Source organism: Prionailurus bengalensis, chromosome D1, assembly GCF_016509475.1.
Source record: "Prionailurus bengalensis isolate Pbe53 chromosome D1, Fcat_Pben_1.1_paternal_pri, whole genome shotgun sequence".
NCBI lineage: Eukaryota > Metazoa > Chordata > Mammalia > Carnivora > Felidae > Prionailurus > Prionailurus bengalensis.
In genome coordinates, this window is record NC_057346.1 from 70093368 (window position 1) to 70381725 (window position 288358).

A 288358-nucleotide genomic window follows, 5' to 3' on the forward strand; every position below is an offset into this window, starting at 1 on the left:
AACAGGAGGGAACCCTTCCCATTTGATTTCCGGTCCTAAAAAAAAAGACAAGATAATTCACACAGGATGCTAATGAGTTTTCCTACTCAACAGTTAGCATGGCCTAGCCCTGTTTGGAAAACAGCCTGTCGTACAGCGGGCTTTAGAAATGTGAGCACCTCCGGCTTTTAATCGGAATTATGAAATGACACCAGAATATCGTTCTGTTGTGATTAGTTTTCCTGATGAAGGTGTAGTTTCTCTTACAGGGGAAACCCAGATGGTCTCTCTTAATGAGACGTGACAATTAGAAATGAACAACCAGATTTGGCCTCTGGCTTTTTCTTGCTCGGCCGTGGGTGTAGGTAACCTCTCATTGTCCTCTTCCTGCTGTTTTTGGCCTGTCCTTCTAAGCAGTGATATAAACTGGCTAAAAGTTCTTTCACCCCCAACGGGTGTGGCTCCTTTTGGAGCGAGAACAGTTTGGCGTCCACTTCCTGTAGCAGAGATGGTAAGAAAGTGGCTCCATATCCCTTTGTTTCTACACCAGCTTCAGAGAGGACTCGCCCCTTCGTAGGACTTGGTATTTGAGAGCTTTTCAGCACTCCCAATATGATGTATTTCAGCACCTCTGGGGCAAAACCACAGTGGAAGTTCAAAGTCACACCTTAGGGGCAGGATTATGGGGAGCTTTCGCTTTCTACTTTGCATCAATTTGTACAATTTGAATTTTCCACACTGAGTCTGGAAAACAGAAAGGAGAAAACCATCAAAGCCTTACCATGTTTACTCACAAGTGGTCTCAGTTCTTTTTTGTCTTAGCAGTTGTGTGACTTTGGGCAAGTTAATTAACCTCTCTGTCCTTACCTGTGAATTGAAGATAATTGCATACCCCTCATAGTGCTGTTGAGCATTACAACATATAACATATGTACGCATTCATACTGAGTGCACATAGCAATAGCCAACAAGCTCTACTATTACTATTGCTGATGATGATGTTGCTCGTTACCGAGGCCCAAGACCCCCTCTCTCCGGAACGGCGATTGAATGGTGCAGAATGTAATTCTCACAGTTTGGATGGAAGGAAGAGAATCAGGCCTAGTTAGAAAGATGTTCTATCAGGAAGATGCTGCAGGATGAAAGTAAATCCACAGGCTTCCCCACTTCTCCAATCCTTTCTCCAGAGAGCAGCTGGAAAGGTCACCGTCCGCTTCATACTTCCTTTCAGGGTACAGTGGTCTAGACCCCTCCCCACAAGAATCTTCCTAAAGGCTTCCACAGCACTTTGAGTGAATCCCTTGCTTGCCCTTCTGGCCCCACGTGGTCTGTCCCTGCCCACTCCTGGATGCTCCACTCTCCACCAGTTCACTGAGCTCTGGTCCCAACAAGCCTTGTATGAACAGCCACCTCACCCCACCCTCCCCCACCACTGCTCCCCACGGGTCTTGACTTAAATGTCGCCTTCCCAAGAGGCCTTTCCTGGCCTCCCTCTTCCTCATTCTCCGCATAATGCCCTATTTATTTATTTCACTGTACTTACCACAAGCTACCATTCGTTTATTTTCTTGCTTGCTTGTCGGCTTTCTCTCTCTTCTAGCATGTAGGCTACAGGAAGGCAAAGACAATGCCTGGGCTGGCACATAGTAAGTGCTCAGTAATTACTTGTGGGAAGAGGAAGAGGAGAGAAAGAGAAGGAAGGAAAGGAGGGAGGAAAGGAGGAAGAGAGAAACTACAAAGGAAGGGAGAGGCCCAGTACTTAACTGGGTCAGTTTAAAGCCAAATAAGTAGTAGAATGTGGTAGAAAGAGTAATAGTTTGGGAGGAAGCACAAAGTTAAGAGAATAGATTGATGAGTTCAGTTCAAGCGCATTGCACTGGAGGTGAAGACAGGCCACCCAGGTGAAACACCCAGCAGATAGACAGATGTAGTAGTGAAGCTCGGGGCCAGCCCAGGGCTGGAGCTGGTAGTTGGAGAGTCATGAACGTGCCGTTGAAGCTCTCCAGAAGGAAGAAATCTCTAAACATTTGCGGGAACCAAAATCTTTGGGTTCTGGGGGGAAGATGATTGCAAAGCTGAAGCTGAACGGATTCACGTAGGGCAACGTCAGAAGCGGAGCCCGCAGCTGAATGTGACCCAGCAAGGGAGGCATCCTCCAGCCCAGACGGACAGGCTCAGCGAGCTGACGTCTCCATTCAGGGTGAGTGAAGGTGGACGAAAAGGCACACACAGACAGGAGAAGATGAGAGAAGGTACGATGTTGAGGCCAGTCGAGGCCGGGAGGGTTGTGAAGGCGATGAAGAATGGAGCAAAATGCCTACGAACGCATCACTAAGAGCTTAAAGCCTCTGCTTAACTCAGCGTCCTGAACAAACGAGTGGAGTGGAGGTGACGGTGATGATGCCGGGCAAAGTGGTCCATGGAGTTTGTCTTTCCCACCAGGGCTTCCTGCTTCCGTTTTTCCGCTCCTTGGCTGCCGGTGGTGGTCTATAGTGGGAACATGGAGAGGAGGAAAGAGTAAGGGCACTGGGTTTGTGCCACCCACCGCCAGCTCTGTGCCTCCGGGCACATTTCCTCTCTGAACGTCAGTTTTTAGTCTTTCAGGCGAGGATGAGAACAGCTTCTTCCTGGGGTTGCTGGGAGTTATTAGAAAGCCTTTGAAAAGTCCCCAGCACGTAGACAAGTGCTGAGCAAATGTTAATTCTCTTTCCTTCCCAGGACCTCCCAACATTCTGCGCCCTCCCATTCTGACCAGACCTTTATCTATTTGTTTGTTTGTTTTATTTGTTTACTTACTTATTGATTTATTTGTATGTATGTTTATATATTTATTTTGAGAGGAGAGGGAGGGGCAGAGAGAGAGGGAGAGAGAGAATACCAAGCAGGCTCCGTGCTGTTAGCGCAGAGCCTGACGTGGAGGTCGATTTCAGGAAGCGTGAGATCATGACCTGAGCCGAAATCAAGAGTCGGGCGCTTAACTGACCGAGCCACCCAGGTGCCCCTTACCAGACGTCTACAATTCAGCGGCATTACATGAGCTCTTCTAAGGGTGTTAGCACTTGAAGCTTTCCATATACTTGTGGAATTCATTTTGTAATTATTCATTCATTCTTTCTTTCCACGAACGTTTTGTGGAACACCTACTATGTGTCCCGTGCTGGCCTAAGTACAGGGCATACAAGAGTGACCAAAAGAGACGGATCATGCTTCCCAGCTCAGTAGGGAACCTAGCTCTACTGTTCTCAAGTATACCGAGGACAGTAAGTGCACAGTCGTGGTTCCCAAACCCCAGCATGTATCAGAATCACCTGGAGGGCTTGTTAAACCAGATTGCTGGGCTCACTCACAGAATTTCTGATCCAGTAGATCTGGAGCGGGGCCTAGGAATTTGCATTCTTTTAAAATTTGTATTTAAATTCCGATCCATTAACATACAGTGTAATGTTAGTTTCAGGAATACAATATGGTGGTACAATACCCGGTGCTCATCACAATAAGCGCCCTCCTTGATCCCCATCACCCATTTCACCCATCTGCCCACCATCCTCCCCTCTGGTGACCATCAGTTTGTTGTGTCTAGTTAAGACTCTGGTTCTTGGTTTGCTTCTCTCTCCTTTTTTTTGTCCCTTTGCTCATTTGTTTTGTTTCTTAGGAATTTGTATTTCAGACACGTTCCCAGGTGCTGCTGCTGGCCCAGGACCCACACTCTGAGAACCACTGGAATAGAGTAGTAAGGAGGAATGGGGATAGGGCATGAAAAGAGTATTATGTCAGAAGAATCTGACACCTCTTATTATTTTAAGAGGTGGAATCTTCCTTAATACTTAAATGTTTACTGAGTGCCAGGCCGACTGATGGGATAATGCATATGTGCCTTGGGTATTAACATGTATGTGGTGCCAGAAAAAAAATGATCACAACTGATAGTGTGTGTAGATATGGAGAACTGAGAGCAAGTACTTTCATGTCTAAAAAAGATTGATTCAGATCTTTGTTCCCCTGTTAGCCATAATCTTGGATGCATTGATTATTCTGGGTCTCCATTTCATCTCTGGTAAAATAAAGACGATAATCTTAGCACATATGTGAGGAATCAATGAAATAATATGTACCAAATGTTTAGCATGGTGCTTGGTGCATAGACAATATTAAATGAAATAAAATTCAATAGTTGATCAAATAAAGCAAAGCAACAGCTGAAAAATAAAAATTGATTGGAATGGGTAAAAGCAACACTGTCAACTAAAGCGATTTACAATGTTTAGTTAATATTTATGTCTAATTACTAAGCAGCAAAATACCCTGTTTCCTATCACTTAAGAGATGTCAAATCAACTTTGGTAATTATTTTTCCAGCTTTAAATTTTGTTCATTTGTGTTGTTCTCAAATTAAGGAGACTGAAGACTAAGGAAAAGCCATTTGACTTTAGGATGTCGTTCAGAAAAATGGGTATACAGGGAGATGAGGAAGGATTTTGAAGTGAGTGACAGGAGGCCACAAATATAGACAACCTCTTTTGAGATGTGTGTCAACAATAATGAGGGAGAGAGAGAGAGAGAGAGAGAGAATAGCAATTTTTGTTGAGCAATGTATCTACAGAAAATAAATGTTTCCGTTGACATCAGTGATGGGGATGCACACACACTTAACACAAAGTACCAGGCATTTAAAAAAAATTTCTTTTACGTTTATTTATTTTTGAGAGACAGAGAGACAGAGCACAAGTTGGGGGAGGGGCAGAGAGAGAAGGAGACACAGAATCCGAAGCAGGCTCCAGGCTCTGAGCCATTAGCACAGAGCCCTATGCAAGGCTGGAACTCACAAGCCGTGAGATCAGGACCTGAGCCGAAGTTGGACACTTAACCCACTGAGCCACCCAGGTGCCCCAAGTTCCAGACATTTTTAAATCTGAAGCTCAACATTTTTTTTTCTCTATGTTCTATGAAGTAACTGTTCACATACACATACAGCTCATTTTAATGTTTTATTGCAAGAGTGGTTCCTCTACCAATGGATTCCCAAGCATACTCTTTTAAGCAGCACTTAAAATGTTTCTCTTTTAAGGTTTGTAGCTGGTTTTGTGTTCTGTTTTTTGTTTTTATATGGTTTTGTTGTTGTTGTTTGTTTGTTTGTTTGTTTGTTTTTTTAAGTAGGCTCTACCCCCAGTGTGGAGCCCAACACAGGGCCTGAACTCACAACCCTGAAATCAAGACCTGAGCTGTCATGATGAGTCTGATTCTTAACTGACTGAGCCATCCAGGCACCCTTACAGCTATTTTAAAGGATAGATATTTTTAAGGGGGAGCACCTTGTAGGAGGAAGACCACTGTTCAATAAATCAGATTCTAATGACCCAGGAAGGATAGAGTGAGCAGGACTCTCTAGTTGGCTGAACTGGTCTCAAAAACAGTAAATGCACAGGAAATGGACGACAGCAAATTTCAAAGCACAGCAAAAGTCTCATTAATGCTGAACATGGAAGTCACACTTCAGCTTAAAATTTGCTGAAACAGAAATAAAAAAACATATACGAGGCCTTTTGGGTCTTCGTGTGTACAAAAAATATCAGTGATGTGTTATTCTGTGGGGTTCTATGATAATCAGGTTTGACTGCTTGTTTTTCAAGGAGTTTTTATCTTTAGAATCATTCCAAGGCAGCCCGGCTGGTGCAGTCTCCCTAGCGTGTTCAAGTGCGCACCAAGGACTTGCCTGCAAACAAAAACTTGGAGAGGGAAGCTTTTAAAAAAAAAAAAAAAAGCTTTCTGCATTGCAGTTAATGGCCTCTTACTGCTTGCTTTGCAGAGGATAAGCACAGTTTAGAAGCATGGTTAGTAACTGATCAGAAAAAAAAATTAAAGCATTATGTATGTTTTCAGTTTTTACAGTCTTTGTTTTATTTTAGAGACAATGTATGTTGCTAGTTCAACCACCCTGGTAGCCCCTTTGCAGAATAAGAAACAAAACGGAATCTTTTTGTACCTTTCAAAAGACCGTGGCACCTAACATTGTAGAGTTGGACCCTATTTTCTAATCTTGATTGATTCTTAACTTCCAGATGTGAATGGCAAATAGTCATTTTTAAGACGATCCTTTGGAAGTTTGAAAACATTTCTTATGGAAAAAAAAGTTCTTTGCAATGGCTGGATTTTCACACTAGCACACACAAATCTAGTTAGGGCACAATATACTTTCTGAAAGGACCATAGGAATAAAAGCACTGAGGCAGCATTATTTCAGGGATGGAAAGAACACAGACGTTAGAACCAAAGAGACCTAAAGCCTGGGTTGAAATCTAGGTTAGCTGCTTACCAGTTTTGCAATGCTGGGAAAGTAACTTTACCTCTCCAAGCCTCAGTGGCCTCATCCACCAAATGGGAGTAATGCTCAGATGCCAAGAGAGCTGCTGTGAGGACAGCATGTAGATTGAGGTCAGAGACTGGAGCCGAATGCCCAGTTTTGAATTGGGGTTCTGCTATTTGCTTGCTAATATCCTTGAACAGGTTACTTAAACTTGCTATGCCTCAATTTCCTCATCTATAAAATGAGGATAAAATGGAAGCTTACCTCTAGAGTTGTTATGTCCATCGGGTTGGCTTAAGTCAATATAGAGAGACTATTTAGAAAGCCCTGAGAAAGTGGCAGTTACTATTAGGTATGCCTTCTGTGTATTCTTTTTAAAAACTTTTTTAAATGTTTATTTTTGAGAGAGATAGAGTGCGAGCGGGGGAGGGGCAGAGAGAGAGGGAGACATAGCTGTCAGCACAGAGCCCCGATGTGGGGCTTGAACTCACCAACTGTGAGATTATGACCTGAGCTGAAGTTGGACGCTTAACTGACTGAGCCACCCAGGTGCCCTGCCTTGTCTATTTTTAAACAATAAAATAACAAACTATCCTACACTTAAAAAAATGTTTAGGTATATAGTAGAATTACTTTCCTAAGAAATTGATTAGGTTCATAGTAATTTACCATCATATGTGGAGAAGAAATTTCATTCCCCGGAATGCGCAAATGAAGAAACGGAGAAAGAGAGGATTGTGTCTGGCCAAAACCACAATTTCAGACACACCATTCACTTTGTTTTAGAAGAATGTCAAGTGTTACCTATTCTTCACCAGAAGGGAAACAAGCAACAAGTCTCTGCAACCAGGCATATTAAGCATTGTTCTGAGAAAATGGAAGGGAGATCTCAGACATGCTTGGGCAAGAGTATCATACCATTGCCTTTTAATTACAATTACCATACTAAAAATAGTTGCGTTGTACTTCATTCATTCATCATTGTCAAAAAGAATTCCATTTGTGGAATAAGAGACTATCGAATGTCTTACAAATGAACACAGCTGGATGCTGAAAACCTGGGTTGAAGTATTAAATAGACGGAGAGACTTAATGTAGTCTTTCCCCCTGGTTACAATGAAATTGTTGTTTATCAGATCTATCTTTAAGCCCTAGGATTAGGCAGGGGTGGGGAGGAAATATGATTTTACCAGGAAGGCTGCCAACTCTTTTAGTTTCACCTACGTGGAAAGGTTAACTCCTAAATATTGTAATGAACCAGGAGTCACAGCCAACCCTCCAAGATGCCAATATGGCACCCATGATAGGGGGAGACAGTGGAGGAATAAATGAGATAGGAATTACATGGGTACAGCTAGTCACCTGCATTTTCTGAAACCTGCTGTCCCTAGGAAACATGAAGTCTCTGACCATGGCCTCTGGGAAAAATATAACTTCCTCTTTTGGGCCCAAACTGGGACTCTTGATTAAGACATTGACTTTGTGTGGGCTGTGGGGTTGTGGGCTTATAGTGTGGTGGTCTCTTAGCTCTCTGACAGATCCCTAGACAGCAGAGTATATTCCCCAGAGGCAGGGCTTCACGCTGGAGAATATCTGCAAATAAAAATAATGCTAAGCATTACTAGTACGCTGTCAGTTATTTTCAATTTCATGTTGGAACTGGACATACAAAACGTGACTCTTGGTATTTCCCAGTTAGTTTATTGAGACAAAAAAGTGCGATCCAAGACCTAAGAGCAGATCACGCTGGAATTTTCCAGGGATCCCAGCTCAACCGGGGCAAGTTATCTCAAAGGCTGTACAATTTGGATAACTGGCGACTCTAAGGAGAGAAAACCAGAATAACATGAAGTGGTGCCAGAGAACACATGAAGTGTTCTGGAACACTCGGCTCTCCTGATTTCCTTTAAAAATCATTTTTATTATTATAAACAACTTTGCAGAAAGTCTATCCCATAAACTCTTCAATAAAATTATCGACATATCTCTAGAAGTCTTGCAAATTTGTCCCTATGTCTGTATCTTACGTAACAAAGTTTTACTCTGTATGTGATGGGGGTCTTACTTTTCGTGCAGCATTATTTAGCACATTATTTTTTTTGACTTTTTCTGTGTCTTTATGTTCTAACTTTATAGTTGACATTTTATTTATTTTTTTTAAATTTTTTTTTTCAGCGTTTATTTATTTTGGGGACAGAGAGAGACAGAGCATGAATGGGGGAGGGGCACAGAGAGAGGGAGACACAGAATCGGAAACAGGCTCCAGGCTCTGAGCTATCAGCCCAGAGCCCGACGCGGGGCTCGAACTCATGGACCGCGAGATCGTGACCTGGCTGAAGTCAGATGCTTAACCGACTGCTCCACCCAGGCGCCCCTATAGTTGACATTTTAAAGGAGGGCACAATATCTTATCCAGTTGATAAAACAACTCAGTTTCTCGAAGGTGAATCAACTTCCTACCCCTTCTTGCTGGACTCTTTGACAAAAAAATAAAACGACACAATACAAACTGAGAGAGAGCATACCCCTTATAACTTGCAGGAGAGTTTGTTGTTGTTTCTTTTTATACTCCATGAAATACTTTATTTGAATGTATTGTCAATTAACTATTAGGTGACAAAACAAAGATTTTGGTAGCAGCAACTGTAAAAATGGCTAATACGTGGCAAGAACACTGCAACTAATTAAAGGAAAAATTGGGGGGAAAAAGTGTTTATTCTGTTGTCCCTATATTATCATGTGAGGGGCTTTCCTGAAGTCTGACATGGCCACTCAAAATGGTGCGACAGTGATACGTTGTGGAATCTCATCTACTCATTTATTCATTCAATCATTCCGCCAACATTGATACATTGACCATACATACGATGGGGACTCTTCTAGGTGTGGGAGATAGAGCAGCAAAAATACCCCTTTCCTATAGACCTCATTGCAGAGAACACACAATAAATAAATACGTAACAAAATGTCAGCTAATGGTAAGTGTTATTAAAAAAGAAGATGGGGGGCGTGCCTGGGTGGCTCAGTCGGTTAAGCATCCGACTTCGGCTCAGGTCATGATCTGGTGGTTTGTGAGTTCGAGCCCCGCATCGGGCTCTGTGCTGACAGCTCAGAGCCTGGAGCCTGTTTCAGATTCTGTGTCTCCCTCTCTCTGACCCTCCCCCCATTCATGCTCTGTCTCTCTCTTTCTCAAAAAGAAATAAACGTAAAAAAATAAAAATAAAAAATAAAGAAGATAGGGGCACCTGGGTGGCTCAGTCGTTAAGCCTCTGGATTTGGCTCAGGTCATGATCTCGTGGTTTGTCAGTTCCAGCCCCGCGTCCCACTCTGTGCTGACAGCTCGGAGCCTGGAGCCTGCTTCAGATTCTGTCTCTCTATCTCTCTCTCTCACTCTGCCTGTCCCCCACTCACACTCTGTGTCTCTCTCCTTCAAAAATAAATAAACATTAAAAAAAAGAAGAAGATAAAGAAGGGTAAAAGGGGAGAGAAGGACAGGAATGGGGTAAAATGGAGAGGCTGCTATTTTTCTTAAAAATTTTTAACGTTTACTTACTTATTTTATTTTTGAGAGAGACAGAGCACAAGAAGGGAGGGGCAGAGAGAGAGGGAGACACAGAATCCGAAGTAGGCTTCAGGCTCTGAGCTGTCAGCACAGAACCCAACGTGGGGCTCGAACCCACGGACCACGAGATCATGACCTGAGCCGAAGTCGGATGCTTAACCGACTGAGCCACCCAGGGCCCCAGGGTGTCTGCTATTTTTCATGTATTTTTGTACTGAAGTATCATTGACATACCTTGTTACGTTAGTTTCAGGTGTACAAGGTAGTGATTCCACGAGTTTATACCTTATGCTGTGCTCACCACAAGCATGGCTACCCATGTGTCACCATACAGCGCTATGACAATATCGTTGACTATGTTCCCTATGCTGTACCTTTCCTCCCTGTGACTTCTTCCTTCCATAACTGGAAGGAGGCTGCTATTTTAGAAAGGGTGGTCTGGGGAGTTTTCTTTGATGTGGGCTGGTGATTGGAGGGGGTGATTCCTATATTTGTCTACGAAAGAAGATGTGTGTATGCCTGGAAAATGTACACCTCACTTTTACATCTCTTCACTGTTGTTTATTCACTCATCCAAACAGTATTTGTTTGTGTGAATGTGCTGCCACTTTGATAGCTACAGGAGAGCTGAGTGAACCATAAAGATGGTATCTGCCTCCCAGAGTCTATAGAAAGACAAGAAATTACAAGTGCGATAGTGCTTTGAGAGAGGAAATACAGGGTACTTCTTTGGCTGGGAGGTCCGGGAAGGCTTCCCTGAGGAAGTGACCTTTAAGCAGAGAAGCAGGTATGAGCCAGTGTAATGTGGACAAAGGCATTGAGAGTGAGGGAGATTTACAAGCACAGGGGTCACTGTACAACTTTGTTTTGCTGATGACTTTCAACTTTGCCACCTATCCAATGTTCCAACGGCTAAGAAGAAACAGCAGTTGATTATACTTCCTTGCTTCTCTCTGGAAGATGCACAAACGCACAAAGAAATTATTTAGCAGTAGAAGAATAAAAGACATGACATGGCACAAGAGACAAAAATAATAATATAATCAAAACTCAATGACTCCATTTGTGCTCAAGATTTGGATATCTTTATTTACAGTAAGTTTTATTGCAAATCAATCCTTTAGATAGCTGGAGTGCCCTTTGAAACACAGAATTGGGGTAATAAATTTTCCAAAGACCACTTATCAAGCCATAGTCATTTCCAGTTTTGTTTTTAATTGGATGGCATATAAATTTTCTTGTGTCTCTAACGTAAGATTTATGATACAGAGAGAGAAAGAAGCAGTTGCGGGAGGAGACAACACGAAAACTGTCAAGGAAAAATATGTAAGTTTTATTCCTCGTCTACGCTGATTGATTTCTTGAAACCCGGTATGATAATGATGTAGGGTAGGAAAGCTGTGGGCCCATTTCATAAGCGTATACCATACTCAAAACTGTTTATAATGAAGGACAATTAGGAATAAGAGTTTTGCATAATGGTGTATAATTCCTCCACACAATGGTATATGCCATCGCCATTAGGACATCATGTTATAGGAGAAAGCTGAATGGCCTGGAGGAATGTTCATGTTGGATCAGTTTTTTTTTAATTTTTTAAATCTTTATTTTTGAAAGAGAGAGAGACAGAGTGTGAGTAGAGGAGGAACAGAGAGAGAGGGAGACACAGAACCCAAAGCAGGCTCCAGGCTCTGAGCCGTCGGCACAGAGCCCGATCCGGGGTTCGAACTCACAGACTGCGAGATCATGACCTGAGCCAAAGTCGGATGCTCAACCGACTGAGCTACCCAGGCGCCCCATGACGGATCAATTTTAAAAAGCAGGATGATAAAAAACAAAGTCAGTGTGATAAAATGTCACAATATAATACAATTACAAAGAAAACTTAGCCAAGAAAACACATCAATATTTTAATAGGAGTTATGTTCGCTTAATGAGATTATAGATTATGTTTAGTTTCTTCTTCATGTGTCTTTCTTCATGTGTTTTCCAAATTTTTTAAGTCACAAACATGTACTAGTTTTTATAAACTGTAAAAAAAAACATGGATATTTGGGTCTTTTTATTTTTTATTGCAAAGAGAAAGCAGGGATTTGAGCAGCAACCTTCTTATAATGGACTCACATTCTTGTACAAGATGGGAGTCTTCCTCAGGGAGGAAGTCTCCCTCAGGTAGGTTTTGAATCAGTAGTTTTTACACAAGTGAAGTAAAGAGAATTGCTGAAGAGAATCAAACAGGCTTTGTTGCTTGGGATAGTGCTTGGGGATTATTGGCTTTTATTAAAACAAACAAACAAACAAACAAACAAACAAAAAACAAAATAAAAAACCCAGAAACACCCGAGAGAGAGCCAAGGAAATCAGACAACTTTACAAGGAGTAACGCTTCATAGAGGAATTCTTGTTATGAATGACAAGTTTAAATAATGTCCCTAGAAGCATTGCCTACATCTCATACCCAACTTTTGACCTTTTAACTGGAATGTGTATGGTGCATTCTTAATAATATGTTGTGGGCCTGTTTGCTGGTTGTTCTTTTGTTCATGGTGTGTGTGTGTGTGTGTGTGTGTGTGTGTGTGTGTGTGTGTTTATGTAATCCACCTTTGTTTTTATGGTCCCTGGATTTTGTGTTATGTTTAGAAAGATCTTTAAAGTTTGTAAAAATTTTATTCATAGTTTCTTCCCCCGTTTTTTTTTTTAATTTTTATTTATTTTGTGAGAGAGAGCATGTGCACACACGCAAGCAGGGGAGGGGCAGAGAGAGAGGGAGAAAGAGAATCCCAAGTCGGCTCCACACTGTCAGCACAGAGGCTGGGCCTCAAACCCACAAACCATGAGATCATCATTTGAGCTGAAACCAAGAGCTGGATGCATACCCGTCTGAGCCACCCAGGTGCCCTACTTCCCATGTTTTTATAGATTTCACTCTTTACATTTAAATCCTAAATAGTGATGGGTTACATTTTAGGGAGAGAGCAAACTTTAGGTGTTTCCATATGGCTAGCTAGTTGCTTTAATACCATTTGTGGAAAACTCCACATGTTTTTCCTCAGTAATTTAAAAGTCACCTTTATATTATACTCAATTTTTGTGTCTTTTTGGTCTGTTTCTAGATGCTATGCCTTTTCATTAATCTCTTGATCTGTTTCTAAACCAATACTAGACTATTTTAATTACCACAGTCTTATAGCATGCTTTGATAATGTTAGGTCACATCCCCCAATCAGTCCCCTGTTTGCTTTTTCTTTTTTTTTTTTTTTAATTTTTTTTTCAACGTTTATTTATTTTTGGGACAGAGAGAGACAGAGCATGAATGGGGGAGGGGCACAGAGAGAGGGAGACACAGAATCGGAAACAGGCTCCAGGCTCTGAGCCATCAGCCCAGAGCCTGACGCGGGGCTCGAACTCACGGACCGCGAGATCGTGACGCGGTCAGATGCTTAACCGACTGCGCCACCCAGGCGCCCCCTGTTTGCTTTTTCAAAAGCATATTGTAATTTTTTTTTTTAGTTCACGAATTTCTTAAATGACTTAACACTTCACTTTGCTTTACTAGCCTGAATGGAGATACACACACATACACACACATATATATATGCACACATATATAATATATAATAATATGTATGTAACATACATGTGTATATATTATCCAGAGATTGAATTTTAGTGCTGTTCAGCCTAGTAAAACAGGGCAAAAAGTATGCCAGTTTTTTGAAGACAGTGTCTATTTGTTCTTCTGGGTTCTGTTGAGAAGTGATGTGGTCACTGGTGTTTTAGCTCCCTCTAGCAAACACCCCCCAGCCAAATGGAAAAGCCCCTTCGACATTTGAACGCCAAGGTCTCTGGAATATTGGCCATGTCTGCAAGCAAGATGTAGCCTAAAGCCTAATTACACGGTCTAGGGCACACACTCTCCCGCTCTGGGCTGGTATGACCATCCCATTTAAAAAAGAGCCAAGGAAGATCTTTTCAAAAACAGCTGAAAGAGGTATAAATCCTGGTAAGCCCACGAATGCCCGATGTTTAGAGGTTCCATTTTTGTGTGTCCAGACAGTCAACGTTGGTTAAAAAAATAAAACCGTACCCACACCTATAAACATAGACCACTTTCAGTTGGGTTGGCTGCTGAGAGATGGTCGCAACTCTTTTTCTAATTTCCCCTTAAATAACCAACGTCTTCACAAAATTGTCTGTCCTCTTGGGCACCATGTCACCTTCACGCATTTCTGTCTGTGATTTCCCTAATTTCCTGTGGCAGATGTGGCTGTAGAAGCAGTGTTAGTGAAACAGTCTCTTTGGTGTTCCAACCAAAACCTTTGCCTCACGTGTACGTTTCTGTGACCTTCTCAACCTGCCTGCTGAGGCTTTCTTCTGAAGCCTCCCAAACGCAGCTATTCACTGCTCACTTCTTTTGCTGTTCCTACTCTGTATTTTCTCCTGTTCTCATTCTTCTTTCGCTTCAGTAGCACCTTTGGGGGATCTTGCTCAGTCCATACCCCCAGCTTTGAGAACGATCTGTCTGAGCCTCTCCTGTTCTCTTTCTCTCCCCGTGGCTGAAAGCGTTCATGAAGGGCCATGTACAAATGGGGCGGAGGGTGATGAGCTACAGAGAAAGAATCATAAGGCACATAAGCAGAGGGAAGGCAAGTCCAGGGGACATGTGACCTCAGAGAGAGGAGGAGATGGGAAGTGCTCTGTGCCAATGGTGCCGCAGCTCTGGTCCTTTGTGGGGGGTGGGGGTGGGGGCGTGGCTAGCTGTACTTCTTCCTATGAGATATTCTTGTCTGCTCCCAATAAACCTCCCCCTTTGGGCTTAAGTTAGGTGAAGAGGCTTCTATTTCTTGCATCCCCTAAATGTGAGGTGACATCCTTAGCCCTAAGACATAGTCCTGGGTAATTTCCTTTTCTCTACATGAAACCTCGAACAACTCATTACCCTTAAGTTGATGACTCCTGAATCTGTGTCTCTAAAGTGTGAAGTTTCTTTGTTTTCCAAAGGAATTGTCCAAAGGAAGAGGGGATTTCCTGAAGTAGTTAAGAGTGTGAGTTCTGGGTTCAGATTGCCTAATTAGCATGAGATCTTAAGACCTCTCTCTGTGTTTCTATTTTCCCACCTGTAAAATGGGAATACTAAAAGTATCTACCTTGTAGGGGGTTGTGAGAATTGAATGAGTTGATGCATATAAAGCTCTTAGAAATAGTGCTTGACACGTTGTAAACCTGCAATAAATATTATTGTAATTACTATTATTTATAGGAACACACTGCTACTTGACTTTCTGCTTTCCAGCTTCCCAGCTTCCTTCCAAAGAGAATACAACTGCCCGGTCCTGTCATTGGCGCCTCCATTCAGTCCAGCAGTCCTGAAATTTGACTTCAGGTCTGTTTGACTTTGGGGCCTGGACTTATTCCATTAGACTAGCAGTTCCCAAATTGGACTACATGTCAGATACCAAAGAGTTTGAATCGGAATCCTTCCAAATTAGGACTTGAGAATCTATATTTAAAAAAACAAACAAACCAACAAACAAAAAACCCAAACGAACAGACTAAACACAACTCCTCAGTTAATTCCAATGGACCTGACCACGGATCAGAGTTTGGGGAACTACTGTGGATTATACTCTTTTATCCTCACTGACTTTCTCTGTAAGGTGGGTGCAGTAATACCTATTGCATAGAATTGCTAACCTAGTATGTATTGTAGCTTTACTGTGTGCCAGGAACTGTGCTAAGGGCCTTCTCTCTACTGTCTCATTTAACTTCCACAGCAATCTTGTGAAGTAGATATTAGATTATCCCCATATTACAGATGAGGAAACTGGGGTAAAAGGAGGTTACACTGCTTGATAAAATCATTCACCTTGCAAGTGTGGAGAGTGAGCGTATCAATCGGCAAGGTTAGAAAGAATAGCATATTAGATCATGTATTTAAAGCATCTGATACACAGTAGGTGCTCAGTAAAGTTCTCTTTCCCTTTCCTTGTATCTCTGTGATTCTGTTCATGCCCAGTGAATTTTAGATGAGGACAACACTTTGACCTTAACAGTGCCCAGAGAATTAAAAACCAGTATTCTAGGAGGGACAAAACAAAAGGGAAGTAGGTACCAGTGAAAGACGGAGGTTGGTTGGGATGGCCAACAGACAGAAACACAATGTATAATTACCTATGGAAGAACAGGCTCATGTGAGGAGAAACAGTAGCTTGGCCACTGAGCGTAGGAAAAGTCAAGGTGACAAACTTTTAAAGAGGAGAACCAAGGTATGAGGGTAGAAGCACTTCATCTTAGAGAGGCAGAGTCCTAAAAGGACGACCTGTCCTGGGACCGCTCCTACCCCTGGCCATCCAATTCTTATTTAGAAATTTCTGTGACAGGAAATTCAACTTATCAAGGAAGAAGAGGTTCTAGTTGTTAGAAAACTCTTCATATTGGTTCATTTGAGAGGTTCTACCCACAGGTCCTCCTTCCACCCCTTAGGGCTCTGAAGAATGAGTCTAATACTCTTCTCTTTGACAGCCCTTCAAATACATGAAGATAGTTACCTTGTACCCCTGGGGGCAAAACCTTCTGCTTCCTTTCATCTTTCCTCATATGACATAATTCCCAGCCTCTTTATATCCTGGTCCCTCTCCTTGTGCATGTAGATACTTTTCTTGCCAAGCCCTAATTGGAGACGTTGTGTAATGAGCAACACTGGGCAGCACTGTAACACCCAACTTGCTTTACACGTCAGACTTTTATCAATGCTGCCTAAGACAGCATTCATTTATTTTGGCAGCCATATTTCACTAAGGACTCAGATTTGAGTTGTCTGTCACCTAAGCCCATTTAGGCTTGCTTGTATATGCATCCGTCAAGATACCTTTGCCTTTCAGCAGTTAGTTTCCCAGGGTGAGACCCCCACATTTATCCCTGTAAGAGCTAGCCCACTGCTCCAACACTGCATTCAGCTTATGTATGTAATGGCATCTCTTCCCCTCCTGGTTTGGCATCATTCAGAAATGTGATGCAAATCCTCTGGGTTTTCATTCAAAGCACTGATGGAAGTTTTGAAGTCTGGGCCCTGGAGAGAGCCTTCTGCCATTCTGATGGTAACTGGTATGGTGTGAAGGTTCTGAAGTCAAATAAACCTGGTTTGAATTGGGAATCTGCCATCTACTGCATGACATTGGACTAGCCGGTTAAACTTGGAGTTTCAAGTTCTCCTCATCTGTAAAATGGGGTTGTGAGGATTAAGGGAGAAGATGCAGGGAATGCATTTATCACATGATTGATGCTGCACAAATATTGATCCACTCTATTCTTTTTTCAGGTTGACACAAATTCATTTATCAGCATCTTTAGGTTATGGTTGCTTAAGCCAGTTGTTCACCCAGTTAATTACACTAGAATCCAGGCCTATATTTCTTTGTCTTGTCCACAATATCTTGGGAAGTGCATTACTAAAACGCCACTTACATAAAGTGGTTTCCTTATGAAATCAGGGCAGGGACAAAGTAAACAGCAGTAAGATTCCACCTGCATATAAATTTAGAAAAAAATAGTAAGCTACCAATGAAGTTAGTTGACCTTCAGAACAGTTGATATTCAGGCCATAAGGGCATATTGGACAACCACTCTGTGCCTGGCAATGAGCTGGAGACAGCAAGGATTTTACGATGATTAAAATACAATGTTTGCGTTCAAGGAAAGAGGCTACAATTCTAGAGTCATAGGGGGTAGTCTGGGTCATAGAACTGGCTGAAGTGACTTAATCCCATTTGTTCGTGTATCCAGTTAACAACATTTGTCAATCACTTGCTAGATGTCAGGCCCCTGCCCACATCCCTCTACCTCACTCCCATTAGGTGCTCAAAGGAGGCGGGTGAGTATAAGAACAAAAAAAAAAAAAACACCACCCTTGCATTCGGGGAGTTTAACAAGCAGAACGGTTGAGAGATTTTGTGCTTAAAGGCCCTCTGCTGAGTGCTTGAGATGCAAAAGTAAGACAGATTCGCTGTCATCTCAGTACCTAAGTTGTGTTTTATTATGAAATATTGATTTGTTTCCTTCTGTCCCACTCCCTCGACAGCTTTTCTTGGTGGAGACGGCTGCCGCCGGGACGGTGTCTGCCACACAGTAGGTGGTCAAAACCCGACAGCGGGAAGGAAATGCAATGGAACCGCCGCGGGCTTGAGTTTTCTCTTTTGAACAACGAGAATGACAGCTCCAACGGGACACTTGGAGGTCAGGACGAACGAAAGGAACCTAAGAAGCTTGGATGGGAAAGCCTCCTAGAAATAGTAAGTATTCGTTCTCCCGTTTGGACTTTGGCAAGCCAGGGTGTTTTAGGAAGGGTCTGGCACTCTGCGTTCCTAAAATTGGTTTCCTAGATGGAGTCGCAGGGAGGCGAGTGAGGAAACGCTGCATTTCGTCCGGGTGTCCGAGGGAAGAAGAGAAGGAGGAGGGGTGAAACCGCTGAGCCAGAAGCAAGCCAGGGTCCTACAGAAGAGGGACAGCCCAGGCGACCGCAAGCAGTGCGGCGTCTGCACCCGCAGTGGCCACCGCGAGCAGGAGACCTAAAGGGAAGGGAAAGGGCAGGGGCGAGGAAATCCAGGGAAAGCGCGCGGATTGGTCCGCTCCTCGGGGCGTGTGTTTCTGTGCGCCAAGCGATTGGTGGCGGGAAAGTAGCAGGTAAACCAGCCCCCACCGCCCCGCCATTGGTCAGAGGCCTCTCTAGCCGCCACACAACTGGCCAGCGGGCCGCCGAGCGGCGCGCGGATTGGTCGGGCGCGACCGCCGAGCCCGGCTCCCTTCGGGCCCTCGGATTGGCTGGCGGAAAGAGGCAGGTATCCGGGCTCCGCGGCTCCTCCATTGGTGGGCGGGGAAGGGGGGTTGGGCACAGCGATTGGTGGGCGGGGGGCCGGGCCTGGGCCGGCGGGGAGCGGATTGGTCGGAAAGTAGGTTAGTGGTGCGACATTTAGGGAAGGCAGAAAGTAGGTCAGGGACGGAGGTGCCTGTTTACCCGCGCCGGACTCACCGCCGCCGCCGCCGCGGGATCCGAGTGGGGGCGCGGACGCGGGCGCTCCCGCGAGCCACGGTGAGTGTCGGGCCGGCCGCGGCCGGCGGCGCGGCCCCGAGCACCCCGTCGGGGGCCGTTAGCACCCTGGCAGGCGCGGCGCCCCCGCCGCCGCCCCGGGCGCAGCCCGGCCGCCGGGGAACCCTGCCCGACGTGCCCGCTGCCGGCCTTAAAGGGCCCGTGCCCGCTCCCTGCCCCCACCCCAGCCGCGGGGAGGCTGCGCCCCTTAAAGGCGCCGCGCCCGGCCGCCCCCATCCTCTCTCGCGGGGGCTGGCACTGCAGGGTTGGGCGGGCAGAGGTGCCGCAGGCGCCCTTAAAGGGACCGGGAAAGTGTCCGCGGGAGTACCTACCTCCTCTCAGGGGGCATCGCTACCTGAGGGGTGGGGAGAGGAGGGAGGAAGCAGCCAGCTGCCTCTTAAAGGGACAGCTCCGCCCTTTGGGAGCAATGATCCGGCTCTGGGCGAGTCCTAGAATGTATCCCTGGGAGGTGGGGGGGAGGGGTGGGAGCCCTCGAGAGGACCATTCTTGACGGCTGCACCCCAAGGGCGTTGGGCAAGCAGTGCCTCTTCTGCCCTTCCTCCCCATCTCCTCCACTTCCCTTTCGGGAGCCAGCGGGGCTGGGAGGGGGTGGGGAGGGCGTCTCCGTCGGGCTTGGGGAGTCCGAGTCTGCTCGCCCCTTCGGCCCAGTCGCGGGGCCTGGCGCTGCACCCGGGAATCCGGGCCCCGAGATGGGGCAGACCCCAGCTTGCGAACTTTCGTCCGGCCTGCGCCGTCTGGGTCCTCCGCGGCCCTGGGAGGATCCCCCGTGGTCTCTGAGCAGGTGCCCGACGGCACCGGGACGTCCCCCGGCGTCCAGGTGTGGGCCCGCCACCCGCCCTGGAAGCCCGGGAGCCCCGCGGAGAGCGCTGCGAGGCTGGCTTTTGCACCGAGTTTGACAGATGTCAGGGAAGAAAGGTTCCCATTCGCGATTGCCGAGCGTTGACAGCCACGAGAGCTCTCGTTGGCTCTGAGGTAGAAGTGGAAGAGTGGAAATTAATGCCGACCTTGTCGGGCTTCAGTCGGTGACCCCGAGGGGTCACAAAAGCCTGCTCCGGACGGCAGGCGGGTGTCGGAGGGCAGGCGCAGGGGAAGGAAGGGTTGTCCTGAACATCGGCGTCGGTTGTCCCTGGCAGTGCTGGCCGATGAGGGAGCAGGCTGACACCCCTCACCCCACATTCCCTGGAGCCCCCTTTCCCTCCTCCGCTTCGGCCCCTTGGCCCCTTCCCGGTCCAATAGCGTTGTTTGGGCACTTTGGCGCTTGCTAGTCTCTTCTCCCTGCTTACGAAGCTACTCCTCAGCATGCAATTATTAGTCAAGTTTTCTCACCCAGCTTCCAGAAATAAGATTCGGTATTTGTGCAGAAGCATTTCCTGGCTGTACCTGTATTTCCAGGGTCTCCGTTAAAAAAAAAAAAAAAATCCACAAAAGCTGCCCATTAGATGCATCTCATTTCACACAAGGCTTGCTTGTCCTTCTGACATCTGCTGCTGTTCTCCCCTTCATCTATTTTTATATGACAACTATTATTTTAATTCTTCTGGTCCCATTGATATCAGGATCTGTCAATTTGGGTTGGTGGAGTTTTTTAATTAATGTACTGGTTGAATCATGAGCTTAAAATAATCATTGCTGCTCTTGAGCAGTTTTGAATAATCTCATGCTCTTCGAGCTTGCAAGTAAAAAAAAAATCACTGCTGTCAAATTAAATTTCCATATCAATGAAACTCCAAAATATTTTTTAAAACACAAAATTGAATCTTTCGGTCCATGATCTGTTACTGAGTTCACTTGAAAACAGTTCGTTGAATGCTGTTTAGAAAAGGCTTTGAAATCGCCTGTGTCATCTGAACCCGGATCTGTGGAGGTATTTTGGTTTTGATGGTCGTTGTAGCCAGTGAATAATAATAATAATAATAATTGTTATTATTATTATTATTTAAAACTGTAGTTACATTTGTGCCTTATTTTAACCCCAGTTTGAAAAGAGGGCGAGAGAAAGGAACAGGTGGGGTAAAAAGCACTAGCTGAGAGTTAGAACATGCTGGTCCTTGCCCAGACTTGGGTTTTCATGGCTGTGCCGCTTCAGGCAAGTCATTGAACCTCTCTGGGTTCTGTTTGTCTCAGATGGAAAGTCAGGCTGTTGAAGTACGTGATCTCAAAGGTTCCTTCTGCGCTACAGTTCTCTGCATCTAAAGTTTTAATACATTTGAGTTCAGGTTGGTATTTACCTGCTCAAGCCTCCAGAACATCTGAGCTGAAGTCCTATTTTCATAGGAAACTTCAACAGAACAACAGATGGGGTTTGAACGAATCCATTTAGAATGATTTATAAAATGATGATTACTCAGGAGTTTGTCTGCCTCTCGCAGAAGAGGTTCTGCATGCCACAGAGAAGAAAAGGAAGTGGTCGTGTTTTCAGATTTAGCCCTCAATGCCGACAATCTCTGTGCAATTTATATACTAAACAATGAACAAGCACTGTAGAAAGACTTGGCTGTGTTAACAAAACTGCCTGAGAATCTGTGAAAACTAAATATTTAATATGTCTCTTTGGTGGAAGAGTTGCCTTCCTTCCATGAGATTTCTTCTGTTTGTGATTGCAACATCAGCTCTGAGGGTGGTGGGAGAAAGTCAGTATTAAGGAAACAGTTTCTGCCCCTTACGATGTTATAGTTATGGAGTGATTTTAGTTAGCATCGTGGTAGATACTTGCAGGGAGGTAAAAAAAAAAGTCCTTTCTAGACCTTGAGGGTGGTGAGGAGTCCAGAAACACCCACATGCTGCCCTTCTCGAGTCTTTTCTCTCCTCGTTGCTACTTTGTCCCAACACCCAGACTTAACCCCAAACACCCACCCTGGCTATTCCCTTCTTTCTCTCTGGAAATAAGACCTGCTCTGACTCGAGCCCCCTCAGCATCTCTTCCTTCCTGTTCGAAGCATCCTGTCTCTTTCCTCCGTGGCTTCTCTTCTCTTTCCAGATCAGAAAAAGTAAGTGGATCTCTCCTCTTTCTTTTTCTCAGCCCTTCATTTTGGGTGGGAGCCTTGACTCTGGCGGCAGGACCTGGGACTGGGGTTTGGATCAGAAGAGTGCTTGACTCCTCTGACCACAGGCTCCTCCTCTGCGGTGTAGTGACAGTGCCAGCTTCACGGAGTCCGTATGAGGATCAAGGGAGATGATGCGTGTAAAATGCTGGGCACACAGGAAGCCCTCCCTCAGTGCCTGCTGCCACTCCCTCCCACCGCTGCCAGGGTCCTGCCCGCTGAATAGCTTTTCATGCTGTTTGTCCTCAGCCTCCTCATCAACCCCAGAAAAGCCTTCCTCTCAGTTTAGGAGAGGAAGGATGGAAGGAGAAGAAACAGCCCTTCTGCAGGCCTGCTGTGCAGCAGGCGGCTTTCACTGGTCTGTACATGGTACCCTTGAACCTGTGTGTCTTTCTCTCCCCTCCCTGCCCAGCAACCTCTCACAGGGGCTGTGCGCATTCACCTCATTCTCTCTTCGTCTGCTCTGCCCCTAGTGCCCACCCTCTGGCTCCTTTCAGCCTTCTCTATAGTTCTTCTCAAAGATCTCCAAAGTCTTTAAGTCTTGAATTCCAGGGACCCGTTCTTAGTGCAGAATGGTCGTTCTGGGCCCCTTTGCAGCTGTAACCCTGTCTTTCCTCCCTTCTTGAAATCCCCTCCTTCTTCTGCCTTGCCACGATGCTTTCTTGGTTCTCTTCCTGCATACCCTAAAGGTACGTTTTTGTCTTGGCCCTGCGCTTCACACTGTTCCACTCACCCAGGGTCCCACTTTCAGTCCTGATCTGTCTCTTCTGCTTCGGCGGCTAGCAAGTTCACTGTACACATTAACAGTAGCCTGGAGCTGGCATCTGTGACCTTGGAGTTAGAGGTTGCAAACTGCTTGCAAGCACTGTCTCCTTTCATCCTCCTGACCCACTGTTGCCTATACCCCTTCACAGCCAAGCTGTCCTGAGGGGCAGTTTGTTTGAGCGGTTAAAGGTACAGACTTTGGAGTAAGTGTCATATCCTAACTGTTCCTTACCAGCTTTATGATCTGGTCAAGTTGCTGTGCTCACTGTGTCTTGATGTCCTCAGTGATAAGACCAGGATCTCCAGAGTCCTTACCTCAAGGAGTTGTGGTGTACATTGAATGAGTTAAAACTATGAAAAATACGTGAAGCTATTCATGGTGCATAGTAAGCATTCAGTGAATGTTAGCTCTTGGTGCTTCTGGTCCCTCTCGCCTTTCCATATCCAGCCTGCCTGTCTGTGTGCACAGGACTGTCTGGTCAAACTGAAGGGCTGTCCTTTCCCTGGACCGGCCCTTGGCTCATCCCGTGCTCCAGCTGATGTCCAAATCTTACTGTTCTCTAAGACGCGGCTCAATTGCTTGGTCCTCTAGGAGCTATTCATTTTGTTTTTCTTCCTCCCCACACCTGGTAGCAGTACCCTCCAGCTCTTGATCTAGCTCAGATTCTTAGGTACTGCCGCATCTGTGTTGTGTTGGGCCGTCTCTGGGAATATGTGTCTTGCTTGCTCAGGCTAAGCAGTTTGGGGGAGTTCATCTTGGTTTCCCAAAATCACAGGCACAGGGAGCCTTCAGGATGTGTTTGCCCGATCTCAATTAATGATCTTGAGGAGGAGGAAAGGGGATGGGATGCACCAGGGGCACCAGTGGTCATGGCCAAGAGTAGGCGGGTTTACAGGGAAGGGGGGTTTGAGGTGGGGACTTTCGTGGTAGGGAAGATAAGATTGGATACGCTTTAGTCATCTTTGCTTTAGGGGAACGTTGAGTGCTGGCATATGATGAGAAATGATTTTTACATTAGCACATGCTGTCCTTTTAAATAGTATAAACTCATGTTCATCCAGTCTGGTTAAAGAAGGGGGAATGGAGGTCTTGATTTCGTATTCTGGTTAATACTCTACCCATTGGATTTTGCACGTATACTGAGTAAAACATTTACATCTATTTATGCCTTCAACTACCGTTTGAAATGTGTGGCCTGGGCAAATTAGTTAGCTTCTTTGAGTCTGACTTACCTCATTTGCAGAACAGAAATAGTAATAATGATGGTAATAGCGGCTAGCATTTATTGAACACTGTGTGCCAGCAAAGATGTTAGTCACCTTATGTTTATGAACTTGTTTAATCTTCCTTACAACCCCATGAGGTAGGTCCAGTGATTATCTTTATTTTACAAGTGCAGTGGTTTTGGAAACTGCCCAGGGTCACTCGGCTGGTATGGGGCGGGACAGGACTCGTGCCCAGAGGACTCCGGAGTCGGCCCTCTAGCCCCTGGAGTCGGGGCCTGCGGGGGGGAGCCCCCACATTGAATCCTGTGTACGCAGTGCCCCGCACCGTGCCAGCAGGCCAGGAGGCCAGGAGGCCCGTAGTGGTTGGCAACCCGTGTTACGGCCGACAGATGTGCTTGTGCACCTGCTCTCCAGCAGGACTGAAGTCCTCTGCGGGGGACGCCACGCACGGTTGGGTCTCACCCTGGCAGCAGTTACAAGGGCTTGTGAGCATTCTCTTCACATCCTGTTGTGCATTTCTGTCACTTGCTTCCTCGTGCCTTTCTGCGGCACTGCTCTGACATGGGCCCCGTGTGGCTCAGCCAGCCCCTCCGGGACGGTTCCAGGTATGAGATGGACCTCTGAACAGAGCCCAGTACCCCTGCCTCCCCCGGTAGCCATCTGCAGAGGAAATGCAAAGGAGCCCTTTTCAAGAGTCTCTCACCTTCTTCCTCCTCTCCCCAGCTTCTTAACCCAAAGACAGGCACCCACAGCCTTGGTGTATATATATATTTTTAATGTCAGTTGTTTCCCGAATACATTTAGATAGTAAGGGAAACATTGTCTTATGTCAAGAACCTGTTACATAAAAATGTGTTATATAATGTTCAAATATATATACTGCACAGTGGAATTAGATACCACTTTTTTCCCCAAAGAATAAAAAGATAATAAACACAGGCTGTACTGAATGTCATTAATCTTGGAGCTGGAAGGCCTGGAAAGACATGCTCTGCCCTCAGAGCTATTGTTTTGAACCTCCGTTATCCTCCTCGAGTGCTCCAAGTGTAGGATGTATGGGAAGTTGACCTGAATCTGCCATGGAATGCTACCGTGAAATACTCTGGCAATTGTCTTTTCCAGGGGGACAGAATTCCTTGACATCTTGCTCACTTGTGTTTTTCTTACATCTAAGCAGAGGGAAGAAGCTCTTTTTGCCCCTGACGCTCGGACCACCGAGGCCATCTTCTAACCGGTTTCCTGTTCTAGCCTCTACTTCCTTCAATTCTTCCCACACAGTGCGGTCATCTTTGCCTTCCAAAACAGCCATGTTTGCAGTGGCACGTGGTTGATACCCGCGTGTCCAGGGCTCCTGGCTCCCCAAGGTCCGGCCCTGGTCCCCCTCGCTAGCCCAGCTCCTCCACCCCAAGCCCCATTCCCAGACTGGGCCGGGTGCCCGAGGTTCAGTTCTGCTTGTCTCTGCCCTGCCTGGGCTACTCCATGCCATACTCTTCCCTGCTGTCTGTCTTGCTCACGTCTCCCCCTTGACCTCGGTGGCCTGACCTCTTAGCCTGCCTTGAATCTCACTTCTTTGTGAAGCCTCCTCTGGTGACATTTGCCCCCTTTACACACATACACACACACACACGCGCGCGCGCGCGCCCGCTCTCTCTTTTTTACTTTTGATTGCCAACCATTCATTCAGAAGCAGTGGTACTTCATAATTAGCAGATTATCACATTGTATCTAATCAGGATGGCCAGTTCTCTCATTTTTTAATTGTTCCATGAATAAATATCTTGTCCTCACTTCCCATTCTCCAACTGTACTCATTTACTCCTTCAGTGTCGTGTGTTGGAGGCCTACCGTGTGCACAGCAGTGTTACAGGCACCGGGGATACAGCAGTGAACAAAACAGAGTCCCAGCAAGAGACAGATAAACAATTGAAGACGTTAGCTCCTGGTCGTGATAGATGCGAGGAAAGCAATCACATAGAGTAAAACAGTAGTGATGATGGGAAGGAGGTTGCTTTAGCCAGGTCCTCTGGGGTGGCCTTTCTGAAGAGGTGACATTTGAGCTTGGTTGCAGGAAGCTCTGGGGAAAGGTGTCCCGGGAAGCGGAAACAAGGCCCTGAGGTTGGAAGTAGCTTGTTTTTGAGGAAAGTAAAGGCCATTGTAACTCCGGATTAGGAGTTACACTTGTGTACAGATGTTTTATTCTCCTTGTAACCTTCACCCAGTGCCAGAAAGTCCCTGTAAATACTTGCATACAGAATTGGAGCATTTGTAAATTGTATAAATAGCAGGTGACTCTCCTCTGCACAGTAGGCTTTTAATAAAACTTTATATGGCACACAAGCAAGTCCACAGCTTGAAGGGTTTTCTCATCAATGTACACCTAGCACATATCACCAACTATGGAAGTTTTAATTGTGTTTAGTGCAGAACTTCAGACCTCAGAATTCTGTTTTACATGCACAGCTATCTTAAAACCAGCTCTGTTCCACAAGTTCATTTGTAAGGCAGTTGAAACATGGGATACGTTTTCTGTAGAGAAAAAGATGAACTAAATGGTGGTTTCGTTCCTCGGCGAGCCCACAAAAGTCATTTCATGCTGACTGTAGCTGAAACCATACTGTTTAGTGCTCAAGTATCATCAGCATTAATTGAGCCTTCTGCAGCCAGACCCCCGCATCTAGATGGCGTTATAGGTCAGTTACTATGAGCCTTAATGGGACTCATTTACCTCGGTCACACCTCCTATTTTTCCTGTCTGCCAAAAAGTTTTATAAAAGGAATTCTTGCCTTTGTGCCTTTAAGATTTAGCCCCTTGTGTTATAAAGGAATCAGTGGCGGGCAGAGTAGGGAATGCCCTGCACTGGGGGGCTGGGAGAGCCCGGGGCCCAGTCTTAGCCCAGTCCCTGACTTGCTGAGTAACTTTGAGCGAACCGCCCTTGCTGAACTTTGATGTCTCAGGTCCTTCTTGGATATAAAACCCTGTTTTCTCACCACAATGGGAAAACATACATGTATTTCATCGTTCAAACCTACCTCAAATGACTACCTCTAGTTTCTTCTTGAAGTAGATGTACTCAAATGACATGAGGAGCTCAAGGAGTTCTGTGTATGGTGCTCCGCAGTTAGACGTTCCGTCTGAACCTTGATTTTGATCTGCTGTCTTTCTTAATGAGTGGAAGGAAATTTTGTCCTAGAACTTTTGGTCCAGATAAGATTTCTGTGTTCTTGGCCAACTTATCTTCCATATAATTATGTAAACTGGTTTTTCTTTTTAACTCTTAGGGATAAAAATGGTGACTATGGTTTGTTTCTTATGAATTATACTTATAAGTGCCCTTAGGGAATGGAACGAATTTGCAGGAGAGAGCAGAGCTGAAAGAGTGTGGGATCAAAAACAATTTTAAATGTTAAATGCAAAGCTATTTTCAGTATCCTGCTGGAGGAAAAAAAAATTTTTTTTTAAGGCTTTAGACGATGGAAGAGGTTTCTGCTCCAAAGGAGAAAAGAGCCTCAGGGTTTTGCAGTAGAGAAAGCTACCTGATCCTTTAACTGACGACCACCCCTCCCTTCCTCCTTTCCCCTCTCTGAGTTTCTTTTTGGCATCATGAACCACATTTGCCATTTGAGAAGTTTGCTGTGTAAACGACTAGCTTTGCTAGTTGCAGAGCTCAATTGGGACATAGGGTGTTAGGGAGTTAGCATTCAGATGGCTTAGGGTACAGAGTGCTTTGTCGCAGAGTTCCCCACAGGATTCAAGTGAGGGAAGCCTCATCAGGACAGAAACAGCACTTCTAGCAAGGCCTCTGTTTGATCAGCTGTGAATGATGCTTGATTGTTTTTTCTCTTTTCCTTACTTGATGGCACAGCAAGGAGTTGGGGCAAGAAGTTGTTGCTAGATTTCACTTTGGAGTTGGAAGGTGGCATTATACCTTGTGTTCCTCCTCAGATGCTAGAATATGAGTAGGAATTTTTGTCTGCTTTGTTCTCTGCTGTAACCCCCGCAGCTAAGACAGTGTCTGCACAGAGTAGTCGCTCAATAAATACTTACTGAATGAATTCAGCCTGAGAAAACCTCAACTTTCTTTTCCTCTCTAACTGTGTAGGCTCACGAGCTTGGTCTTGCAAGGTACTTTGGAGTGTAGATAACCATTTCCTTTTGACATCTGTGTTTTTCTTGTTCTTCAGGTTGGCCAGATATCAGTATCTTTTATTGATGATCAGGACTTAACTGGCCATGGTTGTCCCTGCCTGGCTGATGTTCATCTTTGTGTTATCTTTAATTGGCCTCAAAGTACAACAAATCAATAGCCGAACCATATCAACTAAAAGAAAATGTACCGTGTATTGGGCATAGTACTACACGTTTATTTATTCAGTCAACATATGTCTGAAGGGCCATTATACCCGGCACCCAGGCTACACCTAGAGGAAGAGCAGAAAGAGTTGTTGTAGGGATACCTGGCTGGCTCAGTTGGTAGAGCAGGCGACTCTTGATCTCGGGGTTGTAGGTTGGAGCCCCATGTTGGGTATAGAGATTACTTAAAAAATAAAATCTTAAAAAAAAACAAAAACAAAAGAAAAGAGAAGACAGTTGTTGTACCCAAGGAGCCTTCAGTTTAATCTGTTGGTCAAAAATAATCCAAGGCCATGTATAATGCCAATAAAGTAGTCTAGACTACCAATAAGTACTACAGAAATTCAGAGACCAGAGGGATTTTTGTGAGTTGTTATGGTAGGGAGGAGGCCTCTTAGAAATGAGTAGGTTTAATCCAGACCTTTAAGGATGGGTAGGATTTAGATTCACAGACCAGGGAGTAGATGGAGTGAGGGGACATAGCACCATTAAAAGCGCAGAGGTAGGAATGACCAGCCTGCACAGAGACTTGCCTAGAATGGAGAGTTCTCAAATAGTGGTGGGAATTTAAGTTTGGAAAATCAGTCAGTGCCTAAACATGATGCATGCCATTTCAGATGATACCATTTGGTAATATATACAGAGTTCTTATGATGTCCTTAGCACCTCACATGTATTATCGGATTTAATGCCTACAAAACCCCACGTAGTGGAACTATCGTTAGCATCACTGTAGAGAGATGAACTTGAAGCACAGAGTGATCCAGAGACCTCCCTAAGGTAGAGGGTCCAAGCTTAAAAACCAAGTCATGGAAGCTCTTGACCTTTGGACTCTGCTGTCTCCCAGTGTCCTCCACCTGCAGGATTTGGATTTAGTTGGGGTGTTAGAGTCATGAGCTGAAAGTGAACAAGGCTCTATTTAGCCACTCCTTCATATTGTAGATGAAGAAACTGCAGGTTAAGTGACAAGTTAAAGTTTACCTGGTGAGGTAGAGACTGCTAAGTAGTGGAAGGAGAATCACTGAAGTTGTTTCCACTGTGATTATGATTACCATTTCAGTGATGTGAAATAATTATCCCTAGAGCATTAGTCCAGTGTGAGCATTTCTGTTGGACTGAAGCAAACAAAGAAGGACTAGCTGCAGCAGAGACCTGATAGGAGGCTACTAGCTGAATCCAAACAGGAGTTGGAGGGAGCCAGAGCTGGGAATTGTCAATTATGTTAATCGGCATGGCTGTTTTCTGTCACCCTTTAGATCTTTAGAGTGCAGGCAACATCTGCCTGTGAGTGCCTTTCAAGTATGTGAATCTGCACTGTACTGTGACCAAAATGCCTTGGTTAATGAATTCTCCAGAAGCAAAGCACCATTATGGAAGTTGAATGTTTAAAAAACAAATGCCCACATTTTGTGGAAAGAGCACCAGATTAGGAACAAGATAACTTGCATTCTAGGCTGCTTCTGCTACTTAAGCACCAGATAGCCTAAGTCAAATTACCTAAATGTCTCAAACTGTGGCTGATTCCTTATCAGTGGCACAGGTGTAACAATTCTCATCCAGCCCCTTACAGTGTGGTTCTGATGCTGGAGTGAGATAAGGAAAGAATAAGGAGTTTGAAAGCTGCAAAGTTGCTCCCTGGTTGAAGGGGGGCAGCCATCGTAGTTTTAATAGTGAAGGAGTACTGGCCTTGCAGGGATAGTCTGGAGGAGCTGAAGGAATTTTCCGCCCCCAGGGCTTGTTTGGGGATGAGGCGCTGTCCACCAGATGGGTGCTGACGGGCCTCACTTTGCTGGGTATGACCATATTTTAAAGGTGGCGATGTATTTCACCCTAGAAATGGGGAGCCACAGCCTGGGCATGACTGGAAGGTTAGGCACAGATATTCACATTAATCTCTTCTCCTCTGGACACACCTCTCAGGATAATGATGAGCAGGTGTGAGCCAGAAAACAAAGTGTCAGGATCTAGCCAACTGGCCAGTTGGGTATGCTTGGATGTTTCACCTATCCTGGGGCATGAGGCAGAAATCCAGAAGAACCTTGATTAGCTTAGGAGCTAATGGGTGAGCCAGCATGCTGTCCAGGTAAAACCTGATTACAAAGCCTGTAGCAAAGTCTTGACTGGAGATGTGCCACATCTTAATTTTTCTTAGTTTTGCATGGATGATGATGATGATGATGATGATGATGATGATGATGATGATTCATAGCAATATCTAACCTTTGAGTATTTGCCATATGCCAAGAACTGTGCAAAGTGCTTATATGCCTTTTCCCACTTAATACAGTAGCCCTGTGGGGTGGACACTGGCAATCTCACTTTCTAATTAGGGAGACCGAGACCCAGAGATGCTTCAGATAACACACAGTGGGTGGGAAAGCCATGATTCAGACCCAGGACAGTCTCCGGAGCCTGAAATCTCAACTGTTACCTTCTTTCTTCCTTTTCCTGGCACCCCACATGCTTCCTGCCCCTGGTGTTGAGGTTTCTGACAGCACGGTGGATCTCCGGAAGGCATTTTTGGTTGATAAATGACATGTCACCCAGTGGCCTCAGCTCACTGTGGCTCGCTCTTCTTCGTAGCCCGTGGCTGACATCGAGCAGCTCTCACTGGCTGCTTAAAGCTCATGAGCAAAATGATGCCAACACTGAATGTAGCAGATTGACTAACTCTTGCTGGCTAATGCATGTGGGAATTTTAAGGAAAGAAAAATAAGACAGTGAAAGGGATTGCTCTGGGTCAGTTTTTCAAAAAGTGTAGCTTATACTCTGCTCAGTGTTCATTACCATGCTTGTCAAAATCTCCCCACAAAAGCCTTTGCAAATGTCAAGATCCTGATGATACTATTTACTTCCGTGTGTGTGATTTACAAAGTAACTTTTGCATGCATTGTCTTGTTTAGTCTTCACCACAGCCCCATGAGGAGAGGTGCTTAGAAAGACTTGTTTTGCTGGCTGTGAAATACTTGGGGAGTTTAAGCGACTGCCTGGGGTCCCAAAGCTAAGTCAGTAGCACCGCCAGGACTTACACACTGCTTTTCTGACTTTAACTCTTACTCTGTTCCCCAGTTTCTCTTCCCTTTGTCTGTTGAAAATGTTGTTAAGTGATCTGATTTACTGTATTGAGAAGTCAGCAGGGATTATTAAGGTGAAGTATTTTGTGCTACACACTGTTAGAGAATCAGAATAAATAAAAAGTCATGTATGGTTGTTGTGTTGGGCAATTGGTTTGCACCTACTTTGTATGGCATAGGACACACATATAGCTTTGCGGTATATTGTTGGACCAACAGCCCTCTTAGCTTTAAAAGTCCAAAGGCTTTGGGGCACCTGGGTGGCTCAGTCTGTTAAGCGTCCAACTTCAGCTCAGATCGTGATCTCACGGTTCATGAGTTCGAGCCCCATGTCTGGCTCTGGGCTCAGAGCCTGGAGCCTGCTTCGGATTCTGTGTCTCCCTCTCTCTCTGCCCTTCCCCCACTCGTGCTCTGTCTCCTTCTCTCTCTCGCTGTCAAAAATAAACATTAAAACAAATTTTTTTAAAAAAGTCCAAAGGCTTTAATAGATGATAAAACATGGAATTTATGTAATGTCCTTTAAAAGTTGACCATCAAGTTCTTGGTTAGGAACACAAGCTCCTGTTATCACATTGTTTCCATGGAGAAATTAGCCTTGGCTCACATCATTTCAGCTCTTGGTGCCTTTTCCAGGAATGGAGTGAACTGGTTTAGAAGAGAGAGCTGGTCATGCTTGTCACCTAGAGCTCTCTCCCCTCCTATAAGTGCAGGGGGCTGATTTACTTCTCTGGGCCCTCTCAATTTTTCCTGTGATCTGAACATAAATCATCTGTGAGATCCTGCTAATTTCATTTTTTAGAAGCTTTCCATGAAACAAACCTGAATGGAACGTTTTCTTATATAGGTTTGAACCTCCCCTTTAAAGTATTTAATTGGTGGGGCACCTGGGTGGCTCAGTTGGTTGAGCATCTGACTTGGTTCAGTTCATGATCTCATGGTTCTCTGAGATCTATGAACCATGATCTCATGGTTCATAGGTTCAAGCCCTGCGTCAGGCTCTGTGCTGACAGCTCGGAGCCTGGAGCCTGCTTCGGATTCTGTGTCTCCACCTCTCTCTGTCCCTCCCCCACAGGGCTCTCAAAAATAAATAAACATTTAAGAAAATTATTTTAAATAAAAGTATTTATTTGGTGGCAAGGGGCTTTACTAGGAGAATGTAGAACTGGTCTCGCTCAAGCCTTTTCAGTTGGGACACCAAGCAAGTTCCTGTATTAAAGAGATCCACGGACCATAGCTGAAACTAGTCCTTAGCAGCCAGTGGTCCAAGCCTTCTATCTTCAACATGTGGCTTCCACTTGGTGGTTGAAGGCAGAAGCTTCCATTTTTACCATCTCCTGGGGGAAAAGCTAAGGGGGGAACACCTGCAGTCATTTTAAGGGCAAGACCTGGTAGTAGCACATTCTTTTATTCTAGGGGCCAGAATTAGTTAGTTAGTTGTATTAACTAGAGGTATGGCTACATCTAACTACGAAGGAGGCTGAGAAGCATCTTTAGGTGGGAGGTCATGAGTCCAGCAAACACTGTATTTAAAAGTGGAGAGGATATAGAACATTAGGGGAAATTTGCAGCATGCTGCATTGTGGTACCAGCGGGAAGGATTAAATAGAGTTTGAAGCTGGTGCCAGGAGAGCTGGGAAGATGCCTGAGTCCAGGGGCAGGATCTAGGCAGGCACACAGAAATCTTGGCGTATGTAGCCATCTAGCAGTCAGGGCAACTCATTGCTCAGAGACGAGGCTGCCAGGTAGAACCAAGGTGCCAGAGGTGCCGAGGTGCTGGAGGGAATATGAATAATCTAGAAGACTTCAGTTGTCAGAGGAAATTCATCAATGTAAGTGGTACAGTAGAAAGAGCACTGAGCTAGGAGTCAGAAGACCTGGGTTTGAGTCCATCCGCTTCTGCTTCATAACCTGGGGCAGAAGGCTTTGATGAACACTTGCCTTATCATCTACAATGTGGGAATAATGGTGATGGCCTTTCCTGTCTCCCAGGCCTAGGGTGAGTAATGGAAGGGGAAGTGCCCTGCAAACTGAGCTCCATGGAAACTGGCATAGCGTCTGTGTTACTCACCTGTATGTCCCCAGCATCTGGTGCAGTGGTGGGGAAAACTTGCATTGTGTGGAGATCTTGGTCCTGGACAGTGTTCTCTGCTAGGCAGAGTTGTTCTTTTGTTCGTCATTGGCCAAGGTCTTCATTGGCCAAGGTACAGCCACGTACCCCACCAGGGTGTGGGCAGACATCAGGGCAGCTCCCAACCAGGTAGCATAGGACATATGTCTTTGGCAGAGCCATTTGTTTACTCCACTGACGAGGTGACAGAATACAACAAAAGGGGAGCTAGGACTTCCATTAGGATGTCATGGTCCCCGAATATGAAGTGATCATTTTTAACTGGTCTGGTCTTCCTGCAGATTGGAAAAACCTTCCCAAAGCTGTTAGAACATGACCTCTTGCTTCAAAATAGTAAGATGTAGTTATAAAATTCCTCTGTTGATTTGGAAAAAAAAAAATATGTGGCTTGTTCAAAACAATAAATGTTTACTGAAAGTATGATATAGGTAAGAGAATACAAAAACAAGCTTATGGTTTCTATCCCATGGACTGTTTCTATCCTGGCCAGAGTGATTTTTTTTTTCTTTTGCTGGAGAAATGGGGTCTCAGTGGATAATCAAAAAAAAAAAATTTTAACCTTGATTCATTTTTTTATTTAATGTGTTTATTCACTAAAGATGATCTTCTTTCCTGGAACACAGTGGAGTATTTTTAACCGGACTTTACTGAAAAAAAAAAAAAAAAAAGCAGGAATTGAACTTACATTCACAGTATGCTCTTGACTCTGTTAAAGGCTCAGGCATAGAAGGAGGGAAAAGCACCTAAGTGTTAACAGTGGTTCTCATCTCGTAGAATTTGAGGTGATTTCTATTCTCATCTCCTTCCCTGTGGTTTTCTATTTTTCAACAGTGAGCGTGTGTTGCTGTTATAATCATAATCGGCTAGTTAAAAATGAGTCTTATAAATTAATACCCTCCAGCCAAATGAAGAATTTTGATTTTTGGCAACCTGGCCTGGCCTATAGGCTCTCATGTTAACTCAGGCCTATCGAAGTGATTTTCTGACAAGGTAAGGAATTTGTTAGAAAGAGGATGTTTTCCTTTGTGGAAATCAACACAGAAAGCAATCGTTCTGTGACATGTCGGGAAAGATGTCGGGGGGAACTCTGCTCCTGGAATTTGACTAGCCTGTTTTATGGTCACTTAAGGAAATGAACCTTGCAGGTTTCCCATTCACCGTGTGACTGTTCTCCTTTATCTTATACTCCTGTGTTCCTCGGGGACCCCTGGTTCCATCATCCTGGGATCAGGTGACCCTGCCCTTTGTTCTCTCAGACTCTTCCATTACCAGTGTCCTCTGTGCATGTTTCCCTCCCTCTGTTTGTGACTGTAGATTTGGTGGTGGCTTCTTCCCACCGCCATGTTTACCGACTGAGGAGAACTAATTGTTGCTCTTTTCTGTCATAGTTGTCCCTTGCCCTTGTCATTGCTCAGGTGAGCGACCTGAGCCGTGCTCTGGGGACAGAATGAAGAGGAGGGGTCAGGACTGTAGGGAAAGGGTGGGGGTACTGAGCTGACTGCAGGACCTTGGGGAAGTCCCTGGGCCATCCACCTAGCACTTGGCCCGTACCCGGCAGGACGCGCTCTGACACAGCTCCTACAGATGACTGCTTGGTGTTTGAAGCCATGCACTGATCTGTTGAATTCCTGCAATGTGGCAGTCACTGTTCCAGATGCCGTCAGGGGGCACAGTGATGAGCAAGGCAGACCTGCTGTCTGCTGTCATGGAGCTTTCATTCTCGTGGGAGAGAGAAACGGTTCACAGGGAAATAAACGAAGCTCATTACAGACTGTAAGAGCGGCCCCAGAGATGGTTACATGCGCCCTTTTGTAGTGGAGCAGGAGGGCCGGGGTTAGGATGATTCAAAGGCCTGGCTCCTTCTGTTTCGCCCCCTGTGCTTTCTAGTGGGGAGGGAGGAGATTTGGGGCGGGGTGGGGAGGGGTGCGGATATCTCAGTAAAGCTGAGCTGCTTCTCCCATTCAGTCCGCCTGGGCCAGGCCTGGGCGTACAGGTGGAGAGAGCAAAAGCCAAGGCATACCCCGGGGGCACATCCTTCTTTTCTGAAGAGCAAAGAGCCAGTTTGCACAAAGAAGTCCCAGTCAGTGCCCGCTGCAGCTTTTTCCATGGCCAAGCTTGGGTTTTCTCTCTTATTTACAACTTGTAACGAGGCCCAGCCTCTCCGTGTCCTTCTAGCAGGATATTGGACTGATCCTTTCAGGGACAGGGTCTTCTATTTTGTTGTTGCCGTTTTAGTTATTGTAACCCCCTCCCTGACACCCTGTTCTCCAGGTCTGGTCTTGCATGTGTTCAGGGTAGTTTACTGTGCCATTGCCCGTCCTGAAACTCTTGATCGCTGACACTTACAGGATCTTTGAGCATCACTGTCGGCTTGGCTTTTGGCTGCCCAGAAAAGCTGGAAGTTGGGGAGATGTGAGCTTCCTTGTCGAGTCTTCTTTTCTATTACACTTCTCTGTCAGATCGTGGGCTCAGCCATTGGTCCTGTTCTTTGTGCCCCATCTTTCTGAAAAACCAGGACAGACAGGACCCTGCCTCCCATGAAGACTCCGCACCCTTCCTTCTACAGCCCTTAATGTCTGTGTTTTCTGACCCTTCTTTTCCCATCTTCCTGTTCAGAGAACAAGGCCTTTGAACTTGCCTCACACTGGCTTGATGCAGTATGGGAAACCAAGTTACCTGCCTCCTGAAGGAGTCTGGGACTCACTTGGCTTCCAGAGCCCCCCGTCACTTCTCTGCCACCCAGAGGATAAGTCATGCCCACGGTGATCATTTAACTCTCCTATCAGGGCCTACAGGAAGGCCCTTTGTTACTCAGTTAATTTTCTTGGGGGGGGGGGGGGTCTTGTTTACTAGTCTCATCCGTTCTGTGTTGTTACCAATTCTTTAAAAATATGTCTGCATATATGCACGTGTAAGGATGTGTGTGTATCTTTTTCTATGGAGAACAAAGGGCTTTGGAATGAGTGTGGCCCTGAGAGGGCCTGGATTTACACCCCTGGAGTGGTCGTCATCCTTTGGGAAATCTACCCCTTGGTCCCAAATATCGACCGACTGGAATTTGTCAAGTTTTGTCCCAACCTTAGTTTCATAGTTTTTCCCCCAGTTTCTGAGACAACTTTGGGGTTCCCTGTGTTCAGGGAGGACTTCAGTCATTGGGTCCACCCCTTAAATACACCGACTCGGTGAGGAAAGCCTTTCATGGCCGGCCTCAGGGCCAGGGCTGCTGGGTGGAGTGTGCCTCTTACAGTCATCATGGCCCGGGCCGTGTGTGGGCCTCCTTTACTTGGCCGTAGCGTGGTGGAGAGTGTCCAGTCTGCTTTGGAATAAGCAGTTTTATTTAAAACAAGTTGGCTCCAAAAGTTGTGTCTTAAGTGGTCTGAATGGCTCCCCTCCCTCCTCCTGGGTTTCAGCTGGTTAATATGGTGGCCTGGCCAGGCAGACGTCCTTGGTCTGCCTGGACTTCTGGCTGACCGGCACCCCTGCACTCCTCAGCATGAGTTTGCCTCCCTCTGCTAAGGAGGGAAGGAAGAAGTCATCCTTTCCACTGGTTTGAAACAGGACGTGCCTGAGTGAGGCGGCAGGGATGAGGGAGTCATCTATTCATTCAATGTCATCTGAGGGTCCCCCGTGTGCCTGGTATGATGGGAAGCCACTGGAGCATTGAGGGCACGAAGACAATAAGTGATTCATATTTTCTAAAGGTTCTTCTGGCTGCCCATGGACTGAAGTGGGAGGGATAAGCATGGAGCAGGGAGCTGGGTTAGGAGGTGCTTGTTCTGGTCCAGGGAGCCAGACGGGCTTGGATGCCACTGGTAGGCATCTGTGTGAGCAGACAGGGAACAGACAGGCCTTCGCTGGCTGCCATGGTCATTTTCCCTCGGGCTCTGGATCCCCTGGACCATGAGCCTCCCCTTCCCTAAGTGTGGCAGGCCCTGCCAAACTCCTGCTCCACGGCTGGTGCTGTTCACTCCACCTAGAACGTTCTCTTCCCCCGCTTCCCGATCCCGGTGGTTCTGCTATTGCCTAACCCAGTGACCTTGGGCAAGTTACCAGATCTCTCCTGAGCCTCAATGTCTTCATCTATGAAAGAGTGAGCGCAGAACTCCTTCATGGGATTGGGAGGGGAACACTATATGTACTTGAGTGTGATCGTTGCCGTAGCCTCTGCAGTGGTCTTTTATTTCCAGCCTTACCCTGCTCTGTATGCGCTCTGCCCAGTGACCCAGTAAGCCGGGGTCCAATCAAGTCGTGCCTCTGGCTCAGAACCCTCTCGACAGTAGCTTCCTGTCTCACTCAAAGGAAAAACCAAATCCTCAGCATGGCCCCCAGGGCTGCCTGGTGCTTGTCTGACCCCATCTCCCAGCCCAGGGCCTGGTGGGTAACCAAGCAGGCTGGGTCGTGCGTAGCTCATTGGTGCATGTGGGTGGTGTCCCCCCCCGACCCCGAGTTACGCAGTGCACGACTCATGTGGCCGAATGCACTGATCCCACCTGCCCACCTCTTGCCCCACTTCAGCCACATCAGAGTCCTTGCTGTTCCGCAAACACGCCAAGCTGGCTTCGGGGTCGGGCTCTTTCCTCTGACTGCTCCCTCTGCCTTGAATGCTCTTCCCCCAGATATTTGTATGGTGTGGTTACTCCCCTTCTTCAGGTCTTTTCTCACATGCCACCCTGTGTAAAGTCGTACCATTCAGCCCACTGCCCCCCAGATGTTTCCCTGTTTCCCTTTTGTTTTCTTTTTCCTCTTAGCTCTTAGTGTCATCTAACAGTCTGCAGTTTACTTTCTTACTTGGCTTATCGTCTCTCTTCTCAATAGAAGGTAAGCTGCGAGGGCAGAGACCAGTGTTTATTTTGTTCACTGCTGTGTCCCCAGTGTGTGAGATGGTGGCGGGAAGATAGCAGCGGCTCACTAATAAAGGAGTAAATGAGTTTACGATAAAGCAAGTGGAGTGTTTTGTCCCGTGCTTAGCATAAGTGAGTGCGCAGTAAGCGCTTGCTGCCATCGTCTTCGTCATTGGTGTCGATTATCCCTCTGGGACCAGCTCCGCGTGGCCTTCTCTGAGCCCTTCCCCAGCCCCTTCTTGGGTTGAACTGCATCGTGGCCACCTCTGCTCCCTGCTGCCCTTCCTTCTGTGTCCTCTCCCTCCGTGGCATTGATCACACCGCACCAGTGGAACACGTCTCACTCTTTTCCCTGTATGAGCCCAAAGTTTTGTGGGGCAAATACGGACTTGTTCAGATTTGTACCCTAAGGACCCTGCGCCCGTGGGGTAGCACATAGTAGGAGCTCAGGAAGTGTCCACTGGCAGCCATGACAGGTGGAAAGAGCTCTCCAATTCCTCACCAGTGGTCCTGGCTCCAGCATTGCTGTCTAATGTTTGCAGCCCCACTCCCAAGGGGTGTCATGAGAGAGTCTGACAACCACTGAAGTGACAAAATCTCTCACAGTATGTTTAGAACAAATTTGGGGGAGCAGAGTGCCTCCTGTGCATAGTCCTTTGAATGACAGTATCTGGGTGGCTTGCTCATTCCACAAGTGAGAGTCGGGCCCTTTGGCTGCGCAGGACCCAAGGAGACAGTGTGATTCAACTTACGCTCATTCAGTGGAGACCATGTGAGTAACACCAGTGTGTTTGGAGGAGGCTGGGGAGAAGCAGAGAAAGCTGGGGCTGGTTCTTGGGGGACTTGGGGTTGGCGGGGAGAGCATGGCTTCTGGGGATGGTATAAGGAAGAGGAGGGCAGCCCCTGCCTGGTCCGGGGAGCAGGGGTGGGTGCCTTGGGAGGCATGATTTGGTAGGTGGTGTGGGCCATATGAGGGGAGACCTTAAATGCCACGGCAATGAGTTTGGCCCCTTGTATTTGGCGGGAAGGGTCCGGTTTAGGGATTCTGATGGATAGGTATAAGAATCAAAAGGGTCAGGGGAGGTGGAGAGGAGCTCTGGAGTCATTGTCACCTGTCCAGAGATAGACTGTCTTGTGAGACCTGCAGGTGGCATACCAGTGCCAGAGGCATTAGGGACGGACATTGGCACCCACAGGACAGCAGAGCTTCAGCTGAACCAACGGAGTGCAGGGGACTGAGGAGTTAGAAGTGGGGGCTTAGGGGCACCTGGGTGGCCCAGCCAGTGAAGCATCCTGAGCATGGCTCAGGTCATGATCTCATGGTTCATGGGCTTGAGCCCCACGTCAGGCTCTGTGCTGACAGCTCAGAGCCTGGAACCTGCTTCAGATTCTGTCTCCCTCTTTCTCTCAAAAATAAATAAACATTAAAAAAAAAAGTGGGAGTTTAGCACAGACTGGGTGTAGGAGTGGACTTTTTCTCCTTGAGGGGTACTGTTGGTGTCCCAGGGTCACAGAGATCTTCCTGCCCTGGTCTGGTTGGGCTCACCAATTCATAAGCCACTGTTTCTGTGGAATGAGCTGGTTTTCTACACTCTATACTGGGCCAGTCAGCTCGAATCATCAGTCAGTTTTGTACCAGGGTGCTCTTCAGAAAAGCTTTAAACCCAGGGACTGGCAAACTCAGATTTAAGAGTCAGCATGGCCCATAACTCCCTGTGAGGCCTTGGTCAAGATGCTCATTCTCTTGGGGTGGTTCACTTTCTTTATCTGCCAGGTTAGCAGAACGCTAACTCCCTGGGTTCTAGGCCAGAGCCTCTTAAATCCCTCCTGCCCTGGGTCAGGATTAGCCCTGCAGGCTTGGGTGGGACTGAACCTTCAGGTGGGAGGCCTCATGGCCACACTGTGGAGAAGACTAGCCTTGACACTGAGTGGCGTTTGAAAATTGTTCACTCACCCAGGGATTGATTCATTCTGCAAAACTAGTGAGGGTTCTCTTCCCATCCCCCTTGCCTGCTTTGGGATGGAATTGCTGAAATGACCTTGGCTTCGGGAAGCTGTCCCGTTTTCCGATTCTGCTCTCCTAAACATGGCCCCTGCCCTGTGCCTAGGGCTAGGCCTCATTCTCACACAGCTACCATCATTCCCTCTGGCCTTGTTGCGTGAGATCTCCTCTTAGCTTTCTCCTCCTTTCCTTTGCATCTGATTTCTTTTTTTTTTTTTTTAACGTTTATTTATTTTTGAGACAGAGAGAGACAGAGCATGAACAGGGGAGGGGCAGAGAGAGAGGGAGACACAGAATCCGAAGCAGGCTCCAGGCTCTGAGCCATCAGCCCAGAGCCCGACGCGGGCTCGAACTCATGGACCGCAAGATCGTGACCTGAGCTGGTCGGACGCTTAACCGACTGAACCACCCAGGCGCCCCCTTTGCATCTGATTTCAAACACCGGGCCTGATCTGCCCAACCAGGGCAACCCTGATGGTTTCAGCACATATGCTCACATATCTGCCTTCCCTTTACTCCTAAGATTATATCCTCAGCCCATTCCATGTGGCTCCCTAGTTTTGATCGTGCTCATTTAAGATGGCCGCATAATATTCTATCGAGGGAGTGCCTTCAATAAGCCGTGAGTTTGTTATGGGGCATTTCACTTGCTTTTAATTTTTGTTCTTTCAGCTAATGCTACATTGGCCATCTTTGTGTATTGCAGAATGATTTTATTACGTTGGCATTTATCTAGCTAATGGCAATGGCCCAAGATCACACAGAGAATCAGAATTTCTTTTTTCAAGAAAAATGTCGTGAAGATATATTTAAAATTTACTTTAAATGCTAGGAATGTTTTTGTTGTATTTTCCACGAATGAAGAAGCAGGGTAACAGTAATGTGAAATGAGATCTAAGAGAAAGGCTGTGTATTTACAAGTAATACATGACTTGTTGTTTGTTCCTAAGTGTAGAGGTGAGCCAGTACACTCTCTTAAGGAGTAATTTATCTGCTCAAATTGAGGACTTCTGTATCCCTATATTTTTGATGCTTTGATTAAAACAGTAAAATAAACAGTGATCCCTTGCTCATGATGTTTTTAAGAAATCCCCTACACCTGTTGGGATGAGCACTGGGTGTTGTAGGGAAGCTAATTTGGCAATAAATGATATGAAAAAAGAAAAAAAGAAAAAAAGAAAAAAGAAATGCCCTAAAGCAAGAAAAAGTAAATGGGATTTTTGAGGGGGGAAAAAACCTCCAATGTCTCCTTAAACCAGAACGAGCCTGTCCGGAAGTGCTCCCAGCAGTGGAAGCTACGATCGTCCAAGACCATCCTGCTGTGGAGCCAAGTGGAAGCAGGTTGCAAACTTGCTGAAACAGTTTGGTTTTTTGTTGGTCATAAGGAAATAACCAGAATGAAACCAACAAACCAGTGTCAATGACTTGGTTCTGAGTGTTCTTTTTAGCCTGGAATCCATGTGGCTTTGGGGTGACGGGGAAGGCTTCCTCTGCCCAGATGATCTGTCGTTGCTGTTTCAGTCTCTGGTTGATGATTACGTGGACCATTTCAACCGGCAAATGTCAGCTGAGTTGCCGGGAATAAAAACTGGGGAAGAAAACACCCAGTGCCCCCTTGTTTCTGAGGAGCCCACGAACTGGGAGTGGGAAGGAGAAAACAAGTCTAAAATTGGTGGTCCTTCACTGGAGGCTAAGAAGAGAGTCCTGGGGCAGTCAGCTCTACTCTGTTAGAGAAGAGAGAGGGATTCCATCTCCTCGGGAGGCTAGGGCGGGGACGGGGGTGTCAAGAAAGGTGTTGGGGGGGGGGAGTTGCTGTTGTCAGCACTAGAAAGGACTGGCTGAGATGGGACTGGACAGTCCCAGCAAAACAAAAAGGCTGACAGAGGAAATGGAGGTGGAAGGACATGGGGATATGTTTGGGGTTTGGCTGAAGCAGTGTTGCTTTAGGGCATGTATCAGATGCCAGGCTTGGGTCTAAGCACTTCCTATATATTACCTCATCTAATCCCTACAGCGACCCAAGGGGGGCGCTACCATTGCCTCCATTTTATAGATGAAGAAACAGACATAAAGTAACTCATCAACTGCCCAAGATCGTCCTGCTGTAGAGCCAAGATCAGACCCGGTTGGTTTGGCTCCAGAATCTCGGTTCCTAACCACAAAGCTGCCACGCCTCTGATATAGGGGGAGAACAGACACTAGAACCAGAGGCTTGGAGTGCCAGTGATTAGGGGTACCGAGGTGGGAGAGGGGTCTGGGTGGAGATGAAAGGGATTATAGGGTGGGGGTGGGGGAGTTTGCTGAGAGCCGAGGGGCCACAGGAAGAAAGAGCTTCTTGGGGCGGTGGGGGTGGGGTGGGGTGATGCTTTGTCTACAAGGCCCAGCACTGCAGAGTTCCACGAGGTGAGATCTAAGAGCAGGTCTGATCCAAGGTCTCCACGGGCGGGCCTCTGGAGACTGCACCGTGCTGTTCATTCTGGAGGGTTCTCTATTTTGAAGATGGCGAAGCAGGCACAGGCTTTGGGTATCATTAGCCGTGTCCTCGTGTGGGTAGAAAGAGATGAACATGACAGAGAGGGGCAGGTGAGAGCTGGCGTTGCTAATTTGGTAAACCCGGTGGCTCTTCTGCAGCCTAATGATGTCTGAAAGCTGTTTTCTATGCCGAGGCCCAAGCGTGACTCCCTTATCCGAATGCTGTAGCAATTGCTATTTTTCCTGGGAAATTGGGCCCATGTGGGCCCTGTGTGTGGTTTATTTGAGTTCCATTTTTATAACCTTATTACCTTGTCCCCATGATGCAAGGGGCCTCTCTTTTCTGGAGCTTTGCTGTGAAAATTGTTTCTTAAAAGGTACAAAGTGATCTCTCATCATTTAGATGGCGTTCTTTCCATAGTAGCACTTTTCTGCAGGCTGTGTGCCCGCTTTTCATCACCCCTGACACCAGTTGTCATGTTTTTCTGATCGTTGGCAATTTACTGGGATCTTTTAGGCAGTTCTTAAATCTCACTACCTAGGTGTTTGTCACAATTTCTTCCAGAAGAGTTTGTGCATTTAAATATCCATTCAACTTCTGCTGCAAAGTATGGCTCTGCCGATGACCTTGCTAGGGCCTAACACCCAGTCTTGTCCTCTGGCCTTGAGTTGATAACAATAGCAATTAGCATTTATGGAACCTGAGCTGTTATTAGGCACAGTACTGAGGGATTTATGTAGGGATTTATGTTCACGATCTTTTTTTTTTTTATTTTTTTTTATAAATTTTTTTTTTCAACGTTTATTTATTTTTGGGACAGAGAGAGACAGAGCATGAACGGGGGAGGGGCAGAGAGAGAGGGAGACACAGAATCGGAAACAGGCTCCTTCCGAGCCATCAGCCCAGAGCCTGACGCGGGGCTCGAACTCACGGACCGTGAGATCGTGACCTGGCTGAAGTCGGACACTTAACCGACTGCGCCACCCAGGCGCCCCTCACGATCTTAATTATTCCCGGTCTCGATAAAGAAAGTACTGTTACTTCCGCCATTTTACAGATGAAGAAAATGAGTATTAAAGAGGTAGAGTATCTTGCCCCAGGTTGCACAGCTAATAAATGGCAGAGCTGGGCCTCAACCCAGGCCCTCCTGACCTTGGAGCCCATGTACTTCATTCATTCACTCATTCAGTCAGTCATTCAACAATAAGTGATTGTTCATAACATGGCCAGCACTGTTCTAGACCCAGGGGATACAGCAAAGGAAAAAACAAAAAGCAAAAATTTCCTGCCTCTAGTTCACATTCAGATTTGGGGGGATAGAAAACAAAATAATAAAATACACATTATCCAATATGGTAATAAGATTATGGTGAAAAATAAAGCAAGGAGGTTGGCTAAGAAGTGTTAGGAGAATTTTAGAGTAGTCAGAGAAGGTCTCGTGGAGAAGGAGACCAAGCTGTTAGGTTAAGTAGCAAACAAACCCCTGAATCTCAGTGTTATCGACCCAAGAAAACATTATTTCTTGTACAGAAAAATTCCAGTTTGGCTGCTCCTTCTTTGTGGTTACCGAGGGACCCACATTCCTTATATCTTATGGCTCTGCCCTCTTTAAGGCCCTCAGATTGCTTTCCATTCAGCTGGAGGATGAATAAAAAGAGAGATGGTCTTGTGGGGAAGTTTTTGTATTTTTATTAAATTTTTTTTAATGTTTATTTTGAGAGAGAGAGAGAGAGAGAGAGAGAGAGAAAGAGAGAGAGAATCCCAAGCAGGCTCTGCACTATAAGTGTAGAGCCCAATGTGGGGCTCCACCTCACGAACCGCAAGGTCATGACCTGAGCCAAAATCAAGAGTCCGATGCTTAATTGACTAAGGCACCCATATGCCCCTTGTGGAGAACTTTTTATGGGCCAGTCTGGAAGGACTGGAAGGACACATCTGTCCCACCCATTGGTGAGAACTCAGTCACATGTTTACTTCTAACTACAAGGGAGGCTGTTGGGAAATAGAGTCTAGCCATGTGCCCCCAAGAAAAAAGAAATGGGCTTTTGTGAACTCGTACCATAGTGTATACTGTAGCGAATGAAGTGAAGAAGTGAGTTGTGTGTTGAACTGGGGAAAGAGCATTCGGGTATAGGAACAGCAGGGTAAAGATGGCCAGGGTGGCTGGAGTGCAGTGAGGAGAAGACAAGGAGGGACAGAAAGCAAGAAGAGGAAAGTCCACATGGCAACGAGGAAGTGTGAGGAGACCAGGTTGAGAATGAGGGTTCTAGCTTGGGCAACCAGCTAAGGCTGGGAAGACCAGGAGGAGTCTATGGTGCGACAGAACGGGTGCCTTCCAGGCATTTTAGAGCACATCTGGAAGGCTGGACTAACTGTGCTGTCCTTCAGGGAAGCCTCCATAGCGCTAAAGGTCTGGCTGCTGTGTAAAAATCCAAGGAGCACACATTCCAGGCAGAGAGAAAAAACAGATATGGGAAAAACACAGATATGGGAAATTTATATGATGTGCCTGTTGGGACTCCTGCTAGTGGAGGCATAAACGGGGAGTTACTGGTTCCGTAGTCGGGCAGGATGCTACAGGAGTTCACAAAAGGAAGGGGTTCCAGAATGGGAGTTGATGCTGCCGTCTGGCTCCCTGTCTGCTATTCTTTGTATGTTGGCATCAGTCTTTCCTACTGCAGATGGACCGTGCTCCTCGTGGGGGCACCACTGCTGACAGACCCAGTCCAGCAATTGCAGTGAAGGGACAACTCCTTTCTCTGCATCTATATGTCAGTTCTAGAGCAAGTCTCTGCCTGGCTTAGGTTGGATGTTGTGCCTGTCATTGCAGCCAGGGAGTGGAGTAGTCTAATCGCGCTGGACCATTTGCCCACCCTTGTTGGGGCCTTCATGGTCTTTTTTAAGAAGGCAGAAGAAAAGCATCTATGGAAAATAAAAAAAGAGTCTTTAGCATGGTTTACTGTACTATGTTGTGAAGAATTTATGGTACAACAAGGTAGGAACTCTTTGAGGAGTTTTAAACAGAGGACTTGATCATATTTAGGTTTTATTAAAAGTCATTACAGACACTGTGTCTGGGTTTGTGGTTGGAAATAAATAAGTGAGTAGAGGTTAGGAGGTTGCCACTGTAGCTCTAAGGAGAGCCGAAGAGACCTGAGCCAATTAAAGCCCTTAGTTGTGTCATTTGGACTTCACCTCCAGCCGTCCCACCGGTAAAGAGGAGTGGGAGAAAGTCTAGAGACAATGAGGCAACCAGGGCTTGGTGACCAGCTGGAGGAGGCAAGAAAAAGAGGGGCTTAAGGAGGATCCACCCCCCCACCACCAAGGGGGGGTAATAACTATTCTCCAGAAGGCTAGATTTATCTTTGGAAACCAGTTATTAAGTGGTAGCAGACTTGACATATCTTATGTGCTTCTTGAGAAATGTGAGTGCTGTTGGTTTTTTATGGTGCCTCAACTGGAAAAGGAAGCTGACTGATTGTATTTGTCTCCCTTTAAAGTTTCCTTTCTTTTTGCAATCAGATAATAGGAGCCACAGCCAGGACTGCCATTTGACAGATGGATGGGAGCTGGGCCCTGGCCCGAAGACCTTTCCTCCCCCCATGCCTGCCCCTGGGCCTGCAGGTCTACTTTATAAACATTCATCTCCTTGGCATTGGCCTTGCTAGGAAGGCTTTTCAGGATTTTAAGCAAAGAAATGACCTGTTCTGACTTATGTTGTGACCAGTTCCCTCCTGTACTGGGAATAGACTGTGGATGGAGGGAGGAGTGTTACCAAGAGCCAAAGCGCAGGGGAGGGGTGGGGGGCAGGCACACCTGTGCAGGGGCTGTTGTAATCAGCTATGTTGGTAATGGTGGAGGGGGTGAGAAATGGTCATGTTCTGAATATATTTTGAAGTACAAACCAATTTTGGTGAGGATTGGATATGGAGCAAGACAGAGGAGACAAGAATGACTCTATGAACGTTTTGGCCTGGGCAACTTGAGAACGTTGTCTTTAGCCTGATATGGGGAACACTTGGAGGAGCAGGTCTGGGGGAAGGCCAGGGGTCGGCACTGGACATGTTAAGTTTGGGACATTGAACATGACTTACACAGAGCTCGTATTTGACATCTTACTTGAAGCGGGCAGTTGGATATATCCTACCAGCCAGGAGTTAAAGGAGAGGTCCGGGCTTGGAGAAAAATCTGGGCATCCTCAGCATACAAATGGTATCTGAATCCCTGACATTAGGCAAAATCACCGAGGGGTGACTGAAGGCATACAGAGAAGAGATGAGAATGAGGCCTGAGCCCCGGGACACTCTGACATTGAGTGGCAAGGAGAGAAGGAAAAACCAGCAAAAGGAAAGAACAGCCAGTGAGAAACAGCGGGCAGAAAACAAGAGTGCTGTCCTAGAAGCCAAGTGAAAGGAGTCGTCAAGCAAAAGGGAATGGTTTACTGATATCAAGAGCTTTTAGACAAAGACTAAGGCTTGCCCGTTGGGTCTGGCAACATGGAGGACAGGCCAAGTGCATGTTCTGGACAAGAGCTTAACCTCTCAAAAGAAGTCACAGTTTGCCCACTGAAGAAGAATACAGTTGTGCAAAACAGGATTGCTGTAGATTGAAAGAAATCCAAGAACGATGAAGACAGTGCCATGGGCGTCCAGTGCTATGGGACAGCCCTTCTGGCTTTTGTGAGGAGGGTTGAGGTCAGATTCATTCATGTCTTTATCCAGCATTTATTCATTTCACAAAAATATACTGGGTTTCAGAGACTGGGAGTAAGGGTTGGGGGAAAGGGAGAACGTGGAGTCATCATTTAATGGGTATAGAGTTTCAGTTTTGTGGAAAAGAGTTCTGGAGACGGATGGTGGTAATGGTTACACAGTAACACAAACGTGTTAATACCACTGAGCCATATACCTGAAAATGGTTAAGATTATAAATTTTCTGTTATGTATGTTTTAACACACACACACACACACACACACACACACACACACACAAATGAGAGAGAGAGAGGAAAAAAAAAAAACAACTTATTGGCCCCATCATGAACTTGGTCTGGGACATAGTGTTTGAAATGGATGGCATTTCAATAGGAGATAATTTGGAGGGAAGGGAAGAAGGACCTCCAGCTGGAGGGAATACAGAGAAGGCCCGCTATCAGGCCTGTTTGTCTGGATTGTGGGGTCAGTGGGGGAGGCCACTTGAGCTGAGGCTGTGGACTCAGGCTGGGCCAGTTCGTGCAGGCCTGGCAGCCTGCTTACGGAGTTGGGCTTGCCTTCTTAGATTCTGGAAGCCTCTGAAGGCTCTCAGCCCAGGGGAGTGTCATTCCAAAGGTGTGCATTCAGACCATTAATCTCATGAATCCTTCCTGTTAAGCCATTGCTTATTAAAAGCAGTGGGATTGAGGCATGCCTTTCTATAGGGAAAATTGTGATCAAGCAGAATTTTCAATACCCAGGCATGTGGTAATGAATTAAGTGGGTTGTTTTTCCTCACATTTTTACAAATATTTATTGAAGACTACCTAAATGCCCGCAGCGTTCTAGGCAGTGGGGTGAGAGTAGGGGTAAATTTAACAGGCCTCTTCTCTTGAAAAGCCTAGACTCTAGGGACCCCCATTCCTAAATAAGAAATTATGCTCCCACGTGTCACGTGTTGCCATAAATGTCTCGCCATGGGAGAGTTCCATGGGAACTGAGAGGGGGATGTGCCCGGCTTGCTGGGGACACTGGGGAGGCTTCTTAGGGAAAGACTGTCCAGTGGATTTGAAAAATGAGCACAATTTTCTGGGCAAAGTAACAGAAATGGGCATCCTGAGAGGATGGTAAATCAAAACTTATTGGGGGCTGTAAATTGAAAGACGGTATATAAATAGCCTCTCTTAAGCTGAACTCTTATTTCGTTGGCTTTAGGTGGTGCTGGCTAGAGTGCACGCATTTGGACCCAAGCTTAACTTTTCAAATGTGGAATCCTAGGCCTTCACTGGTAAGTTTGTTTGATGCCTTCTTACCAAATTATGCTGTTGAGGATCGGTATTTGGAATAAAGGGCAAGAAAGTTATCATTGGCACAGCTCTGTGGAGGTTACCAAGCCTAGACTCTAGAGAAGCCTGTAGTACATGCAGAAGGGATCCACAGGAGAAGTGAAATTTCACTGTAGGTTTATGAAGTAGATGCTCTGGAGGGGCATCCAGGAGGTGTAAGGCTCATGGCACCCAGGCTCCTGGCAGGGCGGGCTTTGGCTGGGTTTTGAAGGAAAAATCCGGAGAAGAGTGAGATAAGGTTTTCGGGTTTGAGAAAGTGGGCGTAAGACACAAAGACAGTGGGCTCAGCAACAGACCCACAGGAGCAAGAGCTTCAGAGGAGTCATGGGCCAGACCTTTGGCAAGAGATGATTGTTCTAGACCAGGGTCAGCAAACTTCTTCTGTAAAAGGTCAGACGGTAAATATTTTTGACTTCATAGGCCATGCGGTCTCTATCACAGCTACTCTGCTCTGCTGTTGTAGCATGAAAGCAGCTATGAATGAATGGGCACCGCTGGGTGCCAGTAAAGCTTTATTTACAAAAACAGGTGGTAGGTAGGATTTGGCCTGTGGGCTGTTGTTTGCAGACTCCTTCTCTGGACCCTGAATATCAGGCTAAGGCACTTGGACTTTGTCCTGGAGGCAGTGGGAAGCCATTGAGGTTATTTGGGGAAAAGAAGTGAAATGGCAGAAGCGACACGCTAGGACCGGACCGTTCTTCTCATAGCTGGACAGGAGGCATGGGGCTTGTTCAAAGGAACAGCAGCAATCTGCGCATGATGGCATGTGGTTAACGGTGGTGAAAACAGGGGCAAAGGACCAATAGAAGAGCTATTGCAAAGGGAGATCATAGGATTTACAGTATTCTTAGACTTTAAGAACAGGAGCCAAAGAAAATGGAAGTTTAAACTTGGTGGTTCACAGTGGCATCACTGGCACATGTAGACATTGGAGACTGAGAGGGGTAGTTGGTGCATCTGGTTTTAGATACACTGAATTCAGGATGACAGTGGTTCATCCACAGGAAATGTCCCGTAGACAATTGGAAGTGCAGGGCTGAAGCTGGGACTGAGAGGGTTTGGTCTGGAGGTGTGGAAGGGAGGCCGTAGGATTAAATGAGTTCTCCCCATGATGAGCGGAGAGCTGAGCCTTGGGGAATGTGCCTAATTCCAGATGGAAGAAAAAGGTAGAAGAGAACCAAAGGCCAAGGAGGAGAGAGTCCCAGGAAGGGAAGAGAAGGGGGCAGCAGGGACCATGGAGAAGGAAGTTGAAGGAAGGCTGCTGACTTGGTGACACGTTGGTTACAGGTGGCCTTGAGGAACAGGATGCCACAGGAGGAGAATGGGGGATGAGGGCTCCAGGCTGCACAGGGTTGGACATAAATGAGGGATAAAGAATCGAAGACACTAGGAAAATAGACCACCCATAGAGAGTGTGGGCCTTAAAAGAAGGGAGTACACATTTGCATGTCGCAGTTACCTTTTCTTTAGGTCTGAGGCAGGCACAGCATGCTGCGACCGGTGCCCTTTTCCTTCTCTGGAGCCAAGCGGTGCTTGGGGGTTTGTGTGCACCCTGGGCTGGTGACTGTGTTCTTATGCGCCCTTGGAGGCGTGGTGCTCACGGCTGTGCCGCAGCTTGCACACGGAACCCAGCCCACGTCTGGGTTCCAGAAGACAAGATGCGATCTGTCGGCGAAAGAGTTGCATTTGCCACAATGGAGGGGAAGAGAGGGTAGACCAGGAGACTGAAATGAGACCTCTTACTGGAGGGTCGGCCCATGTATGGGAGTTTGAGATACTTCCTCAGGTCATCCGGCCAGGTTATCAATTTGTGCTCTGAGCATTTTGAGTGTACGTTCTTTGGTTTGGATTCTAAGTCACATTTGGCTTGGTTTGTGTGAATGTAGCAGTTTGAGATCTGGGAACAAAGGCAGCAGGTGTAAGTGGTTCAGAGCCACCATTTATGGAGCCCTCGGTAGGTCCCCAGCACGGTGCTGGTGCTCTACAGGTGTCGTTTTAGGTCCTCTCTGCGACGGCCTCCAACACGGGGAGTTCGTTTTCTCACGTCAGTAGTGAGGAAATCAGATCATAAAGAGGCTGAGTAACCTGCCCAAGGTTACAGGAGATTTGAACCCAGATCTGACCCCCGGGTGACTCTGCTTCCTGTTTTCTCTCACCTGAGTCTGGAATTACTCCTCCCACTTACGTAGAAGGACTAGGGACGGGCTGAGCTATGCGGGTTAAATATTCAGAGCCTAGTGTGGGTGTTTCCACTTCCTAGGAGTCTGGTGAAAGGGTGGAGGAAGTGTGGGATCTCTGCAAGAAATCAAGACCAAACCTGAATCGTTTAACTGTTTCCCCAGGTAAAAATTTCCTGGGTTGGAGGAACTTGGAGAAGGTTGACAGTCGTGGGCTTGGAAAGGAAATATCACTGGAAGGCATGACAGATTTCGGCCCTAGCTCTGCGGCAATTATAATCGACTTTTTGTTTAAATATTTGGTATTTGTCTCTGCTCACCTTCCACTTTAAGCTGTGAGGGCCGGGTGTTTCCCCCCACACCCCCAGCATCTATCATGGCTTGGGCATGTCCTATGTGCTCAGTGAATATTTGCTGTTTGTAATGAGCCAAGAGGCTTGGGACAAGGTGCTTAACCTCTGTGTGCCAGGCACTGACTCTTGGCACCGTGGCTGTAGAGGTGACACGGCCTCTTGTCCTCATGAGGCTACTCCTGAGAAGATGTTTCTAGTAGGGGAGACAGACAGAATAAAGGTATGAGACGTGGTGTGTAAGGTCAGGCAGGCGTGATCATGCCCTGAAGTAAAATAAAGGGAGAGGGTGGCCAACAGTTTAGTTAGGGTCATCGGAAGGCCCCACCAAGAAATGAAGCAAGACAGTGAGGCTGTTGGGGGAAAAGTCATAATTCTGTTTGAGACTTCTACAGACGTCAGCTGAACTGTCAACACTCCTTAATTCTTTTGCTGGGCCGTGGCTGCTAACACCTAACTGCTTCCATCAGTGAGGACTCCCTTTTCCGGCCCCTCGTCTGTGGCCTCTGAACTGTCTCTTCCCCTCCTCGGTAGGTGCTCCCTCGCCTCGCCTCGCCTCACCTTGCCTGCCTCTCCAGGTTCTCCTCCAGCCCCAAAGCCCTTGCCTCCACAGCCTGCTTTGCTAGTGCTCTTTCTTCTGTCCTTAGCTTGGTAGGGTTTTGCTTGGTCCCTTTCTCATCACCGCGAGGATTCTCCCCGGCGGAGCCTGTGCAGTGCTCCTTTCTACCCTGCAGTCATCCAGCACTACATATCCAGCACAGAACCTCCTCCTAGGCTGCGCTGCTGGCTGCTGTCCACTGCCCGCGGGCACCTCGGGCCCATCCCTGCCCCGCGGCCAGGTGCGTCTGTCTCCCTGTGTCACCTGCCGTGCCTGGGACTGCAGCCCCAAGTTGCGTCTCCTTCACGAGTCGTCCTTTGTCCTTTCCCTCCGCTGTCCTGTTCTGTGGGTGACCATCCTAGTAAAGAGGGTGCCTTCTCACTTGTCCACTCCCTTCTCTTCCCTCCCTACTCCTTCCCTTAGGACTCATCATTTGGATTTCTTTCAAAAGCCTCTTAATTGCTCTTCCTGTGTCCATTTTTGTCCTCCCTCATTCCACCCCCACACTCCTTATCAGCATGATGTTTATAACTCACACATCTGATCATGGCTTTCTTCTGCTTAAAGCTCTCCAAGGGCTCCTTATTGCTTGCAGGATAAAACCTAAGCTCCTTGGTAGGCCTGCAGGCTTTCATGATCTGGCCTGTGGGCACATTCCTCATGTATTTCTAACCTCGGCCCAGCCTCCCACCAGCCATCACCTCTGGGCCCTCTGGGGAATGACCTGCGCCCTGCTCCCCATTTCAGTAGCTCAGTTCAGGTTTCCAGTCTTCCGGACACCTTCCTTCCCCCGTTGCTCCTCGCTGTGACCTGGGGACGACCTTCCTCCTGTCTCCCACAACACCCTGCATTTCTCTCTTCCAAAGTGCTTATCAGCACGCTGTTGATTTACTACTTGTTATGCTCAGTAAACTGAGCTCCTTAAGGGTGGGGACCACACATGCGTGTGTGCGTGTACACACACACACACACACACACACACACACACACTCTTGGTTCTCAGCACCAGCATAGTACATCCGGCTCAGGAAGTGTGTGTTGAAGCAAGGATAGTAAAGTCTGTTTGCGCAGACTTAGAACGTGATCAAATGTACTTGAAATTGGAGGTTCATCGGCCGTGGGGTTGGGCAGAGCCACCCGCCTGTCCCCTCAGCTTTGAGTGCAGGAGGCATTGCTCTGGGTGTGGGTGTGTGGCCGCCTGCTGTGTCTCCCGGCATGCTGGGGCCTCAGGAATGTAACTTCCTTACATTCGTTGCCCCTGACTTTCAAAAAACTCCCTTGTCGATGGACCAGTAACAGCAATTCAAAATGAAAAATAACCCATCAAGGAATGCTCAGGAGTGAGGTCTGCCCAGCTTCAGCCTGGGTGAATCCCAGATTTCCTAAATTAGCCAAAATGACGATTCTTGCTAACCGCTGACAGCTTTTCTCCCCCATCACCTAGCTGAGAATACTTTTCTGGCTAGGGGGTGAGGACAAGCTAGCAGTCCTTTGTGGACACGCCCGGGGGCTTCTTTATCTGCCCTTGGAGCCCTGTAAAGTCCTCGGTGAACACCGACAAGTGGTGCAGGAAGAGGCTCAGACCCTGCAGATGCCAGGTCAGCGTCTGTACTCCCCATGGGAGTGGGCACAGCGCACCCGGGTGCTAGTCAGTACGTGCTCGTGTTTTCACACGGGGCCATCGGCTCAACGCTCGTTGCGTCCTCTCCACTTCCTAGTTTTGCCACAGACCCGGGGAATTGTACTGAACGTGCAGCTTTTGCGTGGGGGCTCACGGCAAGCTGGGAGGGCTTCCTAGAGGATGTAGCCGTTCTTACCACGGAGGCGTCCTGCTGACCAGGGTGCTCCAGCTGGCACTTGGAGCTGCTGTCCTCATCCGGAGGTGTCCTCAGGGACTTTTTAAAAGCTACCCGCCGCATGGATGCATTTTCCTTTTGGTTTGTCTGGTCCATGCCCACTCTGTGCCTTCAGACCTCTGCTGATGGGCCGCCTCCTAGGAAGTGTCCGCTGACCTCCCCGATAAGAAACCTGGGTCTGATCGTCACCATCACTGTTCTCGTCACATACCACTTACGGCTCGCTGGCTGCTTGGCAAGCCCAGGCAGAGTGCTTGGCCGGCAGGCACGTGGTGGCAGGGCCTCGGCAGGTGTTGGCTGTGGCAAGTGTCATCATTATGATTGCACACGCCCCCTCTGAGGGGACCGAGGCCCAGGTCAACACGGGACATGCGAGCGGGGGTTTGCCGCATGTGCCGACCAGGTTGGCGCCCTTCCCCTTCCCTCCTGCACCGCGGTCCCTCTGCCACGCGTGCCCGCAGCCCGCACTCCCGCTCATTTGCAGTGCTCGCCACAGAGGCCGGTTTTCGTTTACTTGTGTGGTTGTAGATCGGTGAACGTTTGCCCCTCTACTGGACAGCCTGGTGAGCCCAGGACTGTGGGGGTCTGCCCTGTAGGTAGGTGTGCCACACGGACTTGCTCCACAGCCTGCCTCACGTCCCGCTTTTTCTCCCTGCCCCCTGCACCACGCGCATCTGGTGAGATGGGCCACAGGGGCCCCCCAGGACCCCCACACGCTTTAGCCTGTACCCCTCACCTGTTTCCATGTCAGAGCCGCTGTGCTGAGGAAGGGTCTGTGCCTCGCCGGGATGCCTTTGTCTCAGACCCCCGGGACCACTCCTTCTGTCTTTTTCTCCACCTCCTCCTCCTTTTGTAAGGAAGTGGACCCTGTTCTCCCCTTAGGATAGAGCCAGCACCTTCCTGTGGCCCTGCACACACTCTGGGGGATGGCTCTGACCACCGAGGGCCATCGTGATCTGTGTGCCTGCCCTCCTTGTCCTTCTGGCACCCCTGGGGACCAGCCGTGGCGTGGTGTCTGTGGCAGGGCAGTACCTTGCATAGTCAGGGCCGAGGGGTCTGTGGAATTGGGGAAGGGAGCACAGAGGTTACCGCCTTAAGGGCAGCTGCTGGACGATGCAGTTTGCGTGTGTGTGTGCCTGTGTTGGTGAGTGTATGTGTATGAACGGGGCTGTGTGTGTGTTTCTTGCTCCGTGTTTTTGTTTGCATAATTTATCCTTGTGCACATTGGAGACAGTGTCTCCCTCTTTCACGGGTCTGGTTTGGGGCCTCGAATAATAGATATTTCATAGCCGTTGGCTAAATAAATATTTTCTCCTTTCCCAAGCTGCAGGCGCCTCCCCTCTCCTCCACCCGCCTCTTTCGTACCTCAGTGACCGTTTCACAGGGTTGTTGTGACTTGTCAGCACCCGCTTCCCAGACCCTATTCAGACAGCGGTGACGTGAAAGCCCCATCTAGACCCCAGCAGGCCTGGCTACCCTCCTTAAGCTGGCAGCGAGGAAGCCGGTCCCCCAGGGGCACCTCACCAGGCCTCCGGGGCCCTGTAGGGCCAGGCTGGCTGAGCCCGGAGTGATTCATACCAGTTTTGAGTGGGAAAAATAAAAATAAAAAAAATGGCTTCTGACCAAGTAGGGAAAGTGGGTGTGGGGGAGGAGCAGCAGAAGGACCCTGGCCACGCCTTGGGTACACTTGCCAGCAGCAAATTGAGATTGGCTTAGAGCACGGGCCCCAGCAGACCTGCTTCAGTATTTCAGCTCTGTGCCTGCTGATGGTGTAACTCAGACTGCCCACCCAAGTTCTGTAGGCCTCGGTTTCCTCCCCTGCCGCACGGGATGGTGATCCTCGTGATCACCTCTGTGAGGCTCGTGTGAAGGGGAAATGAAAGTGTGCTTAGCCCTGGCATGTAGCAAATGCCAAATAATCTGTTATCATTGTTGCTTTTGAAAGGTAGTGTCATTAGCAGTAACTGTAAGACGACTTTGGACGAGATACAAAGTCTACGATGCAGTTAAAGGCTCCGAGGAGTGAGCTAGTGCTTCAGAAAAGCACTTTGTGAGTTGCAGTTTATGTGCAGATATTGTTATTAGCACAAATATAGCTGTGACTTTTTTGGCTTTGGGAAAAATGAGCACAGTTTTCTGATGTTGACTCTAAAGTCTTGGTTGAGTTTGGTTTTGGTTCTGGAGGGAGATTCGTCAGGCCTCTCTTGGAATCTTGCCCAGAGGCTGCATGACCCACACTGGTGCTCCCGGATGCCGAATGCCTGAGTGACACCTAGCATCTGTACTTGATGTTGTTATTTTCAATGCCCTACGATAAACATAGTCGAGTAAGTTCTTGGAGATTCATTGACAGTAAATTGTGGAAATTTGCTCTGGACCTGGGAAGTTCTCCCTCTCAAGTGTCTCATGCCTGGTATAGCCAACAAATTTTAACAATTTCTTCAGAATTTGACCCAGACAACTACCATTGTTTCCTCAAGTACGTTAGAAATATTTTCTTACTTATCAAACACTTGACTCTCGTTCCATATTATTTGTCTGCCTCCTCCCATCCTTCTAAAAATTAAATTGCACAAAGATGACCCATTAAGAAAATGTAGATAGTTTCAGGCCGAGGTTGAGAACTTGATTCATGGGCTGCATCTGGCTGGCAGATGTATTTTGTCAGTGCTCACGACATTGTAAAACTTTGGAATATGTGTCCAACACTTGACACGTGGTAGATATTGTCTAGAAATCTGGGTTTCTAACCTGCGTGAAAAATCGGAGGTCTGATGGCATTGGGGAAGAGTGGTGGTCCCTCCTCCAGTGGCTTCTCTGGCTTGCCCAGCCCTGCCCAGCTGTTCACCCTTACCCACCCTTGCCCAGCCCTGCCCAGCTGCTCACCTGGCCTGCAGGTCACAGACTGGGCGGTCTCTCCTAAACGTAACCCAACACCTCGTAGACACTGAATTGATTTAGGATTATTTTGTTTCATCAGCAACTTTGGCCTTAGATAGGAAGGTTACTTCACCCCATAAGCTGGGATTTTATGAGAACCCAAGTGACTATAGTGTTTTACATAGGCCCGTTTTGGATTTGGGGGAGTCACTGTCTCTCCTCCCCATGGGATTTCCTCATCAAGCAGTTTTTAAGAACTCTTCAGTGGTGACTCAATCAGTCAACATACAGTGTTGGGTAATGCAGGATATCAATTTTGATGGCCCCTATTTAAGAGAGGCTGCCAACAAGTGAACTTGAATTCAGTAATTTATGATGTTATAAATTTTGACTAAGACACTTAGTCCTTTTTATTAGCCTGCTTGTTGAAATAGTTGTAATTCGGTAGAATTCTTATTGAAATAGCTGAGGGATTTGAGATTCTCAGTCCCGGAGACGATCCCCACCTGTAGTCTTTTCCTGGGCAAGCCCAGGGGTGTGCACAGGGCCGGTGGCCACAGGCAGAGATGGAGAGGCTGTGCTACGTCCCGGGGTGCTTACTTGAGGGGAGTGCTTGCAAGCACGGGAATTTTAAAAATTATCATCGTTCTATGACCTTTTAGGGCTATTTTTGTTTGTTTTTGTCATCACAAAGGAGTCTACACTTGTAGCAGATTCAGACAACACTAAAGTGCACTCGCATGAAGGAAGGAAGTCTTCGTGACTTCTCCACCTCCAGCCTTCTCCACCGAGGGGCAGTTGAGACTTTGTTGGGTATAGTCCTGGACTTTTTCATTCGCTTGTGTTCCTTCTACCTCCTTTGCCCTTATCTCCAACGTACGCACTTTCACTTTTGTTTTGTAAAAATGGAATTTCTCTATTTGGACCATCCTGTAGCTCTCCTTTCAGTGGCCGACTGTCAGTGTTTATGGTCATCTTTACAAGTCGCTATGTACAGGTAGACGTGCCTTACGTTTGGCAGCCAATGTAAGTACTGGGGTACTTACAACGTAAGGGGTAAGCAGCCCTACCAGTACTCCATGGTATGGATACATTTCAAGTTTGTTTAATCATTCCCGTGCTGGTGGACACCCAGGTTCTGATCTTTTGCCATCGCCACGGCTGCTGATGTGGGAATTGTTGTACACGCTTGTGAACTTTTACATGAGATTTTCTGTGGCATAGGCACCAAGAAGTGGGGCTTCCAACTTAAATGGTTTGAATTTAAAATTTGAAACAATACAGGGGCGCCTGGGTGGCTCAGTCGGTTAAGCATCCGACTTCAGCTCAGGTCATGATCTTGCGGTCCATGAGTTTGAGCCCTGCATCGGGCTCTGTGCTGATAGCTCAGAGCCCGGAGCCTGCTTCAGATTCTGTGTGTCCCTGTCTCTCTACCTTTCCCTTGCTCATGCTCTGTCTCTCTCTCTCAAAAATAAACATTAAAAATTTTTTTTAAATAAAATTTGAATCAATATTGCTTAATTGCTCTCCCAAAAGGCTCTACCAATTCATGCTTCTCCCAAGAGTATCCAATTATAACTTTAATTATCTAGCTTTCTTTCTTTTTTTTTTTTTTGCTTAAACACTTAAAACTTTAAAAACTCACAAACATGCCATCAAAATGATACATTTGTCTTAGTCTATAGGTTTAATTAAATGATTTTCAGATTTTGATTTTGGTGATGGTTATCATCCTGCATGATGACAAAAATGTTCCTCAACTGTTGTAGCCAATTGTTAACTACTTATTTAAGGGCTGTTGTTGTGCCCAGTAGCCTTTGGAAGAGGAGGGTCAAATCACAGCTTCCTGTTCCACAGCTCTCCCAGCGCTCCTGTGTTCTCCCTCGAACCATCGGTATGGAGGCCAGCTCGGCATTGAAGGAGCTGCACCCGGGAGTGCCGGGCCTTAAGCCCAGGACACTTGGGGAGGGGGGCAGCAGGTGATGTGGTGAGGTACCCCACGATTCCCAGCACCCCTTCTTTACATCTGAACGCCATTTGACATGGACAGTTTCTTCCCACATGTGTTTTCTCATAGCGTCCCTACGACCTCCCTTTGAAGCAGGCATTCTCCTCCTCCCCGTTTATATCTGGGGACACTTAGGCCCAAAGAAGATCTGACTTACTGAGTGTCGCACAGCTAGTAAGGAACAGTCTCTTGGACGCAGGTCCTCCAAATGCAGTGGAGTCAGACCCCTGTGAGGCTGAGACGTCGCTTTGGGCCTACAGCGCACCATGGAAGTTTCCTTTACTGGGCTGGGGCTGGAGAAAGGACAAGGAAGTGACATTCCTAGATGTCCTGTGGTCACTTCTGTCCACAGCTTTCTCCCAGCTTTAACACAGGATCGTGTTCTTGAATGTTTCCCCAGTGTTTAGAAAGGATCTGTGAATTCTGGACCAGGGGACTTAACTGATCACACGTGGTCGAGAACTGCTGACCCAGAATGTGTCTTCTTCTCCTTAGACAGGATGGGTCTGGGGAGATGGTCAATTTGCCATTTGCTAACTGTCTCTGAAATTTAGAATTCTGTCTTCTCCCGAGGCCTCCTCTCTGTCCCTCTGACCTGGTGCCTGGCTTTTGCTAACAGGTTACCCTGTGTTGGTCAAAGCTCCTTAGCACTAACCTCATTATGAGCCTGCAGGGAGATTCGATGTCCAGACCACTCATCCTTTCTGGATGCCTTCAGCTTCACTAGACTCATGCAGGTGGGCTGGTCTACTGAAAACAAGGGGATCTGGAGTCTGATGGACCGAGAATCAAATCCTGGCCTCATCACTTTTACTAGCAGTATGAAACTTTGGCTGTTGACCTCACCTCCCTGAGCCTCAGTGTCTCCCTTCTACAAAATAGGGATAATAATTCCCTCATGGGGCATTTTGAGGAATATATGAATTAAGACTTGGAATGTGCTTCTCAAATGTTCAGCATAGAATGGATACTTATAAATATGAGTCCTGGCTCCTTTTCCTGCTGTAGAGAGAAGGTTCTCCTCTAGGGATGCTCCAACCTGCTGGCTGCTGGCTGGGGCTCCTCGGGACAGAGGAAGGCCACCAAGATGAATCATATACAACATGTGCTCTCAGGAATTCACTGTTAGGTAGGGGAACCCATGAGCAGAGACCATGTAACATGTACATTGTAAGAATCAACTAACAGAGTGAAGATTAATTAACCTCCAGGTGAATGGGGGGGGGGGTGGTGGAAGAAATTATCAAGCAAGTAGGGTATTGAAGATTGAATAGGAGCTTGACGGAGAAGAATATACATAATGAATAGGCAACTCTATCCATCAGCAATCAAATGACATTATTTTGTATGTATATATATATATGTTAACTTCATTGACTCTTACCAACGCACTGATCTATTCAAATCCTTCCTCTCCTTCCTCTCTTTTCCTTTTTCCTTTCATTCTGCCTCTCCTTCTCCCCACCCTGCCTTAAGATATTTCAGTGCCTCACAATTTCTTAAAGGACTTCTTTATGCTTTGGTAAATCCTCAGAGGATTGATGCTACTTCAGTCCTACTAAGTTTTTTTTTTTTTCAACGTGTATTTATTTTTGGGACAGAGAGAGACAGAGCATGAATGGGGGAGGGGCAGAGAGAGAGGGAGACACAGAATCGGAAACAGGCTCCAGGCTCTGAGCCATCAGCCCAGAGCCCGACGCGGGGCTCGAACTCACGGACCGTGAGATCGTGACCTGGCTGAAGTCGGACGCTTAACCGACTGCGCCACCCAGGCGCTCCAGTCCTGCTAAGTTTTTACAAGAGCTTTGGTGTGGCTACCTTTTCGTCCACTCCTTTTCTCTCCAGCATGAGTAAAGCTCTTTTGCTTTCTCAGCAATGAACAAACTCCCGGCCATTTGGTGCTGACTGGGTCACTGCCGTATACCCGGGGCATGGGTCACCCCACTCAGTAGCCAGAACAGCTTTGTGAAACAGGGCTCTTCTTTACAGATGAAGAAAGTAGACTTAGAGAGGTCGATGTGCTGGTTGTAATACACATCGGGGAGCCACGGTTCAACGCCGGGCTTCTTCTCCCTGTCCTGTGCTGCTTTGTTCAGTGTCTCGCACACAGTAGGTGGGCAGCAAACACTTGCCCAGAGGAACGAGAAGGCTGCCACACGCTAGTCCGCTGGGTTCACAGGGCTGGTTCTGTGACCCTCTCCGTGCGCTCACGGCGTTCTCACTTGGCTTCCCACCTGTTGATGGGGTCCCAGGATCACAGGAATAGTTGGTACAAAATACAGTTTCCCATTCCCCTCGCTTTTTTTGTTTTGTTTTGTTTTAGTTTATTTTGAGACAGTGAGCACAAGTGGGGAGGGGGCAGAGAGACAGAGAGAGAGAGAGAGAGAGAGAGAGAGAGAGAAAGAGAGAGAGAGAATCCCACGCAGGCTCCGCACAGTAAGTGCAGAGCCCAACTCAGGGCTCTATCCCACAATCACAAGGTCATGGCCTGAGGCGAAGTCAGACGCTTAACTGACTGAGCCACCCAGGCACCCCGTCCCTCGCTTTTATTTCTAGGGCACTTGAGAGCAGATAGGTTGGACTGTTAAAACTTTGTGCTCGGCTTTGCCTGTGCCCTGTAAGAAATGCCTGGCACCGTGCACGCGCAGTGCTCTAGGAGCCCGGCCCAGGAGTCAGGGGCTTAGTGACTCCTCAGTCACAGTGGGTAGATCACATCCCCTCCCCAGAATTACATATCCTTGGCACACTGTGGGGTTGAGAGGGTCCCTAAGGATCCTGCCTATGGTACGATCTGCTGGAAGGAACGCAGGCACTGGATTGGCCAAGACCTGAGTGTGAATCCTGGTTCCCGTACTTCCCGGCTCTGTGACCCTGGGCAAATCACCTAACCTCTCGGATGCTCGTTGCCTGTGTCTACGAAAGAAGGCAAGTAGGACCTGCTTCCGGGCTCACCGTCAGGAGGACAGGAGTCCACGTACACGAGGGCTGCTTCCTTCCCTCCGTCTCTGACTCCTGAGTGCTTTGGTTTTGGACTCGCTGGGTGTTCCTGCAGTGAGACCCGACATGTGTTTCTCAGGTGCGGTGCTCACGACACCTCACCACATCCTGAGATACTCGGCTCGTGGATTTCTCGAAGCTCCCGCGTGCTGTTGGGAAACTGCTCGAAGGCAGATACCGTTCTACCACATTGAGCGGTGGCAGTGCTGCGGTGACGCCTGACTTACCCCCCGTCCCCTTGCGGACAGCAGTGGCAGTGTCCACCAGCCTGCATGCGGGTGGCTCCTTTGCGTCTCTTCACAGAGAGGAGAACTCCGGTCATTTGGCAAACGTTTGCCGTGCCCAGGCCTTATGTTAGGAGGCAGGGTGCACAGAGGAATAGTCTTGCACTCACTGCCCTCAGGAAGCTCACAGCGAGGAAGGGCGAAAATAAGGGTGACACAAGGCCATCGGGGCATGTGACAGGGCGCTGTGGGAGAAGGAGGGGCTTAGGCGCTCTCCCCTGGGCAGTCAGGAGGGGCCTCATAGACAAGAGGTGACTTTTGAGCAAGTCTTAAGGGACTGGTAGGAGTCGACACTGCAGAAGTGTGCAGGCAGAACATCCCAGACAGGAGGAGGCCAGAGCCTGGAGGAAGTGACACCTGGCCGCGTGTCTGGAGCTGGGGCCAACAGCTGGAGGACCTGGTGGTCGTCGGGACGACGACGCCCTCGGACCTTTCTCCGGAGCCCCAACCCGCATACCCGCTGCCCACTCAGCATCCATGCGTTGATGTTTAATGGGTATCCCAGACCCAACGCCACTAAATACAAGTCTTGGTATTTTTCTTCTTAACAGGAGGAAAAAAGGCAAAATCATAACCCTGCCCCTCCCCCGGCTTCCCCGTTTTATGTGGCAGGACCATTTCCCTGGTTACGCAGGCCCAGCATATCGGCATCACCTTGGATCCTGCTCCAAACCTTGCACTTCACGCTGTCTGCGGACAGTTCTTGACAGGTTTCCCATCAGAGTGCACCCTGAAAGCACCGCCCCTCCCTCCCCTCCTCCAGATGCCCCCCATCTCGCAGCAGGTCTCCCTGCTTCCGCTCAGGCCCCACTGCTGCCAGTGCTGCGCACAATCAGGCAGAGTGACCTTTTAAAAGGTAAATCAGATGGTATCATTTCCCTGTCCAAATTCTCCGGCGGCTTCCCGGCGTCCTTGGAATAGACCTGCTTGCCATGGCCTGCCAGCCCCTCTTGCTTCTCTGATCTCTCCTTTTAGACCTCTCTGTTTTGCTCACTCCATTCCAGCCACTGTGCCTTTCTTGCTGTTCCTCTTTCTTGCCTCGGGGCATTGGCCCTTGCTCTTCTCCCCCCGAATCTGTCTTCCCCGACATCTCTGCCTGGCTCACCTTCGCTGCACTCTGTTCTCCGTTCAAATGAGGGCCGGAGAGGAACAGACTTCTAGTCACCGTGTTCAAGGACTAAAATGCGCTGTCCTACCCCACCCTTTAACCGATCCCTCGATCCTCTCAGCTTGCCTCATTTCTCTTTATTAGCATCCGTTGTTACCTGACTTCTGTATCTGTTTGTCTTCGTTAGTGTTTGTCTTACTGCCCTAGAATGTAAATCCACGAGGACGGGTGCCTGCCTTACCTGTCTCATTCACCACTCTATCTCCAGGACATAAAACAGAGCCTGGCGCGCAGGAGGTGATCATCACACATTAGATTGGTGAGGGGGAGAAAAAAAATGAATGAATTAATGCAAGTGAAGACTTTGGTGTTTATTCCGTAGGCAGTGCAAATCTAGTAGACATCTTTCAGGAGGTGAGTGACGTGGTCAGCACTTTTATTTTAGAAAGCCAGCTGGTGGCAGTGTGGGGGCTGGACTGTAGGAGGGGGCAGCAGAACTAGTTAGAGGCAGTTAATTTGGTCCAGGAAATTGATGCTGCGTCCTGCGTCGGGCTGTGGGAACGGAGGAGAGGGGACCCGTGACAGGGTGTGGGGACCTTTGATCGTCTTTGGTGCCTGTTGGGGTAACTTGGTAGAGCAATTCCTTTCTAAGAAACACAGGGGCGAAGCTGGTCTGGGGAGAGCCTGGCGATACTCCGTGATGTTCTTCTCCCCCGGCAGACGTCAGCCCTGGGATGCACATTCTCTGCAGTGCCGTTGGCTCTCTGAGGAGCGACTCTGCGGCTTTCCAGACTCCCCCGTTCAGTCTTTCAATAAGAGGGTAGTCAAGATGGCAATGTCAGCGAGGCTGATGCTTTTTCCCACAGACAGGCCCTTTGCTCTTACACACCACAAGCCACACTAAATCTTTGGTTCTCGCTTGCAATGGGTATGTTTCTTCATATTGACTTCCAAAGGAGACTTGGTGTAACAACAGATTTTCTGCTCTGCCCACGTTCCGGACAGGGTTTATCAATAACCTGGGGATTCGGCATCTCCCTTGCTACAAACACGCACAGGGACTCTTCTCCCTCGGGTGTCAGAGAGTCGGGTGGTCGGTGGGCATGTATTTGTAGCCCAGGAATAGCCATGCTGTTTGGTGCTGCCTCTTGAAAACTTTCTTTTGAGGTTTGACTTATTCCTCCTTCCAAAAAGTCCCCAGCCGTCTCCAGCTTTCAAAGAAAAGCCTTTCATCTCAGAGTAAACACATTCCTACCCATCCTGCTGCGGTGTCCCTTCTCTGTTCCCGAGAAGATGCCATCCCAGGCTCTTAAGCCTTGGTCCAAAGTTCCTAATCCTGTTTGTTGAACCCCGTGAAGTGAAATGCTGCACCATCTGTATAGCCAGATGCCCACCTCCCACCATCCTTCTTCTCTCTTCCAAAGGTCCAGATGCCATCGCATTACATTGCATTAATAGCTACCCTGTGGAGTTCCTGTGTGCCAGGTACTGTGTTAAACACTTCCCGTGCATTCTGTCCAACCCTTACCACCCTGCCAGGGTGAGTATTATTAACGTTTTCACAGATGAGGAAGCCAAGGCTTGGCAGTGCGGTGGACCTTAGTAGTTGAGAGCGTGGGCTTAGAGTCGCACAGACCCAGGTTGGAATCCCAACCTCGCAGTGCACCTTGGGCATGCCACTTAATCTTCATCACCTTCTTTTTCCAGATATAGGAAATGGAGATAATATAGAGAAGGTTCATGTGTTGCTGTGAAAATTTAACAGCATATATTATTTCACAAGTATATAAGTATTTGCTTACCTTATGCTAGACTTTGTGCCGTCGGTAAATAATAGCTCTTGGTAGATATTGTCTTCGGCATCGTCGTCGCCATTGTCATGGTCATCATCCTTGCCTCAAGGCTACGCGGCCAGGGTTGAAGGTAGCCCTGCCTGGCTGTCAAGCCCTGTTCTTTCTCCTGTCTCACAATGTTGCTCCCAAGTTCATCTTGCCTAAGACACACTGGTCACTAAGTTTGCTCTCTTGGTCTCTTCTGGGCACTGGGCTCAAGGTAAAGCTCAGTAGCCCCCCAGTCCCTTCCAGCCAATGACCTCTTTTCACTCATTGATGTGAGCAGTCCCAGTGGCCGGGCTGTTCAGGCAAGAGCTTGGGCGACTTTCCCTGACTGTCAATGTCATCTTGTCTACTCTGAAAGCCATCTTGTTGTTTATGTTACAGGATTGTCCAAAGAAAACAGGAGAGGCAGCAGAGAGGGCTGGTGGGGGTCCCTGTCTTTTGGGGTCACAGATCAGTTTGTGAATCTAGTGAATTTTATGGAGCCTCTCTCCAAAAAATGCACGTGGTAAAAACTCTCAAGACGAATATTGTTAATGAGACACCTGCCCCGAAGCCCACCCAGAAATTAATTGTAGCTAAGAAATTCTGTTCCGAAAGGTTAGCTTATGTGGTTCTCTTTAGTCCTGCCACCCCTCATTCACAATCAGGAGGGGCTTTTCTTTCTGTAGGGTGTTTGTGTTCACAGGTTGTCCTGGTAGCATTTGGAAAAACCTGTTTCATCGATACGAGTTGCCATTTTCCTTACTTTCCCATATTTGAGAAATGTATCCACGCACTAGAGTTGGCCAGTCATTTTGATGGACCGACCTGCTGATTGACACATCAATTCAAACCACTGCCTGCATCTAGCAGACAGGCCGGGGAGGAGTTTTGGCCCAAAATATCATCAGACTAATAGGAATTTTATTGTGATATACAGATTATAAAGGTTCAGAAGCTCAGCGTCAGCAGGGTTCAGTGTTCTAAACTGAGATATATGTAAATCTCTGCTTTTCAATTTTAAGATTTTTGAAATTTCAGTCTTAAAAAGTATGCTTCCTTTCCTTTTTTTTTTTTTTTTTTTTTATTCATTCCAATTTTCAAGGTATGGGTATAAAGGGAAGTCAGATTCCAAACACTCCGCAGTCTTCTAATTTGCTTGCAGGCCTCTCCTTGGAAACTTTCCAGCAAATTCTGGAATAAGCTTGCTGTTTCTAACAGCGAGAGGAGTCATGGGTGTCACTGCTGATGGCTTCTCCCTTTCTTGCCTGGCCTTTGGAGCCCCGCGGAAAGACAGGCATGGACCTTCCACAGTGGGGGCCCCAGAGCCCTTCCTCCCACTCTGGCTACGGGCCTGTGGTGCCGATGCCCTCTGCAGCTGGGCTTTTAGGGCACAGGAACCGAATCTGTCATATGTTAGATCATTTGATGTAAAGTTTTTTCTGATGCGTACTTTTTCCTCTAAAGTTTTTCTCCTTTGCTTTTTCTAAATTATAAAAGCAACAGATGCTCACTTCAAAGCCAGGATTAGAACTTTTCACGCCTGGCTTGGAATCCCAGCTCCATGAACGCATTAGATGTGCAGCCCTGGGAAAAACATGCACCCTCTCTGAGCCTTGCTTTTCTCATTGTTACAGAAGAGGTAATGATTTCCCCTCATACCATGGCCATGAACATCGAGAGACACTGGTACTTCCAGAGGTCTGGCATGGATTCGTTTACTCAATGAATATTTATCGAGCACCTACCATGAGCCAGCCACCATTCTAGTTGTCCTGGAAATACTCGACAACAGGACAGAGGGGGTCTCTGCTCTCATGAGGCTCACCTTCTAATCAGAGGGGGGCCCAAAGAAAAGAGACCATTTCAGAAACTAAGAAATGAGGACCCCCAGATGGTAAGTGAGTTATAGGAAGGGCCACTTTAAAAATCTTTTTTTTTTTTTTTTAACATTTATTTATTTTTGAGAGAGAGAGAGAGAGAGTGTGTGTGTGTGTGTTCAGGGGAGGAGCAGAGAGAGGGAGACACAGAATCCGAAGCAGGCTCCAGGCCCTGAGCTGTCAGCACAGAGCCCGACTCGGGGCTCAAACTCACAAACCGTGAAATCATGACCTGCGCCGAAGTCGGGCACTTAACCAACTGAGCCACCCAGGCGCCCCAAGGAAGGGCCACTTTAGATGGGACACCCACAGGAGACCTCTCTAATGAGGCTCCGTGTTTTGTGACCCCCAGGTCCCAAACTTTCCAGCTGTAAACAGTTCTACCCCTTTCATTGTAGGTCCCAGTTTTGAGTTTGGAAAATCTGGCCACCGAGCACCTATCAGTTCTCTTTTGGGAGAACTCACCGATTGGTTCCCCATTCAGTGTTTGAGCCTCTGCAGCTGGATCTGTGGCCTGGGGCCTTTTGCAGGCCTCCTGGGCCTGCTGGGGTTCGTGCTCCCCTCGGAGCACTCCCGCAGGAGAACTGCCACTGAAGGGAGGAGGGAGGGTGGTTGGTTTCTAGCCGGAGCCCATTGTGCTTCAGCGCTGCCCTGAGCATTCCGGTTCCTAAGGAACTGGAAGTAATTTCTCTCTCAGTGAGACCGTGGCACGCGGCAATCCCCTGATTCCCTGCATGCAGTGTTTCAAGGGCTGGTCGCGGCCACACGAAAGCTGGGCAGCCGGGGCAGCCCCAGCTTGTGCAATGGCATTTGAGCCCCAGAGCAGTCGACCTGACCGCGTCGTCCCTCGCGGGGTCTAATACGGATTTTTAAATGACCGTCTCAGTCTGCCGCATTGGACAAGAGGGACCCAAACTGATCAGTGAGGAAAGCTGCTGAGTAGAAGGGCAGGCCGCCTGTGACTCACCTGTCATGTTCTTTGCTGACCCACTTTTATTTGACCTTGATTTGCTCAGTGCAGTTAAAGACGCTGTCGTGAAGGCACTTTTGCCGCCTGATGGAAGTCCGGCGTGTGACAGCCCAGGATCTCAGGCACACGCGTGACCCAGGCAGATGGACGGATGGACAGGTGGTTAGCTTCTCATCTACCTCTGAATTGTAATTCGATCACGAGGAAAGGGCTTAATTTCAAGAAAACGGAACAATTATCTCAGACTAGACACAGTGCCAAAGCGGCAGGCCCTCCTCCTTGTCACAGGGCGGCTTAATCAGAAGATGGCCTAGATGGCCGCCTTTCAAGTGGGTCCTTGCAGTAGCTTGGCAACTGGCACAGGGTCATAATTGGAAGAATTTGGCTCTGAGTGTCTGTGGGTGTTTACAGTGCACTATAGGGCCGGGCTGCTTTTATTTATAGAATATTGTGAGCAACAAGCAGCAGAAGGCTGAAAAGCCACTAAATCTCGATTTATTTTTAACAAATTCCATTTTTCCCCTCATCCCAGAAGGAGAACTGAGTTATTAAAAAACAGTAAAAAATACATCATCGCAGAGCATGCCATATCTAATTATGGGGTTGCCAGCGTCGGCCTGCAGCCACATTTTAAGGGCTTTGTAAATCAGCCATCCATTCAATCTGTGAACTTATATGACTCCTAGTCTTCATTTAGATGTAGAGCGAGATTATTGGCAAGTGAGTGCTGATCAGAAAAAGTTCTACACTGCCTAAATTAGGAGATGGGGTGTATAAATATAGAAGAGTGTACTTATGTTCTCAAAGAGAGAGAAAATCACTCCTCGCTGTCCATTATACTTAGCGGTACAAGCGCACACCCCCCCCCCCCGCCCCCCAGCACTGGGTATCTGCTCCCGGGTTTTCGCTCCTCACAATGGCAGATCCGTGCCACCCAGAGGAGCTGTAGGGTGATATCACTGAGTGATTATTACCCGCACAGTCAGGAAAGACACGCAGCTGGTGCTTCGTGGCCTGTGTTCTCGTGGTGTGTCAGAGCTGGGCAAGGCGTCGGGGACCCTCTAGCTCCGAGTACATCTTAGTCTAGGTGGGGAAGCTGAGGCCCAGGGAGGAGGGTGGCTTTCCCAGGGCTCCTCAGCGAGTCATGGTGGAGCGGGGCCCTAACGGGGCCCTCGTGTGCCAGGCCCGGAGCCAGCGAGCTAAACAGATGTGATTTCTGTCCTTCAGCGTTCCCAGCCTCGGGCAGGCAGACATCAAGACGGGCCAGTGGCCGCCACGTGCTCAAGTAGACAGGGCTGTGTGAGTACAACAGCCGGCGAGTTGAGTGGGGGGAATGGTGAGGGGGACTTGGGAATCTGTGTATTGGGACACCGAGGCAAAGGTAAAAGCAGCTGCTCTCCGACCCACTTGGAAAAGCCTCACGGATGCTGGGAGGTTGCCAAAGGAGGAGGGTGCCGCACGATTGCCGAGTACTGGGGGAGGAGAGTATGGTGCCACAGTGGTGCCCGGGAAAGTAGAGACGGCGGTTTTGGAGGGGCCCTCAAAGCGGATCATTGAGGAGACTTACGGGAACACCAAAGGGAGTGCGGGATTGGAGCGCAGGCCAGGGACAGGCGGTCCAGAGGGTGCGCGGTGCCCTGCCCTAAGCTGGGATGGCGAGTGGAGCAGGGGCCAAGCCCGGCGGTTCCCGTCCTCGGGCTCCCAGGTGCTGCTCATGGTGGCTTCTTTCCGCCCTTCGGGACCCTTCTTCGTGCAGCACTCGGCTGCCAGTATCCCTGGACGGGAGCTGGCCTGTGAGCGGGCACCTGTCTCTGTCTTCCCTGGGCTGATGCCCTGCACGGTGCCTGCAGAAGTGCGCCTCGGTGTTAGTTCTCTTGTTGAGGCTGGGAGGGGGCGGGGCGGGGGGGGGGAGAAAGGATGAGGAAGGATGGACTGTGGAAGCTTCTGGAAAAGTCACGTCTTGGCGATGCTGGAGGCCAGTGATTTGGGAGGATGTGAGTAGGCCAGGAGGGGCGTGCCTGGGGCCTAAATTAAGGCCGTAGCAGTCAGCACGGAGAGGAGCAAGCAGGGAGGAGATACAGGAGGAAGCAGCAGTAGGGGTTAGCTGCAGAGAGCCAGGCCACCGGAGAAGAGATGGTCTGTCTTCCTGCCCAGTAAGTCCCCACCCACTCCAGACGGTGGTTCTCACCAATGTTGGCGGGCGTTTCCAGGAGGCAAAGAACTGAAATCGGCACAAAGAATGTCTCCGGCGTCCTCTCCATAAAATTTGTTTTTTCTTAATCGGTTTGATAGGCCGCTTACCCGCTTTTGAGTTCTCAGAGTTGAGAGCATATAAATTAGCAGTCACGATTATACACGAAATCCTTGGAAAATAGCTGGGTGAGCTTTCGTGTCCAGAATTTGATCATTTTTCTTGATTGGTATCGTGGTTTTTATACCGTCTGATAATTTTTCATTGATAAAATGGTTTCTGCTTCTGAAGGATGTTTTCCATTTTTGTAGTTGACAAAGGTGATACTGAAATGATGGTGGAGGATGCTTCCTGAATCCGTTTTTCAAGGAGCAGAGTATTCCCTTCCCTCTCCCCTGCTCCTGGCCATTTCCCTGTGTCCCAGCGTCTTCGCCTGTGCCCAGAGGACCGAGCACACCAGGTCAGGGGAAGTTTCGGTGGTAAAGAACACCAAAACCTTGCCAGAGCGATGGTTGGGAGGCTGCCTGTGAGCCGGAACGACCCCCAGTCCTCCTGCCCCAGGCGCTGCCTGTGGAGCGGGCCCACCTGATGACTGCACAGTCCGTGTCCCCAGTAACAGTAGCTTCAGTAAATGGTGCTGTCGTTCGATTCTCCGGAGTAAGAAAATGTTGATAGTTTGGTGCCACGGCTCTGACATCTCACGCTTTCTGAATTGCTTTGCTAGGCACCCCGCAGGTGTTCAAGAAACACTTGTGAGTTTCACCGAGCCATTGCTGGTCATGGCGTCCACTGCCGCCACCACCCCCACCCCCCAGATGGTGTTCTGAGAAAATGAAGTGAAAGTCCCGAAGGTTGTGTACGTGAAGACGGTCCAAAGTCTCTCCCCGCTTCCTTCAGGCGGCTCGGCCACACCCTGCCTATCAGCACTTACTTGCTCGTTATCAGAGTCCTAGCATGGGCCAGTGGGAAGGGGCATCAGGGGTCACTTCCTCTGTCCACTGTCCTGTGCAGGAAAACCTCATCTGTACTGTTCCTGACAGGCAGGCGGGCCCCTGGGCCTCCTCAGGCGCCCACACCCCAGGCATCCTGCTCCGTCTTTTGGACACGTGTGCTTGTTAGAAAATCCTTCTTTCTGACCCAAATCTGCCTCTTGGCCCTGTCTCCTCATTGACCCCCTTTCCTTCACTAGGGTTTGTGTTCTCCAGGGCCATCAACCGTTCTTTCTGTGACATGGCAATCAGTAGTCCCGTCAACGACAGGCACCCTGAGTGCTCACCATGTGCCAGGCACTGTTGTAGGCTCTCTACGTGAGTTGTCTTTATTACCGCCTCCAACCACTCTGTGAGGCGGGTACTGTCTCTATTCTCATATTACCAATGGGGAAACTGAGGAACAGAGGTCAAATCTTGTCCAGAGTTACACAAACAAGCAGCAGAGCGGACATGTGGACCCCGGCAGTCTGGCTCCAACGCTTGTGCTCTTAGCTGTGAGGCTATAACATGTCTGTCACAGGCCGGGTGCCCAATGCAAGCTCGTGGCCTGCTAGACTGGGGCCTGGCCCTACTTTGACTTACTTTCCAAGAAATCCCTTGACCGGAGCCTGAGTCGAACCCTTTTCTATGAAATATCCTCAGGGTTTGTTTCCACACAGCGGACTATGGGGCAGAGGCCTGTGCACGGTCATCAACAGATGGGTTCGTCCCAGTTCCACCAGGCCCCGTGGGGTAGGTTTCGATCAGGATGACAAATATGGGCTATTTGTATTTTCTTTCCCTGAACATGAAGTCTGATGCAACGGGCTCCTTGTTTAAAGTGCTTATTCATGGTTTTGTGGCCAGAAAGCTGAGGGAGAAAGGTACCTGAGGATTATAAGCATGGACCCCCTCTTCAGGTACCTGCTCCAATGCTCAGTCTCACAGAACAGCCCCAGAGGTTAGGGGGCAGGGGGATGTGATGGCCACCTGCCCTCCAAAGCTGGGTGCAGGGTGTCAAATACACGTTTTTTGTTTTGTTTTGTTTTGTTTTTCTGAAGTGCATAAACCAGGAAGGGCAGTAGAGGGAGGGCTTGGGGCCGGTCTGACCTGGGCTTGAGCCTTGGCCCTGCCCCTCGCCAGCTCTGTTAGATGCCAGGCCTTTGTGGTCTTGGTTCCCTCTTCCGTAAGGTGGAAATAGCACTATCTTCTTATAGGGATGATTTGAAGGTTAAATAAGCAGAGGCGGACATGCCTTGAAGCTGCAGTGACTGTTCTGGAGTGTTCCCCACACCTGACACTTCAAGGTTTGGTGACCAAGTCCTCGCTCGGTGTCTGGCACTTCCTGCATCGGTGGTGTGGGCTGCAGCCCCTGGGCTGCCTGCCACCTTGTGGAGTGTGGAACGGACTGTGGAGGCATGGGCCTTCCGGGGCAGGAAAAGTCCCCGCGGTCACATTGGCTGTCCTGGCCTGACCCCTGGCAGGTCAGGCTGGGCTCCTTCAGGAGTCTTTGGCTTCATCCGGAGTCCGCTTCCTGTACTTACAAACCTCTGGGCACAGGCCACACGGTGGCTGAACCAGGAGGGCCAAGAGGCTGGGATTGAACCATCTTTCTTTTTGTTCATTGCTTTTCAGACAGCGTGCGCCCCAGTTATTCGTTCTTAAAGATTTAAGTAGTGAAGTGAGGGACCTGATCCCTGAGGTGCGGGCCCAGGGACCTGGAGTGAAAGCAGCTGGAAGCAATAGAGAAAGGATTGGACAAAATCTAATTTGGGGTCCTGAGCAAGGACCTAACCTCCCTGAAATGTGGTGTCTGTATCTGAAAATTAGAGGTGCTGATAGAACTAACCCCTTAGGTTGATAGGAGGAGGATTCGATGAGATCCCGTGTGAGCATGACAGAAGGCGCCTGGCACTTCTGTTATGTCTGACAATTAATAACTACAAATAGAATTTCCTTTTCCTCCACTGTTAACCCCTTCTCCTTATCAGCTCCTGACTGCTGTTTGTTTTCCTATATGACTTTGGATAAAGATCTTAGTGTCTCTTTGCCCCTTTGTAGAAAACCTAGAGTTGAACCAACTCTGGTTCTGAATGGGCATGTAGCGCCCCCTGTAGGACGTCTTTGGGATGTGTAGGGCGATTTGGCCGTGACAGGGATGGTCCTGGTCAGGGCTGTCTTCCAGGAAGCGGATTTGCTGGATGTCACCCATGGAGACCAAAGGATTGTCCAGCATCCTACACAACCTCCTGAAGTTCAGTGGGCACTCATGGAGGTGGAACCCTGTTGACCGAGCCTGGAATCTGACTCACTTTACACCTAAACACACATAATTTTTGCATGCTTTTAATATATACAGAATTTTCCAGGAACACAACCACCAAGTATATGAGGTTTACTATGCGTTATAAATAGGTCCAAGCACCTCATTAGATCTTTCATCGTGTCTTCTGGAGTAGCTGTGCCCAACATTTGCATATTGACTCTGTACGTAGTATCTTATTTTAACCAACTTATTTTTTGTGTGTTATAGTCAGGGTATTATGCAGATTGTGTTTGAAATTATAAGTGTTGGTATGTTATATTATTCACAAATTTCAGGAAAGTGAAAAGAATATTAAAATATTTGTTTAACTTTTGCAAGTATGAGAGAGGGAGTGTGTGTGTGTGTGTGTGTGTGTGTGTGTGTGTGTGTGTGTGTATTAGCTTATAAATTAGCTGGAGAAACCTTAGGATAAACCTGAAGTGAAAAGAAATGGTTTCTTTGAATAAGTTGAAGGGAGACATAGTCAAATGTAGAAGGATGGGTTAAATATACATACCTAGACATATCTTTTTTAACTTTAAAAAGAACAGGTCACAACTAAAGGGAAACAGAAAGGTATGCAGCAAAGGAATGGGGTCAGAATACCCCACATAGCCCCCACCGCGCCTAGGATTTACATGCTCATAGTAAATATGAAAGCTGAATATCCATCTGCCCAAAATAATTATGCAACTTTGTTGGCTGAATGGGAGGTTAGGTTCTTATGCATGCCTATAATGACAGAGGTAATAGAAGAGAGGTGAATTTCCCTCTTCTGTGGCGAGAAGTGAACAGACCCCGGTTAAAACCGGGGTGTCAGTGAGCAGTACCATCCGCGGTTGTTCAGAAACACAAAGGTACTTTCTGTAACTGGTTGCTTCTGAAAATGGGCAGGACAACCTAGGGACAGATAATTCTTCCAGGAGCCTTGTAGAACTTAAGGAGTCTCTACACTAGGTCCTAAAAAAGCATAAAAGAATAACGAATAAACAAGAAAAATTTAATTTAAAAATTGTTTGATTTCTCTTAAAAATGTCCTTTTAGGGGCACCTGGGTGGCTTGGTCGGTTAAGCGTCCGACTTCGGCTCAGGTCATGATCTCACCGTCCGTGAGTTCGAGCCCCGCGTCGGGCTCTGTGCTGACAGCTCAGAGCCTGGCGCCTGTTTCAGATTCTGTGTCTCCCTCTCTCTCTGATCCTCCCCCGTTCATGCTCTGTCTCTCTCTGTCTCAAAAATAAAATACATGTTAAAAAAAATTTTTTTAAAAAATGTCCTTTTACATTAAGGATATGTAACCGACGTCAGAATTTTTAATGGCATCCTTTGTCAGACAAGGTGTTTTGATGTTTTCCCCTGTCCCTTTTAGCAAATACATAAAGAGTCTGAAAAGTAATTTTTATAACCTTTTTTCATCTTTGCCATCTCTGGTTTTTTTCACCTCTCCCACCTGTACATACTTTTTTTTTTTTTTTTTTTTTTGAACATCCATGTGTAGATTTTTACAGAAAGGAGAACCGGCCAGGCCCCTGTTCTTTACCATGTTGTGTTATGTCCTCTGCCTACACGAATTAATTGTGTGAATGTTGTGAATTTACCTCTTTGTATCCTTTGGTTTCCCAGGGAGGTATTTGCCTTTTTGTCAATTTATAGGAGGTTTTATTTTTGTTTTGTCTAATTAAGAAAGGGTGAGAGTCCTTCACCTGTCACAGAGCTTTGGAGTCAAACTGACCTGAGTTTGAATCATGACTTTCTTGTTCATGAGCTAAGAATTTCAGGCAATTTACTGCACATCTCTGAGAATTAGTTACTTCTTTGGAAACTCAGTGAAACAACACTGACTGGCACAACATAAAAGCCCAGCGTGTGGTCTCTGTTGCCACAGTTTTTGCATTGTTATTTTTGTTGTGGTCCCTGCACTGAATATTTTCCCAGGAAAAGCACCTTACGAACTCATGTTTTTCCAGACCCTTGAGCATGTGACGGTCACTTGCTGTAACCAAAGCTTGGAAAAAGGAAACCAAAATCACTGAAATAATGGCTTTATTCCTTGCGTAGGAATGAAAGCAAACAAGCAGATTCCGTTTTAGCTAAAAGAGGAACTTGCAGGGATGTTTCTGGGGTCCGGAACACTCACGGCAACATCTGGGAGCTGGGGCACTGGGGGAAGGCCTTGAGATCCATCCCAAGATCAAATCGTCTTCCTCAAGTTGTGCTCACGGGACGGGCAGGTGGACAAGAACATTTCAGAAAGGTCTCCAGTTGTTGCGAGTGAAAACGGAGAGGACCATCTGTTAGACACACACTGGCCATCCCCCCAGTACCCTGGTCGGGGCAGGGTCCTTACTTGTGTTCTGACATCCTTGCCTCATAGGAAGGAGGTGGGATGGGCTTCAGCTGGCCCTGCCCTACATCTCCTACTTTCGCTTTTCTCTGCTGAGTCACTGAAGACACAAACCATGTGGGGCCCAGCTCTCCAGTGGGGCACATCGGGGTTGGGTGTCCGTTCCCCCCGGCTGGCTGTGTGATCTCAGACAAGTGGCTGTACCTCTCTGAGCCTCATTGCCATCTTCTACACTATGTTGGCGATGATGCTTTTCCCAAAAGGTTGTTATGCCCACCAACTGAGCCACATCTGGGTCAGCACCGTCCCCAGCAGGGGTGATGCTCAGTAACCAGGAGGCAATCTCCGCTCCAGATGGGAGGGGAGGGGCAGCAGGAGTGCAGTGCGCAGCTGTGCACTCCGTCCTGCAACTTCGATGTCTCGTCGTGCCTCTCACTTAACAGTTCCCCGACCAATGGCTGCTGGCCTCTGGCTGGACGACAAGAGATCCCTCTTCCTCCAGCCGTCACACAGGGCATGCAGCCTGGCAAGTAGAGCTCACGTTGGGACTTTCACCCCCAGTCACCCCCATACCTGGGGGCCTTTGTGCAGTTCACAGAGTGGCTGTCACCCCTCATGCCAGAAAAAAATCAGAAAGCCCGGTCAGCCATTCCTCCAAAGTATACCAGGAAGTGACCGCAACTCATCACCTCACCTGGCCACACAGCCCCAAGCCCTGTCATGCCCTCCTCACTGCCCGCACTCTTGGGCCGGGACCGAGCTGTGTCACCTTCCCCAGACCATCGTAGCCTCCCTCCTCGCGGGCCTCCCCAACGCACTCATGCATGCATGTGCACACTCACTCCCACACACGCACATGCATCACGCTCACCCGTGCGCACACACGCAGGCACAGGCACGCTCACTCACGCACAAGCAGGTGCACCCACCCACACAGTCCCGCTACCGCCACGTGCGCCTGCACACACAGGTCCCCCCCTCCCCACCATCTCTTCTTAGCCCCGCAGCCAGGCTTAACCCCAAGTGGGGGCCCATCACCCCCACTTCACTCAGAGGCAAAACCAAGGCCCTCACGGGGGCCCGCCAGGCACCACGTGGTCTGTGCCCACCCTGCTCCAGGGCTGGTCCCCTGACAGCCTCGGCCCCTTCTCTGCCTTTGTGCAGGCCCTTCCCGGCCTGGAGTGCTCCTCCCTCCACGCCTCACCTCCTCACCTCCCCGCTGCCACGTCTCCAGAGCTCCTCCCGCCCCAACTCTGAGTTCTCGCCCCGGCGCTCCCCACCTGCCAGCATCACTGACTTACTCGTCTCTGCTTGCCCTCCTCCCCAGAATGCGTACCAGGTGAGGACAAGGATGTTTGCGTCTTCGCCCGCAGTCCCGCTGTGGAGAACGGTGCCTGGCACGTGGATGGCCTCAGCAAATATTTGCTGAAAGATGAACGAATGAGTGACTGTGGACCCGCGCGCTAACGGTGTCTTCATGATTATGACATTGTCCTCGATTGAAATTTGACTGCCGCATGCAGTTTGAGGTGGAAACTTACTCAAGGCCCTGACTCTTCTCACTGTACAAATTAACCTGGTGGATATGGGTGCTCAGTAGAATGCGTTGAGGGGATTGCTTGAGGGCCTTGGGCGCCTGGTAACCATCTGAGGCCTCCTTACCTGTCAGCCAAAACCTATGGTAGGTGAGCCATAACAGGGACATCTACTTCCTGTCCCCCAACACCCCTCGGCTGGGAGTCCCCCAGCCCTGGGCAGCCAGCTGTCCGCTGTGGTGCCCGTCTCTGTAGGGAAATCACTGTCTCTGCTTTCTCCACCTCACCTTCCCGGGCAGTTCTGTTACTATCAGCCGTTGACTTAAGTTTCTCATGATCCTGTTCCCAGCTTTCTGTAGGAGGAGCTCTTTCCCTGTATGTTGGTTTCATTCAAGTAAAATGAAGGGGTTGGATTCCTGAAATACCACTCAGCTTCTCCAGTATTTTGCTGCTGCAAAATACTGGCCTCTCCTCCGGCCCCCACCCCATGCCCAGGTTCCTCCACTCATTCCCCAGCGCCCCTCACTGACTCCCTCGTGGTCCCCAGAGCCCCCTGTTAAGTTCTTTATGTCCACTGGCAGGCACACACAGTCTGCTCTTACCATTCCTGAGCTCCTGCATTCCAGAGTGTCCCGTCTGAGTTTGATTTCTTTGACATCACAGCTTACCTTTCCACGGCCTCCTACCCCGCCTTTCCTCAGCAGCGTGAGGCCCTCCATTTCAATAAGCACAGTTAACCCGATGAGCGTTCTAAGTGCTTTTCCGATACTGAGCTCATCCGGTCTGTGACCGCGTCCTTCTCATTTTACGGGGGAGAAAGTACAGCTCCCAGAGGCCACGGAACTGGCCCAGGACGCACACCTCGTAGGTGGCAGAGCTGGGATTTGAACCCAGCCGTCTGGCTCCAGAGGCCCTGCACTGACCGCTGCCCTGCCCTCCCTCCTCATGTGCCCATGATCTCGCCCTTTTGTCCACGCCCCACCTGCCCCTTGCCAGGGGGAGAGTCTCAGCTCTTCCCCAGCCCCTGCTTGTGAAAGTGCCAGGGATGTCACGTGCCTGATCCACCGGCTCTGGAGAAACACCTGCTCAGTATTCTTCCCCTTTTCTCTCACCTTGCCCACATCCTCAGAGAAGGCATATCCCTTTTCTCCTCAGAGTCTCAACCCTCCTTGGGTCCACCCCTGCTGGCTGGGCCAGCCTGCCTCCGCCCACAGCCCTGACCTGGAACTCAGAGCACCTCCCAGGCCTGCCCGTCTGCTCTCCCTCACACCAGTGTCTTGATTCTACCACGAAATAACAGCACTGCATCCTTTGGTTTCCTTTAGAACAAGATGCGGAAGTTTTCCAGAACTTTCTTCAACTTCAGGCAGTAAGTTTTCTGGTGGAAATAATGTTCTTCCCTCTGAGTCTTTAGGGCCAGGCTCTCTTATTCTATACAGTAAAAAAAAGAAGAAGAAAGGTTCTTCTTCCTAGACTTCAGTAATAGACTTGGCGAAGGTCTAAGAAGGCATCTCTTTTATCATTCATTCAGCAAACATTTACTAAGCACTTGTGCTGGGCGAGGTGCGTGCTCTGTCTCGTGACTCTTCATGAGATCTCTGAATCCCACTAAGGGCCCCCAGTAGCCCCTGGAGACTGGGATGTTGTAGGTTCTGCTCCATTGATCGTGTTGAAGATTTCTTCAACAAGAACCAGCCTTGTGTTCATTCACAGAATTCCCCAGGACTTACAAATCCTGCCCCCGTGAGACCCTCTCAACTGGCCCTCCAAGCCCTGTGCTTCCAAACGCAGCCTCCTTGATTTGTGCTTGATTCCGGGATTCCCAAGCATCTAGAGCTACCAGCAGGATTGTCCACAGGTGCCACAGACAGGGATCCCCTGGCCCCTGACAGCCACGGTCAGTGCTTTTTCCCCAGCTCAGAACAGACTTCCAACAGCCCGGTCCACCAGGCAAGCATCTGCAGCCCCTAATTCAAGTCTCACCGCCACCCTGGTTCCTTCTCCTTCCCTCACCGACACCACACACACACACACACACACACACACACACACACACACACCAGCCTTCCCTCACCGACACCACACACACACACACACACACACACACACACACACACCAGCCCCTAAGCTGTCTTTCCTCCTCCATTCTGCTCCTGTCCCTTAAACGTTTGCCTCACAGCTAGGGAAGAAAGGCCCTCCTTCCTCAAGACACTTGACTGCCACCTGCTGGAAGTTTGTCATAACGGCTCCGCAGATCTCTGCCACTTACCACGGCAGAGGCACATCCCGGACTTGTGCTGTTTGTGCAAGTGTAAGCCTGGCTCCGCCCCTTGCAGCGAGCATGCAGTCATGTCTTTATTTAGATCCTGTCTCTCCAACTCGATTGAGGGGATCTTGAACATTAGGACTGCTGATTCCTCCCTGTGTCCCCGGTGCCCTAGGGGCTAGACAAATCCTCACTGAATGACCCCGATGCAAACACCTGTAACCTTAGGCTCAAAGCACCTGGCCTTACTGGACGAACATTCTCTAAATGCATCTGTTGCAAAGCAAGGCAACTGAACTCCCCACAGGCTGTCATAGGGACCATGGAGGGCTCAGGGACTTGCAGAGGAGACAGAGCCCCTCCAGCCTCTTGCCTCTGCCCAGAGATCACCACCACCTGAACGGACTAGAGCAGCTCCTCATCCATTCCCTCAGTAAACTTGGAGCCAGGCCCCAGCACCACATCGTGGAGAACGTGGAGGATGGGACCAAGGGCCACCTGCCATGGCCCTCTGGGGTTGGTGGGGGGGGGGGGGGAGTAGGCAGGGAGGGAAAGTACTTCTGGAACACTTCTATGCCCAGGGCAGGCCCCTGAAGGTTTTGGGATACAGAGATGGCCATGCAGGGGCCCTTACTGGAAGGCTTGGGGTTTTGAGGAAGCAAATCAGTAAGCATACAGCTAGTAGGGTAATCGAGGATGCCGATTCCCTAGCGTCCATATTTTCCTAAGCCACGCCCTCTTATTAAGCCACGCCATCAAACACTGCCACCCTAGTGACATACTGGAGCTTCACAACGTGGCTTAACGGAGCACCATCAGCTGTCACACCTGAGGGTAGGGGCAGGCCGGGGCAGGTATTCACTGAGGTCCCATTTTAAAAGGGGGAAGCACTCTCTTCTTTCACAAAGCTTGTTGCCTCAGAGCCCTTAGGCCCGGCATTGCTCAGGTCCCATAAACCTCCCTGACAGATACCCCTCCCTGGTCGGTCTGTCCGGAGGATACACTTCCCAGCCAGTGTGAGGGCTGGACGTTTCCTTCTCTGCCCTGGCTGCCAGGAAGCCCAGAGACAAACCTATTGGTTCAGGTTCTGTAGCTGTCTTGAACTAGGATTGCCTTTTCTTACTTTCCCTCATGCCTGCTCCAGGAATGCTTGGATTGGGGCTGGGGGTGGTTTTGGAGACGGGACTGGCCGTGGTGTGGTAGTCAGAAGACCCAGCATGGAGCCGGGCACACTTGGGCTTCCGTCCCCACTTGCCAGCTGCATTATCTTAAGCAAGTTAGCTTTGCCTCCTCCATCCTCACCTGGAAAATGGGGATAATGACCACAATTAACGGATGGGTTATTGTGAAGATGAAACTAGTCCAGTGTGAACATCCCTGTCCCTTCCCTCCTCCCAGATCAGGGGATCCGTCAGTGGCTCCAGGATCCCGTCTGTGCTTCCTTCGTCCTGCCTGTGTCGGTCTGCTTCGGATGGGTGAGAGATGCAGCGGTAGGAACTAGGTGACCGACTGTCCTGGTTTGTGGGGGACACGGGTTTTCTGGGAGGCAGGACTTGCGGTGCTAAAGTGGGAAGGTCTGAGGCAAACAGAAGAGTTGGTCTCCCTAGTGACCCCCAGCCTCAGCCTCTCAGTGGCTCCCAGTAGCAAAGCTTTATTTCTTCCTCGTGCCTCTATCCGTCCGGGACCTCCGCGAAAGGAGGAGCCTCGCTCCGGAAAATTCCCGAAAGGAGGAGCCTCACTCCGGAAAATTCCCGCTCTCGGCACAAAGGAACACGTGGTAAAGATTCTTTTAGAAAGTTGAGGCCGTCCCTTCCGCTGGCATTCATCCATCAAGGAGAATCACGTGGCAGGGCCAACACTGGGGCGTCCTGCACACTGTCCTCGCAGGGAGGGGAGGCTAAGAGTTGGAACCATAATGCAAGCTACACGCCCCCTCCCCTTCTTATAGCACGTTGGGGTACTGGGTCAAGGAGGAGGGAAAGCAGAGAGAGACGTCTGGTCTGCCATCGGTGGCCTTCAATGTGGTCATCCTCCTGTAGATGACATGGGTGGGTTTCTCATCCTCTCGTCGATGACCCGTGTGGGTTTCTCCGGCTTTCGGCTCACCCTGCTCTGCTCAGAGGAGCAGCTGTGTCTGCTTTTGGTGCCTAATAGTGGTTGACACCCTCACCCTTCTCAGCTGCCGAGGTGCTCTGCAGGGGCTAGCCGGGGCTGGGACTCCCCTTCCAGCCCCGTGCTCCTTTGTATGGAGCCCCTGAGATTCTTCTTCCTGAGCTCCAAGGAGACGAGGGCTTTGAGGGGTTACTGAGGGTACCATCAAGCTCTCGCCAAGCACACTGCACAAGTCTCTTTGTGCCTTGCTTCCTCTGACATCCGGTGAGCCTCCCCCTCCTTGGGAGTCTCCAGACTTCCTTGGAAGTCTCCAGCTCAGAAGTGGACACACATGGGGTCCCCGATTCCAGGCCAGGCTCCCCCAAGAGTGTCTTTGCCATGTGTGACTTCAATGGCAGCCCCAGGGCTGGCCCGAAGCCCCCCTCCCCCTTAGCAAGGACCCCTCTCACAGTTACCTGTTGTCTCTTGGAGCTCCCTCCCGGGGCTCAGTTCTCTGTCGGAAGAAATCAGCACAGAAAGAGGGGTTTTCTTTTGTTGTTTCATTCATTGTCTTACATCTAAGAACACCTTCTTGGAGAGAAGACAGCTTTCCAAAAATACTTGTCACAGCTGATTCAAGCTTCCTTACTTTGTCCAAGCATACAGGAAAGGCCTTTCTGATTTTTGTTTTGCAAAATATAGTGCCAGCGTTTGTGGGAGCATTCATTATTTCTATAAAGGAAATTTGAGTATTGGAACAACTGATCCAGATAAGAAATTTCACATGGGCTTTGGTACTGAGAGCCTTCATCTAAGTTTCGGAGAAGTGAGGGAAAGAGAGTGAGGTGCGGTACCCAGGGGACTCCCTAATAGTGAGATCATGGAGGCGGGGCAGAGAGTGGAGGGGCCACAGGTGTGAAGAGAAGGGTCAGAGCAGCATGGGCAGAGCCAGAAGGCCTCTCGGGGGAGCCAGAAATGCCTTCAACCTGAAGGCACTTGAAAGGAGACCCGTTCACCAGGTGACCAATTAGTAAAGGGCCAAGCAGCAGTGGAGGTCATGTGCTCTTGAGAACTTAAGTGCCTAGAGCTTTAGGCATCAGATGGGGAGGGCTGGGCGGGGCAGGAAATGCAAGCAAGCAAGCAAGCAAGCAAGCAACCAACCAACCAACCAACCAACCAACCAACCTGTTGTGGAGGTTTGATGTTTCCTGCTAGGGAGTTTCTGGAAGGCTTGGGGCAGAGCAGGGGAGGAGCTACTGAAGTGTTTTAAATAAGGGGGGGATCCTATCTGTGACCACAGTATGGAGGGCCCAGGCTGGGGAGGAGAACGGCATGGAGGGAGGCAGTGGCCCATCTGTCAGAGGGCAAGTGGGGTGAGGGAAGGAGGGGGTGCTCAGGGTGGGTCCTCATCTGGGGGCTGGAGGAGAGCGTGGGACCCATGTGGGGAATCAGACCAAGCCCAGGGAGGGAGCTCCAAGAGACAACAGGTAACTGTGAGAGGGGTCCTTGCAAAGGTGGGGGGGCTCCGGACGAGCCCTGGTGCCGCCATCCGAGTCACGCGTGGTGAAGACACTCTTGGAGGGTAAGTGCTTGGGCAGCACTGCCCTGGGGACTTGGTGTCCATGGGCTGTTCAGCTGAGGCTTAGGGACTAGAACCCCAAAATCCTGTCCTGCTGTTTGCACGTGTCCAGACTGTGGCTACCCGGGTCAGTGAGGGTGTCTGAATCAGACCGCACAGAAGCTTAAGTCAAGAGGACAAAAGCAGCCCTATTTCCGGACGTTCAAGACCAAGGTATTCAAAGGCTGCAAGAAGTAGCCAGCAGACTGTGAAACCCCAGAATTTTTGCTTCAGAAAGGTCAGGAAAGGCCCACTCAAGACCTGACGTTGCTGTCTCAAGAAAGGGAATGGGAGGGCAGGTGTGGCCCTCTTCCTTTAGAGCCAGTTCCTTCTAGACGCGGGGACCAGAGGCCGGAGAGGAGACCCGTCTCCTGCCAGTAGAAGGGCAGGGCAGCAGGCCATTTGATAACACAAGCACCTTCTCCGAATTGCCTTTCCCCTTAGCTCTAGGTGCCCAGACTCTGTACATGAACTTCACGGGCATTTCCTATAAACCTCTTAACCTTGCCTCTAGCAGTCTCAGATATTGGCCCTGTGCGCACGTGCTTTGGCTTAGTGTTTCCTAAAGGCCTGTTTTCTGTTGTTCCTTGTTGTCTGCGCTCGGACGGCTCTTCACCTGGGAGAGAGCGGAGGCTGTCCTCAGCGGCGATGGGGCCCCGCGGCTGTGTGACCTGGGCTAGTGTCTTCACGTTTCTCTCTGCCTCAGCCTTCTCATCGGTACAGTGAAGAAAATAGTAGCGTCTACCTCATGGTTGTTTTGGGGTGTAAATAAGTTAATCTACGTGACGAGAGCCAGTAGGAGAAACGAAAAGTACAGCTAATCTTCTTTGTCTTAAAGGCACGTCCAGGAATCCATGTTTAATCACTTGAAAAGCATTGTTTTTCATAGAAAAATCTCGCCTGCCAGCTTCCTTCATGTGTCCGCAGTTGGGTTTAATAGGCAGCTGGAGGCTGGGATTGTGAGCCTCTGACCAGGAGTCGGGCGCTAGCTCCCCCGTGTCCCTTAGCCAACAGGAGATCGTTCGGTTTATCTTCCCCCAAGTGACCTGGCTGGGTGTTCTTTTCTTGTGGGCCCCACTGTAGGTTTCTGGAAGAAGCTGACTGCCCGAAAGGAAACTGCAAAACATGAAAATCGCTTTGAGGTGACCGATAAGCCCCGTGGCCCCTTGCTTCTCCCGCAGTGGATCTGAGCTTTAAGAACTCTAACTTCAGGTAATAAATCACCTCCCCAACCCCCCCACCTGCTGTCATTGGCAGTTCCCATGGGAGTTCTTTTTAGGAAGGGTGCTTTCTCCCGGGAGCCCTGGAACTTGGAATAGTCCACCTCAGGCTGTCATCTGGCTGTTCACAAAGAGACAGTGGGGGCTAGACGTGGCACCTCGCAACTGACCCGCAGCCCAGAGGGTCGCCGAGACCCCGAGGGTAGGACTCTACTCCTCCTTGGTCTGCTTCTCCTACTGTCAGTAATAATGAGGATTATCAAGGCAGCCACCATTGATCTGATTAAACGATTATAACCTGCTTCTCAAGGAATACATTGGAATAACCGGGGAATTCTGAAGATCAAAAGTAGTAAGAGGGAGAAGATTTTGTTCTACCCAATATTAAAATGTATTATAAAGCCACAATAGCATAGGACTGGACTGGAAGTAACTAGGTCAAAGGAACGGAAGAGGACGATAAACCAATAAAGGTGGCCTTCCAAATGACGGGTAACAGAAGGTCTGGTAAATGGTGTTGGCACAGTTATCTATCCATTGGACGGAAATAAGTTTCCAACCGTAAGTAGTGTATCAAAAATAATTTCCAAATGGATAAAGAGCTAAATAAAGTTACAAAAATATTAGTAAAGAGGGCATTTGTATTTTGGGGCTGAGAAAAGGCTTTTTTTTAATGTCACTTTTAACTGTGCCTACAAATACTGTAAGCAAAGTTAGAAGGCCAAAAGGGGGCTGATATTTATGACATCTATGACCTACAAGAATGAATATTCCTAACATACAAACTTATTCATTCAACATCTATTGAGTTTTTTTTTTAATTTTTTTTTTTAAATTTTATTGTTTATTTTTGAGAGAGAGAGAGAGAGAGAGCTCAATTGGGGGTGGGACAGAGAGAGATAGAGGGAGACACAGAATCGGAAGCAGGCTCCAGGCTCCGAGCTGTCAGCACGGAGCCTGACTCAGGGCTCGAACCCACCAACCATGAGATCATGACCTGAGCTGAAGTCGAACGCTTAACCGACTGAGCCACCCAGGCACCCCTATTTATTGAGTTTTATGCTAGAGAGTGTTCTAGGCTACTAGGGTGTAAGCTGTGAACTAAACCAAATCATTGCCTTCTGACGCTTCTAGTCTAATGGAAAGGAAGCTAGTAAATAGATTATTGATAAGGATTGTGGGTAAAGATGAAGCGGGGTGGGGCGGTTAGAGGGGATTGGTGCTGCTGTGGACATTCAGGGAAGCTTCGCTGCCAAAGTGACATTTGAGCAGAAATAGAAAAGAGAATGGGGGAAAAGTGGTTGGATTTGGATGTTTTTTAAAAAGGTTAGCTGATGGGATTTTCTAATGGATCTGGTCCAGGCTGTGAAAGGAAGCAAGGAGTTGGGATGATTTCTAGGTTTGGGGCCTGAGCATTGAGAAGGATGGAAGTACCATTGATGTGAGCATCACGAGGGGGCCTGGCTTGGGGAGGACCAGGGGTTTGGTTTGGATACTTGAGTTTGAGGTCTCTGTGGTCTATTCAAAGGGAGACATCCGGGAAACAGTCGTATAACTTTGGAATTCAGGAGGTGTCCAGGCTTGGAGGTATATTTTTGGGAGTTCTCCTAGCGTGGATCATATTTAAAGCAGTGAAAGTACACAGACCTCTTAGGGAGTGGGTATAAACACAGGAAGTGTGATGACATCCGCAGGACCTCAATGTAGGGGTGAGAGAGGAGGAGGGACCAACAAAAGATCCCATCAGGGGACAGGTGCCCCAGTGAAGCGGAAGGGGACAATGAGAAGGTGGCCTCCCCAAAGCCGAGAGCCAATGAGGAGGGCCAGATCAGCTCCAGCAGGTGTTGGGATGGGGCACTTAGGGAGGGAATGTAGGACCAGCCACTGGATTTAGCAACGAGGAGGTCACTGGGGAACCTAACGGGGGCTGTCTTATTGGAATGATGGGTACAAAAGCCCAATTTGAGTTGGCTTATAGCAAGTAAAAGGAAAGGAATTGGAAATGGAGAAATGAGGTAGGGACTAGAAGGGCGTAGAGTTCAACAAAGCGTTTGTTTTTTCCTCAAGAGGAGAGTTGTTGTGTGTTTTTATCCAAAGGAGAGTGATCCAGTAGAGGGGGGAAAGTGGATGGTGCAGGGTCGGAGGCAGGGGGAGACTTCGAGAGTGCTGGTCTTCAGTAGTGAGAGAGGATGGAGGCCCCACCCCTCAGGGGCAGAGGGTCCTAAGCAGCAGCTTGTAGGTGGGCCGTAGATGTGCTCACTTTTCTCAGTGAAGTAGAGCAGAAAGTATCAGCTGAGAGTACGGATGGGGACAAAAGAGCAGGTGTGATGTTCCCAGGAGCGGAGCAGGGGATTCCAGGGCCACCGGCAGCACTGGCGTCAGTGGTGAGAGGTCGTGGATTGAAAGTGAGGGCAGCTAGTTCATTGTGTGCTTTCCTTCCAGCAGGTTCAGGTGTCCAGGTGAACATGAGTTAGGAGGCCCGTCCGTACTGAAGAAAATACGGTAGAAAAGCAGGACATGAGTGGGCACAAAGGAAACCAGAGAAATGCCTATAAACATAGGGACACCATCCGTAATCATTTAAAAATGCAAGTAAAAACCAATGGGGATTTGTTCTTTTTCTTCAGATTGACAGGCACTCTTGTTGGGGATATAAATTACTGGAGCTCTGCTGAAGCACGGTGTTCCAGAATGTACCCCGACATACTATGTGCGGTCCCTTCTGTCATGCTTTTAGACATTTGTCCTAAGAGATCATAGCGCAGCTGCCTGGGGATAGAGCACAAAGATGTTCCCTCCAGCAGTGGCCCCGCAAGTGAAAAGCTGGCCCACTCCTCACCCTGGTGCACTAATCTGTGGCCATGACCGTCGTCTTGGAAACGGCCTCACAGTCTCCCCTCTTGCTTTGCAGATGAAGCAACTTGAGCCCAGGGAGAGGGAGTGAGCGCCCGGGTCACGTGGTGTGGAGCTCGGCCCGTCCGCGGGCAGTGCGCGGCCCTCTCAACTCGGCTTGGACTTGGAGTCCCTCGCAAGGTACTTGTCAGCCTCTCTGCTGGGCCGGCTGACTCCACGCTTTTGAAATGTGACTTCTCAAGGCGTTTTGCAAAGTTTTCTACAAGGTCTCTGTGTCCTCATGCAGCTTTTCCTTGCAGGGGATGTGGGGTACCACGGACAGCCGGGAAAGACAGGACAGATTTTTGCCTGGCCCGGTGATAGGGAGGGACCATATTTTCCTGGCTCCCAAGAGAGACTTCAAGTCTGAGAAAGGATATTTTCTGCTTTCCCCTCACTTTTTCAAAAGTTGTAACAAAAACACAAAGATAACTAGGGAATCCTGTTTGCTTTATGGATTGGAAGAAAATCGAACCGTCAGGGAATAGCAGGTCCCCTCCGAGGTGGGAGCGCTGGGCGACAACTCCTAGCGTGTTGGGTTCGGCCGTAGCACGGGAGAAGCCACCCGGTTTCTCTGAGCTTTGTGTCCTCACCAGAACAGTGAGCAGGTGAACCTAAATGCTCGGCCGTAACTCGTGAAGTCTGAACGACGCTCTTTCCTTTCTGCCACGTCCCTGTCCCAGCTGGCTGGGTGGCAGCGGTGTTAGTGCAATACACAAGTACCCGGCCCTCCACCAGACCACCCTGGCCCGCCACCGCGTGAGAAGAGCACGTGGCAACAAACGCGCCTTTGTGCCTCCTTGTGCTAGGTCCCGACCTCCAATGGCCGACCAGAGAATGGACATTTCTTCAACAATCAGTGACTTCATGTCCCCGGGCACCACCGACCTCCTCTCCAGCCCCCTGGGCCCCGGCGGCACGGATTGCAACCGCAAGCGGAAAGGCAGCTCCACCGACTACCAGTAAGCCCTTCAGGGTTCATGTTCCTCTGGCCAAACCTGGTGTCTGTTCCCGGAACATCGAGGGGCCATCTACCATTCCTCCCGGAAGAAGGGGTCCTCTTGGTGCAAAGGGATGGAAATGAAAGAGCCAAGTCTAGGTGGCCGCACGAGTGGCTTTTTTTTTTTTTCTTTCTTTCTCTTCCCCGTGGATTGTCAGCAGGAGGCAGCCTCCAGCACTGCTGAGGCACTTACGAACCCCCTCCTGTCCCCACACTGTTCCACGTCGAGGGAAAAGAAAGAACCTTAAACCCGAGTTAGGTCTTGTACCCCTTCCTTCGTCATCCTTGGCTCCTTTGAGCAAGCTGGCTAAGCCTATGGATGTAATCTCGGTGATTTCAAAGAGAACTTTGCCAGAGGGCCTCTCTCGGAGGAAGACCTCAGCTGCTTCATTGTGTTTGTAGAAGGGATAAGTACAGGTCCTCTCCCAAAACACTGTAGGAACACTGATACTGTCCTGAAACATTATTTAAATTAGTATGTACCTGTTATATTAAATAGTATTTTTGTTTCTTTTTAGACTTGATGACTTTTCTTTTGAGTAAGTAAATTTGCACACTTCCAGTCGACTCTTCTCTATCTGTACAAACCCCCAGGCAGTAGGGTGCTGCGTAGAACACTCAAAGGCACGTTTTGTTTGGTTGAGGCAACTGCGTGGAATCTCATCCAAATGTCCACTTAAGAGGTTTTCTTTTGTTTAATGAGGGAAAATCTCCAAGGAGGTGTCTCCCCTACAGCAGATGTCCTTTCTGCTGAAGTTCACAGGTCGAATTTGGGGAGCACAGTGGCTGAAGGTCAGATGCCCACTAGGAGGTGCTATGATTAATATGTAAGTGACCCCAGATGACTGAGCAAGCAACCGCCCAGGGGATGGAGAGTGGGTGTGAGTACGGAGAGGGTGTAGTCACTCCCAGCAGGGAGGCCAGGAGACGCTCTCCAGGGACCACTTGTCTTAGGCAAGTGCTGATAGAGTCACTGGTGCCTTCTAAGACTTCTGCTCTCTCAACCTGTGGTTTCCAACCTTGTCCCCACCCGAGACCTCCAGGTTTCCCTCATGCACCCTGTTTGCAAATCTTCGATGATTCATGGAGACCCCATTAGGCACCCATGATCCCTTTCCCTGTAATTTGAATGTGCTAAAGTCTGATCGGTCAGGCGGAGCTCTCTTCACCTGGGATGATCATCTGGGCCTCCATGACCACACATGAGTCTAGACAAAAAGGGAGGGGGGTTTTCGTTTTCCTCTGTGGCCTGAATGATTGCTTCTGAGCTTTAGGACTAGCTACAGAAACTCCCTGCCCATGAGGAAATCAAGGGCTCCTGGTTGGACCACTGTTCTAGAATGCCCACAGTGTGATTCAGTGCCCCTGGGAAAGTTGTTTTTGCCCTTGAGACTACATTGTTTGAAGGGCCACATCCCTCTGTTCTTAATAGGATACAAGAAAAAGAGAAGCTCAGGTGTTCGTCAGTGCCCTCCTGGTAAACTTAGGGGCTGGAGAAGGGTGTGAGCTCACCCCAGGAGGATTTGGAACTCCTTCCTTGGAGGATTTCCATCTGTTTTCTACCGAACCACAAGGTGCCCTGAAACTTGGATCTCTGGAGTCTCTGAAAGGGAGGTAGATCCCTGCTGGTGACCCAGGACCCTCAGCCCCACTCCTGCCCTATATCCCAGCTCCTCGGACCTGGGGGTTCCCCACCTTGCTGAGAACCAGAACATTGGGTAGCAGTGCCTTTGAAAAGCTGCCTGAGGGCTCTGCTCAGTGCTTCTTTGTGGGTACTTTGGTTTCCCCCTCTTCACCTCACCACCACCCCCAAATATATATGTATGCACACGTATATTTGAGGCTTGGTATGTTTTGCAAATGAACGAACTCCATTTATCCAGAACGATGAGGGGAATGAGGTAGTATAGTTATTTGGCTACTCTGATTAAGAACTTCCATAATGCTGTGTATTCCCGATGTTCAAAATATGTTGTAAAAGATGTTAACATGCAAACTCTTCGGAGACGACACCTAGCTTTTGCTTGATACTCTGGAGAAGCGGTCCTTGTGTAGGAGATTCAAGTTGTCTTTGTTGGACTCTAAGTCGATAGTCAACACTGGCTATTTGAGCTTTCTGATTACTTAGTTTCTGGATAAATGAGAGCCTTCTATATTGTAAGAAACAGTTTTGTATGTCTTTGTTAACAAATAGTTATGTTCTCTCATTTTTTCAGAGAAACCATGGACACGGACAAAGATGACCCTCACGGAAGGTACCATGAACCTAGTCATGAACTTCATCCTTTATAGCCATTTTCTTTATATAATTACATGTTGTGGTAGTTGGTGTGGGTTTCACCCATGTCCTCGATTGGGGATAAGTTGGGAGCCTCTGAGCCTGGGAGCTCAAGATGGTCTCCGCAGCCCCCAGAGTGGCTAACAGCCAAGAGCCCTCGTGTGTTGAGAGAGATGAGCAGGATTAAGCAGGGAAATGAATTCAACTGGGAAGTAAACAGAGCTGTATAACTTTGCCATTAGTCTCCCAGGGATTGTGTTTTATCTTTTGTTTTTTCTTCCCCCACCTCCAGGTTAGAATATACAGAGCACCAAGGAAGGATCAAAAATGCAAGGTAGGGGCACCTGGGTGGTTCAGTCGGTTAAGCATCTGGCTCCTGATTTCAGCTCAGGTCACGATCTCCTGGTTTGTGGGTTCAAGCCCCATATCAGTGCAGAGCCTCCTTGGGATTTTGTCTCCTCCTCTCTCTGCCCCTCCCCTGCTTGCTATCTCTCTCTCAAAAGAAATAAAAATAAACTTAAAAACCAAAAAGTATTTAAAAACAAAACCCAAAACAAGGTAAGCATGGACCCTCTTTCTCCCTGTAAACTGTCCTGGTTCTGGGCCCTCTGAGGACCGCCGAGGCGGCTCTGTGTCTGGTCCCTGTCCGTCTAAGCATCCTTTAGGAGATGCGGAAGGGGGTGGGGGCCTTGGCTTGATGTGACTGCCTGCCCCTCGCCCTCTCCATACTTCACTCCTGGCTCTCGAAGTGCGTTTCACGTGAAGGGGACTTGGGAAGTAGCAGGAAGTCCATTAAGGCTGAAGCTTGTCCTCCACCGTCTTCAGCGGGTTGCCCCTTGCTGACCGGAGGGCCCTCCCAAAGAGACCGGGCCCAGTGACTCTGCTCTTGGGCCTTGCCCCGCGAAGCAGCCCGTGTTGCACTGCAAGGCCAGGCGTGGGGGCTGCCTGCTCCCTCGAGGAGGTTCTCTCATTCGGTCCTTTGTGCCGTTAGCCATGCTCGCTGACCCCATCCGTGTGGGCCCTCCGCTCTCCTGCAGTAGCCCCGGGGCCATCCGAGGCTGTGTCATGACACAGAATCGGAGCTGCAGAATTGCACTCACCCGAGACTGGTAGCTTTCCCCTCTCAGCCCAGCCTTGGTGGGAGGTCCTGCTTGGTGGCCCTGTTGCTCTGGCAGCGAACTCTATTTCCACTGCTGACGTGCCGCCACGGGGGACAGTCCCAAACGGCAGGGGTAAGCCAGTCAGGGAAAGCGTGTGTGCCCGTGAATGCGCCCTCCTGCCTCGGCAGGCAGCAACTCCCGGGAGGTGGGAGTGTGACAGCCTTCAGAGGAAGCTCCTGGGACAGATGTGGCATCTGCTGTATCTTGGTGGGGTCATCGTCGGTCCAAAGATGGCAGCGTCCGTTACCTGGTGACTCGGTCACTGAGTCTCTGACAGGTCGCACGGTGGGGTCTTCACAGACCCCAGAGATCACCCAGGGACCACAGGATCCCCCCAGTGGCTGTGCTGGAGGCTTTGCTCTTTGCACCCCCCGCCCCCACCTCCCTTCGCTTTCCTTCGACACCCGTCTTAAAATCCAACTTGACAGAGACTAAGAGGAAAAGAAATGAGAAATGAGCAGTACAGTCAACTCTGAGAAGACATTTCTTTATGTCTCTGAATAGGAGCTAAGCATAAAAAATAGTCATACTGACCTGGCAGTGAAGCCACTTTTCTGGTGACTTCAGTAGAAAAGTCTAGTTCAAAACACTGTACAAATTCTAAAGGTGCCCCAGTCCGGCCAATGTCGAAAGCAGTTCTAACTTATCTTTGTCATCGCTTCCGTGAGGCTCGTTTTCGTTTTATAGAAATCATTTTTCCTATTGTTGTTCAGGGAAGCCCACAGCCAGATTGAAAAGCGGCGTCGGGACAAAATGAACAGTTTTATTGACGAATTGGCGTCTTTGGTACCTACGTGCAATGCCATGTCCAGGAAATTAGATAAGCTCACTGTGCTAAGGATGGCTGTTCAGCACATGAAAACATTACGAGGTGAGACCCGGGGCTTTATTCTTCATGCCTTTGCCCAGAAACTTTAGCAGCCTGGCCTAGGATGTTCCCGAGTCCCCAAGGCACTGTCAGTCGCTGGCCAATGTGTAGCCTTGAGTAACAGGCGTGTAATTTCCAGCAATAGACGTGACGGGTAGAGGCTGTGCTCTGTGCACGTGTCTGCATGTGTACATGACAATCAGGCTACACGCACGTCAAAGAGGACACTGCTGATGTCCATTTGGCATATGTGTGTGCCTGGACCCCACGCATACAGCGTGACACAGAAAAGTCCGTTTCCGTTTTGAAGAGGAGAATTCATGGCTCCTCTAAAGAGTGAGTCACTGGTCGATGGTTCTTGCTGCATTTTACTGTCAGGGATGAACACTGATGATATTTTCATGTTCCTGGAATTTTCCCAAGCCAGATAGACTCTTTGTGAGGGAGGCAGAATTTTCCTTCTCTGAATGTGGGGCGGGTGAGAAAACAGGCAGAAATGTGGAAGTGACTTACCCAAACCACAGGAGGAATCTGCGGTGTATCGGGCAACTTCAGCGAATGCTGTTCCTGGCATTTTCCGTAGCCAGTCTCGGACCACCGTCCGAGGAAATTTGAAAGCGGGTGCTTAGTCAGACCTGTGACCTGCGTGGTAAAAGACTTGAGTCTTTATGTTTCCACAAAACCACCAGGAATAAGAAGTGGTCGGTTTTGTCTGACTTTTGAGTGTTACCCAGACATGGCCATGTTATGTCCTGTGCTGTGAGAATGGCATCTAAAGCTTCCTATTAGTGAAGATGATAGAGATTCGATTACTAGAAGCTAAGTCTTATTAAAGCGGAAGGAAACGAGTGACAAACGTCGAGTTACCGTAAAGAACAGGGATGCGGCTCCGTATGTGCCTTGTTGGTTGATCTGAAAATCCCAGACCCATCCTGTCTCCCTCCTTCACTACGGTACTTTGAATGGTTACGGATCTTTTCCATTTTATTGCTTCGCTGTTCTAACCATTCTGCAGATTCCAGGTCCTTCGCTGCTGGCCTTGTTCTGTAAGATGCCAGACTGACGGCCTTTTAAATGTCCCCTTTCCGTGCTAGAGGAGCCAGCGTGGCTCACGGAAGGAGTGCCAAGCTCTGTTGCCTCACCCTGATGAAGAACTCCCACTAGATGCCTTCTACAATGTATTCACTTAGTCAGGGCCTGGCAGACTGGATGATTTCCCAGGCAGGCTGGGAGCGTGGATTTGAGGGACTGCTAGACAACCCGTTTAATGTAGATCCTGGGAGGAGGGGACCCTTCCGGGAGCCTCTGCGGGTTGGTTTCCAGAGCTGCCTTCTCTCGTGGAAACAGATTTTTACTTCCGTCTGTTACCTCTTGGCTCGCTCCCGTACAGTGACCAGAGCAAACTCGTCAGGTCCCCCGTGGGCAACGGTGGGTTCTGTCTGAAGCCCCCTCTAGCCCCCTGTGTCTGTTGAGGAGAAAGAAGAGAAGATTGCAGTCCCGGGTGGTAGGGACTTGGCCACATCCGGAAGGTTGGAGGCAGTGACGTGAAACGAGACATCACCTGAGTAGAAAGGGTACCAACTCTCTCTCTTTTTCTTTTTTTTTTTTTTCCCCCCTCCCTCAGGTGCCACCAATCCATACACAGAAGCGAACTACAAACCAACTTTTCTGTCAGATGATGAATTGAAACACCTCATTCTCAGGGTATGTTGCAGTGAGGCGATGGTTTTGTCCACACTTTGACACATTTCTGAGTGAGGTACCCACGTGTGGTAATTTGATGTCTAAACACCTTTGGAGGCCCACTTCGTCTCCGCCTCTGTCTGTCTGTCTGTCTGGTCTTCACATTCCTTCCCTGGGGTCTTTCTCCTCCCCTTCTACCGTTGCTTAGACAAAGCTTGAAGGCCCGGGCTACCTGTGCCTCAGAGGAGGCAGGGTTTTGTTAAAAATGGGTGGCTAAGCATCCCATTCCTGAGTGAAGGTTTTAGAAAGGGGCGGAGACTGATAACAACGGAGAATTTCCCTTCTCACTTAACCGCTAGCACAAAGCTTCCGCGTACATCTTTACAGCAGCATCCCATCAAAGCAACAGGGCTTCCAGAGACTCCTCTGCTCGAGGAGAAGAAGAAATGGGGGAGGTGAGGCTTTCCCCTCTTGACTGAAGCGATTGCTTCATCTTGCTCGTCTCTGCAGAGAGGCCATTGAGGTGGCGCCGTGCAACATTAGGTCTGCCTCTGGCGAGAGTGAGATCCACTTGGAAACTGAAGAGAAACAAACTGGATTCGGAAACACGTCCTCTTGCAAACTGTAAAAAGGAAACTAGAAAAATCTCACTGGGAGCGCTAGCAGCCTCCAACCCCCCACAGCCAGGGTGGGCCTTGCTTGCTAAGGCCTGACTGCATCTGGGCCCGTTTCTTTGAATAGGAGTTTGCCAAGCCTTAGGATACAGGCTACTCCGTCGTCACCCTCGTTTCCGGCTCTACTTTGCCTTCCGGTCCTCTGTACATCTGGTCTGTGTGTTCACTCCAGCGTTCTCTATCCGTCCCCTCCTGATAGGTTGTCTGAATTGGAAAGCTTTCCGCTGCAAGGAACAGACGACCTAATGAACAAACAGGGTTGCGTTTCTCAAACGTAGCTGGTCCTGCGGTGGGGCCACGAGGGGTTTGCGCAGTGGCTCAACGAGGGCAGACGGATCAGGCTCTTTCTGTCTTCTCGGACAGCCCTGCTGACCCACAGCGTACGGCTTGTTTCCTCAGGGGGGCCGCTAGCCAGAAACCAGGGGCAGGGGAGGGTCCAGGCCAGCTGTCCCTCCTATCGAGAAAGGATACGCCTTCCTGAAAGCTTCATAGTAGATGTCAGCTTCTCCAGGAGATGTTACCTGATCACCCCTAGCTTCAGGCCAAGGATTTAGATTTGTCCAGTCTCCGTGGCAGAGGCCAGCAAGAGAGACGGGGGTTAGGAATTGGCCCGCCATCAGCATTTGCCACACACACTTTGCAGAGCCACACTCGTTGGCTAGATTTTCCTTTAGAGGTGGCACAGAACTTCAGCTGGTCTGGTTGGCCTGGGGTGGAATGGTTCTGGTGCGTTCTTTGCCAAAGAGCCATCATAGGAGTGCCACGCTCTGGGAAGCTGTACTACTGTCCCTCCCCGTCTCGTGTGTAGATTCTTGTTCGGCCAGGTGTTCTCCATCCCGTATAGGTGCACTGAGTTCTTTTGAACTTCTCTTTTATTTCTGTCAAAATCTATTTATCGGATGGTCCTACATTGCAGTGTATTGTCTGTGATCCTTTGGAGCCTCTTGTGCCTTAATAGATCTGCTAGGCCTGCCTTCTGTGTCTTTCATGCACTAACACAACAGATCCTGTTGAGGCTTTGCTTTATGTGCATGGCACCATTCCAGGTAAATCCAAGTCAGCAGTAAACACATTAGACGGGGGCCAGGGCGTCCCCACAAGTTCGGAGTGGCCCTTTGGCCACCACCCTCAGGGCATGGTTACTCAGACACAGATCTGCCCGCCTCTGTCCATCCTTCTTCATGAGGATGTCCTTGTTCTCAGGGGGGCCTTGCTGAATGAAGACGTAAACCTTGTCTGCAGCATCTCTGCAGAGACCACCGGGGCTGGCTTCACGGGTGCATAACCTACGCGGCCGCATGTGGCCTGGGGCTTGGCTTAGCGCTCTGCAGTTGGCATCTGGAAGGCCCTCGTTTTTGAACAAGCGCCCTTGCGTTTCCAGTCTGGACTGGGCCCCACGAATTAACGTGGCTGGCCCTGATTGCCATACTCCTAATTTGCTGTTTTTAAGGAAAAAAAATTACATATATAGGTACATGTACATATATAGGTACACGAACGCCTATATGTAAAACACGTGAAGTTCATGTTGTATATAACACATCTATATATTTTTCCATATTTATGTATATAATATGTATGAATTAGCTCTTTTTGTAATGACGAATGCTTAATAACTTCTCTAAATTTCGTATCCGATGCCCGCGTCATCAGGGCGTGAGACAAGGATTTCAGTGCTGCTTAAGCTAGATGCTTCGTGTTGGCCTCGCCTTTCCTGTGCCTCTGTGCCCAAAGGCATCAGCGTTGATCTGTCTTCCCCGCTGGACCCTTGCTCCCCTCCCTGGCACGTGTCCGTGGCTATGACGTACCACAGAACGCCTGCCCCTTCCAGGAATTCCTGCCCAGGTCCCAGGAATTTGCTTCAGCAGAAGGCAGGGTCCGCTCAGCTGGGGTTTGACATGTTTGGCGGCAGAAGGTGGACTTCTGCTCTTGCTTACCAGTTCAAATCCAGCCGACTGCTTTCTTTATTAAGAACTTTCAGGATGTCTTCAGCGAAGAGCGTGTCAGGGAGGGGTCAGCCGGATTAGTTTGTAACGTCCGGATCTTCCACCCTTCCCCCCATGTTTTGAAAACCAGGCAGACCCCCCCCCCCAGGACTTCTGTGTCACCTGTAACTGACCCTGTCCTTCCCCCCGAGAGTGAGCCGGCCCTCGTCCTCCTATGGCTCGGCCCTGCTGGTGGCCTCCTCCTAGTCTCTGCTCGTCTGCTGTCCCTTGGGTCCCGGCTCCTTCCCCTGGTGGCGAAGTGAAAGCCCGAACGTTTTCAGCCTCCCCTACGCTGGCCTCCGCAGCCCACTCTCTCCCTGGAGGTGCTGAAACCCACTTTGCTCAGGTCAGGGCTTCAGGCCCAGCGTTCCCTCCAGGATGTCACAAGCCCCTTTTGTGGCACCTCACTTCATCAACAAAAAGCCCCAAAGCACTCCTCTCGCTAGGTGTGAGACGGGCTGCCAGGGAAGGCAAAGTTATTAATACCTTATTTTCTGACAGAATGGGGCTTCCAGCAGATGGGGCTGGGACAGGCTCTTCCTCTCCACTGTCGTCCCCTGCCCCGATGTCGTCCCCTGCCAGCACCGAGGGCCAGCTCAGGAAAAGCCCACCCGCAGCTCCCGTCCGGCTGAGCGGCCTCCCTCGTTCTCAGCCGCAGCGATTCGGCCCCTCCTGCTTGCGTCTCCGTGCAGGTGCATGTGCCATTATTGGGCCTCTGGCACATGAATTCATTTCTGAGTTCTTTGAACTCAGTGACATCCCCAAAGGGAACAGGGACTAGAGTTTCTCTAGGGTTGGCCACAGAACAGACCAAGGACTAGTGAATGAAGCAAGATGTTGAATCAGAACTGTAGGGGCGAGCACAGGAGCGGGTATGTGGCCTCCCCAGCCCGGGGTGGGGTGGGGGGAGCCCTGTGGGAGCTGGGTAGTTGTCCAGCTGCAGACTCGTGGGTAGGATTCACACACGTGTACACCATGGAGCCTGAGCTCTCGGACACTTTGGTATTTATCCACTTCAGTCCAATAAACAGCATCTTGTCTCCATACCTGCCTTCACTGGGACTTCAGATTTTTACCTGTATTTAAAGTAAAGAAGAGGTAAAAAGAATGTAGGGGGGAGGTTTTGGCTTTGCTTTTTTGTCTCTCTCGGGATATAAGCAGCCCGGCCCTGGATGGAGGAATGATATTTGAGAGCAGCGGTTCTCAACCCTGTGTACGTTGGAATCCTTTGGGGGTGGGGGTAAAAACAATGCTAGTTACCCAGCGCCTCCCCAGACCCGCAGCATAAAAACCACAAACCGCACACCGCCCCAAATGTTGAGACAGTGCTCTGTAAGTGGAAGTGTCCAAGTTGAGGACAGATGGTGGCCAGGATGTTGGAGAGGGGATTTTGATCTTAAAGTTTCCTTCCAATCCTAGAGTCTGTGATTCTGCACAGACCGTTACAATTAAAGCAATAAAATAGGACTTTGCCGGACCTTCATATTCTCCAAGGAGAATTCTTAAAGTGAATTCAGCGTTGAAGAAATGACTTCAGCTGGACTGTCCCCTTGTCGTCATTAGATGAGATAGGTCTGCCGTGGAGAGAATTTTACGGTCGATGAGCGCAGTTCCGTGCTTTGGTTACGTACCAAAGAAATCCTTATTTGCAATCAGAGTGATTACAGATCGTGTTTCCTAAAGTGTGATAAATTGATTATCCATTTCTCCTGATTAGGCAGCAGATGGATTTTTGTTTGTCGTAGGATGTGACCGAGGGAAGATACTCTTTGTCTCAGAGTCTGTCTTCAAGATCCTCAACTACAGCCAGGTACTGCTCCGGGGTCTGTAGGTGGCGGGCAGCCTCACAGCCGCCAGAGAGGTCACCCCCCCTTTCCAGAATAATTAGAATATACAAGTCATGTAAAATGCTCGTATTGTAACCCCCAAGCCCAAGGCTTCTTCCAGAAAGTTCTTAATTTCTTCACCGAGAAGTGAATTTAAATGTAGACAAAGCTTTTAGGTTTTCCGTGCTGCCCTCACTGGCGGGTTTGACGCTGATCTCCCCAGCACCTTTATGCTTTATTGCGATGAAATGAATATCCCGTAACTAAAGGGGGCAGGGAGTGGGGGAGGGGCTGCCCAGCAAGGAAAGGCAGATAATCTAATACCAGAGGATAAAAAAAATGGGAATCCACCCACACTGTGTGTGTGATGAGGTGTCCCTTTTTTAGTTCTGCTTAACCTTGGCTTCCCCTAAGAGAAAATGATGGTAATAACCCCTACCTTTTATGATTTGTTCTTCGGATCAGATAAGATAAACATTTACGAAAGTTTCTAGAGCAGCGCTTTTCACCTCTTCTGTCCCTGGAGTTCTTATTCCCCCACCCATTCGTCTGTTCACCCACTCATTCACATGCTGGTGTTTGCGTGGAAAGCTGGTAACTGAAGAATCAAAATAACACATAAATTAGAAATTAATGTTTCAGGTCCCCCAGAGCGTCTTGCTCTTTTTGGTCTCAGAGAATAGTGACGAAGGAAGTTTTTATCCTCTCCACAAAGAACGAGGCTGTCGCGGCACATAGTCTGACACAGCTTGTTTCAGAACGGAAAGGCTTAGAATTAGCACCCACGCCCTGTGTTCCTGCACGGGCATTCGTGGGCATCAGAAATAAATCACGGGGAACGCGTTCCGCTGAAAGATTCCTGCCTTGGAGGAGCATGAGCTATTTATATAATTACAAATATAAGTAAGCCCTTCTCTGCTCCTGCGTTATCACAACCAGACTCCCGGTGCCTCATTCCCTGTGTCTATACCTAGGCAAAGCGATTGGACACGTGTACGTGCTCACATTTGAAATGCTTGAAACTCTCACGCTTAGAAATACAAAATAAAGGCACGGCACTGGTTGGGGAAGTTCTACACCACGTGCTGTTGACTTGCCGGTTTCATGCTTCCTCCCCGCAGAACGATCTGATTGGCCAGAGTTTGTTTGACTACCTGCACCCTAAAGATATCGCCAAAGTGAAGGAGCAGCTCTCCTCCTCGGACACGGCGCCCCGGGAGCGGCTCATAGATGCAAAAAGTGAGTACAGGAGAGGCTGCGGCTGCTTCCTGGGGCCACTCAGACCGCAGCATGTGCCCCGTGGTCTCGGCCTCTGGCCCCCCTCCTCTGCCCTTTATCTGGGTCGCTGGCTAAATGCACTTATCTACCTTCCTTCGTGTTTGTCTCGGTTTTGTTGCACGTACATAAAAGAGAAACAACTCAGCGTCCAAATTCACCGAGAGGAACAACAGCTACTTTGATTCTTTCTGATTTTCAGTCGTTTTCCCCCCCAAGAATCTAGAAGTTCGCAACTGTATGCTTCTGAGTTTAAAGGGCTCACACCAGTGCGATTTGTTTGTTCCCCCCGGAAACATCGCCTCTATTTACCTGAGTTACGCACCTGCAGCCTCTTCAGATAAAATTTGACGTTTAAATCGAAGATTCTTTGACCAAAGTGGTTGTTCCTCATCAGTTGCGCGCCCCGCCCCAGCTTCCTTCTTGCAGCAGTGGAACCACCGCTCCCCTCCTCCCCTAGCTTCCCCCTCCCGTAGCCCTCCTGAGCCTCCGGTGTGAGGCCTGCCCGGTAGCTCTCCTCCCGTCAGTCTCAGTCTCGTGGGAGGCCGCAGACTCTAGCAGTTAAGAGGATGGAGTCTGGAATCACAGGGCTAGGCTCACTTCCTGGCTCCACCATTTCCCAAGCTGTGTGACCATGAGCAAGTTACTTCACCTCTCTGTGCCTCAGCTTCCTGATCTACAAAATAGTACCCTGTTTCATCGGGATGTTGCGAGGATTAAATACACGAACGTGCGTAAAGCCTGCGGGGCAGTTCCTGGCACGTAGCAGGCCCAGTGTCAGTGTGGCGATGTTGTGGGTCGGCGCAGTCAGGCCCGACCACTTTCCTGCTTCCACACTCTCCACTTCCGTTCCCGGAGGGTGACACCTCCAGAGGAATCTTTAAACCATCCTTGACACTAAGGCGGTCGTCTTCCTAAGAGTTCGGCGCAGCCCCTGCTACCTGTCTGGCCTGGCAAATTTTTTAGTGACGTGAGGAGAAGAAGATGAGGACGTTTGGTCCTTGCCTTTAAGGCTCCTACCATAGAGTCAGGGAGAGGAGAAGGTAGACGGCAGCCTGCAGCACAGGTACCGCCGTGGAAGCAGGCCTGGGGAATAGATGATTCATTCTCGTGTGGGCGTGAGGACAGGCAGCCCCGAGTAGGTGACGACTGAGGTGGGTTTGAAAGGATGAATTACTGGGTGCCAGGTGAAGAGAGGAACAGAGCAGGGCAAACGTTTCTGGATGGATACAGAGGTGTAGCTCCCGCTGTGGAGGGAAACAGAGCAGGGGCGGGGGCGGGCCAGGCTGTGTGCATTCGGGAGGTGATCACAGGGCCGGGCGGCCCTGTGGGAGGTGCAGGGGGAGGGGGCAGACCCAGGGGGAGGGCCCCTCTTCTAGTGGCCGCTCGTTTTCCCCAGACGCATTCTGGGGACAAGTAGCCGGCGGTCATGGCAGGATCGTAGTCCTGTTCCCCCCTCCAGAGTCCAGTTCAGTTGGTGCACAACAGCATAGGCCAGTGGAGACATGAGCAAACCACACGTATAAGCCACACGTGTGATTTAAAATTTAACCCAGTCACTCGAAATGAGGCCTTTTTATTTTGTTTAGTCTTTGAACGCCTGTGTATATTCACACTTAAAGAATAGCCACGTTGCGCGTGTTCAGTAGCCAGATCTAGACCGGGGTCCCGGAACCTATGTTGATTAACCCCCCAGGGGCCTCTGGCATATAGCCAGGCTTGAGAATTTGAGGCCGTTCTGCGTCCTCTTTCCCACTCCAGTGTCCACATCTTCCCCATCCTTCCAGTGCCAGCCCAAGCTCCCTCTCTGGAAAACACATACCGTCTCTGCCATTGATTTGGCACTAATCCTGCATCACCTGGCATGATTCCTCTTTCCCTGGGGAGCTTGCGTTTCCCTTCTCCGTCGGAAGCTCCTGCCAGACGGGAGCCCCATGCTAGATTTCTTTTCGTCCCCAGAGCAACTCTACTTGTCCAGTGGCTGCATTCTGGGGGATCTGGAAACACTTCAGTTGACCCGCACTTACCCACGCGTCTCGTAAGGCCTGAACTGTCCTGAGGAATGTTACTCTCCCGTCACCTAAAACAGTGAGGCAGGAAAGAAGAGGCTTTCTTCCAGGTCACACTCCCCCTCCTGACAGACAATACTACTCTCGGTTTATCACATTTTGTGTATTGATTTGCAGCTGGACTTCCAGTTAAGACAGATATAACCCCTGGGCCGTCTCGATTATGTTCTGGAGCACGACGTTCTTTCTTCTGTAGGATGAAGTGTAACAGGCCTTCGGTAAAGGTTGAAGACAAGGATTTCCCCTCTACCTGCTCAAAGAAAAAAGGTAACCAATTTCACCGCTTTAAAATCCCAATACAGCTCAGGCTGGCTTTCTGCTCTGGAGTGCTCAGCGGGGCGTTGGTTCAGTGCCTTGCCGATCCCAGGACGGTGGCCAGCGTGCCACAATCCCCCCCACCCCCGCCCACTGTGGGTGTAGGGCCATTGGGGAGCAGAGGAGATTGGAAAGCCCTGGTGGGTGTCACGATGACAGAGATTCGTGGGAGAGCTTCCTTGGTTTAAACTCTGTTTGTCCTAACATGGTTGAGAAAAAACTCTCTGAGCCACAGTCCCAGCCGCGTCCTGAGCATCCTACCAATCCACCATAATACTCTGGCTAAATTCGCCAGCGACCTTCATGTTGCGAAACACAACGGACGCTTCATTCTTCTTGCATCTTGAAGTGTCGTCTTCCCTAGGATTCCACGAACCCTTTCTTCTCGTCTCCCCCATCCTCTGCCATTGTAGGCCCTCCTCCTAGTTCCTGCACTGGCTCCTCTTCTGTCCTGAGCCACCCTTGTATCTGCACTTGATCCATAGGTAATGTCCTCTGCCGCTTTAGCCCACAGCGCCACTTAGATGCCAGTGACTTCCAAGTTTGTATTTCTAGCCCAGGTTTTTAGTTTGAGCTCCAGACCCACAAATTAACTTCTTAAATCTACCTGCTCCGATAGCTCAAGGGCATCTCAAACCTGATCTGTGTAAAAGTGACCGCATGAGCTTCCCCTGATGTAAATGGCCCCACCAGCATCTAGTTGCACGTACTGGAAGCTGGGGAGGCACCCTCAGCTGGGTTTACTCCCTCCCTTCATCCGGTCAGTTACAAAGTCCTGCCACAATGAATTCCTTCTACAGAAGTTCTCTGAAGTCTGTTTATCTACCTCCCTGTTTACCGTACCACTCAGACCCGGGCCACTCTCTGCTCTCCCCACATCCAGCGAAGGAGGCTCCTTACACTTTCCATCTCTCCACACAGTACCCCAGATGACCTTTTTTTAAATTTTATTTTAAGTTTTTATTTTTGAGAGAGCGTGAGCAAGGAAGGGGCAGGGAGACAGAGGATCCAAAGCAGGCTCTAGGCCCTGAGCTGTCAGCACAGAGTCTGGAGCAGGGCTTGAACTCCCGAATCGTGAGATCACGACCTGAGCCGGAGTCAGACGCTCAACCGACTGAGCCACTCAGGCGCCCCCAAAATGATCTTTGTAAAGCGAGTGTTTCCATCAGTTTCCTGCTCCAAACTGTGCAGGGTTGCCTGCTGCTCTTGAAGAAAATGTGAGAGTCCTGAACACAACCACGCACCCTCCACTCCTGCCGGCACTCCTGTGTTCAGCTCTGCCGACTCCCTTTCGATGCCAACCCCCCTTTTCTATCCAGGGTCTCTCCGCACTGACCCCTCTGATTGGAATGCCACCCCCCCACTCCCCACCAGCTTTCTTTCAGCCCGATAGCTCAGCTGGTCCTTTAGGGATGTGCATCAGTGTCTGCCACTCACTCCCTCAGGCCGCCTTACGTCTTCCTGTCACACCCTACAGATTTTCTTTCTAGCATCTTCTTGCAGTTGCACTTGTGCCCTTATTGGTATAGTTGTTTATTTGAAATCTGTCTCCCCCACTGGACTAGAAACTCCATGATGGCACATCTGGTTGGTTTTCCAGTTTCCCAGTAACTAGCACAGACCTGATGCTTGGGAAACGCCCCATAAGGATTTGTTGATGAAATTCACAGGTGTCCCGTCTTCCGTGTGTCCCAAAGTGAAAACCTTTCTCCCTCTTCTCTAAAGCATACCCTGTATTCTCTCTTCCCTGGCTCCGCGAATAGCACCAGCAGCTAATTCAATCCCAAACTGTTGGCGTTCTCTTCATTCTCTTTCATACCAGGCGTTTTGATATTCCTACCAAACCTCAGCCGTTCTCAGAAACTTCTCCCACATCCTTCCCTGCCTCATCCTCACTGCGGAACCAGAGTCCAGTGGTCATCGCCTCTTGGTGCATGCTTGTCTTCCTCCTGGTTCTTAGTCTCTTCCAGTTTACCTATCGTTCTGCTTCTCAGGTGTCCAAAGCACGATTTGCTTTTGCTGTTTCCCCACTTACATACTTTTAGAAGCTCTCCACTGCCCGTCTCATAAACACATTTGCTAGCAAATAGTCTAAGACCCCAGTAAGCTGCCCCAATTTGCCCTTCAATCTGTGTTGTGTCTTCAGCTGGAGACAGGCTTCAGCTTTGCCCTTTCCCTTTGAACCACCCAGAGCTCTCTGTTGTCTCTTGTACAGGGCGCACCTCTGTGCCTTGGAACATTCTCAGCCTCCGCACATTCTAGTCCCTTGGCCAGTGCTCATCCTTCTTGATCCATCCACCTCCTATGTTGTTTTCCTGGGCAGCCTCCTCTCTCCGGGTAGGCTTAGATACCTCTTCCTTGGTATATGGGACGGCCTTGGCATAACCGGCCCTGCTCGGCATATATGACACCAGATGATAGTTGTCTATTTCTGTGTCGTCCTCTCCCCCCAGAGTCTCACTTCCGGAGAGTAAAGCTCTGTTTATTTTTCTGACTCCCTTCTGGCATCCCAGCCCACCCAAGGCTGCCTGTGTCCGCACACAGGGCGCTGTGCTGACACTGACCACGGCTTTTGCTTTCTAGCAGATCGAAAGAGCTTCTGCACCATCCACAGCACAGGGTATCTGAAGAGCTGGCCGCCCACAAAGATGGGGCTGGATGAAGACAGTGAACCAGACAACGAGGGCTGTAATCTCAGCTGCCTGGTCGCAATCGGACGACTACATTCTCACGTGGTTCCGCAGCCGGTGAACGGGGAAATCAGGGTGAAGTCTATGGAATATGTGTCTCGGCACGCGATAGACGGGAAGTTTGTTTTTGTAGACCAGAGGTAAGAGTCTGTGTATTACCCTTGAACAAGAATGGTACAAGGTTTTCAGCTCTGAGTGAAGCAGAGAAGACTGGGCCATCAGCTGGCTTTCTAAGAGAGAAGGAAGTGATGGGGATCTCTGCTAAAAACTGAGACCTCTCGGAATATCATCATAAATACAGAGATGTTTCCCTTTAATGTTTGGCATGTAGAGATGGTGAAGTAGAGTGGTTTGTCCATGGCCAGAAGAGAAATAGTAGGCATGGTATATGCTATCTGAACGTATGGACTGTTCCCGGGCCACTACAGTGACTGGAATTCCGGAATGTAGGGCTTGGAGAAGATTATCTAGTCCTGAGCTGTCTGGTGGAGTAGTTCTTGGCTGTGATGATCTCATATGGCTGTTCAAGGTTTAATTTCATCAAAATGAAGTTAAAAATTCCTCAGGCTTGATGGCACTAGAGTGTGTTACGCTAAACGAAATAGGTCGGGGAAAGACAGATACCTATGATTTCACTCATGTGAAATTTAAGAAACAAGACAGATGAACATAGGGGAAGGGAAGGAAAAAAAGAAGATAAAAGCGGAGAGGGAGGCAAACCATAAGAGACTCTTAAATACAGAGAACAAACTGAGGGGTGCCGAAGGGGCGTTGGGTGGGGGGATGGGCTAAATGGGTGATGGGCATTAGGGAGGGCACTTTTGGGATGGGTGCTAGGGGTTATAGGTAAGTGATGAATCACTGAATTCTACTCCAGAAACTAGTATTACCCTGTATGTTAACGAACTTGCCTTTAAGTTACAAAAAAAAAAAAAAAGTAAAAAAAAATTCCTCAGGCTCAGTAGCCATATTTCAGGTATTCAGTAGCTACATGAGGCTAATGGCACAGATCTAGAACATTTCCATCGCAGAAAGCTCTGTTGGCCACACTGATCTAGTCCAATCTTATTTTTTACGGGTGAGGAACTGGGGCCCAGGCTGAAGACTGGCTACCTCCAATTCACAGCTTAGTGGTAATGGACCTGAGCTAAGAACCCAGACGTCGTGTTTTCCACTGCTCTCTGCTGCCTCCCTGAGAATATTCACAGGCAGATAATTTTTCTGGCTATCAGAAATAGTCACTGTACGTTGGAAAAGGACACCACCACTTTTCAAGGTCCTTATGGCCCCTGCCACCATAACTTCTAATGTTTGGTCATCCTGATTTAAAAAAAAAAAAAAAGGGGGGGGGGATAGTAAAATGGAAATTTGCACTGGGGTTTAGATTGCCTACCACATTTTTATCTGACTATCATTTCTAAGCCTCCTTTCTTGGGATGATGACCCCTTTGAAAGGCTACTTCCTTTCCCTCTGTTTGTATAGCATTGGTTAGATTCGGGTGCACCAGCAAAAATACATCCATGTAGTAAGCCCTCTGAAACCCCAGCCAGCTTTGACCCTTGTTCCCACCGGCGGTAGTGGGGTTCATCCACTGCAGAGAGGCTAACTGTCTGAATTAACTTTTTCTTTAAAAAAAATTCTAGGGCAACAGCTATTTTGGCATATTTACCGCAAGAACTTCTAGGCACATCATGTTATGAATATTTTCACCAAGATGACATAGGACATCTCGCAGAATGTCATAGGCAAGGTAAGCTGTACAAAAGGCCTTAAGTTTAAGGCGTCCCTCTTCTTCGACACTAGTCCACATAAGTGTTCCAGAGAATTCTGCCCCCAGTGATGTCAGCCAGCCTAGGAATCTCCAGGCCAGAACATCTCCGAAGAGAAGAAGCCGATGTTCCCAGGCCCTATTTGTCTCCTTACAGAGAACCCACTGACAGCCTAGCACTTTTGTGTACATAGGACAGTTCAATTTCTAGAAAGCATCTCTTGCCCAGAGAATTTTCACGGACCCTGTGAAGATTTAGTATGGCTCCAACAGATCTGATTCTCTTTTCCATAAAATCCTGCGGTGCCTCCTGTATTTTCCTCTTGGCTTAGGGCACAGCCCCATGTTAGCCTCCTGAGAGAGGAACCAGTATTGACCCGTTCCTTCACTGTCCACCAGATCCTGTCCATTCACCTCAGACACGCGTTTCCAAAGAGGCCCCATTTTGCACCTCCACTGCCACAACCCGAGCTCAGCCCTTGTGCCCAGCTGACCACTGTGATAGACATCCAGCAGGCCTCTGTGTTCCCTTCTGCCCCCAGTCACCTTCCATCTTTCATAGTTAGCCCATTTATGCCCCAGTCGATTGAGCTCCATACCGTCACATCCTGGCTTAAACCTCCCGCCTTTAGACTCAAGGCCAAATATCCTTGACAGGCACTCAAGACCCTCCCTCTCCTGGCCCTGCCCCACCTCCTCAGCTTCACGCCTCACCCCTGCCTGCAGAGAGACATCTCCTCATTCCCTGCCACTCCTCAGGCACTGCTGGATTCTTCCTCCCTCGAGGCTCTGACCTCTTCTTCTGCATAGCTGCGTCTCATTCCTGTCCTGAGGGTGGGGGTCCCATCCCGTCTCCTCTTCTATCTCCGGTGCCTGGCACACGAAAGATGCTTGTTTGTTACGTAAAAGAGTAAAATGTGAATAGGTGAGTGACCTCCCTGGATTCTGCTGTCCTAAAAATGCTGTACTGCCCTCTGGCTTGATGATGGGGAAAGAACACGGGCCCTTGGGACAGGGCTTTTTCTCATTGGTGGTTCACTTCGTAGCCGATTCCGGTCAGAGGTCTATAACGCAGTCAGTTATTCCCCAGAGCCTCCATTTCGTACACTGAAAACTAGCAAGAAATTCATAAATGCCGTCGAAAGGCTCTGAATCAAACCCTCAGAAACAGCCTGTTCTCCGAGTGCCAGCTCCCTTGGCTTATTAAAGAGTGATGCCATGGAGCCTGAGTGCGCTTAGGACTTGGTTACTTTAATACATGGGTCTGAGGAAACAACATTCATGGTTTCTTTGCATTTTCAGTTTTACAGACAAGAGAAAAGATTACGACTAATTGCTATAAGTTTAAAATCAAAGATGGTTCCTTCATCACGCTGCGGAGTCGATGGTTCAGTTTCATGAACCCTTGGACCAAGGAAGTAGAATACATCGTCTCAACCAACACTGTTGTTTTGTAAGTGTTTTTCCTCTATCAGAGGCTCCCTTGCTTCAGAGATCAATGCTTTGGGCTCCTTACCTGGGCAAGGGGGGTACGGGCGACAGCCGGCATCACGTCCTTTACTGCTACCTTGTTCATATCCCGTGAAGCCTCAGGATGGGCAGAAGCCAAAACTTCTCTGTTAACGACACGCTTCAGTACGCGTAGCATGCAGGCCCCTGGCTTGTGGAATTGCTCCAAGAAACAGCAACATTTCCCTCCCAATAAAGCAGTTAGCTTTTGAATTCTGAAGGCCCTGCACACAGGACATCCACGGGTACTGCCGTGCGGAGAAGGGGTGACAAACAGGTGCCAGCTCACAGTAGCCTTGGCTGAGGATGGGCGGGTATCCCTGCCACCAGGCCGGTAGCCTGAGCACTGGCGGCTGGAGCGTTGCCTCAAAGGCCTGCTAGGTGAGAAGGGAAGGACCTCTTCCTTGGCAAGGACTGCACCACGCCTCTCTTTCCCCGTGGTGTCCAAAGCCCCGCCTGTGGCTAGAGCTGAGTGAGGGGCTGGGGCGGGGTGCCTTGCAGACTGGCAAGAGAGGAGGCCTTGTAGCTATGGCGGCGGGCTGCCACAGTCACCATCTCTGCTGGACCGTGTCCCACACAAACTAGGAAGGCCCAGGCAGGCAGTGAGGCCAAAGGCCGGGATGATGTCCCTTGTGTTCTCAGACAGCGAGGAGACCTGCTGAGCCACTCAGACCCTTCGTTTTCTGGCCCGTCCAGGTCCACAGTGGACCCTGGACACCTTGGCCGAGGTGCGAGCTGCACGGTTGTGAGCAGGCCTGACTCATGTTTCCTTCTTGCTGGGATGTTCACAGAGCCAACGTCCTGGAAGGCGGGGACCCAACCTTCCCGCAGCTCACAGCGTCCCCCCACAGCATGGACAGCATGCTGCCCTCTGGAGAAGGTAACTATGTCCCACAGGGGCATCGGGGCTTGCCCATGAGTAGCTGCTTGTGGCCAGCATACCATCCCCCCAGGTATTTGGTGTCCCCAGCTACCATATTTTATGGGAACGAGGGAGGCCTCAAGGGGATGAGCGCTAACGACGTGGTCATCTCATCTTCTCTGCTGAGACTGGAAAACCCGGAGCTTATTTTGCCTTTCTTGAGGCTGCCTGCACCCTGGAAGCCCTTGAAACAGCAAAGTCCTTGCTCCTCTTGCGCTTTCCCTCTGTGTTGCGTGAAGTGCTTTTTGTTGACTGTGACTGGCTCCTGGGGTGGGAGGAGGGTGGTGTCAGCACTGGGGTATGTGCCACACCCAGTGGGGCTCCTTCCCTGGCTTGGCTCCAGCCCCTGGGTTCTGCGCTTGACTTATCCTTCCACGGGACCACCTCTGCTTGCTTGGCTGTCTTCATTCCCTACCTCTCCATCAGTGACTCCTACATCCGGTCTGTCTCCGGAGCTCTAGGTCTGTCTCTCCAACTGCCTCCTGGACAGAGCCACCAGGAGTCTCAAAGGCACCTGAAATTTCGGCATCTCCAAACCGATTCTCTGCACTCCCTCATCTGGTTGGTTAAGCCAGAAACCTTGACAACTCCTTCTCGCCCATTGTATCTGAACACGAAATCCTGCCCCTTCTACTTAGGGACTTAGACTTCCATCGCCCTCCCATCTGTCATCTGGATTATTGCAGATAACTTTCTAACCCTAGTCTCACTACCCGCCCGCCACCAATCCCCTTCTTCCACTATAGATCATTCTCCATGCAGTGGACTTCCCAATAACCCAATCTGAGTGCCCTTTCTGTGTCAAGTCCCTTGGCACTCCTTATCGTCCGTGGATGCTGTCCAAATGCTACATGGCATCCCAGGCCTTTTCTGATCTGATTGGTACCTGTCTTCAGTCTCATCTGTCACTCCTTTATCATCTTCATGATGAGTTTCTTGGAGTCATCTCCCCAGTTTTGTCCTGCCTCGGTGGTCTTACATAGATCAGTTGCTGTGCGTGGAATGCCTTCCCCTCCTTACCTCTCTGCCAAGCTAATTTATACTCCTCTCTCAAGACTCAGCTCAGAGTTCAACTTTTCCAGGAAGCTGCACTTGGCCCTGGATGAGTGGGGTGCCTTGTGCTTCCCTGCCAAACTTACCACACCTTGTTTCAGCCATTGTTCTTGTCTGTCTCCCTGTTAGACAGTGAGCTCCTTGAGGGCAGAGATGCTGACTTGTGAGGCTGGCCGGCAGTACAGTGGTGGTCAGGAAACAGATGTTGAGTGCCTGAGGGGAATTAAATGCTTTGCCTTGGCTTCTGATCCTGGAAGCCAACTTGAGCTTTCTGCTGGAATGCCTTTTCCTGACAAGCTATGGCCCTGCTGTCCTCTAGGGCATAACCCTAAGGTTGAACTTCAAGTGGATCACGAGATGAACTGGTTTTAACTGATAATAGCATTTCTTCCTCGGTTCCCCTTTCCCACTCTCAGATTCCTTTGTTGTAGGTGGCCCAAAGAGGACCCACCCCACTGTTCCAGGGATTCCAGGGGGAACCAGGGCTGGGGCAGGCAAAATAGGTCGAATGATTGCTGAAGAAATCATGGAGATCCACAGGCAAGTAATATCTTCTAGTCGCTCCCTTAAACCAGTGGTTCTCAATCCAGGGCCTTTTGCCTCCCCCTCAAGGGATGTTTTGTAATGTCTGGAGACACTTTTGGTTGCCATAACTGGGTAGGATGTTGCTGCTAAACATGCAGTGGATAGACACCAGGGATGCAGCTTGCTCAACATCCTGCAGGACATGGGACTGCCTCCCCCCCAGTCTCCCCCGACCCCCAACAAAGAATTTTCCAGTCCAAAATGTCAGTAGTGTCGAGAATGAAAAATCTTGCCTTAAAGAAGCAAAACCCAAACAGGCCAGAGTTAAAGGAAATTTTCTTACTACTAAGGAGCTAACAAGGACAGATGAACATGGACATTACAGGACGACAGGAGAGCGATGACAGCCGGTGACCTGGGCCTTAACAAGACATTCACTGCTTCTAGTCAAAAAGCTGCCTGGCTTTAGTAATAGAGACCAAGCATTTCAGTTAGTAATAGAAGCTCTCTTGAGAGGGCTTCTTTTCCATATGAAAGACAGCAGAAGCAATTTACCTGGGTTTGAGTTCTGGGCCTCTACTTAGCTGTGCTTAAGAGATTCACTTAACTTTTTGGTGTCTGTTGAGCTAAACCATAAAAGGGGGCAATAACTGTATCTCTCAAGGATTGCCCTAGGAGTGAGAGAGATCTCCGGGAAGTTCCTACAACAGAAACTGACAATAGTGTGTGCTCAAACACTGTTAATTACATCTAAGTCTTTAACAGTAGTGATTGAGAGGGAAGCAGTTATAAATTCATCTGAATTTGGGGAATCGAAAGGGTAGTAACCAGGTCCTTAGGAATGCACACTTAGTGGAACATAGGAGAAGGGAAAAATTATTCCCTCCTGCCATGGATTTTCTCTCAGGAGAACTGAAAGCTGGTCTTGCTTTCTCATTAGCCATAGAGGAGGCTCTTATCCCAGTGGGTAGAATAGTTCTGTTCCAACCCTCTGTGAATGATGGGTATGGCCCCTTGAGTCTACTTCAAGATGTGGGGCAGTGTGCAGTGATAATCAGAATCTTACCAACCACTGATAATGATGCTTGAAACCACCCAAGAACAGTAGAAAACAGTCCTTGACGTCAAGGATCTTATAATCTTTGAGAAGTCTGTTTTCTTTATGATCACACAAAAAAGGGAGAGTGCATGAGCTGAAGCAGGGAAGGGAGATTGCTAAGAATCCTAATAAATAATGCTAAGAAGTTTAGACAGGGGGAAAAAAAATTGTAAGAGCCCATTCATTGTAGGAGGCTGAGCAGATGTCCAAAGTGTTGTGCTAATAAGCATTAAGGAAAGTTAGACTGGAATAGGAAGAGATGAAGGTGAGCATTAGTAAGTCTGGTAAGCTTACTAAGTTTTTAGTAACCAATTAGTACCCATCTGTGTGTTCTAAGAGTACCTGGTATATAGCTGTAACCTACCTTTGAGGAGCTTATGATCCAGGAGAGAGAAAGCTTATTCACTCCCAACTCTACACAACTGGGCAATACAGGCCAATGGCCAGAAAGGCTACCAGGCAGTGGAGGAAGTGGTACTTGGGTAACCCGCAAGTTGCATTCATCCACATAGAAGCTAAAGGCCTGGTGGTCACACAGCTGCCACCATACTCGAGCTTCACCGCTAGGCCATGGCTTCCTTTCCTGAGGTCCTTGAGCCTGGCGAGCATATATGTGGATTTACAGTTCTAAGACTTTTTCTCTGTTTATCTACTATACTGAGAAACATACTAGCTGAGAGCACTTGGACCCCTTTTTCATCACCTGTTGCTTTAGAAGGCGGTGGGGACAGCTGCTGCTGCTGCTACCACTACTGCAAGGCTACTTTCTAGGTGTGGCTGAACCACCCTGGCACATTCCATTTCCTTAGAATATTCACTAGATACAAAGTGTTTGTAGGGAAGAGGATAGATAAGTCACTTGCTGTGGGTTCTGGTTCATGGTATGCAAAAAGCTACAGGGAGAACTTCTAAGGCCCCCTCCAACTCTGAGATCTGGATACTGTAAGAAATGAAACTGGCCACTCACCTGAAACTCAACCACCTGAAATGCAAACCCTAATCCGAGGGCTTTGTCAGGGAGATGCTAGGCTCCAGGGTCTGCATTCTAGATCAGGGCCTGTGGGATAAATGCAGCTTCTCGCCTGTTTTTGTATATATCATGTTTTACATGTTTGCTTCTTTGCGAGAGAGAGCTTGTGGGTGCGCCCACAAGTGGGGGAGGAGCAGAGAGAGAATGAGAGAGAGAATCCCAAGCAGGCTGCACACTGTCGGCACGTGGGGCTCCAGCTCACAACCATGAGATCATGACCTGAGTTGGAATCAAGAGCCAGACGCTTAACCGACTGAGCCACCCAGGCGCCCTAAATATAATTTTATTGGAACACAGCTACACTCACTCATTTCCATATGGTCTATGGTTGCTTTCAAGCTACAATGGCAGAAGTGGATAATTGTGACCAAGACCATATGTCCTACAGAGCCTAGAATAGTTAGTTTGATCCTTTATAGGAAAAGTTTGCCAATCCCTATTCTGGGTCTTCATCCTTCTCCTTACCCCCACCCCTCACACACCACTGAAGAAAACGAAAGGCAAAATAACTAACTCCTCTTTTCTCTGACAGAATAAGAGGGTCATCGCCTTCCAGTTGTGGCTCCAGCCCATTAAATATCACAAGTACACCTCCCCCTGATGCCTCTTCTCCAGGAGGCAAAAAGGTAAGGCTGATGACTCTCAGACTAAGGCCCTTCTTAATCCGGAGAGCCTCTTGCCCAAGTTGAAATACTGGGGGTGGGAGTAAATAATTAGTGATGGTTGCTGAAACAACGTGGATGCTCTTTTCCTTTTAAGTAAATGCATCTATATGAGTTGAGGTAGAATGCATACCGGTGGAGTTAGGGAGGCTTGCTGACATCCTTAGAGGATTTATTTCGTGTGAATGCAGGAAGGCAGAAAGGATGTTCTAAGGAATGGGGAGGACACCACACTGAGGGAGTATTTCAAGAGCTCCCATGAAGAAAGCATTAGTGAGTGCCTTGCACCGAAAACTATCTAGTTCTTTACCAAGAACTGTCAAGGGAGAAAAATATCCTCAGTGTCCAGTGCAGGCACTGGAAATAGGAATACTACCAGAAGCAACTTTGGTGCTATGGAAGCCAAACCATGCCTTTGCAGCTGCAGAATACCTGGGGGGTCTGCTACCTAGGTTTCCTGTGATGTGACAGCACAAGAATTTTATGTCACCAGCCCTCATGAAGAGTTGGCTAGAAGACTGCACTATAAATAGGCTTAGAAACCACTCTTTTGTTTCCAGCTTTGCCAGATAATTTACAAGTGTAGGGGCCATCTTAATTGTAAATCATAAATGCATTTATAGTGCCTGATGTCAGCATAGCTTAGGATAATCCAAGGGCCAGCGTCTTTGGACATAGATCATCCTTCTCCTACCTCCCAAAACATACAGAAAGAAAGAATATTAGTAATTTACACAGACAGGACTCCTAGAACACAAATTGTATCAAGCGCAGGACATGGGTTTTCAAAACTGCATTCCTCAGAGGCTCAGGTTACCAGGAGCTGTGGTGCTGGCAGGTGGGATGGGGCAAGGGCAGTTGGGGGAATGGAGAGGGGAAGGGGAAGGTCGGGACTCTTGCTTCTACCAGGGCAGCTTTGCTTTATATATGAATCTTCTGTAAAAAAGTTTCCAAACCCGATAAAGGTTTGAAAGGCAATTAATGGGTAAGAGTGGTCAATGAAAAACCCGAGCTTGAAGCCTGGCTTTGCCATGTGCGAGCTATGGGCCCTTGTGTAATTATTTAGCCCTAGTTCTTGTTTTTTATTTTGTTTTATAACGAGGCTACTATAGGACAGCCAGCATCTTGGCACATTAAGCCCTGTTATAAGGTAATATATGTGAAAATTCCTGGCCTTTGTTAGACTCAGAAAATAGCACCAGTGGATGAAGCCTAGGCTTGGCACATCCTCAATCCCTGCTTGCAGGTTTTGCTCTTAGGTCTGCTCTATCCCAAGATCCTCCATCCATATTGGGTCCAACATCTCCTTAGGGTGGTCTCCCCTTCTCTGCTTCTCACTTCAACTTTTAGACCTTTGACTTCCTGGTATTACCAAGAATCCCGCTACTCTGTTTTGAAAGGTTATCACTCCAGTAGAGTGCTTAAATATTACTCAGGGAACTTACACATTTTCTCCTCTTAGTCTAACAACTTTATAGGTGACAAAATCTAAGTTCCCAAATATTAAATGCTGGGCTAATCATTTAACAAGTATAGGCCAAAACTTAAATTCGGGTCTTGACTGTTGATTCTTTTCACACCAACAACTGCAGAGATCCAGAAGTGTACTCTACATCACAATGCCCCAAGTATTTTTGAGGCATTTATGGAAATTTGGGGGGGTGGCGGGAGGGGCTTATAAAAATGGGAAGAAATTCTGAATAGGAGTCCTCAGCAACAGGACTTATAAGAGCAGCTTAAACAAGATGGAGTTAGAAATGACAGCAGCATTGTGCCAAAGCCACGAGAGTAAAGGTGGCCCCAGGCTTCCAGCCCTTCCCAGTCACTTTCAAATTGGGCAGGTCCAAAAATGAGCCATTCAGTTTGACAACTTTGTTCATTCAGAGTCAAGCTTAAAAAGTGAGGCTCTAAGTGAACCTCCTCCGTCCAGGGAGAGTCTGGACATCCAGAGGCATAAGGTAGGTTCAGATAAAGTGGCAGCTCCCCTAAATATCATCTGCAGTCTTTTTTTTTTTTTTTTTTTTTTTTGGAGGGCAGGGGAGAGGTGTTGAGGGGGGAAGGACCTTTTCAGGGGTCTCCCAAGGCCAAAACTATTTTCATAATGTAAAACTTTTTTTTCTCCCACTGTTAATACAGGAACAGACAGTGCAAAAGCAGTGTCGGGTAAAACTGCTGGTGCTTTTGCAAAAATCACGGCAGTGGCACCAAACTGTACTAGTAGTCACTGTAGTCTTCACCATCAACTCACAAAAAAATAAATTTTCAAGCCAGTTTTAGAATGTCCTTAATCAGCAGTAAAAATACCGCATAAAATCCTGGAGTCAATGTTTTCATACTGATACAACTGGGAAATGTGCATGAACTATGTACTGCCCTGGTTGCCTCAAAGGAAAGCACTTGCATGACCAAGTCATGAGCTAAACAAATTGCTTTTGTCATAGCATATACCATTTTTACTACTGCAGACTGTGGTTATTCAGACTTGAGTAGAGACATTTCCTTGAAAATGTACGTGAGTGCAAGGAAAACAACTGACAGTGTTTGTTGCCACTGAGAAAATTTTAGCTTTCAAGCAAAGATTAGAGTTTTTGGAAAACTTGTATCTGCTACTTTGAGCTCACCAGTTTCCCGGAACTTAAAAGGTATTTCTGATAGAGGTAATATTAAGGATGGTGATGTTTTGATGTATGGTGAAACATGTCAATATTTAGATCTGCCTGACTCAGCCAGTATTTTCCAAATGACCAACGCAAAATCATGCAAAGGTACACCGATGCATTTTTATATGCTAGAGTACAAGAATTTCACCGATAAGGTTTGATTCCACGTTGTCCCTAATCTTTAAGAAACTTCCACTTGAGTCTTGATATAGAATCATCAGAATACCAAAGTTATTTGAAAAGACTATTCGAATATACCTCCCTTTTCCACCAAACAACATCTAAACAGGAGAAGAAAATGCGAATCCAGTTAAGCCAGACATTTGATTTAAAAAAAAAAAAAAAAAAAAGACATTTCTGAACTTTTGTTGTTTTAAAAAAGCTATTTTTCATTAAAATGCTATTCAGGTTAACATATAATAGGTTTATTAGATTTAAAAATTTTTAGTTGTAACTTCGCATATAGGAAATATTGATAAATACAGCATACATAAACACATGGTCTTTGGAGTTTTCAATTTGTAATGCCACCTACTGGCAAGGCTCGCAATCACTGCCTCCTTGGAAATCTAATCAGCTGCTGAGGTTTTAGTCCTTGGCCTTCAAGAATCATGTGAATAGGTAAACAAATGCTCTAGGGATTTTACTCGGTCTTTAAATTGCCTGTGTGGGCTGAATCATCCAGAGAAAATAATTTGGGGGAGAGGTTTATCTTACTGTGACCATTCCTAATACCTTCCTGTTTGAAATCCTCGAATAGGAAACTGAACATTTCCCCCCCTACCTTTCTCTTTTCAACATGCTTCGTTTTCTTGATGATCTTGAGTCCAATACTGATTAAAACTGTTAATGATACAAAAACTTCACTTTTTGTTCGTAGATTTTAAATGGAGGGACTCCAGACATTCCTTCCAGTGGCCTACTACCAGGGCAGGCTCAGGAAAACCCAGGTTATCCATATTCTGATAGTTCTTCTATTCTTGGTAAGTAGCATTATTACTCGTTTCCACTGTCAGAAGCTTGCACAACATCTGGCATGAAGTCAATTTTAAAAAATGAATAAAACACACTAGTTCTAAACTAGATTAAAATTTGTTTAAATCTTTACTTCAAAGTTCAGTTTAGTGGTTGAGTTCAGGTGGAGATTCCAGGTTTGTCCCTGGAACTCAAAAGGAGACTCCAGCAGCCTAGAGACAGCCATTTTCCCATGTGGGCCAGAAATCTTCAGTGGGAGAGCTGCTGAAGGTTCAGAGATAAAGCCTGGAAGGATGATCAATAAGCATTTCAGAGGGTATTAAAAGTCATGAAGTGATAAAGAGTTTGTTTCTCCCATCTCACCCATCTTTTTCTCCATTTGTCTTTCTAGATCTTTGTTTTCCTAAATCCCTACCTTCCTATTTGTCTTTCCTTCTGTATCTCCCTCCTTGTAACTGGTTATGTCAGAATATTAAAATGAGGTCAACTCCAATGCTTTTTATCTTTATTGCATTTTCACTTTGTTTTTAAAAAGTTGGTTATTCTGAGACACAGCAAAGTTTAAAAAAAAAAAAAAAAAAAAAAAAAGGCAATGCAGCCCCAACGCAGTCTTTCTCACCATTCTCCCCTTACTGTTATGCACTACTAATATTAAACACGCTTTGGGATTATGACTGACCAGTCTTCCTCTTCTCCCACAGGTGAGAACCCTCACATAGGCATAGACATGATAGAAAACGACCAAGGCTCAAGCAGTCCCAGCAATGATGAAGCAGCAATGGCCGTCATAATGAGTCTCTTGGAAGCAGATGCTGGGCTGGGAGGTCCTGTTGACTTCAGTGACTTGCCATGGCCGCTGTAAACACTACATGTTGCTTTGGCAACAGCTACAGTATCAAAGTGCATTACTGGTGGAGTTTTACAGTCTGTGAAGCTTACTGGATAAGGAGAGAACAGCTTTTATGTACTGTCCTCATAAAAGCCACCTCAGAGCCATTGATACAAGTCAATCTTACTATGTGTAACTTCAGACAAAGTGGAACTAAGCCTGCTCCAGTGTTTTCTCATCATTGATTATTGGGCTAGCTGTGGATAGCTTGCATTAATTGTATATTTTGGATTCTGTTTGTGTTGAATTTTTTAATCATCGTGCACAGAAGCATCATTGGTAGCTTTTATATGCAAATGGTCATTTCAGATGTATGGTGTTTTTACACTACAAAGAAGTCCCCCATGTGGATATTTCTTATACTAATTGTATCATAAAGCCGTTTATTCTTCCTTGTAAGAATCCTTTACTATAAATATGGGTTAAAGTATAATGTATTAGACAGTTAAATATTTTTAATAAATGTTTCCCTTGTTCTATAAATACTGTTTGTGCTACAGGGCTGGATCAACTTTCCACAGTGGGTTTTTAAGGACAAGCCACACCCATAACATTTACAGTGCCTTTCTGGCCTTCGTAACAAACGTAGGACTTACAGAATTTCCCTGTGTTAATAGCTTAGCTATACTGTTAAAATAATTCCTCCCCAAATAGTTGGCAGTTTTACTGAGTACAACGTTACTGCTTAAACACATATTTCAAATCCTATGAAATTACAGATTCAAGAGTAGGTGTAGCAAATGGGCTTATTTCCTACAACTCCTCTCTGCTCATGGTTGTATAGCTTCACACAGTAAGTAACCCCTGACCCAAGCATTTTTGCTTCCTTCGTGAATTGGGCCACAGAGTATTTTTTTCAAAAGAATTTGCACAAATAGTTTGCTAAGAGGAACAGCACAGTATAACAGACCAAGCACCAAACCAGTGTCAGAAATTGTCTCCGAAACCTAAGGTTCTCCTATAACCTAGTAAAGCCATCCCTCTTGATGTTAGGTTTGACTAGAAAATGTTTTTTTTCTTTTTTTAGCTCAAACACTGCTTCGGATTTAGTAGGGAATCTCTAAGTGCTTCATCGCATATCAACCAAACTGGAGGTCCATGAGCTACCACTAAGACAGGAAATCTATGAGACTAAGGGATCTGGTCAAGATGGTTATAAACTTGATGAGAAACATTAAAACAATGGAATTTTATTTTGATGAAAAACTCGAGTTTACAATCATTTAGTAAATGAAGAGCAAACACTTCATTTTCCTATCCCATAACTCTTAAGAAAAAAAAAATTAGTAAATAAATATCTGAACAGATAAAGGGTAAGGCAGACTGGATGTTCACACTTCCTGCATGTGACTCACTGTAAAAGGGCAAGAACAGCACTGGAGAGAAGATAGACAGGGGCATTGAATCTCATCCTAATCATTCAAATAAGCCCGATGATAAATACTCATTTTTTTTTGCTCATCATGGGCAGCAAACTATACACATTTTACTGAAGGAATACTTTGATAGAAGCACTTATTTCAGTTATATTGTGCATCACAACTATAAAAATGGCTTGAACAGTTCCATTTAACCACCATTTATAAAGTGCAACTATGTAATATTCTACATTTTACCTGGGGTGTGATGAGTATCAATCTAAGCTGAAAAGACCCCAGCTGCCAATTTTCACCACTTCTGAACATATCTAGATGTGTGAAAAAGGACAGTCCCCCATACAAAGAACCAATTTCACAAACCTACTGGTAAACAAATACATTTATATAACTGGAACCTCAGGATGCTAGAGTTGTACTCATTTAAAAAACCATTCAGCTACCTTTGGTCTTTAAAAAAGCCTCCACTGCAATATCCTAAACATTGTTATGTGCATCTCACGATGAAGAGCGTGGCCTTGTAGTGCAGAATGAGGAGAGCGCGACGTCACCGTGAAGGGTAGCATGCGATGGTTTCAAGGAACATCAGCATCACAGCATTGGATTCTGTGCATCAGGATCGAGGTCATTGTTGCCAGAAGGAGGGTGCATCGGGAGAATATCCAGCTCGTCTACTTGTGGAGTCGGGTGCATGACTACCAGCTGGTCCTGGGGAATGTCTGCGGCAGCTGCTGCAAGGTTGGTGATAGATTTGCTCTTTACACACTGAAAGTCTACATGCCGACTCTTTCCTTCTTCCTTCTCCCAAGACATTCGAATAAAGGGTCTTTGGACATAGTTGTAAATCACTTCTGGGCGGCCCCCAGGCCTTTTCTTTACTTTTTCTTTGTAGGTAGGATAACCTGGAGGAGAGAAAAATTTTAAAAACTGAGGATACACACACACACACACACACACACCCCTGTACACTGCTCGCCAAAGTTAGCCTACAGAGGGCTTTTCTGCCATAGTTCCTGAACAAACAAATTAAAGAAGGGAAACCAATATTCTATCTCCTTAGTCATCAGTTCAACAGCCAGAAACTGAAACCCTACAGATACAATTCATACAGGTTTCTCCAATCCTCTCCACTCAATACACCAACCACCAGAAAAACATTCATAAAGTAAAAGCATGGAGGGGATAGGTCCCAAATACAATGGCATGTATTGGAGTGCATTTTGGGCTCTACCTGTGTGTCCTTAACATTGCTGAACCTTTCCCTTCACAGGATTATCTTGCCTCAAGGCCTGCAATTTATTGCCACATTAGCCTTTTAATTTCCTTAAACCTAAATCTCCTCTTTATATTGCTTTGGGTTTTTTGTTGCTGATGTTGTTGTTAAAAGATAAAGGGCCATAGAGCTCTCCAGCTTCACTGGTTCTAAGTACACTTCTGCACATAGGTCAGCAAAGACACTTCTAGTTTGGGAAACGTTTCAGTCGTTTACCAGGACGGTAATTTTTCCAAAAACATACACTTCTTAGAAGCTATTGTAAGTCCCCTCCTTCTCTCCTACTAGCAAGAATTGCTAGTTTAGACCAGGGACTGGCAAACATTTTCTGTAAAGGGCCGGACAGTAAATATTTCAGGCTCATTTTAGCTTGGATTTCAACTACTCATCTATGCCACTATAAAGTGAAATCAGCCACAGAAATATGTAAACGAATGAGCATGCCTATGTTCCAATAAAAAACTTTATAAAGAACAGACAATGGAAGGAAAAACAACAGGCAATGGGCAAGATTAAGCTCATGGGCCACAGACCATATCAGAATCAGGAAAAACTAGGGAGAACCTGGGTAGCTCAGTTGATTAACATCCAACTCTTGATTTCAGCCCAGGTCATGACCTCATGGTTCAAGAGTTTGAGCCCCAATCGGGGTCCATGCTGATAGTGCGGGACCTGCTTGTGATTCTCGTCTCCCTCCCTCTCTCTCTCTCTCTCTCTGCCCTTCCCCTGCTCATGCTCGCTCTCTCCTTAGCTAAATAAATAATTTTTTACATCAGAAAAAAAAAGAAAAACCTCATACACTAGGGTCTCTATAATTATTGCATAAAGGATGTATGTAGGCATCATTGGTAGCTAGTATATTTAGCCATGTATGGAATCAGCACGTATGTGGCTCAGGGGCAAGCAGGGCTAAAAACCTTTTCAAGACCTTCTGCAGGATGTCGTTTCACACTCCCAATCAATTACCATTTGAAGGGCAGCTCTAGAGTTCAGAAAGGTCTCCAGATCTATTCCTTTGTCCTTGATTCCTCTTGGACTATTAGAAAGTCTTTTAAATTCCTATCTCACCATATTTCAATCTGTCCTCCACACAAGGTCACCACACTGACACAAGTGTAATATTACAGCCTTGCTTAAAAACTACCAATGGTTGGGGCGCCTGGGTGGCTCAGTCAGTTGAGCATCCAACTTCGGCTCAGGTCATGATCTCACGGTTTGTGGGTTCGAGCCCCACATCAGGCTCTGTGCTGACAGCTTGCTCAGAGCCTGCAGCCTGCTTCAGATTCTGTGTCTCGCTCTCTCTCTGCCTCTCCCCCACTCATGCTCTCTCAAAAATAAATAAATGTTAAAAAAAAATAACCCTACCAATGGTTTCCTCATGCTTCAAGGGAAAGTCCATAGTCCTTAGCATAGTATGTAAGGCTTTTTTACAACCTACTTGTCATCAGGCTTCAGCTCAAGTATGTCTGCCTTAGGGAGGCCTTCCTCAACCTCCTAATCTACAGTAGCTTCCAGGTGCCTTCTTTCTAGCTTTGAAATCAAACAGCTAAATTCCACTATTTACAAAATGACAGAGAACAACACACACTGGTGAAGCAAATGTGTGAGCAATTCCACTGTTTTTAAGCCCAAAGTCTCCTCCCCTTCCTGCAAACACCCTATTTTTGGTTGTTCTTTCCCAAATGTCTCAGCAGCCCATTACTGTCATCTCCAACAGCTCAACTGGTCACTGATCAACACCACTATCAGCATCACAAATATACTTTCTCAGTTTTAAGCCATGTTTTAAGTGGTTTTCCTGTATTGGTTCACTCTATCCTCATAATAGCCCTTTTATAAAGTACTTATTAATGCTCCCATTTTAGATGAAGAAGCTGAGGCAAAGAGAAGTTAAGCACCCTGGCCAAGGTCATACAACTATTAAGTCATAGGATTTAAACACACAAGCAGTGTGGCTCTAGAACCTTTAATCTTTACACTTTGCCATATTATGCCAAGGGAAATACTTTGTTCTTAGTAAGGGCACTTAAAAGTATCTGACATGACATCTGGAAAAATCTATTTAAATCACAAAGTAAAAGCATCTAAAAATGTACGCATTTAAGAAGATGAAATAAGTTTGAAATTTGTATTTAATGTGAAAATAAGTTAACTATTATTATACCTTAAGAACCAGTAAGTTACTAATATGCTTTTACATCCATTTTCAGAAAGTGGTTTTTAGTTCTGTTCGGCTTTGAGGAGCTCAATGATCACGACTGGGCAAAGAGCTCTGCCAATCTTATGCGAACATGTACATGTGTGCCCAAACATACTATATGGGCTCAGTAAAAATCATCAAGGTGACCTATGGCAGAAAAGATAAATTCATCTCTCTATATTGTTAGGGGATCTTATGGAATAAGTAATTTCTAATGGCTTTCTATCTTCTCAGATAAAGGAAGCTAACATTTGTTATTTATAGGTCTACTGCATGAGCATTCATCTAGTAATCACTTGAGTTCTTCTCAAAGTATGTATTTCTCAAACTATACTCCAAATGGGATTCAATTTTTAGCCCTTTTTTTTTTTTAAAGAAAATTAATAGAAAATAATGAAAATGTCTTACCTTCTATTCCCAATCTAATCTTCTTAAGACCTCTTTCCTTCAAAACTGATTTGGCCACATCTCTGTTTTCAATGTACTTGAAAAATCTATATAATTTTGTGCTATAAATAACTGGAAACAAAAAAACACACCAAAAATATTTTCTTAATAAAAATCAAAGTACTTGGAGATGAACTTAAAATTATCTCCATCTTCAAAGGGGCCTGACAACCCTATAAGCCCAAATCATGGATGCAGTGATGCGGAAGGGTGACTAGCCAACATGACAGGACAATTCAGTACAGTTAATGAATAAGCAAATGTCTACTTAAGTTGAAACCAGAAAAGCTTTAATAACCAATCAGGTAACCCAATCCATAGGAAGAATCTCCTTCTGAAAGATTTATCATATACAAACTTACTAGAATGGGATCTGCCCCAATTTCTTCAAATAAGAGAACCAAAAGATAGCAATATCACATCATTATCAAGCAGCCCAACTCAAGGACTTTGCTGTAATGCCTATAAGGCCTTGTCTGGAAGGGGAAAAACTGCCTCGTCAGAAACTATAAAATGGATACATCTTTTATTTCACGGATTGAGCAACTATTAATAATTCCCCAAAAAGGCAAAGACCCTCCCCACAAACTGTTTCCAATTCAGGCGAACAGCCCCATTTACTATTGATGTTAAAAAATGGCAGATTCGAGCATGTTCTGCCTAGGTTAGTCTGTTTAGAGCAAACTGGCTTTGCAAAGGACAGACATTCCACTGACAACATGTTGAGTCTTCCAAATGTGCTGGGAACTTCAGGGAGTTAGAGTGATGGACCTTCCTCGCCTTCTCTCTTTCAGGTGGAGTTATCTCCCTTAAAAGGTGAACTGCAAAGGTTTTTTCAAAAAAAGAAAAACACACTCACAAACCAAACATGCTGGTTTAAGAGCCAATAAAAGGAAAATACGTATATAGATGCTACTCATGGGGTAAATTTGTGATTTACATCCTTAAGATTACTGGAATTTTAAAACAAAAATTTGCTGACATCTCAGAATGAATGGTGTATGTCACATTCAGGAAAATCACGCTGAAGAGGCTGTGTTTCCTCAAATCAATCTTCTTTAGTTTGGAACATCTTAGCACAAAATGAAATATATTTAAGCAAATTAAGTAAAAATGTTTTCAGTCCTCTTTAAGCTTCCAAGCTGAAGATGAAAAACATGAAAACAAACCAAAGAACACAGACATGGAAAGTTCAACAACTCAGAGGGAAAAGCCAGGTCAACCATAGTTCTTCTATCACTATCATGTCATTTCTATGTTCTATAGCTGGCTCTATCTATACTTTCTAGTATATCTCTTTTAATCTTTGTTAGCCTTTCATTTTTCCTGTGTTTTGCTCAACTTGTTATTCCACATATTATTACAGAAAACTGTCAGAAAACAAGCTAGGAATGAGGAAACACAACAGAAATGGCTGTTACTACAACTGTCCAGAGAAGAATCACAACACTAAGAGTATCATGCAAAGGGAGCATCTCACTGTAAACTCTGAAAAGAGCTTCTATAACTTATGTTAAAATAATCTTTTGAATATCTTCAAAAAGAATACCACTTGGGGACTGTTTTGTTTTTAGACAAGGATAAGTAAAACGAAAAAATCAGAGACTAAGGCATTCTGTAAGTTTCTATATTCCTGTATTTTTCACTTAAACCCTAATCTTTACCAAGTCAACATAGACTGGAGTACAGAAGAAGGTGCTGGGTTCTTTTATCTAGTTCCTCAAATCATTCTTTTAGCTCTATCTTCTCAAACCTATAAAACTCCTCAAAAATATTATATTGGGTTCATCAAGAAAAGTAATATAAATTTTCTAACAACAAAAAAAATCAAAAGGCTCATATCAGGGAAAGTTTAAAAGTCTATTAAGGAAAAAGTCATTGCTAATGCTCAAGATAAGCTGTTTTGGCCAGAAATACCTAACTATAGTTCCACAAAGCTTTCTGAAGGATCATTATATCCTCCAGAACACATATATGATACTAAAAAGGGAATATCTTAGAACTTAAAATCACCCTAGAAATCAATGAGTTGAAGCTTCTCGTTTTATATATGAATAAAAATTAATCTAAAAAAATCAGCTGATTTTTTATAATCTACTAACTCCAAGATCTACTTCTGTAGAAGGCTTCTTTCTAAATGCAAGGAAAAAAAAATCCATCAAGATCCAGATACTCAATAAAGAGCAAACCATTTCTGTGCATGACAGGCATTTTGTAAAGGGCCACAGAGTAAATACTTTGGGCTTTGCGAGCCAAGCGGTCTCTGTTGCAACTACTCAACTCTGCCACTGTAGCAAAAGCAGCAAAAGACAATACATAAAACTATTCATAAAAACAGGCAATAGGCTGGATTTGGGCCCACAGCCCATGGTTTGATGACCTGGTGTAGGTAAGAATTCAATGTACTTTCTTTATAAAAACTGTCCTTTGATCAGTATTATAAGATACAGAGAGAATCTATGATGACTCAAGAGAGAGAAAACATGCCACAACACTTACTTTGTGAATACTCTTCTCCCATCTGTGGTGGATACTCTTCATCCCAATCAACCACGTCATCATCTGTAAGCACTACTATGTGGCATTCTCGCTCCCCACTCTGGGCACTAGCTACCATGAGAGGCAGGATCATTTCTTCCAGATAAAATTCAAACTGTCTACGAGCACCATCATTTGATAACTCATGCATTAGGGCACCTGAAACGAAACCCACAAAAATACCTTGATTTTTTTGATGACTGACGAGTAAAAGAAGAGCAGAAGGAATACACACACACAACATCCAACCCTACAGACAAAATAATAGTGGTTATTATTTTGTCAAAACTTTTCCTAGGGGCCCTCTGGGTGGCTCATTTGGTTAAATATCCGACTTCAACTCAGGTCAGGATCTCACAGTTTGTGGGTTAAAGCCCTGCACCGGGCTCTGTGCTGATAGCTCAGGGACTGCAGCCTGCTTTGGATTCAGTGTGTCCCTCTCTCTCTGCCCCTCCCCTGCTTGTGCTCTGTCTCTCTCTTGCTCTCAAAAATAAACAAACATTAAAAAAAAACTTGGGGGGCGCTTGAGTGGCTCAGTCGGTTAAGCGTCCAACTTGGGCTCAGGTTATGATCTCACAGTTCGTGAGTTTGAGCTCCACATTGGGCTCTGTGCTGACAGCTTCGGATTCTGTGTCCCCCCTCTCTCTCTGCCCCTCCCCTAGTTACACTCTGTCTTTCTCTCAAAAATAAATATTAAAAAAAAAAAAATCCTAGGAAGAGATGTTATGGAACTAACTGTAGGATCTTACAGCAAGAAGGGCCAATTAAAAGTATCTAAAACAAGCTCCATTTTATACTTCATAAGTGATCTGCCCAAAGTTATAAAACTAATTTGCAAAATCAGAACTAAATCCCCCAACCCCTCCCTAGCCCAGGGTAGTTTTTACTATATCATGTTGTCTTCTATCAATATACGCAATTGTATCTTATGGTATATCTTAAGGATCTTTTCAGATTGTCCATATGAACTAAAATAGCTCCCACATTCCATCTCCCATGTTTTCTTTCTCAGAAAATTATTCACAAACATTAATATTTCAGTGTAGGCAAAGAAGTGAATTGATTTTGGGATAAGGAAAGCAAAAGGCTAAGTACAGACGTAACGAATAAGTTCAATTTCCCAAATACACAGCCACAAACTCACCTGCATTGACCTAATCTTTTTTGTTTTTCTATGTCAATGGCAATGTCCTATCTCCTATTTAAGGCACTACTAATTCAGAACTACTGAGAGGCTTAGAGAAGGAATTAGAACTCAATCTAATCTATAGTCTCCAGAGGGAGGGCTTTTCCCCCCCTAAACTATGTTGCTAATTATGTAATAGTTATTAATAATATATAATGATATAACAAATGATTAAATAAAATGTTATTATTTAGCCATGCCTCTCTCTAGGCTGGCTACTTCCCATTATGATTTTTTTTTTTTTTTTGAATTCCCTCTATCCCCAAACTGCTAGGTATATAGGAAGGCTACTTCCCATTATCATTTCTTTTTAATTCCCTTTATCGTCAAACTCCTAGATATATCAACACATTGATTTTCCTTTAACTTTTGAACCAATTCCAATCTGGCTTCTATACTCAGTACTCCTCAAAACTACTCTCAATATAGATTCCAAATGACCTGTAGATTGGTAAAAATAATGAACATCTTTAGATCATGTTTTTATTTGAATTCTCTCTCGGTTGAATCTCTTATGAGGACCATCACCCTCTTCTTCTTAAAACACTCTCTTTCCTAAGACTCTCCGAAGCCACTATCCCTGTTTTTCTTTCTCCTCTGGATGTTCTTCGATCATCTTTACCAGCTCTTTCTCCTCTAGTTGTTCATTAAATACTGATGTTTCTCAGGACAACTGTCTTTTCTTCTCCTACCTTATGCTGATAATTCCCAAATTTATTCTACTAATTCTCATCTTCTATATTCTAGATGCATTATATTCAACTGCCTTCTGAAAATCTTTACTGGGATGCCACCTCACAAGTACCTCAAACTCAATATATTCAAAAGCGAATTTAATCATATCTACTTCTCCCTGCACTGTTTTCTAAAACTGGCCACATCATCCCATTCATTTCTCAGAATCATCTCAGAAGAGTGCCAGGCATATAATAGGAACTTAAATATTTGTAGAATAAATAAGTGAATCCCTGATTCCTCTTTCATATCCTAACTCAATTATTCCCCAAGGCTTATCAAGTCTACCTCTTAAATACACCTTGAATGGTGTCATTTCCTTCTCTGGAATACGCTAACTAAAGATAACTGCAACATCTCTTATGCCTCATGCTTTTTTGCAGTGGGACCTTGACATCTCTTCCCAGGAGGTGGAGTCTAACCCTCCCTTTAATGTAGGCTGGTTATACTGACTTGCTTTAACCAGGGGAGCATTGCAGAGGTGACAGTGTAGGACTTGTGGGTTTGGTTCGGTCTTGGGGAACGCTCACTTTCCAAATGCTTCCCAACCTAACCTAGTGTGCAGGTTTGGAGAAGTCCAAGATGCATGAAGAGGCCACGTGTAGGTACCCTGTTTGACAGTCCTAGCTGAACTCAGTCTTTGAGTCATCCGAGTGCAGGCAGCAGACATGTGAGTGAAGAAGTCTGCAGCCTTCTACGTCACCTCAGCCCTTCAATTATTCATAAGATGAGGACTCAGACATCGTGAAGCAGACAAAAGCCACCTCTACTTGGTCTGAGTTCTTGACCCACAGAATAAAAATGATTGTACTTTATGCTATGTCTGGAATGGTCTGTTGCAGAACAATAATTAACCCGAACACACTCCATCCCCAATGCCCACCCCCAAGTCCAAGTCATCCTTAACTCTCACCAAACTACTATAAAACCTAATCACATTCCCCCAACGTCTGCTTCGGCCCCTGTGTAATTCATCTTCCCCTCAGCAGCCAAATTATGCATCTCCTCTAGTTTGAATCTGTCACGGCTTATACTATCCTTAGAATAAAAGTCCCAGATCCTCAACTTGGTCCATAAAGGTCCGTTACATGAAAAAGGAGATCACACATCAATGTGTACTGTCCTTTAAAAAAATATTTTCTTTAAACACTACATATAGCCCACATAAGTCTTACATATGTATATGTGTATATATACATATATATATATATATATATATATATATATATCCCCTACATATAAATTTAGTCTAGCGCGTATTTCTCTCCTGAACTGTAAACATGTATACCCAATGCCCCACTAAGCATTTCCACTTGGATGTCTAGTAAGGGTTTCAAATTTAACATGTCCCAAATCAAGCTTCTAAATTTCTGCTCCCTATGACGTCTCCCCCATCTCACTTAATGGCAACTCCACATTTCAAGTTAAAGTTCTCTTCTGGGGTGCCTGGGTGGCTCAGTTGGTTAAGCGTCTGGCTCTTGACTTTGACTCCGGTCATGATCTCACGGTTCGTGAATTCAAGCCCCACATCAGGCTCTGTGCTGGCAGTATGGAGCCTGCTTGGGATTCTCTCTCTCTCCTTTCCCCCCCACTCTCTCTCTGCCCCTCCCCTGCTCACATGCTCTGTTTCTCTCTCTCAAAAAAAGAAAAAAAAGTCCTCTTCTCTCTTCCCCATCCCATATTCCGTGAGCTAGCAAATCCCACAACTCTACCATCTAACATGTCCAGAATTAGATCACCTCCCACTGCTTCCACCCTGATTTAAGCCACCACCATCTCTTACTTGAATTATGGCAACAGCGTCCTAATTATCTCTTTGCTTGTACCTTATTTCTCCTTGCAGTCCATTTCCAACACACCAGCAAAGAGTAATCCTTTTAAGCCACAGATCAGGACTACAGCACCACACAACTCTACATGAAATTCTGTGTGACCAGTGCCCCGTGAAATGGTACAACATGGCAACCTCACAGATCATATCACTCCTCTGTTCAAAACCCTCCAATGGCTTCCCATCTCAGAATAAAAGCCAAAAGATAAAGGCCCTATATGACCTAGGTCCCCGCCTAACCTCATCTCCTACTACAAACACTCTAACTTCCTTTACTACAACTCTTTGCTGCTCTCAAATATGCCAGGCAAGCTGCCTCAACGGTTGCAGTCATTGTTAACCTCTGCCTGAAATTAAATTTTCCTTTCCAAGTAAGGCTTCTCTGGCTATTCTATGTCCCTTCCTTACTTCTTCCCCCTCCTCAGCACCTATCACTAACATACCATATATTACTTGTTTACCTGGTTTATTGTGTATCTTCCCCCAAAAAGTATTAAGTTCCATTAGAACAGGAAGTTTTGTTCATGCTGTATCCCCAGAACTCAGTTTGTTCATGCTGTATCCCCAGAACTCAGAAGAGACTGGTACAGAATGAACAGTCATCAGATAGTTGTCCAGTTAAGAAATTTTGTTTTCTCCCTACTCCTCTGGCCTTATTTCTCACCTCTCACACTCCATCCCTCCACTCTCGCCACACTTCCCTTCTTTCAGTTCGTTAGGTGGGTCATATTCCTTCCAACCTGACAGCCCCTGCAAACACCTTTTCTGCTGCCTGCAACAGTCAGCATCTTATCCTCTTCACCACCCCTTTAGGTGTTAGCTTTAATGTCAAGGAGATGATCTGCCATAGTCCCTTTACCACACACTTCTCATAGCATCTCATTTCTTCACTGCATTTTTCACAGCTTTTTATTACTTGTTGAATGCCTGTCTTCCCCACTAGACTGTAAATGCCATAAAGGCAGGGACAATGTCTTATCCATCACTTCATATTCATATTTATACTCATTCATATTTATTCTCACTCATACTACATGCATGGAACTCCTAGAAAACTTGATTAAGAAGGGAGGGGATTATAAATTAAGCAGTAAACTAGAAACGCATAGCTGATACTTAAGAATTAAAGAATTGGAGGGGCGCCTGGGTGGCTCGGTCGGTTAAGTGTCCGACTTCGGCTCAGGTCATGATCTCGTGGTCCGTGAGTTCGAGCCTCGCGTCAGGCTCTGTGCTGACAGCTCAGAGCCTGAAGCCTGTTTCAGACTCTGTGTCTCCCTCTCTCTCTGCCCCTCCCCTGTTCATGCTCTGTCTCTCTCTGTCTCAAAAACAAATAAACGTTAAAAAAAATTAAAATTAAAAAAAAAGAATTAAAGAATTGGAAATCCACACTGCATAGGAAATGTCTGAAGCCATAATGATGAATGGCATCACTTAGAATAAATGTACAGATTCTGTGAGAGAGAAGGTAGCTTAAGACAGAATGCTTGGGAATTACCACATTCAAGAGATATAGGAACAGGGAGCAAGTGAGAGAATAATAAACAGAAGACCTGAAAGAAGGATGTAAAAGAGCCAAAGGAAGAAAGAGTCTAGAAGAAAGGAGTGACTTAACAGTGAAACCTAAAGGAAATGCCTTTAAAGACAGGGATACCAGCCAGAATTATCACTACATTTTGAAACAACGTTCAAAATATTCTAGACAATTAAATAAGATATCTATCTATCTAGAGAGGGAGGGAGGCAGGGAGGGAGGGAGGGAGGGAGGGAGGAACAGTGAGTGAGGAAGAGTGAGTGTTATTTAGGGGCACTTAGGTGACTCAGTTGGTTAAGCATCCAACTCTTGATTTTGACTCAGGTCATGATCTCATGGTTTGTGAGCTTGAGCCCCACATTGAGCTCTGCACTCCCTCTCGCTGCCCCTCCCTGACACTCATTCTTTCTCAAAATAAATACATATTTAAACAAGAATTAAAAAAAAATAAAGTGTTATTTACAACAGTCAATTATCCACCAAGAATATATAAGAACCAACTGAAAAACTATTAGAAATAAAGAGAATCCTGTTAGATGGCTAAATAAATACAAATGTACAAAATTCAGTAGTTTTCTCATATGTTAGCAGTTAGAAAATTTAAACATATTTTACACACAACAAAAATACAAAATATCAAAAAATAAAGAGCAGAGGGGCGCCTGGGTGGCGCAGTCGGTTAAGCGTCCGACTTCAGCCAGGTCACGATCTCACGGTCTGTGAGTTCGAGCCCCGCGTCAGGCTCTGGGCTGATGGCTCAGAGCCTGGAGCCTGTTTCCGATTCTGTCTCCCTCTCTCTCTGCCCCTCCCCCGTTCATGCTCTGTCTCTCTCTGTCCCAAAAATAAATAAACGTTGAAAAAAAATTAAAAAAAAAAATAAATAAAGAGCAGAAATAAAAATAAAACTTGGGGCCCCTGGGTGGCTCAGTCAGTTAAGTGTCTGACTTCAGCTCAGGTCATGATCTCGTGGTTTGTGAGTTCGAGCCTGGGTCAGGCTCTGTGCTGACAGCTCACAGCCTGGAGCCTGCTTCGGATTCTGTGTTTCCCTCTCTGCCCCTCCCCCGCTTGTGCTCGCGCATGCGCTCGCTCGCTCTCTCTCTCTCAAAAATAAATGTAAAAAAAATTTTTTTAAAGAAATAAAAATAAAACTTAGTAAACAGCAGTTGGAGGAGACGGTACAGTAAATATGTTAATTCTTCTAAAACATTAACTTCAAATAATTCCAATGAAAAACTTAAAAGTATTTTATTTTTTGATTGTTTTTAATGTTTATTTTTTTTTTATTTTTTTTTAAATTTTTTTTTCAACGTTTTTTATTTATTTTTGGGACAGAGAGAAACAGAGCATGAACGGGGGAGGGGCAGAGAGAGAGGGAGACACAGCATCAGAAACAGGCTCCAGGCTCCCAGCCATCAGCCCAGAGCCTGATGCGGGGCTCGAACTCACAGACCGCGAGATCGTGACCTGGCTGAAGTCAGACGCTTAACCGACTGCGCCACCCAGGCGCCCCTTAATGTTTATTTTTGAGACAGAGTGCAAGCAGAGGAGGGGCAAAGACAGAAGGGGGAACACAGAATCCGAAGCAGGCTCCAGGCTCTGAGCTGTCAGCACAGAGCCTGATGCTGCAAGATGGTGACCTGAGCCGAAGTTGGACGCTTAACAGACTGAGCCACCCAGGCGCCCCTTCACTTAAAATATTTTAAATAATTGTTTTTTAATATCTACAACAGACATAGGTCAGATTTGAGTCTGAGGCTGAAGATTACATAGAGAGGAAAAGACTAATGGTACTAAAGAAGATGACAAGAATTGGAACAGGGTCCTAAAAAATGCATGAGGGATAAAATAATTTACTTATTTGACAAATGTTTATTGAGTCCTTCCTTACCATGTGTCAGGCACTATGGACACAAAGCTGGAAAGGTACAGTCCCTACCCTCAAGTCCAAACTGGTTTAATGCTACAAACTAAAAAAAAAATAGAGCAAGACAGAGAGAGAGAAAGAACACACAGTCACTCTTGTCATTTCGGTGTCTCTCTGTTTCCATGACTCCAAAAGCAGGCTCTACCTCTGATCTCCCTTTCTCAATAGCTTTGATATAACTTTAGTTTTTTTAGTCTTTGGTTGCAGTCCCATTGTGTCCTACCTACAGTCTTTCTTCTTGGGCCCTCTGAACTGGTGCTTTATTCAAACTTTAAATTTCATTTTCCATACCACTTTTACCCACGGATACTATATTTTCATTTCTTTTAGCCCTGGGCTTTCATTCCTGAGTTCAGCTGTGGTTTTCAAACCCTTATGTGGATTACAGTGTTTGCCTGAGAAGATGGACACTGAAGAAATTTACAGCATAGTTGGGGAGCTACTATTTGCCATAGAGTTCCTTCACTACATCGTAAGTTCTATGACAGAAGATTAAGAAGTCAGTTCCTTCCTGTACTAATCTGAACATACAATTCCTTCTGTCTGGAACATACTTTCTTTTCCCCTTCCTCCAGAAAGTTTCCTTAAGCCTCCACTCCTGAGTTAGGTATGGCTCCTATATTCTCATTTAGTACTCTATTATTTCTCTAACACCATAATATAATTTACTTGTCTGTCTTCCCCACAATACTACAAGCATCATGAAAGCAGGGACTCTTGTCTTTTTTTGTTGCCTTTCACATACCTAATATTTGGTATAAACTATGTGTTCAATAAAAATGCAGAATATGATGGATAAGCCATTAAATAAGTTATTATTAAAACATATTTGCTAATATAATTATTCACAATATACTTCCATGTAAAAATACTACAAAATAGCATGTACAATATGATACAATACTTATTTTTTTTATTTTTTTATTTTTTTTTTTGGGGACAGAGAGAGACAGAGCATGAACGGGGGAGGGGCAGAGAGAGAGGGAGACACAGAATCGGAAACAGGCTCCAGGCTCCGAGCCATCAGCCCAGAGCCTGACGCGGGGCTCGAACTCACGGACCGCGAGACCGTGACCCGGCTGAAGTCGGACGCTTAACCGACTGCGCCACCCAGGCGCCCCGATACAATACTTCTTAAATTTACTTTTATTTCCTAATTTTGCTATCTTTTTTAAAAGGAAACCTTTATATAATACTATGTGTCAAGCACTATTCATTTCATCTTCACAACAACCCTGTGAAATAAGTAATATTATTGTCTCCATTTTAAAGATGAGGGAACTAAGAAACAAAGTTTTAAATAACTTGTCCAAAAAACCCAGTACTCTCTATTCAATAAACATTTAGTACTTCTATGGTTTTAAGTTAAGAGAGACAGACATCTTAGTGTAAAGTGCCATTCCAGTATACAGTTAAGACACATCTTAGCAGGAAAAAATTCAGTTTTGACTCAAGCCTACACCTACACTATCCTTTTATGTTTTTAAAAGGCCATTTTGTCTCTTCAAATTCTGTATAGTTTTAATAAAGTCTATGAGAATCTCTACATTTTAAAAAACGTGTATTACAAATACTCTAGAAACAGTTACAAATAATTATTTAAAAGCCAAAAGTCTAGAAAAACCATTTGGCATGTATTTTACATAAAGACTCTTACCTTTAATTCCATAACAAATAAATGAGACTTAACAGTGATGACAAGGTCTATGTCCAAAGGATTACAAAACCAAATCCACATCAATTTTTTATCTGACAGTCACCAAAATTCAACAGCTAATTATATGAAATGAAATTAAAAATGGTCCCATGAATAAAAAACACAAGACATGAACTAAAAAATCTGTAATAATGCTCATGGTTTAGTAAAAACATTTTTCAAGATGTGAAAACACAGAAACTTTGCTTGTGTTTACACATGTATACTCTACCTGTCCAACTATCTGACTTTAAACTTTTAGATATCATTTATAGAGAAATGGACTCAGAGGTGGACCAGCCACTTTGTCTCAACCTACTGATATTTTTATGGAGACTTTTTAAAGAATTTTTGGCAATAATAAAGTGGTACTTAGGGAAAAACTTAATAAGGCCACATATTTTCAATGAGAGCTTAACTAAGTATGAAAAAAATAGCCATATTGAAGCATACAGTAGGTGCCTTAAATTTCTAAATAATATTTCCATTCCCAGTTGTTAACACACTAAACTTTTGAGAAGGTATGCCAAGCTAGTGTTGAGTTTAGGTTAATCAGGTAAAGATAACCATAAGGCTGAGATTAACAAGGTTATAACCATGCATAGGAAACTTTTTAAGTGGCTTTCCACCATATATAGGATAAAAATATAAGAACATGAGTTTGGATTTAAAGACTTTCCATATGGCACAAAAACAGACACATAGACTAATGGAATAGAATAGAAACCCCAGAACTAGACCCACAAACGTATGGCCAACTCATCTTTGACAAAGCAGGAAAGAACATCCAATGGAAAAAAGACAGCCTCTTTAACAAATGGTGCTGGGAGAACTGGACAGCAACATGCAGAAGGTTGAAACTAGACCACTTTCTCACACCATTCACAAAAATAAACTCAAAATGGATAAAGGACCTGATTGTGAGACAGGAAACCATCAAAACCTTAGAGGAGAAAGCAGGAAAAGACCTCTCTGACCTCAGCCGTAGCAATCTCTTACTCGACACATCCCCAAAGGCAAGGGAATTAAAAGCAAAAGTGAATTACTGGGACCTTAGGAAGATAAAAAGCTTCTGCACAGCAAAGGAAACAACCAACAACATTAAAAGGCAACCAACGGAATGGGAAAAGATATTCGCAAATGACATATCGGACAAAGGGCTAGTATCCAAAATCTATAAAGAGCTCACCAAACTCCACACCCGAAAAACAAATAACCCAGTGAAGAAATGGGCAGAAAACATGAATAGACACTTCTCTAAAGAAGACATCCGGATGGCCAACAGGCACATGAAAAGATGTTCAGCGTCGCTCCTTATCAGGGAAATACAAATCAAAACCACACTCAGATATCACCTCACGCCAGTCAGAGTGGCCAAAATGAACAAATCAGGAGACTATAGATGCTGGAGAGGATGTGGAGAAACGGGAACCCTCTTGCACTGTTGGTGGGAATGCAAATTGGTGCAGCCGCTCTGGAAAGCAGTGTGGAGGTTCCTCAGAAAATTAAAAATAGACCTACCCTATGACCCAGCAGTAGCACTGCTAGGAATTTATCCAAGGGATACAGGAGTACTGATGCATAGGGCCACTTGTACCCCAATGTTCATAGCAGCACTCTCAACAATAGCCAAATTATGGAAAGAGCCTAAATGTCCATCAACTGATGAATGGATAAAGAAATTGTGGGTTATATACACAATGGAGTACTACGTGGCAATGAGAAAGAATGAAATATGGCCCTTTGTAGCAACGTGGATGGAACTGGAGAGTGTGATGCTAAGTGAAATAAGCCATATAGAGAAAGACAGATACCATATGGTTTTGCTCTTATGTGGATCCTGAGAAACTCAACAGAAACCCATGGAGGAGGGGAAGGAAAAAAAAAAAAAGAGGTTAGAGTGGGAGACAGCCAAAGCATAAGAGACTGTTAAAAACTGAGAACTGAGGGTTGATGGGGGGTGGGAGGGAGGGGAGGGTGGGTGATGGGTATTGAGGAGGGCACCTTTTGGGATGAGCACTGGGTGTTGTATGGAAACCAATTTGTCAATAAATTTCATATAAAAAAAATAAATAAAGACTTTCCATAATGTGGTTCATTTATTTATTCCCATCTCCTTCTGGTACTGATACAAAGTCTCTGCTCCAACTAGGTTGTTTTCAAAATATATCTTTTGCACCTTTATTCCAAAAATTTCAACATTAGAGTCACCTCTCTACTCTACTCTTTCTAAGTTATTCCTATTTATTCTTTACTACCTGCTTCTTCTGAACTCTTTCTCAATCCTTCTAGCCCACAATAACCTCTCCTGAACTTCTTCAACCACTTAACATCCAAGTCAACATCTGAAAATTCTCCTACTCTATTTTAACCTTTCTGTGTATTATCACCCTTCCTCACCCCACCCCAGGCATGGCGTAACAATGAGAGTGAGGGATGTTGTGGAGGTAGCGAGGGGAAAATATCAAAAAGTTAGGATTTCCAAAGTTCTAGACTCTGCTCTGAGGCTGTTTGATGTTCTCAAAGTGGCTTGGCCCTTGTTATGAACTGAGGGTTAAGTATCCAGTTTAAGATCTGTAATGACAAATACTGTTTTTGAGAATTATTTTTATCTTCCACAGGGGCTTAAGACATTATTTCACATGCAAAGTACAAATATAGTTAAATTTTTGGTTGATGTGATCTGAAGAGTGAAGCCAAATACCGTACTTGACCAAAGCCAGGGTTCCCAAGCTGGAAGATAAAGAGTTGCAACAAAAGACAGAGACAGGGATCAAGGAGGAAACCTGGGAGAGTCTATCAAATAATAAATACATGCATACATAAATATATACATAAAATTTCTAAAAAGTTTTGGAAAATTGCACAAGATCTTGTAAAGATCTCTGTAGACTTCCACAAATCATCTTGATGGTATTAGAATGCTTTATAATCCAATTTAATATTTGATGCCAGGTAAATAGCACTATTTCAGGCTTTTCATTCCAATACTGTAACTCTACAAACCACTTACACAAAAAACATCATACTTACTGAGATCTCTACATTTAATAGTACTATATTCAAAAGAAATACAAAGATAGTCGCATGCTTCTCTCAGTTCAGGAATAGATATGCCATCAGGACAACGGATTATTCCTGTTTTGTAGTAATCCTACAAAAAAAGTAAAGAATGCATAAAACATCTAGAGCACAAGGTGTCCAAAACCTTTTTATTAAAATTAAGCTGGCAGCATTTTCAAAAACAGTGGAGCTCTGAGACTTCTGAACTGTGGAATTTTAAAGTTAGATGGGACCTCAGTTCATCTAACCACTTCTTCATTTTACCAATATGAAAATTTGGGTTCACTGACTCACCCAGTCATATGATTATTTAATAGCAGAGGAAAGATTAGAACCCAGGTCTCCCCATTAATGATGCATTTCTTCTCTCTACTGTATCATGCCAATTCACATGTATTTTCCCCTCTGCAAGTTATTTTTCTATATAACTATCATCAAATTTTTAAACTTTTTTTAAAAAAGAAAGGTAAGGGGCACCTGGGTGGCTCAGTTGGTTAAGTATCTGACTTCAGCTCAGGTAATGATCTCATGGTTTGTGAGTTCAAGCTCTGCATCAGACTCTGCACTATCAGTGCAGATTCTCTCTCTGTCTCCCTCCCCTCTCCCTCTTTCCCAAAATAAATAAACTGAAAAAAAAAAAAGTGACAGATTTTAAGTTACCTTCAATATTACCGAGAAAATTGAGCAAAATTTATGGTTCTTAATAAAGAACTTAAAAGTCATATCCAAATATTAAAATATATAAACAGAATGCACAGTTAGATATTCTTCCAAATACTATTGTTTGGTGTGTCCAATTTTATGATGAACAATCAATAGCCCTCATTTCTAAAATCTACTTGAAAAGTTGTTAAGGGTTAGCCCCCAAACTTCTTGTCACCTCTACTTGTAGGGTCAAGTGGAATTGTAAGCACTTATCCCCCAAATCAAGATCTTCCCCACCCCTCCATCAAGCTTCCTTGTGGTTCTGAGCCACAATAACGCACTTAATAAAGCTGCTACGCCCGTGGAAGCAAGATGTCTTCTGGTACTTGTCCAAGTACTAACAACCCAATCAAGATCAATTTCTTTTCCTATCTTGTACCTCAGGATCCCTCTACCTACTTTCCCTAAAATTATTTCAGGAAACCATATTTTCAGACTGTGGCATAAACTGTCACACACTATAAATCAAATCTTTATCACTAATTTGAAATTATAAGAAGGGACTCTAATACTAATTCAAATATTCATCAAAATAAAAGGTGAAAATCTCAAAACAAGGTTTAAAATGAAGATGCTAACAACTACATTTTGGAGATGACTTTTACATGTTCATAACTGTCCACAGTGCCAGCTATGTGCAATAAAATATTAAAATTCATATAGTCTCATTCATTCTCAGGTAGCAAAAAATGATCAACTTATTGTATTTAAGAGAATTAGGAAGGGAGGAGTAATATGACTCCAGAAGTATTATCACTAAACCCTTGAAAGAACTGCCTATTTATACCTAAGAGGTAAATCATCCTCTGTCCTATCTGTGCAAAAGTCATAAAATTCATTTATTTGTGTTGTATTACCTTTATGCACTAAAATAAAAATAAATGAAATGGTATTTTAAAAACAATATTAATATTAACAATACTATTAATAATTATTAATTATATTAATATAAATTATATATTATCCATTATATAATATAAAATATTAATTATATCATAATATAATGTTAATTGTATAATTAATTATTAAATTATTAATAATATTAGTATTATTTAAAACAATATTCTGCATACAGATATACAAATCGAACTCTGCTTCCAGTCCAAGTACCTGCCAAAAAGAGGTTATGTGATTTAGCAAATACATGTAAGAAACAAGCACTCACCAGAATAGCTCGAAACACAGTGGAGCCAATTCCCTCTGCCACTTCATACTCTCCCTTCTCATTGGGACGTGTAAAATTATGTTCTCTGCCAGATCCAAACATCCTATGATGATAAATAATTGAGAAATGTAACAAACACGATACTTCCTTCAGAGGCAAAATTTATTTCATGTACATAAGTAAAAAGGAATTAAAATTTAACAGATTAGTTCAAAACATTATTTTCATTTTTGACAGAGAAAGAGAAAGCATGCACACAAGCAGGGAAGGGGGGGGGAGAGAGAGAGAGAGAGAGAGAGAGAGAGAGAGAGAGAGAGAGAGAGAAAGAGAATCCCAAGCAGACTCCATGCTGTCAACACAGAGCCCTGATGTGGGGCTTGATCCCACAAACTGTAAGATCATGACCTGAGCTGAAACAAAGAGTTGGACACTTAACCAACTGAGCCATTGAGGTAGAGGTGCCCCTACCTCAAAAATTCTTATCAGCAATTTATTCTGGCAAATGTAACAAATGAAGAAATAGTAAAAGCACTTCCTTTCTGATGGGAGGGAACAAGAGTATAGATATAAGCAAACAAAATCAAATGATAAAATTCTGAAGCTAAAGAACTTTCCAGCTCCTGCTTCTCAAGGGGAAAAAAAATTCCATCAATCAATCAGTCTAAGGGGAAAGATGATTTTTATATTAATCTTACCAGAAAGAAAAAGAAAAAGGAAACCATGTTATCTGTGCCTTCTCCTTAAGACTGCTGCCTTCTTCACTGCAAAGTTAATGCTGTAGTGCAGCACACACAGGAAAAAGGCAGATGAGGCTGTTTCACTTTTCATAATTTTAACTATAAATCTAAGAAATGTCACTCGGAATTCTTACACTTGCATCTTAGAACTGAAAAAAACAGCAATCAAATGCTCAGGTAGAGAGGAAGGAAGAAGTTAAGAGATGAATGAAAAGTTTAAACAAATGAGTAAAAAGCTCTTAACATTAATTTTTACATAAGAAAATACCAATTTGTATTTTTTCAAGTAATACTCTTGGCCCTTTAACAGTAACTATTTTGACAAGAGGCAACTTGCAGAATATGTTCTTTGAAATTTTCCCAAGAAAATTTAAAAACTGTGATTAAAGGAAGTTAAACCTCAGAATTCCATGATACCATTGTTCCTAAAGTAAACATGGCTGAGTATTCCACTCAACAATTTCCCAATTAAAATGGTTTCCTCTTTTATTATAACACAGAAATCTATGAAAAACAAAGCTTTTTCATTTCAAAGTTTCCAAAAGAATGCCAACTGCTTTTTACAGTTCCCATGAATATTAATTTTCATTAATTATTCAACTGACGTTGGAAAAGATGACTTCACTGATTTAAAAAAAAAAAAAAAAAGACAACAGTCTTTCAGGAATCAAATGTCATGTAATTTTCTCAAATACTTGAAATAAAAATAAACTTATTTTTTAAGTAATCTCTACACCCAATGTGGGGCTTGAACTTGTAACACCGAGATCCCATGCTCTATAGCCTAAGCCAGCCAGGTGTCCCTTAAATACTTGAATTTTTTTTACAAAAGCAGAACACAGATCAATCTGGATACACACACACACATATGCACGCACACACATATGTTGTTGGGCTTTGTTTTTTCTTTTTTTAAATGTAGCATAACAAATGAAACAAAATTTCAAATATCTACTTTTTAAGTGTGTTTCTTTAAAGTTTAGGTAAAAATAAAAAGTATTAATAGTGTCAAGTCATCCTCCTGACACCTCCCATCAATAATATCCCTTTGTGGGGTGCCTGGGTGGCTCAGTCGGTTAAGCAGCCGACTTCGCTCAGGTCATGATCTCGCGGTCCGTGAGTTCGAGCCCCGCGTCGGGCTCTGTGCTGACAGCTCAGAGCCTGAAGCCTGTTTCAGATTCTGTGTCTCCCTCTCTCTGACCCTCCCCTGTTCATGCTCTGTCTCTCTCTGTCTCAAAAATAAATAAAACGTTAAAAAAAAGTTAAAAAAAATAATACCCTTTGTGCTGCTAAAAATACATAAAAGCCATAATTATTTTTTTCCTGAGAGATATAAAGTTTAATTGCCAATGTTAAAAGGAGCATTTATTTGAAAATGTAGTGTCCTACGTTAGCTTTTATTCTGTACACAGAGATACTAAGAAATCACACATACACATACACATAGACACATTCTAAATAGTTGGTTCCTCATATGTGACCTAGAAAAAAAAACAAGTTTTTTCTACATGTTAACTTCTATTCCATTTATATGCTCTTTCTTTTTATACTTGAGTGAATAGAAAAAGATACTAATTTTACAATGAAAAGGTATTTGATCCTAGTTTAGGACACGTTGAAAAATCAAGTGTATATTGACTGTATCATTCTTAAGACTGCAGTTCCCACAACTACAAACTACGTTAATCTTTACTCTGAACCAGCAAAGATTTGAGGATGGCTAGTACCTCTCCTTCATTCTACTAACTACTTGTTAATAATGTTTCTTTTTTTTAAGTATCTACATCAAACTGACAATTTATGCTGACTTTTCAGATAACCAACCTGGTGGGTTTTTTTCTTTAAACAATGCTGATGCCTGCTATATTCGGTGGTTGAATTTGGGAGCCCCCAGGTGAAGAAAGCACATTATTTCTGTTAAATTTACCTTGTCACATACACTTTAAGGTTTTCGGCTGTGCAGATCGTTTGGGACCCTATCTTCATTAACTAATATATGCATTTGTTTTTCCTGCTGATACAGCAAAGATGGTTAGAAATAAAACTAAGTTCAAGAGGCGCCTGGGTGGCTCAGTCGGTTAAGCATCTGACTCTTGGTTTCGGCTCAGGTCATGATCTCATCATTTGTGGGATCGAGCCCCGCGTCGGGCTTCGCTTCTGCCTATTTGGGATTCTCTCTCTGCCCCTCCCCGCTCACACTCCCTCTCAAAATAAATAAAAAATAAAAATGAACTTAAAAAAAAACTTAAGTTTAAGATCTGGCTCTACCACTTTCTAGTTGTATTAACTTGAACACTTTATTTAACCTCCAAAGCTCAGTTCATCTGTACAATAGCAATGCTACATTCCAAGAAAGAATTACTATAAAACATAAATAAATAATGTGAAAGTGCTTTATAATACTACAAAGAACGGCAATAATACAAACCTGCCCAACATTGTATTTGGCTGTGCAGTAAAAATGGATGGGTCTACAACAAATCTAGTGTTATCCACTATCAGTGTTACTCGTTCCGACGTTCTTACATTCCGAGCTCCTTCTTTTGCATTTTCATATACAAACACCATCTCCCCAGATGTCTTACAGCTACCATCTGAACTTGACTGACTACTGTTTCTGCTGCTGTTCCCGGCACTGCTACTAGAACCATTTGGAGATGCCTTCTGAGGACGAGGACTGCTTGGACGAGAGGAACTGTGGTCTTTTTCTCGTTCTGAAAGAAAGATGTTTAAAAAAGCTATGCAAATTGTCCTCTAAAAAATTCAAAATCCACATATAGCTTCTAAAAATCCTGATGTAGAAAAGTTGTTTTAAATCACAGTATTTCTCCTTTTTGATTTCAAGTAATATTTCCACAGAACACCATAAATATTATTTCCCAGAAATAAAACCTAAAACCCCAAAATGTTTTCTACATTAATTTTTGTAGATTTCTTTTAAAGATGTACTGATGGCTAATGCTGACCCAGACCAATCAAAATGAAGGTAAATTTTATGATATTATTGTATTTAAAAATATACAGAAACCCAAGAACAGAATAGTCTTCCAACTCAAATAACTAAGCAATGAAAGCTAGTAAACAATTAATAAAAATACCAATTTTAACTGTCCTAAATTCTAAAAGTATTAGTACTATTCTGAGAACACAAAGTACAAACTGAGGACTCTCACTATGTTAATGAGAGCATTACCAAACTAGTAATTTATCTCACAAAAGCAAGGTCCCAAAGGAAGAAAAAAAGTCACTAAGGACACAGAAAGTATTTGTATTTTTCAAATGACTTTTAAATTTTTTTTTTTTCAACGTTTATTTATTTTTGGGACAGAGAGAGACAGAGCATGAACAGGGGAGGGGCAGAGAGAGAGGGAGACACAGAATCGGGAACAGGCTCCAGGCTCTGAGCCATCAGCCCAGAGCCCAACGCGGGGCTCGAACTCCCGGACCGCGAGATCGTGACCTGGCTGAAGTCGGACGCTTAACCGACTGCGCCACCCAGGCGCCCCTTTCAAATGACTTTTAATGTCTCCTAAATAAAATGGCTTCAACAGCTGATGCTATAACTTTTGCTTGAATAAAAGCACTGCCACAAATTTTATAGGACCATATGATTACTATCTATAATTTTAATTAGGTAGGAAATAGTGTTAAAATTCAGAAGATACTCTTTAGCTGTTCCAATATTCTACAAAGGGAAAATTAAAACTAAGATTAGATTCTGTGGTAAATTCCCTTTAGAGGCTAGATAACTGAACTTTAAAGGTGACCTAAAAATGTACCTCCATCTCATCAGATTCATCAGCTTCTGCCAAATTCCTCCATGACTCAGGCTACTTAGAACACTCTGTACAGCTTTACTGATTATATAATTAGGTTGGCTATATCTCCAGAGATATTCTGACACCTCCATTTTATTGCCTGTTTCCGGAATGCTGGTAGCATCCCAAGAGCAAAATTTGCTGAATAAAATCATTTATTACATCCTCCTATTCTCTTCCCAGATACTGAACTTAGCATACAACAACTTATTTATACTTGTGTTGATTTCTGGCTTATCAGTGCTAGTTTGACTTTAAGGACTTACTTTGACATTGATATGATAACTTCTCTGTATAATTAGGCTCTAAGATGAACGATTTTGATTTATAACAATCAAAAACAGGGGTGGTTGGCTCAGTTGGTTAAGCGTCTGACTTCAGCTCAGGTCATTATCTCACAATTCGTGAGTTCAGGGCCCCGCTGACAGCTCAGAGCCTAGAGCCTAGAGCCTGATTTGGATTCTGTCTCTCCCTCTCTCTTTGCCCCTCCCCTGCTCGCACTGTCTCTCTCAAAAATGAATAAGCATTAAAAAAAATTTTTGGAACAATCAAAAACAACCTCAAATATTAAGTCAAGGTATTAAATGTGCCCCTTCCCCAGGGGCAAATGAAAATCAGCATGCTCACACTGCTTACGTACCTCTGCTTCAGACTGGTGCATGCATTATAGTCACACAATGTATTTACCTCAAGTATAATAATGTTCATTTATAGTAATAAGTAGGAAGAAAAAGACCTGAGCTACTTGTCAAGAAAACAAAACACTTCACACCTTCTTTTTCATCTTCTATTTTTTGAATTAAAAATTCTGTCAAAATTCAAAATAAATTACATGATGGTTATTCTAGCTTTTACTTCCTTTTCTAGCATGATTAACCAAGAATTACTATCAATAGTTTACTACAAATTTAAAAAATAAACCACTGCCATGTATCTCATAAGATAAAAATCAATTTGAAAGATTTTAAAAATCTACTTATAACAGTTTTAAAGCCTTTTTAAAATCACTTCTTTTAGAAGACTGTCCTCGATTCTTTAAAAAAAAAATTCATTTTTAAGTCTCATTTAATAAACTAATCTTTTCATAGCAAGAAGCTAAGTTTAAATAGAAGCAACTGAATAGAAGTTAATTTTACCTTGAAGTACTACGCACAATTCACTGTCATTACTGCTTTAACAAGGTAACTGCATGCTTATAAAAACGTCAGGAAGATTAGTGAATTTTACATACCAACATGGTGCTGTCGTGTTGGAGAAGTAACATTTCTAATACAAGGGGTGAGTTGAGATTCCGTTCTTTCATGAGATGAATCTCGCGATCTGTCACTTGACCTTCGTCTATCTCTTGATCGTTCATGTCCCCCACTAGCACCATGTAGACTCATTTTGGTGTGGTCAACAACTCCTTTAGCAACACGTGCAGGAGTACTAATAAGTCAGAAAACAAAATTAACCATAGAAGTAGAACGTAAGATTACAAATGCTTTTAAAGAAAAAAGCAATTAACATAAAACTACTACTATTTTGAAGTGTAAGAATCAAATGCTACTTTACAATTCTGAAATGCAATTTACCTTAAACTTGTAGGTTTTATAAATTCTGAAACACTGTATCTTTAAAGATCATATAATCCAATTCAGTTTTTTTAAGAATGACAAAACTAAAGCCCAGAAATGTTCATTAACTTTTGAGTTAGTATAGTAGTAACAGTAGTCGACACCACCGACATCTCCTAAATATTGTTCAAATACTTTGCTCTCTTTGATTTGGGGGATGGGGAGGTGGAGCAAGAACACCAGCTTCTGGAACTCTTAAAAAAATGAGGTATGGGACAAAGTAATTGGTTTCCTAGCCAAATAAAATACGTCTACATGCTAACTTTAATCAGCTAATTTTGATTTTGACTAACTCTTCATAATTTTTCAAAATCATTTCTCTAAAAACTTTACTATGCTGTGTAAAGTCACAGAATTGAAAATTTTAAAACATCTTAGGTAAATCTGCTCATGAGAAGTGAATAACTGAGAATGATGATTAATGTGGTTGACAGAATTCAGTAACAAAATTATTTATAAACTTGTATGTACTATGTGCACAATGCTATAAAGAAGCACCCTCAAGGAACTTATGATTTAAGTGTAGCAGTAATACATGAACATGTAGAAATTTAAACAAGAGTTATCTCAAATTTCACATGTAAAATGGCTAAATATATCTCAAATATTTAATAAACAAGTTACAGATAATAAATGCTTTAAGATCTCAGAAGAAGACGACATCACTATAAAGTTAAACACTGGTGAACCAAGGTGCTGGCAAATAAAATTTTAATAATCAAAATACATTGCAGGTAGGAAAACTGACAGAACAGAGCCAGACCTAATTAATATACTGGAAATTTACCATCTTAGCATATATCATGGTTCATGGTTTAAAAATACTACAGTTTGTTATAAATAAAAATAGAAGAAACTTCACAGCTTTAGAGAAATACAGACTTAGAATCGATTTGTACTTGAATACTTAATTGCTCAACGTTGTTGAATACTACTTAACATTTTGAAACCTTAGCTTCCTCATGTGTAAAATACAGTTTCGATTTACTCTGTAGGCTTAATATAAGGATTAAAAGAAGTATAAGCAAGGTACCAGCAATGTACCTGCACAAAAGAATCACACATTAAATACTAGTTTAGTTATGACCGATGAAGATATTAAAGTTCACTTATGAGATTGCTCAGTCACGAGATATTTAGTAGATATGCTAATAACACTGTAACTCAAGCCTTTTGATTCATTCCAGGGCCCCCTCCATAATATTACCCTGCACTCCATCACTGAAACCACACTAATTAAAATTTAATCTTCTTGATTTCATTTTAAATTCCATAGTGCTTCAGGGTCATCTCCTCTGTTGGCCTATTACCTATAATTCTTTGCTATTTTAGTGGTTTCTTTCATTATGAAAATCAGTCATCACCTCATTGTAACAGACTACAAAGATAAAAGATAAGGCCAATTTTTGCATTTACCCTAAGAGTTACTTGTAGGAAAATAAAGACAACCTATCACCCTTTGTCAGTTGTCTTTCATAAACCTATAGAAAAAATAAAAAATTCTACTACCACCTTCTTTCAGTGAAAGAGATCAGAGTAGGATTGCATCTTTGAAACATATTTTTTCTTCGAATAGAAAATATTCTACTGCATTCATGGTAAAAACCTTAGAGTAGAAACAATGGACTTTCTGGTTTATGTCCTAAAGTAGGAAAAAGAAAGCAATCTACAATAACGGAAGGATTATATATTGAAAAAATTAACTCCTCAAATTATTCTAGCAGTTAAGTTTTAAATGTGTCAAGAAGCACATTTTCAAAATATGAATCTAACTGATAATCTAATGGATATGGTATATACAACAACTACAACTAAGGCAAATGCAGGACAAATTTCAGTTTGAGCAAGGGCCAAGCAGACTGATTAATTGAAAAAACATTTCCACCAGACATCCCTGTAACTGAAACATTAAATACTACTAAGCATTCTGCTAAAATACTGGCTTCGCTTCTAAACTGTATAGATTTTAAATAAATACAAAAGTTGTCATAATATACTTCCATTCTTTCTTTTCATTCCCAAGTGGAATGTACTCTGAATCAGATCTTCAAAACCAGATGTCATGGAAGACTAATGATGTCCTACTTTATTTAATTAAATAATTTTAGATCAGAAAAGCACTCCAAGGGCAAAAATAATTAACATGTGTAAAATAAAATGAGGACAAGCAAGTTCAGAGGGGATAAGTCTGCTTCATGCTGCATTTAAAAGAGTTGGAGATATGTGACTGACATCTATTTCTAGTCAAGACAAAATAACAAGGGCTGCATTTACTTTCCTATCTGGAAAAATAACCGAAATGGATAAAATATATAAAACAATGGTTTGCAAGACACAGCACATCAGCAAAGAAAGAGTGATCCCTGAAAGATCAAAAACAAAGGAGATAACTGCTCCAAATTACGGTCTTCGAGTTTCCAGGGGCACCTGGGTGGCTCAGTTGGTTAAGCATCTGACTCTTGATTTCGGCTCAGAGCATGACCTCAAGGTTCATGAAATGGAGCCCCACATTGGGTTCACTCTGACAGTACAGAGACCGCTTAGGATTCTCCCTGCCTCTCTCTGCCCCTTCCCTGTTCACACAGTCTCTGTTTCTCTCAAAATAAATACACTTTAGTAAGTAAATAAATGAATAAAAAATAAAGGGGGGAATGAATTTTCAGGCAAACACACAAAAAGATGAATGAATTCATGAGCAGACCTGCATTAAGAAGAGTTACAGGAAGCCCGTTAGAAGAAAAAGTAATGCTAGATGAATATATGAATCTACACAAAGGAATGAAGAACACTGGAAATAATAACTGCCTGGGAACATATAGGCTTTTTTAATTGTTTAAATCTCTTTAAAGGACTAAACAATAATTGTAAGAATACAGCATGTGGTTTATAACCTACACATATAACTATAATAGCATAGTTTGGGAGGAGACACACAGAAGTACACTACTGTGGCTCTTAAACCATTTCTTGTGTTCTGTAATATCATTTGAAGATAGGCTAATAAAGATGTGTATTATAAGCCCTAAAGCAACCACTAAAGTAGAGAAATAAAGAATTACAGCTAATAAGCCAACAAAAGAGAAAATAAAAGTGTAAAAAAAAATTCAATTAATCTAAAACAGGGCAAAGGAAAAAGGGGGAGGATGGGGACACAAGAACAAATGGGACAAATGGAAAATAAACAGCAAGATGACAGACTTAACCTTAATCATATCTATCATTACATTAAATGTAAGTGGCCCAACCCACAAAAGATTATCATCACACTGGATACATAAGTCAGACCCATCTATATGCTGCCTACATGAAACACACTTTAAATATAAAGCTACAAAGAGGCACAATATTAATGGATAATGAAAGATAAAATATTGTAAACACTAATCAAGAGAAAGCAAAAGTAGCTATGTTAATATCAGACAAAGCAGACCACAGAACAAAGAACATGACCAAGGCATATCATAAGAATAAAGGAACATATTCATTAAAAGCACATCCCAGGGGTGCCTTGAGTGGCTCAGTTAGTTGAGCTTCCAAACCTTGATTTCAGCTCAGGTCATGATCCCAGGTCTATGGGATCAAGCTCCGCATTGGACTCCATTAGGTCATACAGGCTGCTTGGGATTCTCTCTTTCCCTCTGCCCCTCTCCCCCACTCATGCTCTCTCAAAAAATTAAATAAAAAATAAAACAAATAAAAGCATGTCCCAAAAGTCCTTCTGCCTCATAACAGAGCTTCAAGATACATGAAGCAAAAACTACAAATATAAAATTACAAGAACTCCACAATTATGACCAGAGATTTCAATACTCTCCTTGTAATACTTAATGGAGCAAGTAGGCAGAAAATCAGAAAGATGAATACAATTTGAACACTAATAACTGCCTTGACCTAATTGACATTTATAGAACATTTAACCCAGTAAGAGCAAAAACTTCATGTGTTTCACATCCACACAAAACATTTACCAAGACAGACTATATTCTGGGCACCAAACAAGTCTCGATAAATTTAAAAGAATTTAAACACATACAATATGTCCTCTGATTACAATGGAATTAGATTAAAATTCAGTAACAGAATGATATATGGAAATTTCCCAAATATTTGGAAATTACATAACATCTTTTAAATAACCCATGGGGCAAAGAAGAAAGCAAAAGGGAAAATGGAAAATGTTCAAGTAAAAAAACCCCAACATAATCCAAATTTGTAGAATGGCACGACATTATAGCAGTGGTTAGGGAGCAAATTATAGCATTACACGTCTACATTAGAGAAAAAAAAAAAAGAAAGTTCTAAAAAAAAAAAACAAAAAACACCTCAGTTTCACCTTAAGAAACTCAACAAAACTAGGAGTGCCTGGGTGGCTCAGTTGGTTAAGCATCCAGTTACGGCTCAGGTCATGATTTCATGGTCTGTGGTTTCGAACCCCATGTCAGGCTCTGTGCTGACAGCCCAGACCTGGACCTGCTTCAGATTCTGTGTCTCCTTGTCTCTCTCTGACCCACCTCTGTTTGTGCTCCACCCCACCCCCCTCAAAAATAGTAAATAAACATTTAAAACAAGAAAAAGAAACTAAACAAAGACCAAATCACACCAAAGTATAAAAATCAGTAATAAAGCTCAGAGTACAAAGCAGAATTAACAGAACACAGAAAAAGAATAGGTAAAATCAATGAAAACAAAACTTAATTTCTTTGGGGGGGAACAAATTTATAAACCTCTAGCCAGACTGGGAAAAAAATAAGATACAAATTTCGAGTATCAGAAATGAGAAAATTGACATTCTACAAAGGTCACCTATATTTAAAAAGTAATAGAAGAATATTATAAATAACTTTATGCAAATAAATTCATCAACTTTGAAAAACTGGTCAAATTTCAAACTACCAAAACTCACTCCAGAAGAAACAGATAAGGTGCATAGCTCTATTTCTATTACAGAAATTGAATTTGCAGTTAAGAACTTTCCCTCTAAGAAAACTCCAGGCCCAGGTAGCTTCACTGACGAACTTTGCCAAGCACTTAAGAGAGATAAAACACTAATACCTACATAAACTCCTCCAGAAAACTGAAGAAAACATATGTCCTAATTCATTCTATGAGGTCAGCATTACCCAGGTACCAAAACCAGACAAAGCCTTACAAGAAAACTAAAAACTGACATCCCTCAGAATATGCATATTTTCAACAAAATTTTAATAAGCCAAATAGAGCAATATATACAAATGTCACATCATGATCTAATGAGATTCATCCTAAAAATGCAAGATTGTCTGAATACTCAAAATCAATTACTATGTCAATTATACTTCAATAAAAGACTCTTTCCTCAATCAATATTATTCACCATATTAACAAATTAATGAAGAAAAATCTGTATCTCACTAAACATACAAAATACATTTGGCAAAATACAAAACCCATTCCTGATTAGGGAAAGAAAAAGAAAAACCCACCTCTCAGCAAAAGTAGGACTACAACAGAATTTCATGAACTGGACAAAAGATATTTATGGAAAACCTACAACCAACATCATACTTACACAAAGATGTCCACTCTCACCACTTTTATTCACCAATGTACGAAAGATTCTAGCCAGAGAAATATGTCAAGAAAAAGACATTGAAGGCACACAGATTGGAAAAGAAGTAAAAGCAACCTTATATGCAGACAATATAATCATCGATTGTCGAGTCTAGTACAAAAAGTTACTAGAACTAATGAGTTTACTAACAAGGTTACACAGGGAACCAACCCATGCACAAATGAAAATCTGCGTAGAACTTCTGACTCCCCCAAAATTTAATAGCCTACTGTTCACCAAAAGCCTTACCTATAAACAGTTGATTAAAACATATTTTGTATGTTATATGTATATTATAATAAAGTAAGCTAAAGAAAACGTTAAGAAAATCATAAGAAACAGAAAATACATTTACAGCACTGTATGTATACTTATTGAGAAAAACAAAAATCCACATGTAAGTAGTCCCACACAGTTTAGATCCATGTTGTTCAACGGTCTCTCCGCTAGCAACAAAATAACCAGAAATTGAAATTTTAAAACAACACTATTTACAATAGAATTAAAAACTTGAAATATATAAGGATAAATCTGACCAAAGATGCCAAAAACTACAAAACATTGCTGGGAGTAATTTAAAAAGACCTAAATAAATGGAAAAATTTACCATTGTCACAAGTCAAATAATTCAATATTGTTAAGATAGCAATTCTCCCCACAAGTTGATCTACAGATCTTTTTTTTTCAATATATGAAGTTTATTGTCAAATTGGTTTCCATACAACACCCAGTGCTCATCCCAAAAGGTGCCCTCCTCAATACCCATCACCCACCCCCCCCTCCCTCCCACCCCCCATCAACCGTCAGTTTGTTCTCAGTTTTTAAGAGTCTCTTATGCTTTGGCTCTCTTCCACTCTAACCTCTTTTTTTTTTTTTTTTCCTTCCCCTCCCCCATGGGTTTCTGTTAAGTTTCTCAGGATCCACATAAGAATGAAACCATATGGTATCTGTCTTTCTCTGTATGGCTTATTTCACTTAGCATCACACTCTCCAGTTCCATCCACGTTGCTACAAAGGACCATATTTCATTCTTTCTCATAGCCACGTAGTACTCCATTGTGTATATAAACCACAATTTCTTTATCCATTCGTCAGTTGATGGACATTTAGGCTCTTTCCATAATTTGGCTATTGCTGAGAGTGCTGCTATAAACATTGGGGTACAAGTGCCTCTATGCATCAGTACTCCTGTATCCCTTGGGTAAATTCCTAGCAGTGCTACTGCTGGGTCATAGGGTAGGTCTATTTTTAATTTTTTGAGGAACCTCCACACTGTTTTCCAGAGTGGCTGCACCAATTTGCATTCCCACCAACAGTGCAAGAGGGTTCCCGTTTCTCCACATCCTCTCCAGCATCTATAGTCTCCTGTTTTGTTCATTTTGGCCACTCTGACTGGAGTGAGGTGATATCTGAGTGTGGTTTTGATTTGTATTTCCCTGATGAGGAGCAACGTTGAGCATCTTTTCATGTGCCTGTTGGCCATCCGGATGTCTTCTTTAGAGAAATGTCTATTCATGTTTTCTGCCCATTTCTCCACTGTGTTATTTGTTTTTCGGGTGTGGAGTTTGGTGAGCTCTTTATGGATTTTGGATACTAGCCCTTTGTCGGACATGTCATTTGCAAATATCTTTTCCCATTCCGTTGGTTGCCTTTTAATGTTGTTGGTTGTTTCCTTTGCTGTGCAGAAGCTTTTTATCTTCCTAAGGTCCCAGTAATTCACTTTTGCTTTTAATTCCCTTGCCTTTGGGGATGTGTCGAGTAAGAGATTGCTACGGCTGAGGTCAGAGAGGTCTTTTCCTGCTTTCTCCTCTAAGGTTTTGATGGTTTCCTGTCTCACATTCAGGTCCTTTATCCATTTTGAGTTTATTTTTGTGAATGGTGTGAGAAAGTGGTCTAGTTTCAACCTTCTGCATGTTACTGTCCAGTTCTCCCCAGCACCATTTGTTAAAGAGACTGTCTTTTTTCCATTGGATATTCTTTCCTGCTTTGTCAAAGATTAGTTGGCCATACATTTGTGGGTCCAGTTCTGGGGTTTCTATTCTATTCCATTGGTCTATGCGTCTGTTTTTGTGCCAATACCATGCTGTCTTGATGATGACAGCTTTGTAGTAGAGGCTAAAGTCTGGGATTGTGATGCCTCCTGTTTTGGTCTTCTTCTTCAAAATTACTTTGGCTATTCGGGGTCTTTTGTGGTTCCATATGAATTTTAGGATTGCTTGTTCTAGTTTCGAGAAGAATGCTGGTGCAATTTTGATTGGGATTGCATTGAATGTGTAGATAGCTTTGGGTAGTATTGACATTTTGACAATATTTATTCTTCCAGTCCATGAGCATGGAATGTTTTTCCATTTCTTTATATCTTCTTCAATTTCCTTCATAAGCTTTCTATAGTTTTCAGCATACAGACCTTTTACATCTTTGGTTAGATTTATTCCTAGGTATTTTATGCTTCTTGGTGCAATTGTGAATGGAATCAGTTTCCTTATTTTTATTTGTTTTCTTTCTTTATTTTCTTTCTTTCTGTTGCTTCATTATTAGTATATAAGAATGAAACTGATTTCTGGACATTGATTTTGTATCCTGCAACTTTGCTAAATTCATGTATCAGTTCTAACAGACTTCTGGTGGAGTCTGTTGGATTTTCCATGTATAATATCATGTCATCTGCAAAAAGTGAAAGCTTAACTTAATCTTTGCCAATTTTGATGCCTCTGATTTCCTTTTGTTGTCTGATTGCTGATGCTAGCACTTCCAACACTATGTTAAACAACAGCGGTGAGACTGGACATCCCTGTCGTGTTCCTGATCTCAGGGGAAAGCTCTCAGTTTTTCCCCATTGAGGATGAGGTTAGCTGTGGGCTTTTCATAAATGGCTTTTATGATCTTTAAGTATGTTCCTTCTATCCTGACTTTCTCGAGGGTTTTTATTAAGAAAGGTTGCTGAATTTTGTCAAAGGCCTTTTCTGCATCAATTGACAGGATCATATGGTTCTTATCTTTTCTTTTATTAATGTGATGTATCACGTTGATTGATTTGCGAATGTTGAACCAGCCCTGCAGCCCAGGAATGAATCCCACTTGATCATGGTGTATAATTCTTTTTATATGCCGTTGAATTCGATTTGCTAGTATCTTATTGAGAATTTCTGCATCCATATTCATCAGGGATATTGGCCTGTAGTTCTCTTTTTTTACTGGGTCTCTGTCTGGTTTAGGAATCAAAGTAATACTGGCTTCATAGAATGAGTCTGGAAGTTTTCCTTCCCTTTCTATTTTTTGGAATAGCTTGAGAGGGATAGGTATTATCTCTGCTTTAAACGTCTGGTAGAACTCCCCTGGGAAGCCATCTGGTCCTGGACTCTTATTTGTTGGGAGATTTTTGATGACTGATTCAATTTCTTCGCTGGTTATGGGTCTGTTCAAGCTTCCTATTTCCTCCTGATTGAGTTTTGGAAGCGTGTGGGTGTTTAGGAATTTGTCCATTTCTTCCAGGTTGTCCAGTTTGTTGGCATATAATTTTTCATAGTATTCCCTGATAATTGCTTGTATCTCTGAGGGATTGGTTGTAATAATTCCATTTTCATTCATGATTTTATCTATTTGGGTCATCTCCCTTTTCTTTTTGAGAAGCCTGGCTAGAGGCTTATCAATTTTGTTTGTTTTTTCAAAAAACCAACTCTTGGTTTTGTTGATCTGCTCTACAGTTGTTTTAGATTCTATTGTTTATTTCTGCTCTGATCTTTATTATTTCTCTTCTTCTGCTGGGTTTGGGGTGTCTTTGCTGTTCTGCTTCTAGTTCCTTTAGGTGTGCTGTTAGATTTTGTATTTGGGATTTTTCTTGTTTCTTGAAATAGGCCTGGATTGCAATGTATTTTCCTCTCAGGACTGCCTTCACTGCATCCCAAAGCATTTGGATTGTTGTATTTTCATTTTCATTTGTTTCCATGTATTTTTTAATTTCTTCTCTAATTGCCTGGCTGACCCATTCATTCTTTAGTAGGGTGTTCTTTAACCTCATGCTTTTGGAGGTTTTCCAGACTTTTTCCTCTGGTTGATTTCAAGCTTCCAGATACACTATGATTCTAATAAAAAACTGAGGTTTCTTACTCAAAAGTGACAAATTGATTCTAAAAATTCATACAGACAAACAAAGGAACTACAATAGTCTATGTAACTTTTTTAAAAGAACAGATATGGAACAGTAACACAACCTAATTTCAAGGCTTATTATAAAGCTATAGGAATGAACACAGGAAGCTACTGGCATGATGACAGATAACTAGATCAATAAATCAGGCAAGGGCCCACATACATACATAGACAACACATTTTCAATAAGGGTTCAAAGTTAATTCAAGGGTCTTTTGATCACATAGTGCTGAAAAGTATGAATATAAATGTATATTCCACTGCCAGCACCTAGAAAGGGGGGTGGGAGGGAGTTGCAGGAAAGGGAGAACTCTGATCTAAAGTTTGCATCATATACAAAAAGTGAAGTCAAAATGGATCACAACCCTAACTCCAAAACCTAAAATTATAAAACTCTGATGGGGGAAAAAAAAGCACAGTTCATTAATAAATAAATTGATGGACTGGGATTACATCAAAATTAAAAACTTTCACTCTTCCAAAGAGCAAAATTTCATTCTCACTTAAGAGAATGAAATCACGACCTTAAAGAGCTGGAAAAGTAACAGCAAATAAAACCCAAAACCAGAACACAGGAAATAATAAAGATCAGAGCAGAAGTCAATGCTATCAAAACCAAAAAAACCAAAAAAAAAAACAAACAAAAAAACCAGAATGAAACCAGAAGCTGGTTTTTTGAAAGAATTAACAAAACTGATAAAACCCTAGCCAGTCTGATCAAAAAGATAAAGGAAAGGACCCAAATAAAATCAAGAATGAAAGAGGAGAGATCACAACCAACACAGCAGAAATACCAATAATAAGAATATTACAAGCAATTATACACCAATAAAATGGGAAATTGGAAGAAATGGACAAATTTCTAGAAACATATAAACTACCAAAATTGAAACAAGAAACAGAAAATTTGAACAGACCCATAACCAGTAAAGATATAGAATTAGTAATGAAAAATCTCCCAAAAAACAAGAGTCCAGGGCCAGATGGCTTTCCAGAGGAATTCCATTGTTCCAAAAAATAAAAATGGAAGGAAAACTTCCAAACTCATTCTATGAAGCCAGCATTACCTTGATTCCAAAACCAAAGACCCCACTAAAAAGGAGAACTATAGACCAATTTCCTTGATGATACAAAAATCCTCAACAAGATACTAGCCAACCAGATCCAACAATACATTTAAAAAAATTATTCACCACGACTAAGTGGGATTTATACCTAAGATGCAGGGCTGGTTCAATATCCGCAAAACAATCAATGTGATACATCATATCAATAAAAGACAAGAACCACATGATCCTCTCAAGAGATGCAGAGAAAGCATCTGACAAAATACAGTATCCTTTCTAGATAAAAAACCCTCAAGAAAGTAGGGATAGAAGGATCATACCTCGAGATTATAGAAGCCATATATGAACGAGCCAATGCTAATATCATCCTCAATTGGGAAAAACTGAGAGCTTTCCCCCTAAGGTCAGGAACAAGACAGGGATGTCCACTCTCGCCACTGTTTTTCAACATAGTATTGGAAGTCCTAGCCTCAGCAATCAGACAACACAAAGAAATAAAAGGCATCCAAATCAGCCAGGAGGAGGTCAAATTTTCACTCGTCGCAGACGACATGATATTCTATATGGAAAACCTAAAAGATTCCACCAAAAACTGCTAGAACTAATCCATGAATTCAGCAATGTTGCAGGATATAAAATCAATGCACAGAAATCAGTTGCATTCCTATACACCAATAATGTGGCAACAGAAAGAGAAATCAAGGCATCAATCCCATTTACAATTACACCAAAAACCATAGAATACCCAGGAATAACTCTAACCAAAGAGGTGAAAAATCTATACACTGAAAACTATAGAAAGCTTATGAAAGAAGTTGAAAAAGACACAAAAAAAATGAAAAAATATTCCATGCTCCTGGATAGGAAAAACAAATATTGTTAAAATGTCAATACCACCCAAAGCAATCTACATATTCAATGCAATACCTATCAAAATAACACCAGCATTCTTCAGAGAGCTAGAAGAAACAATCCTAAAATTTGTATGGAACCAGAAAAGACTCCGAATAGCCAAAGCAATCTTGAAAAAGAAAACCAAAGCAGGAGGCATCACAATCCCGGACTTCAAGCTGTACTACAAGGCTGTAATCATCAGGACAGTATGGTATTGGCACAAATACACTCAAATCAATGGAACAGAATAGAGAACCCAGAAATGGACCCACCAACCTGTGGCCAACTCATCTTTGACAAAGCAGGAAAGAATATCCAATGGAATAAAGACAATCTCTTCATCAAGTCGTGCTGGGAAAACTGGACAGCAACATGCAGAAAAATGAACCTAAACCACTTTCTTACACCATACACAAAAATAAACTCAAAATGGATGAAAGACCTAAACCTAAGACAGGAAGCCATCAAAATCCTCGAGGAGAAAGCCGGCAAAAACCTCTATAACTTGGCTGCAGCAACTTCTTACTCAACACGTCTCCAGAGGCAAGGGAAACAAAAGCAAAAATGAACTATTGGGACCTCATCAAAATAAAAAGCTTCTGCACAGCGGAAGGAAACAAACAACAAAACTAACAGGCAACTGACAAAATGGGAGAAGACATTTGCAAACGACCTATAAGATAAAGGGTTAGTATCCAAAATCTATAAAGAACTTATCAAACCCAACACCCAAAAAACAAATAATCCAGTGAAGACATCGGCAAAAGACATTAATAGACACTTCTCCAAAGAAAACATCCAGATGGCCAACAGACACATGAAAAAATGCTCAATATACTCATCATCAGGGAAATACAAATCAAAACCACAATGAGATACCTCACAACTGTCAGAATAGCTAACACTAACTCAGGCAACAACAGATGTTGGCAAGGATGTGGAAGAAAGGATTTCGTTTGCACTGCTGGTGCAAATGCAAACTGGTGCAGCCACTCTGGAAAACAGTATGGAGGTTCCTCAAAAAATTAAAAATAGAACTACCCTACAACCCAGCAATTGCACTATTAGGTATTTATCCAAGGGGTACAGGTATGCTGTTTCAAAGGGGCATACATACCACAATGTTTATAGCAGCACTATCAACAACAGCCAAGGTATGGAAAGAGCCCAAATGTCCATCGATGGATGAATGGATAAAGAAGATGTCATATATATACACGATGGAGTATTACTCGGCAATCAAAAAGAATGAAATCTTGCCATTTGCAACTATGTGGATGGAATTAGAAGGTATGCTGAACGAAATTAGAGAAAGACAAATATCATATGACTTCACTCATATGAGGACTTTAAGATACAGAGCAGATGAACATAAGGGAAGGGAAGCAAAAATAATATAAAAACAGGGAGGGGGACAAAACATAAGAGACTCTTAAATAGGGAAAACAAACAGAGGGTTACTGGAGGGGCTGTGGGAGGGGAGATGGGCTAAACAGGTAAGGGGCATTAGAATCTACTCCTGAAGTCATTGTTGCACTATATGCTAACTAGCTTGTATGTAAATTAAAAAATAAAGAAAAAAAATAAATCTAATGATGATGACCCCCCCCACCCAAAAAAAGAGAATGAAATCATGTATCTGATAAAGAACACGTATTTAGAATATGAAGAACTCCCAAAGTAATGTGCAAAAAAACCTTGAGATATACAGATGAAAAAAAAATTAAGGACATGAAAAGATGCTGAACATCATCACTCTTAAAGAAATGCAAATTAAAACCACAATGTAACACCATTTCACATCTATTTGAATGGCTAAATAAAAGGAATGGCCATATCAAGTGTCGATGAATTTGTGTAAAAATCAAACTCTCACATATTCCTGATGATAATGTAGAATGGTACCACCACTTTGAAAACCGTTTTTGGAAAACAGTATGAAAGCTTCTTAAGAACTTAAATATATTCTCCCAACCATTCCATCTTACCTATTTACCCAAAAGAAATAAAAGCATATGTCAATAAAAAGATACAAACATTGTTAGTTGCTTTACTTGTAACAGCCCCAAATTGGAAACAACCTAAATGCCTATAAACAGGTAACTGGATAAACAATTTTGGTGTATGCATACAATAGAATACTACTCAACAAAAAGGAGAAACAAATTATTAATACAAATTACAACATGGGTCAAGTTCAAAATTATACTGAGCGAAGGAAGCTAGATCACTACACCATCCAAAAAAAGGGAACATTTATATCAAACTCTAGGAAACACAAACTACAGTGTCAGAAAATATAGTGGTACTTGTATGGGCATGGAATATGGGTGTTGAAAGAGGCCGAAGGAAGAGTTACAAGGGATCCCAAGCAGAACTCTTTGAGTAGAAAGAAAAGGCAACAACCAGAAGAAAATTATGAAAGGAGAAAATTCCATAGATAAAGCAAACATATAACAAAGGTAGTAGATTAATCATTTATAAAAGCAGCACAGAGGTTGAAACACAAAAACAGTAAAATCAATTACATCCAAAAAAATCAGTCAAGGCATACACAAAATAAAAGATGTAAATATGACATCACATACCTAAAATGTGGAAGGAGGAATAAAAATTTAATGCTTTTAGAATGTGTTTGAATTTAAGTGACCATTAACTCAATATAAACTACTATACACGTAAGATGTTATATATGAACATAATGGTAACCACAAGCCAAAACCTTTAATAGATACACAAAAAAATAAAGAGAATGGAATCCAAGCATAACACTAAAGAAAACCATCATACCAGGAAGGAACAGATCAAGAGAAAAAGGAACAGAGAAAAACTATAAAAACAACCGGGAAGCAAATAAGTACATACCTATCAATAATTACTTTAAATATAAATGGAAAAAAAATTCCAATCAAAAGACACTAGATGACTGAATGGATAAGAAAAACAATACCCATTATATGCTGCCTACAAAAGACTCACTTCAGACCTAAACCCATGTACAGACTGAAAGTGAAGAAGGGCTGGAAAAACATATACCATGCAAATGGGAGTGAAAAAAAAAAAAAAAGCCCAGGTGCCTTATAACAAACAAAAGAGACTTCAAAACAGACTATAGCAAAAAATAGAAATAAAATAAAACAGACTGTAGCAAGAGAAAAAGGACACTACGTAATGATAAAGAGAACAATATAAGAGGATATAACAATTGTAAATATCTATGCACCCAACATAGTAGCACCTAAATGCATAAAGCAATTATCAAAAGACATAAAAAGAGAAACTGACAGTAATACAGTAATAGTAGGGGACTTTGGCACCCCACTTACATCAATATATAGATCAGCCAGACAGAAAATCAAGGAAACAGTGATTGAAAGACATATTAGGCAAGATGGACATAACAGATATTTACGGACATTCCAACCAACACCAGCAACATATACATTCTTTCCAAGTCCACATGGAACATTCTACAAGACAGATCATGTTAGGCTATAAAACAAGTCAATAAATTTAAGAAGACTGATATCATATCAAGCATCTTGTCCAACCACAATAGCATGAAACTAGAAATCAATCACAAAGGGTGCCTAGGTGGTTCAGTTGGCTAAGCATCTGACTTCGGCTCAGGTTATGATCTCACAGTTCGTGAGTTCAAACCCTGTGTTGGACTCTGTGCTGACAGCTCAGAACGTGGAGACTGCTTCACATTCTGTATGTGTCTCTTTCTGCCCCTCCCCCACTTGTGTTTTCTCTCTCTCTCTCTCTCTCAAAAATAAATACACATTAAAAACAATTTTTCTAGGGGAGCACCTGGGTGGCTCAGTTGGTTAAGCGACCAACATTGGCTCAGGTCATGACCTTGTGGTTTGAGAGTTCGAGCCCCGGGTCGGGCTCTGTGCTGACAGCTTAGAGCCTGCAGTCTGCTTTGGATTCTGGGTCTTCCTCTCTCTCTGCCCCTACCTGGCTTGTGCTCTCTCTCTCTCTCAAAAATAAACAAACATTAAAAAAAAAATTTTTTTTTAAGCAATCACAAGAAGGAATCTGGAAAGAACACACAAACATGGAGGCTAAACAACATGCTACTAAGCAATGAATGGGTCAACCAAGAAACCAAAGAAGAAATAAAAAAATACACAAAGACAAATGAAAATGAAAACACAGTGGTCCACAATCTTTGGGACACAGGAAAAGCAATTCTAAGGGAGAAGTTTACAGCAACACAGGTCTACATCAAGAAATAAGAAAAATCTCAAACAATTCAACCTTACAAAGAATTCAACCTTACACCTAAAATTAGGAGCTAGAAAAAAGAACAACCAAAGCCCTAAGCTAGCAGAAGGAAGGAAATAGTAAAGATTAAAACAGAAAAAAGAGAAAAGATTAAAGCAGAAATAGAGGATTAAAAAGTAAAAGATCAATGAAACCAGGAGCTGATTCCTTGAAAAGATAAACATTGATAAGCCTTTAGCCAGACTCATCAAGAAAAAAAGATAAAGGCTCAAATAAATATTTCAGAAATAAAGGAGAAATAACAACTTACACCACAGAAATACAAAGAAGCATGCCAATAAATTGGACAATCTAGGAGAAATTGATAAATTCTTAGAAACATATTATCTTCCAAAATCAGGAAGAAATAGAAAACCTGAACAGACCAATTACTAGTAAAGAAAGTGAATCAGTAATCAAAAGACTCCCAACAAACAACAGTACAAGACTAGACGCTTTCAAAGGCAAGTTCTAGCAAACATGAAGAGCTAATACTTATTCGTCTCAAGTTATTCCAAAAAAATAGAAGAGAAAGAAAAACTTCTAAATTCATTCTACAAGGCCAGCATTATTACCCTGATACCAAAACCAGGCAAAGACACTGCAGAAAAAGACAACTACAGGCCATGATCTCTGACAAACATGGATGCAAAAATCCTCAACAAAATATTAACAAACTGAATTCAACAAAACATTAAAAAAGCAATTCACCACAATCAAGTAAAGTTTAGGTATGGAAGGGTGGTTCAATATTCGCAAATCAATGTGACATCACATTAACAAAAGAAAGGATAAAAACCATATGATCATCTCAGAAAAAGCACTTGACAAAATACAACACCCATTCATGATACAAATTCTCAACAAAGCAGGTTTAGGTGGAACATATTTCAACATAATAAAAGCTTTATGTGGAAAACCCACAGCTAACATCATATTCAATGGTAAAAAACTTTGAGTCTGTCCTCAGATTAGGAACAAGACGAAGACATCCACCCTAGCACTTTTATTCAACATAGTACTGTAAGTCCTAGCTGCAGCAATCAGACAAGAAAATGATATAAAAGGCATCCACTGGTAAAGAAGAGTAACTCATTGTTTGTAGATGACATGATACTATATATAGAAAACCCTAGACTCCACCAAAAAACTATTAGAACTGATAAATTAACAGTAACGTTGCAAGACACAAAATCAATATACAGAAATCTGTTCCATTTCTACAAAGTAGCAGAAAGAGAAATTAAGAAAATAATCCCATTTACAACTTTACCAAAAAGAATAAAATACCTAGGAATAAACTTAACCAAGGAGGTGAAAGACCCGTACTTTGAAAACTATAAAACACTGATGAGAAAGTGAAAGTGACAAACACAAATGGAAATCTATTCCATGCTCACAGGTTGGAAGAATATCATTAAAATGTCCATACTGCCAAAAACAATCTACAGACTCAATGCAATCCCTATCAAAATACCAACAGCATTTTTCATAAAACCAGAACAAATAATACTAAAATTTGTATGGGACCACAAAAGACCCTGAATAGCCAAAGCAATCTTGAAAAATAACAACAAAGCTGGAGGTATCATAATCCCAGATTCCAAGATACATTACACAGCTGCAGTAATCAAAACAGTATATAGTACTAGCACAAAGACACACAGACCAATGAAACAGAACTGAGAGCCCCGAAATAAACCCATGCTTATATATTCAATTAACCTACAACAAAGGAGGCAAGAGTATACAATGGGGAAAAGACAAGTCTCTTCAATAAATGGTGCTAGGAAAACGGGACAGCTACATGCAAATGAATAAAACTGAACCACTTTCTTACCCCATACACAAAAATAACCTCAAAATGGATTAAAGACCTAAATGTGAGATGGACAAAACTCCTAAAAGAAATCACAGGCGGTAATCTCTTGGACATCAACCTTAGCAAACACATTTATGGATATGTCTCCCAGGTAAGGGAAACAAAAACAGAGTAAAACTATTGGAACTGTACCAAAATGAAGAGCTTTCGTACAGCAAAGGAAACCATCAACAAAACAAAAGATAACCTACTGAATAAGAAAAGATACTGGCAAATGATATATCCAATAAGAGATTAATATCCAAAACATATGAAGAAGTTCTACAACACCCCTCCCCCCACCAAAAAAAAACCCCAAATAACCAGATTAAAAAACAGGCAGAGGACTTGAATAGACATTTTTCCAAAGAAGACATACAGATGGGCAACAGGCACATGAAAAGATGTTCAGCATTGCTAATCATCAGGGAAACGCAAGTTAAAACCACAATGAGATATCGCCTTACACCAATCAGAATGGCTAAAACCAGAAAGAATTAACAAATGTGGAGAGAAATGAACCCTCGTGGACTGTTGATGAGAATGTAAATTGGTACAGCCACTGTGGACACCAGTGGTGGAAGTTCCTCAAAAATTAAAAATAGAAATACTATATGATCCAGCAATTCTACTACCCAAAGAAAACAATAACAGAACTGAAAAGATATATCCATCTGTGGGACTCCTGGCTGGCTCAGTCAGTAGATGCAGCTCTTGATTTCAGGGTTGTAAGTCTGAGCCCCACACTGCTGTAGAGATTAGTTAAAAATATAATCAGAAAGATGGGGCGCCTGGGTGGCTCAGTTGGTTAAGCGTCCAACTTCGGCTCAGGTCACGATCTCACGATTTGTGGGTTCAAGGCCCGCGTCAGGCTCTGTGCTGACAGCTTGCTGAGAGCCTGGAGCCTGCTCCAGATTCTGTCTCCCTTTCTCTCTGCCCCTGCCCCACTCACACTCTGTCTCTGTCTCTCTCAAAAATAAATAAACATTAAAAAAAATAATAATAAAATAAAATAAAATAAAATAATAAAATCAGAAAGAAATAAAGAGGGAGGGAGGGAGGGGAAGGAAGGAAGGGAGGGAGGGAGGGAGGGAGGGAAGAAGAAAAGACACACGCATCCCTATGTTTATCACAGCATTACTTACAACAGCCAAGACATGGATGCGACCCAAGTATCCATCAATAGATGAATGGGTAAAGAAAATGCAGTGTATATACTATAATGGAATACTACTCGGCTATAAAAAGAATGAGATCTTGCCATTTGAAACAACATGAATGAACCTAGAGGGTACAGTGCTAAGTGAAGTAAGTCAGAAAGAGAAAGACAAATATTTTATGATTCCACTTATATGTAGAATCTAAAAAACAAAAACAAAAAGGCAGATTCTGAAACAGAGAACTGGTGGTTGCCAGAAGGGAGGTAGGTAGAGGGAATGAGAGAAACAGATAATGGGGATCAAGAGGTACTAACTTACAATTTTTTTAATTTTTAAAAAACGTTTTTATGTTTTGACTTATTTTTGAGAGAGAGAGAGAGAGAGAGAGAGAGAGAGAGAGAGAACACAAGAGAGCAAATGGAGGAGGGGCAGAGAGAGGGAGACACAGAATTTAAGGCAGGCCCCAGACTCTAAGCTATCAGCACAGAGCCCAACACAGGGCTCAAACTCACAGACCATACCGCAAGATCGTGACCTGAGCCAAAGTTGGAGGCCCAACTGAATGTGCCACCCAGGCACCCCATAAGGTCCAAACTTACAATTGTAAATCACAGAGATGGAAAGTGCATCATAAAGAATATAGTCAACCACACTGAAGGAGCACCTGGGTGGCTAAGTTGGCTCAGGTCATGATTTCGCCATTCAGAGAGCAAGCCCTCCATCAGGCTCAGGGTGGAGCATGGAGCCTGCTTGGGATTCTCTTTCCCTTTCCCTCTGCCCCTCCCCTGCTCATCCTTTCTTTCTTTCTCTCACTTTCAGAATAAATAAAATTTAAAAAGTTATAATAATATTGCAGTAATAATGTTGTATGGTAACAGATGGTGACTACACTTATCGTGGTGAGCACTGAGAAATGTAAAGAACTGCTGAATCAATATGTTACATGCCTGAAATTAATACAGCATTGTATGTTAATTATACTTCAATATTAAAAAAAAAAAAAAGACCTCAAGGAAACTTTTGGGTGTGATGGATATGTTCATTTACTGGTTGCAGTGATGTTTCATTAAGTACATACCTATATCAAAACTTATCAAACTCTACACCAGAATTGGCCTCTTGGCTAAAACATAGCTTGCTTAAGGCTACCCTCCCAGAAGTTTCTACTTGTCATTTCAATTACACTTAAGTAATAAAAGTCATGCCTTTCTCCTAATAAATTCTAAACTCTCTTTCACTAACCAACATAGATTCTTGGATTTCCTCTCATAACACGGTTCTTGTTCTCATGAAGCCATAAACATTTAGACAATAAGATTAAAAACAATTACCATCTCCAACTGATCACCACTTGAAAACCTCACAGATCAGCATTTATTACCCAACAATTACTACAAGAAACCCAAATCAGAATTCATAATCGTGAATTCCCTAAGATCACAATTTTCATCAATAATATCACTCACAGCACCTCGCTAATAAACCAACCTTAAACACAAATCCTATTGCCAAAAGAAAATACTTCCATTTTTAAATCTTGCAACTTTATAAGCTAATTATGCTTCCGACTTATTTTATACCAACTATTCACTTAACTTCAAAATCATGCTTTGAAGCAAAAGATAAGTCAACAGGCAGTAAGTCTCCTCCTACCAAAATTAAATCTAAGACGGTCACTCTCAGAAGCAAATATCTATTTATATCAAGCTTCAGAATATTCATTTTGTATGAATCTCTGTTTATGACCTTGCCACCTAATTTGTTTCAAAATTCCAATTTCGGCAACAGATTCCAATGGCAGGGAAGTTCCTAAGGACTGAAGAGCAATTTAAGGGTCTTTTTTATTTTGTTCAGTAAAACTAAAAAAACTCTTACAGAGGGGGAAAATAGTAAAGTAGTATGTATAGAGATAGAGTTTGAAAAATCCAACAGTATTGCAATCTCTGAAGGGATAAATAAACTGTGGTATATCCACACAATGGAGTAGTACTCAGAAATAAAAAAAGAACTACTGATATGTACAATGTGAATGGACCCAAAGGCATTATACTCAATGAAAAACCCCAAACCCAAAAGTTTACATACTCTCTGATTCCATTTAGATAATATTCTTAAAATCATGATGATGGAGAACACATCAGGGGTTGCCAGATGCTAACGAGATAGCAGGAGGGAGGAGTTTGCTTGTGGTGATGCAACAGTTCTGTTTCCTAATTGTGGATATAGTTACATGAATCTATGTATTTGATAAAATATCACAGGATATATACTAGAAAAAAAAGTTTATCTAAAAACTGCTGCCTACAGTTAATAGTATTGTACCAATGTTCATTTCCTGGTTTGCTAATATACTACACTTATGTAAGATGTTATCATTAAAGAAAGCGGGGTGAAGAGTACCCAGGAACTCTACACAATTTTTGTAATTTCTTATAAATCTAAAACTGTTTCATAATAAAAAGTTTAATAAACTTAACAAAAAGAAAACAGACAATGTAGAGAGAAAAAGAGCAAAACAATAATTAATCAACTGATTTGGAAAAAAATATTATAACCATAAAACAAGGACAGGGATATTGTTTTTAAAAAAATAGAGAATGAGCAGTCTTAGAAATTCAAAACACAACAGCAGAAGCTTTAAAGGATTACTAGAAGAACTGAAAGATAATATTGGGAATAAAAGACAAATAATAGAAAATAAAGAGAGAAAGGATGAGAAAATTAGAGAATTAATCAATGAGGTCAACATTCAAATAATATATGTTCAGAGAGAACAGAGAAAATGGAGGGAAATGATACATGAAAAATCTCCAGAAGTAACTGATATTACTAAGCACTGGAAGTAACTGATATTACTAAGCACTGCTGCTGGTATCCAAGAGAAACTAGTTGTAATAAATACACAAAAAGTAAAATATCTATAAAGCGAATGATATTCATTTCTGTGTGGCACCCTTATGTAGTACACACATATTACAACCTTATGTGAAAGCACTTTCCTAGTTTGAGCAATTATATTGCCTATATTTAAACACTTCCAGCAACTAACATCATAACCTGGTGCATCTTATTAATGTTTGTTGAACTTAGCTGAAGTTTCAGGGTACATATAGTATCTAAGCGTTTCCCTTCACTGGTTGCTTATTCTTTGCTGTGTGTGTGTATGTGTGTGTGTGTGTGTGTGTGTGTATACAGGGATACAAAGCTTTACAGTTTATAAGGTGTTTTACACATTTAATCAAGCTTTTAACATATACCATTTCTTAAAAGTGAGGTTAGCATCCTTGTAAATTTTGCACTAGATGTTCCTATCCATTAGCCTGTCCTTAAAACAGCAGTATTTTAAAGCCTATTTTTATTTTGGGGAAAACTAAATATTACTTTTTATTTAAGCATTATTTTTATTACTATAACAAGTATCATATTTTATGTTTTAGCTTTTTTAACTAAGCCTTTTAAATGATTTCATATTAATATGTTTTTAAGCACTTAATCTGTGTAAGCTGTTTATAGTTTTTTTTTTTTTTAATTTTTTTTTTTTTTAACGTTTATTTATTTTTGGGACAGAGAGAGACAGAGCATGAATGGGGGAGGGGCAGAGAGAGAGGGAGACACAGAATTGGAAACAGGCTCCAGGCTCTGAGCCATCAGCCCAGAGCCCGACGCGGGGCTCGAACTCCCGGACCGCGAGATCGTGACCTGGCTGAAGTCGGACGCTTAACCGACTGCGCCACCCAGGCGCCCCAAGCTGTTTATAGTTTTTAAGGTGTTAAGAGATTCAAAACCATGACTCATGGACCACTTGCAACCCATTACTTGATTTTGTAAATAAAGTTTTATTAAAACACAACTATGCCCATTCGCTTATACATTGTTATGACTGTTTTCACTCTATAATGGCAAAACTGAGTGGTTGTAATGGATACTGTGTAGTCCACAGAGTCAAAAATATTTACTATTCAACCCTTTACAGAAAATGTTTCCCATTTCTACATTAAGTGTCAGTAACCGTGATGATATAAGAAATGCTATCAAATTTCTAAGTCTATTTTCAACAAATTTAATGCAAATTTCTCTCATCTTCCGCCCCACCCCCTTTTGTCAATTAGCCTTTCTATAAGCTTTTTTTCTGCTTAGTATATTGTCAGTTTCCCAAGGAACAAAGGCTAATTACTGAAAAGGGAAGCTCTCAACTGAGGACTGAGCTATGGTCCCAAAGGTCATCTGTAAGTCTGTTGTTTAATCCATTCTTCCCATAGAAATATTTTAAATGTTACTTAAATCCCAGATTTCCCCACTAAAGACAACTTTAGCAAGAAGTACAGCCCAAGAGTAGTTTTAATATGAGTCCTAAATCCTAACATCTTTCTCTTCCTAAAAAATCCCATTGTTAGATTGTCAACAAGTCTAGTAAGGCAGCTCCAGGGAACAACACGCAGCAAGAAAGTTCAATAGAAAAAAGTACCCTTGTACACTGTTGGTGGGAATGTAAATTGGTGCAGCCATAGTGGAAAGGGTTCCACAAAAAATGAAGGTATGAAGATTCCTCCAAAAATTAAAAACACAATTATTCTATGATCGATCCAACAAGGTGGAATCCAACAATTCCACTGCTGTGTATTTATCCAAAGAAAATGAAAACACTAATTCACAAAGATATATGCACCCCAAGTTTACTGATTATTTACAATAGCCAAGATAGGGAATCAATCCAAGTGTTCACTGATGGATAAAGAAGATGTGGTATGTATCCACAGTGTATACATACATACATACATTCAAGGGACTGTTACTCAGCCATCAAAAAGAATGAAATCTTGCCACTTGTCACAATGTGGATGGAACTAAAGTGTATTATGCTAAGTGAAATAAGTCAGAGGAAATCAAATATATGATTTCACTCATATGTGAAATTTAAGAAACACAACAGATGAACATAGAGGAAGGGAAGGAAAAATAAGATGAAAACAGGGAGGCAAACCATAAGAGACTCTTAAATATGGAGAACAAACTTGGGGGTTACTAAAGGGGTGGTGAGTCGGGGGGTGCGTTAAATGGTCGATGGGCATTAAGGAGGGCAATTGTTGGCATGAGCACTGGGTGTTATATATAAGTGATGAATCACTGGGTTCTACTCAAACCAATACTACACTGTATGTTAACTAACTTGAATTTGAATGAATGAATGAATGAATAAATAAAGGGCTTTTGCTGTTGATACCAGTTAACTGTAAATTACATAATCTAACTTATGTTAGATCAAGTGGACAATGCAAGAAAGGATGCAAAGGTAGAATCAAGTGACCAATTCAGAAGCTATTGCAAATAATCCAGGTGAGAGCTAAAAGCAACTGGGACCAGAGTTGTAGCAGCAAACATGGCAGAGTGGACTAGCCTAGATATTTTGAAGAATAAGACTCTGAAATTTCAGTGGTGCCTAGGTGGCTCAGTCGGTTAAGTGTCCAACTTCGGCTAGGGTCATGATCTCACAGTTCGTGGGATCGAGCCCTGAACTGGGCCATGCACTGACACTTTGGATCCTCAGTTTCCCCCGCCCCCATCTTTGCCCCTCCCCTGCTCATGCGCTCTCTCTCTCTCTCTCTCTCTCTCTCTCAAAAATAACATTTAAAAAAAGACTTTGAAATTCCAGAAATCAAATGTAGGATATGAGACAGAGGAGTCAAGGAGGACTTTATGATTTTGGTCTGAGCTGCTGAAAGAATGGAAGTTCCATTTCCTGCATGAGAATGACAGTGGGAAGCTTAGGTTTGAAAAGGATACATATATCTTAGACATGTTAAAGAATGAGATGTTTATTCAACATCCAATGCAGACATCAAATAAGGAGTTAGACACATAAGTCTAAAGTTCCGGGGAAAGGTCCGGGTTAGAGATAAAAATTTAAGAATTGGAATCTCCAAATACTTGACATTCTCAAGCAGCTCCTTACCATAGAAAATTATAAAGTAGCTTTAAAATATAGCTAACCACTATTAAAAACTGCACAGATCTAAATTAATGGTCAGATATATTTTGTACCTATTGATTAGTCATTCATTCAACAAATATATACTGAGTACTTTATGCCAGTTGCTATTCATGACTGAGAGTAAGATTATAATGCATACATAATCACATACTGTTAAAGGTGCTTCAAAAATTACTATTTTTAAAAACCTTTTGGACCACCCATCCTACTTATTACTAAAGGGGGGAAATAAAACAGTGGGAAAAAAGGTATGAAATACAAATACAAGATTTCATTTTAGAAATATATATCAAATTGTGAATATTTTAACTAATTAGTTTCACAAAACACCTTTCTAGAGAGAAATTATAGCAACTCCACAATCACTCATATTTCCAAATGTCCTTTTGAAAACAGACTTATTCCATTAAATTCCCTTCTCTATGCCTCATGCTAAAATTTTAAGCAGTAAAAGAATTAAAATTAAAAATCTAGGCAGCTCTTTCTGCCCATGGGTCCTGTCTCCATGCTTCAATAAAACCACCTTAAAAAAATAAATAAAAATTAAATTAAATTAAAAATCTAAACTACCCTGCTAAACTAAACTAGATTGATAAAATTAAAGAATGAGAGAATTTACATCAGAGTCCTTTTGACACCGGGCATTCAATATGCCTAAGTATTATCATGAGAAATAACTATAGAAACACAGAATCTAAGTTCAGGAAAACCCTTTTAGAAATGTAATCTAAACACCTATCTCGTTTCTGAATCTCATCTACCAAGTTCTCATGAATTGGCTGACCTATTGCTGTTAATGACAGGGAAGGGTAACTTGTTTTTTTTTTAAACAGTTTTGTTCCACCTTTGGAAAGCTCTGACTTAGACGGTTTTTCTTAACATTAAAGCTTAATTAAACCTTGTCATCCGACCCTAGTTCAGGGCTTTGGGCCAGTTAATTCTTTGTTGTGGGGGAACTGTCCTGTGCCTTGTAGGATGTTTAGTAGCACCCCTGGCCTCCACCCACTAGGTATGAGTAGCACCCCTCTTCCCAGTTGTTAACAACCAAAAATGTCTTTCAGACATTGCCACAGCCAAATGAGGGGCAAAATCATGCCTCTAGTTGAAAACCACTGTCCTAGCCCTATCTACTAGGACCGAATAACAATAACAACAACACTAAGATCTAAGCAGTTAATACATGCCAGGCACAATTCTGAGCCCCTTACATATATTTCCATTTAATCCTCAAAACCATCCCCAGTTGAGAAAATGGAAGCTTTATTTTTGACAGACAGAGAGAGACCAAGCATGAGTGGGGGAGAGGCAGAGAGAGGAAGACACAGAATCCCAAGCAGGCTCCAGGCTCCGAGCTGTCAGCACAGAGCCCAACAAACACGGGGCTCGAACCCACAAACAGTGAGATCATGACCTGAGCCGCAGTCAGATGCCCAACCAACTGAGCCACCCAGGCTCCCCAAGAAAATGGAAGCTTTAGAAGCTAAGGAATTCACCTAAAATTAGGTGCAAATAGCAAATTAAGTGGCAGGTCTGAGATGGGAACGAAGCAGTTCAATTTTAGAGCTCATGCCTTCAATCTCAAACAAGTCTGACTCAAACCAAGTCTAATGTCATTTCCAAAGGGCAAATCTTCACATATCTGAAGATGCCTCTTATAACGAGATTCCTTAATATCAATCAGGGTTGCCCCCAAGACCTCTAATCAGTTCCTTAAACTTACAAGGTTTCTAACTTCTTCACATCCTTCCTCTGAATATACATAGAACTGAAGACAATACTTTGGTGTACAGCAGAGTGGCTCTAGCCTTCTTTTCCATTAATTATGATGGTTTTTTAGTGGGGAGGGTGGGGGAGAAAATGGGATGATGGCAGTTATATTGTACTTTTGTATCAAGTTTACTGCCAAAAACCACCCCCAGGTCTTTTCCATGTGCAGTGTTTTAAAGCCATGCTAATTTAATGTATGTTAGTGTTTTTCAGGTCTTACGTAGATTTCCAAAAAGAAAATTCATTTTAATTTAGTCCAACAATACCAACTCAGAGATCATACTGGATCACTTAATTGATCATGCACTGTCCTTCTTTGTTCATGGTCACCTATAAATTTGTTAATTTGCCTTTTCCAGATGTGCAACGAGACAAAGCAAAGAACAAAGCCACCTTCCAAGATCAGTAATCTTGGGTAGGGTCATTCAAAATTGAAATCATGTTAACATAATCAACTTGTAGCTAACTCATTTTTCCTTCACCATACACCCAAGGATATAAAAAAAGACTTTACCAAAAACGAAGCTTAAGTCCAAATATATTATATTGCTACTAGTCAAACAACTGCATCAGAAAAAAAATCAAAGTTGCTCTGACCATCTATTTTTAGCAAACCCATTCTGGATCATTTTTAACCTATTTTTCTTTAAGTTAGTCATAAAACTACCCTTTCATTTTTTGTTCTAAAATCTTCTACTTCTCAAAATCAGACCTAGATTCCCCTATCTTTTAGTACTTCTTGTATTCTAAAACCTTTAGAAACCACAAATACCAATAAGCTTAAAATTTTATAGGCATTTCCTTTTGTAAAGGTTAAGATGTTTCAACTAGCTGAGAAGGTAATCCATTTAACTAGATGCATTCTTTATCTCTATCCCCATGTTGTCTTTTATGTCCTTCATAGCAATGTTTGCTTTGTTATTATGTATTATTGGTGGTAGTGGTGGTTTGTTCTTCCTCTTTAAAAGAGAAGCTTCCTAAGAGCTAAGGGATTTTTTCTCTTCCTTCATTGCTAGGCATTATTATTACACTTTCCTTGATTACCTTTTTAAATGTATTATAAGAAACCCTTTGGTTGGTCTTAGCATTTTTTAAACATCTCAGCTCATTTGAGCTCCTGCTTTCCTAATTTTCATAAAGATTTATTTTTTATAAACTTTATTATGGCAATCTTAGCTATTTGCTCTGTTTTAAAAGTAGTGCATATCTTTAAAGAGTTTATTGTGTAATCACACTAAGGATCTTTTTCCGTCCAAAAAATATCAAAATTACATTTTTACTTAACTCCCTAAGACATTATTCCTTTTTAAGAGAAATTTATCCTATAGAATCATGATGATCTTTTCTCTAATCAAAAGTTGGGAAAACTCAAATTGGCAAGTTAAAAAATATATACACACAAAACACTATGCAGTTCTTAAGAATTATGCTATAAAAGACTATTTCGTGACAAGGGGGTGTTCATGATTGTTTAAAAAAGGGTTATATAACAGTATATACAGTAGTAATAATTCAAAACCACTTTTAAAGATATGTGTGATTTTATATTTTTATATACACAAAAAAAAGGTTAGATGCAAAAATATTTAAAGTATATTTCTTTTGATCACAGCATAACATTTTTGTTTTCTTCTATGTGCTTTCTATATTTGTAAATTCATGTAATGAATATGTATCACTTTTACAATAACACAGGCATTATTATTTTAAAAGAACCAACAAAACCAAAGAAAATATTCTATAAAGTATTAGACAAAAAGGTCTAGCTTGAGATTTCTGCTTTTATAACTCTATTTCTAAAACAAGCTTAGAAAAACATTTCTGGTCACCAAACCACAAAAAAAGCCAACACAAGATACCAGTTAGCCTAAATATATAAATAAGTCGTGACAACCATTAAGATGACCATTCAAACTTTTAAAAATTAAATGGGGGGAAATCACAAGGATTTCCCGTCATTTCAAGGAAAGTCTGTTATAAACCATTTAAAACCATTAAAAACAAAAAAAATGTTAAAATGTATATTCTCCCCCCCACCCCAACCCCCACAAAATGAAGGGTCAGTAGGCTAGGGATAATCAAGACAAAAGAAAAAAAATTAGTCAAATTGTTTAATACTGAGCTAAAATTTCCAAATATAAATAAAGTAAGCAATGTCACCTGTTAAGATTGAAAATCTCATAACAAGAACAATTATCTTTACTTATAAATTCTGTGTGGTTGAAAATAAATTTGCAATAATCCAAAAACTTATCTGATTTACTCTCTATTTCAATGGCAGCATCTTATTCAGAGTCTACGTTCTAAAAGAAGTCATTTTAACCAATTAAAAGTCATCATTCAAATGTATTCAGTTTTGTAAAATACTACTACATGTAAGTGGTTCAACTAATGATTAATTCATCCAAAAGTAAAAATGCATTTACCCCCTTCTTTAGGAAATTATTTCAATGATTTTATTTGTATATCTTGAATTTAATTTTCAAACATATTAAAAATATTATTTTAAATTAGCCTTTCCTTAAATTTTTTATGATAGTCATAAAACACAATACCAAACATAATGCATTCTCAAGTTACATGAAGATTCTACTAACACTTTAAACGAAATAAAAAACAAAGCATCAAACCCATGAAAACAGTAAAAACACACTCAATTTATTTTAAATAACTTGCCATTAAGCTGACAATCAAGACATATGATCTTTTCATCCAGAAAAGTAAATGATCATAATGAAATAAAGGCCAAACATCTTTCTCAATCTCTCTCATATTCATAGATGTATAGAATTATAACCCAGTGATATCATGTAATAAATGAATACACACCTTACTTTAGTATATGCCAAGGTAGACACACAAAAACAAGAAAAAAATTCTGAAATCAGAGTATAAAGGGACTCTGCTTTTTCAAACAATGCAGCACTGAAAGCCAGGTCAGCATCCTTGGGCATTACTAGGAAACTTTAGCACATCTGATATTTCCATCATCTTCAAGATTCTTCTGAACATCAGAAAATATGCAGTCTCCCCCTACCTCACCTGTCCACAGACTTCCTCTAGCTTTCCTCCCTCTACTATGTAATAATGCTATTGCGGTTATTTAGGCTGCAAATGTTCAGAGATACAACCCCCTCTACATATTAATTCAGTTCATTTTCTCACAGACACTGACTCAGCCGTGGGTTGTGCAGCACTGACGTTTCTAACCAAACAGCATCGTGTGAGCTGTGATCATCCCATTTCTCCATCTCTGTGCAATGATTGGATATTGTAATTGATAGACAGGCTGAAGAAAACTCAGGAGATGAGGGCTTAGTGATATGTAGCTATGTTGCCAAATGCCATCTGTAATGCTAATTCTAGCTCTGCCAGCTTGCCAGGTTTTAGAAAACTAGGATGCAGCTAACTTTCTTCTTTTCCTTTCAATATCTTATTGTGTACTCATTCTGGACAGTAAAGCTTCTCTTTAAAAAACAAAGGAAAAATATTCTGTGTACTTTAAGAATCCACTCAAGAACTATTCTTTAAAGTAACCAAACTTTTCTATTTCTAAACTGAGACTACAAAGTGGCTTAAAAAGGAAACTGTAAAGCTCAATCTTCACGCAGTCTCAGAAGAAATGAGCATGCGTACTTGTATGTGGGAATGAAACCTTGCAGCAAAGTCTGATATTGAATGTATGATACGTTTATCTTTAGTAACCTGAGCAGACTGCAGCTCTGAGTTTTAAATAGTTGTATTTAACCCAATTCAAATATTCAAGAACTTTTAATAAGCATATTGTCAATCTAGCCATTTTAATGCTAGTTGTACAGAAAAGGTGTTCTTTTTCCTTTTTAAATACAAAAACTATTGTAATTTATAAAGAAAGCTGCTGCAATTCAGGCCAAACACTTCAGCTGAAATGGATCTTTCAGCAAGCTACAAGGGCCTCTACACAAATATTAACTACACAACTACTCAAAAAGAAACAAAGTTCAGTAATTTATTAACCCATTTATTTGTATGCACTTGCTTAAGCCAGAGGGAAGAGACACCCTGAAGTACATCCGTGTTGAGATTAGCTTCCTTGTCTTGTCTTTTATATCACAATGCTATACATACCAAATCTACATTCAAAAGAAAATTCAGAGAAGAAAGTACCTTAAAGTTTATTAGATGGAAATGAAACCACAAGGCAATGCCCACTAAACCCTCAAACCTCACTGGTAAGCATACCGATATAGTCACTATTGTTATTACTTTTAGAATTCAAGAAATTTATTTTTACACTTGCCAGTAAAGGTGGGGGAGAAAAAAAGACTGAAAAATGCATGCAATTCCAAAATGGGAATAGAACAAAATATAAGTTTAAACAAGACAACTTTTTAAATTATGTGCAAAAACTGAATCACTAAGAAATAAGGAATGCTCATTTCTTTGCTGCTAAAGACTGAAGGTTTGTGCCCCCCCCCCCAAATTCACGTATTGAAATGTATTCCCCCAATGTGATAGTATTTGGAGGTAAGGAGGTAATTAGGTTGAGGACAAAGCCCTCATGAACTGGATTCGTACTTTATAAAAAAGACCCCAGAGGATTCCTAGCCCCTTCTACCATGTGAGGACACAGCAAAAAGAGAGTTGTCTGAACCAGGAAGGGAGCCCTTATTAGATATCAAATGTGCCAGCACCCTAATCTTGGACTTCCTAGCCTCCAGAACCATAATGAAATAAATTTGTTGTTTATAAGTCACTTGATCTACAGTATTCTCTTACAGCAGCATGAACAGACTAAGACATTTACTTTTTATAAATTTAAATCCCCAACTCAGTTTCAGGTGGCAACATGACCATCTATATTTCTTAGCCTCTATGATCCAGAGATGACCATATGACATAGTTCTAGCCAACGATTTATAAGTAGATGCCTGCCTGCTAGAAATTTCTGAAAATTTTAATTTCCTAATACAAATGAAACCCCTTTCCCATTGCCCCCTTCTCCCTTCTCCCTCATTCTTGTCTGGAAGGTGAACATGATGGCTGGAGCCATCTTGCAATCATGAGAAAAAACAAAGAATATCAGAGATTTTTGATCCTAATATACTTAAGCCACTAAATCCACATCAAGTATTGCCTACTTGTGAACTTACATAAAAGAAAAACAAACCTCTAACTTTAACCAGTGTTTAGTCTGGCTTTCTTTCACTTGAATATCCCTAAATAAAATACAAAAGATAAAAAAAAAAAAAAAAAAAAAAAAAAAGGATGAGAGTAGGTAGAAGCATAAATGAAACCCAACTGGTCATGAGTTGATATAACATGAAGTTGAGAGATATGTACAGAGGAGTTTATTATACCCGTTTTCTCTACTTTGCATATATTTAAAATGTACCATAATAAGTTATCAACATTTTTAAAAATAAAAAGAATGAGAAACTTGGTTATAAATTTTAACTTTGCCATTTAGAATTTGGATGGTCTTGGGCAAGTTTATTAACATCATTTTTTTTTTTTCCATCTGTCAAATGGGGACGGTAATACTTACTATTATTCATAGAGCTCCACCTTCCAATCTAGTCACAGTTACCTATAGAAAGTCCCTGGCAGGAATGTCCTCCATCTACCTAATCATCCAAAGATTAGTTCAAGTCTCATTTTTACCCACTCAAGTTGATACTGAATCCTTCTCTGAACTCTTATTTTACTACAACTCACTACCACAGTTCGGTGCCCTATTGTCCTCTAATTGTTCCACGTGTGGATATTAAAGCATTCCATGCTGGTACCCTGACAAAGTTTTTTTTTTTTAAGTTCATTTTATTTATTTTGAGAGAGAGTGCATGCACACACATGCATGTGGAGGAGGGGCAGAGAGAGGGAGAAAGAGAATCCCAAACAGGCTCTGTGCTATCAGCACAGAGCCCAACATGGGGCTTGATCTCACAAACCGCAAACTCAGGACCTGAGCAGAAATCAAGAGTCAGTTGCTTAACCAACTGAGCCACCCAGGCAAGCTGAACCCTGACAAACTTCTGAATCTCTCCTGCAATGAGCACAAGTTCTTAACAATATTTGCTGATTGTTAGTTTTTAAAATCTCCCAATTAATTTAATATCAATTCCAAAAAATGCCATTTTTAAAAAGTCAAATTGTATACATTTTTAAAGTATCCTAAGTCATATGTTCTTAAGTGTATAAGATCAAGAGGTCTCTAAAAGTAAGCTATTTTCCCTTGGGCAGAATTTCCATAAATGTGGTTAAAATAAGCCCAAAGGAGTTCACGGTCTTTTCATTTAAAACAAATAATGTATTGGTATTTTTTTCTATTTCTCTTTAATATTTTTCACTGAAACAACTAATATTGATGCAGTCTACGTGAAAAAATGCATCAAAAAGTTACTGATGCTATAGCTATCAAGAAGAGCTATGATATTTATCACTGAGATACAGGAATGAAAAAAAAATACTGTTAGTTTTTCTAAATTTTCCTCATTGTATGCATGCACCTTTTATAAAATAAACAATAGCTTATTTTTACCTATATATGAAGTCACCATTTCACATATAATGTAGTACTGTACGTTAGCAAAAAAATATTAAGAACTAGAAAGGATAACATAGAATTCACCTGGCAAATGTATACAACATAGCAGATATAAATGGCCCACACTCAATGAGATAAAACTAATTTCTCTTTAATCTCAAAGACAAAATAATTATCCATATAAGCAGGATAAAGAAAAAGTACTAGAGCACCAGTTGAAGCACACACACATACACACACACACACCCAAACACACACACACCCAAAAAACCAAAGCAAAAAACACTCATACCATTGCTGTGCACTTATAAATTAATAAGTCAACTTAACTTTTTCACTCAAGACCTCACCACATTAAAAGTCCACAATAAAGACAGACATCTCGTCAGGAGACTTTTTAAAAAAGTACCAATTTCTCATATTTTCTAGCTACAGCATATGGTTTAAAAGTACCTGGATTATTTCTTTAAAATTACAAAAAGGATTTAAAAAAAAAAATTACAAACAGGATTTCAATATCATGGCATTTTCACAAAAACTACTAACAGTTATCAGATTGGAATTTTACATTCAAGTAAGTTAAATGCCTGTTAATATTCCCTAAGTAAATATTCACAAAGCACAATACTCTATAGGAAAACATGCTTACATACCTGCCATATGTGAGGTTTATGAGCTGCCAATTAACACAGTAAATTACCAGATAATGAAGTGTTCTAAATGAAGTATTCCTCATTAAGCTGCACAGCACAAAATGAAAGCCTTACATATAATATACAAATGGGCCGAAATTTTTGAAATAAATTTCATTCAATGCATCAAACTTTAAATGAACCTGTAGAGTCATTGCAGAAAGACTGATTTTCCCATTAGTATCGAGATGACAAGAAAATATGACACAGCCTGTAAATTATTATATATAATCTACACAGGCAATATAGTTAGAACACAAAATAAATTTCAACTAGAGAGTTTTAAATACAAAGAACTAACCTGTCTTGCCAGGGTTCACAGTTAAATTAATTATAGCATTTATTCACAGGATCACTAAGGAGATTTTAACATTACTTAGAAACAAAAATTCAAATAAATACAAATATAAGAAAATTATAAATACAAATATAAGAAAATTAAAAAGAAAGAAATGCTTCTGTACAAGTTTTTAAGGAGGAATGCAAACATAATTCTTTGTAAACCAGCCCCCAACCCCTGCAGGACTTGCCACAACCAAATGAAGTTTGGTTCTTTATAAAGGTCAATTTTATCAGAACTTTGATATGTGAAATACATATTTTCTACCTACCTTGAATGTTTATAAAGTTTACGAGGTCTACTATGCAATTTCCGATCCCAATTCTCTGGATCACTGGAGTTACTGTCATAAGGATGAGGCCGTCCTGCCATCCCACTTCAAGCTTCCTCACACTACTGCTCTGAAAGCATATGTAGCACCCATAACCTACGTGAAAGAGTAGTGTTGACCTTTAAATCTGGTCCACGCAGAATAAAATAGTCAACAATTTTACATGCTTTCTCACACTACTGTGACAGATTTTTAAAGTGATGAACAGGATTATAAAATATCAGACATACAAACTGCCACAAATGGGATTAAAACAAACACCGTAAGTCTTTTTAGGTACTTTTCATCTGATTCGTCTATTAAATCTGCTTACCCCTATGCAACAGTTTAACAGTGTGTTATTTATACTTAGCAAATACACTTAACTGCCCTCTGGGTACCTCAAGTTTCCAAACATTAATATAGAACCAAAAAAAGGAAAGCAATTCCACAAAATGATTCTTTTGGACAAAATTTCACCTGGAATACATTTCTTAATTACTAAAAGTTGTAAGATGCTTAACAAAGCATCTAGTAAAACCAAATAACAAAGCTGTTATTTCTTTAAGAGCCCCTGTAGAAATTTAGTGTGGGCTCTAAAATAAAAGTATGTAAACACCGTGATGTTTCCTTACATTGTAATTACCACAAAAATACAGTATTGATGTGATTCATACATTTCACGCCTTTTCACATGCGAGACTTGTGACTGTTCTACTAAAGTCATTAAATTATAAGAAAATTAACAAGAGCTTTATAGAACACCTGAGCTAAGTACTTTAAAGTATATTCACTATCCAATTTAACCTTTACCTTACAAGGTGGGCATTATTATCATAAATGGAATAGAAAATGGTCTCAGTAGTTTAGTAACTTTGCCAAAGGTCACAATGTCGGTAAATGGCAGGATTATAAAGAATAATGATTATATGGAATGAAGTCTTGATCTTCATAAATGTTCAAGCAGGAGTATTTTGTTTGGATATAATCAAATTTGACTTTCAGAGTCTCCAAACATCAAAAACAAACAAACAAACAAACAAACAAACCACACACACACACAACTAAATGAGGTTAGACAATCCAGAACAAAGTTAAAGAATTTGGACCAGAACAGAGGTTTCCTGACACCCACTCCTACATGCTTCCTATGCACTTTTCCAAGATGGATTTGATAGAGGGAAGTGAGGGGAGTTGTACATAAACATCAAAAGGAATCCAGATTTGGAAAAATACTATACCTTACTTTTATAAAAAATTCCAATACAATAGGGGTGGCTTCGTTGGCTCAGTCGGTTAAGCGTCCGACTTCAGCTCAGGTCATGATCTCGCAGTTCGTGAGTTCAAGCCCCGCATCAGGCTCTGTGCTGACAGCTCAGAGCCTGGAGCCTGCTTCACATTCTGTGTGTGTGTCTCTCTCTCTGTCCACCCGTCCCTCCCTCCCTCTCTCTCAAAAATAAAGATTAAAAAAGAAAAAATTTTTTAAAAATTCCAGTACAATCTCATAAAAAATGCCGAAGGTAAATTCATTCAAATTTTGAATCTACCTCAGAGCTCATAAAAAAGAATTACTTACATAAAAAATAAAAGGTTAGGGGCGCCTAGGTGGCGCAGTCGGTTAAGCGTCCGACTTCAGCCAGGTCACGATCTCACGGTCCATGAGTTCGAGCCCCGCGTCAGGCTCTGGGCTGATGGCTCAGAGCCTGGAGCCTGTTTCCGATTCTGTGTCTCCCTCTCTCTCTGCCCCTCCCCCGTTCATGCTCTGTCTCTCTCTGTCCCCCAAAAAAATAAATAAACGTTGAAAAAAAAAATTTACAAAAAAATAAAAGGTTAAAAAATATAGATTTCCACTTTAGAGAAACTGTTTTTGCTATTTGATAATTTTTTCTTCATAGTTAATTAATACTTTCTTTTCAAAAACAATTGAAATCTTACAATAAGTGGACACTTTAATGTAATAAATATGTAAACAAGTAGGTAGATCAAGGAGTGAAATTAAAATACCAGAAAAGGAGGGCACCTGGCTGGCTCAGTCAGAACTCTTGATCTCAGGGTTGTGAGTTCAAGCCCCACACTGGGTGTAGAGATTACTTAAATAAACTTAAAAAAATAATAGAAAACGCAAAGTCAGAGAATTGTACAATGGCTAATTCAAATTGCTAAGTAAATGCCACACAGTTCATATGCTGAATGCTCCTGGAAAAGGAAACCTGTTTCTTTAAGGATCAGTGAATAATTAAAAATCAATCAGATATCAGAGGAACATAAAAACTATAAAATTATTTTGAAAAAAAAATTTCAATCTCACTTCAGTTTTTAATTATAAAAATGTATTTACTAAAAAAGAAACTCTTTAAACTTCAATTTGATATTGTATCTACTTATCTGTACAGGAAAGATGAGGCAGAAGAGAAGGGTAAGAAAGAACAAATCAGACAAAGGAAAAAGTCAGAAAAAGGTGGTAACGAGTATCGAGAAAAATAAAAAGGAAAAATAAAGACGTAGAGAGGCTTAGTAGGTTGTGTAGAATGAGATTTAGAATTTTTTCCTTACTTTAGAGGTCTTCCAATAAGCTATTTCAGGCATTAACATTTCTTTACAAGAGCGTTTTATCTCCTCCTGACGTTTAACTATAAGACACACCCCTCTGGATACCCAAAGATGTCCACTGGGGGAAGAATGATAGAGAAAGTGACTAAAAAACAGAACCTCAAAGAATACATAAGGCAAATTCAGATCTACATTTTCCAACATTTTACAGTGGGTAGCATGTAGGTAGCAGATGGGAAATACCAGTAGGTCTTACTAATCAATCTATGAAAATTAATAAGCATGTATTTTACAGCCAGACACAAGAAAGTAAAGAATTTCAGATGAAAGTTATCAAAAAGGTCAACTGAAAAATCATATTTACATTTGTCAATAAACCTTAGGTATCACCATGTGAAAGATTTCTTCCCAATCCTTACTCCCAATAGTCAAGACTACTAACAGGCAAAAAACAAGGGAAATTCAAACTGTGATATCTGGAAAAAATATGCCTGTGTTTGCCTACATGTGCTGGCATACTTTCAAATGTTATCAATAAGCTATAAACAAGACTACAAATAGATAAAAGGTAAATGACACACATATACTAGTTTGAAATGTGTAATAATCTCTTCTATTTTAATCTCTGCATCATAGTGACATACTTTATTTCATTTCATTCATTCATTCATTCAAGGACTTACTGAACACCAAATATGATACGCCAAGCTATTTATAAGATGCTAAATCAAGTTGGGCATTGTTCCTGTGCTCCAAATCTCACCCTAGTAAAGGAAAAAAGCCTCAGTTGATGGCTCCACATACCACTTACTCCTGTGTCTCTCTCCTACCTGCATAGTTCTTACACCATTACCCCAATTCTTCATCTCCATTAAAACTTGGGTGTTCTTTAGGATTCCATCTTCATTTGCTGAGTCCAGGGAGACAGCGGACAAAAAAAACCATGAGGACCAAACCCTTGAGAACACCAGGTTTTACATACTACATACACTGTTTTCATTATCTCTATATGAATTCTTCAATAAGCACCCCAAATTCAACAATGCCAGGCTCTATCTTGGCCTCCCACATCAGCTAATGTCATCTCTATTCACTAACTCAAGAACTCCGAAGTCATCCTTGACTTCTCATTTCCCAACATCAAGTCTACTTCAAAATTTTGACTCCTCTCCCTTTTCATTTGTAAGGCTGCTGCCTTCAACTGAATCCTTAACATGTATCAGTTAAGGATTTTGGTTGACCTCTTTATCACCATTCAGTCTATACTAGCTGCACTGTAATCAAAATTATCTAAGAACTTTTAATGACTCTCCATGTCCTGATCTAAACTCCTTACCATAAAAAGATCCTTTAACATAGAGGACTTTTGGCTCCTCAGTGTATACTTCATACAGGCAAACTAAAGTTTATTATTGTATGGATCTTGTAATCATCAAAAACATAATTACTGGACTACTAGAAACAAAGTTCTTAGAAAACATGTCACAGTTACTGCTTTTTTAGGCATGACAGAAATTGTGGGGAATAAACTTAGGAATTCCCTGAGACTGCACTGATGGGTTAACAAGGCATAAAGAGTTAGAAAGCCACAGGATGAACACACCCAAGTTTGGGTAAACAAGATTAGGTAAACAGGGCATAGGCTCCCAGTACAGGACAAAGATACAGGAATAGAAAAGCCTCAGGATGAAAGCATCAAAAATGAGGTAAACAAGATTAGGTGTTCAGGGCTGAAATGCCACCCAACTTAGTAAAATAGCAGAAAGCTGCTTTCACGAGAAGGAAGGACCAAAATAGGTAAACAGGTAAACAGGACTATGGAAAACAGCCAGCAGAAGTTGCCCTGAGTGGAACTAATTAGCAAAAGAAAGGTGCCTTGTTGACCCTGAGGTAGCATGCTTCGTCTTTCTTGTCCTCTTGGCCAGTTTAGGTAAACAGAGGTGGCGCCTCCTGTCTGCTGTATACAACCTCCCGCCCAGCACCAGAATTTTGTTTTGTACTGACCCAAACCCCTAACACAGCATATCTTCAGAACCTCTTTTCCCCACGCCCATGAGTTAATGTCCACGGTTTCACTGTATCCTTGTGCACGCCCATTCTGATCCTAATAAAAATGGAGCAAGGGTCAGAGCAAGGACCCATACTAGGGGCTCCTGTCTCCTCCCAGACATTAGCCTCTCTTGCATTTCAATTTTGCGTCCACTCTCTTGCTGGACAAGAGAAAACTCCAGACCCAGAGCCTATGACAAGAAATAATCTAAATTCTAAATAATTTAGATATAATCTGTGCAGAGGGAGGAACAACTAGGCCAATTGGCTAGAGACATGCATTCAGGAGACTGTCTGTCAAAAGTCAACTAGGAAAAAGGCAATTCAATTACTTCTCTTCTCTTGGATATTACTATTTAAAAAGGGGGTGTGGGGGAACAGAATCTTCAAGATTATAATAACATAAATAAGTGGTCTTTGGGATACTATTTCCAGGTGGTATTAATTAACGGCAATGATCCATAGAAAAGTTTTTTTTTTTTTTGAAAAAAGGATAGTACATGGAGAATTTATTCTGTCCTATGTTATGTATCAGTGGGCTAGGAAGTTTAATTTTCTCCTATTTAAAGCTCAAAACAAGCTAATATTATAATCATGTTTTATAGATGAAAAGATCTTAGAGCTAACATTAGAATCCCAGTCTAACAGAAAGCCCATGTTCTTTTTTTTTTTGTTTATTTATTTATTTATTTATTTATTTATTTATTTAAAAAAAAATTTTTTTTTTCAACGTTTTTATTTATTTTTGGGACAGAGAGAGACAGAGCATGAACGGGGGAGGGGCAGAGAGAGAGGGAGACACAGAGTCGGAAACAGGCTCCAGGCTCTGAGCCATCAGCCCAGAGCCCGACGCGGGGCTCGAACTCACGGACCGCAAGATCGTGACCTGGCTGAAGTCAGACGCTTAACCGACTGCGCCACCCAGGCGCCCCAATTTATTTATTTTTTTTGAGAGAGAGAGAGATGGAGGGAGGGCACATGCACAAGAAGGGCAGGGGCAGAGAGAGGGAGAGGGCATCTCAAGCAGGCTTCTGCCAGTGCAGAGCCCAACGCGGGCTCAAACTCACCAACCAGATCGTGACCTGAGTCAAAATCAAGGGTCCATGCGTAATCAACTGGGCCACTCAGGTGTCCCAAGCCCATGTTCTTTCTAACATACTAAGCTAGGTATACAGAAATTCATAACATTTGTTCCCTACAGCCAGCAGATGTCTTTTTTTAAACTTCAGCCATCTTGTGGCTTTGTTCATCCTACTGGGATCTCATTCTGAATAGTGTCATTATATGAGAACTTTTCTATTAACAGAAAATTGTTTTTATCTCTCAAACTTTGCAAACAAAGTAATTCAAGTGTGGTGGTTACTGGAGAGAAAGACCTGATAAGTAAGAGGAAAAACAATGAAAAGAATAAAATCACACAGTGATACCAGCCCGAAGAGACAAGACAAGACTGCCTTTGGCTGCAAAGAAAGGCAAGTATCCAGAGGATATTTTAACTACATCAATAATTGGAGAGGCTGGAGAGAATGAATACTGCTACAGATAATTGTGAAAGAAAAAGAACAGGCTGGGAGGAGGGGGTTGCCTGGCTGGCTCAGTCCGTTAAGCCTCAGACTTTTGATTTCAGCTCAGGTCATGGTCTCACACTTTGTGAGTTTGAGCCCCCTGTCCGGCTCAGCACTGACAGTGTGGAGCCTGATGGGATTCTCTCTCTCCCTCTCCCTGTCCCTTCTGCTCTTTCTCAAAATAAATAAACTTAAAAAATAATAAAAACAACAGGTGAGAGCAACTTTTTAAAAGTTTATTTATTTTGAGAGGCAGGGAGGGGCAAAGAGAGGGAGAGAGAGAATCCCAAGCCGGCTCTGCGCTGTCAGCACACAGCCCAACATGGGGTTCAATCTCAGGAACCCTGAGATCATGACCTGAGCTGAGATCAAGAGTCAACACTTAACTGACTGAGCCATCCAGATGCCCCAGAAGCAACTTTTAAAAGAAAAGTAAACCAGAGGGGTGAAAAGAAACCTGTACAGGCAGCCAAATTAAGCAATCATGTGAGCCTCCCACAGATAACAATGATTTAAGCCTCGATAAAATACTTTTTTAATGTTTATTTTTGAGAGAGAGAGAGAGAGAGAGAGAGAGAGAGAGAGAGTGAGTCCAAGCAGGGGAGGGGCAGAGAAAGGGGGAGACACAGAATCCGAAGCAGGCTCCAGGCTCTGAGCTGTCAGCACAGAGCCCGACGTGGGGCTCAAACCCACAAAGCGTGAGATGGTGACATGAGCCAAATTCAGACGCCTAACCAATTGAGCCACCCAGGCCCCCTGTAAACCTGGATAAAATATTTTTAAAACTACTGTTTAAAAGCACTGGCAAATATCCCAAAGCATAAAGTAGTGAAAGAAAAGCACATTCCGAAAGGCAACAGAATTTTGTGTTCAGATGAAGTTCTTATGCTGAATGCCCTTCCCAATCCCCTAGAAATATGGTGAAGGAAACCAGCCAGCCACACAGCTCAAAGTAGTAGAGAAAACAGTTCAGAACTAGAAGTGCAGCTGGAAATTTAAGTCAGACATACTGGAAGTGAAAGAACCACACAGAGGTATGACCCAAAATCTAAACATAAATTCTACTAGGCTAAATTACACATGCATGGAGGAGAGACTCCAGGCCCTCTGTGGTAGACTACAGAGGAATTTACCCTTGAAAGCTGCACGGCCTAAGATCTAGGAGTTTGATGCTTTTTAAACTGAGTGCAGGCCCAACCATACACAGCCCAAGCAACAGAAAGCTGAAACCCTTATTGGCTTAAGAGTGTCAGAGGACAGAAACCACCAGAGCCAGAGAAGCTAGAAATTAAAAGGGAATATCCAAAAGTAGAGGAAGTACAGGGAGGGTGAGCTCCAAAATGTGAATGTAATCTAGGCCCAAATTTTTGGCTGATCACCAAATTACACAGGTGGCGGGAGCACTTTCCTCCACTCACTCCCCAGGAGACCATACTAAAAACCAAGTAGCTGGAAGAAGAACTAAGCACAGATATCAGATGGTATACACTGCTTGGGAAACAATGTTTACGATTGAGTCCAGGCAACTTAATGGTCCACTAGAACAAAACAACAATACTCATAAGAACATTATAATCAATACCCTGGTTTCTGCCAAAAATTATGCGATGCAAAGAAATAAGAAAGTAAAACAGCAATCAATAGAAAGTGACTCCAGGTAGGCCCAGATATAGGATTTAGTGAATGACTTCAAACCACATATTTAAACAATTAAAGGAATATATTCAAAGAACTACAATAAGAAGGTAGTCTTGATGAATGGCAGAAAGGGATTCTCAATAAAGAAATGAAAATTATCAAAAAATGAAAACTTCAGCTGTAGCTGGAAAGAATAAAATGAAAATTTCATTAGATGGGCAAAACAGCACACAGATGAGGAAAAAAATAAGGGAACTTGAAAACAGATCAGTAGAAATTATCCAATCCATAGACTATAGAGAAACAAAGACTGGATGTTATCTGTAAACACAGGTGGGAAAGCATCTAACAATACAACATGTAAGTAATTAGAGTTACTACTGATACACTCAACAAAATGGAATCTCAAAAGTGTTATGGTAAGCTAAAGAAACCAGACTCAAAGGTTCCATACCAGACGATTCCATTTCTATAACATTCTTGAGAAGACAGGGATATAGAACAGAACAGCCAGGGCCTGTTCCCCCCAGGGCTTGGGGAACTACACAGGGACAGCACAAGTTAATTTTGGGGGGGGGGGGGGGGGGGGGGGGGGTGATGGAACTATTCTATATCTGGATTGCGGTGGTGGTAGTTATGCAACTGTATGCCTTTGTCAAAATTCATAAGACCTGTACACCAGAAAGAGAATTTTGTTGGATGTAAATTTACAAAGAAATTCAAAAAGTGAAAAAATTAGCAGAGATGTTTAATACTTATAATTATCAAGCATATCAGCATGACATATTTAAACCAAGTTTTAATCAAAAAACCTAAATCATATTGTCCCCATTACCATCAAGGATACTTATAGCTATCTTCCCACTGCTCACTGCCATAACGACACACATAATTTTTGATAATGAAAACCAGTGGGAACCTTTCTACTTCTGCCACAATACTAAGTGACTAAGACAAAAAGATTTTGGAATCAGAACAACTAGTCATACGACTTTGTAGAAGCTTCTTAACCTCCAAGTCCTCAATTTCCTTAAATGTGAAAAAATAACATAATTCTCATTACCATTATTTTCTCTATTACCTATAACTTCCAATCAAATTGTTATAAAAAATAGATGAGTCAGGGAGCACCTGGGTGGCTCAGTCAGCTAAGCCTCTGACTCCTGATTTTGCCTCAGGTCATGATCTCACAGTTCATGAGTCTGAGCCCTGAGTCAGGCTCTGCACTGACAGCAAGAAGCCTGCTTGGCATTCTCTCTCCCTCTCTGCCCATCCCCTGCTCAAGCACATGCGCTTGCTCTCTCTCTCAAAATAAATAAATAAACTTTAAAAAAATATGAGTCAGGAAACCTTATATAGTAACACAGTGCTGGGCACATTGCTGACTTTCTCTAATAGACTACTGAATGCAAATTTTGTATTATTTCATTAGCTCATTCATGACTTTCTAGTTGCCTTTTGAGATCACAGAAAATTAGAATTCCTAGGAAGTTGCTCAACAATTAATGAGCACCTATAATGTGCTAGATGGTTGGAATAAAAAGATGAAACGGGTATCATCCATGTCCCGGTTCAAAAAAAAACACACAAAAAAAACGCTAAAATAATCACAACACAGGAGCAGGGGATGAATGATTAGGGAGGGATAGGATTTCTACTCACTTTCAATTATCTTTATTTCTCCAGGGAACTGACCCTCCCTGTTCTACTTAACATCAAAAATACCTTAGACTTTTCAGGGTCATCAAAAAACCACGCACTTTAGACAAAACTGTTGATAACACTTTTAGCATCTAAATCAAAACCTTATGTCATTCCTATAGTACTTAGATGAAAACAATTATTTCACTGTTAGCTTACCCATAAATTTTAATGCATGGAAGAACAAACCAACCATCCTTGTTTCTAACCTCAGCAAAAACTCCTTCAGTTATTTTTATCATAGCATTCTTGCTGTATCCCAGAAGCTTAAAATTTTTAAATTCTCTCTTTTGGAGATAAAAGTCCCCTGCTACATAACAAATTACCATAAACCCACCCAATGGTTTACAATACACATATTATTTTCTCAGTTTCTGCTGGTCAGGAATCTGGCGGAGTTTAGCTGGGTCCTCTGCAAGGCCACAATGAAGGTGTCAACCATGACCAGATCTTTATTTGGAGGCTCAACTAGAGAAGGATCCACTTCCAAGCTTACTGTGATTGTAATAGTTCATTTCCTCATAGTAGTAGGATTCAAAACTAATGATGGAGAGATAGCAAACATGCTGGCAAAATGGAGTTTTATAACTAGGGAACATCTCATTACCCTTAACATATTCTTCTGGCTAAAAGGAAATCACAAATTCTGCTCACACTAAAGGGCATGAACACCAGCAAGCAGGGATCAGAGGAACTACCTCAGAGTCTGTCTGCCATATTATCCAATATATTCTACCTATGTATTACACTAAAAGCTTAAGATTCTGCTCAGCCCTTGTTCTAATTATACATACCACTATACTAACATACACATACACACAAAAAGCATACATCTATTTTCTCTCCTTGACTTCACACATTTGTCACAGCAAAAACCTGAAACCAATCTAAATGTTCATCAAAAACAAACTGGTTAAAACTGTGCATAATATCATGCAATCAGTAAAAATGAGATAGATAATATATATACTAATAAGGAAAATATTCCAAGATACATTGCTACACTAAAAAGCAAGGTACAGATGTGCATTATGTACCTCAGTATGTTTTAAAAATTCATATGCAGGGGTACCTGAGTGGCTCAGTTGGTTAAACATCTGCCTCTTGACTTCAGCTCAAGTCATGATCTCACAGTTTGTGAGTTTGAGCCCCACAATGGGGCTTGGGATTCTCCCTCTCTCTGCCCTCCCCCACTTGCTCTCTCTCTTTCAAAATAAATAAAAATAAACTTAAAAAAATAAAAAATTTAATTAAATTAAAAAATAAAAATACATATGCAAACCAAACACGATGTGTCTAGCTGTTTCAGTCAGTAGAGCATGTGACTCTTGATCTTCGGGTTGTGAGTTCAAAATAAATAAATAAATAAAATAAAATATATATACCCATGCATGCATATGTTTTTAAAATCATTATAAATATCACATAAAACTTATGACAAAGTTGCCTCTGCAGAAAGGCTGGAATGAGACTTTTCACTATATTCCTTATAGTATTTGAATATAACACATGTTGTTTGCATAATACAGCATTATCTACAATAAAGTATTTGGAGGTGGTTCTGTTACAGAAATTATCTTCCCTGTTTAATTTTACTTGCTTAAGTGTAGTTTTTGTTTGTTTGTTTCTGATTGCTTCTACAATATGTCAATACATATTATAGAAGAGGAAAACATCTTTTTCCTCTACCCTTGGAAGTTCTCAACTGAAACCCCTGTAACAAAAGACAGATTAACAGAAGAAAAGCATACAGATTTGTTTAATATAAATTTTATATGACACTGGAGCATTCATAAAGAAATGAAAACCTGAAGAAATTATTAATCTGAGGGTTCTTATTTAGTTCTTATGTGATGAAGAGTGGAAAGTTGTGGAAAGATAGAACAGGACAGAGTATGAGCTAAGTGTAGCAAACTGCCTGTTCCTCAGATTCTTCTCTGTATCCCTTCATCTTCAGAGAGAAGAATAATCCTTTCCTCTGGATAAAGGAAGATACCTCTCATGAGGGTTTTTTGACTTGCTTTAGGGACAGGTCAGAAAGTCCATCCTACACATGCCATTTCTCACATTCCCTCAGCTTAAAGTAATCAATATGCCAAGGTACCACATTTTGGGGTAGCATGTGTTAAGCCCCATCATTATACACTGGTAGAATGTTTCTGCCACGTGTCTTGTATTAAACTGTAAGATCCTTAAGGACAAGAAGAAAGTATGATTCAAGTGTGTCCCCACAGCTTAGTACAACTGATATATAAGCTTTTACAAAATGTTTTAACATTAAGATGAAAGAAATTTCATTTAACACAATCTATTAGTAAAGGGGAAATATAAATTATGAAGATTTTTGGACAGTCTTTAACTTAGTTGCTTGTATTAAAAAAAGAATAGTATCATATAATTATACCCATGTTTTAGTTATGGTAAAGAGCACCCTCAAATGAGCAAAAATTTTAACAATTCAATTTTTATTGCCAATACTTGCTCTCAGGAAATATACACTAAGAAAAGTGGGGTCAAAGGAGGGAAAGTATAGGAAATAGCCCTGAAAACATTTTAAATAATATTATCAAATGACCCTTAAGTTTCCCCAAAATATTCCTTAAAGCTGTGGGTCAATTTCACAGAAGGAAGGCCTTTCAATTGTCAAGGCTTGTCCTTCTCTGATTGGCTACAGTTAAAGTAAGGCAAGTGAATAAAGTTAAGAAGTTTATTCAGGTTATTTTTATACTAGATTATGTCTGACTAAATTTTGTGTAACTAGTTCCATGATATCAAATTTAAATGATTTATGCTTTCATTCAAAATGTATTCATTAGGTACTTAACATTTCTTCAGGCGTTTTGCTAACCGCTAGAGATATTCACAGATTTAATAAAATTGCATGGAATTTCCATTAAAAGTAAAGTTCTTTGGCTATTTAAAAGGCCTCCTTATTTAATCCACCAAAATGTAAAATTTCCAATGCCAACTCACATTCAGCCCCTGATCTTCCAGAGGCTACTTGGAGATAAAATCTTTGAGGTAATTGATTTTACAACTTCTATAGAATTTTTTTTTCAATATATGAAATTTATTGTCAAATTGGTTTCCATACAACACCCAGTGCTCATCCCAAAAGGTGCCCTCCTCAATACCCATCACCCACCCTCCCCTCCCTCCCACCCCCCATCAAAGCATAAGAGACTCTTAAAAACTGAGAATTTTTTTTAAAATTTTTTTTTTTAATATTTATTTCTGAGAGAGAAGAGATAGCATGTGAGCAGGGGAGGAGCAGAGAGACAGAGAGAGAGACACAGAATCTGAAACAGGCTCCAGGCTCTGAGCTGTGAGCACAGAACCCAATGCAGGGCTCAAACTCACAAACTGTGAGGCGAAAACCTGAAAAACCAAAAAACCTGAGCCGAAGCCGGATGCTCAAGAGCCACCCAGGCGCCCCATAGAATTTCTATTCAAATTTTGCTGACTTCTTAGTCAAGGCACTAACACTTCAAGAAATGTTTATTTGTTTTATCCCATCTTAAACAGATCAATGAATGTTTGAAAATCTTTCCACATCTTAAGCATTTTCTAAGTACCTGCATTACATGGATAGCATTTGTAAAGAACTAGATGCTGTTTATAGTGCTAAATTCTTAAAACTCACAAAAGACCTAGGAGTTTTTTAATATTCTAAAAAAATTTTAAGTTTTGTTTTCTGTTCATATGTCCCTATTTTTCCTTTTCTTGTATGACCAAATAGCATTGCATTCAAAACTGGAAACATCTTAATTGAACAAATCACCTTGACATAAAATTTAATATAGGCAAATCTCCAATAAGCTGATGAAGTGCCTAAATCAAAGGAGATTACATTCAACTCCTAAGAACAAGCACCGTTTAAACAAAGACTCTTGTTTTCTTTTTTCCTCCATGACCCTTTAAAAAATATTTTTTTTCTTCTGAGACTTTTTTTAAATAAGTCATATATTTCCTTCATATAACCTTTATTATACTGTTCCATTTTGTCCTGTTCATTATCCCTACTACCTTCTATTCCTTTCAGATTTTTGCTTGTTTATCTGCCATCAACTCAATAGGCCAGAAAAGGCCATAAGTATATTCAAGTTCTGGACTGTTGTGCTACCCAACAGAACTTCATGTTTTAATGAAAATGGCTTATGTCTACACTGTACAAAAAGTAGCAACTAGCCATATGTGGCTATTAAGCACTTAGAATGTACAACTGAGGAAATTTTTAATTTTCCATTTTAATTAATCTAAATTTAAAAAGCGATATGTGGCTAGTAACTATCATATATGCCAGCACAATTAGAGGCAGAATATCAGAGCCTCCCCCACCAAAATAGTTTTCTCCTCTAAATGCTTCATTTTAAGGAATCTAAAATTTGCCTTGAGACAAATTACTTGCACACACACACTATACATATCTTTGTATCTTAATATTACAGGTAATGTTCTACTTATAAATAAAATAAAAATTATTTTCGGGGCGCCTGGGTGGCTCAGTCGGTTAAATATCTGACTTTGGGTTATGATCTTGCTGTCTGTGAGCTCAAGCCCCAGGTTAGGCTCCCTGCTGACAGCAGAGGCTGCTTCCGATCCTCAGTCCCCGCCCCCCCGCCCCTCCCTGGCTTGAGCTCTCTCTTCCTCTCTCAAAAATAAACGTTAGGGGCGCCTGGGTGGCGCAGTCGGTTAAGCGTCCGACTTCAGCCAGGTCACGATCTCGCGGTCCGGGAGTTCGAGCCCCGCGTCAGGCTCTGGGCTGATGGCTTGGAGCCTGGAGCCAGTTTCCGATTCTGTGTCTCCCTCTCTCTCTGCCCCTCCCCCGTTCATGCTCTGTCTCTCTCTGTCCCAAAAATAAATAAATGTTGAAAAAAAAATTAAAAAAAAAAAATAAAAAATAAAATAAACGTTAAAAAAAATTTTAACAAATAATAAAATTACTTTCTTATATTCAGAGATCATTGAGCCTTATTACAAAAACTAAAAGTTTGTGATACTGGTATATGAATAGACAGACAAAACAACAGAACAGAATAAAAGGTCCAGAAATAGATCCCTAAAACATGATGAAATTTTATATATGATAAAGAAGTGGTTTCTCAAATCACTTGAGGAAAAGACAGACACTAATAAGTGGTATTGGGACAAATGGATAAATAACATCTGGGAAAACATAAAATTGAACACGTACCTCACAAATACTAGGATAAACTCCAAATGGATCAGCTATTATAAAAACTGAAATCATACATATAGTAGAAAAAAAATAGGTGATTTCCTTTATAATCTGGAAGAAGGTAAAGCCTTTCTTATTTAACTACATAAAAATAAACACCATTGCACTACAAAAAGCAGCAGAAATAACAAAACTTAAAAAATACTTTTCACTATATAAAAAGCTCTTTAAAAAGAGAAAAAAACCCACAGCTCTCCCCCACAAAAAATAGAGAATGTTCAAAAGACATGGGAAATTATCAGAAAAATAAAGGCAAATGGCCTTCAATCTATTAAAGTATGTTCAGCCTAACTCATAAGAGAAATGCAAAATAATATCTCCAATTCTGACCATAAACTGTGTTGGTAAGACTGAGGAGAAACAGATATTCTCTACATTCTCATACACTGCTAATGAAAAACAAACAATATAACCCCCATGGAGAAAAATTTTATAATATCTAAATTATACAAATGTTTACCAGTCCCACTTGTAAAAATCTAGCCTAAAGATACAACTCCACAAATACTAAACAAAATATTCAAAATATATTCACTGTGGCATTATTTGTAACGGCATGAAACTGAAAACACTGAAAACAATCTGAATGTGCGTCAAAAGAGGCTAAATGAAAAAAAAATGAAAAAAAAAATGAAAAAAAAAAAAGAGGCTAAATGAATAAACCAGTACATCGACAGAATGAACTACTATGCATCTATAAAAAAAGAATAAGGGAGATCCCATGTACAATTATGGATCATATCCAAGATATATTATTAGATGGGGGGGAAAAAAGTGAAGAACAAGTAGGATACAGTTTGTTTCTTTTTCTGAACAAATTAAATATATACATATATCTATACATAAATACAAATATACATGTATTTATTTTTGCAAAAAGAACTCTAGAAGGATAAACAAGACACTAATAGAAATGGTTACCTACAGGGACAGATGGGAATGGGGTGAAAGCAATACAGATGTAAGCAAGGTTTTTGAGTATTCTTTTAATATAGTTTTGATAGTTGAACACTGTGTTAATTTATATATTCTAAGTAAATAAAAGGCCTACTATTAGCATGTTCTAAATTGCAACACTTGTTTCTTCGGTTTTGTTTAAATAAACAGTAGATGCACATTATAAATGTAAGTGCAGATTTAGTAGCAATGAAAAGGACTGCCATGTCACTCAAATGCATTCCAGTCCTATTAAATACCTCCATCTAGAATAGTAAGCAATGACCAAGACATATCAAAATGGGTTCTTGAAGAAAAAGGTGAAGCTATCCTCATTTGGGAAGTTTACCAGACTAGTGGTAGCTTAAATATGTTTCAGCATTAAGTGAACTACAGCAAAATATTTACTGAGATTTTTCAAGTAGGACGGAGGTACAGGGGCTAGATGCATCTAATTCAGGAAACCTTGGATAACAGGTTGGATTTCCACATATATTATCTATGCTAATCCACATATCAATCCTATAAGACACAAGAGATGTCTTCTACTGTAAGGTGATGCCTTTCTAAAAAATTGAGAAACTGGCTTAGGCTTAAAGGGATTATGTTATTTGCCTAATGTCATATAGCTAATAAATAAGCTAGGACACAGATACATACCGTTACAGTCAAATTCAGTGTTTTTTCCAACATACTATATATATACACTGTCTCTCAAATTTAATACACAACCAATTAAAATGCTATTCCCAGAAAATAAAAAGTGCTAGTGGTAGCATTTCAAATCAGTAAGAGTTAGATAGCTGGATTACAAACAGATTCAAGGTTAGATAGACAGATTCTAAAAAAAAATTAACTGCTTACCTATTTGAGCAGAAGATCCTTTCCAAATTTCACATTAAAAATTTCAAAGTACAACATAAAATCACAACAAAATCAAGGAGAAAATATAAGTGAATAATTATCTGACTCAGAATAAAGAAGGGGTATCTAAGCCTTTCCAAGTCTCAGAAAGAAAAAAAAAAAAAAAAAAAAAAAACCATCAAGCCAAAGACTGCTAGTATGAGAAACAGGAATGTGCTGCCAGCCAATTTAAGCTAATATTCTCAATAAAAACTAGTAAAAACTTCATCAGGGATCAGATTTAGGATGGCACACAGGCTTCAAGAAGGATTGGTTAGACTACATAAAACTCAAAGAAAACTATAAAAGATTTTACATACAAAATAAAAAATTAAAATCTTAAATATATAGAGAATATTTACATATCCATATTAAAGTACCTGAATACTATGATGGAAAAATGGGCAAAGTTCATGAACTAGCAATTTACAAAAAGAATATGAGTGGCCAAAAAGAGGAAAAGAAGAAATATTCAACCTCACTAGTAATATAAGAAACCCAAGTTAAATCTGAGATGTTTAACCCATCAAATCGTCAAAGGTTTGCTGGTTGGTTTAATGACAAACAGTGAACAGTGATGGCTTAAGTATAGAGAAGATGGCTACTCAAGCTTGTGGGAATATAAATTGTAAAACCTGTAGGGTATCATACACTTTGACACAAGAACCCTTTTAAAATTTTATCCTAACAAATATTGTTTATCAAAGCATTTATGATAAGAGGAAGGGGAAAGGAAACAGGAGGGAAGAAATGTTAATTTTTAAATCTAATTACATATCTGTTATATTATTCAAATTTTCTTTTAATGTCTTAAAATTTTTAAGTCATTACATACAGAATAGATGTGTGTGTGTGTGTGTGTGTGTAAAAAGACAGAGGCAGACAGACTGACCGACAGACTCTGGAAGCCATAATCTTTGGGTCATGGGATTTCAGTGCTATTTTCTTCCTTGCTCTTTGCTAAATGTCCCAAATTGCATGCACTGCATTATACTTTTTTGGTCGAAAAGAAATTACTTCCAAAAATATACTTTTATAAGTAATTTTTCAAAGTGCTCATTGTAAAACAATTTCAAAACTTGGGGCACCTGGGTGGCGCAGTCGGTTAAGCGTCCGACTTCAGCCAGGTCACGATCTCGCCGTCCGTGAGTTCGAGCCCCGCGTCGGGCTCTGGGCTGACGGCTCAGAGCCTGGAGCCTGTTTCCGATTCTGTGTCTCCCTCTCTCTCTGCCCCTCCCCCGTTCATGCTCTGTCTCTCTCTGTCCCAAAAATAAATAAATGTTGAAAAAAAAAATTTTTTTAAACAATTTCAAAACCAACAAGTGTTCAAGACTACTGTTAAATATCAGTCACTAATGAATGACAAATGAAAGCAATGAAAGATGTCACCCCACTTTTCTTCTAAAATGACACTTTTACCCCTTTCTTAATGTTATGAGTTCAACTAATTTAACAGCAACATATGCATACATGTATATATAAATAATGCATATATACTGCTTTCTAGTATTATAAATACACTACATAAACACAAAATGGAAATAAAAAAAGGGACTGAGTAAAGTATATATAAATGGAAGTTCTATTTTTTCTTTCAAATGGCACAACAAACAAGTTTCTCATACACTTCCAGAAGTACATGCAACCCACTAGGGAGATAACTGAAATAAATCACTCAGAATCAGGAGACCTGCAGATCTGTATTCTAGTCTCAGCTTTCCCACTACCAGCCAATAACTTTTATCAAAATCAAGTAAGAGGATTTATTCTGCACTTCAATTTATTCTTCCAAAAATCAGAGTATTAATGATTTCAAGTACTTTCAGCATTATGGTTTTATAATTTCACCACTAATAACTCAGCATTCACTTTTAAAAGAGAAACTCAGACAATGTGGACTACTCAATAAGAAGGAAACAACAGTGCCCCACAATTACCATCTTACAGGAACGTCTTGAAGAAAAGTCTCAATTAACAAATGAGGAACCAAAAGGGCTGAGCAGAGTGTGTTGTTTGCTCTCCAAATGTGAGAAAAATCAAATTCAATCCTGCATTGTATAAAGCACGCTGCTCTGAATGAAATAATTAACTTTAAAATAATTCAGCACTATTTGTATGATCATTCAAGAATAAGAAAATTACCAAAATACTTTGTTGTACAATTTTGTATCTAAGATCTCAGATTGAGATTCTGAGGTTTCTGAGCTTTAAAATTATTTTTTTTAATTTTTTAAAAATGTTTATTTATTTTTGAGAGAGAGAGAGAGAGAGAGAGAGAGCGAGCGAGCACGAACAGGAGACAGGCAGAGAGAGAGGGAGACACAGAATTGGAAGCAGACTCCAGGCTCTGAGCCATCAGCCCAAAGCCCGACGCGGGGCTCGAACTCACGGACCGTGAGATCGTGACCCGAGCTGAAGTCGGACGCTTAACCGACTGAGCCACCCAGGCGCCCCTAAAACTTATTTTTAAGGTGAGATTTAATGTAGTCTACAAATAGAAAATGTAGAATAATTTTCTACTCATCTGCTATAGCAATGACCATCAAAGAAACAAAAAGGAAACAATCCAAATTGGTAAAAATGATTTTATTTTTTTAGAAGTAGATAACAGTATCCTAACAGATTATTTTTTAAATTATTATTTTTTTTTTTTTTTTGAGAGACAGTGAGAGAGCACAAATGGGACACGGGCCGAGAGACAGAGGGAGAGAATCTTAAGCAGACTCCACACCCAGCACAGAGCCAGATGTGGGGCTAGATCTCTTGACCCTGAGATCATGACCTGAGCCGAAATCAAGAGACAGATGCTTGACCGACTAAGCCACCCAGACATTCCAAATAAATGATTTTTAAATTGCCAAACCATCTCACTCTACTATATTCCATCTGGCATTCAAATTACATAGAATTCCAGACATCAGTCAATGGATGCCTACACGAAAAGCAAGAAAAAGAGCTTCCTATTGTTCAGTGCTGACTAGAATAAAAAACAACAACAAAAAAAACACCTTTATAATTTCTAGTGGAAGAGCCATATAGCAAAGCTGTAAACAGCCATTTGAACTTGTTTCCACCCAAGAGAGATAGCTAGATGTAAATTTACCCTGATGGATGTGTGCTATTTTTGAAGCATAAACACAGAAAAACGTACTAACAAGTGATAGTCACTTTACTATTTACATAGCACTTTTACATAAGTTTATTTTATTTCATTCTTAAACTCATGACAATTGTGTTCTAGTTCCACCTTTCATGTGAGGAAACAAAGGCTCGTAGAGGTTAAGTAACCTCATAGAGCTAACATCTGTGTTTAAACACAGATCTAAATGATCCCAAGTAGAGTAGTACAAGCAGAAAAGTAGGATTATAATTAAAATGGCCTCAGAAAAGTGTTATGCATAGTTTCTAATAAAGTACTTCAATCAGTGATTCACTATGAGACTGTCATCCTCAGCCAAATACTAAATGTTAATTTCTTTTTTTTTTTTTTTTTTCAACGTTTATTTATTTTTGGGACAGAGAGAGACAGAGCATGAACGGGGGAGGGGCAGAGAGAGAGGGAGACACAGAATCGGAAACAGGCTCCAGGCTCTGAGCCATCAGCCCAGAGCCTGACACGGGGCTCGAACTCACAGACGGCGAGATCGTGACCTGGCTGAAGTCGGACGCTTAACCGACTGCGCCACCCAGGCGCCCCCTAAATGTTAATTTCAATTTGTGACCAAAAATATTAATAGATAACTCATTTCAACTAATTAAAGATAAAAGTAAGCACCAAGTCCCAGATATTTTACATTTTCAATCAGAAAAATATAAACTATTAATTAAGGGCAATGAAAGATGCTTTGAATGGCAAAGATATCTTTTAACATCTTACTGATCTTCAGCAATCTACTGTGACATCAGATCACATATTCTACATAAAATCTTTATTCGTTTATGTTCAAGTTTGGGCTGTTTCAAGTACTCAGCTCACTGTATTCCCATCATCTACCACTAACATTTACTAACCTCTTGATCCTCTCTCAGGGAGGATCTCTGAATTCTGATTGCTTGTCTTCCATCTCTGTGCTTTAGATTGCTACCTGCTTAGCAAGGAAGTGTGATTCAAGGATGCCAAAGTAAACCAGAGCAAGCCACAGTAGAAGAAATGCAATGTTAACTTGAACCCTAATAAACATTCTATCCAAAAGGAGAAAAAATTATTAAACAGTTCTTCCTCCCTTAATGAACACCAATAACTACCTCTTCCCCCCTTACTGTGGGTTCATAACCAACAAAGAAACAAAATACAGGAGTCAGACAAAGATAAAAATACAGCCAAAACCAGTTGCCAAAAAAGCTTCCTATTACTTCAAACATAAATTAAGCTTACTTAGATCTGTAGCTTTCCATTTCTTTTTCCCTCCTCAGGCCCCAGCCTGCTCAGATAAATCTACCATACACACAAGCAGAAAACGTACCTCCTAAGAATTGGGAGCTCCAAAAACAGAACCAAAAGGCACTGAGCAAAAACATACTCAATCCCTTCTAGCTTCACCTAATGCTTTCTTGGGAAGACAGCTCAGGAGATAGAAAAAAGGAGGAAAGCTACTTACAAAAGAGAACTTCCTACTTTACAAGTCATGGCAGAAAAACAGGAAGCAGAAAATGTTTCCCCCTTCAAACATAATCTCCACAAATATACAACAGATTCTTCAGAATGTTTTTAAAACTCTCAAACAGCAACACCTCACAAACAAACATATTACACAGCGCCTGTTTTACTTCCTATACTAGAGAGAGGAGGAGGGACTGATGAAGAGATAGTAGACTAGTCCGATTTGAGAAGACTGAGCTAAAAGGTAGAAAATCAAGTCTTCAAGCTACCAAAGTAGTCCTCATAAAAAAAAAAAAAACAAAAAAAAAAAAAACAATATTCTCTGTAGTCTTTGTAGGCGTTATGATAAATTTAGTAAAACTTCGTAAAACTACACAGTAGACAAAAGGGTACTTCACCATTTTATCTTCCTTTTCAAAATTCTCTCCCTTACCTAGCCTCCTCTCTCACCCTTACAGCCATCAAAGACCCTCCACCTTGCCTTCAATGTGCCTAAGGTCCACTTTTCTTCTTGGTCTGACCTCTAAACTTCCATTCCCTTCAGCCCAACTAAATATGAATCAGATTATGTGATTAAAGTATTTCATACTAATAGGCAAATGTGCTTTAATCCACGGGGTTCAATCCTACAAATATCACCAAGCTCTACAATGTATAATGCACTGTGTTTTGTCAAAGTACCTATTCTTACAAGAAAAACTAGTTAAATCAGTTTTTTAATGTACAACGTAAAGAAGAGGAACATGAATGCCTGCTTCACATCACACTCTCCCCATCCCATTTCTATCTATGCACCTTCTCCTCACCCCATCTGCCAGGAACAGAATCCAAGGAACCAATACTGCTTCCAGTAAAAGTCAATGACTGAGAAGACAATGTGAGATGGCAGAGCAACCAATAAACATTCAAAACCATAGATGAGTTACAGAGGGTCCTCTGAATTTAACTTCACGTATTAATTACAAGTACACTAAAGGGCCTCTCAATAAACCAATTTCCTTACAAGATACCTATAAATCAGCTTTGCTCAGAGTGTGAGTCATTACATGATACTTTACATGGAAAACCCGAAAGACTCCACCAAAAAGCAGCTAGAACTGATACATGAATTCAGCAAAGTCGCAGGATATGAAATCAAAGTACAGGATTATATCAATGTATAAAATTGGTTGCATTTCTATACACCAATAATGAAGCGACAAAAAGAGAAATCAAGAAATCGGCCCCATTTACAATTGCACCAAGAACCATAAAATACCTAGGAATAAACCTAATCAAAGATGTAAAAGATCTGTATGCTGAAAACTATAGAAAACTTATGAAAGACACTTATGAAAACTATAGAAAACTTATGAAAGACACAAAGAAAAGGAAAAACATTCCATGCTCATGGACTGGAAGAACAAATATTGTTAAAATGTCAATACTAGGGGCGCCTGGGTGGCGCAGTCGGTTAAGCGTCCGACTTCAGCCAGGTCACGATCTTGCGGTCTGTGAGTTCGAGCCCCGCGTCAGGCTCTGGGCTGATGGCTCAGAGCCTGGAGCCTGTTTCCGATTCTGTGTCTCCCTCTCTCTCTGCCCCTTGCTCGTTCATGCTCTGTCTCTCTCTGTCCCAAAAATAAATAAACGTTGAAAAAAAAAATTAAAAAAAAAAAAAATGTCAATACTACCCAAAGCAATCTACACATTCAATGCAATCCCAATCAAAATTGCACCCGCATTCTTCTCAGAGCTAGAACAAATAATCCTAAAATTTGTATGGAACCACAGAAGACCCCAAATAGCCAAAGTAATGTTGAAAAAGAAAACCAAAGCAGGAGGCATTACCATCCCAGACTTTAGCCTGTACTACCAAGCTGTAATCATCAAGACAGTATGGTACTGGCACAAAAACAGACATATAAAACAATGAATAGAATAGAGAACCCAGAACTGGACCCACAAATGTATGGCCAACTAATCTCTGACAAAGAAGGAAAGAATATCCAAATGGAAAAAAGACAGTCTCTCTCATACAGAAGAATGAAACTGGACCACTCTTTTACACCATATACCAAAAAAAACTCAAAATGGATGAAAGACCTAAATGTGAGACAAGAAACCATCAAAACCCTAGAGGAGAAAACAGGCAACAACCTCTTTGACCTCAGCCACAGCAACTTTTTACTCGACACATCTCTGAAAGCAAGGGAAATAAAAGCAAAAATGAACTACTGGGACCTCGCCAAGATAAAAAAACTTCTGCAGAGCAAAGGAAACAATCAACAAAAGTAAAAGGCAACTGACAGAATGGGAGAAGATATTTGCCAATGACGTATCAAATAAAGGGTTAGTATCCAAAGTATAAAAAACTTAACAAAGTCAACACCTGAAAAACAATCCAGTGTAGAAATGGTCAGAAAACATGAATAGACATTTTTCCAAAAAAGACATCCAGATGGCTAACAGAAACAGGAAAAGATGCTCACCATCACTCATCATCAGGGACATACACATCAAAACCACACTGAGATACCACCTCACGCCGACCAGAGCGGCTAAATAACAATTCAGGAAACTACAGATGTTGGCGAGGATGCAGAGAAACGGGAACCCTCTTGCACTACTGGTGGGAATGCAAACTTGTGCAGCTGCTCTGAAAAAGTGTGGAGGTTCCTCAGAAAATTAAAGATAGAATTCCCCTACGACCCAGAAGTAGCACTACTAGGAATTTATCCAAAGGACACAGGAGTGCTGATTCACATGGGCACATGTACTCCAATGTTTATAGTAGCGCTGACAACAGCTGAATTACGGAAAGAGCCCAAATGTCCATCAACTGATGAATAAAGAAGTGGTTTATATATACAATGGAATACTAGCTGGCAATGAGAAAGAATGAAATCTTGCCATTTGCAACAACGTGGATGGAACTGGAGGGTATTAATGCTAAGTGAAATAAGTCAGAGAAGACACATATCGTATGTTTTCACTCATATGTAGAATCGGGGAAACTTAACAGAAGACCATGGGGGAAGGGAAGGTGAAAAAAATAGTTTCAAATAGAAAGGGAGGCAAAGCCTAAGAGAGTTTTAAATACAGAGAAAAAACGGAGGGTTGATGGGGGGAGGGGGGAAAATGGGTGATGGGCATTGAGGAAGGCACTTGTTGGGACGAGCACAGGGTGTTGTATGTGAGCGATGAATCATGGGAATCTACTCCCCAAGCCAACAGCACACTGTATACACTGTATGTGAGCTAACTGGACAATAAATTATATTTAAAAAGAAAAAAGAACCCTGAGCCATTAAACCATAAATACTGAGAAGTTTCTTCTTCAGTTGTTTCCATAGTTAAAATGTTAATAAGTACCAGTTCCATTTGCCCTACTGTACTTAAAAGTTATTAAGTTTGGCTATTAAACTTACCTGTTTTCAATCAGACCTGACATTTTCCCCAAATCTTCGTAGGTTTGAAATTCCAAACTAATGGGGATACTTGCTTTAAATCTTTTTTATTTTTCAGTTGTAAATTTTACTTATTCTGACCTATAACAGAGGTCCCAAACTGGAAAGCAGGCTACAACTACTGACAGGTTTGGGTTCAAGCAAAAATCAAAAGATACTGTGTTCTATTAAGAAGGCTGAAAACTGGGCCCATATTCATGTATGGCACTAAACAAGTGGACCTGAGAACTAGATTCCCTCTAAGATGAAGCATAAACCCTCTAGTGCAGTTACTTTCATCTGCCTGGTACCTGAAGGCGTAGGAGTTTGCTATTCATAATGTACTCCTATGAAAGGTGCATATTTTCCAGATCACTCTCACGCTTTACCATGTCACCTAAATGTAAAAAAAAACCACAAAGCAGATCTTGCTGGTTTGCAATTTAATAGTTAATAACAAAAAAAATTTTGGCTCAGGTCACGATCTCACAGTTTGTGAGTTTAGCCCCACATCCAGCTCTGTGCTGACAGCTCAGAGCCTGGAGACTGCTTCAGATTCTGTGTCTCCCTCTCCCTCTGCCCCTCCCCTGCTCTCATTCGAGCTCTCTCTCTCTCCTCTCAAAAATAAACAAACATTTAAAAAAATATTTTAAAATATTTTTTCATTAGGCTTTAAAAAAAGTGTAAGAAAGAAAATATTCTGACTGGTGGAAGGGTGACATAGAAGTAAAAAGCCCATCTGAAAGCTTTTTTGGGAGAAAAAAGGTGAAAGAACTCAAAAACATTGTTGAGTTACTGAAAGCTTTCCTGATTGAACACTATGTTAATTCCATGGTTTATTACCACACTCCATGCTTCAGAATCCCCCCTTACTTCCTCTTAGTGTATAACAATAGCAGATAGATCATAAACTCTGAGAAATGTTAGGGAAATTTATAAAACACTTTACACCTTCAAAAGTAATTCTCCTGACACTCTTTTAAACAGTCTTAACAACCATCAAGTCCTTTCCCAAGTATTTTCTACCGCTTTTCAATTTACATTCAAATGACAACTGCAGTCCTCATTTTCAAGGCTTGGACTTCAGTCCTGGATGGGCTCTCTAGCACAGAAACTTTTTTTGGCCCTTATGGTTGCATTCCTCATTAGCCTTCTTATTCCAATCTCTATGGTCTATTTCATTCAAAATTTATCCCTAATTCCCTCTCTAAAAGGCCTTGATCAAAGCCTTGAGTGCGGGGGGAGTGGGGGTGGGGGTGCCTAACTGTCCAAATAAAACCAATATACTGCGCTGTTTCATTGAGATTCATTTAAATTAAAAGCATGACGACTCTAAAAGACCAAAAAAAGTTAAATAATCTTTATATGCTAAGTGCACAAAGAGCCGAGCAAGTGACGCTCTATCTTTAGCAAGTGTGGACTAGCGACTTTTTAACATGGACTCTAAGTACTGACAACTACTGTACCAAATCCACGGGCTCCAGGGATGGTCACACTACCCCCACACTAACAAATTACCAAATTATGTCTCGTGTCCCAGCACCCCATTAAGGAGGAAAAAGGGTGTTACGGGACTTGCATCTGAAAAAGGAAAAAATAGGCAGCTTTTCTGTGTAGGTTTTGGGAAAACAAAGCTTCACCATACGTGATACTGTTACAGCAGAAAACCACGCAGCACATTTTTGGAGTCTCACTCCTCTTCACCCAAAGGGAGACTGCCTTGCCACTCTATCCTCTATTGTGATGCGCCCTCCTAAGGATGTCGCTGCGTTAGCCCAGTGGTGACAGAAAAAGGGGCGGGGCACGGGGTTACTCTACCCAGGGAAGGAGGGATGAGGGTATCGCCTTCATCCCTTGGGGAAGGGCCTCGGGACTCCCAACCCAAAAACAGCACCGCCGAAAATCCAAATCCCTTCCTTGCCTCTCCGAATCATGGGCCAGCTGCCGGAGCCCAGAACCCCACCCACGGTCTCCCAGCAGGGTCTGAGACACCCAGACCACCGCCACGGCAGCCCGGCGCTCAAGCCCAGATTCGCCCTCCGCCCCCTTCCTCTTTCGCCCAGCCCAGCCCAGCCTCCGGCGCCGCCCCCACCGAGTTCCCCAGGTGAGTCCAGTCACCCTCGAACCTGCAGTCCCTCTTGAGTGTCCAGGGAGGACCTAGGCGAAGGCGGGGGGCCAGCGACACCTCCGCTTCCTCCTCAACTGGGTCCCTCCGGAGGTGTCTGTGGCAGCGGCCACTCAGGCGGCTGCGGCCAGCAGAGCCGCCGGGGCAGGTTACAGGCCGGCTCCTAAGCCTCTTCTCGCGAGAGCCTGGAGTCCGAAGAGGCGAGGCTAGCGGTGTTCTCGCGAGGCTCAGCGCCCGGGAGTGGGCGGGGCGCCGAGGGTGAGGGTGAAAGAGGGAGCGGCCGCTTGCGGTGGGCGTTCTGCCTAGGGGCTGGGGTGGCAGAGTGCGGGGCCGGCCCTCACAGACGTCAGACCCGGATCCTCGACGATCCTCGTGTCTGAGAGGCCCAAACCTCTGAATCCCACGTTTTTCCTTCGACTTCCTGTTACCGTTAGAAAAAAACGGACAGCGTCTCCTGCCCAGAGTTAGAGAAATAGCTCTGGGACCCCGAGTGCTCTGGGAAGACGTTTCCCTTAATTGAGCAAACTCCGAAATGGCCTTAGCGAGCTCACCTGGCGGCTATTCACCCACCTGGGTTCACGAAAGGCGGTCGTCGTGAGGCCCACCCTCTATGCCTCGGTATCTGCAGCTGTTTGTTTTTAAAAGCTGGCTTGGCGGGAACCGGGTGCCAGCTGAAACTCCTCCTTCACTTGAGCCGCCTATCACACGTCGGGAGGAACCTGGGTCGCATGTTGCTCCTGTGGCCAGAAGGTCGCCAGTTAATAAGAGTTTCAGTCATCCAACTTCTCTGAGCCTACCATGTGCCAAACGCTGGACGATCCTCACGGGGGTTGGGGGGAGGAGTGACTAAAAGACGCGGTCTCGGCGCTGGAAGCCCAGACCGCGGGGGCCAGACCCGCCCGATAAATGGAAACCCACTGTGCTGTGATAAAAGCCGGGTTGCTCGCAATGAGCTACGGGAGCAGCAGACAGGGAGTAACCGGCTCTGCCTGGCATGTTGAGGAAGCCTCCACCAGGGAGAGACATTTGAGCTGAATCTTGAAGGATGAGTACGAGTTCTTCCCCGGTTTTGAGAAGAGTGGGAGGGGCGTTGCAAACAGAGAAAGCAAAGAGGAAGAGGACCTGGTTTGTGTAATTTGGAATGAAAACGGATCTTGCGGAAAGAACTTTGTTGAAAAACTTGTAATCATTGTTTAGTTCGGAAGAGAAAAAACTCCCAGGCCCCCATGCGTGATAACCAAAGTGTTGTCCGAACCAAGGTTTATGCTAAGGAGATGAATTGTGCTGCACGGTACCGGAAAGTGAATATCCTCTTCCTCATCTAGGTACACTCACACATCAGAGACCTAAAGGGAAACAGGTTATTGTCCTAGTGTGCCCAATTGTTACTGCCAACATTCTGTTAAATTGGAAATTCCCAGTACTCTTTGAGGACTGCTAAGTAGAGCGATTTAACAAATGTTGCAATACAGGGAATCTCATGGAGAAACTTCAGAAACATCCTCAGGCAACAACACAACAAAAACCTCACCAATTTTGATTTATTATCAAAATGTTCTGCTGTAAGCGAAGATCAAGGGAGGTGATTCTGTAGTCCAAGTTAGGTTTAGAGAGGTCTGTCAAACAGGAATCATTTCCCTGTATCAAAATAGAAGCTATAATTTCCTACAGAAAGTCTCTGATATTCTATAGAGTTTCCACCAATCTTCCTTCAAAAAACATCTTCATTTTTAATATATATATGTATATATACAATAGTGTCATTTGGCTCACTCTATCCTCCCTACAAATAAGCCCAATACTTAATAGCAAAACAAACAAAAAGTAGTTCTAACCCTGCTATGGGCCAATCAGGTGTCCTCCTCAGCATAATTCACAAGTTCTAGTCCAAGTTCCAGAAATTCTACAGGAGGAATTATGTCAGCAAAGATTTTAGATGAAATTTGGAAACTTTGTTCCATACTGGAATCAGGCCAAAACATTTTACCTTACTTTGAGGGACCTGTAGTCCATCTTATTCTGTTATTCCAAGGAAGGAAAGAAGGAAGGAAGGAGGGAGGGAGGGAGAAGCAAGGAAGTCTGAAAATCTAATAAAACTATCACCATCATTTGCTTAAAAAAATTAACCTATCAAATATTAATTTGGGGAGCATTGGTAGCATTGTTGCATCCACACGACTCCTGAAACAGAATGCTACGGGCACCAGTGACAGTCACAACAAAGTTTATTACAATGAGAGGCAAGGCTGACTGATCGGAACCAACACTCTTGACAAGAGTGCAGCCCCGAACAGCCTGGGTACAGAGTTTTTATAACCTATCACATCGTTTTATCATCACCTGGGAACAGAACAAAGAAACAGGTTCCAGGTGAGTTAGAAACAGTTGCCTAGTGAGGTGTTTACTTTAGACTTTCTGCCTCTAAGTTGCAACCAGTGGATCTTCTTGACCCTGCCTCTGACGCTCTTTCTTTGAACTTTTGTTTCCTTAATTGGTGAAGCCTAATTTACAAGGGTATGAGGCGTAGTTTACCAGAGCAAAGCAAGGCTGTTATCTCTTAACCTTCAGTGTCAACACAAAGCTGTTATTTTTCAAGCTAAGCATTAGCCCTACACTACATTTAACCCTTACAGCATCTATATGTCTAGTAGGTAACGCCATTGATTCAAATCATCACAAACTGCTTACACCATCATTTGTAAATGCTAGCTGACTAACCCCTAATGTCAATCTTCTACAATATTAATCACAATACGCACCAAAAAGATCAATACAAATAAAGAGTTTTATACAGAAGCAATGAATAAGTTCCTTTGGTTGTATTGTTGCACCTTGTAATATGGTAAGACAAGATTGTTTCACAGCAGAGGATAAGATAGTTAGCGCCTGGAGGGCTCAGTCGGTTAAGCATCTAACTCTTGATTTCAGCTCACATCAAGATTCGTGGTTAGTGAGTTCGAGCCCCCCCAACTCCCCCCCTCCCCCCCCCCCCCCCCCACATCAGCATGGAGCCTGCTTGGGAGTCTTTCTCTCCCAGGGTCACTCTGCCCCTCCTTCATTCGCACAGTCTCCAATAAGTAAACTTAAAAAAAAAAAAAAAAAAAAGACTTCTAGTTAAATACTTGCTCAGCAAATTAATAAGCCACAGAACCAGAATCCTGTTTAACTTTAAAGCCTGGGATTTCTTGTTACTAGAAGGTTTGAGCACTGTCACCTAACAGCAGAAACAGGAAAATTACACTAACACCAAAAGAACTCTATTCAGCAAACATATTTATAGATTAAGACCCTGTATAAGAATACTAGGGGAAGTACAGGCCTTATGAATATACAGGTTCTAGGATGGAAAAAGATAAGATTCAGTAAGCAGAAAGGGAGAGGCTAAGGCTTGAAGGTCCTGGGTGGGGAAAACACATATTTTAAAACAATGCTGGGGAGCATCTGACCACTAGCAAACGCCTGAGGGCGCAAGGTTCCTCTTAAGAATGTAACAAACACCACCTACCCGCCCCCCTCAGGTTTCCCTCAGGAATTTGACAAAAGACCTAACTAAAAATAAGTAGTAGACCATAAAACATATGACCCCAAAGGAACAGTTTGGCCGTAGAACACCTCCATACAATGGAAACGAGCCAATCAAAAAGGAATGACTAGGCATTTAGAGTTATCTAGCCAATAAGGGTAAAGCCTGAGAAGGGACAAGGGGGAAGGAGAACAGAGTTTTATAAGTTTGCCTACAGTTTCTGGCATTCACTTTTTTTTTTTTAATATCTGAAATTTATTGTCAAATTGGTTTCCATACATGGCATTCACTTTTGAATGAAGAGAGCATTCATACAATTCTTTCTTTCTGATCTTATGCTCTAATAAACTTTTGCCTGCTGCTCATTTTATTTTGTGTCCACCTCTTCATCAATGCAGCGAGACAATAAATCCCAGGTATTAAGTAAAAAAAAAAAAAAACCTCCCAAAACATTTCTACTGACTTAAATGAGATGTGTAAGTAACAAATAAAAGGAAAGCAAGCCGGGTGGTAAGGAGATAATGTGCTGTGAGAAATCAGAGATAGGAAAGATTACTTCTAATTGAAGAGATGAAGAAAGTGCAGGAAAGGGGGAAGATGGATGTTTGATTTGGGGCCTTGAAGAACAGATAGGATCCATGCATGAAAAGATAATAGGAAAAAACAGCTGTTTTTGTTTTGTTTTGTTTTTGTTTTTGTTTTAAGTAAACTCTATGCCCAACATGGCGCTTGAACTCACAACCCAGTGATCGGATCACATGCTCTACCAACTGAGCCAGCCAGGTGTCCCTGGAAAGGACATTCTTATGGAGAGATCAACAAAGGCATATTAATGGCTAAGCTATGTATCCTTTAGGAGCAATAATGACCCATTTAAAAGATGAATAGGACACAACGTGAGAAAAGTAAAATGGAATGGAGACATAATAATGGCCTGGAATGTTGGGTTAAAGTAGAGCTCTGCAAACTTTCTGTAACTTGTTAGCTTGCAATAAGGGTAAAATCTCAGACCTTTCACAGCTTTTGACAATTCCTATTAGGCTTTGTTTTGTAGAGATTGACATAGTGATCTAAAAATTTACATAGAAATGCAAAAGTCCTAGAACACGAATTTAAAAAAAAAGAGAACAGGGGCGCCTGGGTTGCGCAGTCGATTAAGTGTCCAACCTCTGCTCAGGTCATAATTTCACACAGTTCATGAGTTCGAGCCCCACATCAGACTCTGTGCTGACCGAGAGGAGCCTGGAGCCTACTTAGAGTTCTGTGTCTCCCTCTCCTTCTGCCCCTCCCCTGCTCATGCTGTCTCTCTCTCTCAAAAATGAATAAACATAAAAAAAGAGAGAGAGAAAGAGAACCAAGTTGGAGAACTTACACGTCAAGATTTCAAAACTTATTACAAAACTACAGGAATCAAGATGGTGTGGTGTTGGCACAGAGCTAAGCATATGGCTTAATGGAGTAAGTTGTGAATCCAGAAATAAGCCTTTACATTTATGGTCAGTTGATTTCTAGCAAATGTACCAAGATAATTCAATGAGGAAAGGATAATCTTTTCAAAAAAACAAACAAGCAAACAAAAGACCCTTAAGTCCTTACCTCACATCATACACAAAAATATTAATCTTAAATGGATCATAGGCCTAAATATAAAAACTAAAACTAAATTTGATAGGGGCACCTGGGTGACTCAGTCAGCAGAGCATCTGACTCTTGATTTCATCTCAGTCATGAGCTCATGGTTCATGAGTTCAAGCCCTACATAGGGCTCTGCGCTGGTGGTGTGGAGCCTGCTTGGGATTCTCTCTCCCTCCCTCTTTCTCTGACCACCCCCCCCCCATGCTCACATGCTTTCTCTCTCACTCTCTCTCAAAATAAATAAGTAAACTTTTTAAAAAACTATAAATTTGATAAAAGAAATCAAAGGAAAAAATCTGCATGGTGTTGGGTTAGACAAAGAAGTCCTAGACATGATAGCAAAAGACAAGTCATTTTAAAAAAATTGACAAATTTAATTATTACATTTAAAGTGACAAGTTTAATCAATAAAAGTGAAAATTCTTGAGCTTCAAAAGACACCATTAAAAGAGTGAAAAGACAAACCACAGACTGAAAGGAAATGTTTGAAATCATAATAAGGAGGTGTATCCATAGTACATAAAGAACTCTTATAACTTAAGACAATCCAATTAAAAAACAGCAAAGGACTTACACAGACCTGTCTATGATGATATACAAATAGTTAATACACACAGGAAAAGATGCTCAGTGCCATTAGTCATTTAGTAAATGTAAATTAAAACTACAATGAGATAAATTACAACTGCACACTCACTCGAATGGCTATAATGAAAAATCAGATAATGACTGTGTGAAGATAGGGATAAACTTGAACTATCATAGATTGCTGATGTGAGCATAAATCGCAATCATTTTGGAAAACAGTAGCTTTTTAAAGTTAGATATAAATTTACCATACTATCCAGCAACTCCTAGTGATGAAGTTTCGGGGTGATGGGAGGTTCGTGGGGTCCAGAGCTGACGGCCAAGAAAGAGTTCTTGAAGATATCTTTGGTGCAAAAAGATGACTTTATTAATGCATGGGAACAGGATCCATGGGCAGGAATTGCTGTGCTGTGTGAGGGGTGACCATCTTATGGAGTCAGGGGAGATAAAGTCAAGAGGGAGTTTCCAAAAAGACTTTCACATGCTAAAGACTTACTGGAGGCCGACTATTGTCAAGCTAAGATTGTTTTCCCATTAGCAAAGCATTAACATTGAGACAGTAGGGAGTTCCTGGACTTTAGGCTGTTGATGGGATTGCCTTTTTCTGCTAAACTGGTGGAGACTCCTATCAGTTTAACCATTTGTTTTTTGTCGTTTCTTGTTTTGGGATAGCCGGGAGTGTCCAAGGAATATCACACATGTCCCACCTGGGGGGAGAGTGCTAGCTTGTGTTTTGCCCTCAGCCTGCCTCACGCTCCCTCATCACCAGGAATCTACCCAAAAGAAACAAAAAAATATATATCCACACAAAAACCTACGTGTGCTGCTCATAGCAACATTATCCTCAGTAGCCAAAAACTAAAAATAATCGACTGGTGAATAGATAAATGTGGCACATTCATACAATGGAGCGCTCTTCGGCAATAAAAAGGAATGGCTTACTGATATGTACTACAACACAGATAAATCTCGAAACCTGTAGGCCGAGTGAAAAGAAGTCAGATGCAAAAGACTACAAATTGTGTAAGTCATTTAGATGAAATGTCCAGAAAAGGCAAACTTAGAAAGACACGAAGCTGATCCATGGTTGTGGGAGTTTCGAGTGGGAGCAAAGATTGACTGCAAGTGGGCTCAAGGAAATTTACTGGAGTGATGGTAATCTTCTAAAACGGTATATGGATGATAGTTGCACGATTCTATAAATACTAAATAACACTGCTTTCAGAAGGTGAATTTTATGTAAGTTATACCTCAATAAAGCTGTAAAAAGGGGGAAAAAGGACTTTAATCCTATGGATCGGATACCTCAATTATTTCTTTGGATCCACATGAACCCAAACTTGCAGAGGTGGGAATTTTCCTGCTTGTAACCTGAAAGCCATTTCATTTTTCAATGCCATCCATGGTTTCCATGCATGCACCTCCATAAATATATCTACCTCAGAACCTCTTTATCCACTTTTCTGTCCTGGGATCCTAAGAGAGGGTGAGAACATAGAACCCATGAAGATCTGTGCCAAGGAGCTACAGACGTTGCAATTTGGCCATCATCCTCTCAAGGAGATGTGATCTCAGTCCAAAAAGAAGAACAGACAGAAACTGTTAGATCATACGCTCCTGAGCTTTTCTAATAGTACCAGGAGTTTATATGTTTGTTTTGCTGAAAAGGAAGCTTTAGGATAAGAACTGCAAAAGTAAATCACTGATTTTAAAACCTGACTATTCTAAATGCTGGGCTTTGCTTGGGATGAAGTTGAACTAGACCAAACAGACCCACTGTTTAGGGGCAGGTTGTTTCTTCTCCAACACGTCCTGGGTCCACTTCCATGAACTGCTGCTTCCAAATGGAAACAAGAACTTGTTTCTATCGAGTTCTGCACAGACTAGGTTGGATACTTACAGGCCCAATCCCTGAAGACTTGGGAAGGAAGGTTTGTGGTGTATGGGCCACAGGAGGAGGAGAATGATAGGGGTAAAGACATTTAGAGACACACATTATCCAAGGATTAAGTTAAGCAGTGAGAGGAAGTCAGAGGAGAGGGACTTGTGGGACCCCATCTGATACTGACCTTTCAGGGACTGAAAGTTCATTCAAAGAACACAATAAAACATTTTTTCACTACTCGGAAATAATAAATAAATAAGTAAATAAGTAAACCTATGCTTACATGAGAACTTAAAATGTGATTTTTAAAATTATCTACAAAGCTATGGGAAAATAATTGTTTAATAGATGGTGTTTGTTGTTTGTTTTGTTTGCTTGTTTGTTTTTACAGAGAGAGAGAGAGAGAGAGAGAGAGAGAGAGAGAGAGCATGAGTGGGGAAGAGGGGCAGAGGGAGAGAAAGAATCCCACGACCCTGGGATCATGACGTGAGTCGAAATCAAGAGTTGGATGTTCAACTGACTGAGCCACGCAGGCACACTGATAGATGGTATTTAGAACACTAACTGTCCATATAAAAAATAATAAAGTTCCAATATAATATTTTGTCCTACACAAAATTAGACTCCAAAACAATAAATACTTAAAGTGAAAGGTAAAACACTAAAGTAGTTATAAGAGATAATTTGTGGGGCGCCTGGGTGGCGCAGTCGGTTGAGCGTCCGACTTCAGCCAGGTCACGATCTCAGGGTCCGGGAGTTCGAGCCCCGCGTCAGGCTCTGGGCTGATGGCTCGGAGCCTGGAGCCTGTTTCCGATTCTGTGTCTCCCTCTCTCTCTGCCCCTCCCCCGTTCATGCTCTGTCTCTCTCTGTCCCAAAAATAAAAAAAATAAAAAAAATAAAAGTTGAAAAAAAAATTAAAAAAAAAAAAAAAAAAAAGAGATAATTTGTGACCTAGGGTTGGGGAAAGACTTCTTCAGTAAGACTCTCCAAACACAGAAGCACCTGGGTGGTTCAGTAGGTTAAGCATCTGACTCTTGATTTAGGCTCAGGTCATGATCTCACAGTCATGAGATTGAGCCCCACTTCGGGTTCCATGCTCAGTGTGGAAGCCCGCTTTGGGATTCTCTCTCCCTCTCCCTCTGCCCCTCCCCCATATAAAAAATAAAAAACAAAAATAAAACCAATAAGGAATTCATATTAGAATATGCAAAGAACTCAGAATTAACAGGGCCAAAAAATCAATTAAAAATTGGCAAAGGATATTAAGGAAAAAAAAAAAAAACAGCTCATGGACTCAGAAGACCAAGTGGTCAGTTTGTAGAGAGAAGTTCAATCTCACTAGTATTCAGAGATAGGTGAATTAAAACAATGGGCTACCACTTACCATCAATGTGACACAACTTTTCATAAATGTGCATACTTTCAATTGTAGGTGGAAATAGACAGAAATGCCTAGTTCTCCTGGTGGGAATAGAAACCGTACATGTGATTCAGAGTCTTGCAAAGTTTGTTTATGTATCAGGATTCTACCCCTGAGTAAACATCCAGGGAAATTCTCACACAGTTCCATCAGGAGACATATTTAAGAATACTCGTTGAGGCTGGACACTACCAGGGAGCTGGAGGCACCATCCACACCACCTTCTACTGCTTATTCTTGTATTAGATAGTAAACTGGAAATTGAAAAACTGCATTCTCCAGACACCTCTGCTGCTAAGGTTCTAGAAGAGGTTTAGGTTCAGCCAATCATATGCACTCCTGGGAGAAGGGGCAGGCATAAGTAAGGTGATTCTGCCACTTTTCCCTTTCTGCTGGCAAGCCCTGTTGTGGAAGGGGTTGATTTTACTGTGTTAGTGTTACCAGATTCTAGCAACAAGGCCCAATAGATGTCAAGAAGCAAAGGGCTTGCCATCTTTTTTTGCTGCGGTTGGTCATGGCAGGTACAGTTTGTTTCTGGAACAGCAATAGGAAGCAGCTGCCTCCTGATCAGGGCAGTCTCAGGATAATATCAGTCAGTTGCTGAGATGAGAAGACAGAACAACTCTCTTGGTGACTTTGTGAGTTTTTCCTCCAAGTTTAACATAGAGTCTGTTTTCATCAGCATTCTCAATGATTTTGTAATGAATCCCTTTCTATAAACTAACAGAAGTAGCTTCTCTTCTCTGCATTTCAACCAAAGCCTGATTGATTCCACCAGGATGCCAGACATTTGTTAATATTCTTGTACATCTTGCAAAATTTACTTGCCATTTCAGTCCCATCTCCATTGTTCCCTACATCAAGAAGATCTGTTCCCTTCTCTGTGTATCATTGTGTTTTGCATTTCACCTATAACACTGTAATTACTTGCTTACATCTCTGTTTTCTTTAGAACACAAACTGTTTGAGGCCAGTATGGGATCTTAGTCCTCAGGGATATAAAGCACATTTTATTTTTTTTAATTATTTATTTATTTTTATTAGTAATATCTACACCTAGCATCGGGCTTGAACTCACACCCCCAAGATCAAGAGTAGCGTGTTCTATTGACTGAGCCAGCCAGGCACCCCCACAAGGCACATTTTAAATGTACATGTAGACACTGTATTGGACAAGACAGAATATAGAACATTTCCATCATCACAGAAAGTTCTGTTGCACAGCATTGATCTAAGTAGAACCAGGGTCTGTGTTTTACACTTCTGGAGTGTCTTGTATTTTTCTTTCAGAGTGTTTATCAAAATTAATAGTGAATTAATATCTGTCTTGCATACTAAATTGTAGGCCTCATTAAGATAGAAACTGTGTCCATTTTGTTTACCAGTTTATGCCCAGTGTCTAATCTATTACATGACAAATAAAGGATACTAAATTGATATTTGTTAAATGACAAATGAATGAAATCATGTCCTAATAAGTACAAACATTGTATTCATTATTTTTAAATTTTTTTAATGTTTATTATTTATTTTTGAGAGACACAGAGAGACAGAGCACGAGTGGGGTAGGGGCAGAGAGAGAGGGAGACACAGAATCGAAGCAGGCTCTAGGCTCTGGGCTGTCAGCACAGAGCCTGATGTGGGGCTTGAACCAACAAACCATGAGATCATGACCTGAGCCAAAGTCGGACACTTAAGTGATTGAGCCAGTCAGGTGCCCCCAAAAGTTCTGTTCTTTACAATTTGGGGTCCAGTCTAGAAATACGATCAGTGGGTTTGTGTGTAGACAAATGTTTTCTCAAGTTTCAGACTACTTTTTTGCCTTTCCTTGCAAGGCATTTAATTTCCTGAAATGAAGAGAGCAATAGTATCTAGCTAGTAAGGATTCCAGGACCTAGTATTTTGGTAATATTAAAAAGATGATGTCCAAAATATGGGACTGTAAGACACATAATTAAAAAACATTTTGCATTATTCTTCCTACTCATGACCAATTTAAACACTTTGGTATTAGTCATAACCCCAGAAAGTGTTCTTAAAATTTTTTTAATGTTTATTTATTTATTTTGAGAGAAAGAGACAGGTAGCATGAGCAGAGGAGAGACAAAGAGAGACACACAAATCCAAAGCAGGCTCCAGGCTCTAAGCTGTCAGCACAGAGCCCAACGCGGAGCTTGAACCCACGAACTGTGAGATCATGACCTGAGCCATGGTCGGACGCTTAACCGACTGAGCTTTCAGGTGCCCTGAAAACGTTCTTATAACAAATGAGAACTCTTTAACTTCATTTATTTAAAATTATGATCATTAAATTTTTATTTTGCAGTGTACGATGGAAGAGAGGTTACAAAGTGCAATTTTATTCTTTTATAAATTATGCAATAACATACTTTAAAAAGAATAAACAACAGAAATGGAATAATTAAAAGAGGCCTTACATGAATAAAAGTAGAATCAAAACAATCAATTAGAATTTCAGCTATCGTGGCTAGCCATGGATTAGACGTAAATATTGGCATTTGGTGATCTCCAAAGCTTGAGAATGTTAGCAGCATGTAATTTTGTTGCCCTATCCTTTGTATAGCAGTGCTCTGCTCTGTCTTCACTGGGATTTAGCTTTGATTAACACATCCACATCAGCTTTGTCTGCTTCTCCAAGACTTTTTTGATGGTTCTCAGCCGGGACATTGTCTTCCTTTTTTCGGGGCCTCTGGGAACCACCATCTCTGTGAGCTATTGGAGCTCCGAGGGCGACAAAGTTGTGTACATCCTGTAGTTTCCTCCGCAGCCATTCTACCCTCTCCACGGAGCTCAGATGCTTGCCCAGGTTATGCATAAACTGTATTTCACTCACAGACCTCTTCCTGGAGGGAACAGCAATGGGAAGGACCACTCCATTAGCTCCCCCCTTCCCAATCATAAAGCCAACATTAAAAATCCAGCTCCCATGCCCACACCATGCAGAACAGCTTAACGATACTTACTTAACAGGTTTCCCATCCGATTTTGCAAGAAAGCAAATTGCAAACATGACAACCATGACCTTAACCATGTCTTTCGCAGACATCATCTTCACTAAAAGGAAAAGGAAAATGGAAGCGTTTAAAGATATTTTTAATGTGTCAAACTGTACAATCAAATTTGTAGTAGTTGCCTTTACAGCCATGCAACTGCACAAAGTGTCACAGAAATCCCAAGTAATTGAATTGGTTTTCATGAAAGACTTTGACAATCAGTCTCTTTTATTTTATAGATACGTTAGTATATATTGTATACACACAAAATTTGACTCTGAAATTAGTCAGATTAGTTCTCCTCTCTTAAGTATCTTTTAAGAGTTTTGTACAATTTTTAATATATGAATTTAAGCCACATGAGAACTGAAAAGGCTTACTTTTTAGAATTTCCTCCCACGTTTTATGTTGCTTATGATTAAGTGCTTATAATTTGCTTGAAAATGGCTAATTCTCTTAATTAGGTAACTTGCTAACACTATTTACTAAGCAAGTTTCTTTTCTCATAAGTCAACTTCATTCCAGGCACTGCAATAATAGTCATAAATATCAAACGAATAGGCTCTGATTTAGAGATTTTTAATGAATTAATGCACACTTCTATCATTAAAAAGAATGTGCCAAAGTATTTTAAAATTATCTAATCCATCATCTAATCATTAATTAATTGTTTATGGAGTTAGAGCCTTGGCTCCATATGGAATGCTTGTCTATCTTATTTGACTTATTTTATTAACAATCTTGTTTGAGTATAATTTTTAGCACTTTCCTCTTTTGCCCATAAAGCTTTTCATCTCAGAATAGAACAGTCTTACCTTAATCTGCATTTCAATAATTGCAAAGCCTATTATTACAGAAGTGCTTTTTCTTAACGCTTAATGTTCTCCATTTTAACATATGCAGAATGGCTATATGCTCATATTTTTAAAGGGAAACGGCATCATTTAGAAGTAGCATAAGAAAAATTATAATCCACATTTATTTTTACTCTGCAATATAAGACTACGGATGGAGCAACAAATGAACATTCTTCAGTGTTGGTTTATGTTAGAAACAGACACTGTAGCTACAGCATTGGGATTTGGTCCTAGCTTTGTCACATCCACCTAGTGACTTAAGACTCCTTGGCTTCCTTGTTCTTTTATTATTATTATTATTATTTTAAGTTTATTTGTTTATTTTGAGAGAAAGAAAGAGAGAGCAGGAAGGACAGAGAGAGGAAGGGAGAGAGAGAATCTTAAGCTCTGCACTGTCAGTGCAGAGCCCAACACGGGGCTCAATCTCACAAACTGAGATCATGACCTAAGCCAAAATCAAGAGTCAGATGCTTAATGGACTGAGCCACCCAGGTGCCCCAGCTTCCTTATTCTTAATAGAGAGAAGAGCTTCTTACAAGAATGTCATGAAAAAGCTTAAAAAAGACAGTTGTAAAACACCCTTAAAATTCACATACAGTTTTCAGAATAGCAATTTTGAAAAGGCTTTATGTAAACGGAATAAATATCCAGGAGTAAAACTGAATTTCTCCAACTGTAACACAGATTGAGCTCTCCACGAGTCATAAAACAAACCATCTAGATAAGGATATTCTGCATTAAAATGAATTTTAACACAACACAAATTTGTATCGGCTATTTAAATCAGAATTACTCATTCCTCACTAGGCTGTTTTATTTCAAAATTTCAGTAAGATAACCATTAGAGCATATCATGCCAAATTTTAATTATTTTCTGTGTAATTTCAGATGAGTTTAGAAAAACAAAGCATCTCAAAAGACTTTAATCACAAAAATGTATGATTCAAGAGCATTTTAGCAGCATAAATTTCTTTTATATTAACCATAATTCAAACTCTCCCTTAATAATTTACCTTGAACAAGCAGCATATTTGCAGAAAATAGCACACATCACATAATTACTTCATAATGACAAAAAACCTCAAATGAAATTTAAAAGAAAATATAAATATTACTCACCACACAAGGTTGTGACAAGATCTTTCAGGTGTCTTGACAGCTGATACTTTCTCAAAGTTGAGTGAACTGGTGAAAGCTGATGAATTAGACTGTAGAGACCCTCAAGTGTGACTTTTATATATAGGTCTTCCACTCACCAAAAGAAGCTTTTTTGTTGTCACAGATAATGTCACTCCCCATTCTCTGGATAGTAACGATAGGTTCAAAGCCACACACACACCCCCATTGGGCGGTGCCCATTCCTCTTAAATTTTAAATAATTGGATATTAAAAGGAAAACAGTGTGGGGCGGGGAAAAGGGTTTATGAAAAGATTTCTAACAAATATTGAAGTGTAATTGTGACGGGATTAATGAATTTATAAGAAAGACTGATTTCAAAGGTTTATGGTAGAGCTATTATTTGAAAGTAAAATCTGAAAATTAGTGTATTTGTTATAACATATAGTGTTATATATAACAATATATATAGTGTTATAACACTATTGGTATAATTATTGTGAGGGTTGTAAAGAATCACATTATATTATTCTTAGTTTGGAATCCATTTTCAACCAATCCATATTATTCCTATTTAAAAAAAAAAAATAGACATACTGCTTTTCTTAAAGGAAGTGTTAAAAATATTTTGAGAAAATGCACCTTGTAATTAATTTTAAAGCTTCAAGTGTGAAATTATCTTAAAATTCATTTCACTTAAATTTCATTTATGCATTTTAATTTGCACAGAAAACATTTGATAAGCACTAACTATATGCCAGACTTTATATGTGTTATCCCATTTAGTCTTCGCAGCAATCCCTTAAAGTAAATGCTGATATTAGCCCAGCTTTCACATGAGGAAACTGGGTTTGGAAAGTGGAGAAGATGGAATTCAACAAAGGTCTTTATGACTCCAGAGCCATTTTGATTCTTACTACCTCAGTTTCGCCCTAGAAATGAAACCCTTCTTTGCATTCCAGTCTTTAATTTGCCTAGCCTTTTGCAGCCTTTTTGCCCAGGGGTTGGGTCTTGATTCTCAGGTTCCCCCCGTTGGTGACTAAGGGCCTACTCCAAAATCTAATAGAGGCATAGTACTGCCACCTGTCTGATTTCAAATATTGGTACAGTCTGGTCTCAGTTCAAAACCCCTTGAATGCCCTGGGTATATCCAGGGCTCATTTAGGCAGCTTGACTCCCACCTAAAGTCCCAGAACTGGATTGTTTTTCTTAGCTATGGTCCTATCCAGGCTTCATATTATCCCCTTTCTTGCTAACCATTGCCAAGGTTCAACTCTACCTCAAGTGCAAGCCAGTCCAAGTTTGGACAGTACCTATACAGAGTCTAGAATGAGATATATGCATGAGTCCTGCTCTGGGAAATCCTCTTTACTGGGCAAGTCTTACCTGGAGTGTTGTCCAGACTCCATTTTGGAAGTGCTAGAGACAAAATGCAACATGGCTAGAAGATTGAACCGGGTTGCTAAAAATGTTGGAAAACATGACAAATGGGAAGCAGTTGAATGAAATTGGAAAAGTCTGGAAAAGACGTGGGGGTGACTATATAGATGTTTTTAATTTTTTATGGGGCTATCACACAGAAGAAGAAATGTTTTCTGTGGTTTAAGGAAGGAAAGACGGAGTTTAATGGTTAAAGATTACAAGAAGGCAGATTTGAGCTCAACTTGGATATTTTAATTATTAAAATAAAGAATCAAGTACCTTCTTAAGTAGTGAGTTCCCCCATCACTGCAAGAGTTCAAGTAGAAGCTACATGAGGATTTTTTAAGGAGAATATAGAGATTCCTATGTAGCAGATGGTTGAACCATGAAACCAGACCATAAAAATCTATTACTTTGGTTTTTTGAAGACCTCTTCTCATGCAAAGTATCCATGTGATGTTTGTTTATCATTTTTTTTTTTTGTTATACACTGTTGAGGGGAAGGAGAATTGGAAATGCGAATGATTTTATGAACACATTTTCACTGTTATTATAATGCCATGTTTAACATTTTAAATTTGTAGATTTTTCCACTTCTTCAGGGAAGTTTGACATCATTGACAGCCTTCCAGGAGTGATGCAGTTAGTACTTTCTCTGTGTTCTTCCTATTGCAATTAAATAAGAATAAATTGTCTCATTGAAGACAACCATATTACTAAATTAGTTTTTCTTACAAATTAAGCAAACCGTTTAGACAATGTTCACTTGTTTAAAAAATGCCTTGAGGATCTACCATCAGCTAGGAGCTATGTTGAGCACTAGATGATTGAGATATGATCTCTGCCCTCAAATTTAACACATAATTACCATATAATATAATAGGTTATAATAGAGATGTGAACAAAGGCTTATAAAAATGCAGATAAGGAAGTAGCTAAATTTCCATAGAGTTGATGGGAGCTATTTTACTGAGAAGCTGAAATATTCTCAAGGATGACGGAGTTTTCCACCAGAGAAGGTGAAAAAGAACAGAGAGAACAGCATATGCAAAAACATGGAGGCCATGAAGACTGAATATATGCAAGTGGGAGGAGAGGGGGAGATGAGCGATGATCCCATAGAAGGAGCTTAGGTACAAGTTGTAGAAGGTATTTGTGTGTATGACAAGAAGTTTTATCTTGCAGTCCTTTCTAAATTCATGCATGTATTAGTAATATTTTTGTGTCTCTCAGATTTTTTAAAGGACTATCTGACCTTCCCACAGAGAAGAGATATTGCTGCCAGGACTTGGCACATTGTTTATCTGAACCATCAGGGTCTGGAACCACAGTCACTTGATAGAAGGACATTATTTAAGAAATAAGAGGGCTAGGGGCTATGTGGGCACAAGAGGCTGATGTCACATTGACAGAAAAGCTGAGCACAGCTTTTTGCTTTGAAAAGCTCAGCCTTTCTTAGGACTCTCAAGTTCTCCGAAACTGGGATCAGACAACATACTGTATTCCTCACATTTGGGAAAAATAAAAGAGCCATGTGTTTTCTCTTGCATTATGGGAGGTTTAATTTTAGACAGATACTTTTTCCTTCTGTTTGAGCAATAGGAATTAGTAAGACTTTGGGGACTTGGCATGAAGAAGAAACTTCCAGGGCTAGGAAATCAGCCACAGTTCTCCTAATTCCAGACGGATGAGACGGTATCTGAAAAGTTGACTTACTCTTTTGCTTTAAGCTGCTCTATGGGATATTGAGCTACTGAGTTCTTTTTAAAAATTTTTATTATTGAAATAAGTTGACATATAGTGTTATATTAGTTTTGGGTGCCCAAAAGAGTGATTGGACCAATTCTATACATTATGTAGTACTTACCACACTAAGTATAGTCACCATCTGTCACCATACAATGTTATTAGAATGTTACTGACTATATGCTCTATGCTTTACTTTTCATCTCCATGACTTATTTATTTTAGAACTGGAAGGATGTATTTCTTAATCCCCTTTCACCTATGTCACCCATTCCCCCCCTCTGGCATTTGCCAGTTTATTTATTCTCTGCATTTATGAGTCCATTTCTGCTTATTAATTTGTTCTGTTTTTTAGGTTCCACATATAAGTGAAATCATATGGTATTTGTCTTTCTCTGACTTATTTCACCTAGCATAATATCTACTAGGTCCACCCATGTTGTCGCAAACAGCCAGATCTCATTCTTTCCTTAAGCCAAATAATATTCCATTGTGTGTATGCACATGGTGGTGGTGGTGGTGGTGGTGGTGGTGTGTGTGTGTGTGTACCACATCTCCTTTATTCATTTATCTATCGATGAACAATTAGGTTGCTTCCATATCACGGCCACTGTAAATAATGCTGCAATAAACATAGGGTTGCAAATATCTTTTTGAATTAGTGTTTTCATTTTCTTTAAATACCCAGTAATGGAATTACTGGGTTGTATGGTATTTTTATTTTTAATTTTTTAAGGAACTTCCCTGCTATTTTCCACAGTTGCTGCACCAACTTACATTCCCACCAACAGTGTATGAGGATTTCATTTTTCTACATCTTCACCAACGCTTGTTATTTCTTGTCTTTTTGATTTTAGTTATTCTGACTGGTGTTAAGTGATATCTCATTGTGGTTTGATTTGCATTTCCCTGATGATTAGTGGTGCTGAGCGTCTTTTCATGTGTCTTTTGGTCATCTGAATGCCTTCTTTGGAAAAATGTCTATTCAGATCCTCTGCCCATTTTTAATTGGGTTATTTGTGGTTTTTTTGGTGTTGAGTTGTATACTTTTTTTTTTAATTCTTAAAAAATGTTTTATTTCTTTTTGAGAGAGACAGAGTATGAGTGGGGGAGGGGCAGAGAGAGAGAGGGAGACACAGAATCTGGAGAAGGCTCCAGGCTCTGAGCTGTCAGCACAGAGGCCGACATGGGGCCTGAACCCACAAATGGTGACATCATGACCTGAGCTTAAGTTGGATGCTTAACCAGTTAAGTCACTCATATGCCTCTTGTATAGGTTCTTTATACATTTTGAATATTAATTCCCTATCAGGTATATCATTTACAAATATCTTCTCCCAAAAATGCCTTTTTATTTTGTTGATGGTTTCCATTGTTGTGCAGAAGGTTTTTTATTTTGGTGTTATCCCAATAATTCATTTCTACTTTTGCTTCCCTTGCCTCAAGAGACATATACAAAAATATGTTGCTAAGGTTGATGGTCAAGAGATTACTGCCTATGTTTTCTTTTAGTTTTATGGTTTCAGGTCTCATATTTAGGCCTTTTTTTTTTTTTTTTAAGTTAGAGCATCTTAACTTTTCAGATCCCAGTTTCCACATCTCAAAGTAGAATATTTTCTTCCCTCCTCTGAGTTATGGGCTTTCAGATATGAGCTATTATATGTAAAAGTGTTTTGCGTGTAATTGACATTCAAAAAATGCATGTCTTCTTTGGGACATGAAACTAACTCTGAAGGGAAAGTGTTCCTTGCCTTTCCCCTCAGATGGGTCCACCTTACTCCAGGAGTCCCCATTAATAAACATGGAGAATATTGAGCTCCTGGGCCCAATTTGCTCTCTGCCTCCAAGATCTGCCAGCCCGGTCCTATGAAGTGCAAAGAATTTAGAGGCAGTAGGCAGCTATGATGTTCATAAAATCCACTCTGAATCTGTTAATAGCACAAGGAATTGTAGTAAAATTTAAACTAAGACTAATCATATCTTTGCACTGTTGGGAACAAAATGTGTTGAATGTGATTGGAGAGTGGACTCCTACACAAGTTAACAAACTAATAGGTGGCCTCAGAAGCTACATTCTTCTTACATCCACCTGGCAATACTGTGCAGTGGAAACACTCAGGACCTGACTATGGAAGATGAGAGCAAAGATCATAGCTCTAGCACTTATTAGTTGCAAAACCCAGGATGAAAACTTTAATTTCCACACAAAAATAAACATAAGCTACCCCACAGAGTATCACAAGGATCACATAGAATAATGTAGATGAGGCACTTTGTCAACTACATACGAGGTCTTGATTAAAAACAAATTTAGCAATAATAACGTTGTTTTCATGAATCCTGTTAAAGTTATATAATTCTAACTTGGAGCTTTCTGTGTCCTTTCTAAGCTTCATGAAGGACATTTCAAGCATCGCAGAGCTTCTCTAAAGGCTACACCTAGAATGCTATTGACATTGCCTTTCAACAAGGAAGAAAATCTTCCATATGGTCAAACTCAACAAACTGTCCTGAAGAACGCTCTAGTGGGTACAAAGAGAAGCATGAAGATGAGATTCTGTATTTTCCCTGCATGGAAATTCTCTAGATGTTTAGGGCACCAATAAAGTGTAAAAAAGCCACTATGAAACTTCATTCCAAGCATATTCATGTGGTTGGGTCACTTATGAAATCAACTAGAGGGAAGATCGTAGTGGAAAGAGCAGTAGATTTGGAGTCAGAAGACCTGAGTTCAGATCGTGGCATTACTAGGATTGTCAGATTCAGCAAATAAAAACACTAGACATCAGTTAATAATAATAAATTGTACACTTAAAGTTTTATTAAGAGGATAGACCTCTTGTGAAATTGTCTTTTCAGAAAAAAGAATTTAAAAAATGCCACAGGACACCCTGTTATATTTGAACTATTTCTAGTTATCTATGCGTACGTACACAGAAATAAAAGAAAAATAGTGTATGGAACACACTTCTACTAAAAAATTATTTGTGTTTATCTAAAATAAATTATAAGTATCTAACTTACATACCTCTTTTTAAAATTATATTTCCCTGAATATTGACTTTTTCTTAATATTTCCTGTTTTGCAGGGTTTTTTTAAAATGTTTTATTTATTTATTTTGAGAGAGAACAAGAGAAAGAACGAGCAAAGGAGGGGCAGAAAGAGGGTGAGAGAGAACCCCAAGCAAACTACATGCTGTCAGCACAGAGCTCAATGCAGGCTCAATCTCACAAATTGTGAGATCATGACCTGAGCCAAAATGAGGAGTTGGACGCTTAACCGACTGAGCCACCAAGGCATCCTTGCAGAATTTTTAAGTAAAGTTTCTTGCAGTTACAGTTTATGTTCCAATTACATTGCAGCATGGCTTCTACATCCAACTTATTTTGTCCTTTTTTGCACTGAACATACATTCATGAGAAAACATGCTCAACATTATGACATGAGCTGGTACCCTGAACATGTACTGAAATAAAACCAACAACCCTGTAAACTGTTCTTCAGTTTGATTTCTTGCAACATATAATCTCATCTTTCATGGCAGGAACTGATTTTCCATTCTTCAGGATTACATCTCATCTCTTGATCAATGACTCTTAAAATTGTTGTCCATTGACAAAAAGAAGCATATTGTCATCAATTTTGATTCCCTTCTTTGTCACTACATATAACAATTTCACTTGTTCCCTAATGGATGAGTATTTAGGAATATCTATGTAAAACAATCAAGTTCTTCAAGGGGGGAAATCCATTTGAAAAACAGATATGACAAGTGCCGTAATCATTGTCCACTTTGAGATGGAATTTCTTTTCCTGTTCATGAGCAACATTGTCCCGTTAAGAACAGGCACTTAGGGGTGCCTGGGTGGCTCAGTCGGTTAAGCAACTGACTTCAGCTCAGGTCATGATCTTGCCTTCCTGAGTTCGAGCTCCATGTTGGGCTCTGTGCTGACAGCTCAGAGCCTGGAGCTTGCTTCAGATTCTGTGTCTCCCTCTCTCTCTTCCTGCCTCTCCCCTGCTCACACTCTGTCTCTCTCTCTCTCAGAAATAAACATTAAAAAAAAAAAGAATAGGCTCTTAAGGGAATATATTTCTCAATTCTTTAATCTATTCAATAAGTCCCTTTAAGCAATGGAGAACTTTAATAACACTGTTTACTCTTCTTTCAATTTGCATAATCTTACTATTAAAGAATACTGAAGACTAAAGAAATACTGAAATACTGAATACTGAAGACATGAACAAGAAATAAGTAGGCTTCACTCAATGGAGTGTTTTAAATGTCAGCAAGAACTTGGGGAAACTTTTCTTCAGAAAGTATGATTTCAACACATCAAATAAACCAAGGGTTCTCTGTCTTTGTTTAATAGAATCAATGGGTTTTTAAATATGAGACAATTAAATAATACGGAATGCCAACAGAACTAAAAATAATTTAATTGTTGGGGCACCTGGGTGGCGCAGTCGGTTAAGCGTCCGACTTCAGCCAGGTCACGATCTCGCGGTCCGTGAGTTCAAGCCCCGCATCAGGCTCTGGGCTGATGGCTCGGAGCCTGGAGCCTGTTTCCGATTCTGTGTCTCCCTCTCTCTCTGCCCCTCCCCCATTCATGCTTGTGTCTCTCTGTCCCAAAAATAAATAAAAAATGTTGAAAAAAAAATTAAAAAAAAAAATTTAATTGTTTAGTTTGACCAGAATAAACACTGAAGGTTAGATGGTCATCTCTGTCCCAATCATGATCCTGTGGCCTGCTGTCCATTTAGCAGGGGCTATGGATAGAGGCAGCTTTCCTTAAAAAGAACTCTGGGTAAGGCAGGCAATAACATACATCTTTATCTTACAGAATCAACTTATGCATCAAAGTATTTGCTTTAAAAAATGTTTGCAACAGGAAGCATAACTCCCCATTCCTTAAGTGTGGAATGACTTCTTCCAAAGAATACAGTATAGAAAGGAGGAGGGGTGCCTGGGTGGCTCAGCTGGTTAAGCGTCCGCCTCTTGATTTCTGCTCACGTCATGATCTCATGGTTCATGGGATGGAGCCCCACATCAGGCTCTGCACTGACAGCACAGAGCCTGCTTGGGATACTCTCTCTCTGCCCCTCCCTCATTCACACACACACTCTCTCTAAATAAATAAATAAATAAATAAACTTAAAAAAAAAAGGTAGAAAAAAAGCAGCTCTATAGTAGAGAACCTGAAGAACACTACCTTTGACCAGGTGATCAAGGTCAACATCAATACTGTAAGTCATGTTGACAGAATGTACCCTTGATACTATATGATGAAAATGGCATTTTACCTCTGTGATTTTGCTCCCCAAACCTCATATCCCTAGTCTAATCATGAGAAAAACATGAAGCAAATTCTAATTGAGGGGCATCCTACAGTATACCTGACCAGCACTCCTCAAAACTGGTAAGTCATCAAAACAAGGAAAGTCTGAGCAACTGTCACAGCCAAGAGGAGCCTAAGGAGACATGATGACTACATGTAATGTGGTGTCCTGGATGCGATCCTGGAACAGGAACAGGAAATTAGATAAAACCTAAGGAAATAATAATAGACTATGGTCTTTAATTAATTGAAATGTATTGATGTTGGGGGCACCTGGGTGGCTCAGTAGGTTAAGCATCTGACTTTGGCTCAGGTCATGATCTCATGGTTTGTGGGTTCGAGCCCCATGTCAGGCTCTGTGCTGACAGCTCAGAGCCTGGAGCCTGCTTCCGATTCCATGTCTCCCTCTCTGTCTGCTCCTTTCCCACTCGTACTCTCTCTCAAAAACAAACATTAGAAAAATTTTTTTAATGTATTGATGTTGGCTCATTAATTATAACAAATGCATCATACCAATGTAACATGGTTTTTTTTTAAGGTAAATACTATTTTAATGAATCCTGTACATGTGTCCATATGTGTGTATCTACATACACACATGCGCACGTACACACACACACACACACACACGCACACACACATCCCTGATATACAATGTATTTTTTCCCAGGGGTTGACTTGAAAGGAATCTCAGAAAGCAGACTGCTTTTTTTTTTTTAAGTGTTTATTTATTATTGAGAGATAGACACAGAGCATGAGCAGGGGAGGGGCAGAGAGGGGGAGACACAGAATCTGAAGCAGGCTCCAGGCTCTGAGCTGTCAGCACAGAGCCCGACGTGGGGCTCGAACTCACAACCCACGAGATCATGACCTGAGCTGAAGCCAGACACTTTACCAACGGAGCCACCCAGGTGCCCCCTCGGAAGCAGACTGCTTTAAACGGTGCAGAGCTTCTCTGATGTGCCAAGCCCTCCTCTTTGGGTCAGACTTCCATGTTTACCACAGAAGCCCCTCTTTTTATCTGTGGTCTGCAGGCCCTACTGATATTATACTTTTTGAGGAACACTATCATCTTTTCTTTTCTTTAAAAATTTTTTTAATTTATATCCAAATTAGTTAGCACATAGTGCAACAATGATTTCAGGGGTAGATTCCTTAATTCCCCTTACCCATTTAGCCCCTCCCCCATCCCACAACCCCTCCAGTAACCCTCTGTTTGTTCTCCATATTTATGAGTCTCTTCTGTTTTGTCCCCCTCCCTGTTTTTATATTATTTTTGTTTCCCTTCCCTTATGTTCATCTGTTTTGTCTCTTAAAGTCCTCATATGAGTGAAGTCAGATGATATTTGTCTTTCTCTGACTGACTAATTTCACTTAGTATATTACCCTCTAGTTCCATCCACACTGTTGCAAATGGCAAGATTTCATTCTTTTTGATTGCCGAGTAATACTCCATTGTATATATATACATACCACATCGTCTTTATCCATTCATCCATTGATGGACATTTGGGCTCTTTCCATACTTTGGCTATTGTTGATAGTGCTGCTATAAACATGGGGGTGCATGTGTCCCTTCGAAACAGCACACCTGTATTCCTTGGATCAATACCTAGTAGTGCAATTGCTGGGTCGTAGGGTAGTTCTATTTTTAGTTTTTTGAGGAACCTCCATACTGCTTTCCAGAGTGGCTGCACCAGCTTGCATTCCCATGTAACATGTTAATAACAGGGGAAACCATATGGGAGCGGTAGAGTGGAACTCTCTGTGCCATCTGCCTAAATTTTCTGTAAATTTAAAGTTCTTCTAAAAAATAAAGTCCATCGGTTAAAAAACTTCACAGAGATACGGCAGGAAAGATAAATAAATGAGCATAACTGTCAGCAAATTAACTAAATAAAAGTTTATGAATTGAATTGAGAATTAGGAGAGGTAACTGAATACAGCAAAATTCAGAGTAAAAGAAGATTTTTAAAAATCATCTATTGTCACTTTATACTACCCATTGTCTTATTTGGTTCTCACAGTATCTTTGAGGTAAATGTTGTTCCTGTCTGTAAGTGAGAAGCTGAAGCTTAGACTTATGAAATTCTTGGTTCCAGTTCACTCCACTAGTGAGGGGACATAGCCAGAATTTACATGTGTCTCTTATATCCATGGCTTTTTCCTCAATGTCGTCTGGCAGAGAATAAAAGTCAAAAGAATGAAAGAGGGGTTGAGGGGATGTGTGAAATAGATGATGAGAATTAAGAAGTGTACTTGTCCAGATGAGTACCAGGTGCTGTATGAAAGTGTTGAATCTCTATATTATATACCTGAGACTAATATTATACCATACATTAACGAACTGGAATTTAAGTAAAACCTTTAAAAAAAAAATGAAAGTGGGGCCCCTGGGTGGCGCAGTCGGTTAAGCGTCCGACTTCAGCCAGGTCACGATCTCGCGGTCCGTGAGTTCGAGCCCCGGGTCAGGCTCTGGGCTGATGGCTCAGAGCCTGGAGCCTGTTTCCGATTCTGTGTCTCCCTCTCTCTCTGCCCCTCCCCCGTTCATGCTCTGTCTCTCTCTGTCCCAAAAATAAACGTTGAAAAAAAAAATTAAAAAAATAAAATAAAATAAAATAAAAAATGAAAGCAGGAAATTCAACCCAAAACATATCTGCTAAGGTTGAGGCCCTGTGTTGAAATGTACGAGATTACAGAGAAGGTCAGTCATGGACCCTGACCTTGAGGAATATACGCTCTAATGGGGGAGACACAAAAATATAGTTTGCAGTAATACCTGGTCCACTGGCATGGAGAGGAGATGCAGATGTGGCTGTTGAACATGCACACAATCTTATTCCCGTGGGTGCTAAGAAGTTTCAAGGTCAGACTCCTACACTTCTGTGCAATCACTGCAAATTAGAAGATTATTTCTTTTCACCTGAGGGAGCATTGAAGGATAGGCATCTGGTTTCGTTTCAGGTGTAAACAAGATGACACACATAAATGATAAAGAGGACAATCTTTTATCTGACATAAAGGTCTCTGCCTATAGTTTTTTCAGCTGTACACGCTTTCCTTGCCACTAACCAGTTTAGCTGACATTCTGATTTTAAGCTTAGATCTACCAAAGGACTCATATCTTTCATTAATCAGAGTGCAATAATACAATAATAGTTATAGGGCACTTACTAGATGGCAGGACTCTTCTAAGTGCTTTATATACATTATTGCTTTAATCTTTACAACTATCCTAAAACAGGACTATTTTAACCCCTATTTTGCAACTGAGAAATCTAAGACATGAATAAGTTTAAAACTTGTCCAGGGTTACCTAACTATATTGACAGAGACGCAATTTGAACAGGAGAATGTGACTTCATAACCCATCTTATAATTGTGGTATATTGTTCATCTATTCACCCCCCGAACACACACACAGACACACACACTGAAGAAGTATATTAAAGTGTGTTTACTACACTATAATTTGTATGTGAGTAAATATACTTTCTCTAATTTCTAAAATTATTTTGATCTTCACAACCTCCCCAGGAGCTAATTAGCAGGGGCATGAAAGTTCTCAATTTCATTTAGTTTAAAAATGAGTTCAAGTATGTACCATCAGCATGTGGGATTCATTCCTGGAATGCATAGATGGTTCAATATATAAAAATTAATGTGCTCCATCACATTTACAGAATTTTAAAAAACCCACATAATGATCTCAAGTGGTGCAGAAAAACATTTAACAAAATTCAACACCCTTTCTTGATAAAAACCCTCAACAAACTAGGATTGAAAGGAAACTACCTCAACGTAAACACCATGTATGAAAAACCCACAGCTGACATCATACTCAATGATGAAAGACTGAAAACTTTTCCTCTAAGATCAGAAACAATATAAGGATGTTCATTTTCATCCCTTATATTCAACATAGTAGTGGAAGTCCTAGTCAGAGCAATTAGTCAAGCAAAAGAAATAAAGTCATCCAAACTGAAAAGGAAGAAGTAAAATTATCTCTGTTCACAGACAATAGAAGCATGTCTGTAGAAAACCCTAGAGATTACACACACACACACACACACACACACACACAGTTAGAACTAATAAATTCATCAACATTAGAGGATACACAATTAACACACAAAAATCAGTTGCACTTATTTACACCCACAATGAACGATCCAAAAATGAAATTAAGAAAACAATTTTATTTACAATAGCATTAGGAGCATAAAGTATTTAAGAATAAACTTAACTGTGAGGGTGAAAGACTTGCATAGTGATAACTACAAAACAATGCTGAAATTAAAGACATCAATAAATAGCAAGACATCCCAAGATCATGGATTGGAAGACTTAATGTTGTTAAGATGTCAACACTATCCAAAGCAATCTACAGATTTGGTGCAATCTCTACCAAAATTTCAGTGATGTTTTTTGCAGAAAAGGAAATATTCTTCTAAGATTCATCTGGAATCTCAAGGGATCTCGGTTAGCCAGAGCAATTGTGAAAAAGAAGAACACAGTTGGAAAACAACACTTGCTGATTTCAAAACGTACTACAGAACTATGGTAATCAACACTGTGTGGTACTGGTGTAATGACAGATATGAAGACCAATGGAATTGAATAGAGAACACAGAAATAAATCCTTGCATACACGGTCAAATGACTTTTGACAGGGTGCCGAGATCATTCAGTGGGGGAAAGGACAGTCTTTTAAACAAATAGTGTTGGGAAAACTGGATGTCCACATGCAAAAAACTTGAAGCTAGATCCTTACCTTACACCATATATAAAAATGAACTCAAAAGGCATCAAATATCTAAACATAAAAGCTAAAACTTCTAGAATTCGTAGAAGAGAACATAGGGAAAATCTTCATGACAATGAATTTGGCAATGATTTCTTGACTATGACACCAAAAGCATCTACGGGTAGGGGTGGAGAGGCCGGAAAGAACATTTTCTCAGGGGTGCCTGGGTGACTCAGTTGGTTAATATCCGACTTTGGCTCAGGTCATGATCTCATGGTTTGTGAGTTCAAGCCCTGCACCGGGCTCTTGTGCTGGCAGCTCAGAGCCTGGAAACTGCTTCAGATGCTGTGTCTCCCTCTTTCTCTGCCCCTCCCCTACTTGCACTCTGTCTCTGTCTCTCTCTCTCTCAAAAATAAATAAACATTAAAAAGAAAATTTTCTCAGAGAGGGTAAAATTCTAGTTGGGTTTTCAAGCAAGGAATTATGTTACTACTTAACGGTTTTACATGTATATTTTATATCTACAACTAGATCAAAAGCAATTCATGGGAGGCAGCCTGAAAGAATCATAGCTTCAGATTTAAAAGGATCATTAGAGATTATTTAAACCAATCCCTTCACGGTGCTACTGTAGACTGACTGTCTGTGTCCCTCCCAAATTTGTATGTTGAAACCTAATCCCTAATGTGGTGGTATTTGGAGGTGGAGCCTTTAGGAGGTAATTAGGTCATGGAACCCTCATGAATTAGAATAGTGCCTCTATAAGAGGCTCCAGAATTATTCCTTACCCCCTTTCTGACATGTGGGGACATAGAGGGAAGATAGCTGTCTATGAGCCAGGAAGCCAGTTCAGAAATATATTTCTGTTGTCTACACGCCACCAGTCTATGGTAGCTTCTTATAGCAGCCCAAAGAAACTAACCCACTAACAAAGAAACTGGGGCTCTGAAAGGGGACATAACTTGCTCCAAATTCTTTTTGCATCTTCATCATGGTAGCTGTCACAGACTTAATAGGTCTAAATCTCTCCGACCTGGGAATATGAAATGATTTCTCCAATATCCAAATGATGAAGGTTTTGTGCCCCCATCCCACTTGATTGAAGAAAGTCTAGTCATCCAATAGGCTCTCTTCCATAGGTGGTTTTACCATCAGAGAAGCTTACACGTTCTGCAAGTCCAGCCTGATGGAGTATGCTACCTGGTTAAGCTAATGGTCTCAGGATGTTGCTTTTCTATGTATTTTGATCGAAATAATTTTGTTATTTTCTATTTTTCTAAGCATGGCCTTTCACTTTCCTGCCTGTCACATGGGACAGTTTGGGGATTATCATCCGTCCTTGAACACCTGCTGCCATCACTCTTTTGGCATGGGCAGTGAGGGAAGGAAACAAACCCTTCCTTTAACTGATGGTGGAAAAGAAAGCAGAAGAGAGAGAATAAGGTATATGTATTGCTGAATGCGGCTGCTCAGAGTCTTCAGACCCATCTGGTCAGGGTCCTAGGAGGATGCCCCCCGCCCAGCTGCTAGTCTGGCACCTTCTGGTTGGTGCCGTTTAAAAAAAAATTTTTTTTTTTAAATTTTTTTTTCAACGTTTTTTATTTATTTTTGGGACAGAGAGAGACAGAGCATGAACGGGGGAGGGGCAGAGAGAGAGGGAGACACAGAATCGGAAACAGGCTCCAGGCTCCGAGCCATCAGCCCAGAGCCTGACGCGGGGCTCGAACTCCCGGACCGCGAGATCGTGACCTGGCTGAAGTCGGACGCTTAACCGACTGCGCCACCCAGGCGCCCCGAAAAAAAAAATTTTTTTTAATGTTTATTTATTTTTTAGAGAGAGAAAGACAGTGTAAGCGGGGAAGGGGCACAGAGAGAGGGAGGCACAGAATCTGAAGCAGGCTCCAGGCTCTGAGCTGTCAGCTCAGAGCCCGATGCGGGGCTTGAACTCATGAAGTGTGAGATATCATGACCTGAACCCAAGTCAGACGCTCAACTGACTGAGCCACCCAGGCACCCCTGGTTGGTGCCATTTTATCTCTCACGAAAGACAAGCCCTTGAGTATCTCGTCTGCCCTGAAGTTGAAGTTCCACCTACCATGAAGCAGTTGGAGGGCCATCACCCTAGTCCTCATCTTCTATTCCAGAATCAACATCTTTCCAGGCAGGCAGGGTGACTAGAAATGGAAACATCCGCCTAATTCAGGAGAAACCTCTTCTACTCCATGCAAGGTGGGTTGTAGTGCAGAATGGCCCACAAAAATCCAGTCTCATTAGATCAAAATATGTCAGTGTCAGCACAAGTGGGTTATTTCTTCAAATTATCTGTTGACACTGACAGTCCAGTGCAGTCTAGTTCCTTCCCTCCTATTGTTTTCTCCAGCTCCAAATAATGTTTGGGATCTCACATTTTGGTACGTTTTTCAGATTTCTAGATCTCTGAGAATAAAACTCTCTTATTTCCTCAATAACAAACAATAACTCTTTCAATTCAACCAAAGAAAAGAATATTTTTCCCCAAATAAGTACAAATTCTGCAGAGTGGCACCACCAAAACACATCAAATTTATACAATCTAAAAGAAAACTGAGCTGCTTCATCCAAAATATCTGCTTTCATGTCATTTCCATTTTCTCAAAAAAAGGATGCATGAGTAGTCGAGATATATGTATAGATTGAACACTTCAAGTGGTTTCCCTCAAATCAATTAAGGTCTTCTTTAAAGGCCAAGTGAGTAAGATAAGTCTTCAATTTTTACAAAAAAAGGAAAGAAGAACTGCTTAAAACTTGAAAATTACACATAGCTGACTTCTAGCCATCAGAGTTTTAAAAGTCTTAGGGCTTAAAATAGTCTTGATGACTATTATATAATAGATCTATTATAGATAGAGAGAACATAGGGAAAATGTTCATGACAATGGATTTGGCATCATTTCTCTCTATTATAGATCTATTATATAATAGATTCATCTAATAAATAGATGAATGAAGCTGAATAACTCAAGCGTTTATTGAATACTTATTATATGCATGCACTTAGCTAGGTAATGAGCACACCACTGGAAAATAAAACAGGAATTTCCTACTTTCCTGGAATTTCAGCCTGGTGGAGGAGACAGGAAATAAATAAATAAACACTTAAATGCAAATTGTGATAAGTACCAAGAATAAACTGGGCTTGGTTCTCTCTCTTTTCTAAACAAAATTTTTAATGTTTATTTATTTTTGAGAGAGAGACACAGAAACAGAGACAGAGCATGAGCGGGGGAGGGGCAGAAAGAGAGGTAGACACAGAATCTGAAGCAGGCACCTGGCTCTGAACTGTCAGCACAGAGCCCGACGCGGGGCTCTAACTCACAAACCTTGAGACCATGACCTAAGCAAAGTCAGACGCTCAAACGACTGACCCACCAGTCGCCCCTTGATTCTCTCTTGATCCAGAATAAAGGTGTATGGGGAGAGGATGCCCCCTCCTTTTTTTAAGTAAGCTCCACACCCAATATGGGACTTGAACTCACAACCCTGAGATTGAGAGTCTCATGCTTCACTACTAAGCCAGCCAAACACCTGGAGATAACTTCTTTAAATAAGATGTTAGGGAGGGCCTTTAAAGACTGAGTCATTTAAGCCTACATTGAAAATTGAGTTGGAGTCAGATGTACTGAGGACGGTGAGCCATGTGTGTGAAGGCTCTCCCCCTCCAGTGCCTGCAGAACTGAAGGCAGGCCAGTGATGGTACAGTTTAATAAAGGGGAAGAGAGAGAGGGTTGTGTTATTTCATGTAGGTCCTAATAGGATGCTGTAAGGGGTCTGGACTGTATGCATTTGGGGGAGCCAATTTAAATAGGATTTTAAATAGGGCTGGGGTGGGGATTGGGCAGAAGATACAATTAAATTCACAATTTCAAACAATTACCCAGTTTGCTGTGTGGTGAATGGATAGAACGTATGCAGAGGATAGGATCCAAGAGACCAGTTAGGAGGCTCTTCTTGCAGGTGAGAGAGGAGGGTGACTTGGACTAGGATGGTGGCATGGACATTTGATCTGTAGGTGTGATCCCCTACAGAGGTGGTCAAGTAAAAATGAGATAAAAGTCAAGCATGACTGATGATTTGTGGCTCCTGTCTTGAGGCGCTTACATAAAGGCTTCTCTCTTTGACTTTATGTCCTCCTGGCCTTATCTTCAGTGACAATATGACCAAGAACACATTTAAAAACCTGCAATTGCCCTCGTAGCTAACCAGAAAATGCACAAAATGAAATTTGCATCCCTCACCTTTTCAGGTCATTACATTCAACCTATGAGGCAGCAGTCCTAGGTTCCTAGCTTGCTGCCACCAAGGTTTATTCATCTCTGTATTTTTTGTATCACTTAGCACTCTATTAATACAGAGCTCATGGTCAATGAATTCTACGTTGATCTAAAGTGACAAAAATTCAATATCTTCAGAGTTAGCAGGTCTACCATTTGAAAGCGGTTTCAGAATTTGGGAACAGGCACAAAGTCATTAGGAGCCAGATATAAGAATAGCTCTGCTTAATGGCATGATTTAGGCCTAAAGTAGTGAGTGGTTTTTCTCGCATGGCTCATAAACTGAAAAGACAGCCCCAGAGAGCAGCTACCTCCTGCTCAGACCCCTGAATCCACACACCAAGCTGCATGTGCTTACTCATGGGGCACTTACAGTACTTAGGGTACCATCTGGGCACTGGATATTTAAGTTGCATAAAATATGGGCCCTTGAGGAGAATAAGGTGACCTCTTCTACATAAGGCTTCCATAAGCAATCTATTCTTCCCCTACCAAAGCATATATCTCACTGCACTGCAGTTTTTTTGTTAGTCTGTCTTGCACTAAGTAAGGCTGATGTGCTCCATGAGAGCAGAGACACGTGTATTTTTTCTTCACCATTGTAGCCCTTGCCCCTAGCAATGCCTGGTACCTAGTGGAGTGGATGCTTGTGTTTGCCTACACATCACCTTCCCTCTTCTTTAATAAGGGAACCCTCTCTCCCATGAAGCATCCATTCCATTTGGTTTACTTGACTCTGATCCCATCTGTATTGCAAGAGAGTGGCACACACCAGAGCTCTCTCTGAAGTTTTTCAGTAAGAGATTTTAGGGAAGACTCTTGCCCCTTGTCTTGGCCAAGCTGCAAATGAATCTTGGCAGCCACCACACCTGCCCCATGGATGCTGTTGGTGTTTCACCTAGATTCCCTTCACCAGGGAGATTCAGACAATCCCTTATCCCACAGCCCTTGGCTGACTAGCAAGGGGTTACAAAATCAGAACTCCTTGTCTCAAGGTGGGATATAAACTCTGTGGTATGATTTATGCTTCAGATCTCCCCATGGGAAAAGGCTGAAGCTAGTAGTCTCCAGCAGAGCCTGCGTTCTTGCTTAGCTTCCTGCCCCTGCTTCCCTCACGTACGTTTTCCTGAAAGCATTCCCTCAATAAATCACTTTCATAGGAATCCTACCTCAGACTCTATTTCTAGGGAATCCAACCTAGTCAGCGTGTAGAAAAGAAAGATTAACACTAATAACAGCATTTGAATGCCTGGATCTTTACCATGTTTTTCCTTGTACTTTGTAGTTAGGTGAGCTGATTTGTTTAAGCTATTTGGATTTCAGTTTCTGTCAGTTGCATCTAAAAGAGTCCTGACATTTAGCAGCATTCTATAAACATTGACCAAGTATATCGAATTATAAGTAGAATAAAATAGGAAGTATAGGTGAGGATGAAAACATGGTGAGCAAGTTTGTTTAAGCTACTTGGATTGGGTTTCTGTCATCTGCATCTTAAAGAGTCCTGACATTCAGCAGACATTCTATAAATATTTGTTGAATAAGTGTATTGAATTATAAATAGCGGGAAATGGAAATACAAATGAAGATGCAATAAATGGCATTCAGTGTTTTGAGAAATGGTAATTTGCATTTATCTGAGCCCCTAAATATAACTAGTAAATCAGCAGAAATGTGGGTAGTGGAGACATTCTAGGCCTTAGGAACCTTCATAAGAACAAAGGTTTTGGCAACCTGGACTAAAGGGTGTTAGAGAAAAGATGAGTTGTCCTACATGGGTAGAGTGGAGGAATGTAAAAAATGCTTATTTTGTTGAAGCAACAAGTTTATGAGTCGTATGAAGGGAAAGGAGGTCATCACTGGTGTGTATTTCCAAGCTTGTGGGCTAATGCTGACAGGTGGGCTCTAAGAGAAAGTACAAGATGTACAGACAATACTCTGATATGTTTGGGCTGTAACAGCAGACAGATTGCAGCAAATGTAATCAAGCTGTGGCTGTTCGTCATGGTCACATGCAATCAGAGTAAAGATCTGCTGAGACCCATTGATTCTGAGGTGTGTTCTTTACCCACATGGGAGCTGAGTATACACACGGCAGTCTCCTTGGTATCATTTTGTCCTATTTCACCAGGGTGGTGCAACAGTTGGCCTGTATAGCATAGATATATTTATTTTGATCTGGTTAAGTCATCATGAAAGTTGTTGGTTTTTTGTCAGAAAACAATAAACACTAAAAATATACAGTACTTTGTATTGATTGCTCAGAATAATGCCTGCTGTCACGATGTATAATAGGAATTTTCATTTATGATGCTTTAACATAAATCATGCCATTTAATCCTCATAAGTGTCCAACAACGATCAAAGTTTTAAACTTTGCCAGAGTCACCAGACTTAGAACAATGCCTTCTCTCTTCAAGTTCACACCTCTTTCTTTCTTTCTTTTCTTTCTTTCTTTCTTTCTTTCTTTCTTTTTTTTTTTGAGAGAGAGAGAGAGAGAGTGCAAGTTGGGGAGAGGGGCAGAGGCAGAGAGAGAGATAATCTCAAGCAGTCTCTGTACTCAGCGTGGAGCCCAGCCCAGGGCTCAGTCTCACGACTCTGGGAGCATGACCTGAACTGAAATCAAGAGTAGGTGATTCAACCAACTGAGCCACCCAGGCACCCCCACACCTCTTTCTAATACCTGAGAGTAGCCTCATGGTGATCCCTATGGATATTCAATAAATATTTGCTAAGATGCACTGATATAGCACAGTTAGTTCTTGGTTTTTGTTTCTCTGTGCTCCTCAGGATAATGGGGTTCTTTGTCTGACACCTCCCCAGCACCCAGAGAGTCAGCCTACCCCTAGTAATAGGCCCTCTTCCTCGACAGTTTTTATTGCTGGCAAAGCCTGACCCTTATATTACATGGCTTTTGAACATGTCATAGGCATTTCAAACTTAACATGTCTAAAATTGAATTTCTTATACACATGAAACTAATATAATAACACTGTATGTAAGTTACACTGGATTTAAAAATAAAAAGCATAATAAAATTTAAAAAAATGGAATTCTTGATGATTTTCTGAAACCTATATATACTCTAGTTGGCTCCCACTCTTCCCCATGTCAGCATCTCCCCTGCCACGCCACCACCCAGTGAGTTATTAAAGCCAGAAACTTAAGTGTCAGCCTGTTAATTTCACTTTCAAATGACATCTAGAACCTATTTACGTCTCTTCATCTCCACTAGTACTGTCCTAGGCTAAAGCATCCTTCTTTCATTTTGACCACAGCAATAGCCGCCTAAGTGGACATCGTGATTACAATCTGCATACTCGATCCCCTCTACATACGTCAGCCAGAGTGAACTTTTATTTTATGTCATTTTCAGAGTGACCTCTTAAAAATGTAAATCAGGGGCACCTGGGTGGCTCAGTCAGGTTAAGCATCCAACTCTTGATTTCGGCTCAGGTCATGACCTCACGGTTTTTAGGATCGAGTTCTGCATCGGGCTCTGTGCTGATGACATGGAATCTGCTTGAGATTCTCTCTCCCTCTTTCTTTGTCCCTCCCCCACTCCTGCGCATATTCTCTCTCTCCTCTCTCTCAAAATAAAGAAATAAATAAACCTTTTTTAAAAATGTAAATCATGGGTGACTGAGTGGCTCAGTTGGTTAAGTGTCCAACTCTTGATCTCAGCTCAGGTCTTGGTCTCAGGGTGGTAAGTTCAAGCCCCCCTTGGGCTCCACGTGGGGCATGGAGCCTACTTAAAAAAGAAAAGTAAATCAGATCACAACATTCTTTGGTTTAAAATTATTTAGAGGCACCTGGGTGGCTCAGTCGGATGAGCCACCGACTCTTGATTTTGGCTCAGGTCATGCTCCCAGGGTCGTGGGATTGAGTTTCACTTCGTGTGGAGCCTACTTGAGATTCTGTCTCTCCCTCTCTGCCCCTCTTCCACTGTTGAAGGAACACACTCTGTCTCTTTCTTAAAAAAAAAAAAATGTTTAATAGTTTCCGACTGCATTTTGGATAAATCAGCTGTCAAGTAACCTACAATGCCCTGCATATATTGCCTGCTATGTCTCCAGTATTACTGTCCTCTTTGCTCAGTACACTCTAGTCACCTTGGCTTTCTGTTAGTTCTTGAGTACATCTAGCTCTTTCCTGCTACAGGGACTTCACTGTTGCACTTTTTCTGCTTGGAATGCTCTCGATGAGCCTAGTTCTCTCTATTCTTCATGACTTGACACATTTTAACTCATTAAGGAGGTTTTCCATAAAATTGCTATCAACAGTTCTTATCTCTGGTATTCTCAATTAGGCACATTTTCCTTTTCTTTACAGCAATCTGCGATTATTTGCTGTAATTATTTCATTATTTGTGAAATTCCTGGTTATATATCTTCTGTGTAAGAAAGTAAACTTCATAAAGGTTGTGATATCATCTAGTCTTGGTTATATCATTAATTCCTGGCACACAGTAGGCCCTGAATAAATATTCTTCAAATGAACAAATGATTGAGTGACCTCTCATCTAAGATGGCAATAGGACCAGTATTTATCTTTGCCCTCGTGTCACTCGGTGACAACTTGCCCTAGCCTCGGTCCAAGAGAAAGTGTAGAAATTTGAGAACTATCAGCCTTGCTGTAGTGGAAACATTACATAATGTGGAATCAAAAGAACAGCATTCTAATTTGGGAGAGTTACCTAACCTTGATGAGCCTCGGTTCTCTCCTGTGTAAGAACAGGGATCATGATATAGCTTGTAGTCCCATTATCTTGTATCCACAATGCCTGATGCATAACAGATGCTAAAAATATGGCTTTATTTAACAAAACAATAATACTACCTTAGAGGATTTTTGTGAGGATTAAATGAGATATAGTTTATAATATACCTAATAGTTTGGGGTATGTTTTAAATGCTTTTTAAATGCTTATCTCATAGAACATGCAATTGAAAGAAACTTAAATTTGCTTTCTTTAAAAAAAAAAGTTTATTTTGAGAGAGAGAGAGAGAGAGAGAGAGCGAGAGAGAGCACTGAAGGGGCAGAGATAGAGGGAGAGAGAATCCCAAGCAGGTTCTATGCTGTCAGCACGGAGCCCGTGAGGGGCTCAAACTCACAAACTGTGAGATCATGACCTGAGCTGAAATCAAGAGCTGGTCGCTCAACAGACTGACCCACCCAGGTGCCCCTAAAGTTGCTTTCTTATTCAAAGCAAGTCTGAAAAAGAACAAAGCTGGAGGGATAACACTTCATGATTTCAAAACTCACTGAAAAGCTACAATAATCAAGGCACTGCGGTACTGGCATAAGACTAGATACAAGATAAACAAAATCGGATTGAGAGTCCAGAAATAAACCATTGCATTTTCAGTCAGTTGATTTAAAAAAACAAGTACTGAGATAAAATATCATAACATAAAATTTTCCATCTGAATCATTTTCAAGTGTACATTTCAGTGATATTAAATGCATTCATAATGTTGGATAACCATCTCCACCATTCATTCTCATAACTTTGAATCCTGTAAAATTGAAACCCTCTACCCCTTAAACAATAACTCCTCATTTCCCCTTTCCAGCTCCTGGAAAATACAATTCTATTTTCTGTCTTTATAATTTTGACTACTCTACCTATCTCATATAGGTAGAAACATAATATTTATCTTTTTGTGACTGACTCATTTTACTTAGCATAATGTCTTCAAGGTTTACCCATGTTATAGCATGTGTCAGAATCTTCTTCCTATTTAAGGCTGAATGATATATTCCATTGTATATTTGCTAGGGTTGCTTCCATGTTTTAACAATTGTGAATAACGTTGCTATGCACAGGGGTGTAAAAATATGTATGAGTCCCTGCTTCCAATTCTTTTGGATATATATCTGGAAGTGGAATGCTGGATCATATGGTAATTGCATTTTTAATTTTTCAAGGAACTGTCATCTCTTTTCCATAGGAGTTGTACCATTTTACATTCCTCTGACAGTGCACAAGGGTTTCATTTTCTCCACATCCTCACTGACACCTGTTGTTTTATGCTTTTGTTAGATAGTAGCTATTTTAATGGATTTGTACTTTTGATTTGCATTTACCTAATGATTAGTGATACTGAGCATCTTTTCATGTGCTTCTTGATCATCTGTGTATCTTCTTTGAGAAATGCCTGTCTAAGTCTTTTGCCCAATTTTTAATCAGGTTGTTTGTTTTTTGTTGTTGAATTTTAGGTGCTCTCCAAATATTCTGGATATTAATCTCTTACATATATATGATTTGCAAATCTTTCCTTCCATTTTGTGGGTTGCCTTTTTATTCTGTTGATAATGTCTTCTGATGCACATAATTAAACATTTTTTATGAGGTTTAATCTATTTTTTTTTTATTTCTGTGCCTTTGGTGTCATACCAGGAAATCAATGACCAACCCAATGCTGTGCAGCTTTTGTTGTATATTTTCCTCGAAGAGTTTCACACTTGTAGGTCTCACAGTTAAGTCTTCTTTCCCTTTTGAGTTAATTTTTGTATATGATGTTAGTTAAAGATCCATTCACTCTTTTGCGAGTGAATATCTAGTTTTTCCAGTACCATTTGTTGTGAAGACTATCCTTCCCTCATTGAATTGTCTTGGTACCCTTGTCAAAATCATTTGACCATACATGCAAGAGTTTATTTTTGGGCTCTTTATTGTATTCCATTGGTCTATATGTCTGTCTTCATGACAGTACCACACTATTTATGGTCACCTGACTTTTGACAAGGGTGCCAAGACAATCCAATGGAGAAAGAGTGATAGTTTAGAAAAATGATGTTGGGACAACTGGATATCCACATATATAAGAATGTCATTGGATAAAATTTAACTCAGAATGGGTGAAAGACCTACACGTAACAACTAAAACCACAAAGTTCTTAGAAAACAGCATGGGTGTAGATCTTTGTGACCTTGGATTAGACAACGGTTTCTTAAATATAATGTCAAAAGCACAAGTAACCAAAGAAAAAAAGATATATTGGGCTTCACCAAAACTAAAAATTTTGTGCCAAAGGACACTGTCAAGAAAGTGAAAATCAAACAATGGAAGAAAATATTTACAAATTGTATCTTAGATAAGGGAGTTATATCCAGAATATATAAAGAAGTCTTAAAACTCAACAACATGGGGCGCCTGGGTGGCACAGTCGGTTAAGCGTCCGACTTCAGCTCAGGTCACGATCTCGCGGTCCGTGAGTTCGAGCCCCGCGTCAGGCTCTGGGCTGATGGCTCGGAGCCTGGAGCCTGTTTCCGATTCTGTGTCTCCCTCTCTCTCTGCCCCTCCCCCGTTCATGCTCTGTCTCTCTCTGTCCCAAAAATAAATAAACGTTGAAAAAAAAATTAAAAAAAAAAAAAACTCAACAACAAAAACCAAACAACCCAATTAAGAAAATTTTCTGAACATTTATTTATTTTTGAGAGAGAAAGAGCACATGTGAGGTGGAGGAGGGGTAGAGAGAAGTAGACAGAGGATTTGAAGCAGTCTCTGCACTGACAGAAGAGAGCCTGATGTGGGGCTGGAACTCACAAACCATGAGATCATGACCCAAGCTGAAGTCAGACGCTCAACCAACCAAGTCACCCAGGCACCTCACAAACAACCCGATTTTAAAATGGGCAAAGGACAAACCATAAGTGACCCTTAAAAAATGAGAATAAACTGAGGGTTGATGGGGGGTGGGAGGGAGGGGAAAGTGGGTGATAGGCATTGAGGAGGGCACCTGTTGGGATGAGCACTGGGTGTTGTATGGAAACCAATCTGACAATAAATTTCATATTTAAAAAAAAATAAAGAGGAGAAGATAGTGGCATAGGAGGATGCTGGACTCACCTTGTCCTCTGATCACTTAGATTCCACCCACATCTGCCTAAATAACCCAGAAAACTACCAGAAGACTAGCAGAATGGACTCTCTGGAGCCAAGTGTACACAAGAGGCCCATGGAAGAGATTAGGAAGGGCGGAGAGGCAGTGCGTGCTCCACGGACTGGTGGGAAGGAGCCGGGGTGGTGGATGGGCAGCCTGCCCGGCAAGGCAGAGCCCCCGAGTCTGGCTTGCAAAAGTGGAGAGAATGGACTGCATGAATTCTGACAGCCAGCAGAACTTAACATCTGGAATGTTATAAGTCAACAGCTCTGCTCAGAGAATGGGAGGGTGAGAGGACACTGGGAGGGAGAGGTGTTGAGCCCTGGAAGACAGAGCTCAGCTCGGCAGGGAACAAAGGTGCTGGCCAGTGCTATCTCCCTCGCCCATCCCCTAGCTGAAATCCCAAAGGGAACCAGTTCTTGACACCAAACTTGCTTGCACCTCACAAACACCCAACGCTGTGCTTCTGTGGATCCATCCCTCTAACGAGTCTGCCTCCCTCCTGGTGCTGCAAGGGCCCCTCCCGCAGGGAACAATCCATGGCAAAGCAAGCTAAACCTGCCCCTCCTGCTGCTGTGCACCTTGCGTATCCACCCCGGCTAATATGTCAGATCCCATCAAAGCAGCACCACAAGCCTGGCAGTGTGCAAGTAGCCCAGACAGGGGCCATACCACCCCAAAGTGAGTCCTGCCCCTGGAAGAGGGGGAGATAAGGTACACACCAGTCTGACTGTGACCCCAGTGGCAGGCTGGGGACAGGAATCAGGTCAGGCTGCAGCCCCGCCCACCAACGCATGTTACTCCAGACAACACAAGAGAACTGCCCTGCAGTTCCTTGCCACTCCAGGGACTAGCCAAAATGATGAAACGGAAGAATTCTCTTCAAAAGAAACTCCAGGAGTAGCGACAGCTAACGAATTGATCAAAAACGATTTAAGCAATATAACAGAACATGAATTTAAAATAATAGTCATAAAATTAATCACTGGGCTTGAAAAAAGCATAGAGGACAGCAAAGAATCTATTACTACAGAGATCAAGGGACTAAGAAACAGTCATGAGGAGCTAAAAAATGCTATAAATGAGGTGCAAAATAAAATGGAGGCGGCCATAGCATGGATTGAAGAGGCAGAGGAGACAATAGGTGAATCAGAAGATAATATTATGGAAAAAGAGGAAGCTGAGAAAAACAGAGATAAAAACATCCAGGAGTATGAGGGGAGAATTACAGAACTAAGTGATGCAAACAAACAGAACAATATCTGTATAATAGGGATTCCAGAAGAGGAAGAGAGAGAGAAAGGGGATGAAGGTGTACTAGAACATATCATAGTTGAGAACTTCCCTGATGTGGGGAAGGAAACAGGCATTGAAATCCAAGAGGTACAGAGAACTACCTTCAGACGTAACTTGAATCAACCTTCTGCATGACATATCATAGTGAAACTGGCAAAATACAAGGATAAAGAGAAAATTCTGAAAGCAGCTAGGGATAAACACGCTCTAATATATAAAGTGAGACCAATAAGACTAGTGACAGATCTATCTACTGAAACTTGGCAGGCCAGAAAGGAATGGCAGGAAATCTTTAATGTGATGAACAGAAAAAATATGCAGCCAAGAATCCTTTATCCAGCAAGTCTGTCACTCAGAATAGAAGGAGAGATAAAGGTCTTCCCAAACAAACAAAAACTGAAGGAATTCATCACCACTAAACCAGCCCTACAAGAGATACTAAGGGGGATTCTGTGAGTGAAATGTTGGAAGGACCACAAAGTACCAGAGACATCACTACAAGCATGAAACCTACAGACATCACAATGACTCTAAACCCATATCTTTCTATAATAACACTGAATGTAAATGGACTAAATGCTCCAACCAAAGACATAGGGTATCAGAATGGATAAAAAACAAGACCTATCTATTTGCTGTCTATAAGAGACTCATTTTAGACCTGAGGACACCTTCAGATTGAAAGTGAGGGGATGGAGAACTATCTATCATGCTACTGGAAGTCAAAACAAAGCTGGAGTAGCCATACTTATAGCAGACAAACTAGACTTTAAATTAAAGGCAGTAACAAGAGATGAAGAAGGGCATTATATAATAATTATAGGGTCTATCCATCAGGAAGAGCTAACAATTATAAATGTCTATGCACCGAATACAGGAGCCCCCAAATATATAAAACAATTACTCACAAACATAAGAAACCTTATTGATAAGAATGTGGTAATTGCAGGGGACTTTAACACTCCACTTACAACAATGGATAGATCATCTAGACACAGGATCAATAAAGAAAAAAGGGCCCTGAATGATATTGGACCAGATGGACTTGACAGATATATTTAGAACTCTGCATCCCAAAGTGACAGAATATACTTTCTTCTCGAGTGCACATGGAACATTCTCCAAGATAGATCACATACTGGGTCACAAAACAGCCCTTCATAAGTATAAAAGAATTGAGATCATACCATGCATACTTTCAGACCACAATGCTATGAAGCTTGAAATCAACCACAGGAAAAAGTCTGGAAAACCTCCAAAAGCATGGAGGTTAAAGAACACCCTACTAAAGAATGAATGGGTCAACCAGGCAATTAGAGAAGAAATTAAAAAATACATGGAAACAAATGAAAATGAAAATACAACAATCCAAACGCTTTGGGATGCAGTGAAGGCAGTCCTGAGAGGAAAATACATTGCAATCCAGGCCTATCTCAAGAATCCCAATACAAAATCTAACAGCACACCTAAAGGAAATAGAAGCAGAACAGCAAAGACACCCCAAACCCAGCAGAAGAAGAGAAATAATAAAGAGCAGAGCAGAAATAAACAATATAGAATCTAAAAGAACTGTAGAGCAGATCAATGAAACCAAGAGTTGGTTTTTTGAAAAAATAAACAAAATTGATAAACCTCTCGCCAGGCTTCTCAAAAAGAAAAGGGAGATGACCCAAATAGATGAAATCATGAATGAAAATGAAATTATTACAACCAATCCTTCAGAGATACAAGCAATTATCAGGGAATACTATGAAAAATTATATGCCAACAAACTGGACGACTTAGAAGAAATGGACAAATTCCTAAGCACCCACACACTTCTAAAACTCAAACAGGAAGAAACAGAAAACTTGAACAGACCCATAACCAGTGAAGAAATTGAATCAGTTATCAAAAATCTCCCAACAAATAAGAGTCCAGGACCAGATGGCTTCCCTGGGGAATTCTACCAGACATTTAAAGCAGAGATAATACCTATCCTTCTCAAGCTGTTCCAAAAAATAGAAAGGGAAGGAAAACTTCCAGACTCATTCTATGAAGCCAGCATTACTTTGATCCCTAAACCAGACAGAGACCCAGCAAAAAAAGAGAACTACAGGCTAATATCCTGATGAATATGGATGCAAAAATTCTCAATAAGATACTAGCAAATCGAATTCAATAGCCTATAAAAAGAATTATACACCATGATCAAGTGGGATTCATTCCTGGGCTGCAGGGCTGGTTCAACATTTGCAAATCAATCAACGTGATACATCACATTAATAAAAGAAAAGATAAGAACCATATGATCCTGTCAATCGATGCAGAAAAAGCCTTTGACAAAATTCAGCATCCTTTCTTAATAAAAACCCTCGAGAAAGTCAGGATAGAAGGAATATACTTAAACATCATAAAAGCCATTTATGAAAAGCCCACAGCTAACATCATCCTCAATGGGAAAAACTGAGAGCTTTTCCCCTGAGATCAGGAACACGACAGGGATGTCCAGTCTCACCGCTGTTGTTTAACATAGTGTTGGAAGTGCTAGCATCAGTAATCAGACAACAAAAGGAAACCAAAGGCATCAAAATTGGCAATGATGATGTCAAGCTTTCACTTTTTGCAGATGACATGATATTATACATGGAAAACCCGATAGACTCCACCAAAAGTCTGCTAGAACAGATACATGAATTCAGCAAAGTTGCAGGATACAAAATCAATGTCCAGAAATCAGTTGCATTCTTATACACTAACAATGAAGCAACAGAAAGACAAATAAAGAAACTGATCCCATTCACAATTGCACCAAGAAGCATAAAATACCCAGGAATAAACCTAACCAAAGATGTAAAAGATCTGTATGCTGAAAACTATAGAAAGCTTATGAAGGAAATTGAAGAAGACATAAAGAAATGGAGAAACATTCCATGCTCATGGATTGGAAGAATAAATATTGTTAAAATGTCAATACTACCCAAAGCTATCTACCCATTCAATGCAATCCCAATCAAAATTGCACCAGCATTCTTCTCGAAACTAGAACAGGGAATCCTAAAATTTGTGTGGAACCACAAAAGACCCTGAATAGCCAAAGTAATTTTGAAGAAGAAGACCAAAGCAGGAGGCATCACAATCCCAGACTTTAGCCTCTACTACAAAGCTGTAATCATCAAGACAGCATGGTATTGGCACAAAAACAGACGCATAGACCAATGGAATAGAATAGAAACCCCAGAATTAGACTCACAAAACTATGGCCAACTAATCTTTGACAAATAGATCTTGGAAAGATCTTTGACAAATATTCTTGGAAAGAATATCCAATGGAAAAAATACAGTCTCTTTAACAAATGGTGCTGGGAGAACTGGACAGCAACATGCAGAAGGATGAAACTAGACCACTTTCTTACACCATTCACAAAAATGAACTCAAAATGGATAAAGGACCTGAACGTGAGACAGGAAACCATCAAAATCCTAGAGGAGAAAGCAAAAAAAAAACCCTCTCTGACCTCAGCCTCAGCAATTTCTTACTTGACACATCTCCAAAGAGAAGGGAATTAAAAGTAAAAATGAACTATTGGGACCTCATGAAGATAAAAAGCTTCTGCACTGCCAAGGAAACAATCAACAAAACTAAAAGGCAACCAATGGAATGGGAAAAGATATTTGCTAATGACATATCCGACAAAGGGCTAGTATCCAAAATCTATAAGAGCTCACCAAACTCCACACCTGAAATACTCCACACCCGAAATCCAGTGAAGAAATGGGCAGAAAACATGAATAGACACTTCTCTAAAGAAGACATCCAGATGGCCAACAGGCACATGAAATGATGCTCAACATTGCTCCTCATCAGGGAAATACAAATAAAAACCACACTCAGATACCACCTCATGCCAGTCAGAGTGGCTAAAATGAACAAATCAGGAGACTATAGATTCTGGAAAGGATGTGGAGAAACGGGAACCCTCTTGCACTGTTGGTGGGAATGCAAACTGGTGCAGCTGCTCTGGAAAACAGTGTGGAGGTTCCTCAAAAAATTAAAACTAGATATACCCTATGACCCAGCAATAGCACTGATAGGAATTTACCCAAGGGATACAGGAGTACTGATGCATAGGGGCACTTGTACTCCAATACTTATAGCAGCACTTTCAACAATAGCCAAATTATGGAAAGAGCCTAAAGTCCATCAACTGATGAATGGATAAAGAAATTGTGGTTTATGTACACAATGGAATACTACTTGGCAATGAGAAAGAATGAAATATGGCCTTTTGTAGCAATGTGGATGGAGCTCGAGAGTGTTATGCTAAGTGAAATAAGTCATAGAGAGAAAGACAGATACCATATGTTTTCACTCCTATGTGGGTCCTGAGAAACTTAACAGCAGACCATGGGGGAGGAGAAGGAAACAAAAAGGTTAGAGAGGGAGGGAGCCAAACCATAAGAGACTCTTAAAAACTGAGAACAAACTGAGGGTTGATGGGGGGTGGGAAGGAGGGGAGTGTGGGTGATGGGCATTGAGGAGGGCACCTGTTGGGATGAGCACTGGGTGTTGTATGGAAACCAATTTCAGAATAAATTTCATACTTTAAAAAAATTTTAAAAATAAAAAAAATTTAAAAAATGGGCAGAGGATTTTATTAGACATTTATTTCTCCAAGGAGATATAAAAATGGCCACTAAGTCCTGGAAAGATGCTCAACATCATTCATCATCAGGGAAAGGCAAATCAAAACTGCAATTAGATACCACTTAATATTCACTAGGATAGCTATTTTTTAAAAACAGACATTAATAGGGCACCTGGGTGGCTCCATCAGTTAAGCATCCGACCTCAGCTCAGGTCACGATCTCTCGGCTGGTTAGTTCAAGCCCTGTGTCGGGTTCTGTGCTGACAGCTCAGAGCCTGGAACCTGCTTCAGATTCTGTGTCTCCCTCTCTCTTTGCCCCTCCCCCACTAATGTTTTCTTTTTCTCTCTCTCTCTTTCTCAAAAATAATAAACATTAAGATAATTTTTAAAAAGACATTAATAGAGGTCAGTGGGGAGGGGGAAGACCGCAACAAACAATGCAGAAAAATTTTTAAAGAAATATATGGTGTAAAAAAAAAAAAAAAGCGTTAGTGAGGATGTGGGGAAACTGGATTCTCATGCTTTGCTGGTAGTAAAAGCTGGGAAGCCACTTTGGGAAACAATTCTAATTGTTTAATTGTCAAAAATTTTTTTAATTTGTTTTTTAATGTTTATTCACTCTTGAGAGAAAGAGAGAGAGAGAGAGAGACAGAGTGAAAGCAGGGGTCGGGCAGAGAGAGAGGGAAACACAGAATCGAAGCAGGCTCTGGGCTGTCAGCACAGAGCCCAACTTGGGGCCAGAACCCACAGACCATGAGATCATGACCTGAGCTGAAGCTGGATGCTTAACTGACTCAGCCACCCAGGCACCCCTCCTCAATTTTTAAATATAGAGTTACCACATGACACTACAATTCCACTTGTAGGCTTGTACCTTTGAGAAGTGAAACTATGTGCACACAAAAGCTTGTGCACAAATGTTTACAGCAGTGTTTTTCATAAAAACTAAAGTAAAAATGACCTGCATGTCCATTAACTGATGAATGGATAAACAACATGTGGTATATGCATACAATAGAATGTCATTCAGTAATAAAAAAGGGATGAACTACTGAATCTACAGCATGATGATTCTTAAAAACATTATGCAGGGCACCTGGGTGGCTCAGCCATTAAGCATTTGACTTCGGCTCAGGTCATGATCTCATGGTTCATGAGTTCAAGTCCCGCATTGGGTGAGCCCCATTTCTCTCTCTCTCTCTCTCTCTCTCTCTCTCTCTCTCTCTCTCTAAGAAAATAAAACAAAAAAGTGAGCTCCTCGCTGATTTGTGCCCCCCGTCAAAAAAAAAAATAAGAAAAAGAAGACATGTTCAATGAAAGAAGCTAGACATAAAATACCAAATATTGTATGCTTCCTTTCATATGAAATGTCCAGAGTAGGTATACCCATTGAGACGGAACTCAGATTAATGGTTCTTAGGTGCTGGGAAAGAGGGGAATGACTACCAATGGATGTAAAGTTTCTTTTTGAGGTGATGAAAATATTTGGAAATTACACAGTGGTGACAGTCACACAACTCTGAACCATGCTAAAAACCACTGAATTGGTGACATTAAAAGGGTGAATTCTGGGTTATGTGAAATATATCTCAATCAAGCCATTATAAAAAGAAAAGAACATTTACCTAAAGATCTCATTTTAAATGTGAAGAAAATGAGATCTGAAGAATTTGACTGTTTACATATGTATCAGTGGTTTTCTCTTCAAATGACACTATTATGTAGTTACAAAGGCAAGCAACTGGCTGGGAGAAAACATTTGAAAAAATAGATCTGATAGGGACATTTTTCCAGAATATACCAAGTATACCAAGTATTCAGTTTAAGAGAAATCAATTTTATTTTATTTTTTCGAACAACTCAATTTTAAAGCATTCCTTTAAAAAAAAAAAAGAAAAAAAGAAAGTGGGGGAGAGTGCCAAGTGGAGAGGGAGAGAGAGATAATCCCAAGCAGCCTCCACCTCAGCACAGAACCCGACTCAGGGCTCGATCCCACAACCCTAGAATCATGACCTGAGCCAAGATCAAGAGTAGAATACTCAACTGACTGAGCCACCCAGGGGCCCCTCAAACAACTCGATTTTAAAAATGGCTGAAAGATTTAAAGATATCTTCTTTCACCAAAGAAGATACATGGAGGAAAAAAATAGAAGGAAAGATGCTCAACATCATTATCGCTGAGGGAAATGCAAATTAAAGCCACTGTTGCGTACTTCTGCAAACCTCTTAGAATGGTTAAAATAAGACTGACAGTAGCAACTATTGAAAAGTATGCAGAAAAATTGCAGCTCTTTGTTGCCAACTGGAAAGAGAAATAATATAGCCGCTTTAGAAAAGTTTGTAGAATAGAATTATAGAATTAAACATACACTTAAATCTAACTCAGAAATCCCACTTATAAGTATTTACCCAAGAGCAATGAAAACATGTTCACTCAAAGACTTGTATATGAGTATTCATAGTGTCACTGATCCATCTATCACCACCACTAATGTGGGAAAACCCCAGAGCCCCTTGGCATTGCCAAGATCAACTGCTCCCTCCCAGGAAATCCCCAGAAGGCTGGACAAATCAAAGCATAGCTCCTTGCTGGGTTTGCCAACACTGTTGCCAAACAAATTTAGATAAACTCAAACTTAGATAAACTTAGAGGTGCCAATACCTCAAGGAAAAGATAAAGGGAGAAATTTATTTCAGGTGCTGGCAGCCAGAGATGGGGAGGTGGCAGCCTCAAGCTTTAACAACCAACCTCTCTGTGGGCAAGATGGACATCTAGAGTTTTATAAGGTGAGGTTCAGGTGGGTACATGCAAAGAGAGTAGGCAGAGAGCGCGTGATCATGGGTGAAGGTCGATAGGTGTTCAGCCCATGATCCTGGGCAGGGAAGGGAATGTGTGGGATGTGGTCTTGTAGGCATTCCATTGTTATCAGAGCTTTTTTGGTCTGGTGTCTGGTATAGAGGCCCCTTTTAGGCAAACAGGCTAGAGCAATGGAATGAGAAAAGGGCCCAGAGCAACCCCCTGGTTGAATATAGGCAGGCTCCTCAGGTGACCCACCCCAAAATATCCATAGTCCCTAACTAACCAATGGGCTACTTGCAGCCAGACGCAGTCACCAAAAAAAGGGGAAATTCTGTTCATCGCCATACTTCCCCACTGTCCTTCTTTAAAAACAGTCCCCACACACCGCCTCCTGGCAGACAGCCTCTCCTCTGCTGTCCTGCCCGCAGCTCCCTTTTGGTGTATTCAATAAACTTCTATCACCTTTGTTCTGCTTTGAGTGAATTCTTTCACCTCTCTGCCACCTGTCTCCACCCAATCATTGCCCCACATTTGGGGGCCCCCATCTGATTGGACAGACACCATATTTAAACACCACAGTTGGAATGTTCTGGTCGTTGCAAAACATCTCCATCAATGCTTCAAAAAGTGTGATAAGAAATAAGCACAATGGTCTTTAGTTCGAGCATGAGTTAAGCGGTCTTGTCTATTTCTGGTTTTAATTGTTGGGGTGTACAGGTGAGCAAGAAGGCTTGCTGACAATAGTAGACTTTTAATAAAAATTAAAAGCATAAACCTGGGAACAACCCAAATGGTCATCAACTGACAGAAAAAAATTGTCATATATTCATGCAACGACATACTCTTCAGCAATAAACAGATTACTGATGTGTACATGTTGATGAATTTCAAAAACAACAGACAAATTTTTTAAAAAGGCAAAACTGTAGTGATGAAAATCAGTCTGTGTTGTTCAAAGGCTGAGAATAAGGGAAGGAGAGTACCTAAAAAGAGGCAGGAAGGAAGTCTTGTGGGGATGGAAATGAAGTGTTCTATACCTTGATGATGGTGGTGGGGGTTACAAGACAATATACATTTTTCAGAACTCATCTAATTACCTTAAAAATGGCAAACTGTATATGCAAATAATATCTCATTAAAGCTGACTTTTGAAAAGACCATCACCCAAAAACTTCATTTGAAGATGAAAGAGTTGGGGGTGCCTAGGTGGCTCAGTTGGTTAAGTATCCAGCTCTTGATCTCAGCTCAGATCTTGATCTCAGGGTCTTGAGTTAAGCCTGCCTTGGGCTCCCTGCTGGGTGTGAAGTCTATTTAAAAAAAAAAAAAAAAAAAAGATGAAAAAGTAGAGCTCTAAAGTTAAGTGATCACGAAGGTAGCAGAAGCTGGAAATCCATCCAGCATTAGAAAGAATCATTGTGACTCCTTATCTAGGGCCATTTGCATTATAACTTGTAGTTTATTTTCAGGAAGAAAAGCATCAAATGTACTTCCATTTATTTAGGTCCCCCCTGCCCCCCCCCATCCCCACCCCGTACTATTTGCTGGATCTTCTTGGGAATGTGGTAATTAAATGTTTGTATTATCAGGTTTGTCTTCTAGTCAGCTCAATCTGGGATCAAAACCTCTTGATAATAAATAATACTGGAGTTGCCAGTTGAATGACAGGTTGTCTTGGTGTCTAAATACCTTCAGTAAAAGGGAATTAATTCCTGTCTACTTTTTGACAAAAAAAAAAATTAAGAAAGTCTCAGGCACTGGTTCGATAGAAATAAAGGTGTTATTTCCAGGTTTGTGACTTGTTTTTGCATTTCCCTATTGTTTGTTTCAAAAGAAAGCAAATATTTTACTTGAGAACTCAGGAGTATTCAGGTTGAAGGTTTTTGCAGTCCATTTCTCCCTGCAGAAAACGCAGGGAGCCCCCTGGTGTAGCTTCTTGTTACTGTACTTGAGTGATACCGCACTAAAGTGATAGCGCCATCAAGCGGAAAGGAGAGAACTACCTGGGGGCGGTAACACAAATAAGTACCAGGCTGGGTGAAGCAGGTGGCAGAGGTCAAGGAGGGCACTTGGGGTGAGCACCCGGTGATGTTCAGAAGTGCTGAATCACGATATTGTACACCTGATACTAATGTAATAACACTAATGTTAACTACACTGGAATTAAGAGAACATAAATGAAATGAAATGAAATGAAATGAAATGAAATGAAAAATGAATTTAAAAAATAAGAAATAGAGCTAGTTTGACATCTTTTTCACTCAGATGCTCCTGATTCTTTGTGATCAGTAATCCACAGTGACCAGACTGGCTAAAGCAGAATGTGTTCGAATTGGATATAAATAAATAAGCATTATTAAGAGTCTGTTATTTTTCAGGTGTTAGACTGGTATAAAAAGAATGATACTTGAGAGACAGATCACTTTAGATCAAATGTTACAAAAATGCATGCCTTACAAAATGCTTGTATGCCAGTTACTGAGTTCCATTTACTAACAGCTCTATGTGGTAGGTACTTTTATTCTAACTTTACAAATGAGGAAACTGAAGCTCAGAAAAGCAATTTCTTTTTAGAAAATTACTTTTTATAAAGCACTTTAAAGTTGAAAAACATTTATTATGTACCACACTCTTGGCCGGGTTCCAGGAATATAAGGAGACATGCGTTCAAGAACCTTCATGTTCATTGTAAATATGTAAAATAATTATAATCCAGAGAGGAGGGTGTGATAGAAAGCATTGGGAAATATTTGCTAAGAGCAATGAGTTGAATCTCAGAAAGTGTAAATCAATTTGCTATGTAGAGTAGAGGAAGATGAGGTTTGTAGGAAGAAAAACACATTATATGCAAAACTGCGGGAGTAGAGAAGACCCAGGCAGTGCGAGGGTGGTGGAAATCCCATGGATTAGAGACAGCAGCAGGTATAGGAAGAGAAGTCACAGGGTTGAGCTTGGGAAACAAAGTTGCGGTTACATTGTACAGGGTTTCAATGCCATTCTAAAGAGTTTGCATTTTTTATTAAGAACTTTGTTTAATGTTTATTTATTTTTGAGGGGGGAGGGGCAGAGAGAAGGAGACACAGAATCTGACCTGTCAGCACAGAGCCCGATGCAGGGCTCGAACCCATGAACCTTGAGATCACGACCTGAGCTGAAATTGGAAGCTCAGCCAACTGAGCCACCCAGGGGCCCCAAAGAGTTTGCATTTTTGAAGTCTGTGTGTGCTTCCACTGCTTACAGAATCAGCAATGTTTTAAGAAGATCACTCTGGAGGCAACGGGGAAGCCACACTGTGGGAGTAGTCAGACATGAGATGATGACACTGTCGGCCATGGCTGACAATGACGACAAGGACAAACGGGCAGAATCAAGAGATACCAGGAGTCAGACTTGTCAGAACTGGGTGATCAGTTGGATTCGGGGGGTTAAAGGCAAAGGAGAAGCAGAAGATGATTCCAAGTTTGAACTACTGTGTGGATGGTAATGCTGCCATTGTCTACACATAGAACACAGAATTCGGGGCCTGTAAATGATGGATCCGGAATTGAATCCCAGGTCTTCTGACTCCAAAACTTCTGTAATCTGACATACTGTGTCTAATAGGCTAGTGATGCCAATTACAGTTGAAAAATATCAATGAAAGTAATTTAAAATTGTTACAAAACAAATTCTATAATATAGCCAAATTACTATTATAGACCCTTCTGTTACATAATAATTTCTCAAGAATATATTCCTTTAAAGTCCTAATATATTTATGTTATTTCCTCTCTGTCACTAATTCTTTGCTAGGTTTCTACTTCCAGAGGAGCAATTTTTTTTCATTTGAGAGAAAGAGAGAGAGAGAGAGAGACCATGTGCAAGCAGGGGAGGAGCAGAGAGAGAAAGAGGGAGAAAGAGAATAGAGAGTACCAATGCAAGGCTCCATCCCATGACCCTGGGAGCATGACCTGAGCTGAAATCAAGAGTCAGACGCTCAACCAACTGAATCACCCAGGCGCCCCAGAGGAGCAATTTATACAGAAAACTTGGTTATATACAATTTAGTCTAAGTTATATCAGCACAGAAGTCAGTTTGCTCCAGTTCAGAGGTGTTTGCTCTGACTTGTGATACTGAAGTGCCCTGGCCACCTAGACCTGTCACCATCTGTCAGTGGTCCACCTCTCAGTGTCATTCAGTCCTTGTACCATGCTGGCCCCTATACCAGGCACTCTACATACAGTGACTGATTCAATCCTCTTTTTTATTTTTTTAATGTTTATTTTTGAGAGAGGGAGAGAGCACGAGCAGGGGAGGGGCAGAGAGAGGGAGACACAGAATCTGAATTAGGCTCCAGGCTCAGAGCTGTCAGCACAGAGCCCAACGCAGGGCTTGAACCCACGAACCATGAGATCATGACCTGAGCCAAAGTCAGACACTTAATTGACCGAGCCACCCAGGTGTCCCTGATTCAATCCTCTTAATGTCTCTGTGAGGAAACTGTTATCATCTTTGCTTTATACATGAGGACCCTAAGGCCCAGAGGGGCTGAGTAACGTGCAGAGTTCAACAACTTCAAGTATGTATGCTAACTACTCCCGCACCTGCTCTTCTAGCTGAAACATTGCAAGTTCCAGATTTGCATCTCCAACACTCGACCAGCCAGCCCTACCCAGACATCCTTGGCATGCCTCATAATTCAATGGGTAAAATAAGGTTCATTATTTTCCCCACAATCTGCCACTCCTTTGTTTTCTGTCCTGGTTGATAGCATCATTATACACCTGATTGTTCCAGTCAAGAATCTGCAAGTCACTTTCATCTCTTTGCTTGCTGTCTCCACTGTGTCTGGTGACTGACCTTTTTTACTTCACCCTCTTGCTCATATACATTTGCTTTAAAACTTAAGTGACTCGGGGCACCCATGTGGCTCATTTGGTAAAGCGTCTGACTCTTTATTTCAGCTCAGGTCATGATCTCACGGTTGGTGAGTTTGAGCCCTGTGTTGGGCTCCGTGCTGAGCGTGGAGCATGCTGAGGATTCTCTCCCTCCCTCTGGCCCTCTCCCCCGCTCATGCCCTCTCTCTCTAAACGAAAAAAATAGTGTAAAGTGCTTGTGCACAGTAAGTGATCAGTAAGTACCAACTGTTTATGAATCTTCTGATTATATAAAGTATATATGTCCATCATTCTAAAGATTCAGCAATATATAAAAATTTTAAAAAAGTAGAAACCACCCAAACTATTCCATGACCACTGTTAGTGATATGAGGTTTAGGCCCGAGAGTGAATGGTCAAGGAAGAATTCTTGAGATGTTCTCAGTGCAAAAAGGTGATTTTATTATAGCACGGGGATAAGGACCTGTGGGTCGAAAGAGCTACACTGGGGTTGTGAGGAGTGACTGATTATATACTTTTAAGTTTGTGGAAGGAGGAGGGATAGAGATAACATAGGTTTCTAAGGAATTTTTTTATGCTGACACTGAGGTTTATAGGACCTTGGTGGTCTGTCTATTGTCACGATAAGGTTCATTTAGTCTCTAATAAAACATGCACATAAGGCAGCCATGAGTTCCTTGAAGAAGGTCATGCTTGTATGTCTCAGCTGTTTATCAATGGGCTGCAAGTTGCCTCTGTTTCCCTCATCATTTTCCTTTCTGAACGACTTTGATCCTTAAATCTTTAAGGTTGCTGAGAGTGGAAGGTCTTGTCTTCTGTACTTCTTCCTGCTGAATAGAGGCATAGAGATGTACCTATCTATGGGTCAACATTGGTCAGTCATTTGTGCATAAGGGAGCTACAAAAGGCAGCTGAGTCCAATATAAACGGCAAAGAAGTATCTCTGTGTGTGGTAAGGACAATCTGTTGATGGGAAGTTATTGTAGTGATGGAGTTTCACACCAAGTGAAAAAAACATTGAAAAAGGCAACATATTAGAATTAAAATGTTCATAATAATGAGTAGTCCAACAAGGAGATTCTTAATAGTTGTCCATTAGTCCTCCCCTGAACCAGGAACTTAACCAATCATTTAAAACGAGGGAAGGATTTTGTGGAGCCTCAATTTGAGTATTCATATCTTTTAGTAGTCCTGTGACATTTTTATGATAATCTGGGATGTATACACAGCATTCTGCTTTAATAATGGCACATGTACTCCTTGTGCTGCTGTTAGAACATCTAAAGCCATTCTATTTTGTAGAACCACTTTGCCCATTTGTGTGACCTCAGTATTAAGTAAGGAGATGTTGTTTTATGAGTCATTGAGTGCCTTTATGATGTATTTATTAATAGTGTATTTATTAAGGGTTTCCATATGCCAAATTATGCTTTCTAACCCTACAAATGGAGCAAAAAATGGATGCCAAATGATCATACCAATGGAAAACAGATCATGTCCATCTTTGTTTTAAATTGGGAAGATTAGGGGCACCTGGGTGGTGCAGTCAGTTGAGCTTCCGACTTCAGCCAGGTCACGATCTCGCGGTCCGTGAGTTCGAGCCCCGTGTCGGGCTCTGGGCTGATGGCTCAGAGCCTGGAGCCTGTTTCCGATTCTGTGTCTCCCTCTCTCTCTGCCCCTCCCCCCGTTCATGCTCTGTCTCTCTCTGTCCCAAAAATAAATAAACGTTGAAAAAAAATTAAAAAAAAATAAATTGGGAAGATTAGCTTGGGTAGAGATGGTTTTGACAATGTGTCCATGAATCTAGGCAAAACCCAAGGTGCAATGACCTATCCGCCCTGGAATAAGCCAGGGGCATAGGTTAGTTCCACATGACCAGTGGGTTCCATTTGAAGGTAGCCATCTGATGCCAGGTCACCTTATCCAAACAGTAGCAAACCAGTCAGTAGCCTGGAGTATAATGGTTTGAGAACATGTTTCTAGTGATAGCCATCCTAAATGTCGGGTGTTATTTGCCCAGGTATCGTATGTATGATTTCTTTGTTCTCAGCATAAAACTGCCTCTTAACTGAGCTGTCCAGTGGTGGGTGTGAGCTGTAAATATGTATCCCAAATTTGATATATACCCTCCTCAGTTTAGCAATAAGTAGGGTTTTGTAATCTAGGCACTTGTTGACAGGCATCAGTTTGTGGGCTTGCAAAGTCAGTTTATATTGTAATAGTGTGAGGGTATGAAAAAGTCTGGTTATGTCCTGGTAAATTCCATGTCTTAGTGACCATGGGCCAAGACGAAACATCGTGATTCGTGATAGATTTATCATGAAACATGGTGTCATTAGGGTTTTATAGTATTTCTGAAATATAAGTACATAGAGAGTGCCAATCAGTGCCTCATAAAGAGAAAACCCATCAGGGTAACCCAGATGTACTTGACGTGGGCAAAATTCCACGTATCCAGCAAGCTGCTTGATTTTGAAGCTCAGCGTAATGTGTGCCCATTGTAGAAAGGAATTGTCTGCTAAAATTGGTGAACAGAGAAGGAAAAATATACAATCTTCATTGTCTTGCTGGGAGGAGTTTGAGACTTCTATGGGTTCACAAGAGTAAGAAGACATGCTAGTTTGCTTGTTGGTTTCCTGTAAAAGAGGTACAGGTTTGATTCTAGATATATGGGTCCAGGAGAGTGTCCCTCTAACTTTACTGCAGTGGGAGTATATAATATGACCCGATATAGACCTTTCCATTCTAGATTTAAGTCCCCTGCTGTATTCAACTTCCAATCTTTTTAATAAACCATGTCTCTGAGGCTTACATGGGTGAACTTTCAGTTACAGTTAAATCAGGTTTGGAGAGCATGTGATCAGCGTTGTTGTTTTTTTTAATGTGTATTTATTTATTTTGAGAGAGAGAGAGAGAGAGAGGGAACATGAGTGGGGGAAGGGCAGAGAGAGGGAGAGAGAGAATCCCAAGAAGGTTCCATACTGTCAGCACAGAGCCTGATGTGGGGCTTGATCCCACAAACTGTGAGATCATGACCTAAGCAGAAACCAAAACCAAAAGTCTGATGCTTAACTGACTGAGCCGCCCAGGCTCCCCTGGACTGGTTTTAAAAGTGGGGAGGGGGGAAGGTAGTGCAGATTGCTCCTTTTGGATTTACTTGTGCACAAACTATACAGGATCAATAGATCTGTTTTATTGTAGTTGTTAAATTTACTCCATCACAGTTTTTTTAAGTTTATTTATTTTGGGAAAGAGACAGAGACAGTGAGTGGGGGAGGGGCATAGAGAGAGGGAGAAAAAGATCCCAAGCAGGCTCCATGCTGACAGCCTGTGGGGTTTAATGTGGGTTTCGAACCCACAAACCGTGAGATCATGACCTGAGCCGAAACCGAAGAGTCGAACATTAACGGACTGAGCCACCCAGGCACCCCTCCATCAAATACATTTTTGATGAAATGTTCTAAAGCACCTTTGCCCAAATGAACAGCCTGATGTAAACCTTGTATTACCTTCCATTGGATATTTTTGGGTATAAAGATTTTTTTCCTCATAGTTAACATGCCAGTTCTGTGCATTTTTTGAATATCCTCATTCCTGGGCTATGTGAATTTTTTGGTCTGAATAGGCTGGAGTTATGGACTTTTTTGGAGTCAACACTGGTATAAGGCTTAATATTTGTTTATTCTGTGCTGCCTGCTTGGCTGCATAGGCTGCTAAATTGTTTCCTTTCTAAGGTCCTATATTTTTGATGTCCTCTGAGGTGAATTCTAGCTACCTCCTTAAGTAGGTGTATAGTCACAGGAAGAGTGATGATTTCAGGCCCATATTTGATTGGGGAGTTATGGATTGATAATAATCCTCTTTCCTTCCAAATTTCCCCATGGGCATGTAGCACCAGGAAAGCACATTTGGAATCAGTATAAGTATATATTTTTAAAGATTTTAATTAAAAAAATTTTTAATGTTTTTATTTATTTTTGGGAGAGAGAGAGACAGAGACAGGGACAGAGAGTGAGCAAGGGAGGGGCAGAGAGAATGTGAAACAGGCTCCAGGCTCTGAGCTGTCAGCACAGAGCCTAACGCAAGGCTTGTACTTGTGAAGCATGAGATCATGACTTGAGCTGAAGGCAGACACGTAACTGACTGAGCCATCCAGGTGCCCCTGGAACCAGTATAAATATTATTTTTAGGCCTTTTGTCAGTTGAAGAGTATGGGTAAGTGCTATTAATTCGGCCTTTTGAGCAGAAATATTTAACTAAGGCCTCAATGGTCTTAGTTAAACTAACTATAGCGTATCCAACTTTTCTTTCTCCCTTATCCATGAAGTAAACCAATTGTCACCTCTATTTTCAACAGGGGAGTCTTTTAAATCTGGTCTGCTAGAATAAACAATATAGATAATCTCTGAACAGTCATGGTCCGACACAGAAGTGTGATGGTCAGATCCAGGCATAAAGGGTAGCTGGGCTTAAACTGTGACAGGTTTTAAGTATCATTTCAGGTGTGTCTAAAAGCATAGCGTGGTAGGTAGTAAGTTGGCCTCCTGTCATCCATTGGTGGCTTTGGTCTCTAGGACACTTTGGACCTGATGTGGAGTCACCGCTGTCAAGGATTGTCTCATAGTAAGTTTTGAAGCCTCTTGTACTGGGAGGGCTGTCGCAGCCACTGCTCAGAGACAAGCCAGTCACTCCTGTGCCATATGATCTAGTGACTTTGAAAAATAGTCCACCAGTCTTGTTTCATTTCTTAATTTCTGAGTAAGAACTCCCAATTCTTGTCCCTGTTTTTCTGCTACATGTGAGGTGAAAAGTTTTTCTAAACTTGGTAAAGTCAAAGCTGGGGCTGATGAGAGCTTAGCTTTTAATGTTTGAGAGGCTGGTTGCTAGGCTTTAGTCCGGAGTAAAGGTTCTTCTTCAGGGCTTTTAATTGAATCATACTATGGTTTGGCTAAGAGCCCAAATCCAGGAATCTGGAGGCAGCAAAATCCTGCCACACCTAAGAAAGGAGTTGTTTTTTTTGTTTTTTTGTTTTGTTTTTGTAGCTGGAAGCCCAAGATTTAATATAGCCTTTTTCTCTGTCAGTAGACAGGGTATGGTATCCTGGTGTTGGTTTATACCCCAAATGTCATACCTTTTTTTTTTTTTAAAGATATTTGTACCTTTTTAGGGTAGCTGAGATGCCTTCTGTCTGCCGAGAAGTTAAGTAACATTATAATATTACTATCAGATGTTTCTTTTGTGGGACTATACCATCCACATATTGCATTACAGTCCCTTGAGGCAAGGAGCTATCACAGAGGTCCTTACTAAGTGAAGCCCCAAATAGGTGAGGACTGTCTCTAAATCCCTAATTGAACAGCCTATGGGCTTGAAGGGGAGGCTCATTCAAAAGCAAACAGTGGCTGTTTCTTCACTTAGAGGGATGCAAGAGGAGGTGTCTTTCAAATCAAGCACTGTGAGCCAGCTGGCATCACCAGGAACCTGGGTGAGACTAGTATATGGATTTGACACCACGGGATGGGATAAGAACCACTGCCTCATTTGTAGCTCTTAAATCTTGTACCATCTGATATTCTCCATTTGGCTTTTTTAAACTGGTAAAATTGGAGTGTTATAAGGAGATTGACAAGGATGTAAAATACCACGTTTGAGGGGCACCTGGTTGGCTCTGTTGGTTAAGTGTTGGATTCTTCATTTAGGCTCAGATCATGATCTCATAGATTGTGAGTTTGAGCCCCGCTGCCAGTGGAGAGCCTGCTTGGGATTCCCTCTCTCTGCTCCCGCCACCCCCCCTCCACCTCTCTCTCTCTCTCTCTCTCTCTCTCTCTCACACACACACACACACACACACACACACTAAATAAACATTAAAAAATAAAATAATAAATAAATAAATAAATAAATAAATTAATTAATTAATTAAATAAAATGTCATGGCTGAGAAACTTATCACTAAGTGGTTATAACCCAGCTTTCCCCTTAGGTTTTAAGGGATACTGTTCCTTATGACGTATAGTGGTTCGGTCCTTTGAGATTACTTTAACTGGCTGAGCTTTAAGAACCCATCCTGGGATATCACAATCCCAGACCTGCAGATTTACTTCCTTCCAAATATTAGAAGGGATTCCAGTGTAAGGTTTTAATTCTCCATGTTAAAGAGAACAAGGTGTCCTCTTCTTTAGTAAGAGCAAACCTGCTTCCTAGTTTATACATTAAGTTTCGTCCAAGTAATGGAATGGGACAAGATAAAGGACTAGAGAAACAGGAGTAATTAATTGGCTTCTATATTTACAGATCAAAGGTGTAGTCTGGCAACATGTTCCCCTTCTCTGTCAACAATTTTATGGTTAGAAAGACAAGTAGGACTGGAGTGCAGAATAAGAACAGGATAAGTGGCTTCTGTATCAATAAGAAAATTAATAAACCTACCTTTCACATCCAGGGTAACCCAGGGCTCACTCATCTTGATGTAAAGGTAGCTGGACCAGCCTCAGGGTCCCATCATGCCAGATCCTCTGGTTTCTGCTCTCGAGAGGGCAGGGAAGTTAACTCCTGTCTTTCTCCTCTGCAGATGAGGACACTCTCTCTTCCAATGTCCTTTCTTCTTACAGACAAGACCTGGCTCTGGTGGAGAACATTTGTTTGGACATCCCTTGGTCCAATGTCCAATTTGCCACACCCGTACCATGGGGTCTTACCTGGTCCTTTGTCTGATACTGGCATTTTCTTGGGCCCCTGGTAAGTCTGTCATTGCAGGGAATCTGTAATAGTGGCAGCCAATGTTTGAGCCTGTATTTTACCCTGCAATTTAGCTTGTTGGTCTTTTTCCTGCCTTAAGGCCATATCCCTGTTATTTTTTTTTAATTGTTAATATTTATTTATTTATGTATTTAGAGAGTGCACGCCCAAGTTGGGGGCATTTAAAAAAATTAATAAAATAAAATAAAATTAATTAAATTTAAATGCCCTCATCGGGCTCTGCGCTGATCATGGGGCCTGCCTGAGACTCTCTCTGTCCCTCTGCCCTTCTCCCCTACTTGTGCTCTCTCTCTAAAATAAAAAAGAGAAAGAAAATCATAGTAGAACTTTCTAACTTTGTGAAAGTCTATATATTTTTATGTTATCCCCATGAAGCATAATAATATACACACCAGACTAACACAACATAGGATTCTTTTTATCTTTCCTATGTGATATTTTTGTTGCAGAGGATAAATGTTCACAAGATAGCAGACAGATTCCTCTTTTTTTGCTTAAACACAGAGTTCCGAATAAGACTGTTCAATAAAAATATTCTCTAAAGTCACTGTATTTCTCAACTACTTTGACATGAATCTTAAAATTCAGTTAAAGAACTCTCACATTAGTACAGACTTTCTCTTCTCCAAAAGAGAATATCTGTGAATCACATCAAATCAAACGTAACACTTTTAAATTTATTATTATTATTTTATTTTATTTTTTAATTTACATCCAAGTTAGTTAGCATTAGTGCAACAATGATTTCAGGGGTAGATTCCTTAATGCCCCTTACCCATTTAGCCCATCCCCCATCCCACAACCCCTCTAGTAACCCTCTGTTTGTTCTCCATATTTAGGAGTCTCTTCTGTTTTTATAGAGTCCCCTCCCTGTTTTTATATTATTTTTGCTTCCCTTCCCTTGTGTTCATCTGTTCTGTGTCTTAAAGTCTTCATATGAGTGAAGTCATATGATATTTGTCTTTCTCTGACTAATTTCGCTTAGTATAATACCCTCTAGTTCCATCCATGTAGTTGCAAATGGCAAGATTTCATTCGTTTTGATTGCCAAGTAATACTCCATTGTGTGTGTGTGTATATATATATATATATATATATATATATATATATATATATACCACATCTTCTTTATACATTCATCCATTGATGGATAGTTGGGCTCTTTCCATACTTTGGCTATTGTTGATAGTGTTGCTATAAACACTGAGGTGCATGTGTCTCTTCAATACAGCATACCTGTATCTCTTGGATAAATACCCAGTAGTGCAATTGCTGGGTCATAAGGTAGTTCTATTTTTAATTTTTTGAGGAACCTCCATACTGTTTTCCAGAGTGGCTGTACCAGATTGCATTCCCACCAGCAATGCAAGAGATCCTCTTTCTCCGTATCCTCGCCAACATCTGTCGTTGGCTGAGTTGTTAATGTTAGCCATTCTGACAGGTGTAAGGCGGTATCTCATGGTGGTTTTGATTTGTATTTCCCTGAGGATGAGGGATGTTGAGCAATTTGTCATGTGTCGGTTGGCCATCTGGATGTCTTCTTTGGAGAAGTGTCTATTCATGTCTTTTGCCCATTTCTTCACTGGATTATTTGTTTTTTGGGTGTTGAGTTTGATAAGTTCTTTATAGATTTTGGATACTAACCCTTTACCTGATATGTCATTTGCAAATATCTTCTCCCATCTATTGGTTGCCTTTTAGTTTTGCTGATTGTTTCCTTTGCTGTGCAAAAGCTTTTTATTTTGATGACGTCTCAATAGTTCACTTTGCTTTTGTTTTCCTTGCCTCTGGAGATGTGTTGAGTAAGAAGTTGCCGTGGCAAACTTTTGATGGAGAATGGCTCTACTGAGTAACTTCTGTGGGTTCAGCCCATCTCTTCTTTGTGAAACTTCTTCAGTGATTTATACCAATCACTTTGATCTGACCCAGATAAAGTGTTTAATTGTTGACCCATGGCTTTCTTCCCTCACTGCTCACCCTGTTATTGCCCAAGACTCCTGTGTTGCCACATCCAATGATCCACTTTGCTCTCACATAACCTTTAGACACTGTTGCTTGCTCTATGCCTTATGAACTTTCTTCTGTGAATTCTTTCAAGATATTATACCACCCTGGATCTCCCACATCTAAACATGTGGTCTCTCTTTTCTCCAGAATTCTCTCCTGTCTTCCCACCACACCCAAAAGATATGTCCTCAGCCACCCTCGTCTTGCTCATGGCTTTCAGAATCATTCCTATCCTGATATCTTCTTCTCATCTAGTCTTGTTCCCCCTCTTGCCTACTGGGCCTATCTAGTTGGATATCATATCATTTCAAATAAAGTATGTCTGGATGCGGACTTACTTTATTCTCCAAATCAACTTCATTTTTTAGTGGTAACAACCATTTCCCAAGGTCAGTTCCCTTCCCTTTCATTCCTTATATCTAATCAGTTGCCGTGAAGTTCTGCAGGTATTTTTTGGAAGAATTCTCAAACCAATTGATTCATCTCCATTTCTCTTCTTTCTACAACTTGTTCAATTACTTATGTCACATCTTCATGATGTCAAGAGAAATCTAGTAAGAGCTTTAATCTGCAAGGCAAGTACACACCTGGAAAGCACGTTAGGCCCTAAAGCCTGGACCAGATAAAAATAAGCCATTGATCAAGATTGAGGGCTATTTTCAGATGGTATCAGGAAGGACTGATATAGCCATTACCTCAATATTGTATTGCTATAACTCCCTACATGTCTCCTGGATACTGTATGCTACTAACGTATTTTGCTCTTAGCCACTTCTATACTTTTATTTAGTTGGTTAGTCCGGGTTGGTGGTAATAGCTTAGTATTATCTCACTTAAAATTTACTGATTTTGTCAGAAAGGCTTCAGTACCATGGTTAAACCAAGAATGGTCAAGTACTTACCTAAGTTGGTTTCCATGAAAACCAAAAGATGAACAAAGAGTATAATCCTTAACTTAAGATATTGTTCACTAGGTCAATAGAATAGTGACAGGAACTGGAATTGAAGTAGAGCTTTCCAGAACCAGGGGAGACACAAACCAAAAAAATTATGGGCAAAAGTTTTTCTAAGCTTCCTGAGATTCTCTGCTACCTGGAGAACAAAAGCAATTTAAACCTTCACAATGAGCTTTATCTGAACTCTAGTCTTTGACTGCCAACAAGGCTGAGTGTCTCTTTCAGAAGAGTAGCTAACACTTATACAATACTTTCATATATATATATATATATACATATATATATAAACATATATATATATGTGTGTGTGTGTGTATATATGCATATATATACACATATATTTATATTTTTAATGTTTGTTTATTTTTGAGAGAGAGAGAGAGCAGGGGAGGGGCAGAGAGTGGGAGACACAGAATCCAAAGCAGGTGCCAGGCTCTGAGTTGTCAGCACAGAGCCTGATGTGGGGCTCAGACCCATGAACTGTGAGATCATGCATGACCTGAGCTGAAGTCAGATGTTTAACCAACTGAGCCACCCAGGTGCCCCTATGTAATACTTTCCATGGTCTAGTGTATTAACCATATTTTTAATATTTTATGGTGTTTGACATGTTGTGGGGATTGACTCGCTGAGGAGAGACTGCCCCTCCCAGGATTAGCTAATTCCCGGAGATAATAAACAATTTGCCTGAAATATTACTCAGCCATAAAAATAAAAATCTTGCCATTTGCGACAACATGGATGAACTTAGAGGGTATTATGCTGAGTGAAATAAATAAGACAGAGAAAGACAAATACTGTATGACTTCACTAACCTGTACAATCCAAAAACAAAACAAATGAACAACAACAAAAAAGTCAGAAACAGACTCATATAGAAAATAAACTGATGGTTGCTACATACAGGGATGGTCAAAATAAGTTAGGAGGTTAAGAAGTACAGTTTTCCATTTATAAAATTAAGACACAGGGATGCAATGTACAACATAGGGAATATAGGCAGTAATACTGTAGTAATCTTATATGGTGACAGATGATGACTACTTATTGTGGTGACCATTTTTTAATGTATACAAATATCAAATCTGTGTATATATTTCATAATGTATATAAATATCAACTATGTTGTACACCTGAAACTAAAACAATATTGTATGTCAATGATTCTTCAGTAAAAATTTAAATTAAAAAATGAGCAACAAACCTGAAAGCATGTTTTGCATATATAAACCAACTAATCCCAAGTCCATACCTCCTTTATTTAATGCCCCCCCAACTCCAAACCAATATACCCCCCGCCCTAAATCATCCAGGACTAAGTACTAGACAACTGAGACAGCTCATCAAAATTATTCAGACTAGCCAATCCTAAGCAGTTTCCCTTGCCCTGCCTTGCCTTTCCCATGGAAAACCATAAAGGCTCTGGGCCAGGCTTCCCCTTCACTACTTTCTGCCTCCTAACCAATACTGATGCTTCCCCAGGTGGCCCTGCATGGTATGCTGTGCCTTCTCCTCTGGGAAAACATAAGTAATAAAAGCTTTCAGTGGCACTAGTCTTCCTGTGTTTTTACTTAGTCATCTCCATAAATTAAAATCCCATGAGTATAACGGAAATTGGAGCCATTCTAAGTATTTTGCATAAGTAAACTCACTTAGTCTTCACAAAAATTCTATAAGGTATATACCACTATTATCCCCATTCTAACAAGGAGAGCATCAGGGTAAGTAACTTGTTTACAATTCTATGAGTGAGTGACAGAGCTGAGACACCAACCCAGGCAGCTTGGTGTCAGCATTATATCATGGAAGTCCGGGTGTTCCACGTACTCAAGACACAAATCCCTGGCTTTCTCCTCACCAGCATAGACCTCCTACAAGGCCTGCCCTCTTTGTTTGACAACTTGCCTTGAATTAGTTATCAGAATGAGGAGCAGACACATCTGGGGCCTGAAAAGCATCACTGTTCTGATCCGAGGTGACTGGCTTGGGGTGAATAGAGAAAAAAACAACTAGTTAAAGTTGTGTAAAACTCAGATGCTACAAGAATGACAATCCATGCTCTTTGTCTCTTGGATCTATTTTTTGTGGTAAGAATACAACACAGTCCCTTCAGCAATTCTAGCAATGAACCAAATGTTTATATGCAGCAAACTACAAGTCTTCCAGTGTTTTCAGGGCATAAAGTACAAAATGGCACCAGTAGATGAGACTAGAGAGATCCACAGGAACCAGGCCTGGAATGTCTCACATGATTTACAAAAATGCAGGTAGGTGATGGGAAGCCAATATTTCTCCTTCCTTCATGCTTGAGAAATGGGACCCTCTGACAGATCCTCCAGAGGCTACTACATAAATGGTCTCTTAGGTTATGTGAAATATAGGGTAAAGCTTCTATTAATGGCACTATTAAAACCTAACATGAACATCTGACTTTCTTTTCAATTATTGTGTTGGGCCAATTCCCCGAAATAAAATTGAGTCAAAAAAATACCGTTGTTGGGGCACCTGGGTGGCTCAGCTGGTTGAGCATCCAACTTTGGCTCAGGTCATTATCTCGTGGTTCGTGAGTTCAAGCTCCACATGGGGTTTACTGCTGTTACCCTGTCAGCACAAAGCCTGCTTTGGATCCTCTGTCCCCTTCTCTCTGCCCCTCCCCTACTCATCCTTGCTCTCTCTCTCTCTTTCAGAAAACAAATAAAAACATTTAAAAAAACACAACACGTTGTTCTTTCAAACTCCAGATTGCTTTCACTAACTTACATAGCCTCAAGCATTGTATATATTATACAAAGACTTGCCAGCATTCAGTTTTATCCTGTAAATTTATGCTACGTCATCCTACACTCTTCAGAAATCATTATTTCATTCTCTTTTCTCTTCGCATTTCCATCATTCTTTTCCCTTTTCTTGCCCTCAACCAATAATCTTATTTCTTTTAAAGGAAATCAGGTATGTGCCCACCACTAATCTACCAGCCCTCCAGCATCTGTACCTGTTTATTCTGTTGACCCTCAGATTTTAATGGGTGGAATTGGCATGCTTTTAACTAAGGACAAACCTTCACTTGTTTATTGATCTTCTCCTTTTTACTCAAGACTTGGCTCTTCCTCTCTCTTCTGAATGCCCCATAAGTTCAGCTCTCCTGAGCTTCAGGCTTATATTCATATATCTGATTTCTCAATTTCTCTACTTGGATGTGTATCAGGTGATCTTAAATGTAGCATATCCAGAACAGAACTCTTGATTTCCTTCATCCCCTAAATCAGCTCCTCCAGTCTTCCTTCTCTTAGTTAACGGCACGATCATTCCCTCAGTTGTTTAGACCCCAACCAGGAGTCATTTTTGACTCTTTTCTTTCTCCCACACCCTCCATCCAATCTATCTGCAAGTTCTGCTGCCTCTAACATCAAAATATATCCCAAGTCCGGTCATTTCACCTCTCCCAACACCATCATCTTTATGTAATTCAGTAGTTTTAATATATTTATAAGATGTGTTCAACTATTACCACTCTCTTTTCCAGAATATTTTAATCACTCCTAAGAGAAACCCTAAATTCATTAGTAGCCATTGCCCATTCACCTCTCTCCCTCGTACTCTGGCAACCACTTATCTACTTTCTGTCTGTATAGATTTGCCTACTCTGCACATTTCATATAAATGAATCATATAATGTGTGGCCTTTTGTGACTAGCTTATTTCACTTAGCGTAACATTTTCAAGGGTCAACCATGTGGTAGCAAGTATTGGTACCCCCATTTATTTTTCATGGCTGAATAATATTCCATTGTGCAGCTATATACCACACTTTACTTATCTATGCATCAGTTGATGGGTGTTTGAGTTGTTCCTACTTTATAGCTATTACTAAGAATGCTTTGAGAAAAATGCTTTCCTAGCTGGGTCATATTGTAACTCTGTGTTTAACCTTTGAAGAACTGCCAAACTCTTTTCCAGAACAGCTGTGCCATTTTACATTCTGACCAGCAATGCATGAGTGTTCCAATTTCTCCACATCCTTGCCAACACTTGTTAATGTTTGATTTTTAAAATTATAGCCATCCTATAATGAGTGTGAGTGGGTATGAGGTGGTATCTCAATTTGGTTTTGGTTTGAATTTCCTTAATGGTTAATGATGTTAAGCATGTTTTCATGTGCCCATTGACAATGTATATGTCGTCTTTTGAAAAATGTTTATTAAAATTATTTGTCCATTTAAAAAATCAAGTTGTCTGTTGATTGTTGAGTTGTAAGAGTTTTTATATATTCTAGATACTAGATCCTTATCAAATATATGAAGTGAAAATATTTTCTTCCATTATCTGGGTTGTCTTTTCACTTTTTTCATAGTGTCCTTTGAAGCCCAAAACTTTTACACATTAATGAAGTCCAATTTATTTTTTCTTGGGTTTGTATGCTTTTGGTGTTATAGCTGAGAAACTGTTGCCTAATCCAAGGTCATGAAGATTTATACCTATGTTTTCTTCTAAGAGTTTTATACTTTCAGTAATTAGATTTAGGTTTTCAATCCATTTACAGTTAATTTTGTATATGGTATGAGATAGAGGTCCAAATTTATCCTTTTGTATGTGGATATCCAGTTGTCCAAATAATTCTTTATTGCAGAGGCTGTCCTGTGCATTGTAGGATGTTTAGCACATTCCTGGTTTCTACCCCTTAGATGCCAGTAGCACCCCCTCAAACTTATGACAGCCAAAAATATCTCCAGAAATTATCATGTATCCTGGTAGGCAAAAGCAACCCTGATTGAGAACCACTGATGTATGTAATTGGAATTATCTTGAAATGAAGTGTGCAACCTCTGAGCTTTACTCTTTTGCTTTAAAAAATTTTTTTTTAAGTTTATTTACTTATTTAGAGAGAGAGAGAGAGCATACAAATGGGCGAGGACAGAGAGAGAGAGAGAGGGAGAGAGAATCCCAAGCAGCCTCCATGCTGTCAGCACAGAGCCCAGTGCAGGGTTCCAACTCATGAACTGTGAGATCATGTCCTAAGCTAAAATCAAGAGTCAGATGCTTAACCGACTGAGACACGCAGGCACCCTGTGGAATATTTTCTTTTTTAAATTAAAGTTATTGTAAAAAATATTCAGGTATACACAAAGAAGTAAAGAAGAGTATAAAACCCCCATATACTCATCACCCAGTTTCAACAACCTCTATTATAGATCCTGCTCTTCCAGTGGCCTGATTGTTTGACTTTCCCTGGGCTCCCAAAGCACATGGAGACTTTGCACAAAGCACATCATGACTTTGTCAGTCATGATGCAACTGGAATTTAATACAAGAATTAATTAGACAGGTGATGGAAGCACTGAGAAGCCAGGTAAAGTATGAGTTAACCCAGAGATTGCCAATGACAGGGATCCGCTACCATGTTTAAGGGCCACATGACAAAGGAAGGAAGTGATGTTACAAGAGCCTAGAACACTGCTCAGAGGCATCTGGAACCATAGAAAGAGAACCCGTCCATTAAGAACTAGAACCAGAGACATTGTATGAACACGGTAAGACATGGAGAATTACCCAAGAGTCTTTCTACTCACCTTCTCAATTCCTATTTTCTCTTAATTCTTCCCTTTTGCTGAACCTACCTGGAAGCCAGTTGGTAAAAGAAAATAGGTCATATAGCTCCCTACAATACAAGAGAGAATAAAAGAATGAATCTCAGAGCAAAAAGCAAAATTATGCATCATTTGAAGTAAATTGAGATAAACTGAGCCCATTTCTTAGCCTGAAAGAGTGTAACTTACAAATTTATTATCCTGGTGTTCTCTTACCACAGATAGTAAATATCTTGTTGGCTATGGTGAGCATCAACTGGAGGCAAAAGATTTGACCACACTTTAGAAAATATAAACTGACCTGGGGTGACTCAGCAGTAGATAGCCCAGGAACATAAGTATCAGTTGCTCTTTTGAGGCTAGGTGCAGGAGCAAATCAAGATGTCATTTAGTGGTTTAATTACTAACCTCCATTCTATATCCCTTCTTATCTCCACCTTAGAAGATTATTATCAGAATTGTTAAAAACTTCTGGGGTTTGGCATAGACTGAAGGATCTAAATGTGTCTGGAAAGTCATCTTCTATCGGTGGCCTCTCAGACTTGGATATTGCTTTTTAACCTGACAGTCCCATCTTTGTGAAAGCCTGAACCCCTGGAGTCAGTTTGCTAAATTAGGTATATGTGAGAGTGGCTCATTGGGTCATTTTATCACCACACTCAGGACCGATAGTCTTGGAAGAACTGTTGCTTACAGTGTTTCATTTCAAAAAGCACAGGGCTTTCCTAGTTGGGTTGCTTATAAATCTTATAAACTCCTACAAAATATTCCTATCTATACTGTTCCAAAAGGAACGAGTCTCTGACTTTAGGTAGAGATGTTATCTTTCATGTCTTCATACAGCAACCAACATTTTGTGAGCACCTACTTCATGCTAGGCCTTGAGAAGAATACAGTAAACAAGACCAACACAGTGTTTTGTTTTGTTTTGTTTTGTTTTGTTTTACTTTGTGCTGCTTATAGGAATTTAGGCCCTGAGAATACAGCCATGATCCCAGGGGAAGAGACTCCTCCATGACCAACTCTCAGGATTCTGTGAACTTTTTGCTGAATGTAACCAAACATAAACAGGAAACATGCTCAGCGGGTTAAGATCAGCTGCCTGGAATGGAGTCCATGACAATTTCTCCCTGGGCTTTCTAATAGTATCTACCCTTCTTCAACATACTTAATAGATACCTGGAGGAAATATGAACAAGTGCTCAAGTGATTTTTCTGAGTGGTTTTTCATGAGAAATGTCAATAGATACAACCTTCATTGACAAAAGTTCTTTGGGGTCCTTAACAATTTTTAAGAGTATAATAGGATCCTAAGACCAAAAAATTTGAGAACTGCTACTCTAAGGATCATATCTAGAAATAACATGGAATGGTTGGGTCATAGATTATGCATTATATTCAACTTTTGTAGATAATAGCAGGTTTTTTTCCTAGTAGTTATACCAATTTATAATCTCATCAGTAATGGAGTGCTCTAGTTAAAGGTCTTGGCACTTTCTGTGATTCCTGATTTTTATTTGATTTGTAAAGGACTCCACACTATTGTAAAGGTAACTTAGATTTTTGGAAGGGAGTGAGGATGTAGTAGTCCAGGCTCTACCATTTAATAGCAGGGTGGTGTTCGACAAATGATTTAACCTCACTTTCTCCATAAGATTGTTTTTATGATCACATGAAATAAGGCACTTTAAGTAATAGAACTGGGCTTAGTACAGTAGATACTGTGCATGTTTGTGCTTAATAAATGTTGGGTATCATCGTAGTCGTTGTCATTATTTTTATGGCAATATGTAGGTACATTCTGAAAATGTGTGATCAGAACTGAGATTGTAGGTATGCTGATGAAATCGGTATTCCATTTAGGCTTCAGTTTACTTTTGGTGAGGTTGGGGGTGCAAAGGGAGTCTAAGAACATGGAATATATGAATGTATAGAAATTGAAAAATCAGACCTCCTGGGGTGGAGAAATGGGAGTTTGGGTTTTCTTTTTTTATTTAAGAAAATGAAAGCCCGTATGGTGTTTTCATCCAGTTGAGTAATTTCCTTAGTCTAGATCCAGAAAGGACTCATTTAAGTTCCACATGACTCAGGAAGAAAAAGAGACTGATAAATTAGTAAAGAGCTGTCATATATTGAGTGCTTAACACGTGCTAGATACTCTTCTAAGAGTCTTTTACTTTTTTTCCATTTCACTGTAAAACAATTTTATATATTAGGTATCTTTCTTCTTTCATTTTTATTTTTTGAGAGAGAGAGCACAAGCAGGGAGGGGCAAAGGGAGAGGGAGAGATAATCTTAAGCAGTCTCCATGCTCTGTGTGGAGCCCCACACAGGGTTTGATCTCGCAACTCTGAGATCATGACCTGAGCTGAAACCAAGAGTTGGATGCTTAACCAACAGAGCCACCCAGGCACCCCATTATGTATTATTCTTAACCCATTTCACTGAGACATAGATAAATTGAGTAACTTTTCCAAGCCCACATATTTGTTAAGGTGTGGAGCTCAGCTTTAAACCAAGGCAATCTGACCCCAGAGCCCTCATGTTAATTACTTCAATGCTCATTTGAATACGTGATTCTCAAAAACACATAGGTTGAGTGGATAGGAGAGACTAGTATGTATTTTAGTTAAGTCAACAAGCCTGTGAGATAGACATGATGGAAATTATTTAGCTGGTGACTCAAGAGTAGCTTTCTTGAGATGATGATGGGAAAACATGGACATAAATGAAGGCAGGTGTATGTTACTAGGCACAGGATAAAGAGTAAAGACGTACTTGGGAAAAATGAATCTCTGTGGACACTATGTTCCAAGTCTTTTGGCAACTCTTCATCCCCCTGAGGATTTCACATTATAGAGTTGGTCTCTCACTCCTTCCTCTTTTGATCTCATTAGTAATTTTCCTTTTACAATGCCTTTCTTGGCAACCCAGTGAGGTAAGTATGTATTCTTACTCTCGTTTTTCAAATTAGTTAAGTGGTTTGCCTATGGTCACACTAGAAAGTGGACAGAGTCAAATTAGCCAAGGTTATTGTCTCCAATTCAGTACTCTTTACATTCTGTCACAACTGGCATTCTAGAATACCTCCCTCTTTTATATGCCACTGCTCCTTTTGCTTTTTTAAAAAAAAAATTTTTTTTAACGTTTATTTACTTTTGAGACAGAGAGAGACAGAGCATGAACGGGGGAGGGTCAGAGAGAGAGAGGGAGACACAGAATCTGAAACAGGCTCCAGGCTCTGAGCTGTCAGCACAGAGCCCGACGACGCGGGGCTCGAACTCATGAACTGTGAGGTCATGACCTGAGCCGAAGTCGGACGCTTAACCGACTGAGCCACCCAGGCGCCCCTCCTTTTGCTTTTTAACTTGTCTTTTTCTTTCCCCCCATAGTCTATTGCATTGAATTATTACATGCAGCAACAACAGGCCGTGTTCCATATCCATGTCTGTCTTTTTAAGAGATCTTGATGATCTAATTCAAGTGTTTCTTGAAAGATTATTTGGATGTATGTTTCCTTACAGATGAATTCTCGGTTTTAGACGTCTGAAAAAGCTTTTTTAATGGTTTCTTTGTATGGTTAAAGAATTGATTCAAGGCATTGAAAAAATATATCATTTGAGACTCACGTGACTTTCATTTTGGCAGAAGAAAATAAAAAAGTAGTCGAACATGTTTTCCCTGCCTTCTCCTGTTCTCCCCTAAACTTAGGAAGACAAGGATACAAATCAAAGCTTTCTTTCAACCAAGTTGATGAAATTTGAAGTGTGGTTTGTGAGCAAACGGCTAAGAAAGAATTCTTGAGACGTCTTTGGTACAAAAAGGTGATTTTATTAAAGCACGGGGACAGGATCCGTGGGCAGAAAGAGCTGCACTGACGTTGTAAGGAGCAATTGATTATACACTTTTAGGGGTAGAGATAAGGTTAGTTTTTAAGGAGTTTCTGGATGCTGAAAGCACGGTCTCACAGGACCCTGAAGATTTAGCTATTGTCAAGATAAGGTTGCTTCTAGTTTTTAAAGAAGTGTAAACATTAAGGCATTAAGGCAGCCACAAATGTCTTGGGGAGTGTTACACACCAGGTCTCTGACATCTATCAATGGGCTGCAGTCTGTATAGGAGTTTAAACTACATTTTTCTTGCCTTTGTTTCCCTCATCAAAGTCACATTAATGAGTTCAAAATATATTTATTCACAGGTAAAATATATTCACTATTGGAACCTTGGAGTTTGAATCTACTTTTTTTCTTGTTTTGTTATTTATATCATCCCTCCATGGGAAAAAATATTTTAGAAAAGGTTAAAATCCTTTTTTATTGCCTTTAACAATCTAGATCTGTCCCCTTCTACCATAGGTAACCACTGATATCACTTTTGGTTTTGTCTTTCCAAACTTTTTTCTCTGCATTTATCTACATACATACCTTTCCATGGAAAACAAAGTTATTCTGTAGTTAGTTTGGTAAGATTTTGTAGATTTTACATAAATGAGGCATGTTCTGAAATTTGCTTTTTTTTCATTCAACATTCTGTCTTAGGGACCTTTCCATATTAACATTATTTGTTTTAATGATTACATGGTATTTTGTGGTATGACTTTACCACTGAAAGGGCGGGCCTACGCCAGCCGACTCCATCTTGTTCTGTGTCCTTCACCTAGACCACGCCTCCTCCCTTTGAGTGACCTCCCGCTCACCCATTCAAGCTTCCTGATCAAAACACGCCACTTCCCCGCCAATCGGCTGCCCCTAGACCCCTATAAAACCTTTGTGCTTTTGAAACTCGCTCTCTTTCCCTGGTATCTCACCGCTGCGTCGGTGCAGGTAGGGGATTGAGCTCGAGCTAGCTCGAATAAAGGCTCTTTGCTTTTGCATCGGACTCGGCTCCCTAGTGGTCTTTGGGGATCACGAATTCTGGGCATAACAACCACATTTTATTTCACCCTACTCATTGGCTTCTTATTTTTTCATTTAAAACAATGCTGCAACAAATATCTTTGTACATGCTTCCTCATGCACCTGTACAGCTATTTCTTTGAGGTAAATATAGAGAGGTAGAATCGCTAAGTCACAGAGTGGGTATGTTTTAAAATTCCAACACTTTATTGTCAAATTGCCTTCCAAAAGAACTGCAATTTAAACTATTAGCAGTGCATGAGATTTCTTTTTCCAGTCCTTAACCACCCTTGATATTTTCAAGCTCTTTCAATTTTGCAAATCTATTGAGTGAAAAAGCTATCTCATTGTTATGCTTTGCATTGTTTTGTTTGTTTTCTTTTTCTTTTTTTTAATTTTTTTTCAACGTTTATTTATTTTTGGGACAGAGAGAGACAGAGCATGAACAGGGGAGGGGCAGAGAGAGAGGGAGACACAGAATCGGAAACAGGCTCCAGGCTCTGAGCCATCAGCCCAGAGCCCGACACGGGGCTCGAACTCCCAGACCGTGAGATGGTGACCTGGCTGAAGTTGAACGCTTAACCGACTGCGCCACCCAGGCGCCCCTGTTTTGTTTGTTTTCTTGTGAGGCTCAGTGTCTTCTATCTTTATGGCTGTTTTCCTTTTGTGAGTTGTCTGTTTATATCATTTATGCTTTTACTATACCAGTGGTCTTTTTGTCACTACCAATGTCACTTTTGGTGAAAATAAGTTTTGCATGTTGATGAAGTCAATTTGTGACTTTTGATTTAAAAAAATGTTTTTTAAGTTTATTTATTTATTTTGAGGGAGGCGAGGAACAGAGAAAGAGGGAGAGAGAGAATCCCAAGCAGGCTCCGTGCTGTCAGTGCAGAGCCTGACGCAGGGCTCGGACCTACAAACCTAGAGATCATGACCTGAACCGAAATCAAGAGTCAGACGCTTAATTGACTAATATATGGCCTTTTTTGTCTGTCTTCTTTCACTTAACAGAACGTTTTCATGGGTTGTAGTATGTGTCAGTACTTCATTTCTTTTTCTTGCCAAACAATATTTCATTATATGAATATATCACATTTCATTTATTCATTCATAAGTCATGGGCATTTGGGTTGTTTTCATTTTTTGGCTACCATGAATAATGCTGCTATGAACATTTCTGTACAATTTTTTGTGTCATCAACTGTTTTCAATTTTCTTGTGTATATACTGGAAGTAGCTGAGTCTTTATGGTAAGTCTATCTTTAGCATTTCAAGGAACTGCTGAACTGTTTTCCAAAACAGCTGTACCATTTTACATTCCCACCAGCAACTTGTGAGCATTCCAAATGTTCCACCCCTTGTCAACACTCGTTATTTTCCTATTTTAAAATTATAACCCCCCCTAGTGGATATGAAGTGGTATCTCATTGTGGTTCTGAATTCTATTTCCCTCCTGATTAATGTTGAACAACTTTTTGTGCACTCATTCACCATGTGTGTCTTCTTTGGAGATATATCAATTCAAATCTTTTGCCCACTTTTATTTTTATTTTTATTTTTATCAACAATTAAGATTTTATTTTAATAAATTATAGGTCATCTCATTTATCAGAATAACAGTGAAACTATAGATAAATACTTCATGGTATGGCAAGACGTTCACTGGCTAGAAAAAAATTGGGTTACAAAGTAATATATAATGTATTATTCTATACATAATGTTATGGACTGAACCGTATCCCTTCCACCCCCAAATTTATATATTGAAGCCCTAATCTCCAATGTGACTAAATTTTTTATTTTTAAAATTTACATCCAAATTAGTTACTATATAGTGCAACAATGATTTCAGGGGTAGATTCCTTAATGCTCCTTACCCATTTAGCCCATCCCCCTTCCGACAACCCCTCCAGTAACCCTCAGTTTGTTCTCCATATTTATGAGTCTCTTCTGTTTTGTCCCCCTCCCTGTTTTTATATTATTTTTGCTTCCCTTCCCTTGTGTTCATCTGTTCTGTGTCTTAAAGTCCTCATATGAGTGAAGTCATATGATATTTGTCTTTCTCTGACTAATTTCGCTTACCATAATACCCTCCAGTTCCATCCACATAGTTGCAAATGGCAAGATTTCATTCTTTTGATTGCCAAGTAATACTCCATTGTATATATATATATATACCACATCTTCTTTATACATTCATCCATCGATGGATAGTTGGGCTCTTTCCATACTTTGGCTATTGTTGATAGTGTTGCTATAAACACTGAGGTGCATGTGTCTCTTCAAAACAGCATACCTGTATCCCTTGGATAAATACCCAGTAGTGCAATTGCTGGGTCATAAGGTAGTTCTATTTTTAATTTTTTGAGGAACCTCCATACTGTTTTCCAGAGTGGCTGTACCAGATTGCATTCCCACCAGCAATGCAAGAGATCTTCTTTCTCCGTATCCTCGCCAACATCTGTCATTGGCTGAGTTGTTAATGTTAGCCATTCTGACAGGTGTAAGGTGGTATCTCATGGTGGTTTTGATTTGTATTTCCCTGAGGATGAGGGATGTTGAGCATTTTTTCATGTGTCGGTTGGCCATCTGGATGTCTTCTTTGGAGAAGTGTCTATTCATGTCTTTTGCCCATTTCTTCACTGGATTATTTGTTTTTTGGGTGTTGAGTTTGATAACTTCTTTATAGATTTTGGACACTCACCCTTTATCTGATATGTTGTTTGCAAATATCTTCTCCCATCTATTGGTTGCCTTTTAGTTTTGCTGATTGTTTCCCTTGCTGTGCAGAAGTTTTTATTTTTATATAGTTTTACATAGTTATATATATTTTATTTTATTTTTATATAGTTTTCCCAGCACCACTTGCTGAAGAGACTGTCTTTATTCCATTGGATATTCTTTCCTGCTTTGTCAAAGATTAGTTGGCCATTTGCCCACTTTTAAATTAGGTTGTTTGTCTTTTGGTTGTTGCGTTGTAAGCTTTTTTTTTTTTTAAATTCTGGATACAGTATCCTTATCAGATATATGAGTTGCAAATATTTTCTCCCATTCTGTGGATTGCCTTTAAATTTCATGATAGTGTCCTTCAATGCACAAGAGTTCTTTATTTTAATGAAGTCTAACATTTATTTTTCTTTTCTATTTCTTACATACTTTTTGCTTGTGTTTTGATATAATATCTAAGACTCCATTGCCAAATCCAAGAAATGGAATTTTCTTTTATGTTTTCCTCTAATAGTTATATATTTTAGCTCTTACATTTGAATATTGATTTTTTAAAATTTTTGTATGATAGGTCCAACTTTATTCTTTTGCAAATATATAACCAGTTGTCCTAGAACCATTTGTTTAGAATACCATTCTTGTCCTATTGAATGGTGTTGGCACTTTTGTTAAAAATCAATTGACCATAAATGTGTGGGTTTGCTTCTGGACCCTCAATTCTGTTCCCTAGATCTATATGTCTATCCTTTTGTCAGTTCCAGGCTGCTTTGATTCCTGTGGCTTTGTAGTAAGTTTTGAAGTTTAGAACTATAAATCTTCCAACTTTGTTCTTTTCTGGGATTGTATTGTCTCTTCTAGGGTCCCTTGCTATTCTATATGAGTTTTAGAATCATCTTTTCCATTTCTGCAAAATAGGCAGTTGAAATCTTGATATGAATGGCATTGATCTGTAAATTTGGGGTATATTGCCATCTTAACAATATTAAGTTTTCAATCTATGAACACAGGATGCTATCCATTTATTCAGGTTTCCTTTAATTTCTTTCAGTAGCTTTTTATCATTTTCAGTGTACGAGTCTTGCACTTTCTCAGTTAAGTTTATTCCTAAGTATTTTATTATTTTTAATATTATGAATAGAATTGTTTTATTAATTTCATTTTCAGATTGTTCATTGCCGGAGCATAGAAATACAACAGATTTTTCTGTGTGATCTTGCATTTTACAACTTTGCTGAATTCATTAGCTTTAATAGTTTTTTAATAGATTCTTTAGTGTTTTCTATATGTAAAATTATGTCACTTGTGAATAGAAATAGATTTGCTTCTTCCTTTCCATTTTGGATAATTTTTATATATTTTTTTCTGTCAAACTTTCCTGCCTAGAATGTCTTATACAATGTCGAATAGAAGTGATAAAAGCAGATATCCTTGTCTTGACCTAATTATAGGGAGAAGCCTTAAGTATAATACTAGCTGTGGTTTTTAAAATTTGTTTGTTTTTTAATTAAAGGGTGTTGGGGGTGCCTGGGTGGCTCAGTTGGTTAAGTATCCTATTTCAGCTCAGGTCATGTTCTCATAGTCTGTGAATTGGAGCCCCATGTTGGGCTCTGTGCTGACAGCTCAGAGCCTGGAGCTGGTTTCAGATTCTGTGTCTCCCTGTCTCTTTGTCTCTTCCCCACTCACACTCTATTTTTCTCTCAAAATTAAAAACATAAAAAATATATTAAAGGGTGTTGGAATTTGTCAAATGATTTTTCTGCATTTATTGAGATAATCATGTGATCTTTTCCCCCTTTCATTCTCATAATATTGTGTGTTACACTCACCAATTTTCATAAATTGAAACACCCTTACATTGCTGAAATAAATCTCACTTAGTTATGGTGAATGATCCTTTTAATGTGTTGCTGGATTTGGTTTGCTAGTATTTTGTTGAGGAATTTTACGTCGGTATTCATAAGAGACACTGGTCTGTGTTTTCTTTTATTGTGATTTCTTTGTGTGACTTTGCTATCAAGGTAATACCAGCCTTGTGGAATGAGTTAGAAAGTTTTATCTCCTCTTCCATTTTGAGGGGAGAGTTTGAGAAGGATTGGTGTTAATTCTTCTTTAAATATTTAATAAAATCAGCCAGTGAAGCCATCTGGTTCTGGACTTTTCTTTGCTGGAAGTTTTTAGGTAATTGATTCAATTTCTTTCCTTCCTATAGGTCTATTCAATTTCTCTCTTTATTCAGTTTTAGTAGTTTGTGTATTTCTAGAAATTTGTCCATTTTATCTAGGTTATCTAACTTATTGGTGAACAATTGTTCACAATATTCTGTCACAAGCCCTTTTGTTTATGTAAGATTGAAAGTAAAGTCCCCATTTCATCTTGATTTTATTAATTTCAGTCTTCTCTCTTTTTTGCTTGGTCATTCTAATTGCCAATTTTCTTGATATTCTCAAAGGACCAGCTTTTGGTGTCACTGATTCTATTTCTTTCTATTCTCTATTTTATTTATGTCTATTCTAATCTTATTTGTCTCCTTCCTTCTTTGCTTCCTCCTTTCCTCCTTGCTTTAAGTTTAGTTTGCTTCCCTCCCCTGCCCAGTTCCTTAAGGCAGAATGTTGTTGATTTGAGATCTTCCTTGTTTTTTAACATAAATATTTATAACTATAAGTTTCCCTCAGAACATGCTTTTGTGAATCTCATAAGTTTTAGCATGCTGTGTTTTTGTTTTAATTCATCTCAAAATATTTTCTAATTTCCCTTGTGACTTTTCTTTGACCCATTGGTTGTTTAAGAGTGTGCTGTTTAATTTCTACATATTTGTGAATATCCCAGATTTTCTTCTTTTATTGATTTCTAATTCCACTCCATCATTGTCAGTGAAGATATTTTGTATGAGTTCAATACTTTTAACCTTATCAAGCTTTGTTTAATGGTCTAACATATGTCCTACACCAAAGAATGTTCCATACACACTTGAAAATAGCGTGTGTTCTAGTGGTTACTAGAAGGGAGGTGAGTGGGGGATGGGTTAAATAGGTGATGGAGATTAAGTAGTGCACTTGTTGTGAGGAGCACCAGGAGTTTTATGGAAGTGTGAAATGACTATATTGCATATCTGAAAATAATATTACACTGTATGTTAATTAACTGGAATTTAAATAAAAAAGAAAGAGGGTGCCTGGGTGGCTCAGTTGGTTAAAGCATTGGACTTCAGCTCAGGTCATGGTTCGTGAGGTCAAGTCCCACATTGCCCTGGGTAAGCTCAAGCCCCGCTTCGGGTGAGCCCCCTTTCTTTCCCTCTCTCCCTCTCTCTTTTTCCTCTCTCTCTCTCTGTCCTTTGCTTACCTGCACCCTCTCTCTCTCAAAAAAAAAAAAAAAGGAAAGAAAAGAGAAAAGAATGTGTGTTTTGCCATTGTTGGCTGAAGTGTTCTATATATGTCTGTTAGGTGTAGCTGTTTTATAGTTTTATTCATGTCTTATTTCCTTGTTTATCTTATGTCTAGTTGTTCTAATTAATTATAGAAAGGGAGGTTTGGGGGCACCTGGGTGGGTTAGTTGGTTAAGCGTGGGACTCTTGATTCTGGCTCAGGTCATGATCTCATGTTTGTGAGAGGGAACCCTGTGTTTGGTTTTGCACTGACAGTGCAGAGCCTGCTTGGGATTCTGTGTCTCATCTCCCTCTGCTCCTCTCCTGCTCACTTTCTCTCCCTCTTTCTCAAAATAAATAAACTTAAAAAAGGGGAAAGTGAGGGTTTGAAGTCTCCGATTATTATTATTATAATTATAATTATTATTATTATTATCATTATTTCTCCCTTCAATTCTGTTTTTGCTTCATACATTTTAGGGCTCTGTTAGTTGTGCACATGTTTGTAATTGTTGTATCTTGATAAATTAACTATTTTATCATTATGTGATGTTCCTCTTTGTCTTATGTAATGACTTTTGTCTTAAAGTTTATTTTATCTGATATTAGAATATCCATTCCAGTTCTCTTTTGGTTATTGTTTGTTCTCTTTAGGTTCCTGAAATATCTTTTTCCATTCTTTCATTCTCAATCTATTTGTGACTTAGATCTAAGGTGTCTCTTGTAGACAGCACATGGTTAGATTAAGTTTTTTTATCCATTCTGCAATCTCTGCCTTAAAGGAGTTTAATCCATTTGTATTTAATGTAATAACTGATAGTCCTTTGTGATTTGTCTATTTGTTATCTATATGTCTTTTTTTTAACAGTTTATTATGAACCATGAGATCATGATTTGAGCCAAAATTAAGAGTTGGACACTTAATTTTTTTAAGTTAGTTTCTTTAAGTTATTTTCTTAGTTGTTGCTCTGGAGATTACAATTAGCATCTTAATTTATAACAAAATAGTTCAAGATAATAACACTTAGTTTCAATATTATGTGAAAGCTCTTTCTATATAGCTCCTCCTCCACCTCTCATGTTAAACTATCTCAAATTACATGTTTATACATTTGTACCCATCAACATAGATTTATAATCACTGTTTTATGTAGTTGCCTTTTAAATCAAATAGATTAAAAAGAGAAGTTATAATAAAAAATACATTAAGATGGACTTTTATATTTAGCTGTGTAGTTACCTTTATCAGTGTTCATGTCTTTGTATGGATTTGAGTGTCTGTCTCGTGTCCTTTTATTTCAGCAGGAAGGACTCCTTTTATCATTTCTTGTGAGGGATGTTCTACTTGAAACGATCTCTTAGTTTTTATCTGGAAAAGTCTTAATTTCTTCTTCTTTTTTTCTTTTTGGTAGGTTTTTGTGTGTGTGTGTGGTTAAAAAACATATAACATAAATTTACCAACTTAACAACTTTTAAGTGAGCATTATGATATTGTTAACTACATGCATATTGTTGCACGACACTCTAGAACTGTTTCATCTTGCACGACTAAAACTCTGTACTCATTGAACACCAACTCCTCATTTTCTGCTTCCCCCAGCCCCTGGCAACCACTACTCCACGTTGTTGCAATTAGTT

The 288358-nt window shown here is 42.2% G+C and overlaps 4 protein-coding genes across 15 annotated transcripts; 2 read left to right on the plus strand and 2 right to left on the minus strand.

Annotated features, from left to right (window-relative positions):
* The first annotated feature begins 18700 nt into the window (after positions 1-18700).
* Positions 18701-118637, plus strand: ARNTL (aryl hydrocarbon receptor nuclear translocator like). Of its 10 annotated transcripts, none has more exons than XM_043580707.1 (20): positions 18701-18927; positions 48754-48826; positions 84210-84338; positions 87258-87379; positions 88048-88200; positions 90455-90493; positions 90809-90850; positions 92390-92547; positions 94169-94248; positions 98604-98696; positions 99834-99951; positions 102174-102323; positions 104955-105201; positions 106706-106812; positions 108133-108283; positions 109131-109219; positions 110746-110854; positions 113501-113594; positions 117171-117273; positions 117967-118637. In XM_043580707.1, exons 5-20 carry the CDS (start codon positions 88061-88063, stop codon positions 118125-118127), a joined length of 1881 nt encoding a protein of 626 aa, XP_043436642.1. In that variant the 5' UTR covers positions 18701-18927; positions 48754-48826; positions 84210-84338; positions 87258-87379; positions 88048-88060; the 3' UTR covers positions 118128-118637. The 10 variants fall into 10 exon arrangements, with proteins under 10 accessions (XP_043436642.1, XP_043436641.1, XP_043436639.1 ...); XM_043580706.1 differs by having other exon boundaries at positions 18796-18927; positions 104958-105201; positions 110731-110854; XM_043580704.1 differs by having other exon boundaries at positions 18797-18927; positions 110731-110854.
* Positions 118638-119328: 691 nt separating this feature from the next.
* On the minus strand, positions 119329-207540 carry BTBD10 (BTB domain containing 10). Of its 3 annotated transcripts, XM_043580716.1 has the most exons (9): positions 207345-207540; positions 180574-180729; positions 145611-145807; positions 142990-143275; positions 139825-139927; positions 137925-138045; positions 125950-126147; positions 123412-123522; positions 119329-120432 (listed from the first exon to the last, which is right to left on the minus strand). In XM_043580716.1, exons 2-9 carry the CDS (start codon positions 180672-180674, stop codon positions 120122-120124), a joined length of 1428 nt encoding a protein of 475 aa, XP_043436651.1. In that variant the 5' UTR covers positions 180675-180729; positions 207345-207540; the 3' UTR covers positions 119329-120121. The 3 variants fall into 3 exon arrangements, with proteins under 3 accessions (XP_043436651.1, XP_043436652.1, XP_043436650.1); XM_043580717.1 differs by lacking the exon at positions 180574-180729 and having other exon boundaries at positions 207345-207525; XM_043580715.1 differs by lacking the exons at positions 180574-180729; positions 207345-207540 and adding an exon at positions 175574-177983.
* On the plus strand, positions 207051-227171 carry LOC122484291 (atherin-like). Its single transcript, XM_043582269.1, has 2 exons — positions 207051-207322; positions 226941-227171. The coding sequence occupies exons 1-2, from the start codon at positions 207051-207053 to the stop codon at positions 226978-226980; spliced, it is 312 nt and encodes a 103-aa protein (XP_043438204.1). The 3' UTR covers positions 226981-227171.
* On the minus strand, positions 218686-221989 carry PTH (parathyroid hormone). Its single transcript, XM_043580718.1, has 3 exons — positions 221385-221989; positions 219379-219469; positions 218686-219258 (listed from the first exon to the last, which is right to left on the minus strand). Exons 2-3 carry the CDS (start codon positions 219462-219464, stop codon positions 218997-218999), a joined length of 348 nt encoding a protein of 115 aa, XP_043436653.1. The 5' UTR covers positions 219465-219469; positions 221385-221989; the 3' UTR covers positions 218686-218996.
* Positions 227172-288358: the final 61187 nt, after the last annotated feature.

Coding starts and splice junctions, on each gene's coding strand:
- LOC122484291 (XM_043582269.1), top strand. CDS start 207,051: ATGAGGGTATCGCCTTCATCCCTTGGGGAAGGGCCTCGGGACTCCCAA. Junction 207,323..226,940: donor GCCCCCACCGAGTTCCCCAG/GTGAGTCCAGTC, acceptor GTCCTTTCTAAG/CTTCATGAAGGACATTTCAA.
- ARNTL (XM_043580704.1), top strand. CDS start 88,061: ATGGCCGACCAGAGAATGGACATTTCTTCAACAATCAGTGACTTCATG. Junction 90,851..92,389: donor GGAAGGATCAAAAATGCAAG/GTAGGGGCACCT, acceptor ATTGTTGTTCAG/GGAAGCCCACAGCCAGATTG. Junction 106,813..108,132: donor CGCAGAATGTCATAGGCAAG/GTAAGCTGTACA, acceptor TTGCATTTTCAG/TTTTACAGACAAGAGAAAAG.
- PTH (XM_043580718.1), bottom strand. CDS start 219,464: ATGATGTCTGCGAAAGACATGGTTAAGGTCATGGTTGTCATGTTTGCA. Junction 219,259..219,378: donor TCGGATGGGAAACCTGTTAA/GTAAGTATCGTT, acceptor TGTTCCCTCCAG/GAAGAGGTCTGTGAGTGAAA.
- BTBD10 (XM_043580715.1), bottom strand. CDS start 175,698: ATGCCCAAGGATGCTGACCTGGCTTTCAGTGCTGCATTGTTTGAAAAA. Junction 138,046..139,824: donor CTGTGTTTCGAGCTATTCTG/GTGAGTGCTTGT, acceptor CTTTTTTTGTAG/GATTACTACAAAACAGGAAT. Junction 120,433..123,411: donor GATTAGATTGGGAATAGAAG/GTAAGACATTTT, acceptor TCTCTCCTCCAG/GTTATCCTACCTACAAAGAA.